We start from the raw sequence: 288,358 nt of genomic DNA, 5'->3' as shown, positions 1-288,358 counted from the left end.
TTTTTATCTACAGAGTTCCTTTCCAAGTGATGAAGCAGGCTGTACCTGCCTAGCCCCCAGTTTTGCATCCACTATCAGAGAGCACTGGAAGGTCATCCACAGGACTTGAAGGACATCAGTCTGGAGATAACATATGGCACTAAAGCCAATAGGCAGAGATTGCAGGTGGTCATGTGGTACTGGGTAAATTCAAAGGAGCTAAGAAATGGGGTCTTTTCATGTGTTGATGATGAAGAGAAGAGTTGGACCATGAAGGCAATAAAAATTGCAATCTTTTTTCTGAATTTACTGATTTGGCTTATTTTTGCCCCTATACAGAGAAAGAGCACACACTACACCCTCTTCTAGGAAGTGATCAGAGAATTTCATCTGTCCATTGTGTCCAGCTCACAGTTGTCTAAAGTTCCCTGGGTCTTTTACTATAGCCTCCCATCATGTCTGAAGCTGCAACTTCTGGTGTGCAAATCTATCAACTAAAAAGCCCAGATGCGTTCCATAAATCCATGCATACAACACATACATCCATGTGAAGGTGGTGAGACAGTGAATTAAATTATCCTATTTGAACAGAAGAAATGACTGAAAAATGAAAGTTACTTACAGATACTACTTTGAAATCAAAACAGGCCAAAAATAGAAAAGCGTTCTACTAAGGGTATTTGTTTCTAATTTTGATTCACCTTAAGAGATTCCTCCAAGGAATCTCAAATTTTTTTTCCCTCTTTCCTTTCTTCCTTCTTGGAGGATGTTTCTCTGGAAAATTCTACCCCCCCCCCCCATCCTTTATTTCCCTTGGCCAAAATAGTAGTGGATTTTGGTGAACTTGTTTTTTAGCCCTTTTCTTACTCAAATAAGATATAGCCCCATTTTATTTGCACTGTTATGCAAAGTGGTACTGACATTTTATGGATAGTACATTTCTATTAAATAAATGACAGACTTACATATTTGAGACTAGTAAATTTCATGATTCAGCAAATATAACAAAATTATTTTTAGACTAAGTTGTCTGCTTATTTCCTCATTTTCTCATCTCAGTTTTCCCTTTTCCTGTATTTCTATAGTATTATGAAGAGTAGTTTCATTTTTTCTTGGAATATTTGTTATTTCTTGGTGCATTATAATTGTACATAATGGTGGGATTTGCTCTTATGTACTCATGTGTGCGCACAATGTAAAAATATAGTTGGACAATAACATTCCGCAGTGTTTCTGCTTTCCCTCCCTCTTACTTCCCCCTGGTCTCTTTTCTCTACTCTAATGATCTGTCTTTGATTTTTATAAGCCCCCCCCCCCCTCCCCGACACACACATCTTTTTTCCTCTCTAGCTTCCACACATGAAAGAAAAGATATAATCCTTAATCTTCTGAGTTTGGCTTATTTTGCTTAACATAATTATCTCAATTTTCATACATTTTCCTGCAAATATCATAATTTTATTTCTCTTTATGGTTGAATAAACCTCCAGTGTGTAAATATATACATATATACACATATATTTATATGTATGTGTGTATGTGTCTGTATACACATACATGTGATTTGTATATATCACATTTTATTTACCCATTCCTGTGTTGAGGAACACCTAGGCTGGTTACATAATGTGGCTATTGTGAATTGTGCTGCCGTATACATCAGTATGAATGTATCAGTATGACTAAATCTTTAGGATAAATACTGAGAAGTGTTAGAGCTGGGGCATATATATGGTGGTTCCATTTGTTGGTTACTTAGCAACTATATTGAGCAAAAAGTGAAAAGAAGGTGTATCTTCAATTAGATTCTCACTCTGAGGCATTTAATGTGTTGTACATAGAGGTTCTGATGACACTAAACTCTTAATCTGACTTTTTGTTCAATTTCAATCATAGGAAATATTTAATTCTTGTTTTTTATCACACAAAACCTTATAATATCCCACCAGTAGTTATTTGTGACAGAGCAGTGTCAGCCTCCTGCAAGACCCTGTAAATCTAGTTTATGTTGTGATATTATGTATTTGGTATATCTTTTTTCTTTGCTATAGAAAATTAGGTCAGTTGGGGCTATAAATTAGGACAGAATCAATTCCCAGTCAGTAGGGACATAAAAGATGGCTTTTATCACTGCAGCACAAGAACAGTAGAAAATGAAGGTCCTTTGGAAAGCCAACATTTGTTATTAATACACATTTGGACATTTGTATAATAAACAATGAAATCATGACTTTAATTTTCTGATAGAATACAAACTATGAATTTCAAGTTTCCAATTAAAATTGAACTTGAAGCTATTATTTGAGGTATTAACCACAAATGAAAATCTTTTCTCCTTTAATGATAATTTAATTTCTATTTTCATATTTCATTGTACTTAAATTGCCAAGAGACTAAGCTTGCAGCTATTGATACTGCTGTCTCGCTTTCCTGCACTGGTTGGGTGCTGCTTGTCTGGTTAACATCTGGTCAGTATACTCTCAAACTTCCCAAATATCAATAATGTTTTTTATGTCTCACAAGCAACAGGAACTGATTTCTGTGAACCATATATGAGCTCACTATATAAAGAGTTTCAAAAGGCATATACAATATAATCCCTCTGTGCTTGGTTAAATTTTAAACATTCAACATGTTTCACAATGTTTCATCTTTGCTAGTATGTGTTATGGCTGGAGTAACCAGCCTCTGGGCTCCAGGTAGGGGGCACTTTCACATGGATTCACTCACAGAAACTTAATGTCACTCTACACCTCCACATTTGCTATTGCTATGAAACAAGTTAAAAAGTAATATTTGGGATCTTTGATTTTCTAAAATTAGGAAACTGAAATATAATCAGGGAGACCAATATAGTTTTCTGTTCCTAAAATACATAAAAGCTCAAATTGCAGAGATTTATACCCATCATTATCTTTTTATTTAATAGCTGAAAAATCAAAGCACTTTCAGGAGAAATCAAGCTACAGAAGGACATTTTTATCTCAGATGTATTTGATTTTTTTCTTTTTTACTTTCTGACCAATCTATCAAGAATAGAATTGCAGATTATCTTTATTTTTAAATGCAAATAAGAACCTTAGTAAATAAATTATTCAAAGAACATGAAAATTTAAGGAATTCTCAATAACACATTATTTAAAATGTTTGGAGGATAAATCATCATTGAGTATTAGTCAGCTTGGTTTTCCTTAGAATTTATCAAAGAGAATCACAGGGTGTCCAGGTCTCCAGGTCTTCTCCCACATGAGCTCCCAGTGCCAGGATCAAGGTTTGAGAATCAATTTATTTGGAAAATAAATTCATAGCAGCAGAGCTATGAATATGATTTCAGTCAATGGAGTTTAATTCCTTCATTAAAACAATCAAGGGCTGAATACCAAATATTCAAGAGTGTCCTGGATGATTAGTGTGCAGAATTCAGAAAGAATGTTGGGGGGCAGATAAAGCAACCGAACAAGGTTCAAATAATTTTCACGTGTGAAACCCTGGCAACAAGATGGTGAAACTTTCCCCTATGAGTATTTTAATGTTTCATCATAAAAACAATTTGAAATGCTTTAAGGAGAATTTCATAGATCAAGGAATCTAATATGTTGGAATTCAGTTTACTTTTTGTAACACTGCTCGAAGTTAAAAATTAAAAAGCTTTTTTAGATTAATTTAGCAAATTCCCTAATTTGATCACAAACTTTAGGCACATTAGAGGCTGAATTATCTTACTCCCCCACAAGTTTTTATGTTGAAACCCTAATTACCTAAGCACGTGTCTATATTTTTAGAAAGACTTTTAAACAGGTGATCAGAGCTAAATGGGGTCATTAAGGGTGGGCCCTAATAGAATCTGAGTGGGGCCTTAGTAAGAGGAGACTGCAGGGAGGCCTGGCAAGGGGAAGAGCCATGTGAGGACATAGAGAGAAGGCGCCATTGCAAGCCAGGATGGAGTCCCCAGCAGAAGCCAACCTGCAAATATCTAGAACACAGACTTCCAGACACCAAAAGGGTAAAAGAGGAAAATGATTTGGCTGTTGTTTAAGCCGCCCAGTCTGTGTTATTTTGTTGTGACAACCCTATGGACCTAACACAAGCAGATTTATTTTCCTCTAAAATGTCTAACAATTGGCTTCCTTTTACTTGATTTACTATCCATGATCATTCCTTCCACAAAATATGTGATGATATTTACCTTTACTTACAGAGGCAAAGATATTTTGTTTGTGTGTACACATTCTGTTTCCACATTCCAGAGCTGTTCACATTCAGCAAGTCATACTTTCCTGTATGAGTAATACCTGAAATCTGTTTATTTGGAGAAGAAAAATGTGTCAAGGTTTTATTTGGAGAAAATACCTGTGTCAAGGTTTCTTGAAGAAAGGGAGAATTTCAGCTCTTTCCTCTGTTGTGTTTCATAGATTTCAATTAGGTAGAAGAGTAGCTTTCCCAAAAGTACTGAAATATCTTTTTGCTATGTGAAAAGGGGAACGGATATTAATAAACACCTGATTAGGTGAATCATTCTTTGATTTCCTTGTCATCATCCCTACAAGAAAGGCAATTGTGGGCTGGGGATGTGGCTCAAGCAGTAGTGCGTTTGCCTGGCATGCATGCGGCCCGGGTTCAATCCTCAGCACCACATAGAAACAAAGATGTTGTGTCCGCCGATAACAAAAAATAAACATTAAAATTCCCTCTCTCTCTCTCTCTCTCTCTCTCTCTCTCTCTCTCTCTCCCCCACCCCCCTTAAAAACAAAGAAAGAAAATGTATGTGTGTATGGATATATATATATATATATATGCATATATATGTATACATATATATATAATGTATTTTGTTTCTCTATGATTTTATCTCATCCATTTTACTCCATATCTTATATTCATGATTGTATTTTCTTTTTTCAAAAATGAAAGTTTTAGCCATGCATGGTGGTGCATGCCTGTAATCCCAGTAGCTCAGAAAGCTGAGACAGGAGGATCATGAGTTCAAAACCAGCCCAGCAACTTAGTGAAGCGCTAAGCAACTCTGTGAGACCCTATCTCTAAATAAAATGCAAAATGGGGATGTGGCTTGGTGGTTAAGTGCCCCTGGGTTCAATCCCCAGTATAAAAAGAAAAAATAAAATGAATTTTTTCCAAGAGACTCTAAACAGGAATGGGACATTTCATGCTTTTGCTCCTAAGAAGTATGTCATCTTATTCCTAGGAAAAAATACAACTCTGTGCCTGTTGAGAGGTTTGATCTGGAATTTCAATAATCTGTGAATATTAAATTAACTGGGGTCTTGGCACATTTTCCAAAGCTTTGAATCTAGTTTATTCTGGGGAGCAAGAACAAACCCATCTATGTTATCCCTCTTGGTGAGAAAAAGAAAAATATAAGCTCTTCACAGTAATAGTGTTCTGATATGGTAATAGTGATCATTACAATATTCTTTGTTAGTATATAGAAGGAAGCATTTATTATCATAAAAATAAAATAATTATAACGACCATTCACAGTAACATCATTAAACATGTTAAATTATATTGTAAATATTGTAGATTTCATCTTTAGTTATTTTTTTATTACTAGAGAATTTTTTCAAATTCGTGTTATATCCATAGATGTTTCCCTTTTGCATTATAAATTATTGTGACACTTAGTTAAATTCATATATACTTTCAATTTAAGGGAAAACAATCAAGTTTTAAGAATCACCTTCCTGTTTATCTTGATTTATGTTATTATGACAATGTTTTTCATTATATATGCAACAAAATATAGGCTAGCAAAAATGAAAATTGTTTTTTTCGGAAAACAAAGTGTTAAATATGTTTGATTTCACAGTCCTATTTTCTTATTAAGTATTCTGAATCTCTTATTTGAGTTAGAATTGCCTATTAGATTTACATGGTTCTAAAGTTATAATATGAAGTAGATTTTCTATCATGCTTCAAATATGCCATAAACGTGTTTTATTCCTTTAAATTTCTAAGTGATGATGTATGAATGCAAATTCAATAATGTGCACATCCAAGCTTGATCTAAGACCAGGATAATCATATTTTCTAATTGTATGGTCATGAGCATGTAATCCCAAAATTCTATGAAATTCTCATTCCTATGAACAAAAAGCAAATATAAACCGAAATAAAACAACAAGTATTTAGAAAATACCTATTGAAGATCCATTATTGTGCTGAACTTGCTCTTAAATCCAGAAAGAAAGCAAGTTTTTTTTTTTTTTTTTCATGGACCTTTATTGTATTCATTTATTTATATGAGGTGCTGAGAATTGAACCCATTATCTCTCACATGCTGGGCAAGCGCTCTACCTCTGAGCCACAACTCCAGCCCAAGAATGCAAGTTTTGATTCTCATTTACTGTATTAACAATGTAGGATATATGCATATATTATTGATTAATAATCTAGAAATCATATATCAATGACAGCAAAATCATACATAGTCATATTTTATATGTATTTCAATATAAATCAATTTTTTTTTAATTTTATTTAAATTTATCATTATGACTGCTTTTGTAAATGGGTAAATGTGTAAAGAATATAGCAAGTGGAATAGAATAGGTCCTCATAAAACCGGATGCTTTTAAACTTTTTCAATATCGTTATGGCATCCTTTGATCAACAGAATTGCAAACCCTAAGATTGTGAGACTGTTCCTTCACATGCTACATGTCACATCATACTGAGAACCAGGCTTTGGTTTTCTAAGACTTTGAGTACATTTTATAAGGGAATAAAAATAAGAGAGGAGGGAATAAAAAAGGAAAAGGAAGAAATCATTTAGAAAGTCTAGATGCAGGAATACAAAAGAAAGGAATCAAATCAAAGTTCCTTACACTCAACAAATTAAAATGAAGACGGCTGAAGAAGCATAAAGAAGGAAAGGGACAAGGTAAACATTTGGTTATCCCCTATCTCTCCAGATCCATTCCTACTTTATGAGGTTCTCCTCTCTCCTCTCTGTCACCTGCAAGAGCTGGGTCCCTTGCTCTCTGACTTCAGCTTGGGTATGCCAGTGGGGTCAAGGTCATAAAGGGAGGGAGCCAGTTTTCTCTAAGACCCTGCCCTCCCTTTTCTTCTCTGGGGTTGGGCAGTGACTGTGGTTCCTCACTGGTGACTCTAGGTTTTTCCTGGTGGCTTGCCTTCCAGAACTACAACAGTAACTTCTTTCCAATCGCACTGTTGTTTCCCTACCCACCTACAGACCCAGGGCTGTTAATAACTCCCTGACCTTGCTAGTTTCTGGAAGTTTTGTGATTCCTTCTTCATTTCTTTAATCTTGCCCATACTTCTGTAAACAGTCTTCTTGCTGTTTTTGAATTTCATTTTTTTAAATGTGCTACTGGTAATTTCATTGTGATCAGAACTCTAGTTGCTTTTCCAGAGTTTTACTTTCCTTGTGATTAGGCTGGAATCCAAAAGAAAATTCAAATAGGGAATATTCCAACAGAAAAATATAAAAAAAGCCATGCTTTGGAAATCCCTGGCTAGTTCTACCATACTCTATTGTTCAAAACAAACTATAAAGACAGTTCAGTTCAAGGGAAGTGAGCATGAGTTTTACTTATTTTTTCAATAAAATTGGCAAATTCTCATTGTGAAAGGCAGGCAGGATGGGGGATGGTTTTGTGACCTTGTTTAGAAACAACCTACTACAGGCTGTGACCTTGGTGACACAGCTCTCTTTGGTTCATGGCAATTCCTGAAGACAGATTCATCTGTGACAGACAAAGTTTCCTGCAGTTGAGAAGTGAGCATGGAGACCCTGTAGGGATCCAGACAGAGCACAAGAGCATCTATCACACTGTCTCTACCAACCCTGTTTCACTCCAGCTGGATCCCAGCAACTCCCAGATGGAAACGTGTAAAACCTGCTCTCCTTGGAAGAGAGTTTATACACTTACATCTTGACACTGTTTCTGGCAGGAATGTGGAGAACATATGGGAATGAATTCTTAGGGTGTCAGACAAAAGAAAACATTATGTGCAATTGAATATTCTTGAACTTATAACTCTAGATATATACATGGGGTTAGGGATTTGATAAGTTAATTTAAGTGATATTAAAGAGTCTGTGGGCTCATTATGAGCATCTTATATTCATGGGCTATCAAAACATTGATTGCTTGGTCTCACCCTTAGAATTTCTAATTAACTGCAACATGGGTCAGCTGTCTGGGCACAGCTTATTGGGTCCTCTGCTCAAGGTCTTTAAAGACTCATCATTTTTTTAAAAATTTTTACATAATTTGTTCACTTAATTTTTTGCATTTTTATTGGCTCTCTTTAGTTATACATAACATTAGGATTCACTGTGACATAATTATAAAGGCATGGAGTATAATTTGTTCTAATTCAGTCCCCAGTACTTCTCCTTTCCCTTCCCGCCTCCTTCCTCCTATTCCCTTTCCTCTACTCTATTGATTTTTCTAAAGATCTTATTGATCTTTCTGTTATTTACTTATAGCTTTGAAAAAAAAAATAGTGTCCTGTTGATATACATGATGGTGAGATTCACTATGGTGTATTTATATATGTATAAAGGAAAGTTCCATTAGTTTCATTCCACTGTCTATCCTTGTCCCATCCTCTTCCTTTCCCTTCAATCCCCCTCATCTACTCCACTGATTATTCTTCTTTTTCATGCCCCCCTTACTTTGGCTTAACTTCTGCATGTAAGAGAAAACATTCAACCTTTGCCTCTTTGGCTTCTTTCACTCAGCATGATGTTCTCCAGTTCTATCCATTTGCCAGCAAATACCATAATGTCATTTTTCTTTATGGCTGAGTATTACCTCTCTGTGTATATGTACCACATTTTTTTATCCATGGTTTTCTTTATCTGTTGAAGGTCACTTAGGTTGATTCATCTTTTGAAATGTGTCTGAATCTTGAGCTTTATATTTTTTTCAAGACTATCCAGGTTTTCAGCAGAATTTAATTCCTTGAGATTGTAGGACTGAGTCCCTTAGCTTCTGGAGTCCACCTTTATCAGTATGTTGTTCTGGACATGGCTATTGGATTCTCTTCTCTGAGGTTAGAATTAAAATGTTTTCAATGCTTTAACCTCTTAAATGAATTTATGGAATTAGATCAGATGTACCCAAGATGGTCTCATTTGAACTAATTTAAAATAGATTAATAACCAAATCGGAGAGCTCATATTCAGCAGAAGACATGTTCAATAGGATTTAGGGCTCTCTGGGACCATGTGAGAATTCTGCTGGTGAAAGATAAAAATTACAGATTTTCATTTCCATGAAGTTCTCATTTATCTTGTGTCTCTTGGTCTGAAAACAAATGGAACAGAAAGACTGAGAAAGCAATACCAAAATTTCCTTGGCATAATATATAAGAAAAGTTCTGGAAAATTAGGAAGATGGGGACAATGGAGTACCATGCATGTTTATAAACTTCTCAACCAATTTCTTTCCAATATCCTAACGCAGAAGACCAGAGCACACTTTTTGCACCAAAAGATTCAGCAACACCTTTAGGAAAAGAACACCTTATACTAGAATGCTTCTACTCTGGCTGACATCCTCACTGCAGGAGTCCTAGTGGGACATTTAGAAATTCAGTTTGTGGCAGTTCCTAATTGATCACAAAGCTCCTGGCACTGAAGGATGAGCAGTCTCATAAGATGATAAATGACACATACAAGTAGAAAAGTTCTAGGTCAGGCCATCAGCTCCCAGAAATAAGTCATTAAAAAATAAAAATAAAAAATATAAATTAATTGAAGAAACAATCTGAATGATTTGTCAAAAATACAGTTCCAAATACACACAGCAGCTTTTCTGCAAAACTTTCCCCAAAGAGACTCTTAATCATTTACTAAGGACAACTTGGACTGGGGAAAGGATAATGCTCAGAACTCACATCAGCATATGAGATTCTGATTATAAACCAGTGCTGGGAAATTAAAGCAAAACCAAAACATAATATAACAAATAAAACAACCAGAAAGCATTTATTTATTAAGGAGATCAGATAATAGATGTAATACCAGCTCTGGATACTTTCTTACTATGCGGTGTGCATGGGAACCCTAACTGCATGTTTCTCAGTTTATTTACATAGTAGGAATGGACATAAACTGTCTGGAAGAATCTGCTTTAAGTTCCTAGTTCAGACAAGCCATTATTCATTAAGATAAAGAAAGTTCATGTAACTAATTATTTAATTCCAAACGTAATCGAAACCATATATTTAAAGCATACCACATCCCCAAAGAAATTGAAGAAGTCAGGGCTATCATTAAAAACTTATAAATCTCAAGGGAGGTAATTTTTTTAAATGTCCAAATCCAGACCAACTTTAGAGAAAATATTAATAGTCAGATTTTGACATCAGTTATAGATGCTTTCCCAGATATGTGATTTTTAATTGGGGAAAATCAGTGCCAACTCTGGCACCTGTCTGTAATTGTTGAGCTAGAAATATATTGTTTTCTACTTCCTTAAAATAAGAAAACTAGAACCAATTTTCATTCATCTAGAAGAGAGAGCAGCATATTTAAATTTTTCTTATATTGTGGCTATAGTATTATCCCGATTTCTCTCACAGTCACCCAAGGGAAACTGGTCATGTTGATACTGTATAAAACCAAACAGTGGATTACATAACTCATGGCACTGAGCTCATTGGATTGTTGAACAAGATAAGGAAAATACACAAGATTTTTTATTGACTCATGAGCCAGAAGGTGGGAAATAATTTTGAAAATTTCATAGACTTATTAAGTCAATAAATACTTCAGAATTTCCATGGTCTTGGGCAAGTCCAGTTCTTCCATATGAAGTGAGAGACAATCTGCTGGACCTACTCTCACTAAGAGAAAGAGATCCAAGATTGATAGATTTGTTTGCTTATTGAGGTATATATCATATTTGTGTGTGCTGTTTGCAATGCATTTTATGGGTTATCCATACATTTTGCAGTTTTGAGTGGGGTAACTATGAAAGTATTCTTTGTGCCTATTCCAAGATGCAGAGATCAAGATATTATACCATTTAAATGTTAGAAATCATCACATCTCTGATATTGGAAGGGGCTGACTTAAATTGGGTTCCTCAATGAAAGTCCTCATGAATCAGAGCAAAGCAAATGAATGGAGTTTTTGAACAAGAACATTTCTTCTTCTACCAAAAATTATTCTCCTTGTCAAAATAGGTAGGTTTACTATGTGGGTGCAGATTAAATGGAATGTCTGACAATGACAATGTCATGACCTGGTTATTATCTAAGAAACAAACACATAAATTTCAATATGTTTGGCACCAACCCATTTTTAACAGAATTCACACTTAAATCAGTAGACCCACAGACACAAGCAATGCATGTCAGAATGCAGGACAGATTCCCATGAAGAGTATCCATGGGGGTTACCTTCCAAGATTCCAGTGGATGCCTGAAGCTGGGAATGGCACTGAATCCGATATCTACTGTTTTTTTCCTATACATAGAGAGTTGTGATAAAGTTAAATTTATAAATTAAGCACAGTAAGAGATTAACCACAATAAATAATTAAAAAATAAGAATTATAACAAAATACTATGATAAAAGTTATTTGAATATGGTCTCTGTTGCTTCCACCGTCTTAATGTAGCTTATTGCATGTATTCACCCTTCTTCTGGTGATGATGTGAGATGATACAATGCCCACATGGTGAGACAAAGTGAGGGGAATGACATAGGACTATGAAGCAGCATTATGCTCCTGGGTAAATGCTACCTGAACACTATGCTAAAACTGCAGATCTGATAACCAAGAAGATCACCAAATGACTGACAGACAAGTAGCAAAAACCACTTGGGCATGCTGACCCAAGGTCCAAATCACATCCCAGGAGGGTCAGAGATTCCCAAGTGAGATTTCATCATGCAATTTAGAATTTATGAACTCTTTTTATTTTGGGAACTTTCTGTTTAATATTGCTTACCCATATTTCACCATGAGTAACTTAAATTGCAGAAAACAAAGCCACAGGTAAGGAGGGGACTATTGTAACCATTTTCTCCAGCCTTTCTTTCTTGTCTTCCAACCGTATCTGTGGACTCAGTGGCTATTTTCCATGCCTAGTTAACAGAGAAGGAAGATGTGTGAGCCCTCCTAGTGTGTTTAGGCTATGAAAAAAGAGATAGAAGAGGTACTCTATATATCCCTAGTAAGGAGGATCCCATAAAGGCACTATTTTGAGAAATTGTACTAGTAGAGAATATTATTGGGAAATACACTTGATTGTCTAATTTTGGTGGGAAAAAAAAAAAGATGTCAGAGGACTTCAGAGGTGTTAATTATTGTCCAAAGTCTAAACAATATATGAACATAGTTATTTTTTTTTTACTAAATAGAGAGGAGAATTTTTTTCTTCTTATTTTTGCTCATCACATTAAAGCAACAGTGAATATGATTGTTACTGTATTAGCTATTATAACTCATCTCAATCACCAAGAGGAATTTGCATTGCTGTTACTGAATGGATGCAGTTCAAAAGGCCTCCCTACTAGAGGTTCCCTAGGATTTCCCATATTCAATAATAATTGACAAAGAAAATCAAAGGAAAGAATGCTAAAACAGAAAAGTTGGTTTGGTTCATTCTGCCAGATTAATTTAAAAAAAAGAAAAAAATAGAAGGAAATATAACTTATGTACTGGAGAATGTTCAGAGGAAAATAGCTTGGGAGTTACTCATTTCTGCTTAAGAAATCCTAGAGATGGAGGAATTGTGGTGATTACAGTACATTGATTAAAGTTATAAAATCTCCTTTTTTCCAAATGCCTATGTTAAGAGTGCTAGGAATATCTTATGATCATTGGAAGAATTTGTGTATATTTGATCAATAAAGTTTTTATTTTATATTCAACTACAATACATTAAAGTATAATTGGCCTTTCAAACTAGAATTGGGTAACGGATCTTACTGTTGTGATTTTACACTAATATATGTGAGAAAAATGTGTGCTGTTGATAAAATGTGTGCTGTAAATTGTTCGAGTGATTTGGGCTTAACGTAGAAATTTAAATATGCTGAATTCATAAGGAGAGTTTAAATCCTTCAGAATAGTTTGCTGATTAAACTTAATTCTTGCCCAATTTGGCTTTGAAAAGCTTTAAATGACTATTGAACAGATTACATTCAAAAATGCTTTTAAAATGATTAATAAAATGGCATTAACCAAGTCTTAAATATGACTGAGAGCTTAGTCTGTTCAGTTAGAGTAGACAGAACATTAATCAGATTTCCCCAGAAAGTGCCCTAGAATTATAAATAGAATGATATAAATTGTAAGCCAAATTAAAATAGGTTTTAATATTTGTTATCGCTATAAATTAACATTAATTTAAATTATGGCACACTACTAGTACTCTTGTTTATGCACAAAGTAGTCCCTGAATTTAAAACATGACATCATCATAACATCAATTCTTAAGATAACCAAAATAAAATGCCTCTTTTTTCTTTTAGTATGCAGAAGAAAAACAGAATATCATGACTGGAACCAAAACTATGGCATGATACAGTGTTGATCATCCTTGTGCATTTTTGACCTCTAATCAGTGTCTTTTCATCTGGGCCCAGGTGGAAGGAGGGGCACTTCCTTCCTCTTGGTGGGTTTTATCTTCCTATATTACCATGACCTCTATCTTCTTTTTATTCCTGAAACTAACTCATATTCAGAGAGATGCTTTCCCTGCACCCTACCCAGAAATGGTTCTCCAGAGCATTCCCTTTGTGACATGTTCCCCCTCTATAAGCACACCCACCACTCAGTGAACTTCTCCATTCCATTTCCTTTTATTGTATCTATATCAACTGAAAGACATGTTTTATGAGAGTCATGGTCTTATCTGCCTATTCAAATTCCATCTTTCTGAAGGTTCAACCTTTGATTCTGGGTTTTGATTCCAGTTAATATTTATTAACTGGAACTAACCTCCCTATGCTTTCTCCTTTACTAGTATCTGTCTTCTGACTCCAGAGTCTGGGATCTTAGCCAGGAAGGTATGTTGTGTCACGTAAATGTGAGTTGTTCATATGAATTAATACATTTGTAAACCAGGAGTCTCAACTTCAGTCCACAAAAGCAAAGAACCATCCAGTTTATGAGGACAGAGAAAAGAACGAGTTTAGTATTCTTTTAGCTAATATGTTTAAAACCTCCATAGGAAGACTCTTGAGATATGGTCAAATTACCGGTCTGTCTCTTTTTCCTTTTATGCATGTACTAATGTGCTAACTATTAGGAATTTTATTATTAACCCAAAAATAGCTGAGTAAGTAAATTTTTCTCTGGCATACTAAAAGTTCAATACAATAAGTAGGGAGATTTTTTTTTATTTTTCAGGACACCATTTGATACTTGTGTGTGTGTGTGTCAGGGCTGAGAGTTCACACTTTCACCCTGTCTTTATACACTCTATTGATCTTATTTAGTGTTAGGTCATGCATGTTTTAATTCCACAGAACTCAGCTCCTGGAAAAAAAATAAAATCCAAGCCAAATGTAATTTACTTTGGTGATAAAATCAAGAATAATATGAGAAAATTTTAAAAAGGATTGAGTGCTCTGGGCCTTGTTCTGTCCTGTCCAATTAAACCTTTATTGTGTCAGGGTTTCTGGAAGAGCTTTCTCATATCCCTTTGGGGAGGACTGTTCCCTCATATTTCATAATGTTGACTGATCATTTCTAAAATGTTAACATGATGGCTAAGTTAGGCATTGTACATTCTAAAGCATAAAGGCCAAAAATACTTTCTAATAATAAATGATTAGTAATTATACATAGGAAAATATCCTAAGTCATGGTAACCAAAGCACTCCCTCTTCCTTTTTCATGAAGGTTCACCACATTTAAAGAAAGGACATAGTCAGCAATATTGAATTCAGTAATTAAATAAGATAACTACTCTCCTTATCCCTCAGGTTCCTGATGAATCTGTCAGAGGATCCATCTTAGCCTTGAAGACAAATTGAGATTCCCAAAGAAGTCACATCATACTTCTCTTCTGTCCTTGCCTGGTCTTTATAGCTTAATGACTACCTAGATGCACGCATAAGATTTCTATAGTTTGTGGTACATGTATTTGTAGTCTGCTCAAATCTTGTAGAGCACAGGAGGGGTGTGTGTGTGTGTGTGTGTGTGTGTGTGTGTGTTTGTGTGTGTGTGTGTGTGTGTGAGAGAGAGAGAGAGAGAGACAGAGAGAGAGAGAGAGAGAGAGAGAGAGAGGTATGAACAATTCAGAAACCAAGAAATAAACAAAATCCAAGTCATATTTGTCTTCATAATTTGCTCTCTCATCTTCTCCCATGAAGATTGACAGGGGGCTGTCAGGTTCTATCAGTCTTTTCAGAGTGAAAGGACAGGTGTGATCAAAATAGACAAAGGAGATGCCCCCATAGATGCCCAGAGTATGACTTCATTGAATAGGAATAAAGAAAGCCTGTCTCATGATTGTATGTGTGGGCATCTCCCTGGTTTTTGCACCATGACTGGCTTATGTTGTAAAGTACTTTATAAAAATGATATATCACTTTTGTCTTTCAACATCAATTATGACAGGACAAGAAAGGTCCAAATACAGACTCTGTGACTGCTGTTGATGAATGTAGGAAGCAGAAGAGAGGGAATGTGAAGTTTTTACCTTTCCATGTGGATAAAGTGGACTGGATGAGGTTTTTTACTATTTGTTTCTTTTCTTTTCTTTCTTTCTTCCTTTCTTTTTTTAATATGAGAAGTGAAGAAGTGAATCAGTAATAAAACCTTTGCCTTAATGTCAACATGAAGTCCTTTGTCTGAGTATTTTGCATAGTTGCTTGTATTTCTGTTGTTGTGTTTTTCCCCTCCAAGAATGTGAGTCTATTAGGACTGATAACACTAGTAAAATAAGCCATTAAAATGGTAGATTTTAAAAAAATGTTAATCAATGTAACATGAAAGCATTGTTTGAATCAAATCATGTCATTCAGTACAAATCATAAAATGTTTGCCAATCATGAAATATTTGGTGATGTTAGTAATAATGTCTGTTTACATTAACATTTCTTTGCCAGGGAGTGAGAAAACCTTTTTATTTTGTGTAGAATTGAAATATTTTTGAGTCTAGAATATACATTGTATTTTTCACTTTGTTGGTCAGAGAGATATCCATTGCCCCAATCACATGACTTTCATGAATTGGCTTTTACTATGCATCTTGAAATACCCTAACCTATGGAGAGGGGAAAGGTTAATTTAGAAAACATCCTTTGTAAACTTCTCAAGATTTGAAGGTAGAGAATATTGTAAGTATACAGTAGAGATTTAAATAATAAATTTATATTTTAATATTTTCATAATACTTTTAATAGTGAACAGAGAAAAGAAGACACAATTACAAACATTTGATAAGGGCCTTATTCATGGTTTTCCTTTCTTACTGGGTATATTCACCTACAAAAATGAGGCACATGCTTCAACTGAAATATCAACAGGCACCACTAGGCATGTTCCAGAAGCAAAAATGACAAAATAAACAATGGAAAATTAGTCAGACTGTCATCTCCTAAAAGGCTAAATTCAGAAAATATGATGAATTTCCACGACTTGTAGATGAGCTGCTTTTAGCTACAGTTGATACCAATAAATCTCTGTAAATTTCTGGGCAGACCAAAGGTTATAAATATTGGAAATTCCTGCAGGATACATTCATAAGGTCATTTTTTATTTAATGTTTTGATTTTATGGTTTTAACATTCCATTTTATTCTTTCTGTCGTATAAAGTCTTTTTATTTTCTTATTTCAGGTAGTCAGGGTTTACTTTTGACTAAAAAAATATTACTTTTTAGATATTATAACACTTATATTTTCACCTATGGAAATAAAGTGCAAAAATATTTTTAAAAGCAAGGGTTATTTGTGCTTTATTTGCTATAGTAAGCGAGTTGACCAATGTCACTTGCATTTGGCAGAGACTCAAGGGCAAGCAGAGGAGTGGGCTTATTTTATTGGCTAAAAGATCTGACTCTGGTGTGCTATACTTGGAGTCCTGCAGTGTGGGGAGTTTCAGGTGGGCTCATAAGATTCTGGGTATCTTATGGGTTTAGTTAGGGGTGTATATTTGCCTTACATTGTTGATCCTTTGGGGAAGAATGGTCAAAAATGAAGAAAATCTGCAAGTTACTAACCAAATCCTGATATTTGGCCAATTATTACAGAAGTTCAGCTTCCTGGATTGTCATTTGAGATAGTAATGTGGCTTCCTGCAAGTCTGACATTTAGCAGCTGTTCTCCTGAGTTTGCTTAGATATGAGTTACTTTCCTTGGCAAGTTGCTGCAGATTATGGGTCAGAGTTCTATTTTCATCTATTGTCTGGCCATTGTCTGTTGGTATATTAAATCTTAATTTTTGTGTTTTATTTCCAAACCAATACACTTCTCTGTTCTCTCCTCACCAGTGCTTCCTACACACTCTGATCTATATTGTCTGCCTGACCCCTGCCTCTAGTTTGAATACCTCCCTCACCTAAAACCTTTGCATTTCCTGATTTTTTTTTCCCTATGAAATTCTCCTCAGCAAACATTTAGGTGCCTTGTTTGACCTCTCTTTTTCTGGGTTCGGCTCCAGTGTTGGTGTTTAGTAAGAGGCTCCCTGATCACCTACCCAAATCATGCCCAGTAGAGCTAAGTTGGCCTGCTTCCCCCTCGGAAGGCCGTTCAGTACCAAAATGACCATATCTAATTGTTGTCTCCCTTACTGGAATTTAAACTACGTGGCATCCTGATTACCATCTGTTTTATTTGCTACTTTCTTCATTTTAGAATAGTAAGATGAATATAGTATTTATTCCCTTACTATCAGATGAACACAGTTGAAAGTTGATTTAATAAATTTAGGCATTAATTTTTCATCTTCTGCCTGACTATGGAGACATTAGCTCGTCTGTGATTCTCCACTTCCTTTCTCCTACTTCTCACAATGTTAATGTGCTAGTCCCAGTTTTGGAGTGACCGCTCAGGTCACTATGCTTCTTGAGTGGAGAGTGTTGGTTGGTGCCTTCTGCTGTGCTTGCTCTCAGATGGTGGTGTGTTTATTTTTGTTGGTGACTAGATGAATGGTAGTTCCTCTAACTATCACTATTAATACCTCATAAACTTGATAGATTAAAGTTTGATTTTCAGTTACATCACCCTGATTAAAGTTAGTTGGTTTTCCAGAAGACATGGCTCAGATAATAAATCAGAACACTCTTTCCTTTCATATTAAGCATGTAGTATCAAAATCATTATTATTCTGTCTGCACGAGGATGGGAGAGACTATTGATGATTCTGAGGTAGGGCCAAGATCATGGGCAGTGCTCACCCTTGGGTATACAGTTTATGTAACATTCAACTAACTAAGCAGAAAATTAGTATAACGGGAAATTGGGAAATACAGTCCATTTTTTCCAAAAATTCAGGAAGAAGGGAGGAACTTATCAGAATAAAATAGGTAAATAAAATATATATGAATAAAATTATTAACAATTAGTTTTTAAAAAAATAATGTTACAAAAAATATTTTAGTCACGTTGATCAACAAAATGATATGAAACAAATTATTAATGTCAGAAAGGTATAAAAGTAGAAATCACAAAAACGTACATATGTATTAGTAGGGTAATGTAGGGATATTATAAACAGTTGTACACCAGTAAATTTTAAAACTTAGATGAAATGTACAAACATCTTACAAGTCCCAAATTCCAAAAACTAACACAAGAAGGAAAAAAAAATCTGAATTCTTGTACAAATGGAATAGAAATTGGATTTTGTATTAAAGGCTAAGTACTGACAATTTTAAAACAATTGCATAAGAAAATTAAAAAAAAAGAACATTCTTGCTCCCTTATGAGGCCTGAATTGCCTTGATACCAAAATGGGACAAATATTGTAAAAGAAAGTAAAATTGTACATCAATATCTTCCAAGGACAACAAAGACAACATCCTTAACAAGATAATAATGTATAAAATTATCAAGATCAATTAGTAATTAGACCAGAGTGTAAAGCTCTATATCAAGGATGAGAAGTAAATTCTCTTCTTTTTAAAATTGTGTGAATAGTTTTACAAATAATATACTATAAAAATTACCAAACATATGTTGGAATAAGGGGAGACTTTAAGAAGGCTGCTGTGTAAAAGATCAAGAAAGAATGATGAAAATGTATTTCTATGCACTGAAAGACATTAAGAAAATAACAATTATCATTTTGATAGTTTACAAATACAAAATACTGTGAGCAAGACTTGGCCATTGAAAATTTAAAAACAATGCTAAGGGAAATCAAAGCAAGTCAAAGGAAGAGAGTGATTTAAAGTCCACATATTTGAAGACCTAACATTTGTTGGAAGTCAATTCTGTGAGGATCTCTTTTAAATTGATAAGGTGATTTCAATGCTGTATTAAAATGTAAAATATCTGAAAATTTTCTAAATGACTCCTTAAAAATTAAGAATAAATGTGGTAATCAAAGAGGAATGGGATTAATCTAAGGAGACACATATAAATCAATGAAAACAAATAAAGGGGCAGACACAGACTCACAAATATGTGCATAGTATCTTCAACAAAGATGCCAAGCTAACCCAACGAGGAAAATCTTAATCTTTTCAAGAAATGGTTCTGGCACTACTGAATAACCACATGAAAAGAAACACACACACACACACACACACACACACACACACACGTTACTATATAGCTATACCATCCTCCTATCAGTGAATTAAAAGTAGTTCAGAACTTTTATACTATTAAGTAATATAAATGGCAAAACTCTAAAATTTTCGATAAAAACATAAGATAAAATCTTCACAGCAGTGTGATAATGCTAAATTTGTAAGACAGAAGAGCTAAACTGGATTTCATCAAAATTTTATTGTCTGCACTTCACAGGAGGACAATATTGAAATAAAAATAAAAGCTACCCTTCTGTACATGTAGAAAAGTTTGCATGGAAACCCCACAATTTTAATTTGTGTTTTCACTGTATGCAAATCATACATTAATAAATTAGATTTTAAGATGAAGATGCATTAAATACCTTTTCAGACAAAAAAAAAAAAAAAAAAAAACTCTCAGAAAATTCATCCCTACTAGACCTGTACTAAACAAAGTGCTATAAGTAATTTTTGGGAAGAATAAAAATGACCCCAGATAGACACACTGAAATCTGGAAGAAATGAAGAACACTGGACAGATAAAATAAATACAGATAAGAGAAAGTTATAACAAATATGATTTGGGCTATAAAATAATTAAGAAATTTACATTCATGAAAAGCAAAAAGTTTACAAATGGATAATTATGTCTAGATTGTTCTAAGGTCTTAGTGATATTTGGAAACTGGCAACAGTTATAGTCTACAAAGTGATCACCTCTGAAAAGGTCTCTGATGTTACAATCACTGGGGTTTCTTCTAGAATAATATTAGAGCAACTATGAATACATAATTATCAAATTAACTGTGGGACAAAGGGGCATAACAAGAAATCAAAAAAATTCAAGAGAAGATAAGAAAGAAGTGAAAAAATTAAAACCATTTGTCAAACAGGAAACAAATAGCTTTATGATATAATCCCAGATACAGCATAGCATACAAATGTGGTATAATATAATAAAAAATGCAAATACTGTAAAGCTGGATAGAACAACAAAACCAAACTGTATGCTTCTCTAATAGAATATCTACCCATCTATCTATATTTCACTGTATGTAAGTATGTATGTATGTGTGTGTGTGTTTCTATCTATCTATCTATCTATCTATCTATCTATCTATCTATCTATCTATAGTATTGAAGCCTCTTGTTCTTTGTCACTGAGATACATCTTTGGCCCTTTTTATTTTATATTTTGAGACAGAGTCTTGCTAAGTGACTGAGGCTAGCTGCAAACTTGCCATCCTCCTGCCTGACTCTCCAGAGCCTCTGGGATTAAAGGCATGGGCCAACAGTAGGATAAATTTTTAATGTCTGGACAAAGAATGTATGAAAGGAGAAGGATGAAAAATGTATTTCCTAAGAGACTAACTTAAAAATAGTTACTACATATGTACTTTTTTCAAAAATAATGGACTGTAAGACAATCAAATGAATAACAAGAAAATATTACCAGTGGGAGTTCATTATGATAAAATGGGGCGCATCCTAAATTTCTATACAATCAATAGCATGGCTTCAAAATATAAATTAAAAAGTAATGTGGAAAGTACAAATAAAAAAATCTATAATTGTAGCAAGAAACTTTAATATCTGTTTCTCTATTACTGAAAATAAAAACTAAAAATATTAAGTATTTGGTATAAATGAAAAGCATAATTAAAATCTTCACTTAATCAATACATAGCAAATACATATTTTCAGTTGCACATGGAATATTAACAAACTTGAATGTGAAAATGGTTCGTTTTTCAGGATTCATCAAGTGTAAAAGCATTCAAAAAATCTGCATGTATTTTCTGGATTTAAGGAATAATGCTACAAATTAATAACAGAAGGACTAGGGGATATCTAACAACACAGAAGACAAAGAATAATTTTCTAAATAACCTGCTTGTTTAAGTTGAAGAAATAGGCAAAATTTACATAAAATGTTAGGCATTGTGGTACCTTGGGACATTATAAGTAAGAGATATAAGAGAAACTTATGGATGCTAATGAGGCTTTATTTCTTGATCTTAGTTTTGTTGTGTGTTCAACTTTAAATATTCACTAGGTTCTGTACTTCAGGTTTCTACATGTTAATTTACATGATAGTTATATATAAGCAAAAATAAAATAAATTTATGCATGAAGAATAAATAGGAATTAAGCTAGAAAACAAGACTATTCAAAAGCCTAGTACTTTTATCATGAATTAAAATGTCATCTTAAAAATTTAAAAGTGTAGTCTTGATTAATGTTGTACACAGCAAGAAAGTATAAAGTCAAAAGAAAATACAAACTTGGTGAAAATTCATTTTATACCACATCTCAAAACAGTCAGAAAAATGAATAATTTAATATTTGAGTTGGAAAAAGGACCATACCTACCATTTTACATAAGAAGGTTTTTTAAAGACCTGAAATTTAAAAACTAAAAAGAAAATAAAATTGAAAGCATAGTAAAGGAAATCAATGATGAAACTTCTAAAGAGTTTCAAGTTACTATTGCCACCCAGGGATGTTCCACATCCGTCAAATTATAACAGGAAACATTTTAAAGTTTAACTACATAAAAATAATTCTATATGATTTTTGTACAGTAAGTAAAATAAAAAGCAATGAAGATATAATGTTTATAAAACATAACAAAGAGACAATTTCTTTAAAATACATGTAGTTCTTACTAATCCATAACAAAAGAACCATTGACCTGGTTTTTAAAAAAATGGTCAGAAATATGAACAGACAGTTTGGAGAAAAGGAACTACAAATTGCACTTAGTAAACTTCTCAAAACAAGATAAATGTGTCTCGTGGGAAAGATTCAGAATTTTTATAGCTCACTATATCTGCAAGTGTGCAGAGAAGTGGAAACTCTCACAAAAATATTGGTGGGGGTGTAAATGGGTAAAATATCTCAAGAGAACTAAGTGATAAATTTAATCAAAAAAATCCCAAATGTGCACAGTCTTAAATTCTACTTCTCAGAATTTAGGATGACGCACTAATTTTCTGGGAGAACCATCCATACAAGTGTAGTTATTTATTGTAGCACTGTCTGAAATGCAAAACACCAAACATTACCCAAATAATTATCGGTGGGGAAATGCATACTAATACATATTTACATATTATATACACATATGCTATCATATAAAATATACATAAATATTGATATGTCTTTTGAAGCACCCTACTAAAAATGCTAAATAATCATATGAGCATTAAAGATGTGGTAACATGATTAAGAGAAAGTGTCCTTAGTTTGCATGTGAAGTAATGGCCTGTGAGGGTGACGTTTTATTGGACCCATGTTCACACGTTCCAAGTGCTGAATAATGTGAGTTCCAAATTCCAGTGAAAAATTAGTAACTGGGTGGGACTTTTAAGTTCAACTGAATTAATGAATCTCTTAAAGTGTCAGTTGTATAAGTTAAGAAATTTGGTTGAGATGAAAAATTGTTCAATGAATAATGTTATTTTATTGAGGGATGGATATTATATCTTGTCAAATATTGTTTCAGAAGAAAACCAGAATTAGACATATGTTTATCTCACTGAATTAAATAAGATGAATAATATCTGAAAATATTATTTTAAACAAGAAAGAGCAAATAAAGTAGCTTTATTTAAACAACTAACTCCTTTTCCCTGGCCATCCCAATGATGACACCCTCATTTTTTCAGCAACAGTCTACAAGCCGTGTGTGGTTAACACAGCCTTCCCCTGAAACCTGAGCCATGTGTGGGGTTCATATGTTTCGTGATCTCACACCAAACCAAACTTATTCATTCAGGGCATCCTTGTGGCCTTTCCAGGTTGCTCGACTTGGAACACCTGCTGCAGAGCTTCAGCAACTGCCAGAAAGAAGTCAGTTGACATCACGTCTTAGTTCATTCCGTCCACCTTCACAGATCAAGGTCATGCCTGGCAATCATTTAAGAGTATTAATCTACTTTGTAAAATTAGATTTAAATTAAATTTCTGTACATGTGCATAGTATCTAATTTCTAGCATTTGAAAACACTCTCTAACCTAACATTAAAGGTAAAAATAGAAATTACAAGAAATTATTTAACTATGAAAACACAATTACCATACATCATAAGCATAATTCAAAGGCAAAGAAGCCAATGATATAAACAGGGCAACTTTAACTTTGGGTTATCATAAAGCTTGATAAGAAGAATATTAAATTATTCTTACAGTTGTATAAGTAGGAGTTTTACAAGATATATTCAAAAAATAGAAAAGGTACAATTTTATTATAATTTTTAAAAAGTCTCATTCAATCACAGATCACATACCAACCACTGCCATAAAAATAATCAAAATCACAGCTTAACAGTACTGCCGGTTAAGTGGGAGGAGATTTAAAGGACATGGCACCTCTGTCTACTTCATCAAAAACAGTGGGTTACTTGTAGGTTCCAGAGGAGGCATTTCAGTAGCTTCTCATTTGCTGTGATTTTCCTTTCTCTCCTAGGGTTCTCCTCATTCTTCACTCTGAATCAACTGGACTCACCTTTGACTTATGGGCAGGTCCAGAACAGAGGTCTAGTGACCTTTACCCCTGTCCTCTTTTCTGTCTTTTTCCTGTGGATTGTCTATCACTCATTTACACAAGTCATCCACAAAGCTCTTAGATATATTCTCCCTAGTCCTTCAATACATAGGAATTCTCCTGGAATAATATTTATTCTGATATCTGACTATTTTCATGTATTTGTTAATTGATGATTGACTGTCTCCTACCTTAATAACCATGAGAACAGGTGTGTGTATGTGTGCGTGTGTGTGTGTGTATGTGTGTTCCTTGTGACAGGCTACGAGGAATATCCCTGGCACATACTAGTTTTTCAGTAAAATATGCTGTATGAATTGGCAGACAATGAATCACCTACACAATTTGGCAATTTATCCAAGAGAATTGATACTACATATACCCAAATGCTTATTGAAAAAAATAACATCCATTATAATAATATCACCTGTAGAAAATTATCGATGTAGCTAATTTCCTACAATATGAGTCTTTTAGTAAATTTTTACCATAGGCATGTAAACAGATAATATACACAGTGAAGTGTTTTAATGTTGAAAAATATGCATTGCACAATCTTGTCTATATTCTACCCAAGATATAACTGAAACCACAAAAATGCCCAGGAAAATAAATTGGGATTAAATCCATTAAAAGTTCCACTACACTCATGGAGAAGTGGGTGCCATTTTAAAAAAAGAAAATTTTCTGCGATAAAAATTATATTTAAAGTAACTAATAAGAACATATTATTAATTAAAATAGTCTGAAAGTAAAGGTTTTTTTCTTATTTTTAGAAAGTGAAAGTGATGAAGTTACTTAATAAACTCTCTACAGGGTTCAATTTTCCATGACCTTTGGAATTATTTCATGACCACAAACTGTTTTTATGCTTCATTACACAGTTCATAAATTTGTTCTTTTGGTTTTGAAAGGAGCTAACTTCTCAACCTTGGATACAGCATCCTAGTTCTTATTACCCCAGGTAGAAATAGTAACTGAGTCATTTCAAAATCCATTGTAACAATTAAATGAAAGTCTTAGGCTCTTTGACTCACCATATTTCTGCATGTTCAGTAGAAATCTAATTTGCAAGATGATTTGCTAGAAATATATCTGAAACATTATATGCCAATCACTGTTCTCAAATTTACAATTAAATTACATATCGAGGACTCTTATACATATGAATTTAATATATCTGTTTTCTTTATTTCAAAATGGTGCAGAAACTTTGCATGGTGGCACACAGCTATAATTCCAGCAATTCAGGAGGTTGAGGTAGGAAGATCACAAACTTGAGGCCACTTCAGCAACTCAATGAGACCCTGTATTAAAATAAATAAGTAAAAAAGGACTGGGGGGTGTAGCTTATCAGTAGAGCAACCCTGGGTTCAATCCCCACTGGCCGCTGCTGCCTCTAAAATTGTTGCTATGGAAACAATTTTGGAGGCAGCAGAGATTCTTTAAAAAATAAAATTAGAACAACTATATGATCCAGTAATCCCACTTCTGAATACATATACAAAATCATTGAAATTAGGATCTCAGAGATATACACATTCACATGTTCATTCATAATTGTCCATATATTGCACAACCCAAAAGTCTACAAAATCCATTCATGGAAAGACACATTGATAAAGAAAACATTTCACATGAAAACAATGGGGAGTAATTCAGCATTAGTAAAAGTGAATCCTACCATCTACTACACCAGATGTGGACCTATAAGACATTATGCTCAGTAGGATAAGTCAGTCACAGAAAAGCAGGTACTGCATGATTCCACAGGCCCAAAGCTTCCCAAACCATTCAGCCTTATAGAAGTAGAAGAGAGGATGGTGCTTGCCAGGGGCTTGGGGACAGGGGCAAATAGGGAGTTGTTCAATGGGCAGAAATCCATCGTTTTAAAAAATGAGTAAGTTCTAGAGATCCGCTGAACAACACTGTGCTGGTAGTTGACAATATAGAGCTGAGTATTTTAAAATTTGCAATGAGTTTAGATCTCATGTTAAGTATGCATACCACCAAACCAAAACAAAATAAAATTCAAAAAAGGACTTGAGAAAACTTTGGAAGTGGTGTGTGTATTTAGTAACTTGGGAGTAATGGTGGTATCATGACCATATGCATACTCTCAACCTTATCAAATTATATACAATAGGCATGTGCAGTTTGTTGGATGCCAGGTATACCCCAATAAATTTGAGGATAAATAAAAAATAAATTTCCAACTTAATGTCATTTTGCCATGTATACATTCACAACTGCAATGGTGCAGCAACATCTCTCAAATGATGTTTGGAAGCTTCTCATGCTGTGCCTTGGTGACCAGGACAGGCAGTGAGGTGTGTCTCTTTGACATAGGAGCTCTAGAACCAGACTGTTTAGTTTGGAGCCTGGCAACATTGGGGCCACTCATGTCAGTCACCTCCTTGCATTTCGGTAGCCTCTTTTTTTTTTTTCTTTTTAAGAGGAAAAGACTCATTTATTTGGTGCAAACAGTGAACCAGCCACTACACTAATTCCTTCATGTATGTGTTCCCTTAAAAATGTTTTAATGAGTCTTATGTTTTATGAATAATGATTGTACATAGTTAGGAGGTACAATGTGGTGTTTTGGTGTACTTATAAAGTCAAGTCAAGTTAATTAACATACCCCCAACCCATGATCAGTAGTACATGTGCTTTATTCTTCTTCTAGTGTTTAGCACAGTTCTTCTGTCTAATTGCATCATCCTGTTCTACTTGCTCCTCCTCGAGCTGGCTATTAGAGAAAGGGAGATGTTGTTTACCTGTCATTCCATGGAAGAGTCCCAGGGTCCTTGCTGGTCCTTGAATATTCACTTTGTCCCTCCTGGGAATTGTAGTTCTTAGGTCAACCTTCTGAGCACTCTACTGTCCCTTTGGGATGGCTCCTGTGATTGCTTGCCTGCTGGCACTCTGTCTCTCTAAGCCCTATCCACTGAGTGACAACAGCCTCAGCTAACTTCCCTGCAATCTCTGTCACCTTCTTACCACCTTGTGCTCATTAATTGTACTCTGAAAATGGGAAGGAACAAAAGTTACTTCAGTTTGCTATTCCTTCCTCCACACGATGCAACCATCCCCTATCCACATCCCCGGAGCCTGGAGACTAGAGATGAACACACACCTCCAGTGGTCTTCCTTCACATCCCATAACATACGGGCTGAGAAGGGAATGTAGCCTTCTCTTGTATTCTGTGCCCCCTTCATTTTATTTTACTTTATTCAAAAGTTTAATGGTGGGAATATGAGAAGGTGCAAGGAGAGAGACTGCTTTAACCAAAAGAACACATAAGAATAGGCAGTAGACAGCAAATTAATGATGCACATACTCTTATGAAAATATGCAGTCACCACCTCCTTCTCCCTTATCCTGCCCAATTCAGGCTGATCTGATCAGCTTTTTCTCTGCTAAGTTAAATAAGCAGTACCATGTCTGTGAGTGCTGTCACTCAGTCAATTACCCTAATTGATTGAAAAATTGAATAAAAATATTGTATGTAAATTGGGTTATGGAAAATAGGGTACCAATTTAAATATCAATTATCTCTGTTCCAATCAAATATCTCCATTTCTCAATGAGTATTTCCCTCCCTGTCTCTGTCAGGTAAGAAGATCCTCAAGAGTCTGGTCAAATAGCAAACTCATATTTCTTGCTTGATATTAGAGTGCCTTATCATCAGGTGGTGATTTCCTTAAACTTCAGTCTTGTATTTTCAGTTCCTTTCATAGTCACCGAACAGTACAGATTCTGAAAATACCAAATGAATACGTATTTAATGAATTGAGGGAAGCTAATTCATGTTTTTGAATTTAGTAACAACTTCCTCATCCCTCCATGTAATTGTTGAATAAGTTAATTTTGTTAATACTTTTCAGAGGAATTGCAATGTGTTTAAATAATTTACAAATACAGGGCGTGATGCTTTTTGAAATTTCCATGTGATCCTTAGTAGAAATTTGAGATCAATAATACCCCCCCACACTTTTCTGGAAATAAGCATGTAAACTTGCACTTTCTTTTTTATTTTTATTTTTTTAAATAGTTGAAGATGGACAGCATGCCTTTATTTTATGTGTTTATTTCTATATGGTGCTAAGGATAGAACCCAGTGCCTCACATGTCCTAGGAAAGTGCTCCACCCTTCCTTTTTTTTTAGATTAGTCTCTAGAGATTTGGACCCAGGAACACAAAATATCAAGCATAAAGCCCCATTTCCGTGGGCTTTATCTATTGCCTAACTGTTCCCACTGCAAATGACACTGACACACTGGTTCTGTTTGTTATGAGATTTATTTCTTCATACTTGACAATTATGAATAACCTTTGAAGGAAAAAGAAAACACTTCTAGGTTGGTAAGTCATGTGTACCCTTTCAGAAATTTCCCCTAAGTTGAAAGAACAAGTAAATATCACTTACGCCTACAGATTTAAAATTCTCTGCCAAAAAAAAAAAAAAAAAAACTGATAAAAGGAGCGTGTTCCATTTTCATATCACAGATTGTTTTATAAGGTGTTTCTTTGGTAGAATAGAAGAATTTATGGCCTTGAATTGCCAAAGTTTTTATATCCTTGAGAATTCACTGAGCATCAACCATCATTTTTTATTTCTTGCAGCAGTAGTTCAAATTTTTAAAATTGATCAAATCACTTTGAAAAAAGGCAAGCCGTCCTCCTGTTGTGACTAAAGCTAATAGCGATGCTTTAGGTCCCTGGGAAATTGAAAACTGCAGTCAAAAGAGAATAAAATGGCAAAAAGTCAGCTCTAGCCTATTTGGGGCATTTGACTGAAGCTGAAAAGAACGTGAAAGAGAAACATATGCCATTGCTATTTTAAAATACACTCGGTATTTTGTAATTCCAAATAAGTATATATAAAAAAGATTATTTTTTCAAGCTCAACATAGACTGGAAAAGACAAATTTAATAGATAAGGTAAAGAAAAATATCTGATGTGTCAGAAACACAAATAGTTTTAGAAAATTGACAGAGTACCAAAATAAAGACCCATAATAGAAGTGTATCCATCAAATATATGATACAGAGAGAAATCCATTTCACTGACTTTCCAATTCTGCTCTTTATCAGGCTTATCCACAGGCTTACTCCAGTACAATGCAGGGTATCTTTCTCAGGAGCTCCTGTACAGCCCATAGTTAAGAATACAAAAAGGTAAATCAGAAGCTGTAAGAATGCACTGTGTTGGTACAAAGCGGGCATCTCAGTTATTTCAGCTCCAAACATACAGAATGAAAGGCACTTATGCTCCTGATGGAAGACATATTTAGATGACTGACATTGTCAATTTCAAACCATCAGATCTGAACCAAGTTTTCTTATAAACGTGGTGCTTATCAGCATGAGCAGAATGACACATACAACCCAGTGTCTGGTCTGTCAGGCAGTCTACTCTGATTTAGGAAATACAATGGGAGGGAAATGAGCTCCTCACAGACACAAACACAGGGAAATATGTGGGGGTACAATGCACCTATCATGCTTTTACACATTTGCCTAAGCCACTGAATTTCTTTCTCTGTCACAATGGATACTTTTCTTCAGATATCTAAAATATTTTGTTAACAAAAGGTGACAATTCAAAAACTCAAACACAGCAGGTAACTTATTAAAATGTAAGAAACATACAGGCTTATCTGGGCATGTTAAGTATCTTTATCATTGATAATATACAGTATTGAACATGCCATTTAAGAATTTTCTAGTAAAATGTATTGGCATAGTGCATTAGTGCATGTATCCATAGTGTTGGTCAGGTGTGTGTATGTGTGTGTGTGTGTGTGTGTGTGTTTGTGTGTGTGTGTTTAGTGTTAGAAAGCCAGGGAGAAAATAAAAGAGACAGAAAGATACTAATATCTCCATGTGTTTTCATAGTTCCATTTTATTAAATTTTGAATCAAATTTATTTTAACTGTTACATTACAAACAAAATGTATACATATTACTGGGATAATGTGATGTTTGGTATGTAAATGTATATGAAGTGTTATATGTAAACCAGTTTAAACACATCTGTCTCCTTGTTTATCACTTCATTATTGTAAAAACTTACAACATCTTTTCATCTACTTTTTTTGGGATATAGTCCATAAGATTCACCCTGCTGTAAAATAGCACATCAAAGCATTTTTCTTCTATGTACCTGTGTTAGAGTCTGTAAACAAGTCAGGATGGCGCCTGGCATTTTGCCAGAGAAATGTTAGTCTGTAAACAAGTCTGGATGGCGCCTGGCAAAATGCCAGAGGGAGTGGTTTGTGAAGTAACGCCAGCGAGCCATTAAGTGTGGAGATTTCTTATTGGTTGACTGATGTAACTATAGTTAAGATAAGCTGTGTGGAATGTATAAATACTGCTCCTGTCCTACAATAAACGGCTCCCACTCCTGCTGTATCAACGTACACAAGTTGTTCGTCACCCCCCAGTTATTTTGCTGCAGCCGTACTCCTGCATACCTGTTACTTAGTTCCCATTGATTGAACTTTACCTGCCCCACCTCACTAATAAATACTACTCTACTTTCAACTTCCTTGAGATCAACTGTCACGAGATTCTGCAAATGTGTGAGATCTTGTAGTACCTCTCTTTCCATGCCTGACATGTTCCTTTGAAAATTATCTACAATTCTATCCATGTCACCTCAAGTGATAGAACTTCATCCTTTTTTTATGGATGGATGTTTTTCATGAAAACATTTTGTGTTTTCTTTATTTATCATCTGATGGACACTAGGGTTGTTTCCAGTTCTTGGTTTTTGTGAACAGCGCTTTCATGAACATGGGAGTGTAGATGTATCTTTGAGTTACTGACTTTATTTCCTTTCCATATGTACCCAGGAGTGGTATTGCTGGGCCATTTGTTAGTTCTATTTTGAATTTTTGGAGGAACCTGCATACTATTTTCTGTAATAGCTCTCCTAATTTACATTCCCACCAACAGTGTGGAAAGGTTTTCTTCTCTCCCTTATTTGTACCAGCACTTGTTGTCTTTGGTATTTTTGATAGAAGGCATTCTTACCTGGGTCAGGTGAAATTCACTGTGGTTTGATTTGTATTCTCTAATGACTGATGATGTTGAAGATTTTTTAATGTACCTGTTAATCATTTATATGTCTTTTAAAGAATGTCTATTTGATATAAGGAAGCTGATTCATAGTGGGGTAGGGAGAGGGGGCATGGGAGGAGTAGACGAACTCTAGATAGGGGAGAGGGTTGGGAGGGTAAGGGAGGGGGCATGGGGTTAGAAATGATGGTGAAATGTGATGGACATTATTATCCAAAGTACATGTGTGAAGACACAAATTGGTGTGATATACTTTGTACACAGCCAGAGATATGAAAAATTGTGCTGTACATATGTAATAAGAATTGTAATGAATTTCCCTGTCATTTATAAATAAAAATAATTAATTTAAAAAAAAAAAAAACTTGAAAAAGGGGGGGGGGTACTGGGAGTGTAGCTCAGTGGTACAGAGCCCCTGGGTTAAATCTCCCGTACCACAAAATAAAAAATTTATAAAGAAAGAAAGATAAAATACCCCCACATTTCCATTCTTTGCCTCTTCACCTATCCTCAAAGTTATAGGTATCTATCCCCTATAGTTGCTAAAATTTTTACTACATTTAAAGTATTGCTTAAGTGCGTATGTTTGAATATGTGCCCAACGTTCCTAAGCTGGAAACTTAACTCTGAATACAACAGTGTTGAGAAGTGGGATCTGTGAGAGGTGAGGACATGCCTGCAATAATGTGGTCATTGCAGGAGTGGGTCCTCCTGCCCTCTCATTCCCTGCCCTCTCATTCCCTCTCTTGTCCTGTGATGCCTTCAGCAGTGGGGCCATGCAACACAGAGGCTCTTGCCAGATGCGGGACCCTTGATCTTGGATTTTGCAGCTTCCAGAACTGTGAGAAATAAACTTATTTTTCATAAAAAATTTGTTGTCCATTTTTAATCAGGTTATTTCTGTTACCAGTATTGAGGTGTTTCGATTTCCTTATATATTACAAATAATAATTCCTTGTATAGGTCATACATATTTTCCCCCATTCTGTACAATGTCTCTACTCTGTTGACTACTTTCTTTGTTATACAGGGGCTTTTTAAGGTTGATGAACCCTTATTTGTCTATTTTTGCTTTTATTTCCTGTGCTTTTGGAGTTTTATCTCAAACTCTTGTCAGTTCCAATGTCCTGAAACATTTCCCCTGTTTCCTTCTGGCAGTTTCATAGATCCAAGCCTTACTTGGATTTAAACCAGGTTGAGTTGATATTTGTAACTCACAGGAGATGAATGTGTTCATCTTCATTTTTCTGCATGTGGATACCCATTTTTCCAGCACTGCTTATTGAAAAGACCATCCTCTCTTTAATCTGTGTTTTTAGCATCTTTGTGGCTTTAGGAGCATGTAGGTCTTCTAGGTTGGCTGTTTGTATCATTTCTCTGTTTGCACTTTTATGCCAATACTTTGCTCTTTTGATGACTATAGCTTTGCAGAATGTTTAATGTAGTATCATGTCTCCTACTTTGTTGTTTTTCCTCAAGATGACTTTAATTACTCTAATTTTCCATTGTTTCCTAAAAGTTTTATATTATTTTTCTAGGTTTGTGAAGAATGCCATAGAGAGTATATTGAATCTCCAGACACTTAAAGATAGCATAGGCATTTTAATCATATTTATTCTTCCCATCCACTAACACATGACATTTACTTACTCTTTTTTTTTTTTAGAGAGAGAGAGAGAGAGAGAGAGAGAGAGAGAGAATCTTTTTTTTTTTTTTTTTTTGGTAGATGGACACAACACAATGCCTTTATTTTTGTGTGGTGCTGAGAATCATACCCGAGTCCCGTGCGCGCTAGGCGAGTGCTCTGCCGCTGAGCCACAATAGCAGCCTAACGTTTACTTACTTTTATTTTCATCAATGTATTATCATTTTCATTGTAAGATTTTATGCTCCTTTGGTTAAATTTATTCCTAGGTATATTGTTGTTTTCCTTTGTAGCTATTGTAAATGGGATTGCTTTTTTGATTTCTATTTCAGATGAGTTAGTTTTGGAAAATAGCATAACTAATGAATTTTGTAAATTGATTTTGTATCCTTCAATTTTGCTGAATTAATTTATTAGTTCTAACAGTGGAACTATTATTGGAACTAATTGGTGGAATCGTTTGGATTTTCTATGTATAAGAAAGTGTCATCTGCAAATAGCAATTTCCTCTTCTCCAATTTGTACACACTTTATTTATTTGTTTTTGCTGGATTGCTCTGGCTAAGACTTCCAGAACCATGCTGAAGAACAGTGGTGGAAGTTGGCATCTTTGTTTTGTTCTAGATCTTAGAGAGAAATTATACATATTTTCCAAATCCAACATCTCCTCCTATCATAAATGGCTTCGTTGTCCTCAGGTGCATTTCTTCTATACCTATCTTGGTATGTGTTTTCATCAGGAAATGATATTGGACTTTATCCAATTACTTTTCTGCGTCATAGGGTTGTGTTGACCATATGGGTTTTGTACTTCATCTCATTTACATAGTATATCATGTTAATTGATTTGCAAATACTGAACATTTTTTGCTTTCCTGGAAGAACTTCAATTGATTACGGTGATTAATATTTTTAATGTGCTGTAGAATACAGCCTTTTCTTATTTTGTTGAAGATTTTTGGATCTATATTCATTAAGGATATTGGCCTGTAGCTTCCTATGTTCGATATAGTTTTATTATCAGGGTAATTTCAGTCTCATAGGACATCTTTGGGAGAATTTCTTTCTCATTTATTAAACTACTTTTGAAATAATACCCATTTTTAAAATTCATGAAATAGTTTCTTAAGACACTTTTATATTTTCATTATATATATATATATATATATATATATATGTTTATACTTATATATGTACATAAAGTAAAGCTAAATACGAAAACATTTAAAGTGTATTAGACCAAACTTACCACTTACTTTCATGTGCATTAATAAATGTTGTACCACTGTAATGAAGAACAGTGTCTATGTAGCCCATATTGTAATTCAAATTCACCTCTGGGTGTAAATCTCCCCACAACTCTGTGTCAGTGTTGATGACAGTGATTATCTCATAGGATTACTGTGAGTATTATATGAATTGATATTTAAAGAGTGATTGAAAGATTGGATCAGACATTTACCTACAACAATGACAATAAAAATAGTAATGACTATTATATAATGATTACTATTGATTTTTAAAAATATTTTCCAGTTGTAGATGGTCACAATATCTTCATTTTGTCTTTATTTAGTTTTGTGTGGTGCTGAGGATTAAACCCAGCGCCTCACACATGAGAGGCAAGCACTCTACTGCTGAGCCACAACCCCAGCCCCCAATTACAATTGATTTTATAATACTTTATTTAATCATGTTAAATATACACAAATAATGAGAAATAACTAACATTAACGAAGGTTTTATAATATGAAATACATACAGAATAATATGAGACTATATAGATTTATTGACAGTCCTACAATACTAACTCATTTAATTATTAGCCACTAACTTTTCTCACTAGAAATTTTATCATGGAGTTGTACTTAGATAACTAAAGTACTTTGTGCATGCCTGTAATACCAGTGGCCAGGAAGGCAGAGTCAGGAGGATTGCAAGTTCAAAGCCAGCCTTAGAGAGAGGTGTTAAGCAACTCAGTGAGACCCTGTCTCTAAATAAAATACAAAATAGGGCTGGGGATATGGCTCAGTGGTTAAGTGCCCTTGGTCTGAATCACCAGTATAAAAACAAAAAGTCACAGCACTCACAGAAATGTTTTAATATTCATAGATCTACTTATCTCCCTAAAATTACATGCTCTGCAGCAGGACTAGGCAGATTTGTTTATCATTGCATCTCCCATGGTTATTATAATCAATGGCACACTGTGGAAAAGCAATTGTTTTTGTAAAAATGGTAAATCACTTCAGGTTCCCTATATCCTTAATTATTATTTGCCATTTTTTTGCCATAAAATGCCTATCATTAATAAAAACAAGTGATAGCGGGCATTGGAGACTGAAATGAAGTAAATTTCATGCATGTATGTTAAAATGAACCCAACTATTATATGTAATATGATGCATTAATAAAAAAAATAAAGCTGTTAAAAATATAGCTGACTTTGTATGCAGACTTTGCAACTTTGTAGTGGTGGGCTGGATGGAATAATGAAATCGTGCTCTAATGTAGAATAGTTCCAAATATCTTGTACAGAATTTAGGCAGATGACCTCTAATCATAGTCTGAGTTTAATTAGTGGACATAATCTGCTGCAATCTCCCATCCCTTCTTTTGGCTTTTGTTATTATCAGACAAGATTTCTGTATTTGAGGCTAGATATCCTTCCTTTACAGAGCTTTCCTTCTTCCTTTACCTATTACGAATTATTTAGGCCTTAAGACCACGTTCGAATACTCTGATGTTTTAGAAACATTTGAGATGGTAAGTGGCACTGTTATTCCTGGGCAATAAACTATCCTGTATAGTTATTAATTCTGAAGATTAATATTTATATATTTTCATAGGGTGTATATATACATATATGTATAAGTAGATAACTACATTTATAAAGCATTCTGTACTTTTTTTAAAATATATTTTTCTGAATTCATAACTCCATATGTAAAGAAACTACAAGGTCATTTAAAGAAATAGGCAGTTCTGTTCCTAATTAAAGGACCATCTTGGTTTGCTAATATTGGTTTCATAAGATAATTATATTAAACAAAGAAAGCCAGGCACAGAAGGTTTCTGGTTTTATTCCAGGACTATGCCTGTTTGGTTACTGTAGTTTTGGAATTCAATATCTTTTGAATCTAAATAGTGAGATGCCTCCAATGTTATTTCTTCTTTCTTTTTAAATCAAGTTTTCTTGAGATATTCAGGATCTTTCATGTTATACACAAATTTTAAGATTATTTTTTCTAGTTCTTTGAAGAATGACATTAATATTTTTTAGGAATTGCATTGAAACTTGGGTATAAGTGACATTTGAACAAAAATTTGTCTTCCAAATTCATAAAAACAGTGTATCCTTTAATTTATTATTTATAATTTATTTGTGTCTTCTTCAATTTCTTCATGAGAATTTTGTACTATCAATATTAGAAATCTTTTATGTACCTGGTAAAATCTATTCTTAATTTTTTTGTAGCTAATGGGACTTTTTGTTTTTATTTTTTTTTAATGGTTCACTGCAAGTACATATTGATTTTTTTTTTTATTTTGTATCCTGCACATTTACTGAGTTAATTAATTAGTTTTAACAACTTTGGGAGTTTTTTTAGACATATATATATATATATATTTGTGTGTGTGTGTATCTCCATGCATTTACAGAGGTATTGTTAGTCTGCTTTCCATTACTATAACAAATACCTGAGATGGTCAAGTTATAAAGTGTAAAGTTTCATTTTGACTCACAGTTTGAAAATTTTAGTCCATGACTAGAAGATACACAATAATCCCAACCTCTTAAAGGTTTTTTTTTTTTTTTTTTTTTTTTTTTTTTATCACTTCCTAAGAGTGCTAGGCTGGGGACTAGGGCCTCCACACTTGGTTCTTTAGTGAGCATTTCAAATTCAAACAACATTAGCAAGTGTTATGGTTTGAGTATGTGTTGTCCCTTAAAAACTCATGTTAGATCACATAGGAATATTCAGAGGTGAAATCATCTGATTACGAGAGTTGTAAACTAATCATTGGATTTATCCACTGATATGGTTTAACTACATGTAATTGTAAGCACATACGGTATGGTTGGAAGCATCACTGGAGATGTGTCTATGTTGGGGGTTTATATTTTGTCTCTGGTGAGCAGTGCTCTCTTTATGCTTCCTGGCTGTCACGTTCTGAACTTCTTTCCTCTCCCTGCTCTTCTGCCTTGATGTTCTGCCCCACTTTGGGTCTAGAACAATGGAGACTATTGACCATGGCCTAAACCTCTGAACCTCTGAGACAAATAAATGTTTCCTCCTCAAAGGTTTTATTCACCAGTTAGTTTGGTCACACTTTGATAAGTTAACATAGCAAACAAGGATAATTCAACAATTTTGTTTTTGAGTTGGATGCTTTTCATATTTTTCTCTTCTGTACTTGCTCCAGCTAGGCCTATATTGTGTAGAAATGGCAGGAGTATGCATTCTCATCTTATTAATAGGCTCAGAGAAAAAAACTTTAAACTTTTCCTCGTTTGGTTTGATGTCAGCTGTGTATGGCCTTTTTTGTGTTGAAGAACATTTTCCCCATATCTCATTTGTTGTGAATCTTTATCATGATAAGATTTTGAGTTTTGTCAAATGCTCTTTCTGCATAAATTGAAATGTTCACATGGTTTTTTGTCCTTCATTATATAAATATGTTTATTGATTGAACAGATGTTAAACAATCCTCACATTCCTAGAATAAATTCCACATGATCATGGTGAAGGATCTTTTAATGTATATAGATTTAGTTTGCTTGTTTTTTGTTGAGAATTGAATCTTTGTTTATTATGGATATTGACCTACAGTTGTCCTTTAGCAGTTTTAATCCACACATAAAAACGTGTGGACTAGATTTTAAATGATGAGAGCAGAATAATGTATGTCTGTTGTCACAAATTCTTATTTACATTAAACCAAATTCCCTTAATTTCTAGCTCTCATGATAAATAAGTTATGATAGTACTTTGTCATAAAATATCCTATGAGCAACTATTAGGAAAGTGAATTATGTTAAATAATCAAGGTTTCTAGAGTCTGATTCTACAATATGATATTTACTATTGAGTCATCACCTCAAAAAGGGAAGTTTGGCTGAATCCATAGCTAAAAAAATTATCAACTATGATTTGTCAATATATGAATATCTGAACATGCCCGTCTAGTATCATCTAGGAATGCTTACCAACATTCTAAATGTAGATAATATGTTATAGAGTCAATAAAATATAAACAAGTTAGGCACTGGAAACATGTGGTAGTCTTATTCTGAGGACAAGTCTCCTTAAGATCATCAACTATATTTGAAAACCAAATTCTATTTCCTGCCAATTGACTTTGCAGATCAGGAAGAATGTGTTTCTATGGTTGTTTGCTTAACCATTTATCTTACAAAGTTAAAAACAATCAGTCAATAATCAATTTTTAAATAACATTATTTTTCATCCTATATATGTAGTCCAGCTCAATATCACACATACAGTGGGTACTCAATAATTGCCAAGTATATTATGTGAATTTGATGATGTTTTCTCTCTCTTTTTTTCCTTTAGACATGAGCTTGGGATTTTCCAAATGTCTAAATTTCACATGAAGTGGAATAGCTGAAACGGGAATATGAATTACCACGTCAGGATGTGTACACTGATTCTGTTGTGCTAAAGTGTTGAGTTCAAAGGTGTGAGTTCCGAAACAATCATGAAAGAATCATTGTAGTGAGTGCATGTTTTTCTTCTTTTAAGAAATAAAGTTCCTGTGTCTATCACATATATACAGTTATATTTATTGGTGTGGATAGGCTATCAGTGTAAAGCAGACTAGGCGCCCACATTGTGATATCTGCCACCTGTGGTGTGTGGTCTCCTGCTGGACTAATTCAACTTTCCAAACATAATTCCATCCATTTATTTTTACCCATGAGAGAGGTATGGGTTTATCAGGGGTTAAAAAGGTCAGCCAGTTCTGTTTTGGTAGGAATAAGATGCCAAGTGGTTATGTTGATGAAGATGTCAAAAAATGATTTTGACACAGAAGTGATAGATGTCAGAGATGGAGGTTTAGAGTCAAGCTACTTAGTTTATACATTATCTTAAGCTATAGAACTAGGTGAATGCACAGAGATAAAACATGGATATAAATCACAGGTAGACCCAAGCCCTGGAAACCTCCAACACTTAGAGCTATGAAAAAATAGAGGCAGTGAGGCCAGCAAAAGATACTTATCAAGGAAGCAACCCAGAACTATGTACTTCCTTCTAAAAACTTAAGAAAAAGGGGGTGTAAAGAAATGGCAGTGGCCTAATGGGAGAGAGAGAGAGAGGTAGAGAATGAGTTAGAGAGAATGGAACAAGCCCTCCAGATTTGGCAAGACATGAGTCACTGTTCACCCCTGCAGGGTGGGGTCAGTACTGCTGGGGACAGAAATGTAACCTACTTGCACAGAGGGGTCAAGGGAGGAAGTGGAGGAAACTCATACAGTGGGCCTTCTTTGTGTGGCAAAATAAACCAAGTGATTTAAGCTGTCATGGACTTTCTACATGGGGTGTACCTTTACATTTCAGTCATTAGGTCATTCTCACCTTGGTGATAAGCTGCACTTCCAGATCATTTTTATTTGCAGGCAAAGGGTGCACTCTACTTTGAATAATTTTTCTCATTCACTAAATATTTTACATCATTTATTGCCTACCTCAGCTAATTGACAGCTATGAAGTACATATGCTGACCTCTAGAGCAAATGAGTAGAGAAATTGGAGACATGCAGGGAGTGAAGGCAGTTTTAAACAGTTAATTCTGGTAGATCTAGAGCATCCCAAACTGATATTTATATCACAATAGCTAAATTCAATCCAACTAACACTAGGGAGGCAAAGAATGAAGGCCTTTTGGAAGTTAAAGGCAGTATAAAGATGGACAGTACATGTTTGATGTATCAGGAAAGGGGAATATATACTTAGAATGGAGTTCCAACGTATTTTCAATGTTTGCAGAAAGTTAGAGCTAAATGTGGGAAACATGGCAGTAAGAACTACTTATTGTGCTTGGTACATAATTTCTCATTCATTCCCACTAAACATGAGATACATCAAGGGAAAAATAATTCCTATAATTTGAGGACAAGGTGAGGTGTTTAGATCTGGTATTTCATGTTCTTCTATCTAGGCTGAGACTATTCTTTTTAATTCTCTTTTCAGCTATTTTGTTTTTCAATTATAATTTAGACAAATGTGTACATTGCACCAATAACATTTTTTTCAGTTTACCATATTTTTAAAATTGATCAATTTATTATTTTAATTAAGTATATATGACAGAAGAATGCATTTTGATTCATTGTACACAATTGCAGCACAACTTTTCATTTCTCTGGTTGTACATGATGTAGCGTCACATCATATGTGCAGTCATACATGTACCTAGGGTAATGACGTCCATCTCGTTCCACCATCTTTCCTGCCCCCATATCCTCTGCCCTCCCTTCCCTCCCCTTTGCCCATTCAAAGTTCCTCCATTTTCCCATGCCCCTCACCCCATTGTGGATCAGCATCCATTTATCAGAGAGGACATTTGGTCTTTGGTTTTTTTTTGGAATTGACATACTTCGCTTAGCTCATTTTACCATATTTAAAGATTTTTTTGCACTGAATTATTTTCCAAAGCAGAGTGTCTTTCATGCAGTCATGACAGGTGTTCCTATAAAAATACTGAATTGTTTCAAATTAAATGAGAAATTCAAAATAATTTCATCTTAGAAATTTAAAAACATTGATTCTAAATATAATTTTTTCTTTTAATGGGAATTTCAGGTTCACAAAAGAATTAAAAGACACTATAGGGAATCGCTGTCTATCTCTCTGACAGTTTCCCTTATTTTTAACATCTTGTATTATTTCAGCACATTTATTACCACTAATAGTCTAAAACTGACACAGCATTAACAAGAGTTCATGTTTATTCTGATGTCCTCGGTTTCCCTAGTGACTATCTTTGGTTTCTAGGCTTCCATCCAGGACACCACCCTGTACTTAGTCATCAAGCCTCCTAAGGTTCCTACTGGCTTTGGTAATTTCTGAAACTCTTCCTGGTTTTGAAGGGTACAGGTTAGACATTTCATAGGATTCCAATCTACTGGCAACCCTCCAATATGTCCTAAGGCTAGAGACAAAGACACCATGAAAGGAAGACGACATTTCCATCATAGCACGTTGTTGGTGCTGAGTTTGCCCCTGGATGAGGACATTTGTCCCTGGATATAGCACCCCACTGTGGTGCTACATTTGGCACCCCACTGTGGTGCTACATTTCTCTCCCTCTCTTCTCACTGTGCCCTTTAGAAGACACTGCGTTCATCTTCCACTCAACAAGTAAGGAGTTATACTCCACCTCCTTGAAAATTTTTGTATAAATTATTTAGAAATCTTATGTAGGTGGATTTTCTCTATTTCCCTCATTTTTAAATTTATTTAGTCATTTAATTATATTTATGTGGACACATGAATATTTATTTTATCACTTGAGTGATAACTCTATCTAGTTCGCTTAAAAATTTGCAGTCTGGGTCACTAAAAATTCTTTCACATGGTTTCTGTGTCCATTTGTTAATCCCTCCTTTATCATGTCATGTTATTGTGTTTTACTGAAGTACTGCTTTTCTGGCTTTAACCTTGAGTATTTTCATAGTAGAAAGGTATCAAAAGTAAGATGTAGGTGACAAATGTGCTTATTGCTCCTAATATTTTCTAGTTCTTTAAGCTCTCACTCTTGTTGTATACTTTATCCTTAATCAACACAATGGTTGTACATATTTATGAAGTATAATGTTATATTTCACAATGATCAAATTGGGATAATTACATATGTAATCTCTCTCTCACCCTTGTGAGTACAATTAGCATATCCATCATGTTAAATGTTTATCATTTCTCTGGGGTGACACACTTTTTAACTTTTCATTTGTATTTGGGAAATTTACATTCACCTGTCTTTAAGAGTCTTCACTTTTTAGAATGGCTAAGTTTTTGCTTACTACTTTTTCTTGCATGATACTTTTCTTGCAGGGCTACTTTCTCTATGTCTATTAGATCCTATGACATATTCATAAATATTGTTTTAAATCCCTTGTCTAAAAATTCTAACATCCGTGTTATCTGGTTCTTTTACTTACTCCGTCTCTTCAATATGTGTTTTTATTTCTCTTCATTACTTTTGTAACATTGTGTTGTTGGTAAATACTGGTCACGCTGCATCAGGTACTAAGAGATGAATAGGTTTTTTATATAAATACTTAAGCTATTCTCACTTAGAGTTGGTGTGTTTGTCAACTTTTTGTCCAAAACACCTAACAAAGAAAAATTTAGGGAAGGAATAATTTTTATTGTGAGTTCATAGTTTCAGAATTTCAGTTAGTGGCTGGTGAGCTCTAAGGTAGAAAACATCATGGTGGAAAGGATTTTCAGAGGAAAGCTGCTCAACTCATCAAAATCAGAAAGCAAAGAGAAGCAAAGTGAGGAAGGGGCTAGGGACATACATAGTCCAAGACTGTGCCTCCAGTAACCTATTCCTTCCAGTCACATCCTACCTGGCTACAGTTACCACCTAGTAGTCCATTCAAATTATTGATCCATCAAATGGTTAATCCACTGAAGTGGTCACAGCTTCAGTGAGCTAATCATTGCCTAAAATATCCACCTCTGAAACATTCTGCAGCATGAATCATGCTTTCAAACATGAGCTTGGGATACCATGATACTAGCTATGGCTCCCTTTTCCCTCCCTGGATAAGTCTATGTTACCCCTTTTTAAACAAATCCTGCTTTATATGCTTACCTCGGCTTGCTTCTCTAATGTTATACTTCAACAGACCAGGGAGCAGAACTTGTCACAGGTAACTGGCATTATCATATTTGGAGGTCCCACCAAGATCTACAGCAAGGTAAGCTCCTCCACGAACCCCATATCTTTTTGAGGTTCATATTTCTGTCATTTTCTTTCTGGTGGATGATAGTGAGCAAGCGTGGGCTACTTAAATGCAGTCACTGCAGCCTCCACTCTTCAAGACTCTGGAGAAATGTTTCTGGGGCCAGGCAGTTTCCCATCACCTATTCTGTGCATATGAGCAGATGAGGCATTTTGGGTCCTGCCAAAGCCGCTTGCTACTTTTCTGTTCAGGCCAGGAGAGCAATTGGCATAAGTCCTCAGTGTCCCTAGTCCTTATCTGCCTTGGATGCATGGAGGTCGATGACGGAACAACTGTGGAATTCTGGCCTGGGCCACTCTCAAGTGAATTCCTAAGTTTCCTCCTCTGGAACCCCCTCCCAACCGCCCTAAGAGTTATCTAGGATTATTGGGTGATTAATGGTACTGAGGGAAAGTCTTAATTACATTTGCCTCTGTCTGGGCCATGGAACACTCCCTCTATCCATTCCCTCCTGGATGTTCACTTCCTTCCCTGAGCAGAGACCCTAGCAATTCAGATTTTAGGACTGAGAGAAAGACATAAGATGATTAGTAAAAATACACAGGTTCCCTTTGTTCTCATAGTTAGCTGTCACAAGCCAGTTTAGAATCTCCCCATTATTTTTCCTGTGCTCAGATGTACTTACTGTATTAAAAAAAAAACATAGCTGCAAGAGGGTGGCATTCTATTTTCACCAACCCCTCCTGTAAACTCCTTCAGGAAAAGGGTGTTTGTTATGTGCCTAACAATCAGTAGATATCCCCCTTACCCTCCAGAGATTCCTTTAGTCTACAGGGCAATAAATAGGCACAAATAGGTAATATAATTCTTTTATTTTTTATGGGTTTTTCATAATCAGGGGTTATAGTGGCAGGGAGGAAAGCAGTAATGCCCTCAAGTCTGAATCCTCCAAGGGTCTCAAGCACAGGGCAAACTGGGACCCTAGCACTTTGCCAAAGAAGTCCAGAAATGACTTTGACAAAGAAGAGTGATGAGAGTAGGGTTTTATGGACCATAATGAAGCTCAAGTTTAGAATATGTCCCTAGGAAAATAAACTGTTTTTCTCTGACACAGGAGAAAACTTGAATTTTTCATCACTCAGGTGGGAGCTTCTCTCTCAAGTTAGCTTGTAGAATGACTACTAGTCGACATGCTGGGAAATGACAAATGATCAGGAAAAGTGCCTCATTTTCATGTGTTGTCAGGCCTAACCTCAATCACTGCCATGAGAGAAAAAGACCTTAAGAAAACACTTACTAAGGAAGAGAAATCAAGGGACTCCCCCAAATTAAAACAGATTAGAACAAATTTAGGGAGAAATTTGGAGGATCCAGATAAATATATTAGGGATGTTTCAGAACTTATATTAGGTGTTTGACCTTACCTGGAAAGATATTATGCTATTACTTAGCCAAACTTTAGCCTCTAATGAGAAGGAGGCCACCTTTAAAGCTGCTAAACAATTTGGGAATGACCTACATCTTCCCCTGCTCCAGCAGCACAAACTGGAAGCAAACCTAATTATCCATCTATAGCACAGGAAATTCCCAGAAAGTATCCTAACTGGGATCCAGGATGCCTGCAAAATTATTATGCAAGGCTTCCAGGAAATTCCTGTTATTTTCATGAAAAAAGATTCAGGGAGACAATAAAAATACACCACCCTGAATCCTAAATCCATAGAAAGCCACCCACTTTCAAAGGATAGATTTACCATACAGTCCCAAACATTCATAGGAAATTTTAAAAATTAGCATATGGCTCTTACCAATCCTTAGATGATACCCTGTAGCTTATAACTTCCATTATATATAATTTTATATAATATTTATAATAGGGATATTTTATATAATATTTTATAAGAAAAAAGGAAGCATATAGAAAAGAAGAAAGGCTTATTAAAGATAATTCAGAACCTCAAACAATAAGAACTTCTCATGCCCTATAATAGCCCATGCAATGCACCCATTTTAGGAGTTCAAAAGCCAATTGGGAAATGGTGCCTAGTGCAGAACCTTAGAATAATTAATAAAGCACTCATTCCCCTCCACCCTTTAGTTCCTAATCCATATTCTCTTTTATCTGGGATTCCAGCTGCTGCTCCTTTGTTTACTGTGTTAGATTTAAAAGATGCCTTTTCTGTGTACTTCTAGACTCTCAATCAAAATACATGTTTGCATTTGAGGAACCAGATAGTGGATCTCCATTAACCCAGTGCTGCCCCAAGAATTTAGAGATAGCCCTCACCTGTTTGGACAAATCCTAGTTAAGGGCATAGCTTAAAGGCATTGTTCTCCAATTTGTAGATGACATCCTTTTATGTGCATCCACCCAGAAACAATGTGAAAATATCACTACAGAACTCCTAAAAAAGCTCAAAACAGCTCAATACTTAGCATTATAACTGTCTCAAGGAATTTGCAAGGTAGAACAGGAAAGTATAACCCCAAAGAATAATATCCTCTACCCTAGACAGTAAAGCAACTCGGAGACTTCTTAGAATAACTGGATACTGCAGGCTTTGGATTCCTGTAAATGGGGAATTGACTAAGCCTCTTAATAGCCTCATTAAAGAAACTCTACACCAAGGAACAACTGCCCAAATATGGGAACCAACATGTAATAAAAGTTATAAGATATTAAAAAGGGGCCTTTCTTCAAGACCCTATCCTCAACTTACCCATGGAGCAAAATTTAACCTGTTTATTACTGAGAGAGGAGGAATGGACCTACTCAACAGTGATAGTTTATCTCAATATGGAGCTTAACATAGAAGCAATGTTCTTAAAAATAAATAGAAAGTAAAGTATCACAATTTTCAACATCTAAACATGATAGATTACCAACTGGAAAAAATGGTTGAAGTTTCTTTGGTATGAGGTTTCTGGTCAGAATATCAGTTTCCCCCAGCTCCTTCTAGACCTCAGCCAGGACTTATAAGCAGGCTCAGTAGGAGAATAATCTGAGACCCAAGGAAAACAGGAAAAGTCTCTTTTACCTGTACTCATAACTAGACTAAACCCAAAGTAAATTGTATGGCACTTTACTAATTACCAGCCAGTCATTTTACTAGAACTCTTGTTTTTTTTTCTTAAATTCCATATTTTTTGAGCTCATGATTTTGATCCTATACACCCAAGTTAATGTTTTTCTGATCACTTCTATATTGTTATTCAACTATAAGTTTGTTTTTAACATCTGTAATATTACAATGCAGATTTGCCTACAAAAAGCTACAATACCTTTGCTATTGTGTTATGTGTACACACTTGTGTTGTGTCTTGTATGTCTATATGTGTATACTTCCATATATCATGTACATGATATCAAAATTGGTAGATATGTAATGAGCATTCAGAAATCTAAAAAATTGGATTCAAATATCTTGAATTCATGTGATTTAAGTAGGTTCAACTTAGATTGGATAAACAAAAGAAAGTAAAATTGTCTTTAAAATTAACTCACAAGTCTGTCTAGAAGGTCAAAGAACTAATAAAATGTTGATGTCTATAAAATGTCTAATTCACTGTTTCAGGATGGCTAACACTGTAACTTAAGATAGATATACACTTCTGTTAGCCCCTCAAAATAAGTAAGTCTGGAGGCTACAAAAGAGAGATTCTTAGATAGGAATGCCTGATAACTACCAAGAGAAACTTCCAGAGCTATAAGGTTTTAGTTAAAGGCCTAAATATCTTTCTAACCTCCTACACAGATAGGATTAATGTTTGCTAACATAATTATCAAAACCTAAGTATCAAAATAAAGGGATCTCTACTAAACACAGAGGTCATACTAATAAAAAGATATTTTACAAAATCAGATGACATTATCTACATCTTATGGGAATGGACATTTGTGACATTAAAAGTTAAATGTTGTGTTTATATTCCTGATAACTCTGGCAATGTTAAAGATTTATCTTTCTAAATAAAAGCCCTGTCCACTCTGACTTTATTATAGGGACAACTTCTCAGTTTTACACTTCCTGGTGAGAGATCATTGGCTTCCATTGTCTGCATGATAGTCATTGATGTGTTCCAGATGCAGCAACATTTATTTTGTACCATGTCTTCTCATAGAAGCACCCATTCCCAGATGACTTCACAACCTGTTGTTCCCCAACCAGACTGTGTCTGCCTGCGTCTGCATAGGGTTCCACTGGCTCCTGCTCCAGGTAAACAGATCTTATCGGTGACTCCAAGTTACTTGTCTCTTCAGATGTTGGAGTGACAGTTTGCCCTGTACTCTCAGTTCTCTGAAGGAGACATGAAAAGTCATTGACTTCTCAGTTTTCCCAACTTTTTATTTTATTTAATTGTCAGAGGAGGTGACTTTCAGTCTCTGTATGTTGAAGCAGAAGATGACAGTCCTTCTCCACTGATTATTACTTTTTATGATGTCTTTATAAATGTCTCCCCTCTGAGAATATATACATTTTTACTTTAAACGTTTATTTGGAAATTGTACATGATAATGTCTACTTTTATTCTTCTTAATCAGCGTCCAGGAATCACATTCATTTCAATTTTGTTTTCCATTCAGTTGTGTAAAAGATTTCGACATTGTGTCAACATTTTGATTTTGAATATGAACTGTCCTCTTTCTCTCAGTTCACATGATAAATTGGAAACTTCTACTGTGGGATTATAGAGAAGTTAAAATATTACCCTTTCTAATTTTATATTTTTGAATTGTAGATATTTTTCCCTGGTGTAGCCTGGAGACAGAACTTCAGGGTGTGAGATAATAGGTAGAGAACGGAAATTAGGTCTCCAGCTTTCCTTCCCAGGACGGGCAGGGCTCCTGCCTCTCCTGGTACTTGTAATCCTCAAGAATCTAGCCCCGCTCCTGGGCCCCAAGTGTGCGCAGGCCAAAATATCTACATTGTATTAAATGTTTGTTTAATTGAATTCATTTTGATATTTGTCACATTCATAAAATATTATGCCATATTATAAAATGTGGGTCTTGAAATAAAATGATCCTGAAGTATACCATTTATGAGCCTGAGTACTTTTCTCATTGTTCCTGATATCTAAGTAAGAAGTTGTTTTAAAGTTCCTGATTACTTCACAGAAAGTTTGTACTTCATATCCTAATCTACACTCCTGAGGACTGAAAGGCATTCTTTCTAAGATGGCTCAATTAAATCTACTAAATAATAATGTGTCACTTGTATGGTGATAACTAATTTTTTTTAAATCTAGAAATTATTCCTGGCTCAGAGGATGAATCTGTCAAATGATCATGTTTCATGACCCCTAAAACATAGGAGAGATTCTACACTGAAGGGTGAGGGACTAGAAGTAGATTTGCTTTCAAGTAGCAATTTATTTAAATTGTGAGAAAAAAAATACTCTCAAATGGTAAGTTTAGGGCTAGGGAACAATACTTCTCTTCAGAATTCTTATGTCTATTTGAATAATTCTTTGAATTAACAGAAGGGAATATAGTCAAAATAGTAACATGATTTTTGAGATGGCAATCAATGTATCAAAATGAGTGTTTACTTAGGTCCATATACAGATATAAAAGTATAGTTTAGGCTTAGAAATAAAAAGGAAAAATATTACACATGTAGGAAGTGATAATATTGTTCTTTTTTTTTTTTTTTTGGTACCAGGCATTGATCTCAGAAGCACAAACCAATGAGTCACATCCCCAGCCATTTTTATATTTTATTTAGAGACAGTGTTTTGCTGAGTTGCTAAGTACCTCACTAATCTGCTGAGGCTGGCTTTGAATTCTGGGTCCTCCTGCCTCAGCCTCCTGAGTTGCTGTGATTACAGGTATGTATCACCAAACCTGGCTAATAGTATCTAATTATGGCCCTGACACATAGAATTTGGAATTCTTAGAAAAAATTCCAAAATTACTTCTATATCAAATTTCTCATTTGAAAACACAGGTTGCTTTTTATTAAAAAAAAAAAATCCCCAAACTCTTGAAAATTAAATTAATTCAAATCATTTATTGAACATTACTTCTCTAATTTTCAAGCACCATGAAATATAAAAAGAAGAGAGACCTAAATAGATTGTGTCCCAGCTCTTCAGAAGCTAACTTTCTCATGGGGATCAATTGCCAAGTTTATATATATATTTAAAAGCATTTTATTAGCAGATAGCATTATTCTAAGTAAAAAATAAATAAATAACCTGACTGGTTTGATCTAGCAGAAACAATTTAAAAATACATAGCCAGTGAAACCTCTTCCAGGTGAGAATAAGGCAGCCACTGAAGTTCTGCACAGTTATTAAACAATTAGATCTTCATTTCAATTCAGTTAGCTAGGCAAAATTTTTATTTCAACCCTTTGGGTAAGGGAACAGAACAGAGGTACAATGATGATGAGTTCCCTGTTCAAGGTTGCGTAGCTCAGATTCCCAGATCTGTGACCTTTACCACTAGAGTACACTGCATCTCTTGGTGAGGAAGCTTTGAGCAGAGCTTAAAATGACTAGAGAGTGTTAGCCACTGAACTCAGGAGAGGACAACATTTCACAAAGAGATGGTAAGTCTTAGAAGCCTTCTTGCTGAACCTTGAAGGAAATCCACTGAAGCTGAGACTGCAGATGGCCTGGGGCCAAATAATGTAAAGTGGCAAGGCAAGAGGTATTAAAAATTATAAATACATGTACATTAACTTATATATATATATAGTATATATCAGTGCATGTGTATTAGTATGTGGATGCATGTCTCTGTACATGTAATAAGCAGACAATATATTTTAAATAATTTATAGGATAACAAATAACTATGCAAAATAAAGATCATCACTTTAATTCATATTTACAAAAAGATTCTTGTATCATCAATATTTGTGAAATAATTATATTAAAGTATTATTTATTGTACAGAAATAAGGCAATCTTCCTCCAATGCAGGGGCAATATTATTTATAATGACAGCTGTTCTTGTTGAGAACTCACTCCATGACAAACCTTGTTCTGCTAGGTGTTCTATAAGAAATATTTCATTTAATCCCACAAAAATACCATGAGACAGATGTAATTATTGGCTTCCTTTTACTAAACAATATATTATTTTGTCTCTAATAAAAGCATCTGCTGTTGTAGTTCTTTGTGTCCCAGTAGTATTTCTTTCAGGTATAATGGTAATAAATTTTGCTCCTCTTATTCTGACTCAGGATGTCAAAGGTTTTTGTTTTTGTTTTCTTTTGTTTTTAAATGAGAATGCTACCTGAATTGTATATATTAAAATATGATTGGTAAAAAACATTTGAAAATAGAGATATCCAGGCTTTGATTCATCCCTCCCTCCCCATAAAAAATACTTAAAAATATTGGTAAATACATGATGAGACTTTCCTCTCACTGCTCTTTCAGATGTCTGGAAGTTAAACGTTTTGACTATTTGAAAGGCAAAATTCTTAGGTACCAATTTGTTTTTCTAGGTTATTGTTATTTTATGTCATATTTAATAAATCATTGCCTAATGATAAATCACAGGCATTTCCTGCTAAGTTGTTGTCTAGAGATTTTATAATGTTAGGTGTTACATTTACGTCAGTACCCTAATTTGAGTTAATTTTATATTTTTTGTATGGGTTATGTTGTTATTTTTATATAATTTAAAGTGTGGATCAATATTTATTCACATATCTATCTATCTATCTATATATCTATTTATTTATTTATGTGTTACCTTTCTGTACTGTAACAATTCCTGAGATAATTAACTTAAAAAGAGGGAAAAACGGTTTCACAGGGTTTCAGTCTATGAGCATTACATTGGTGTCACTGTGTTGTGGCACAGTACAAGCTGGCAGGAGTGTTATGATAGAAAATGCCCATTCACCTTATGGCTGAGTATAAAAGAAAGAGAGAAAGGAAGAGGAAAGGTACTGACATTCTTTTCAAGGGCATATTATCAATGACATAACTTCTTAAAGGAAGTTAAGACCCCTTTCTTAAAGTCCACCACCTTTCAATAGCCCCAATCAGGGAATGAGGCTGTTAACACACAGGCCTTGGGCGACATTTAAGATGCACACTATAGCAACTTATATGTTGTGTGTGAATGCCAAATAGTGCTAACAATTTTTGGAAAGAATATCCTTTCTCCATTCAATTCCCATTGCATATTTGCAAAAAATCAATTGACCATATATGAATGAATCTCTGACATCCTTTATTTATTGATTGATCTGTTTATATATTTATTTTTGTAATATTTGTAATTAAATCCAGAACACTTTCCCACTAACTACCTCCTAGACTGTTATTATTATTTTATTTTTTTTAATATTTATTTTTTAGTTGTAGTTGGACACAATACCTTTATTTTTATTTATTTATTCTTATATGGTGCTGAGGATTGAACCCAGGGTCTCGCACGTGCGAGGTGAGCACTCTACTGTTGAGCCACAACCTCAGTCCCGTTATTATTTTTTGACACAAGGACTCATTAAGTTGCCCAAGCAGGTGTTTAACTTGAGATCCTCCTGAGATAGCCTTCCACGTCACGGAGATTGTAGGCTTGAACCAGCACAGCTGGATCTAATTTCCTATTTTGATCTAATATTGTCATCTCTATTTACACCAACGTTGTACTGTATTAGTTAGCTCGTTCATCCATACTACATAGACTATATTTTGAAGTCAAAGTTAGAAATTGTAATAATTTGCTTTTTGAAAGGTGTTTTGGCAATTTAATTTGTTTACATTTGTTTATAAATTTTAGAATTACTTTATTGATTTCTTCAAAATGCCTACAGAAGTTTTTATTTGGACTGTGATATGGACTATGTTGAACACATAAAATGATGGGTGAGTTTTTTTTTTTTCTTTTTTGCAGTACTGGAGATTGAACCCAAGGCCTCCTGCATTCTAGGGAAGGTCTTTACCACTGAACTGTATTCTTAGTCCTGAATATCGGCATCTTAATAGTCCTGAGACTTCTAATCCATACCTATATTTACCTGTTCATTAGATCCTTTAAATTTCTCTCAGCAATATGTTGTCCTTTTGGTTCATAATATTTATTCTAAATATTTCATTTTATGCTATTGTAAAGACCATTATAATCATTTCAAAGTTTGATTCCATTGGTACTAATATGCAGAACTACTAATTATATTTGCATGTCATCTTATATTCTACAAATTTTTTTAACTCTCTTGTTAGTACAAGTATTTTTCTATATTGTATAGTATTTCATATATAATGCCTACAAATAGGGAAATTTGCTACCTTCTTTTCAACCTGATTCTGCTCTTCTTCCCTTTCTCGCTCCCTTCTCTCATCTTCCTTAACCCCTCCCCTCTCCTTCCACTTTATCGTTCTGCCTCAACATTTCCCTTTCTCTTTTCTTCTGTTATGTTTTACTGGTAGATGTTCCAATAATTTGTAAAAAAAAAAAAGTGGGATAATAGATATCTTGCTTTATCCTGAACTTAAAGAAGGGTATATTCTTTCATCAAGTATAATACTAAATTTAGGTATTATTCAGATATTCTTTTGAAATTAAGGAAGTTTCCTTCTCTTGCCAGTGTGATATAAATATTTAACAGAAATTGATTTTGTCAAGGGATTTATTGCATTTGTTGTTTTTAATGTTTAGCCTGTTTATATGGCAAATTACTTTGATTGACTTATTAATGTTAAATCAAGCTTGCTTTACTATGATGAAACCCACTTAGTAAAAAGCTATTATAATTTTATATAATAATAATGGATCAATGTTTTCTTAACTTTTCATCCATATTTATGAATATGTAAGTGTATATTTTTTTTTCTAGAATACCTTTATGTGGCTTAGTGTCAGTATGATAACCTCACAGAACTAAATGGGGAAAGTTTTGCCTCCTTAGTTTTCTTGATCTGCTTTTGGAGAATTGCTATTTATAATCTTCCTTAAACATTTGATAAAATTTCCCTCTAAAACCAACTGGGCCTGGTGTTTTAATACGAGAAAGATTAGGTTACAAATTCAAGTTTCTTTCTTTCTTTCCTTCTTTTTTTTTTTTTTTTTTTTTGTTTTTGGTGGTGCTGGGATTGAACCTTGGGCCTTGTGCACGCAAGGCAAATAGTCTACTAACCTATATCCCCAGCATCTCCAGTTTCTTAATAGATGTAGCTTTATTTACTTTATCAATGTTTTATAAAGTGAGTTTTAGTCCTGGGTCTTTCAAAGAATTCGTTCAATTTTATTTGAAAAATACAATTTAGAGCATTATCTTATTCTCCCATAAATATCTATAGATATTAATGAAGTCCCTTTTTAAAATTTTTCATTTTGATATTTTCTGTTAATTTTTTTCGGATTACCCTACCTGTAATTTTACAAACAAACAAACAAATAACCAAACAAACCCTTTAGAGCATTATGGATGTACATAATATCTGGCTTCATTCTGAGAAAGTCATTCATGCATTTCCGTCCCCAGTTACCCCACCCCTCTCCTTTCCTTCTCCTCTCTCCATATCCTCCTGCTCTTCTGATTTTCCTTTCACTCAGTTATTGCTTCATTTTTCTTTGGTGATTTTTACACACACATAAAGGTGGAATTCACTGTGGTGTATTTGTGTATGTACATTGCGTGGTTTTGTCAAATTCATGGCACATTCCCTCCCCTCTTCCACTCCTCCTTCCTTCCTCTGCATCTCCTTCTTTTACTCTACTGATTTTCCTATGTCTTTATGATATTTGTTCCTGCACCCATTTCCTTGTTTTTTTCTGTTCTAGTATCCACATATGAGAGAAAATGTTTGACTCTTGATCTTTCTGAGTCTGGATTATCTTCTCACTTAATACAATGTTCTTCATTTCCATTCATTTACTGGCAAATTCCATAATGCAGTTGTTCTTTTTGGCTGAGAAAAACTCCATTGTGTCTATATACCACATTTTCTTAATTAACTCATCTAAAGATGGGCATCTGGGCTGGTTCCATCTGGGCACTGTGAAATGTGCTATTGTAAACATTGCTGTGACTGCCTGACTCTAGTAGGATGATTTTAGCTCTTTTGGATAAACACCAAGGAGTGGGGTAGCTAGGTCATGTGCTCTTGCTATTTATAGCCTTTTGAGGAATCTCCACACTGATTCCAGAGTGGCTGCACTCACTTGCAGTCCCACCAACATCGTATGAGTGTAACTTTTCCTCACATCCTCACCAGCATGTATTCGTATTTGTATTATTGATAACCGCAATTCTGCCTGGAAATCTTAGTGTAGTTTGGATTTACATTTCCTTAGAAATGCTGAACATTTTCTTATTTATTTCTTGGCCATTTTTGTTCCTTCTTTGAGAAATATCTCTTTAGTTATTTTGCCCATTTACAGATTGGTCAACTTGTTCTTTTTATACTGTGGATGTTAATTACCTCTCAAACAAGTAGCTGGCAAAGACTTCCTCACATTCTGGAAGATCTCTCTTTACACTAGTTTCCTTAGTTGTGCAGACACTTTTCAATGTGACAGCATCCTACTGACTGATTCATGGCTTTACCTGGAGCCTGAAGTTGGTGTCTGCACCAAAATATTGCATATTGGCCCTATGCTTTCAAAGAACCAAACTTTGCTTCTTGGTTTTCTCTATTATCTTTATGTTTTCTATTACATTGGCTTAAAATTTGATTCTTTTTTCTTTGGGTTAATTTTTCTTCTTACATCTGCTTTATAATGTATAAGCCTAAGTTATTGACTTGAAATTTTGTTTTTGAATTACAACTTTGTCCTATTCTGATTTAGAGGCATCTAATGAATTTTGATGACTTGTTTAAAATGTTTTTTAAAATAAATTTTTATTTCCTTTCACACTCATTTCTGACTAAGAAGTCTGTTATTTCACTTCCAAATAATTTTGTTATTTTCTACATATCTACTGATGGCATTTAATTACTTTCACTGTGGTTAAGTAATATTCATCTTCCAGACTGTTTTCTCTTTTAATGATGTTTATGGATTGAATATAATGAATACTATGCATTTGCTAATTGTCCTATAAATATCAATTCTGTCACGTTTATTAAGGGTGCCATTCAAGTTTTCTATTGTCTTCCTAATTTTCTTTCTACATGTTCTGTAAATCATGAGAAAGGAGTTTGGGAATTCCTGACAGTATGAATAATTTTATTAATTTTTGAAGTTCTATCAATTTTTGATTCCTTTCTATTGAAGTTTTGTTTTTGTGCTCCTAATCACTGAGTATTATTATAACCTGTTGATGAATTGAAAATTTAGTAAGATGAAAATAGACTTCTTTTCTTCTGGTAATTGTTTTTACTCTGAAATATACTTGTTCTGATATTAGCCACTCTAGGTTTGATTAATGTTATCAAGTTTTATTAATTTACAAACTTTCCATTGTAAGTGCCTGTATCTTCATATGAAAGGCATTCCATAAACAAAGAAATACATGTAGCAGAAACCATGAAAGATGCCCAAGTTCGTTGATAGGTGGATTCCAGCAAAGGCCACACTCTTTCAGGTGAAGACACTGGTGATATAATACCTCACACTGGAGAGCAATTCATCAGTAAGATGACTTGTGTGCTATGGTTCTCAGTTTGGTCAAAGTTCACACATACTCTGATCCAATAAATCTATTCCTGTGCATATACCTGGGAGAATTTCTAGAACCTACTTCCTGAAATAGAGTTATAAAGGTACTTAAAATGGCTCAGCACAGTCACTGGAAGACAGATGGGGAAACAAACTAAGATCTCCATTGTTGGGAAAATGAATGGATTGTATTCCAGAGACACAAAATAATCATATGCATAGAAATAATTAAATGATAGCCACACCTACTCATATAGATGAGCTGTCTTAACTCCAAGTGAAGATAAAAGGTTACAGAAAAATCCATGCAATGATACTATTTTTTTAAAAAAGTTCAACGAGAAAAACTAGGTATATGTGTTCACATTTGTATGGAGCATTTGTGTACATGATAAAGTACATTACAAAATGAGAATAGGATAATTGAAATTTCTTGGAAAAAACAGCAAAGGAAATATATGAGGAAGATGAAGGTAAATCCTACCATCAAAGCTCTAAATGTGATTAGGTAGTGGATGACAGGTTGTTTATTATATTTTGAGAGAGCTAAAAGGACCTACATACATAAGCCTCTTGCTGAGTTAATAAAATCTAAATTATTTCTCTTTAAAATCCATTAATAAAATAGTATGAATATAGCTATTGCCTCTTTTTATCTCTTCTATTTCTTGAAACATCTAGAATCAAACTTAACTTTTTTAAACTGCGAAGTGAACCTGAAATAAACTTAGTTTCTGACATAGTAAGAGACAGTCCTTTAGGGAACAGAGAAACAGGATTTCTTCAACTATGAAAGCAAAAAAGAAAAGAAAAGAAAAGAAAAAAGAAAGAAATCTTTTATTACTTCTTGTTCCACAAGTTCACAAGTTAAGTTTGGTGCTTTGAAAAAGTATCCTCCAGGGATCCAGCACTTTGTTAAGGAAACCCAGTTTCCTTTTCACATGTTTTTTAAGCTATTTTTTTCTAATAAATATGATTCCTTTTATTTGGTGAATGACTAAGTGAAGTTCTAATGAAATAACCCTCAGAAAGTGTCATCTACTTTTCCATAATAAGGAATTTCTAACAGGTCAATATAAATTAGGATGTGTCTGCTTTTTGGATTTTTCTCAATGGCTTTAGACTGAGAAACTTGGTGCCAAATGGGATTCTTTTCATGATGCTTGAGAAATATGTACCAGAAGAGCTAAAAAGTCTGAGCCTAAGTTAAGTACTGGAGTCTAGTTTGAAACCTGGATCTGCCACCTGTCAGACATGTGATCTGAATCAAGCCCCACACCCACTTGTGCTTCAAGATCCTCAACTGTCATGTGATGTCAATACTAGTGCCTGTCTCACTGGGCTATTGTAAGGATCAAATGGATCAATAAATAGAGCTCTTAGAACAATTCCTGGCAACATGGTAAGTCTTATGCAAACATTTGCTATTCTTTCCTTCATAGCACATCTTTGTTACACATTAAGAATGTGTATGGAAGAAGTAATAAGTATTATATATTATGCAAGATGCTAGATATATTGATATGAAATTCACCTTAGTTTCTTTGTACATGGCTATTAAATTCTAGCAAAGAAAACGCTGTGAATAGTTAACATACAGAAGACATTTATTTTTCATGACAGTGCAGAGAATGTGTGAATGAATTGGGAATTGAGATAAAAACTTCTTTGTGGAAGTGATACTTCAGATTGTACTCAAGAAATCAAGAACAAGCAAATGGTGCCGGGTATTTTCAGTCAGAATAAACCAAATGGGCACACACTCTGAGGTGAAAAAAGGGAATATTGGAGAAGAAAAGGATAAAAAAGAGCAACAACTAATCAGCAAAGAAAATCAAAGAAACTTCTATGAATATCTTGGACCGAATATAAATACAATAGCAACCTATGAGTGGGTTTCCAGAAAATAGAAAGAATGTGATCTGCTTTGCATTAAAAAAAAATTATATCTGGCAATATTTGGAGTTTAAATAAAATGTTGTGTGAAGGGACAGCAAGAGCAGAAGTGAGGGTCTAGTTTAAACCATTGTGCAAGGTATGCTGTTGATCTGGGTTAAGATAGTGGTGACAGAGAAGAAAAGAAGCAAAATGTCTTTAGAAACAGGTTAGTGGCAGAGTCAAAGAAATTCAGTATGAGATTGATGGGAAGAGTGGTGAATGCATTGAGTAATTAGATGGATTACAAGCCCTTTTATTAAGATGGAGAATGATTTGGATTTAGAAAAAACATGTAGAGATCAGAAATGGATGGCTGCGTGTCTGAATGACATGAAATATGCAGGTAAATGTATCAATCAAGTATCAAAAGTGTATGTTTGGGTGTGTGCTATATGTGTAGGTGTAATGCACTTACATGCATGCATCAGGCAGACAGAACACTTTGACATTTCAAAGCATAGGAATGGGTAGAATTTAGACAGAAAATTTGCCCAAGACTAATTTCCATGAAACTGAGTAAATTAGGATAAAAATTAGGATCATGTGTTCACATTAAAAGGAAAAGGCCATTGTCTCTTTAAGAAATAGAGAAACAATCGCATTCAGTGTATCTGAAGTTCCAGGAAAGATGTGGACTCCATTGCATTTGGAAATCAGTAGTAGATGTAACATAAGCAAAAGCCAATTTCCTGGATATTAGGAAATTATGCCCAGTAAGAGTTGATTGCAGAGGGAGGAGGAGATGTGAGAGTGGGGAGGGTTTGTGAGAGGTGATATCTGCCACAGTCCGGCTGCAGCAAAATAACCGGGGGGTGACGAACAACTCCTTAGATTGATACAGCAGGAGTGGAAGCCGTTTATTGTAGGACAGGAGGGGTATATATACATTCCACACAGCTTATCTAATTAACATAAACTAGATACAGCAGTCAACCAATAAGGAATCTCCACACTTAATGGCTCGCTGGCTTTACTTCACAAACCACTCCCTCTGGCATTTTGCCAGGCGCCATCCAGACTTGTTTACAGACTCTAACATTTGCCAGGTGCCATCCAGACTTGTTTACAGACTCTAACAGATACCTGTGGAATAGGAGAGAAGGAGTGGAGACATCAGGTGTCAAGGGTCTGGGTCAGAGAGAGGCAATGAGCTATGTGTCCATGCATGTGCACGATCCAGGGCGTGAGAGGAAGAGACAGGACAGTAATCAGCTGAATAAAGTCTCTGAGATATTGAAAAGCCATGTTCCAAGACGTGTGAGGACAGACTTGAAGAGGAGAACTGGCCCTAAAGATAGGTGGAATCCTACTCTGTGCTTTCTTGTTCATTGAATCTTCTTAGAAGATCTCATATTGTACCATAGTTTCCTCTGATTCTGTCTTTATTATTCCATGAACCCTTTCATAAGCATGCTTGAACAAATACAGGGTATTGTGTGTAATTCTTTTCACTAATGTGGTATCTTGAAAATGGTAGAAAGTTAATAGAAAATTAATAATACTTTGTTTCCTGCATTCCACAATATATAGTTTTAAAGCAAATTATTATGCTTTTAAAAGAAAACATATTAATATATTTCCATGACATTTCATATAACTGTGAAGGTCTTTTTTTGAACATGTCAGACATTTACTTTTAAATAGACTTAATATTCATATAGCTAACACTCATTGATAATGTTGTCGTTGATTACTAATGGATAAACATTATCTACATTAGAGGATGTACATTATTGTTAATAAAAGAAGAAATTGAGGACAAATATTCATTTTTCTATATTGCAGCAGCAAGGTAACAAAGGTAACAATCTTTTTAATGTACCATCAATAACAATCACAATTGTGAGTTGGTTTTTTTGTACTTATCTTTTAAAAATTCATTCACTAATTTTGTTGGTGCATATTAATTTTATAGAATACTAGATCTATTTGGGCATATTTTTATATACATAAAAACATAATGTGATCAAATTCACTCCCCAGTACCCCAACTACCTTTTACCCCTCTTCCCCCAACTACTCCCCTTCCTCTATCCTAACATACTGGTTATTTCATATTATTGCACCATGGAACTCCTTTGGTTCCATAAGGAAAATATATAAAATATATAATATCCTAAAACATTATTTAATTAACTATATACTAAATATACATGAAATTTTATGAGCTACATCCTTAAGGAATTATAGTCGTCAAATGCATTTTTAAAAGTTCTGTAATATCCAGAAGATACCATGCAAGTTGAGATTGGGCTACACAGACTTGTTGACTATCACTTCCTCTTATGTATGATGAAATTCAGGTGTTGATGTTCATGATGTACATTCAGAGCTAATCATCAGGAGTAATGCATTCTGAATGAAACTGGGGTTGGATCTTTGTGGATATACGTGACTTTCATCCCCAGGATGGAGTGCCGTGGCCTAGACCTGAGTGAAGGAGCTTCTGCAGAGCTCCACAGGAGTTCCACTCCACAGAGGAGGAGAAGGAGCAATACTGTCAAACTGCAGGGAGGCTGGGAAGAAACCTCCTGGGAGAGCCATCTCACTCATTCAACATGAGCGGATTTGTTATTCCTTTATTCACCTGTCCACTCATTCATCCTCTGATTCCTTGGAGGTGTTAATATATGCCAAGTATTTATTTTTAGCTGCTATCAGCTGTGTACATATCCACCTGATCCTTCAAAGTACAAACTGATATATGAGAAAGACAAACTCCACAATGAAACTCCAAATAACAGGGCTGATTTATGGAACGTAAGGCACAGTGACTTGAGAGGGGAATTGTGTGGAAAACGTTCCCTAAGATGTTCCAAGGGTCATTCCCTTCCAAATGTTGTGGTTCTGTGCATGGGAAAGAAATTGATGTACATATGGGTCTCTGTTCCTTTGTTCTCTGTAACCTACTCTAAGCCCAGTTTGTCCTCTGTTGGAAGGGAGGGTTGCAGGGGGTGGGAGTAGAGAGAACAAACTGAGCAAGGTTGGCTCTTGGCTCAGTTTTCCCTCCTGCTCTCAGAAGGAAGCTCCTTGCCTGGGCAGGACCTTGCCCAGCTGCTCTGGACAAGCATTCTCATGAGGAGTCTCCCATTTCCAGGACTGTACTCAGGAGTAACAAATTGTCCTTTATTCATCACTCTTTGTATTGTGCTATTATGTAGAGCCAGGGAAAGAGAGAGGGGTGTTAATTTTTGGTCCTCAAAATTTACTCCACAAACCACGGCAGTCTCCTGGTTAACTAAAAATATTTCTATAAAGGGTGTATTTTCTGAGGATTTTTTTTTAAAGCTAGTGAAGGATTCTCTAACAGTTCTTTGGAGAAGGAAGTGGAGAGGGTAGACAGGATTACCTAAATTAGAAATAATCGTGATTATTATGGGAAGAAAAAAGTGAAGGAAATCTTATTTATGAGAAGTTACTGACAAGATTTGATTTTTTTTCTCTAAGAAACATGGCATTTCGATGGTACAAACTTCATGGGCATGAAGAGTCTTACACAAAGGTTGAAATGTATTGCAGTGGTAGAGTACTTGGGTTCCATCCTGAACCCTGAAGAAACAAAACAAAACAAAACAAAAAAACTGGTTTTAAATCAAACATGAACTACCTGAGATAAAATAACATTCAGAATAATTTTAAGACATACATGGCAGAATAAATACACATTAATAACATGAATAATTGTGCGTGTGTGTGTGTGTGTGTGTGTGTGTACGTTTTTCCCCTTCTACTTCCCAATAGACTTGTCTTGGTGTATTTGTGCTCCTGTAACAAAATACTATAGAAAAGGTGATTTATGAAGAAAAGAAACTTATTTCTTACAACTCTTAAGTGAGCCTGGGAAGTTCAAGATAAAGGACCTGGCAAGTTTTATGGTATTCTCTGCTTCTCTAGGTGCAAGAACAAAAAAGGAGGGGCCCTGTGTGAAGCCTCTTTTATAATGACCTCAATTCACTCGTGATTTAATCACCTTTGAAAAGCCCACCTCGTTTTTAGAATTTTATTTGTTCCTTTTAGATATACATGATAGTACAGTATATTTTGACATATTTGTACAAACATGTAGTACTTCTTATTCTATTTAGTATTCCAGTCTTGTGGTTGTAGATGATGTGGAGATTCATTGTGGTGTATTCACATATGTCCATAGGAAAGTTGAATCAGATTAATTCCACTGTATTTTCCATTCCTATTCCCCTCACTTTCTTTCATTCCCCTTTGTCTAATCCACTGAACTTCTAGTCATCCCCAACTTGTTGTCATTAGCAGCCACATATCAGAGAGAATATTCAGTCTTCAGTTTTGGGGGGATTGGCTTATTTCACTGAGCATGATAGTTTCCAGATTCACCATTTATCAGCAAATGTCATAAATCATTCCATTTTATGGCTGAGTAATATTCCATTTTGTGTATACACCATATTTTCTTTATCTGTTCATATGTTCAAGACAGGTTCCATAGCTTATCTATTGTGATGGATTGCTATACATATTGATGAGGCTGCTTCACTGTAGTGTACTGATTTTCAGTTCTCTGGATACATACCAAGGGGAGGTATAACCAAGACACATGGTGGTTCCATTCCAAGTTTTCTGAGAAATCTCCATAATATTTTCCAGAGTGGTTGCACCAATTTGCAGTCCCACCAGCAATATATGAGTTAACATTTTCCCACACATCTTTGCCAACATTTATTGTTATTTGTATTCTTGATAATTGCCATTCTGACTACAGCAAGATGAAATCTCAATGTAGTTTTATTTTACATTTCTCAAATTATTAGAGATGTTGAACATTTTTTTCATGTTTGTTGACCATTCATATTTCTGTGAAGTGCCTGTTCACTTCCTTTGAGCATTTATTTATTGGATTATTTGTTTTTTTTAGTTTTGATTTTTTTTATAAAGCCTGGAGATTAATGCTTTATCTGAGGTGTAAATGGCAAAGATTTTCTCCCATTCTGTAGGCTCTCTCTTCATGCTCTTTTTTCCTATGCTACAAAGAAGCTTTTTATATGAATATGACCCCTTTCATTGATTATTGATTTTATTTCTTGTGTTTTAGGAGTCTTTTTAAAGACTTTGGGTCCTAAACTGACATGATGAAATGTTGAGGCTACATTTTCTTATAGTAGGTGCAGGGTCTCTGTTCTAATGCCTAGGTCCTTGATCCACTCTGAGTTCAGTTTTGTGCAGGGTGAAAAAAATATGGGTTAAATTTAATTCTGCTACGTATGAATTTCCACTTTTTCCAGCACCATTTGTTGAAGAGGTTATCTTTTCTCCAGTGTATGTTTATGGTGTTATTGTATTGTATGTGATAACTATTTGTGGGGGATTTTCTCTGTGTCTTTTGTTCTGTTTCATTGGTCTTCATGTCTGTTTTGGTGCTGATACCATGCTGTTTTAGTTACTATGGCTCTGTGGTGTAATTTAAGTCTGGTATTGTGATGTCCACTACTTCACTTTCCTCACTAAATTGCTTTGGCTATTCTGGGCCTCTCATTTTTTCCAAATGAATTTCATGATTGGTTCTTCTATTTCCATGATGAACATCATTGGAATTTTAATAGGAATTTAATTAAATCTGTATTACATTTTTGGTAGAATGGCCATTTTGACAGTATTAATTCTACCTATCCTAGACCATGGAAGAGTTTTTCATCTTCTAAGGACTTCTATTTCTTTCTGTAGTGTTCTGTAATTTTAAAGGACTGCCTATTAATAAATATTACTGAATTGAGGATTAAGTTTCAAATTTACCTTCAAAGAAAAATAAATATTCAAAACACAGAAAATCTATACTGACAAAAACATCATTTACTTGGTTTTTAAAAAATGGTCCTGCAAGATAGAGCAATCAGTGATGCTTGATTCTAAATGGAGGTCGCTCAGATTGGCTTCATTTCTTCTTCATCTCAGTCCTGCTTTCCATGTATTTTGAAATATTACAATGAAATATTACTCAGCAATAAAAGAGAATAAAATCATGGCATTTGCAGGAAAATGGATAGAGTTGGAGAAGGTAATGCTAAGTGAAGTTAGCCAATCCCAATAAAACCAAATACCAAATGTTTTCTCTGATATAAGGAGGATGATTCATAGAGGGGTTGGGATGGAGAGCATGGGAGGATTATAGGAACTCTAGATAGGGCAAATGGGTGGGAGGATAAGGGGTAGAAAAGATGATAGAATGAGATGGGCATCATTACCCTAAGTACATGTGTGAAGACATGAATGGTTTCAATATACTTTGAATACAACCAGAGATACATAAAATTGTGCTCTATATGTGTAATCTGAATTGTAATGCATTCTGCTCTCATATATAACAAATTAGAATAAAAAAAATTAAAGATCCAGGACATGTGATAGTTGCTTTCAATTGTTTTTTTTTTTCCTAATTAAACATTAGTATCCATGATATAGAATATTAAAATTTCTTTCTATATGCCTATTTGGGGGAAAGATGTAAACTTTATAAAGTGAGATAAGTAGACAAGTTCACAGATCCCTCATGATCTCAAGATAAAGAAAATTTTAAAAAATCATAAAAATTCCTCAGGATGTTAGAAATGAGAGGCTACACAATTTTCCCCACAAAATATTTTAAAATCTAATGACATCTGAAGAAACAAGATTTTAATACAGACAGATTGAAGGCATTGCACACAAGGCAGAGTAATTCATTGAAGTTTACCCATTAAAGAAACAGAAAGAATCCCAGAAGCAAATCCCAGGAGCAAGAATACCAAGTCCCAATTACAGTTCTAATTACATTTTGGGAATGGACATATCAGATCATTTTCTAATCGTTAATTTCAACTCCATGTTCAAAACAGCTATCATATTGGAAACTGAGATTTAAAAAAACAACAACAAATTTCTCTAAGAATTAGCAGATAGGAAATCCTTTATTACTATTTTGAAACACTATGAAATTAAATATATATATATATATATATATATATATATATATATATATAAATTTGTCAGACATATGTAATGCTTTCATTTACTTTAAAACAAGTTAGTTTTTTTTTTAAATCCCTTTAGTTATCAGTGTGAAATATCTCATATGAAAGAACAGCAACTGTAAGCATAGAATAATTTCTTGGATTTAAAGGATTCATAGTTTATCAAGATTACAAATTTAAGTACACTGTTTTCCTTGAACTTTTAATTTCAAGTTAAAAATCAAGTAAATTTTATAGAAAGTAAAATCAAATCATTTTTGTAAGCGCCTGATTAATGTTTATATACATACATTCCTTATTAACACATTATTTCTATTTTTAAACTTACTTTTTAATTTTCCATTTGACTTTTAAGCCATATTTATTAATTTACTAGGCTTGACTTTATTATAAACAGTTAATTGCTTCTTGATTGGACACATTTATGAATTTATCCAAAAACATTCCTAAATGCCTACATAGCATTGATAAATCTAGTAAATTAAAGCTATAAATATAGTAAATAGTGTTTGCTAAGATAATCTTTATGTATTTACTAAAATATGCACTATAAATTTTATGCTAAAATTATACAATGGAAATCAATTTGTATTTTTAGACTTGAGATCTCTGTGCTAATCTGTGTGTTTTCCTAATAGGCTAAAAGATTTCAAACTTACTATATACCTGAAATACACAGTTTATTTCTAAGAAAAAATAAATTAGTGTGTTCTATTTGAAATAATGAATCACTTCTATATTTATCTCCTATTCCACAGAAACTTGGAAATTGCTGATTCCCTGAGAAAATAGACTTTCTTCTTCAAATATTTGGAGAGTCCCAGGTCGATTATTTAGGACCAATCAATGGTTCAGCTCCAGGTGGACTGAGGTCACAACAGAAATGGATTCTGCTTTCATTGAGTTGCATTCATGTGAAGCCACTGAGGCTGATTGTCATTCTGGAGACCTGGAGCATGACCACTACATTGAACTTGATTTCTAACATTCTTTTTTCTTCTTAAACTTACACCCATTTGTACCATGCTCATGTGTTTAAATTGGATATAAATCTTTACATTGTCTTGCAGGTAACTTATTGGAATTAGGCATTACATTGGAAACAATATGTTCTCCAATGTTTTAAAAGTTATTTTAAGGACATTCTCTTGAATGCTACACACCTGCTTATATTTGATCTTACTCTTAACAATTTGAATGTCAGGAAAATTAAACAGGAAATAGGAATAGAAAGAAATAGAATTAGAAAGTAAAATCATATTCCTAATTCTGATAAAACTGACCAAGCATTTTTTAATCATCTTCAACAAAACATATCCATGCTCGACGAGAGAAATCAGAACAATAATTTGTACTACTGTGTAGAAGGAAAATGACAGAGGCATATTCGTTGTCAAAAGAAAATTCAAGGAGGCATCCTGTGTTATATACCTCAGTCAATCTGGTCTCTGCAGAGTTTCCCAATCATTTAAACATGTGAATTCCAGGATCACCTTTGTGCATTTGAAAGGTGATTCTTGAAGCTATGTGAACATCAGCAGAAGGTGCCATGGCCCAAGTGGCTCAGAGGTTCCTCAGGAGGCCCCTGCAGAGCTGCTGCTAGGAAAAAGAAAAATGCACTGAACTAGAATTTGGAAGAACATAACAGATTTAGCAGGTGTTAGAGGTTGGAGTTGTTAGGAAATGTTGATTTAGTAGAAAGTGTGAAAACGGATGGTTGACAGTAAAGCTGTGAGACTTTTGTCTTGAGTTAATGAGGATGTTGTCAAAAAGTATCCACTTATTCTGCGTGTTTTTTTTTTTTTTTTGACAAGTACAAAATCTACCACTCCAAAAGTGCTTGGTGAGAGGAATTAGAAGGATGGAGGGATGGAAGGAGGAAAGGAAAGAGGGAAGGAAGGAGGGCAGACGGGATGTACAGAGACTGAACTGCCCCTTACGTGACCCACTATGAGGCAGGTTTGGAAGAAGGATTGACTGTATGAGTTCAGAACTGCTTTCTTAACTGAAAAATATGACTTGTTAATCACTACATATGGGAATAGATGCAATTTCCAGAGATTTATGTCATCAATTATAAGGAGAATACAGAAAGGTGAAGACAAATATTTCAAGTTAAGTGATAAGAAGATGAATCTATTTAAAGAAATGGAGATTTGAGAAAATACCAGTATTTTTCTTCTGGTTACCGGTGGTTTTTGTGGTGTTTTCCTCTGGTGTTTATTCAACTCACTCCCCCTGACGTCCTCCATGCCCTCCAAGGTGAAACCCAGGTCTGTGTAATTTACTATACTTCCACTCTTGTGGACTATGCTGATCCGAATCTGAATGGACCTTACTCAATGAACGTCCCTCACTCTAGAAAATGGCTTCCTTTGGATTCTCGGAACATGGCTAGGTCCCTGTGGCTGAGGGCCTCTTCTTTGTACGTTGGGGTTTGCTTTCTTACTCAATCTTGCTACCACTGTGTTTTATCAAATCCCCCATCTTACTCAATTCCTCTTTAGCATTCTAAGAGTTTCCTTCACAGTTGGGATGGAGATTCTCTGTGTTCATCTCTTACTCAATCTAAACGTTAAACTCACTAAATTCTAATTTGACCTTAAATGTTAAATTCAGATGCCATTTGTCTAGAATCTTAGTGGGAGTTCGTGAACCAAGGCAAGAGGAGAGGCCCTTGAGCTCAGCTGGCCAGTCTAGCTCCTTCCTCTCTGCCACAGAGAGGGACAGGTCTGGGGACAGGCCTCGGCAAGGTGCCTGTGCCCATCCTGGCCCTGGAAGTCTGACAGGGGGCCCACAGGGGGACCTGTCTGTAACTGCAGCATGTTGGGAAAGGGAGATGGCATCTTTTTCAAGAAACATAAAGCTTCTCATTCTATCCACCCTTTTACCCCACAGTTACCATTTGATTTCATTCATAGGAAACCTCAGTAAACAATCCCCTTGGCTCACAACCCTTATCATATTTTAAATTTGATTTACACTTTCACAGCAACTGTTACAACCTCAAGTCCCTACAGGTAGGAGCATTTCGGAAGCAAGTTGTTCACAGAAAGACAAACTCTCAACTACAGATTGGATGTTCTTCTATTTTCTTTATGTTTTACAGCTTTATTTAGTGTTCCAAAGAAAAAGAAAAGCTATTATAAATGCTATTATAAATTCTTAAGGATAACAATATGTTGAGAGCCACAGCCAAAGGGGTCCCAGCAAACTTCCAGCTGCAGGCTGATGATTGGCTCACAGCGGCCCAGCAACATCTAGCTGATTGTCTCCTCTGCGGTGATGCTCATTGGGCTGTTTCCCTGCCCTTTCAGACCATGGAGCTGCTCATTGGGGGACTTTTTTGGCTCCGCCCACGTGACCCAGCCAATCGTCCTCAAGAGCAGGAGGATTGTGGGAGGTGGAGAGAGGCTTGTGGGAGACAGAGGCTTGTGGGATGTGGGAAGCCAGTGGTGGCAGTTGGGCTCTGAGGGTTTTTCCTGAGAGGCTGTTTTGTTTGGCGTGTGTGGTTCTAAAAATAAAGTTCATTTCTTTTGACAAGTGGCTCCTGATTGTGCCCAGCCAGACTTTGGCAGCAATACAGGGACTTAAATTAGTCATTCTCCTATATTTATATTCTTATTTACAAGTAAGTAACTTGTTAATTCAGAAAAACACAATGGAATGTTTTTATTTAAAAATGTGAATATAAATCAGATAATATTGTGGCCCCTGAGAAAGTGATAAAAGAACTTACTGGAATATCTGAACTTTCAAGAAAATCTATTTTCCTGCTCCACAGTGTGGTTTGTAATGCTCTATTATGTGAGTTGAGGATTACAGTCTTAGATTTTATGTCGGTAGAGACTGGAATTTGAATTCCAAGGTTATTTAATTGGTATTTAATTTTTTTCAAATGATCCATCTTCATAAATTGAAAAAAATAAAATAGTTCCTTCTGGTTATCCATGGCTTTGGGGGTTCTTTTGACATAGTTATACAAGTGTGGGATATAATCTGCTCTAATCAGACCCCAGTACTTTCCCTTTCCCTCTGCCCCTCTTTTCCTCTGATCCCTTCCTTTACTCTAGTGACCTTTCTTAGAATTTTTTTAATTACTCTTTTGTGGATATATATGATAGTGAGATTTATCTGAGTATTCATATATGTGCCTCGGGAAGTTGGGTCAGGTTGATTCAACTCTTCTTGAATTTTCAAGTCCTTTCTCTCCCTCACTCCCCTTCCTCTATTCAACTGATTTTCTAATTTGATGGAATTGTCCTTATGTCTTTGTTTTACCTCCCCCCCCCATTTTGGACTAGCTTCCACCTATTAGAGAAAAATATTCAATCTTTGACTTTCTGGGTCTGGCATATTTCACTTAGCATGATGATCTCCACTTCCATCCAGTTACTGGAAAATGTCTTAATTTCATTCTTTTTTATGGCTGATTAATACTCCATTGTGTATATATATCCCATTTTCTTTATCCATTCATCTGTTGAAGACCTCCTAGATTGGCTCCATATCTTTGCTATTGTGAATTTTTCAGCTACAAACATAATGTTTATAGCCTATAGCATGTTTACAGCCTATGTACTACGCTGATTTAAAAACCCTTTGGATATACACCAAGGAGTGGGAAAGATGGGTAATATATTCCTATTTTTTCCCCTGATGAATCTCCAATCTGCTTTTCAAATTGGTTGCACTCAATTTCAGTCCTACAAATAATGTCTGAGTGCACCTTTTCCCCATGTCCTCGAAAATGCTTGTTATTATTCATATTCTTGGTAAATGTCATTCTCACCAGAGTAAGATGAACTCTCAACATAGTTTTGATCTGCTTTTCTCTGGTTGCTAAAGATGTTGAACATTTTTTTCATACATTTGTATTTCTTTCAAGAAGTGCCTGTTTAGATCTTTTGCCCATTTGTTAATTGTGCTATTTGGGGTTTTTGCTGTTGTTGTTTGTTTTGTTTTATTTATTTATTTTTGTGCTCTTTCTATAATCTGGATATTAATGCCTTGAGGAAAAGGTGACAATGATCTTTTCCCATTCTGTAAAATTTCTTTTCATGCTCTTAATTTTTTCCTTTCCTGTGCAAACATTTTTAAGTTGATGCCATCCCACTTATTAATTTTTGGTTTTATTTCTTCACTTTAAGAGTCTTGTTAAGGAATTCCATTCCTGTGCCAACAAGTTGGAGTTTTCAGCCTCCATTTTATTTTAGAAGTTGCAGGATTTCTGATCTAATTCCTAGATCTTCAATTCACTTTGAGTTGATTTTTATGGAGAGTGAAAACTAGAGGTCAAGTTTCATTGTTCTGGATATGGATATCCTGTTTTCCCAGCACAATTTGTTAAAAAAAAAAAAAAAGTTACCATTTCTCATATATATATAAATTTTTAAATGGGGTATTGAACCTAGGGCCTTCAACCACTGAGCTGCATCTCCATCCCTATTTGATATTTTATTTAGAGACAGGGTCTCATTTAGTTACTTAGCACCTTGCCATTGCTGAGCTTGGCTTTGAATTCTTGATCCTCCTGCCTCAGTCTCTGGAGCTGCTGGGATTAAAAGCGTGAACCACTGTGCCCACCAACATATGTTTTTGATACCTTTTGTATCTATGTGGATCGGTCTCTGTCTTCCATTATGAACCACTGGTGCATGTGTCTGTTTTTATGTCAGGTCTGTGCAGTTTTTGTTACTATATCTCTGTAGTTTAACTCAAGGTCCAGTATTCTGATGTCTCCAGCATCACTCTTCTTGCCCAGAATTGCTATAGCTATTATGATCTCTTATTTTGAAATTGAATTTTAGAACTGCTTCTTCTATTTCTGTGAAGAACAACATTGGAATTTGGATGGGGATCGTATCAAATCTGTACAATATCCCCATATATTGTATGGTCATTGTGGCAATATTAATTCTGCCTATCAAGAACATGGGATGTTCTTCCATCTTCTAAGTTCTTTTTCAACTTTCTCCTCCAAGATTAATGCAACTGACAAAAAGAAAATGACACGTGAGTCAGTTTTTTGAATAAAAATAGTCCGTTGAGTTAATGACGGTGCCTATTTGGAGTTAAACTCACTCCAGCGCTCTGCACTTTTGTTGGCACACAACATTGCTATTAATTCTGAAAATTAAGGGCCTCAGACAAATGCAGCACTGCCAACCACCTAGGAAAAGTAGTCATTGATTATGGATTGGGTGTCTCCAATATATCCTATGTTCAACCTCAAAGACGTCAGTTTGAATTTGATTTAAGTGAAATACAAGATTGTCTTTAGTACAAAAAAATAACATTTGGCATTGATATCACCAGCAGCATTATTTGCATTCTTGGACTTGGCTCTTACCATGGATATTTTGCTTATGCCTTCTCTTTTCCATTTTTTTTGTATGTAATTTAATTTGGGTTGGTTATATCTAGCATGCAATCAAGAAAAATACAATAAAAATCAGCTGAGAAGCATATTGGGGGCTGTCTCTGTAGGAAGGAAAATGTACATGCAGGGCAGGAAAAGTACACAAGAAGAACCTCAGGAATATTCCTGAAGACCTTCCACTATCTCAAGCCAGCAGATTTCCGAATGCTTCCCCACAGTATCTGTGTCTTGCTATTTTGCAAACTACCCTATTATTATTTTATTTTTTATTTTTTGTAGAAATATCCCTTTCCAAGAGTTAGGTAATTTAAAATTTCTGGCTCATGGCAACTATAATTCTGGCATATTCAAAAGGTGATTAATAATTTATTAGGATATTTTATAAAACCCTTGTGAATGAATTAGATATAGGTGACTTATTCAGAAACAGATAAAAATATAGGAATTAGAAAAATTGGGAAATGCATTTTAAACTATTAATTTTACAGGAGAAAAGTACCATGAAATATCTCAAAATGTTTATGATGGAATTCAATAAAAATTTTTATTAATTAAAAAAAAAAAAGCCCAAGACGGCAAAATCAAGGTGTTTAGACTATAGAGTGTGAAAGTACACAACTGTGATGTTAGTACATGAGACAAATTTTGGAATAATCATATTTTAGGTCTGCATAGGTTAATACAATCTTATTTACTTTACAAATAATGATGTTATTATTCAGCAAAATGATATGATTTTTTACTATTATCTCAGAAAAATCAATATGTAGTATCAAAAACTGAGCTTTAATAAGGTAAATTCTTTGAAAGAAAAAGCAATCAATATTTTTGACATTAATTATGATTTGAATATGTGGCATAAGCATACATTCTCAAGGGTTTTTTCCTAAGATGTTTCCATATAGATGTTAAATTATTTAAATTGGAGGATTGTCTGAACCTTAAGTCTTTGTCAAGTTAGTCCACCTACAGATATTAATTAACATACTATTGAGTAAGTACTTCATGGTGCTATAATACTCTGCAAATTCTACAGTGTCCCCTTATAGAGCAGAAATGAAAAATATATGCAGAAGTTAACTTCAAAGTCTTTTTTTTTTTTGTTGGTCACTATCTACAAGAAAGTTTTCTGAAATATTAATGGATGTTTTTTCTCAAACATATTTTGACATGATCTTGATAGATGATGATGCCATTATATTCCTTTAGATAGTAGACAGTATATCAATTATTCATATAACTCTTATCTTGCAGATGAATGAGAAGGGCACAATCACACTTTTAATAATGCTGACTACAAATATATTTCTTGTAATTGAAGATTTATATAAAAATATTTAACAAATAGCTGTCATTTTGTTATAATGTTTGAGTATATAATATACATTTAAACTTCTGTTTTCTAATCTATATTTGAAAGCTTTTGTTTAATTATAATTTAAAAGAGATTGCTGAAATTTCTTAGAAGTTCATACATACACTAGTGTCTAAGTCAATATATAAATATTCAATATGAAATATTTTTATTTCAAACTAATACTCATTATTGTGATTCTGTTAGCAAATCTTAAAGACAATGAAGTATTCAATGATATATTTAGTGATATGATAGATAATTTAGTGATACAATAGATATTGCTTTCCCATACTGTTAAAATTTTCAGCATGTTTTCAATTATTGAAATGTGGATATTTGGAATTCTGTAGGAAAGATAAGGAAGGCAGTTGTATCTGCCCTGATTTGAAGAGTATTCTAATAATAAATGTTCAGTAAGTCATGAATGTTTGTGATTAACTAAATTTCATGGCCATAAATGGCATTGCTGACTAGTACATTCTTAATCTTAATTTTAATTTTCATTTTTATGAGTGTATGCACATGTGTTGTTTAAACAAATAGGAATTCTAAAATTTCAATATCCTTTGGTTTCCAAATATTATATAATTCCTTAATAAAAAGTATTTAATAGCTTTAAGTGTTTTCAAATGTTTCAGTGAGAATTATATCGATATTATAGAGATGAGTCTCATGGTTATTGTCCTTAAGCAATTTAATGTTATTTCACTTCTAACTTTATTTGGCCTAACACATAGTTATTGCTTGTATCAATCTAAGAAGGAGATTGGGAAACTGAAAAATATTAAATGAACTAAACTGATAACTAGCATGAAAGTTAATAAAACAACAATTATAAATTTAAAAACCTCATATCAATCTTCAAAAGTAAATATTTTAAATAGTTTTATGCTTAATAATCTGTAGAATGTGATTTACTGTGTTTCAATTTTTCCTATATTAATTAAAAAATCCAAATGATCCTCAACTCCAAGTTTTTACATTACATTGGCATAATTTGAATTGCAAATATTTTGCCCCATAATAAAATGAATTATGTATTAAGCAAAGATTTCAATTTTAATTATGAACAATTTTTCATTCTTTCAGAATTTTATGAGATTCTTGCCATTTGTAAAAACTTTACATTTGAGTGGTTTCATCAAGATGAATATTGTGATCATTTTCTTTCTTTTCAAAAAATATATGACACAATTGTGAAAGATCAAGCCCATCACACATGTTCAGTCTTACTGTTTGAGAATTTTTTTTATTCTGTCACTTTCTTTAGAGTCAAAGCAAATCATAAATACAAGAGAAGGTAAAAGTTCTCTTAGACATGTTTTCTGGAACACCCGAATGAAGACATGTGTCTGAATGAATATTTTATTTCATTTCTCATTGAGGCACACCTGGACACATTGGCTTATTCCAATTAGATATCTGTTTTACAATGCTGATACCATGATGTGCATATTCCCTAAGGATAGGAGAAGAAGAAAAGGTAATGTTCTTTACTGTCATTGTATGACTGGCACCTTTTCTTATGATTAGTGATATATTTCTCAGAAAGATAAATTTTCTTTCCTTTTCTTCCATGCTTATTTTTTGCTTCTCTTCCTGAATGCAATTTTAATGTTGTTCTTCACCTGCTAGAAAAAATTCAACACGTTGTATTTATACTCCCTATATGCTTATGAAATAACATCATTTGTTTTTTCTCATTTATATCTCTAACAACAAAGATAAATGATTTTGCCCATTAAAATGTTTTTTTTTTCCCACCTGTCTCCCATTTAAGTGCAGATTCTATAGTTCAGTTGTCATAGTTAAGCATAACCAGACTTAACCAATCACCAGACCTAACCAATTGGTCTTATTGCTATAGTTTAATTATTGTTTGTTCTCCAAAGGTCCATGTATCCAATGCTTGGTCCACAGGTGGCACTACTGATGGTGGTGGCCAACAGGAAGCTTTTAAGTCACTGTGCCCTTGCATGGGATCATGTGATCTGGTCACTTTCTCCAGCTCCAACATGGGACTGTTTTGGCTCCTACAGATGCTCTAGCATTTATGTAACAGTATTTTCTCCCTTCACCGGAACTGAGCCACAGTAAGTTGCCATGACTTTGAACCTCCAAAACTGTAAGTTAAATAAAACTTTTCTAAGTCAGTTGTCTGAATGAGGTAGTTTGTGACAGTAATATGAATCTGACAAATACATTAATATAGTTTTTGCCATCCTAAAATGTATCAAATTGAATTTTAATTATCTGTCTCAGTCACTAGAATATAAATTGTTTGGGAGGTAATGTGTGATTAAGTACCAACCTTACTCAGTGTACTGTTTTGACAAAGGCAAGGCATTCAACAGAAGTACCAAATTTTATTAAACAGGACTGTGCAAAAGCTTATTTAGTATTTCCTCATGAACCATAATATTTATTATTTTTTTCCAAAGGACATTTGATAGAGTAAAAAAAGGTTAATCAATAAAAGATTGACTGTAAAATAATTGTTACTATTTTTCTATTTCATCTATCTTCAGTTTCTCTAAAGCCAAACTTACAATAGAAGCTTGGTATTCATTTCTAAGGGTGTGTGAAATGCAGGAACTCAACAAAGCAAGAGAATGAGGGGTCACAGTTATTTCAGCCAAATAGGAAACCACAAGGGTCACAAAACTGGAGATGATATGTTGGTGCTGTCTTAACAAGATGGATCCAGAGAATGAACACAATATTGTGGTCACTCTTGTTATAATTAAGCTATCATATTCTCAGGTGCTCATTGTCCCATTGAAGAGGTTGCATCTTGGAAGGAGGAAAAGTTCCTATAGACATTTCTAAACCTATTTTTAAGGGAGAAACAATTACCAGGTATTCTACTTTAAGTACTGTAAAATTAAAAATATTTTTGCTTGTTTTAAATTTTATATAAAGGGAATCGAAAACATTATTTATTGCTTATCATTCCAAATTCCTATGTTTATTAAACATATATATGCTGTTGTGTAAATATATCTTGTTCATTTTATTGATATCTACTATCAATATTCTGTATCATATTCATTCCAGTGTGGATTAACATTGGTTGTTAGCAGTTTTAGAATGAGATGAACTGTCTTGCTATAAATAGAGCTGCACACTCTTTATGTGTGGTTGACATGAAGACATCCCAACTAGACCCCTTTCCAAGGAAGAGCTGTGTGTAGGACTTCAGGGAGTCCAGTCACTGGAGACACTCCAGATGTCAGCTATTTCAAGACCAATCTTCGATGCAAAAAACCACCTTTCCCAAGGATATAAAAAGTTGGTCAATTTGTTCTGATGTTGGAGAAAAAAGATGGAAAATTTTACTGCAGAGTCCCCTTCTGGTGGATAAACTTTTTCTTGGTTCAGTAATCTGTCGAAACTTGCTCCATTTCCTTTCCCTTTGATGATGCTGATACCTTAAAAAAGACACCTGGCACTCATGGCTCTCATGGCCTGCTTCCTGGAGTGTCCAAGAAATAAGGGACAAAATGGGGCTTAAGAATTGTGTCACTCACTGTCCAGCAGGCAATAGAGGAGTTGTCACTGCTGATAGGACACTTGGAAGATTGATGCAATGATTCATTCAGTCTTTTAAATTTTTTGGTGGTGGTGAAGTTGGTGGGTTTTCAGTGGAAGAGGATGCACTAGTTAATAACATCACAGGCTCTGGAAGCATATCGAAGCAAAAATACCAATAAGGATAATAGTACTGGATGGCCCTTGCTAAGCCTCATTAATGCTATTCATAACATCCCAATTTAAAGTTACTATCTGTTTCCCAGTTCCTTAAAATAAATGAGCTCTTATAATTGGACTCAATACTGAACATTACTGAATTCACTGGAGAAACCTGAAACTCTGCAACGAGGATATGACATAATGACTTTTGGCCTAGAACAAGATGTCAACTGAGTAAGACCTCCTAGCAATCATCTCCACACAGAGACATCTACGAATGGCTATTTGTGCACCAAACTACCTTCACAAGACCAAAGGAAACCAAATAAGATTTGAACAATAATTTGAAAAGATGCATTAAAGAAGACAGGAAGAAGAGAGTTGCCCATCTTACCCCTTCTCCAACTCTAAGCAATGCAGCATGAATATAGTAGCCTCCTGCTTGGGAAAGAGAAAGGAAATAAAGTCCAGGCCCTAAATTGGAAACTCAGTTCCAGGTTCCCTATGAAAAAACATAGTGCCAGACAGAGCCCTAAGGATCCTGTCTTCAGGCCAGTATCTGAGGACTGAGTCACTGGATCAAGGGACTGCTTCCACCAACCCTCCCCCAACCTGGATCACATGGTATAGAGGAAGTCTCTACTCTCTAGGAGACTGGACAGGAAAGTAAGCAAGTGTTTCAACTTGGAATGTAGTGTTTAACCTGCTGCACTAAAACCCAACAGCAAACAGAAACTAATGGCACCACTTACAAGGCCAGTACTCACATATGGAGTCTTTCTGTTTGCCTAAGTACCAGGTAGTGACCTGCACACCTGTAGGACAGACTTGCTTGACCTGCATTATAACCAGCCATTCTGTGGGCTTGGTGCACATACCCAAGTTTGTGCCGGTCTCCACAGCTAAAAGACTCTGGTACAACTCAGGTTAGACTTAGCCTTAGTGGCCAAGTGTGCTTCCCACAACCCTCCTTCAACCTCAGGTAGCAAATTTTGGAATACAGCTCTATCCATGGGTGGTAGGGCAGAAAAGTAAGCCTAAGACTTTGTCTTAGAACTCAGTGATGGAGAAATGAAGCACAACCCTGAGCAGAAACAAATGGCCCATGTCCACAGACTAGTGTCCATGGAAAAAGTCTAGGGATCCACACTGGTGCCAAGCAGAGACTAACAGCCCAAATTGGTTAGACTTCTACTGCAGCAAGCATCCCTTCTGGCTGTTGAAGCAATTCAAGTCATGAGTCCACTACAGACATAGGCAGTCTTTGCCAGTGTTGGCCTTGGTCCAGCTTGTGTGCTATACTGCTCTCGCAAACTCTGTGTTCTGGGTGTGACCCAGCATTGAATTAAAGTATTTGTGGCCATAGGACTTCCCATCTCAACTATCTCTCAACTGAAGGAAGTATGAAAAGAGTTATTTTCTGGTTGGGTTGGGGGAAGACAGGTGCCAAACTGTTCCATAGCATCCTGGGACCAGTCACTCCATAGTGAGATTCAGAGCCAGTCAGAACCTGGAAATACCTAATCATAGGTCAATGACTGTGCTTGATCTATATGGGTCCCCCAGTATATGGGAGTTTAAAGGGATGGCCTACCCTTTTTAGGCACTCTCCCAGTACATGCTGAACAATATAAGCTTTGTGGATTTGGATAAACCTGGTCTTTGGGCACATTCTAGTGCTGAAACAGTGGCAATACAACTGAAGACATGGTGCAATTCTGGACTTATGTTGCCATCTAGTGCTGAAATAATAGAAGTAATTACAGGGTCAGAAAAACTATGCAGTATTCTTAGACTTTCTGATAGTCTCATAAAAAGCCAGATTATGATAACTAGAATAAATTCCTAATCTTTCCATGTGAAGACAAAATGTTATTCCAATACACATTAAGAACTTTTAAGGAATCATGATCTCACTAAGTGGGTAAAACAAGGTGCCAGAAGCAATCTATGAAGCAAACAAAATGGAAAAAATGTACAGGGAATTCAAAATAGCTATTTTTAAGAAACAACATGAGCTTCAATAAAACACTATGAAATGATTCACTATTATATCAAAGAAATTTAACATATTGCAAAAGAAAGTGTTAATCCCAAAAACCCTTGAATTGAAAAGTATACTAAGCAAAGCAAAAAATATAATAGAAGGCATCAAGAGCAGAACTGATCAAACAGAAGAAGGAATTGATTAGCTCAAAGATAAAGTATTTGAAAACACACAAGTGGGAGAATATACAACAACAAAAAATTAAGAGGAATGAAGAAAGCTTACAAAAACTTTGGAACATTAGAGAAGAAAATATTTTGGTTACTATGGTTCTAGTGGACTTGAGAATTCCAAAGGGGTAGAAAAATGATTTGAAAAATCCATAACAAGAAATATATACAAGGATACTGAAATATAGGTAGAGGAAGTTGGAAAGTCACCAGTCAAATTAAACTTGAACAAGTCTACCACAGGACATACTAAGATCAAGCTCAAAAGAGGATTACAAACACACAGAGGATTCTCAAACAGCAAGAGGAAAGGACTAATAATGCATAGGGTACTCCAATTGGCCAGAGAGCAGACTTCAGAGGAACTCATGCAAGTTAGGAGAGAAGCATAAGCTTTTCATATTACTGAGAGGAATTAATTTTAAAAACTGCCAACCAAAATATTGTAAAAAGCTTTAGGAATGAAGGAGAGATGAAGATAATTCTCAGACAACCAAGCAGAGATAATTTATCAATGACAGACCTAAATTACAGGAAATGCTAAAGGAAGGTCTTCAAACTGGAAAAAAGACATACACACTAGTAAGATGAAAACATTTAAATATTTAAAACTCATTGGTAAGTGGAGGAAGACAAATTCCAATACTGTAAACATGGAGGGAACATACTTATATTTTTAATCTAAAGAATAAACTCATGACAATTAAAACAATAATAGTTGTAGTAATACCTTAAGAAACAAAAAATGTAGAAAACTATAAAATGGAACATTAAAAATTCAAAATGGGACAGAACTGCAGGGTACAAGTAGTTTGTTACTAGTGTATTTTCTGTCTTTTTTTTCTCACCCTAAATTTCATGTTATGTTTCTATTTTTTCAAAATAGATTATAATAAAAAATGTTTTGTAAGGCATACAGTAACTGCAAAGCAGGAATCTATAATAGTTAAACCAAACCAAAATAATAACCAATGAATCAAAATATATTACCAGTGTAAATCAGTTAACAAAGGAAGACTAAAAAGGAGCAAAAAGAAAGGAACTACAAAAAAATTAGAAAACAAATTACAATGTGGCTATCATAAGATTTTACTTGTTAATAATTATTTTTAAAGTAGATTAATAAAACTTTATATGTAAAAGACATAGAACAACTAAAGATTTAGAAATAACATGAAAATGAAGTCCACAATACTTAGTATACATTGACTACAAGAAACTCACTTCATCTCTACGGTCACATATTGATGGAAAGTGAAAGGATGGACTTAGTTACTCCATGCAAATAGAAACCAAAAGAAAGCAGGAGTAGCCATACCATTATCAGTTAAAATATCAGTAATAAACTGTGTGTCCATCCTGGCACTGGCAGACACTCGCAGGAGCTCAGGTTCTGGCACAGGACCACCTCCACTGATCTGAGCAGTAACTCAGGCTCTAAGTAGACCCAGGTCCACCACCCGCCACATCTGGGAGGCCAGGCCTAACCACATCCATCTTGGGACACTGCAGCAATCCCCATATCCTTCCCCAGGCAATAGCCTCTACCTTGTGACAAAAGACAGGGCCTAGAAGAAGCTGCATCTCACAGCAGACATCCCAAAGCCAATATAAGGCCCACGCTTTTATCCCATCTCTGAAAGACATCCGTCTTGGAGCACCTCCACTGCTACCGCTAGTTACCTCCGCTATTGCTGCCACCACATTTAGTTGCAATAACATCCATCCTGGGACAATGGCAGGGTGTGGAACCCCAACATCAAGGTGAGGTACAAATAATCTGAACAGATACTATAAGATTATACGGAAGTAACTGAAATATCTCAAATCCACACTGAAAGAAAGGAAGACACATAGACAACATGAAAAAACAAGAGAGGAAAGTGCCCCAACAAACCAGAACACACAATAACAGAACCCATGGATGGTAAAGTTGATGAAATATCAGAGAAAGAGTTCAGAAGGTTCATAATTGAAATGATCTGTGAATTAAAGTATGACCTAAATGAGCAAATACAGGCAAAAATGGATCACAACAAAGAGATAAAAGAACAAATAGAGACATCCATACAACAAAGAGACATGGGAGCAAATACAGGTAGCAAAAGATTACTTCAAGAAAGAGATAGAGACTCTGAAAAAAAATCAGAAATCCTTTGCTGGGAGCCATTAGCCAAGTAGGTATGACAATTTCCTTGCCAGCGTACCCCATGTTGCTTAGTGGAAGGACTCGTGGAAATAGGACATTTTGCAGTGACATTGCAGTTAGGTGACCTTGCTCAAGGACCAGGGCGGATCCGGGATTAGGGTGTTCCCGGTTTAGGATAATCGGGTTTAGGGCATTCCAGGTTTAAGATTATTCCTGCTGGGAATAGGGCTTATCCTGCTGCCTGAGTTCCCCTTGAGTTCTCACGGGATTCAGACAGTATTTTTTGGGAGATAGAAGCCCAGTGGAGGTGAATTTGGGCAGAGAACGTGGATTTCCCCAGAACGTGATTGTAGACGGTTGGTGTGAGTTCGGGAATAAAGAGTTGCTGTTTGAATCTACAAGCTGTGTGGTGGCTCGTGATTGTGTGCCCAGCCAGACTGCGGCATTTGTGCCCAGCCAGACTGCAGCATTTGGCGGCCTGTACGGGGAACTTCTGAAGCTTGGAGGTAAGTGAAATTGCTCGCCCCTGAGGAAGAGCGAAAGAATGGGTGACCAATTCAAAAAACAATGTGTTATTGTTTTGATTTATTTTGTTTTTGTTTCAAGCTGCCTATCCCTAGAAATTTCTCAGGCAAACTGGAAAAAATGGTTGACTCAAGGTTTGAAGTTGTTCACCTCTGAGGAAGAGAAATTATTAGAGGAAGGAGGCATAAGATCAAGAACAGTTAGGACATATGTTGATACAATACAAAAATGTAGCCCATGGCTTTTTAAAGACGAGTTATTAAGTATATCAATGGGACCATCATGGTATCCTGTAGAAGGATTTTTCTTTAAGAAAGAGATGGCTAGTTCTGTTTACTACATTTGTCTAAGATCTTGGTTTTTACAGACATCTGATTAATTTACAAAGCTAAAGTGTTAAAATATCAACCACTAAATATGAAATCAAGTACTCTTTACTTATTAAGTTCCATAAGGTAATATATTTAAACATTATGTGTGTTTTCATAAATTGGTAAATGGAAAAATGTTTAATATTGCTTTGTGTCTGTGTCTTTGCTAAAGCAAGGTCACCTAACTGCAATGTCACTGCAAAATGTCCTATTTCCACGAGTCCTTCCACTAAGCAACATGGGGTACGCTGGCAAGGAAATTGTCATACCTACTTGGCTAATGGCTCCCAGCAATCCTTGAAATACAGGAAACAATAAACCAAATAAAAAACTTAATAGAAATGACCACCAATGGGTTAGATCACTTGGAAGACAGAACATCAGATAATGAAGACAAAGTATATAATCTGGAAAATAGAGTTGACAACATAGTGAAGATGGTAAGAAACCAAAAACAAAATTTCCAAGAATTATGGGGCAGCATCAAAAGACCAAATCTAACAGTATTGGGATCCGGGAAGGCAAAAAGTTTCAGACCAGAGGAATGCACAATATCTTCAATAAGATAATATCAGAAAATTTTCCAAACATGAAGAATGAATTGGAAAATCACATACAAGCCGCTTTCAGGTGACTAAATTTATGAAATTACCATAGATCTACACCAAGTCACATTATAAACCTAGCATACAGAATAAGGATAGAATCTTAAAGGCTGCAAGAGAAAGGAATCAGATCACATATGGGGGAGACCAATTCCTATTTCATCAGATTTTTCAACCCAGACCTTCAAAACTAGGAGATCATGGAACAACATATACCAAAGCTCTGAAAGAAAATGGATGCCAACCAAGAATCTTACATTCAGCAAAATCAAGTTTTAGATTTTACAATGGAATAAGAAACTTCCATAATAAACAAACATTAAAAGAATTTACAACTAAAAAGCCTGAACTACAGAATATTCTCAGCAAAATATTCCATGAAGAGGAAATGGAAAACAATAATAAAAATCACCAGAGGAAGGTATTATACTAAAGGAATAAACTAATCAAAGGAGAAACACAATCAAGTTAAATAACAAAAATAAACAAAAAATGACTGGGAATACGAATCATGTCTCCATAATAATCCTGAATGTTAACGACTTAAACTCACCAATCAAAAATTATAGACTAGTAGATAGCAGATTGGATCAAAAAATAAAAATAAAGCAATATGCTGCCTAATGGAACTCATCCTATAGGAAAAGACATACACTGACTGTGAAAGGTTGGAAAAAACCATACCACTTACATGGACGGCAGAAGGGGTCTATATGGAAGGGGTTTTCATCCTCATATCAAATAAAGTAGACTTCAAGCTAAAGTTAATCAAAAGGAATAAACAAGGGCACTACATACTGCTCAAAGGAAAGATACACCAACAAGACAAAATTATAAATATATATTCCCCAAACAATGGAGCATCTACATTCATCAAACAAACACTTCTCAAGTTCAAGAGTCAAATAGACACAACACAATAATTCTCTGTGATTTTAACACAGCTCTTTCACCACTGAATAGATTTTCCAAACAATTCCTGAAAAAAGAAACTATAGACTCAATAATAAAATCAATAACATAGATTTAACATATATGGGATATTTCATTCTTCAATGAGTGAATACACATTCTTCTCAGCAGCACATGGATCCTTCTCTAAAATAGAGCATATATTATGCCACAAAGCAACTCTTAACAAACACAAAAAAGTAGATACTACCTTGCATTCTATCAGATCATAATGGAATGCAATTAGAATCAATGATAAAATAAAAAATAAAAGCTACTCCAACACCTGGAGACTAAATAATATGCTACTGAATGAACAATTGATTGAAGAAGACATCAAGGAGGAGATTAAAAATTCTTAGCAGTAAATGAGAACATTAATAAAACATATCAAAATCTCTGGGACACTATGAAAGTAGTACTAAGAGGAAAGTTCATTGCATGGAGTTTATTCCTTAAAAGAAGAAAAAGTCAACAAATAAATGACCTAACATTGCACTGCAAATCCCTAAACAAAGAAGAACAAACCAACACCAAAATTAGTAGAATACAGAAAATAATTAAAATCAGAGCTCAAATCCATGAAATTGAAGCAAAAGAAACAATTGAAGAAATTGATAAAACAAAAAGTTGGTTCTTTAAAAAAATGAATAAAATTGATAAACCCTTAGCCATGCTAACAAAAGAAGGAGAGAAAAAATTCAAAGTAATTACTAACATACAGGATGAAAAAGGAATTATCATAACAGACACTAGAGAAATACAAAAAATAAAAGAAATTATTATGAAAACTTGAACTCCAATAAAATAGAAAATATTGAAGGCAATGGCAAATTTCTATAGTCATATGATTTGCTAAAATTGAACAAGAATTATATACATAATTTAAGCAAATCAATTTCAAGTGATGAAATAGAAGATGCCATAAGAATCCTACCAACCAAAGAAAGCCCAGGACTGGATGGATACACAGCTGAGATCTAGAAAACCTTTAATAAGAAGAACTAATACCAATACTCTTCAAATTATTTCAAGATATAGAAAAAGAAGGAGTACATTTTAACTCATTCTATGAGGCCAGAATCACTCTGATTCCCAAGTCAGGCAAAGACATATCAAAGAAACATAACTTCAGACCAATATTTCTAGTGAACCTTGATGCAAAAAATTTCAGTAAAATTCTGGCAAATTGAATACAAAAACATATAAAAAATTAAGTGCACCATAACCAAGTGGAGTTCATCCCTGAGAAGCAAGGTTGGTTCAACATATGGAAGTCAATAAATGTAATTTATCACGTCAATAAACTTAAAGATAAGAATTATACAATCATCTCAATAGATGCAGAAAAAGCATTCCACAAGATACAGCACCTCTTCATGTTCAAAACACTAGAAACACTAGGGATAACAGGAACATATCTCAACATTGTAAAAGCTATCTGTGATAAGCCCCAGGTCAACATCATTCTAAATGGAGAAAAAATAAAAGCATTTCCTCTACAAACTGGAACAACACAGGGATGCCATCGTTTACCACTTCTATGAAACATAGATTTTGAAACCCTTGCCAGAGCAATTAGACAGACAAAATAAATTTAACGGGTACAGATAGGAAACAAAGAACTCAAATTATCACTATTTGCTGATGATAGGATTCTATACCTAGAAGACCCAAAAACTTCCACCAGAAAACTTTAAGAACTAATAAATGAATTCAGCAAAGTAGCAGTATACAAAATCAACACCCATAAATCAAAGGCATTTCAATGACAAATCCTCTGAAAGGGGAATAAGGAAAACTATCCCATTTACAATAGTCTCAAAATAAATAAATAAATATATCTCTAGTGAACATTGATGCAAAAATTTTCAATAAAATTAAATACTAGGGAATCAACATAATGAAGAGGTGAAAGACCTCTACAATAAAAACTATGGAATGCTAAAGAAAGAAATTCAAGAAGACATTAGAAGATGGAAAGATCTACTTTGTTCTTGGATAAGCAGTATTAATATGGTCAAAATGACCATATTACCAAAATCACTGTACAGATTCAATGCAATTCCAATGAAAATTCCAATGGCATTCCACATAGTAATAGAACAAGAAGTCATGAAATTCATCTGGAAAAATAAGAGACCCAGAATAGCTAAAGCAATCCTTTGCAAGAAGAATGAAGTAGGTGGCATCACTATACCAGAACTTAAACTATACTATAGAGCAATAGTAACAAAAACAGCATGATATCGGCACAAAAATAGACTTGTAGACCTATGGTACAGAATAGAGGACACAGAGATAAACCTAAATAACTATAGTTATCTTATATTAGACAAAGGTGCCAAAAACATACACTGGAGAAGAGATAGCCTCTTCAACAAATGGTGCTGGAAAAACTGGAAATCCATATGCAACAAAATGAAATTTAACCCTTATCTCTCACTATGCTCAAAACTCAACTCCAAGTGGATCAATTAAACCAGAGACACTGTGCATATTAGAAGAAAGAAAAAGTAGGCCATATTCACCATTGTGTCGCTTTAGGCCACGACTTCCTTTATAAGATTCCTATAGCACAAGAATTAAAATAAAAAAATCAATCAATGAGATTGATTCAAAGTAAAGAGCTTATTATCAGCAAAGAAACTATCAGTGAGGTGAATAGACAGCCTACATTTTTACCCCATACACTTCAGATAGAGCACTAATCTCTAGAATATATAAAGAACTCAAAAATGTTAACACCCCCTCAAAAAAATCAAAACAAACAAATAAAACAAAACAAAACAGAAAGCCAAATAACCCAATCAATAAATGTGTCAAGGAACTGAACAGACATCTCTCAGAAGATTATATACAATCAATAAACAAATATATGAAGAAATGTTCAACATCTCTAGCAATTAGAGAAATGCAAATCAAAACTATGCTAAGATTTTTTCTCACTTCAGTCAGAATGGCAGCTATTAAGAATACAAACAACAGTAATATTTGGTGAGGATTTGGGGAAAAAGCCATACTCATACATTGCTAGTGGGACTGCATTATCAAAAGTAGTATGGAGATTCCTTGGAAAACTGGAAATGGAACCACCATTTGACCCAGCTATCCCACTCCTCCTTCTATATACAAAGGACTTAAAAACAGCATACTACAGGGTCACAGTCACATCAATGTTTATAGCAGCAAAATTCGCAATATCTAAACTGTGGAACAAACTTACATGCCCTTCAGTAGATGAATGGATAAAGAAAATATTGTATATAAACAAAATGGAATAGTATTCAGCATGAAAAGATAATAAAATCATGGCATTTGCAGGTAAATGGATGGAGTTGGAGAAGATAATGCTAAGTGAAATTATTTAATTCCCCCCCCCCAAAAAAAAAAACAAATGCCTAATGTTTTCTCTGATACAGGGATGCTGATTCAAAATGAGGTTGGGGGGATCATGGGAGAATTAGATGAACTCTAGATAGAGCAAATTGAGGGAGGGCAACAAATAGGGGTTAAAAAAGATGGTGGGATGAGATGGACATCATTACTCTAAGTACATGTATGAAAACACAAATGATGTGACTCTACTTTGTGTCGATCAGAGATATAAAAAATTTTGCTCTATATGTATAATATGAATTGTAATGCATTCTGCTATTATATATAACAAATTGGAATAAAAATAATAAAAGCACTAAACAGAGAAGAAATATCATAAAATAATTAGAAAGAAATTCATTCAGGAAAAGGGGATAGCAATTATAAACTATTTTGCACCTAGTATTGTAGCACCAAAATAGATTTTAAAAAATATTAGTAGAACTGAAGAGAGATATGCACTCCAGCACAACCATAATGGGGGGTTTTAACACTTACTTTCAAAATTTGACATGGTTCTCCAGGATAGATCATATAGAGGCTCTATAACACATCTCACAAGTTTTTGAAAACTGGAATAATGCTGAGTCTATTTTTTCACCACAATGCAGTAAAAAAAGAAACCAAGAGATGGGCATGGTGACACACACCTGTAATCCCAGTTGCTCAGGAGCTTGAAACAGGAAGCTGAGGCAGATATAGTAGGAGGGTCACAAGTTCAAAGCCAACCTCAGCAACACAGCAAGGCCCTAAACAACTTATCAAGAACCTGTCTCAAAAAAAATCATAACAAGAAAATTTTGAAACTAAAATTATGTGCAAATTAAGCAAGTTTTTTTGAGCAACAAGTGGATCAAAAGGAAAATATTAAAAAGAAAGTAGAAATGTTTACTTATACAAATGAAAATGGAATATATCATGGTAAAATCTATGCAATATAGTAAAAGAAGTGCCAATAAGGAAGAATGTAGCTATCAATTGCTATATGAGAAAAGGCATAAAAATCTCAAATAACCTACCACTATATATTAAAGAGCTACAAAAGCAAGATTAATCCAAGCCCAAACTGGTAAAAGAAAAAAAAATAAGATCAGACCAAAAGTAAATTAAATACAATCTAAAACTGACAAAAGATTACTGAAACAAAGAACTGGTTCTTTGAAAAGGTAAAAAGAAATTGACACTCTTCACCTTACTGAGACTTAAATATAATGCATCAGGGATGAAAAAGTACATATTACAACTGAAAAATGACAGAAATACAAAGGACCATTACAGATTATTATGAACAACTATACAGCAACAAAGTTAACAACATACACAAAATAGACAAATCTTTAAATAAATTTATTTCAGAGATTGAATCATTAATAAATACAAAACCTGATCAAAAGACATGCAATGAAATTGAATCCATAATAAATATTCTCCCATAAAAGATAGGTCCAGGATGAGATGGCTTTACTGCTGAATTCTACCAAACTCTCAAAGAACTAATACCAATTATTTAAAAAAAATTTTTCCAAGAAGTTCCAAGACAATGTCAAGAAGAATGTGGAATGGAAAAAAGACATTCTCTTCAATAGGTACTGCTAAACATATTGAACATCCACACATAAAAAATGAAATTGCATCCCTATCTCATCAAAGTTATGAAAATCAACTCAAAATTGATCAAAAATTTAAGGTAACACCTGAAACTAGAAAGTACTTTGATAACCATAAGGTCTCAAAAGCACAAGTAAAAACAGACAAATGACATTATATCAAAATAGGAAGCTTATGCACAGCAAAGTAATAATCAAGAAAGTGCAGAGTCAACCTACATACTGGGAGAGTGTATATGTAAATTAAATATCTGAGAAGGCATTAGTATTCAGAACATATAAGGAACAAAAGCAGTAAATCCCATCCAACAAAGAAACAAATCCAAACAATTCAATTATAAAATGGGCAATAGTCTTAAATAGACACTTTACACATATATGGCCAACAGATCCTGAAGAAATGCTCTAGGTAACTAGTCATGAAGGAAATGCAGATTGAAACCATTATGAAATATTACCTCATACCAATAAGAATAGCTATAATTTAAAAGGAAAAAGATAACAAGTCCTGATGAGGACGTGGAGAAAAAATAATCCTTACAGTGTTTAGGAGTGTAAATTATCACAGTTATTATGGAAAACAGTACATGTGTTTCTCAAAAATTAAAAATAAATCCACATATTATCCAATAATCCCTGTGCTGGACATACATATAAAGAGTCAAAGTCAAGGTTAAAGATTATCTCTAATCCCATGTTTATAGCTATACTCTTTGCAAAAACAAGAAATGGGAACTATCTGTATTCATCTTCTGATGAATGGATAAAGAAATTGTGGGCAGATACAGAATGGAATGCTATTTAGTCATAAAGAAGAATGAAGCCCAGTCATTTGTGACAGCATGGATGAAACTGTCATTATGTTAACTGAAATGAACTAGAAAACTGAACATTAAATACTGCATTATTCTGCTCATATATGGGACTTTTAACAGTCAGTCTCATACAAGTTGAGAGAAGAATAATTATTACCTGAATGTGGGGGATTATATGGGAGGAAGGAATGGGGATGATTGATTAAAGGGTATTAAGTTAGATGTGGGAATAAGTTATGAAGTTCTATTGCATACCCAGTTAATTATAGGTCATGCCAATGTTCCATATATATTTTTAAAAGCTAGAAGAAGTTATTTTGAATACTTTCATGACAAATGATAAATGTTTCAGGAGTTAGGTATGTTTCATGTCAGTTGTTCATTACACCATGTATACATGTCTCAAAATATCTCTTTGTATGCTGTGTGTAGTGGTGCACATCTGTATTCCTAGCATTACAGGAGGCTGAGGCAGGAGGATGACAAGTTCGAAATCAGCCTCAGCAACTTAGTGATGCACTGAGTTACTTAGGGAGACCCTGTCTCTAAATAAATATAAAAAGGCTGAGATGTAGCTCAGTGGTTGAACACCCCTGCATTCAATCCCCAGTATGAGCAAAACAAAACAACAACAACTCCTTGTACTCCATATATATGCAAATTTTGTGGCACTTGAATCTATATAATGATTCTTTAAGTGCTCCTCCAATGTGACCTGTGGCCATTAACTTTGACAATTGTACCTAGATTCATTGCTAGTTAATAGTACCTAGAGTTCAATATTAACTGATTGGATACAGTTAATAAAGCTCTCCAAAGGCAAAGATGGCCCATCTGAGAGTACTACTCTGACATTTTGGAGGGTCATACTCCAGGGTGAATTGTATCCAAGAAACAGATTGGGGGGTGAAAGTGAGAACTTGTTAAATTAAAAAGTTTATACAATGCTGTAAATCAATATGAAGAATACCTGGTCAAAGAAACTAGAGATGGAAGCATCGTGCCCAGTGACCTACTGGGGAATTTATGGTTCCATTCCTTCAACCTTGGGGCATGTAAGAAAATATTTTTATCCTGAGATATGGTATACTTATACTGCAGACATAAAATGTTGCATTGAATTATAAATTATAGCTGCTTCCTATGCACTTTGGAATCTTATTTGGCCACGAATCAGCAAACAAGAAATTGTGCCTTCATTTTCAGTGAACTTCTGTTATACAAAGGGAACAAGGAGAAATCTATTGAACCCATGTGATCGCTTTGAGTCAGTTGTTACTCTTAGTTAAGTCATTGTTACAGAGGCAGAGAATGGTCTGAGAAAGGTATGGAGATCAGGAATTCAATGCCCAAAGAAGCAATGTTCAGGTCATACTTCCAGGTAAACCAAGTTACTCTGCAAAGTAGAGGTACTTGCTGATTGAGAGGGATTTAAATGGTTAATAAAAGTCAGAGAAAAATGAGTGTCAAAGTGGTCCCGAGACCAAAAGCATGAGCTATTCTACCTCCTGTATAATATATACATTATATATATATATATATATATATAATATATTTTTACACACACACACATATTCTCCCTTCAGTACCTGTATCTTATTAGTATGACATTGGATTAAGACGTGGGTTTTAGAAATGGAGGTCTTCCAGGTTTGTCATACCTCTTCAAGTTTAGCTTGGCTATTTTGGGCCATTTATATTCTCAAACCAATTTTAGAGATAGTTTGTCAATTTATGCACATTAAAAGAAACAAATTTTAAGGGCACATCGTGGGAGTGCTGTTAGAATCCTGTGAATTTATATGAACATATATATTTTAGAGGAAATGTTATCTTCTAATCCAAACTTATATAGAGACCTCATAAACCTATCCAGGAATTACTTAATTTCTCTCACTAAGATGCTATGTTTATTCTACACATTTTTGTTAGGTATATTTCTAGGTAAATAATATTTTTGATGTGACTATAAAAATATCATTAATTATTTTATTTTTTGTTTCTTGCTGAAAAGCAACTGGCTAATTAGGTATCGATCTTATATGTTTTAATATTATTAAATTTATTCATTAATTCTAATATTTGCATAAGTGTTTTGAATCATTGTATTTATACTTAGGATGTTTGTGAATAGGGCAACTTCATGCATTTCTTTCACATTTTGGGCATTACCAACCTCTGTTGGCTATTTTTGTTATTGTTGAATCACTTTTGTTTGGATCACTGGGACAAATTTGAATAGAAGTGATGGATTAGAATTCTGAACTTGATGGTTCAGAAAGTAAGACAATGCTGAGATTTGGAAGAAATTTTAGTAGACATTTCACCAGAGTTTAAATACTCACTTTGTAGAAGAACCTGGACTCTACTTCAATAATGTGTTCAAGTATACATTCAATTAGTCATGTTCTAAAATTAGTAAGAGTTTGCTTTGTTTGATTTTGGATTTAACAGGATGTAGGTATCCATGCAAGTTGTCTCCATCTCAGTAGACACGTATAGGATGCTTTTCAGTGTTTTTCTGCACAAATGCTATAAGAACAGCTTTTTCTTTTATTTGTAATTCGCTAAACTTTTATATATATATAAATTTTAAATCTATCAAATAGTTTACTATATCCATCAGGAAAGTCCTATATACATACATATATTTAATTTTACTTAATGGGTCAAAATAGAAAGATTAATATTTTTAATGCTAATTTGTTTCTGCATGCTAATAAAACACCCAGATATCTGAATTTTAAGGTCAATCTTACTTATTTATAGAGTTTTATTTGCAATTGTTTTAATGTTTTTGCATTAAGTATACACACACTGTTTTGTCCTGGACATATTTTGAGACTAGGATTTTACTGGCTTAATCTAAATATTGTCTCCATGTTTTCTCCTTCACTGCTTCAGAATATCGTCTAAAGCTATATAATGTGTAAAGTTAGTGCCATTTCAGCTTGAACTATTAAGAAAAATTCACTGACAATTCAATCCAGCTGAGGAATTTCTTTCAGATAATTTTTAACAATGGGTTCAATTCCCTTAATTTCCATGAGGTCCAAGTGTGTTTAGATTGCCATGCCATCAAAAGAATATAAACATAGGCACAATATGGGCTTAGACAGCAACATCAGCTGAGGTTCTCCCTAAAATGGCTTTAGTGAACATCCTCACATCCCAGTGTTTCAGTTCTCCTGTATATCAGGTGTGGAAAGTTGCAACTGAGAGTATTTACAGGACTCTAGTGGGTTGAATGATGTTTCCCCAATCAATCAGCTTACTTGAAACCTAGGATATCATCTTATTTCTAATAAAAGGTTTTGCAGATATGATTAGGGATCTCAAGATGAGACATCCTAGCTTCAGCCAGGTCAGGCCCTACATCTAATTATGAGTTTCTTAGAAGATAAAAAAGACACAGAGGAGAACAAAATTGAGGGGAAGACAGAGGTAAAGTTTTGGGAGACGTTTTTGCCATCAGGAAATGCTAAGGGTTCCTGGAGGCAAGTAGCATCTGGGAGAAGGGCAGGGAGCTCACCAGGAAAAGTAGCTCTGGATTCCAGACTTCTGGGCTCTTGAACTGTGAGAGAGAAATTTCTATCATTCGAAGCCTCCAAGTTTCTGCTAGTTTGTTACAGCAGCCCAGGAAACCAAAATCTGGGCCTTCGCCTATGGATGACCTAAGATACAGCAGTGTCAAAGTCCTGGTTTATTAAAAAGTGTGATTCAACTTCACCCTTAATTTCTTTCAACACCTTCCTGAAGGCATGGGATTGTTATTTCTTTCCAAAGAGAAGCATCTGCTTTGGAAGAGACTTTGATTTCTTACAAGGGAAAATAATTCATTGAACATGTAAGCCTCTGGCACTTATTTTATCAATAGAAGAAATAGAAAGTGATTTTTGCCATGACTAACACCCAGCTGATGAAGGGAAAAACATCTCTTCAATTCTTATATGCTGTCTTCAAACAATTGGAATGCCCTTGATAACTGACCAAGGCCACAAGCTCCCTTTCTCATTGTTAATTCTATTGACTGGCAAGTGAATCCAGAACCAATTTCTATGCCCATTTTTTTTTTTTTGTTTTTAGAATTCTGAACTTGATGGTTTAGAAAGTAAGTCAATGCTGAGAATTTGGAAGAAATTCTAGCAGACATTTCACCAGAGTTTAAATACCCACTTTGCAGAAGAACCCTGACTCCACTTTAATAATGTGTTCAAGTGTACATGCAATTAGTCATGTTCTAAAATTGGTAGCAGCCAGCTTTGTTTGATTCTGTATTTAACAGGTAACCTATTTCTGAATACTTTGTCCTTAATGTCCTAGGTTAGATAGAATTACAGATTTTTGTAATGAATATATTATGATGGTGATGGCCTGTGTATAGTATAAACAGAAATTACACGGACCCACGTAGTACTTAAACCTAATGAATTCTGTGGTGTTTGGAATATTTTTGTAAACTCAACTGTGTGTGTGTGTTGTGTGTGTGTGTGTGTGTTGCTGCTCCACAGGATTTAGGGGATGGGAAGTTCACTGTCAAGTGCTGACTCCTGTGAGCTGCGTCTCCACCTCACTGCTTTGCATGGCTGGTGGTGAGAAGACCAGAGACTGCACGAGAAGGCTAAAATCACAACTTTATAACAACCCAATCCCACTTAGGAAGTGGTGGCCTAACAGCTTCTTTAATAAAGTTCCCACCTCTAAACCCTATTAAAGGACAATTAAATTTCAACATGAGTTTTGGAGGATCAACATTAAAACCCTTGCAGCATGTCCTTACAAATAGTAAATACATGTGTTTCCATTAATAGCATTTAGTACTTAGAAGGCCATTACTCTACATAGTATAACTGCTTCTTCTAAATTTTACAATGTAATGAAGAGAACAGAGCAGGAAGTCTGCTGTCCATGAAGTTTGAAAGGTTTAGGCAAATTCTTATCAATGAATAAAATAACAGTGACATGTAAAGTAATAATTAAAATCTCAAAGACCGCACAATGACAATCATCATCACAAACATGTAATGGACGCTGCCTCTTCCACTTCCTTAACTGTCCAGCTAGAGATTAGATGCAATTCTGCTTTACCTTTTGCGTTGCTCTGACCAAAACACTGAACAAGAACAACTTAGAGGAGGAAATGTTTATTTGAGCTCAGAGTTCCAGAGGCCTCATTTCACACATGGTTGACACCGTTGCTCTGGGTCCAAGGTGGGGCAGCACATCATGGGGGAAGAGTCCACTGGAGGAAAGCAGCTCAGCCCATGGTAGGGTCAGGAGGCAAAGAGAGATGGGAGAATGGGCCAAAGGAAAGATGCACCTTTCCAAGAAATAGCCCCCAGTGACGCATCTCCTCCAGCAATGACCCACCTACCTGCCTACATTACTACCCAGTCAGTCCACCTACATAGAATGATTATATTACAGCTCTTGTAACCTAATCGTGTTACCTCTCAATATTCCAGCATTAGCAGGAACTTTTGGGGAATATCTCATTCAATAGTATAATGAATTTATATTATGACTTAAGTATAAAAATAGACTGGAAATAAAAACTAAAATGTCTTTGTTGAAGTTATACGTACTTTCCAAATATAAGGTAGATTGACTTCTAAAAAGTATCCAAGTTTCTGAGTGATATGCATTGCCTAGAAAAGGTGATTCATTCATGAACTTAGTACATCTATTGTAAATGATATTCTCTCCCAGCAAAGAAAGAATTATTGTGCTCTATGAAAATTGCATGATCCCTGTCCTTTCCTCTGCTTAGCTAATCAAGATAACCTTGATAGCAAGCAAGATGGTATGCTATGCTTCCATGATTGATAAGTCATTGAATATTGCTGGAGTAAAGTCCATGGGACCTCTTTTAGTGACGAGCTCCATGTGAAAAGACATCTATTCTCACAGGACACTCTTTTATTTCTAAATTAAAGAGAAATAATTTAAGAGATTGAAATTATTTTTTCTCTTTCCTGTCACCATGTGCAATGGAATGAACCACAATTCATGTTTCTGTTGTTTACAATCTTCCTACGAATCCCTTTGTGAAAAAGAACTGCAATTTGCCCAATTTGAAATGTTAAATGTGAATATATTTATTGCCTTTCCATGTCTATTCCAAAATTAGTGGCAAGTTCAAAGCATTTTCAATTAAAAATGTATGTTTCCACATTAATTTCTATAGAAAACTACCTAACTCAAACATAAAATATTTGAACCACATGAATTCTAGTTCATCATGAATTGCTATTTTATAAAGTGGAAAGATTTATATAAACAGTAATTATTTACAATAAGTACAAATTTCAGATGATTTTGCTAACTCTCTTTATTTGAAAATTTTACCCACTTGTGAATTTGGGGATACAAAACAGTCTTTATAAGACACAAACTGGAATCTAAATATATGTATGTGCTAGGTACAATTGGAATTTTCATAACCCCAAATCACTTGTTGCAAATCACAGTGGGTATTCACATAGAGTGTTTCTTGCTTTCTTTTTCCTTTGGTTGACTTCCCCCATGCCTACTTATGTGATGCAAGAAATTCAGGTCTGAGTTTCTGTAAATGGCTCCTTGTTCTTCCTACCACCAGTGCAAAGAATAATCATTAAACACCCCTTATCACTTTGACTACCTAGAGAAATTAGAAAGGTTTGAATGTTTATGTGCAGAAGAGGAATGTATGCAGCAGAGAATATTTTTGTCTTCTATTGGATTTTACATTCACATGGGATGTTCCTGTGATAAGCAATGAGTAAACAATATCACTAACAGTCCCTTTGTGGGCTGAGGATTTGTCTCAGTGGTACACCATTTACCTAGTATGATGAAGCTCTGGGTTTGACCCCCAGCACTGCAGGAAAAAAAAAGGTTATTTTGTTTAGTAAACTAAGGCAGTGGAGAGTATTTTTATGCGAAGTCTACCTAACTTTTCATAGTAAGTCTATTGTGTACAATGTGCAATTCCCAATTCATAAGAACAAAAAAAAGTTACCTGTAACTTATTATGTAATTTATGGATCTCTCCTTAAGATGATGTGTAAGAAGAATACAAAGTGAAGCATTTAATCTTGTTTCCATTAAAATCAATTAGTATTAACAATTGTCTTAGACTGATCATGGGAGGAGTAATCTGTTACCACCAATTCCAGTTTATTTGTGATTCTCATTTAAGAATCTTAACTAATGCTTCAAGAATTAACTTAAATCCTACCTTAATTACAGTGGCTCAAGTGTAAAGAACACCTTATTATATTTTCTTTGCACCCAACATAATAGATTGCTAAATTCCATACAGAACAAACAAACAAACAAACAAGCAAAATGTTACCAAAACAATGATCATGATGATACTACAGGTCATTCTATTCAGTGAATTCATCCAGGCACAGAAGGTACAGAGTTACAGCTGAATAGGAGAGATCCATTCTGTTCTATCGCACATGTGATCCTAGTTGACAATATTATATTAAGTATTTCAAAACAAGTGACATACAAGACTTTGTTATCACCACAAAAAATGGCAAAATGTTCGCCATGATAGAATGCCAAATATCCTGATTTATTCTCTACAGAAAGCACACATGAATTAAAACACCACTGAAATATGGGTCAGTTGAAATAAAGATTGTAGACAGCAAGAAAGAGCCGTGAACATACTCATTGGTAAACATTCAAAATTGTAGGATTTTTAAAACATACACAAGAAGAAGCAGAAGGTAAAGGAAGATTCCTGTATCTCAAGCCGGCAGGTATCTGAATGCTTCCTCACAGTATCTGTGTCTTCTTACTTTACAAACTACCCTATTATATTTTGTGGAAATCTCCCTTTCTGCGAGTTAGGTCATTTTAAAAACTTGCATGTTATTCTTTTGTGATTTTTTTTTTGGTAAAATAAACAAGATAATATGCTGTTCTTCTCAGGGTCTAATGTATAGAGGCAAAGAATCATATACTAAAAAGGGGGTACACCATATGAATTTACATACAGGACTTACCTACAGCGTTGCTTTTACATTGAAAAATGCTTTTATCTCTTTAAATTTGGAAAATCATACAAATGTAATATAATTTCATGAAGCATTTCAAAAGAAAAATCTTTTTTTTTTTTTTTTGAGCAGGGTTTGAATCCAGAGGTGGTCAAACCCTGAGCTACATCTTCAGCCTTTTTTTCTTTTTTACTTTTTATTTTGAGATAGGGTCTAACTAGATTGCTGAGGCTGGCTTTGAATTTGCAATCTTCCTGTTTCAGCCTCCTGAGCCACTGAAATTACAGGCATGCACCACTGTACCTGGCTTAAAAACAACATTCTTTAGAAAATTTTGCATATTAAATGCTGCAGCCTGGATGGCTGGGCAAAATAACCAAATAATGGAATAACGGGGGGATTGTAGGACACATTCCACACAGCTTATCTTAATTAGCATAAACTTGATACAGCAGTCAACCAATAAGGAATCTCCACACTTAATGGCTCTCTGGCGTTACTTCACAAACCACTTCCTCTGGCATTTTGCCAGGCACCATCCAGACTTGTTTACAGACTCTAACATTTCCCCCTTTTGTTTAATTTAAATAATGACCATAGTGGTTTTTACACAAACACCATAAATAATATGCTACAAGCAGAAGGGGAGGATACAAAATGCCACAATACCAAGCCAATTGATGTCTCCATGCAAGAAGCCCTTGGAAAAATTTTACCAGCAATGACACCATTAGCAAAGATACCGAGTTACAATTTGTTGTAGATTACAGTTTGTTGTTTCAGTCCAGGTAAAGCAGTATCTCAATAGATTAACTCACAGTCCAGGTAAATCACAGTCCAGGTAAGTTCTGCAGGCAGCTAGCTTAAATCACAGTCCAGGTAAGTTCTGCAGGCAGCTAGCTTGATCTGAAGTCTCATCCGGTTCTCAGCAGAAGTCTCGTCCGGTTTTCAGCAACACTGGAAATTCTTCCACTTTTATTTTCACCGGCACTGGGATGAAGGCAGGAACTCAGCACTGATGCTAAAGAAAATCCTGTAGCATTCCAGTAAGAAAACAACCTTCTGAACAATTTAGTACATTATCTCAAGGTTTTTTACATTTGAAATAAGCCTTAATAGGGCTCATTACTCATTAGCTTCCAGGTGTGGGAGAACCATTGTAGTTACTGGCCTTGGAAATGATCAAACTTCAGGCCTGTCTTCCACCTGCAGCGTCCTGGGTAGCCCCAGATGGCCCCAGGGAGAGTCCGGGGCTCAAACTGCTTCCAGGCACAGGTTTGGATTTGGGTTTTCACAGTGGCGTCCTGGGCGGGGTGGAGAAGAGCTGGTTGCCACCACTTGGAAAGCCCTTGCTGCGCCATGACCAGCTCCAGCCGATTGATGCACCCTCCGGTAATGAAAAGTATTCAGTAATAGCCTTTTTCTGCAACTTTTTTTCTGATAATCCTTCCTCCTCTGAACTTTCTTCTTTCTGACTAGAGTTCCTGGGCTTCCATCAATACATGCCCTAACTATTCTTATTTCCATTGGGGTGCCTTCTTCTCTTAGTAATTTACTTAACACCCCTTCCATATTTTCATCATAAAGACAATACAATACACTGAGACAAAAGAAGACACAAACATACTGTATCAATCTTCTCCATTTTCTCAAAATGGCCATTTTTCCTCTCACCCTATCTGAATAGGGACAAGCAGATTTGCTTACCCCCGAGTGTCCTGGGGCTCCCTGTAGGGGCCATTGTGTACCTTGATACAGCAGGAGTTGAAGCCGTTTATTGTAGGACAGATTCCACACAGCTTATCTTAATTAGCATAAACTTGATACAGCAGTCAACCAATAAGGAATCTCCACACTTAATGGCTCACTGGCATTACTTCACAAACCACTCCCTCTGGCATTTTGCCAGGCGCCATCCTGACTTGTTTACAGACTCTAACAATTAAACAAACAAAATAAAAACAGACAACAACAACAACAACAACAACAAAAAAAAAACATTTATTGTTGAGTTAATGTAACTGTGCTATTAGTGGAGCAATATTTTCTATACCTAAATAAAGAAAATAATTTCCATAAAACTTTAAGCCAGCTTAACTTCAGATACATGCCACCCCTAACATCTGTAAAATTAGGGGCAGAAGAATAAGTAGAGATATCCATGGCAATTTAAAGTTGCGAATCAAGCTAAGAAACAATGAAAGAAAATGTGCTAGTCTTCCTAACTACAATTGACTCTTTGTAGTATCAAAATTGAAAAGTTTGTAATTTGTATGTGTGACAGTTAGTTAGTATGTTTCTAAGTGATTGAAATATTATTGCCCATGCCAGGTTTTCTGTGGATGGGCCAACATTTTGGTTATAATTCATAAATCATATGATACTTACTGTAACAATTTTGGCCTTCCTTTTAGTATAAATCCCTAATTAGATTATTAAATCAAGGTTATTTTTGTGTAAGTTTAGTTCTATCTATAGTGATAATGTATCTAATTAAACCATAAATATATTCAGCAGGTACACAATTGATTTTTCTCTAAAATAGAAATCGAAAAACATACATAATATTTCAATACTTAAAATGTAAATAAATTCAGCTATTTATTTAAAAAAGCAAGTATCATTGAACAACTTTATGAAAATCAAAATGTCCAGTTTTACCACTGAATGTCTCTAATTTTCTGCATAGATATTATTGGCATCAGGCTTCATGCATTTTATTTATGCACAAATTTAAGAGTCATAAGTTGTTATATATTACAATATATATAACTCTTATACTTGACACTCTGGTTATGAATCATACAAAACCATAAATTATACTAATAAAGATAAGCCAGAGACATAGCATTAGAACTATTGAGAGATGCTACTTTTTTTGTTATTTGAGTGGAAAGAAGTGATAATTATTACATATTCTTTACTTTAAATCCTACAAACACTTTGAGTCAGTGTCCAGTTCAAGGATCTGAAAGTTTGCAAATCTTAAACATTCTTAGCAATTGGATGAGAATGCAATTTTTTTTGTGGATACAGGATAATATAGGTAGAGAAAAATAGTTCTATGAGCTCTAACAGGGTTAAACATGAGATGTGTGTTTACCTTAAATGACAAATGAGAGATTGTCTTTGACAAATGTAAATTTTGGAGTCTGTGGTACATAAAAACTTCTAAATCATGAAGTTCAAGGCAAAATACCCTTCTGGTCTAGGTGAACAGAAATGCTTTATATATATATATATATATATATATATATATATATATATATATATATATATATATATATTATTGAGCAACAGTGAAGAAATTCACACTAGATTTTTTTTTCAGATTTATTAATTATAATAGGTGGTTAAGATTTACAAATTGATCAAAATATAAAGAAACACTAGAAACTTTCTAAGTATTCTCAAAACTCTCTTTCATGGAATTAAAACTCATTTGAGAGAAAATAGCAATTACAACTCAATTTCGTGGATGTAAGCAACATTTAATGAATAACATATCAGTAGCTTCAGCAATCCTGACTTAATTTTTGTCAGGGTTTTTCTCCCAAATCCATTGTTCTCCTTCACAGCTCACTATTGACCACTCTCTACTCATTTCTGTGGCTTAATGGAATTGGCTTCCTCTTTGCTTTTCTTGCCCCAGGATGCCTGCTTTGTGATCTGCATCCCTAGTCTACTTACTGTCTGATTCCATCTGTGTCATGATGCAATGCTATAGCACTTCCAACAACTTGGGGACAGTGGTCATCTCAAATCTTAGGAGCAAGCCTCACTTGCAGTTTTTTCTATAGTTTAGATACTTTTCTGTTGCCTGCAGCTTTTCCCAGAGTTAGAGTCCTCCTTAGATAAATGATGGTAACTTACATGCAAGGGAATTTTCTGCTCAGAAGTTCTAATAAGTAGAGGAGACTCATCTCCACACTAGTCACAAAATAAACCAGAATATTCCAACATTAATGAAACATACTGTTCTTGTTTCCAACAAAATGTTTGTAAATATTTTTTTTCCTCCCTTCCTTCCTTCTCTCCTTTTCTTCCTTCCTTCTTTTTTATTTGGACTGTGATTGAACCCAGGGACTCCTTACCTTTGAGAAGATCCCCAGTCCTTTTGAAGCTTTATCTTGAGACAGTATCTTCCTAAGTTGCTGAGGTTGGCCTTGAACAAGGTCCTCCGCCTGACCTCAGCCTCCTGATTCAGGGGCATGACAGAAGTTTGCCTCTGTGAGGGGCATGAGTGTCTTTCCAATTACTGAGACATCATCTCTCCCCAAAAGTGCTTTTTTGTCTTTGAATGTAACACTTTGTACCACATTTTGTATGTATATATCTTTATTTGGGGGAAATAATACTGTTATATATGACTTTTAATGACACATGTTGCATGAAAAAAATTTATGTGTATTACTGGCCAGTTAGCTTTTGCAAGATACCATGCATGGTACCTTGGAACTGAATCGTGTGAGTTTTCAGAAGTCTCTGTTATTTTGTCTTGCTAAGTCTGAATGGACTCCACTGTAATCTGCTTAAAAAAGAGGTTATGATACCCACTGAATTGGGGCACTTGCTCTTAAGTTATAATTTTGTCTATGTCATTCTCCATTTTGTTTGATCTTATTCTTTGGAGTCTGTGAGAACACCCAGAACTCTTATTTTTTATTCTAGTGTGAAATCCCTTGGTACTTTCAGTCAGTTCTAATGAAAATCAAGTGTTGCTCACCCTCGCAAAAGCTGAAGTCATCTCTGAGATGCTAGACCTGGTCTATTAGAGTCTGAGGCTCAATTAGAAGAGGTAATATCTGTTTGAACTCTTTCTTTATACTATTTGACTACCCAAGAGCATTCTGCTGACCAAGCCTTCTCATTAGCTGCTAGAAGATCATATTTTATGTGTACCATTATATGGAGAATTTAAAGATGTGTAGAAGATTCTCTCTTCCTCTTGTTCACTCTTCCAGTCTCTTCTAAGTATGTCTTTTCACAAGTCTCTGAAAAATCATAGAGAGATAATTTTTAACTGTGTAAATAAAAAATACATGGTTTAACAAGAATGTTCTATGAATAGCATAATTTAGCAATGTAGAGTGGCAGAGTATGAATAAGTATATACAAAGGTTGAAGAAGTAAAGATTTCTAACAAGTTGCAATGTAAAAATGTTTTACACAGGATGCAAGTGAAGACAAGTCATACAGCTCCGTAGGTAAATTTAACTAGATATGATGACTACCTATCAGAATACTTGGTTATTCTGTTTCATGAGGTCAAATTAATGAGACTTTCAATCACATTGGTCCAACATTTTTTATGAGTATTTCACTCTTTTTCTGTTGGTAACTAATTGTTTTATAATTTGATTTGAATTTAAATACTAAATTGAAAGAACATTTTAAAATTCCAATGTAATTTTAAAATTTCAAAATCACTTATAATTTTTTAAACCATTCTTTTTTTCAAATTCAGTAACATCCCTTATGAATTAGTTGCTGGTTATATTTTAAGAATATTGGAGGTAATGACCTTAACAATATAATCTAGATTGTCTTATAATTTTATTATCCAGGCCTGTCAAAATTTTGATATATTAAAACCAATAGGGAATATTATAGTTTATAAAATATTGAATATTTTAATAAATTAATATAAGCCTATGATTTCCTTTAATTGGGAGCAAAGATCATAGTTCATCTGCTTTTCCAAGTTGAACACAATAACATAATAACTTGTAAATAAAAAATAAGCAAAAAACAATAAAATTTTAAAAGAACTAATGTATTAGCTTTATTATAGTAAATTTTTAAAAAATTCAGATTACATGGAACACCCTAAGTGCTGGCTCAATAAGATACTTAAATATACCCTGTCTCAGTGATACATGACTCTAGTCTCAGCTATCTGGGATTCTGAGACAGGAGAATCACAAGTTTTAGGCCAGCTTGGGCAACTTAGTGAGATCCTACCTCAAAATAATAATAAAAAAAAGAGCTGGAGACATAGTTCAGTGATAGAGCATCCCCGGATTCAATCCCCAGTTCTACAAAGAAATAAAAAGCTAAAAATAAACATGTAAACATAGACAAAAATAAATATGCACTTATTCAATGTCAGTTATGAAGACCCGTTTTAATGAAATTTGTTCTAGTGAATTATCTTATACAGGGTATATAAATATTGTGTGATTATAGAGTGTTTTCTCTTAAATAAGTATCAAATATAAATATTCATTAAGTGTTTAATGTTATTTTATTTAATGTCAATGTAAAATCCAAATTAAAAACACCATTAAAGCTACAAGCTCTATTTTAAAAACATTCTCAGTATGAAAGATAAAAATAACAGATACTCTATGAAGCAATTACTCAGTATAGGCTTAATTACTTTTAAAATTAAATTGTGAATATTATCATTATTTTGTAATAATTTTCTGTTAGACAAAAGTGAACTATAAAATAATGATTAAGGATGGTAACTTTTGGAGCAATGGGTTTGAAGTCAGAGGGAAGCGTGATTGATAGTAACACCATCAGTTAGAAATTAGATACAGGGATGGAAAGGGTGAATATTTGTTTTTAGATATTCATGGCATCAACAAGAACCAGAAAAAAAAAAACAGATGAGAGACAGCAACTGGGGAAGAGAATGTCATGAAGGTTATTCCAGAGAACAACAGGGTAGGACCTGGATACTGGAAGTGGATGGAGGAAGACACCTATGTGTGTGTAACCTCAGGTTCTGGCTGGGGTAGCTGGATGACTGACAGTGCCCCTTACTCCAGAAGACCAGTGCAGCTCATACCCTGGATACTTCCACCAACCTTTTGCATGAATTCTGAGATGGGGGGAGTATTTAAAATGATCTAACATTTTAAAAAATCTTGAAGAAAGAGGAGGAGAGTTTTTACTGAAAAATATTTTCACTGGGAATAGAATTCTGCTAAGGTAACCTGTCCCAGGGGTTGACCCTCCCTACAGGGAGCTGTGAAGGCTGTTAATTAATGCACCCTGAGCTCCTCTTCCTGCCTGGATCACTTCACCTTGGCCCCTCCAGCCCTGTGCTTCCCACCTTTTGGCCATCCATGGAGCATCTCCTGGGCCTAGTCACATAGGCAGGAAAAAGAGATGAGGGGAAGAGAGCAGGAGGACAAAAGATGTCTAGGACAGATAAAAATCAGAACACTCTCACTTTGGGGGATACCAGGACACCAGCTATAGCCACCTTCTCCCTCCCAGGAGAAGTCTGTGTTACCCCTTTTTAAATAAACCCTGCTTCATATGCTTGCCTTGGCCTGCTTCTCTAATGTTGTCCTTCAACATGTGGGAAGCAGACTTGTCACCTGTAACTGGCTCTGTCAACATCAGCCCTCCTGGTTGTGGCACTGTGCTTCATTTCTTGTCTTTCCCTTTCAATTTTTAAGAAAATGTCATAGTTCCCAAATATCTGCTATGATTCTCATCCTCTTATTTTTCTTTATTGTTTTTTGTTCGGAGATAATTTTTCATGAATGTGTTCATGTTTTACATAAAAAAAGGGCTTTGCTGAGTAAAAGAAAATACTGAAAAACTAAATTAAGTATTAAAATCTATGCTTTATGTATGTATGATAATTACTATATGTTCATCCCTGTTTCTTTAAAAATGCTCTAAGATATGGAAACATTAATTACCCTAATTTACACAAGATACAGCCTAAATTTTTATTATTAACATAATAATAATTTATATATATATATATATATATATATATATATATATATATATATTTTTTTTTTTTTTTTAAAGAGGTGTTTATGTTAAGTCCTGAGAATTGATGTTAGAGAACTCCAGAGATGTTTGGGAACATCTTTCTTTTCCTGTATCCCTATATACATTTCAGGTGCTATAAACCTGAAGAACCCTCCTCCTTCTCCTTTCTTTTATTTTTTTCTCTTGAGTGCAGCAAGAAAGCTTTCTAAACATCCCTTATAAGCTTGGAATTGGAGGATTTGGGGAGTTTACCTTTTGCGGTACAATTCCCTATACCCCCAGCTCCCTGAATTCCTTCTTGTTAGTTTCCTAGGAAACTAAAGTATGGGGAAATGTTGCTGTGATTTCTGAGGAAATAAATCATAAGTGTGTTCTCCTGTCCTTGAATATTGTGTTTTCTTTCAGGGTAAAAAATATGCAATTATTAATATTACAATGTTTTTCACATTTTTTTCCAAATTTTCTTTATTGAATACATCCTTTTAAGTAATTAATGCTCTTGGTGTCATTATAACATTTTTTAATGTGTTCTATTATACATTTATTATGTAAAGGCTAAAGGAAATCAACTTTAAATTTTCAAGGAAAAATGTATTTTATGATAAATCATCATTCATGACATTGTGGTTTATTTCTGTATTATAAAGATTATAGCCTTGGTTTCTTACCATGAAGAAATTAATTTCATAAAGCGATTAAAAATTACTAAAGAAATTATGAAAAAAAGAAAGTACAATATTTTTGTGACTAAAACAATCTCATCTTTGTTCTGTTTTCTTCTTTTATTTTATTTCCAGAATTTGCATAAATTTAATTAAGAAAAAATCTCTAACCAAACAGCCATTTTTATTTTTAAAAATATTACTGGGGCTGGGCATGGTGGTGCATGCCTGTAATCTTAGTGGCTCCAAAGGCTGAGGCAGGAAGACTGTGAATTCAAAGCCAGCCTCAGCAACAGAGAGGAGCTAAGCAACTCAGTGAGACACTGTTTCTAAATAAAACCCAAAATAGGGTTGGGGATGTGGCTCAGTGGTAGAGCATTCCTGAGTTCAATCCACAGGTCCCCCCCAAAATAAAATAAAATAAAATAAATATTACTGGGCAGCATTATTTTCCCCTGCAGGAAAATTGTAATAATATTAATACAATTCAATAGTTGATGACAAATAACTCCACTTTTATTTGAATTTAATGATTTTAATTTTTGTTTTAATACAATTCGCATCATTTTTACATTATTAAACATTATGGGTTTGCTTATGCTCTGATTTCCTTTTCACTCAATTTGCTTCCTAAAAAATAGTCAGTTTGATAAACACAAAATAAATTCATAAACATTTGAACTTAGAAAAAAATTGAAATATCAGAACTGTTCTTTGAAAAGTCTGTGTTCAGTTTAGAAACATGTGCTGTATTAAATCTTTCCTTGGAACACCTATGCTATCATTATTCAGGTGTGTATCTTTTAATATTTCATTTGTGTATCTATACATTTAATAGTCACATTTACATACATAGCTACTGCATGTTTTATACAGATTCAAATTGAAGTTATATAGCAAAATATCTGTGCTTCATTATTTTTAATCTGAAACTATTTTATTGATAAGATTTTAGAATGTTTCAGGAAGCTGGAGAGTTCTTTTTAGTACTTTGGAGTCACTCAATAAAAATTAATCGACTAATTAAATAAGTGATAATGTTAGTCCAGGACACATCCTGCCCTTAAGAGGAATGTGTCATCAATGAGGAAGGACTTTTCACAACATCACAGAGATGAGCAGTAGCATGGTGCGTATCAAACTTAAAAACTTATTTACACAAAGAAAAATCAAGAATGTGAAGAGAGAGCCTACAGAATGGGAGAAAATCTTTGTTATCTGCACTGCAGATAGGGCATTAATTTCCAGTATATACAAAGAACTCAAAAGCTTAACAACAACAATAACAACAAGAATACCAAATAGCTCAATCAATAAATGGTCAAAGAAACTAAAAAGATCCTTCTCAGATTCTCAGTTTTGATCATTGATTTTTATGTTGACTTCTATAAATTGTTCAAAATCCTGTGAAAAAAATGTTTGAAAAGTCTCAAAATTTAAGTAATAAACAGAACTTTTTAAAAAGGTTTAAAATAATGAATAATAAATAGCATTAAATAAATTCTATCCAATACTTGTACTTTTAAGACACATTCATCTTTTTTATATTAATTACACATATTTTTCTTTTAAAATAAAATAAAATAAATAGGAAGTTCACTTCAGTCATGCCTCACTGTGTTTTTTTTTTTTTAATATGTATCAATTTAATACTAGAAAATCCAAGAAATTTCATTGTAGAAAAAAAGAACATGAATCATATCTGCTCCACTGCCCACTGGATTCCATTTAAACTTCTTACACACATGTAAATATACACTCTTGGGATCTTAGAGAACTGAGGATGGATGGGACATTAGAATCATATGTAATGAAGTGTCTTCCAAAGGACATTATTTCTGAATCTGTGGATTTCCCTTTCATTTGTCATTCTTTAAAATTTAAAACATGCGTTCAAAACAGCCCCAGAGAAATAGTACAATGACTGAGGGAGACCTTACTTTATGCATTAAGACTACAAAGAAAGTGACTATTTAGGGACTGGAACTTATTCACTAGTGAAAACAAAGCATAGGATCTCTTGGACCTCATATGTCACAGCTACTGCGGTGAAAGACAATAAGCTGTGTATGCTTCCATATAATGTATGAAACATAGAAACTGCTCTAAAAATGCATTCAATTAATAAAAACAGTAATAAGCTGATAAATAATTTGGGAAATTAGTAAAATCTGGTAATGAGTTTGGGTATTTATTCCTTAGCATTCTCAATAAATGGATTCCTGGTATATGAAATAAAACTCTAATGTCAAATATTTAGATTTTATCTGTGATAAACATAACTTATGCAATTTGAGATTATTAGTACATTTAAAGTCATACAGATTTATCTCATTAATTTTTATGTGAGAAAATATGAACACATATAATTAAAGACATAAAGATTTGTGATAATGATAATAACACCTGTGTCAAAAATCTCACTGTTAGCCCTATGGTATTTATCAAAGGCTGCTGTTTAACTTGTACCTCTAGATTGCAATTTTCAAGTTATAAAATATAGAAAGTGTACTACCATGCAATAAGTAAGGCTTTGTGTCGTATAAAAATTCACTCTGGTATGAATAGGTTATCAACTATGAATTTTTTCCATGAGAATACTTTAAATATTTGAATGTGTTGCTTTTCCCAATGACAAGCACTGCAGAAACACCCACTTGTACCCTCCTGAAAGTCAATTCCATCTCTACCCTGACAAGAGCATATTCTCTTCCCCATTGGTCTTCTCACTCAAGAGGGTAGGTCACTATATAAAAGTAGAAGATATGCAGAATTCTTGACAATTGATTTATTCTACCTAGAATTTCATTTTACCCTCAGGGTCAATTTTTATGAGTGACATGTATATAAAAGCTAAACTCATCATTAGAGTAGGTAACTATTGTGCATTGGATGGTCTGAAAAGCAAAAGATCTAGAAAAAATGTTCAGTATTTAGAGGAGATGGGAAAATACTTCTTAAAAAATCTTTGAGAGGCAATGAAAAATAAACCCAAACCTCTTACATCCTGAAGAGAAGCCAAAAGAAAAGGAAAACGCAAATCAATTCCTCTGGGCAATATATCACACATAGTAGACGATGGCACAGAAATAAATGAAAGATGAATGAATGTAAATTCCCAGCCTATTATGTCAAGATTTATGTAGAGCTCATCAAGCACATATTACAGAATCACTATCACTGTCGTTTTCCTTTAACATATCATAGTGAAATTATGAGTCAACGTGCAGTATAGTTTAGATGCTTAAACTATTTTAAAGAAACAGTTTAGTCTTAACATGTATAACAAAGGTGGTCATTTTTGACAAAGTGGACAATGATATGTTCATATATTAAATTTGATACAATGCATATTCCATTTTATGGAGAGGGGAATGCATAGTAAATGCACAGAAAAATAATTATTCACTCGACAATTTCAGTTGGTAAAATGACAATAGGATGTAATTTTCCAGGAATTAAGTGGAAAGTAAGGTGAAGTTCCATTACCTATGAGCCATGCCAGCTATGACAAGAGGCATAATACAGTTCAATAACTGAGATTATTCTCTCTCTCTTTTTTTTATTAAAATACAATACAGGCCTTTAAAAGGTAAAGATTCATAATGCATCCATTTTCTCCACTTAAATATCCAATGCTATGCATAAAATGATGTATGATTACAACTTTAACTGCATTTATTTTGAGATAAAATATGTCTTAAATGTACTATGTCTTTCAACACAGAGAAAAAACAATATAAGTCTAATGTGTTAGGAGAATGAGCAATAGAAACTGAAAATTAAACATGATAATTTACAAAGATTATGAGCGAGAAGGCATACAACAGCAAGAACCAGCAATAAATATCTTCCTCCCAAAATAATAATATTTAGTTACAGAGTGGATGAGGGTTTCTTAACTCAAATTTATTTCTGACCTCAGGAGGCTGATGGGAGAGTTTGCATGGATTTTTGTACTTCTTACTTCTTTTCTGACCTCAGAAGTAATGTGTGTGTGTGTGTGTGTGTGTGTGTGTGTGTGTGTGTGTGTGAGAGAGAGAGAGAGAGAGAGAGAGAGAGAGTGCTAGAACGCATGCAAGAGAGAGAGAGCCGGTGTGTGTGAGCACCTGCACATATGTGTGTTTAATTCTGATTCCTTAAAGAATGGTACTAAGTCCAACATCTCCCTTTTAAGGAGAGAATGACTTAGAAAACGGTATGATGCAGTTGAAAATAAACAAGAAGAGTAAAGTCATCTACAGGAATTTTATCAGAGTTTTATTAGGAACCACAGAGATTCAGCTGAAAAAATTACTGTCATTATGAACCACATGATGGCACTTCAGGTAGTGAGGGACCATGTGGGACTGTGACTGCTAAGGTTAGAGTGGAGCTGAGAAGTACCTGTTGCCCAGTGATGGTGTAGCTGTCATTATGCACCAACACATTACCCACATATGTATAGATGGTGATATGAATACACTCACAGCACTGCTCTTCATGTAAAATTATAGCAAGTAAATTATGTATAGTACACAATACTTGATAATGAATGACAATACCATTGTATTGGCTTATTGATTTACTATACCATATCTCTTATTGTTATTTTAGAGTTCACTCCACCTATTTAAAAGTCAACTGTAAGACAGCATCAGGGAAGCCCTCGGAGGTGGTCCAGAAGAAGGCATTGTAGGAGAGGATGGCTCCGTGCATGTTTCTGCCCTGAAAACCTTCAGGTGGGACAGTATGGAGTTGGGAGACCCTGATATTGATGATCCTGACCCTGGGCAGGCCTGAGCTAATATGTGTGTTTGTGTCTTCATTGTTAGCAATAGTTTAAAAACTAAAAAAAAAAAAAAAAAATTAAAAATAGAAAATTTCATTGACTAAAAAGAAGTGTTGTAAAACTAGAAATGTTTTTGTGATTTCAGCTAAATGTTATTAGAAAAGAATAAAATATTTAAAAATGCTTATGAAATAATAAAGTATTTAGAGTAAACTAATATTAATTTAAAAAGAAATCTTTTTTTATAAATTTGGTGTATCCTAAATGTACAGTTCTGTAAAGTCTACAGAGGCACCAAGCACTGCAGATGGCCTTTACATTCACTCCCACTACTCACTTACCAGGAGGAACTGCCTATTCTGCAGGCGCCATTCATGGTAAGTGCTCTGGACTCAGGTTCCATTTTTTTTTATCTTGCATTCTGTGTTTTTGCTGTATCTTTTATGTGTGCAGGTGCACCATTATTTACCATTGTGTTATCTTACCTACAGTGCTCAGTACAGTGTACTGCACAGGGCTATAGCCTAAGACCCATACCCCAGATGTGTACTAGGGCATGCCATCAAATTTTATCTATGAGTCTTTTATGATATTCCCTCAATGTCAAAATCACCTTAACAACTCATTCCTCAGGATGCATTCTTGTCATTAAAGAACACAGGATTGCTCACAGTGATTTTCAAAACCCCATTAAAGATGTAAGAATATTTACTTACTGAAGTAAGATTCAGCTTACTCTTTAAATAAAATTAACATGGAGGCAGATCATAGGAACTTGAGAAGAAAATTATTTGACTTAATGGCAAAGAATGTATTAAATACATTCTGGTGATTTTTGTTAAATTCTATGAGATTTATATTGTATGTCACCTATTAATACCAAATCAATAGAAGCAAATATGTTCAAGTAAAACACTTAAAAGATATTGACTCTTATTAATGTTATATAATTTTAAATTTTGAAAAATAAAACAGCATTGGCATTTTAAGCAGATTTGTGTAAATGACCATTAACAACTGATTTTTTTTTTTTTTTTTTTTTGCCTGAGTTGTTCTAAAACGCATGGGGGGAATAGTGCATAAAATGTATATAAATTCAACATAAAACATTCCATTCAATTTGCAATTTAGAATCAACAAATGAAGAATTTGAATAATAAGAATAACTGCATTGTAGAAACTGAGGACTATCTTTTATCATACTGATAAACAAACAAAAAAAGCACTGATGGGTGAAGACAAAATGAGTTCATGTTTATAAAGTTGGATCATTCCTAAGGTATAGTAAATTTACACTGTTTTTATGTATTTTTGCTGCTGTTATAATATTGGGATTTCAGAAAAGATGTTTAGAACATGGATTTCTTGTGTTGTACAGTGTTTCTAATTTGATTATTCTATGTATTGATAGATAAAACAGTTCAATTTATCTCTGCTCAGATTCCTTAGAGTATCTATATGGAACTTTCAATTCATTGTAAATCTTTAAAAGTAGAATATGCAACAAATGCAAGACTTACTTGTCATGAGCTGTCCATGGGCTATGTGTGTGAGCTATGCACATTTGAGCATATGAGGGGACTAGGCTAGATTATGTCCTCCTTGGGCTGTGCGAAGCATGTGTGCCTTTCCTCTCTGCCTGTGATCCTACACAGCACCTGAGATGGGTGTGGCTTCCCAAGATGTCAATCAACCTGCTGACCACAAGACAACACCAAGCAAAACTCTACCCTTTGAAACCTAAACCCTTGCTTTATTTGTGTGGAATATTCTATGACTTGCTTTTCCCCAATAAATAGGGGAGGGGGTTCAGACAGGCTTTCTCTCTTGCCTCTTGCCTCTCTTGCTCCCCTTGCCTTCCAACATGGGAGCTGACACCTGAGACCTCAGAGCCCTCTCTGAACCCCCAAAAAGGTATTTTTGTGTTAATGTGTTTTTTTTTTTTTTATTGTTGTTGTTGTTGTTGTCAGCCCAGCCATCTGGTAACACTTACTTTAATCCAGGTACACACTTTATTACATCTGAAAATCTGTTGATGTATGTGCAATTTACATTCCACCTTGTACACACAGAGTAAGTTCCTAAGTATCCAAAAGATTCTAATTAGTTTCTGTAAAAGTCTTCAAAATCTTCAAATTGAATTTTTAGCTAAGGATTTGATGTTCATTATTTTAGGAAAGACAAAAATTCTAAGTTTTAACCCTGTGAAATCCCTCATTCTCAATCTTTATAAAAAGGTACTTCTAAATTATTGGATATTCTAACTTAAAAGGAAATGGTTTGTGATAGCTTTTTCAGTTTGTGGAGTCTCAGTTCACTTGACGCCTAAACTGAAATTAAATCAAATAACAATGCATATCCTTGAAAAAGCAGAGTCCACAGAAAGGTTAAATGCTTTAAGTAAACCAGAGAATGATCCAGATGAAATTCTCATCCCTATGTATGTGCAAGTTAGGTCATCCCAGGCAGCAAGGTATCGCCCTACAGGTGTCAATTTAGAGTAAGACACCTAGGTTTACTTAGACCATCAAGATTTGTGCAATACATTCAGGAACACACTTTGGGTTTCTATCTTGCTTTTTAATTTATAAGCCATTTAATTAGAACAGAGTGTTTAAATCATTTCAAGAAGGATATCAAAGAAAGTAATTGTCTCATTATACACCAAATTACTTCTTTGTAAAAAGTATTGTATCATAAAATATGAATATTGACTTGTGTTATATAACAACGATATATAGAGTTCATTTGTTTTTATTCCAGAATCTAATTTGTAATGCTATGTTATCAAAAATACAATTAGATATTTTTCTAAGCAAGGAATAAACAAGAGTGGTAATGTAACATTTATTTAATTCAAAATCTGACTCACTGGCATTAATACCTTTCTGCAATTCATAATTATTTTCAAAACAACATATTGTGTTGTGAGTATTGATAAATGAGAATTCAATTGAAATGTTGTTTATTTCTTGTTCCTAAATTTTCAAAATCTAATTGGGAACATGTAAAGGACTTGACTTTGCATTGCAGTATGTGTGTAAATGTTTGTGGTTGATTGCAAATATCAAATAGAATATGGAAATTTTGTGATTCTACCCTCTTTCTTACTGATTCCCTATTTCTTGTGATTACACTTTGAATAGTAGTCTGGCCAACCTATGTAAGTCTATAATATCAATTTTTAGAGAACTGCAGTATCTGTATTATAGTATATGAGGGCAATTTTTATCCTTTTCATTCTTTCTTTAAGAGCATCCAGTGTCCTGGACATGGTAGGTATTAAATTGTGTGATGAGAGAAAGAATGAATCAATGGATTGTTTTCTTATTTATGTGAACCACGTAGGGCTTATTCTTGTTAACTTGCAATTTCTGATTGTATCTAATTTGTGACTAGATCTTAACGTACATTAAAACACAATCAATGATATTCTAACATCAAGTGGTTACCATAAAAATTGTACTGGGCTTAAAAATAAGTATTAGATTAACTAAAAATGAAATCACACTTAACCCTGGCTTTCCTCATGAGGAGAATGAATGCCCCACAAATTGCACATCCAACCACAATACCTTGTTAGCAAATTGTTTTATTTTTTCAAGAGAACTCACGTGTCCTAAAAAAAATAATAAAGTATTTGAAAAGAAATGCCACATGGAGATTGCTAACATCCTGTTGTAAGAAAAGGATTGACAGCATAAGAATACTGTTTATATTTGGTCTCTGTTAATGCTTGTTTGGAAGCAGCAGGTAAAGTGAGGCTGGTTGAGCTCACTGTGTGTTTGTTTTACGTCCCTTCTCTGAGGTGAGACATCCAGTCAGTGCCTCTATGGTGGCTCTAAAAAGCAGCCTTTTATTCTCAGTCACAAAACACCTGGGATCCCATGTGCCGCCGCAAGCCATGGCTTTACAACATGTCCAAGACTCTGGTCTTGACGTCTTCCATAGCCTTGACCTGAGGGAAGGTCCATGCTAGTTTCACAGCCGTGTTCCAGCCTTCCTCCTGTCTGAGGACTGCTCTCACTCAGTGGGTTTGTGACCCTGACCTGTGCACTGCCAAGTGATCCTGCCGTTCTCCTTTTGCAGAGTAGTTTTATCCACCTGAAGTTTTCAATTTGAAACTTCACTAACTTTCCTTCAACCCTCAAATAAGAAAATTGATGATCACTTGATATTTGGCTCTGCCCCTCAGACCAATCTAAGTGGAAAAGGCCTCCCAAGGCCTGTGTGGTCTCTTCTTTTCTGCTGTCATCAGACGGGTTGGTATGGTGACCACAAACTCTATGTGGCTGAGAAAGTTCTCAGGTTGCATGGAAGAGGAAGTGAAGAGAGGTGCTGTCCTGACTTTGGCCTCTGGTACATATTTGTTCTTTTCCAAGTCGGCTTCATCACAGAAATCTGTAATGTGTAGGATACAGGACCTTTTCATAAAATTCCATCCTCAGTTCCAAGTTCATTTGCTGTTGATTTCTGGGGCAGTCAGGACTTTCAGAAAAGAGTCATGATTACAGGGGATACTTATCCTAGCAGTTACCAAATCTCTTTTTAAAATACTATGAAAGACATGGGTATCTAGCTAAATGGAAAGTACATTTCAAGAAGGAGAAACTTGAATCTCCTTTAATAATTTGAAGTTTTGACATTCATTGTTATAAGCAATGGAATATGGTTGAAACTAGAAATTGATCATCATTTAGAGGTATGACCCGTGCTTTCTTGTTTGTTTTTACTTTGTCCATAATGCTTTGTTGCTAGTAGTTAGAAGTTGGATGCACTTTAACAGTGAGACTGCTGGAGCACAAAGCATTCATTAAACAATTGAGTCCTACAAATAAATAAATATGAAGGGGCCGAAAAAAATCAAAGAAATTCCATATTGAAAAAAGGGCATAAAATTGTATAAGAAAGAACCTAATGAATCCATTTTCTTTTAATCAGGAATGAATTTTTTTTTTCAAAAAAAAAAAAAAATAAAGCTCATCTGAAGTAGGAGAACAAAAGCAAGACCATTTAATTCTTATGTTTAAGGGCTCATTAGTACCTCATCTACTCCACATCAGATTAAACCAACTTCCTTACCCCTCACTATGGAGCCACTATGATTTTCTTTAAGGTCCAAACAGTGTTTTAAGACTTTAAATAGAACCTGGTCCCAAGAAACTGTAAGAGTATTTCACTTCATGCTTTGAATATAACCCCTGCTGCTCTGCCACTGTAAAATTTTTAAAATGGACATGTTTCTTTCTCTTCCTCTCTCTCTCTGCTCACCCTAATCTACCCCTCCCTAATATCAGGGGGAAACAGGATTACCTTGTTCCCATCTTTGAATATACAACCACCATAGGAATGAAGTAATCCTGACTTTGGCGATGGTACCAGAAGATCTCAGAAATGACTATCTCCCAAATTAACAAGTGAATTACAACTCCAACAGAAAATAGGAGGAATGTAGCCTTTGAATCATCTCTTTAAAATCTCCCGTTCCTGCTGATGGGCAGAATCACAGCCTCTGGAACAGAAGTCCACTGTGTTTCTCCTCTGTTAGCAAAGGAATATACCTTACTTTTTGTTATTCTCAAAACCGTGTTCTCCTTATTGGATTGACATCAGGGACAAGGACCAAGCTTTTGGCAACAGCATCATGGCTAATGTGCTTCCTGGATAAAACAGCACCATATCAAGTCACCAGGTCCTTCCATCAGCCTGAGCACCCCTGTGCCTGAGTGACTTGAACCTTCTGGTATAACAAATGTCCCTCCAGGACATGTTGGTGGTATGGAGCAAGGATCCTGTCTCCAATGCGGCACACACCTTCAGCTTCTGCTTGCAGCATCAGGAAACCATGGCCTATCTGGCTCTGTTCATTGAGTGTTGGTTTCATGCGTGGTCCATCTGAAACACGTTTTTTTCATGCCATTTCATTTATTTCCATAGTATCTGTTGGGGACTTTTGGGACATTTCTTCCTCATTTAAAAATCTGTCCTTTTGAATAGCGCCTGTTTATAAGTACTATGACATGAATTTAACCAATGCCAACCACATTCTAAAACTGAATTTAAATACTTACACATTGATCTCTTTCCTGAATTACTTATAATTTGATCAGAATTCTATTTGAAACTAGAATACACACATGTATATATATACACGTATATGTACCCATATATCAGTATGTACACACATATATATGCACAATATACATACATGTATGTGAATGTGTATTATCCCAGTAAAATAATAAACATATTTTATCTCTGTCTGTTCATTCCCTGTCTCTATAGAATGAATTTATCAGATAATAATATCACAAAAATTTTAAAGTGTACCTCCTAATATATATTCACAATTAAATATAATAGTTAGATTTAATTTGTTAAAGTTTCACTAATTGCTTCTTAAACTAGTATTCTTTCCTATTTCTACACTCTCTTGGTTCTTTGCTTAATCTTTTACCTTTTGAATCACTCTTTTCAATTTTGATTTTATCTTCTTTACACAGTATATATTAATGAAATATTTATTCCTAAACCCGTGTGTCTATTATTTGTACCATTATTCAAATTTTATTTGTTTTAGTTAGCTTTTTCACTGCTGTTATGGTTTAGATATGAGGTGTCCCCCATAAGTTCATGTGTGAGACAATGCAAGAAATTTTAAAGATAAAGTGTTTGGGTTGTAAGAGGTCTAACCCATTGAATTAATCATCAGATGGGGATGGACTTGGTGGTAACTGAAGGCGGGTAGGGTGTGACTGGAGAAGATGGTTCCTGGGGGTATGCCTTTGAGGTTTATATTTCTGTCTGGTGAGTGGAGACTGTCTCTGCTTCTTGATCATCCTGTCCTGAGGTGCTTTCATGCGCCACACACTTATGCCATGATGTCCTGCCTCACTCTGGGCTCTGATGAATGGAGCCTCTCACCTCTCACTTCTCATTCTTTATGGACTGAGACCTCTGATACTGTGAGCCCCAAATAAACTTATCCTGACTAAAACAGTTGCTGTGCCCCCAAAGACCTGAAAAGAACAAATTTAGAGAAGGCCAAGTTTATTGGGTCTCATAGTTTCCGAGGTCTCTGTCCATAAATGGCTGACTCTTCTCCTCTGGGGCCAAGATGAGGCAGAGCATCATGGTAGAAGAGTGTGGCGAAGGAAAGCAACTGGGAACATGGCACCAGAAAGCAGAGAGAGAGCCGAAAGTTTGCCCCTAGGGCCCCACCTCCTCTAGCCACACCCTACCTGCCTACAGTCACCACCCAGTTAATCCATATCAGGGGATTAATGTATTGATTAGGTTAAGACTCTCATCAGTCATTTCACCTCTAAACTTTCTTACATTGTCTCACGGGTGAGTTTTAGGGACATCTTATTCTAAACCATATTTCCTGTGGCCTTGGTTCTCTGCTTCCACTTTGCATATCTACACCTGGCCACTTTTCAGTTTTTATTAAGAAGTGATTATTTTTCTGTTCCCCAAGCTTAACTCTTTGTGGTTACCCTTGAGTCACTCTGGTTTCTGGCACTTACACTTCTGCTTATTGCCTTCTCTTCACCCTCTCTGAATTGGGTCCCAAGTAGGGCCTTCATAGCCTTGTGCTGGATCTTCTGTGAATCCTCTGGAGGTCTCCTACCTGTTTCTTCACCTCTGCAAAGACATACTGGGAAGCACACAGGTGGAATTCCACCTGCCTACATTGTGTCCTCAGCCCCACCCAGGGGGCAGTCGCAGGAGCTGAGTTTATTCCTTGTGTTTTTTTATTATACCTTTGCCAGTTTTCCAAGTCCGTGGACAAGTTCTGACTCCTCAGGTTATCTAAAACTTGGTAACTTTCCTCCCTAATCAGTTAACTAAAAGCCCATTTTTACAATTTTTCCTCCTGTGTAGTCATGCTTAATTTTGACAATTTGTTGGTCTCTCAATCAATAATATATTGCAATATTACTAAATTTTAGTATTTCACTGAACATTGCCTCAACATTTATATTCCTGGCCTTTGACACATCCCAGGGTGGTTTTCCTTATACTCTCCACTTCTCCGCAGAAACAAGTGAGATACATGGAATCACTAAAATCTGTGTAATTACCATCTTCTTTTAAAAAATAGGTATGTATGTCTCCTACTTTGCAAAGCCTTAGGAATAAAGTGGGGCTGGGGGGGACGAGGGGACCCATTCTTTTCTTTGTTCTTTAAACTCTCTTACTCAGCATTTCATATTCATTATCCTGCCATAAGAGCATTCTTATTCTCTGTAACCAAATTTCTTAATCTATTCGTTCATTAATCACTAAAGTATAAAATAGATTTCCTTCATTTTGCTGAATTTTTTACTCATATGTCAACTGGAACAACTAAATTCTATGTTATTTTCTAACATTAGCCTTAATTAACATTACATTTTCATATTATTTCACATACATTACTCATTTATCTCAAATACAATCTTGGAGATAAGCAATACGGTGTTATATTCATTCTAAACTTGTAGAAAAAGCACAACAGTCTCAAAGCACATTTGCTGGTTTGATACCTATGGTTTGTGTTCTAACCAATCATAATCACATTTGATGTTGTGTTTTTGTGTGTATAGTGTCTTGGTTATTTTATTAAAATTTTAACTCTTAAATTAAATTAGTTTTCCAGAAATTTCATCAAAGATCTTTTTGACAAGGAAAAAAAAAACTATTATGATAATTTTTTTTCAATCTCAAAGCATTCTATTTTCATACATGTAATTGAGAAACTGTTTAATCTCAGGAGGATTTTCTGAACATCTTTAAAATGAGATATGTGAATTAGATCTTTGATATTGTTTTTAAAATTTACACTTAATATTTTTTGTTGAGTTGAGACAAAAAGAAGATGATTTGACTCAAATCCATAACAGCTGATATCCAGAGCTCCAGCTTGGCTAGTCTTACATCTGCCACAGTGATTAACCAGGATGCTTTTGTCAATATCTATTTTATTATTGCCTTTTCCCACATCATAAAGTTTTATTTTATTTTTTGAGCTCATACAGACCTAGGTTAATGTTTTTCTGATCAGTTTTATTTTTTGACTGTGGACTTTTTAAACATTGCAATGGAAATTTCAACTGTGTAAGCTACAAGGCCTTTACTATTGTCTTATGTGTTGTATGTTATGTGTACACACTTGTGTTTTGTGTTGTATGTCTGTGTATGCGTATGTCCATACGCACTCATGAAAAAATGGATCCAATTTTTTTTTTATTCACGTGATTTTAATGGTTTAATTTAAATTGGGTAAACAGCTGTTGAGGATTGTTTTAATATGTGTACAAATAAGGAGGTTAACAGATCTGTTTGTTTACTTTCACCTTTACTTCTGTTCAGGATAATGTAAATTGTTCAGAAAGTTGTTTTCTTAGTACCTGTTGGAATGTTACATATTTTTTTTAGCCATCATTGTCAGAATTCCTATCTTCATCCTAGTGCCAGTGAAGACAAAGATAAAACCAAACTACAGCTTCTTCAATAGCTATCACAGTAAACTGTATAAACTGATGCATCAATGAATAATAAATAACTCAACAAGTAATGCTCAATCAAGGAGTCGATTTACTTTGGGAGGAAATGGACATATTGATAGATTCCTCTGCTTTGAACTGCTTGCAGAACTTGCCTGGACTATGTATCACTTGTATACATTGTAAACTATCTGTTGGTACAGCGAATTGTGGTAGTGCTGGCGTATCTTTGCTGATGGTGTCACCGGTGATACAATTTTTCCAAGGAGCCGTCAATTGGCTTGGTGTCATGGCATTTCTGTATCCTCCTCCCTTCTACTAGTGATGGTCTAAAATTTGGGGGCCAACAGAGGTGAGGCAAAGAACCTCACCCCCCACTGGAACCAAGGCCAAATTTGGGGGCCAACAGAGGTGAGGCAAAGAACCTCACCCACCCACACACTGGTGCAAAGGCCTATCCACAAGTATGGCTGTATGCTGGACCGGTAGTCAGTGATGGGTATGATCCAATTGCAGTGGTACCAACCTAAGACAGGAGGCTGATGCCTAGAGGTCAGCTCATTTGATGATGGGTAAGAACAATATGTTTTAAGCCACATTGCTTGTTGTTTAATTAAACAGAAGGGGGGAGATGCTGAGAGCCATAGCCAAGTAGGAATGATGCATGGCATTTTTGGTTGAAAGGTGACGCCAGCAAGCCATTGAGATGATAATGATTATGTTAAGATGTGCATTCAATTGGAGATTAGACCCCTGCTGTCCGCCTCTGCCTGCTACTTTGGAGCTCTGGTGGGACTCCCAGAGAGTTCCCATTGGTTGGGGAAGTGAAGTAGGAGGGAATTTTGGAGGAGGGATTTCCTGTTGGTGTAGTGTGTCCCGGGAGAAGGCCGCGTGCATGGCATTCGTGGCAGTTTTGGAAATAAAGTTTGTTCCTGCTTGAGTGGCTCCTGATTTTGTGCCAAGCCAGACTGCGGCAATGAATTAGATAAAGACATCACCTCTGATTTGTTCCAGTCAGTTTTATATGGTATCTTGACAGCGAAGAGAAATCACCATGATTGCAAGAAACTGGGAGATATAGCATCTACTTGAAACATGAGAAAGAGGGAATTTATTCAGTGTGACAGAGAAGAAGTTGGAAGAGAATATTCCTAGGTGATTTTATTTACATGTTACAAAAACTAATAAAACTTGCAAAACTTCAGTAAATAGTCATAGCAAGGTAGAGAAACATATATTTAAAATTCAAAGTAAAGTTTAGACAGAAAAAAGTTTCAAGACAAGGTGGTTTGTCTGAACAAGAAGTGAAGTCTTAACAGAATATACATGTTTTTAAATTTCAATATTGTAGTATTAATTTTAAAAATAGGTCTGTGTATGAATGCTTTAATTGAGAAGTTATTGAATGTATCACATGTTATTGGTATTGTAGGAATTCAAAAAATATTGTGGGATGTCCATTTATTTCTCCCCAATACAATCATAAAAGATTGATAAAATGGGAAAAAAATGTTTGAAGACATTGGCAAACAAAGATGTATAAAAGTTCAAAATTCTGAGAGTAGAGAAACAAACTATTGTTACATCCCAATTGCTCTTTTCACCTTCAGGTATTTGTCAATTTACAGAAGTGGTAATTTAGGATGCAAGCAAATGGGTCATCTGGGTTTTGACTAGTGGCTTGGGAGATAAGAGCTGGAATTTGGTTGCTAGATATCTGGACAGACTGATATTCAGAGAAAGAAAACCAGAGGGAAGTGAGCCTCAAGTTCCAAGTAGAGTCAACTCCGGAGTCACTGTGTGGAGCCACAGTGTGAGGCAACAGACAAAAGTGAATCCCAAAGAGACATCAGGATCTCAGGATTTCTAACATTTACATAATTATTTTCAATTTATTTATTTTATTTGTTCTTTTTAGGTTTACATGATAATAGAGTGTATTTTCTCACTCTATACATAAATGGAGTGTAATCTATTCTAATTAGGATCCCATTCTTGCGGCTGTACATGGAATTACACTGATCATGTATTCATATCTGAACATAGAAAAGTTATGTCAGATTCATTCTATTGTCTTTCCTATTCCCATCCCTTGACCTTTTCTCCTTTGTCTAATCTGAAGAACACTCCTGCACCCCACCCCCATTATTGTATGTCAGTATTCACTTATGAGAGAGAACAATCTTTGACTTTTTAGGAGTGGCTTATTTCACTTAGCATGATAGTCTAGATAGTCTATGGTTCCATCCCTTAAAATGTCACAATTTCATTTTTTTTATGGTTGAGTAATAGTTCACTGGGTATATATATATATATACTACTTTTCTTTATCCATTCATATGTTGAAGGACAACTAGGTTGGTTCATTCCACAGCTTAGCTATTGTGAATTGAGCTGCAATAAACATTAATGTGGCTGTGTCATTGTGGTATGCTGATTTTAAGTCCTTGGCTTATATACATAGAAGTGGGATAACTGGGTCAAATGGTATTTCCATTGCAAGTTTTTTGATGGAATCTTCATACTGCTTTCCATATTGGTTGTAACAATTTGTAACTCCACCAACCCCACCAGCAATGTATGAGTGTCCCTTTTTCCCCATATCCTTGTCAATATTTATTGTTACTTGTATTCTTAATAATTGCCACTCTGACTGGAGTAAGATGGAATCTCAGTGTAGTTATAATTTGCATTTCTCTAATTGCTAGAGATGTTGAACATTTTTTTCATGTATTTGTTGACCCTGTGTATTTTTTCTTCTGTGAAGTGCCTATTTAGTTCCCTTGCACACTTATTGATTGTGTTGTATTTTTAGAATTAATTATTTTGAGTCCTTTGTATATCCTGGATGTTAATGTTCCATCTGAGGTGCAGGTGGCCAAGATTTTCTCCATTCTGTATGCTTGAGTTTTTTCCTTTGCTGTAAAGAAGTTTTTTTAGTTTGATACTCTCCCGTTTATTGATTCTTGATTTTACATCTTTCACTTTAGGAGTCTTATTGAGGAATTCAGTTCCTAAGCCAACATGAGGGAGAGTGGGTTCACATGTTGTTCTGGTAGGTGCAGAGTATCTGATCTAATGCCCAGGTCCTTGATTCACCTTGAGTTGAGTTTTTCACAGGATGAGAGATAGGGTTTAAATTTTATTCTACTACATATAGATTTCTAGTTTTCCCAGAACCATTTGCTGAAGAAACCATCTTTTCTCCAAAGTATGTTTATGGCCCCTTTGTCTAGTATGAGATAACTGTATTCATGTGGGTTTGTCTCTGTGTCTTCTGTTACATTAATCTTCATGTCTGTTTTTTGCCAATACCATGCCGTTTTTGTTACTATAGTTCAATAATATGATTTAAGGTATGGTATTGGGATGTCTCCTGTTTCACTGTCCTTGATAAGGATGATTTTGGTCAACACACATAAATCAATTGCATTCCTATATACCAATGGCAAATGAGCTGAAACAGAAATTATGAGAGCTATTCAATTCACAATAGTCTCAAAAAAAAAAAAACTTGTTAAATGATTTAACAAAAAAGGTGAAAGACCTCTACAATTAAAACTGAAGAACACTAAAGAAAGAAATTGAATAAGATCTTAGAAGATAGAAAGATCTCTCATGTTCTTGGATAGGCCAAAATAATATTGTCAAAATGGCCATACTACCAAAAGTGCTATACAGATTCAACACAATTCCCATTAAAATTCCCCTGACATTCTTCATACAAATAGAAAAAAGCAGTCATTAAATTCGTTTGGAAAAAAGGGGGCCCATATTTGTAATTTGAATCTAAAAAGGAAAATAAAGAAAATATCAGAAGCAAAATTTTTAAAAGCACTGGCTGATAATTATCCCAAACTGCTAAAAGATAGTGAGATATAAGCAAAAAAGCAAGGCTAGAAGCAGCCACCACCAAAATAAAAAATTAGAAAATTAGGTATGAGCTCTGAAAACAAATGGGAAATATATTTTCAAAAGACATGGACATAACTTGGATTGGGTTTTAGGAATCAATGGTAGGACAGGCAGCCTTATTTTAGTAACACAAACAAGTAACTGAATTTCATTCCTTATTATGACTTAATAGCATTCTCTTTTGTATGTTGAGTACATTTTAATGATCCATTCATCAGTCAATGGACACTTAGGTTGTTTCATTTCTGGACTATCATAGAAAGCACCACAATGAAGATAGGGGTGCAGAAGTGTTCTCCACAGGGTGATTTCATTCCCTTTGGCTATGTACTCAGTACTAGGATTGCTGGGTCTTGTAACTCTATATTTAAATTTTTAAGGATTATCCACACTCTTTTCCATGGTGAATGCACTGATTTTAAATGTACATTCCCACTAGCAGTGCACAAGTAATTCAGTGTCTCCACTTCCTCACCAGTTCATGCGATCTTCAGTCTTAGGATGACAATCACTCTTACTGGGGTATGGTTATATTTCATTAGTGATGTTGAGTAGTTCTATATACCTTTTGGTGATTTGTATGTGTTCTTTTGAGAAGTGTCTATTTAGGCCCAAGGCACATTTTTACAATCAGATTCTAGGTTATTTTTCTATCATTGAGATTTTGGGGTTCCTTATATAATCTGGATGTGAACAAGCTGTCAGATGCATAGTTTTCATGTATTGTCTCTCATTTGTAGGTTTATGTGCACTGTGTTGATTATTTTCTTTGCAGAAAAAAATTCCAGGAGTCTATTTTTGCTTTTATTTCTTGTGTTTTGGAGTCTTGTCTAAAAAAGCTTTGCCTATTACAATTCTTAATTCCAGTGAAGCATATGCCCTGCTTCTTTTAGTAGTTTCACACTTTCAGTTCTTTCACTTAAATCTCTATTTTGTGTTGATCTTTGTAACTAATGGGAGAGAGGGGTCTAGTTTAATTATATTGCATGTGGACATTTACTTTTAAATAGTAACATCTATTTAAAAGGTTGTCTTTTCTCCATAGCACATTCTTAGCACCTTTGTCAAAAAATATTTTGCTGTAGATATATAGGCTTACTTCCAGACTTACTCTGGTGTTCTGTTTGTCTATGTGGCTATTTTTTGCCAATGCCACCGATTCTTTTTTTTTTTTTTTTTTTCAGTATATTTTGTTTGAAGTCAGTTTGTCAATTGTGTTCTGCTTTCTTCTTTTTTCCTAGGACAACCTCTGAATTGATCCATGAACATGAAATATCTGCCCATTTTCTCTTCTCTAATTTCTTTCATCACTGTTTTATAATTCTCATTGTACAGATATTGCACCTCTTTGGGTAATTATATTTGTATGAATTTTTGTAGATTAGTAAATGAGATTGCTGCCTTGATTTCCTTTTCTTTTTTAAAAATTTCTTTAGTTATGTTTGGATACAATGCCTTTTTAAAATTTCTTATTTATTTTTATGTGGTGCTGAGGATTGAACCCAGCGCCTCGCACCTGCTAGGCAAGCACTCTACCACTGAGCCACAACCTCAGCCCTGCTGTCTTGATTTCTATTTCACATAATTCTCTATTGGCATACAGTGTCAGTCCTGATTTTGGGGTGTTGATTTTGTATTCTGCAACTTATTAAATTCATTTATTAATTAGAATAGTTTTGGTGGAATCTTTGGAGTGTTTGCATATAAGATCATGCCATCTACAAACAATGATTATTTGACCTGTTTTGATATCTAGTTTGGGTGTCTTTTGTTTCTCTAGCCTTATTGCTCTGGGTAAGGCTTTATGTACTCTATAGAGCATGAGTGGTAAAAATGGGCATCCTTGTTTTGTTTCAGATCTTAGAGAAAAGGTATCACCTTTTTCCAATCACTTATGATGTTGGTTCTTGAGTTATTTTACATGGCCTTTAATATGTTGAGGTACATTTCTTACATACCTAATTTGTTCAGAAATTTGATGAAGGAAGGTGGAATTCTATCAGATACCTTTCTGCATATATTAAGATGATCATAAGAATTTCAACCTTCATTCTGTCAATGCAGTATATCACATTTATTGATTTGTGTATGCTGAACCTTGCATCTCTTGGTAAATCCAATTTGATGGTGGGTCAAAGATCTTTGTGATGTGCCATTGGTTCTCTTTGCTAGTATTTCATTGAGAATTTTTGCACTGATGGTCACTTGGGATTCAAATCTATAGCTTTCTCAGTCATAGCACTCCTTATGATAAGTAAAAGAGGAAGTGATAGAGCTTTATTTTTGTTTGGTTTATCATTCGTAATAGGTATGCACCATATTACGAATGATAAACCAAACAAATTATGATATTTTGTTTTAGCAACCAGAATAAAATAAGTGGGATTAAAAAATGAAATACCTACAGTTACATTATTAAAAAAATAAATGTCTCTTTTTTTCAATTACTTCATTTTATCATAATGTTGACTTATTCTGTTTTGGTTTGGCAGTCAAAATCATCACTGATTTCTAAGAAAAAGGACATGTAAGGCATAGAAAAAAATGAGATGGTTTAAAATACAACTGCTCTATATCTGAACGACTCAAAAGTGCTCTCTTCCTCCCAACTCCTGACTCTGCATGTGGAACACACCCCTGTTCCCATCCCTGATGGGTGAGGGAAGGATGGAGGAAGGTGATGAGAGGAGTGGATGGAGACTTACCAGGGAAGGCAAGGGAACAGCCGCAGCAGTGTGGGGTGGTCATGAAGAGCATAAAGACAAGAAGGGAGAAGTGAAAGGTACACAGAAGTGCTGTGGACCCAATGCTTATGACCCTTGGCATTAATATGCTGAAGCCTTAACGCCACATATGATGGCACTTGAAGGTGCAGATTTTCTGAGGTAATTAGATCTTGGAGGTGGAGCCTTCAAGAAAGAGATTTGTGCCCTTAAAAGAGGACTCAGGGGCTGGGGCTGGGGCTTAGTTGTAGAGTGCTCGCATAGTACATGTGAGGCTCTGGGTTGGATCCCCAGCACCACATAAAACAATGAAAAATAAATGAAATAAAGCTATAAAAAGAAGTTAAAACAACAACACCAAAAAACGACTCAGAAACCCTTCATCCTTCCTTCCATTTGAAGATACGGGAAGAACTTGATCTTGGATTTCTCATTTTCTAAAGCTCTGAAAAATAAATTTCTGTTGTTTGTAAACCAAACAATTTATGATATTTTGTTTTAGCAACCAGAATAAAAGATAAGTGGGATTAACAAATGAAATACCTGCAGTTGAATGAATGCCTTATGAGCAGCAGATAATATGCTTGTTGTAAGGTTGCCATAGCAACCACAAAATGACTTCAGAGGAGAGTGTGAGCTAAAATAATTTATTTGCAAATGCAGTAACACGCAATTGGGTCATAAACAGAACCATGACCTGTCTGGAAGCATACACTCTGAACACAGGTGCCAGTAGCACTGGCTTGAATGAAAACCTTTGTTATAGTCAAACCACCAGCAGCACTTGTTCTCTGGCCCATGTGTCCAACACTGTGTACCCTGATGCTACTGTCCCTTACAGGTTTGAAAAACAACAAAATGACTTCACTGACTGACTCAGCAAGATCCTCTAGGAACTACCAAGCTTTAAACACCTGAGCACATATCAAAGACAAAGGAATACCCACAAACGCTCTCCTCAGAGCTTCTATATATGGACATCTCTTTCTCAAATTCTGCTTCCTACTTTGTGTGAGATAGCTGTGCCCACTTGTATTCTGAATCACCCAAGAAATAAGATATAGAAATAGCAGATGTAAACTGAAGAAACTCACTGATACCAAGGTAAGGGTATATCTACATGTGAGAGCAGAACTGGATCAGCTAAAAGGAGCCCAGACATAGACTTTTCATGGACTGTTTAACACAGATATACAGCAACAAGGTGAAAAGAAAAATTCCAGCCCCTATTGGTACATCTCTCCAAAGAGTAAACTGAAACCTCTGAACTTGTTTTGCCTGAGTTTTTCATCCTGAAATCTCCAAGCAGACTGACCTACTCCTCAGCAGAAAGTACTGGGAGAGGCAAGGAGGGCCAGCACAGTCTTGAAGAGGCTCCACATTCTAACAATTTATGTGTGACTGAGGTATTTCTCTTGGGTATAAACCAAGCAAGCATTCCATCACCATCTCCACCTCTTCCTCAAAGTCCTCATCTGCGGATTCATGCTTAACAATTCCAACAGAAGTGTTTACTTTCTCCCTTGTTCCTTTCTCATCTCCCCACGTAGAGATTAATTAGCTTCTGATCTTGGGATCATGGTTCTTTGTGTTCTCTTTTCATATTGTCTGTTGCACAGTTTTGTACTTATTTAATATCCAACTTTCATTTTGGATCAAAGTCCATTCATCTTTGAACTCTGAGCTCTAAAGAGCTGGTCTGCAGCAATGCTATCCTGAATGACTGAATGAACACATAAAAAAATCTCTACCCATTTGATAAACTGTGGCATTTTTATTTTTCAAATACTTTTCTTGGAAAGGAAACTGGTGTAACGTTTACATGCTGCTTTTGATGTCAACATTTTGTTTTGCACAATCCGATCTTGATCACCATTATTAAAATTGACTTTTCTTATGATATTTTCAACCATTTAAACTCCTGATGATTCTCTGCATAACACCCACCCCCATTAAGTTTTAGACTTAAAAAAGAAATATGAAGAAAGCAGTTATTTTTACAAAATAATATCTTATTTTTATTGGAATGAATTAGTTTAATCCTACGGGGAAGCCCAGAGGCAGCTAAACATCTTATCAATATTTTAGCCAGACAACTAACCAATATCTTAAATTATGAACTTTTATTTTATTCCTTTTGTGTTGCTGAAATGTGAAGATGGATATTTGGATGATTCTTTTGCAACTTGAACTTATTTATATTTAGATATATGATTTACTCAGAATCTTAAGAGTCATCCTGTAGAAGATCTCTTTGCAAGGATTACCAGTTGATTGGATTTGCCCTAAGTACTGAAATATGCAGTGTAGCAAAATTTACAAAGCAATAAACCAAAAAGTGCAAGGTGGAGGCTTTTCAATTTTACTTTGATATTATGATCATTCCCTTGTATCTTATGACAATATACTGCAGGTACTACAGTGTTGAATTGATGTGCAAGGTCAAACTATAAACCATGCTGATAATATTGCTTCCATGAGAATGAAGCCCCATATTAATGTTTTGCAGTCTTTGCATTTAGAATAAACCCAGGGAAAGTGTTTGAAAAGAGTTTTGGAGAGTGACAAAAGTGGCAGCCTTATCTTCACCAGGAGCCTGAGTGCCAGCTGCTATGTGACTCCACCACAGCATTAAGAAGCCTCAAACAAATCAATTCAACTTGTCATCTGTAGGTTGTGGTTTGAAGGATTAAATTTTGGAAAGAGGAAGAGAGTAGATTTAAAAAAATAGATTCATACTTTTTTTTTTTGTAAAATGCATTTTCATGAGAATAAAGAATTTGTCAGCCACAAATTATCAACCACCACATTCCCAGTTCTGATCTGCTTTTTATTGATGCTTTCGGAAGATTCCGGAGAGGCTGTGTACTGTGTGGTTTTAAAAAATTTAATTTAGTGTGGTTGTCAGAGTTCTCCAGAACCAATATCCTTTTGGGGATATTGGAGAGAGAGAGAGAGAGAGAGAGAGAGAGAGAGAGAGAGAGAGAGAGAGAGAGAGAGAGATATTAGGAGAATTTAACCCACTCAATTATGGAAGGTGGGAAGTCCCAGGACCTGTTGCCTTGCCATTTGCAAACTGGAATCCCAGGAAACACAATAGTATGGTTGAGTCTGAGTCCGAAGGCCCAAGATTCTGGAGAAGAAATCATACAAATCTCAGTTATGGTCAGGAGAAGATGAGATGAGATGTCTGAGCTCAAATAGGAAGGCAGAAAGGAGGAAAGAGGGCAAATTCCTCTTTCCTCCATTATGTTGGTCTTTTCAGGTCCTCTGTGTGGTGGATGGGGGAGGACAATCCATTTTACTGAATCCACAGAATGAAGAGCTAATTCCATGCAGGCACACCCTCAGAAACCCACACAACCCACAGAAGCAGTGTTTCACCTGCTGCTCCAGGGTCCAGGAAACTACCCATCACACCCTATTCAGAACTGTTACCTGCTGGTGTTCCAGGAACTGCCACGATCCCTCCTGCTGCTGACTGTAGCTGTGCTTTTTATTTCCTTTCCAGCCTTCTCTTTTTTCTTTTTTTTTTTTTTTTCATGGACTCTGTTTGAGTGTGTAGTTTTACTATTTCTAAAAAGTATGGTATGAATATTTTTATCAGTGGTATTTCACTCACTTATATTTTATTCCTGTGAGTATTACCTGTGGCCTGTATGACTTGTCTTTTCAAAATTATATACAAGCTGAATATTCCTTATCCAAAACGCTTATAATTAGAAGTGTTGTGAATTGCAAATGTTTCGTAGTTTGGAATTTTTGCATATAGACAATGAGAGACACTGGGGAAGTGACCCAAGTCTAAATTAAAAAAATCATTTACTTCATATATACCTTATACACAAAGTCTCCTGGTGGATTTTTTTTCCTTTTATAACTAAACTTAAATGTGACAAATATTATCTACTTATTTTAGTGTTTTCATTCTTTTTTTTTTTTTCTAATTAGTTACACATGACAGTAGAATGTATTTTGACACATCAAACATCAATGGAGTATAACTTCTCATTCTTCTGGTTGTACATGATGAAGAATCACACCAGTCATGTGAACATGTATGTACACAGGATAATACTACTCTTCCTATCCCCATATCCCCTCCTCTCTTGTCACTCCCCTCTGCCTAGTCTAAAGTACCTCTATTCTTTCCTACCAACCCGTCTTATTGTGAATTAGTATCTGCATATCTGAGAAAACATTCTGCCTTTGGTTCTTTTCTCCAGGTGTTTCAAATATGCAGTATTTTTAGTGCCTCTGCATATGGACTGTGACCAGTCATGAGGTCAGGTGTGGAATTCCTCATTTGTGACATCCCATCAGTGCTCCAAATTTCAGATTCTGGGACACTTCAGATTTGGGATTTTCAAATTAAAGATGCTCAGTTTATAATATTTTGCTATTTCTTCTGGTTTTTGCTTTTTTTTAAAAAAAGAAACATTATCTATCATTAATAGTTATCCTTCATTCAAAAGTTTTGCCAAAAGTTATTTTACTAATGGTTCATCTTTAAGCTTTATAAAAGTACATTTTTCTAGGAAAGTAGAAGTATAACTGCTACCTTAATCTAAGTGAATAATCCAAATTGCTTTAGTCACTCTACATGTATACACTTTAGGTGAATATACATAAACATACTTCAATTTAGTTATGCTATGTATTGGATTTTTATTTTATTAGTTATTTTCCTAACCTGACTCTTGTTAGTTTACTTTTATAATGCATTTTGTTATGAAGAATGATTTGTTTGATTTAATTCTGCTTTATTTATTGTTTTTCAAAACTTGCAGTCGTGCTTTTGATATCTTCCAACTTACTAAATCTTTAATGAATACTTTTGATTTTTTTTAACTGCAAGGAATTTTGAGCAAGCATTTTCTCTCAGCATGTGGTTAGTTTATTTCCTGTGCTCTCTCATATAAACATTTTCCTAGATGCCTTAAGTATATTTGGGTCACAGGCTATTGTTTTCAAAAGCCTGAGACTATTACTTCATTATCTTCAGAGAGAAGTCTGATGCCAACCTGATTTTTCATTTTTATTTAGATATCTTCTCTATTCTGCAAGAAAATTAACACAATTTTCTTCCTTTATACCAACTCTTTTATAATATCTCCTAATATATCTATGTAAGTCAACTTTTTAATATTTTCTGAAATTGGTGCCCTATTTATCTGCATAATAAAAAGAAAGACAAGCTCTCAGCTCTCTTAGCACAAGAACATATCCTTTAACTATTCTATGTCCTCTACTTATTACAAAGATCAGGCCTTGAGCTTCTGTTATTTATACTTTTTCCTCAATTATGTCTTATTTAGCCACTTTAATCTTAGCAAATCTCTAATTTCTCTAAAATATTGATTTAAGAGCCCTAACTATCTTCTCTATTTTACGATTAAAATTTTCAGTCTTATTTCTCATTTCATTAAAAATGTGTTTAAAGTCCAGATCTCATACCTTTCAGTATACAGCCTATCATAATTTCAGCTGTGGCCCATGGCGTCTATGCCCAATATATTAAATTGAAAATCCTACACATATATGGTTTAATATATTGCAGGTTTTTCTTTTAGTTTGCTTTGGTAATTTCTACTGATTGCCAGCTCTTATTTTTAGAAATTCATTTCAATTTAATTGTATCTAAAATATGTATTCACTTTAAATATAAATAAACAATTCCTTTCTTTTGAATGAAATGTATCTGTGTATTTAGCTTTGATCTAATGCTTTCCTGCCCTGGGCCAGAAAGCAAAGTGTTGATGCTGTGGGCTTGTTTCTTCTTACCGCTAATAATAAAATTTAAGGGAAGAGAAGAAATTGAGAGAAGAACTTGTAAACAAAACAGAAACAGGGCTTGCTGATATTGGAAATTTTCTGCCTCTCTAGATGGCAAAGAAAGCCAAAATTCATAAATTGCTTCTGCAGCCCTTAGGAAGTTAAGGGGAAGATAAAGCACGAGTGTGTGACTAGACAGACTTGCTAAATCTTTGGAAAACAGGAAAGATGACTGGAATATTGGTTAAACAGAAGCTTCTAGAAATTAAGGGCATGACTTGCAAACACCGGGATCCAATCATCAAGATGTCAGGAAGCTTATCAGGAGGTCCCCACCCTGTCAGTAGAAGCCTAAGGAAGAAGAGTTCATATCAAAATCTCTTTGTTTGTGACTTTTGTATAGTGGTCTGAACCCCAGATAAACTGACCATGAGACTCACAAAACATTTGAGAGTTATTTCACCAAAACATTGCCAGCTTGGCCGAAAAGGAATGAAAAAGAGTACGAAATTAAAGATATAATTGTATCCCTGAATTTTTTTATTTATTTTTTGGTAGGGGGTATACAGGGAATGGAACCCAGGAGCACATAACCATGGATCCACATTCCCGGCTCTTTTTATTTTTTTATTTTATTATTATTATTTTTTTATTTTGAGACAGTGTCTCACAAAGTTGCTTAGGGCCTTGCTAACTTTATGAGGCTGACTTTGAACTTGTGATCCTACTGTCTCAGTCTCCTGAGTCACTGGGATTACATGTGACACTGCGTCAGCCATAGTATCCCCAAATTCTGCTGGCCTATAGCAGACAAAACTTTTCAGCTGAAAATTCTTATCGTCTTTCTTGCAAAAGGAAGAATGACTCCCAGGGCTAAGCCAAATGTCCTAAGAAGGAGGTCAACAAACAGCAGAATTCTCTGAGACCTTGAAACCCAATCAAAACTTTTTCAATACTTGTTCAGTTAGATTTCAGCATTGCTGCTAACTAGTGATTTCTTTGTGTCTTCACTTTTGAGTGGGCATGTCTATCTCTTATCCTACCTGTTCCACCACTGTGACGGTAGATTTTGGATTTGGAGAGCAGATCTGCTTAACCTTTTACCTGGATTAGCTTTACAGGTGGTCAGATCAAGATGAACTACATTCAAACTGTCTCATCCAAATCTGGCTCCAATTTAATTGATGACTTTCTGTATTTTGAGCAGATATAGTAATTGGATCTGACTCTCAGGCAGCTGGGAGGTAGTCGGTGTGCTGTTCATTCGGTAGTAATGTGAATCTCTCAAGCTCAGAGTCTGGGCTGCAATGCAGACTCTACACTAGGCCCTGAGATACTCAACTCGCACTGTCCTTGTCCTCCAGTGATCTCCTCCTTAGGATGGTTATAACAAGGGCACCAGGTCATCAGCTGATGTCAGTGAATGTTTGTGTACCCTTGACCCCAAATTCGCAGATTGAAACCATAACTTCCAAAGGGACTGTTTTAGGAAGTGGAGGCTTTGGTAAGGGCTGAAGTCATAAAAGTGGAGCCATCATGAGTGGGATTAGTATCCTTAAAAGAAAGCCCTCTAAGAGATTTCTTATGCTTCCATCATGTGAAGAGAAGACACCACTTAAAACCAGAAGGGAATCCTCAGCAGACATCAAATCTACCAGCACTGGATCTTAGACATCCAGTCTTCAAAACCTGAGAAGTAAACTTCTGTTGCTTACAAACTACCAAGGCTGCATATTTTGGAACAGCAGCTCAAATGGACTAAGATACTGGCCTACAGAAACTGAATTTTGTGGGCTGGGGTTGGGGCTCAGCGGTAGAGCACTTGCCTAGCATGTACAAGGCCCTGAGTTCGATCCTCAGCACCACATAAAAATAAATAAATAAAATAAAGATATTGTGTCCACCTACAAATAAAAAATAAATGCAAAAAAAGAAAAAAGAAACTGAATTTCATCAAGAGTCATGTGATTTTGGACATAGTTCCTTCCCCAGGCGATCACACCCCTGGTTAATATCCTGAGTGCAGTTTGAGAGACCTGGAAGAGAGGACCCCCAAAAGCTGTACTGGGACCTCTAGGACCTGTCACCTCAAAACACTAGAAGATAATGAATAGGTATTAGCAATTTTTCTTTCTGACCAAAGTATCTAATCAGACCAAGGGTTTATTTTGGCTCACATTTCAGAGGTTTAGTACAAAGTTGACAGAGCCCTTTGCTCTAGACTCAAGATAAGGCAGCACTTCTTGGCAGAAGGGCATGGTAGAAGAGCTTTGTTCCATTTCTGGTAGCCAAAAAGCAGAGAGTGGAGAAGGGGTAGCAGGGATGGTGAACGGGTTCTTCAGGGCATGGCCCCAGTGACTCACCTCCTCCAACCAGCCTACATTTACCACCCCAGCAATCCATTCAAGGGAGCCTAGAATGACCTGATTAGGCTTCCGTCCTCACAATTTAACCATTTCACCTCCAAACATTCCTGCAGGAACACAGAAGCTTTTGGGGAACACCTCATATCCAAATCACAATGAATGCATTGTTTTAAACTGCTATGTCGTGGCAGTCTATTTATTGTGCAAGAAAAGATAAATAATACACTAATTCGGGTGTACTTATGTGGTGCAATTATACTCTTCAGAAATTATGAATATGACCACCACTCGTTGCTTATTGATGAGAGCCTTAAATGTCTTAAGTCTTTGATACAACCATTCTGATGACAATAAGTTTTATGTAATTTTCATATAAATAGTTAATAGATATAAATGGACAAATATGAAAATTCCTGTACTACAAAAAAAGCAACATAAAGAGAATTTGAGAAATCTGTGAAAAGTTGCATCACTTTGTCACTTTTTCTACAAAATATTTATTTAATATGTGATCTCAGTAAGTTATTCATATTTTTAATAGTTTGAACTTCATCCTGTCACATATTACCCTTATATAGGATATATAATATGAAAATATGTCAAAACCTTTAGCTTTAAATCTGTGCATGGGTGACTATTTCAGCATGAGATTATAGGAAGAATAACTTAATGATGATCAGTAGATATCACCATACCCAAGTCTTACAGGGACTCAGAATAGATGGTGCAGAAATTTCAGGTATGTGGTAATTGATTATAATAAATTGCACATTCTAGTCTGTTAGTTTTGTTAGAATTGGTTAAAGTCTTGAATTTACTCCGCACAGAAGAAGATGAGATTAATCATTAGGGTGAATTTGAAGTCTAAATATAAATTCATAATAAAAATTGCTTGTACATAAATTGTATATTCTGCAGCAATAATTGGGCAAAAAATTGCAGAAATGTACACCAAACGTGTGATTTCAAACAGAATAATCTGTTCTACTTCAATTGCAAAGGTGTGGGTACATTATGTTGGACCAGAGTTGCCTGGAGGGTTCTCACTTCTGTGGCTCAAGTCCTTGAGGGTTTCTGGTGAATGAAAAGCCTTCTGGAATGTGAATCTGTCTTTAAGATTGAAATTCAGGACCAATGATCTTGGAATTAATATGGAAGTTAAGATAAGGTAAGCCTAGTTAGGGCTCAGTGACCTGAAAAACAGCTGTGCACTCATGTTGCATGTTGGTTGATTGCTAAAAGAGTCATTGTGACACATTCAGGATGTGATCAGTTATTGCCTTTATTGTGTAATGGTCTGTAGGTATTCTGAGAAGGAAAATGTGCATATGTGTTTATAGACATGCTTTTGACAATTATCTGCAATGATAATGCTAATATGCTTTATTTATACTCATTCTCTTTCTGCATTTTTACTTTAATTTTTTATGGTGTTCTTTTTTATTGTGATTTATATTTTAACATTCCCCTTTGGAAAATCTCGTAAGTGGTTTCCTGTTTTTTTTTTTTTTTTTTTTTTTAAATTAATAAAGTCCTTGGGGGGGGTGGGGAAACAGCAACAACATTTTTAAACTGGTTTATTTGTTTATTTTTATAAACACCTGTAATTTTATTTTTTAAAAAAATCACAACCATGAACATCATTAATTACAATTACATTTAGTGGCCTTCTTGATTCTCCACATTGATACTGAGCATGATCACAAAGGATTCCCAAAAAGAAGTCTTATACATTTTTAAAAAAAGGGGAAACACAGCAACAGTCTTACACTCCAGCAAAGTCTTTTTATTTTTGCTTTTTTAGTACCAGGGATGCTTTACCACTGAGCCACATCTCCAGCCCTTTTCTTTTTTGATTTTGTTTCTCAGTAAGTTGCTTAGGACCTCACTAATTTGTTGACACTGGCCTCCAACGTGTGTTCCTCCAGTCCCAGCTTCAGGAGTCGGGATTATAGCTGTGCCCTGCTCTAGGAAAAATCTGTACAACCAAAATTGTTGATCATGGAGGGCATGCATCCTCTGTTGTACTGGATAAAATGTCAGTAAGATTGAAGTGGTGGTAACAGCTGATACGATTGAATGAATAAATAACATTTTAAAATATTTTGACAAATGCATAAAATCCAAATATTTAATTGTATCAATGGAATTTGTAATGTAAATATGATCTATAATTTTCTTTTGCTCTATTATAAGCAACATTTAAATATATTTTTCTCATTATTGTCCTGTTTATGTCAAACTTTGAGTTAACAACCCATCTTGTTTTCCCCTTTCCTTTATGTAAAAAATTCACTTATATATTTAAAGTGGTTGTAGATCTTGAATACTAATTGTCAGATAGTATATGTTTGCCAATACATTTTTATGCTCTATCATTTACATATTAACCACATTTATTAATCAGCTTTTCTTGTCACAACTGTGACCAAAAGACCTGACGTGAACAAATGTGGAAGAAATGTTTATTTTAAAGCTCATGAATTCAGAGGTCTCAGTTCTCTGCCCCACTGTTCTGTGCCTAAGACAGAATGTCATGGTGTAAGGGTGGTGTGAAGGAAAGCAGCTGGGGATACCATACTAAGAAAAAGAGAGAACACTCCCTCACCAGGGACAAAATATATATCATGAAGTCACATCCCCTGGGATTTATCTTCTCCAGCTACACCCCACCTCCTGTAGTTACCACCCAGTTAATCCCTATCAAGGGATTAATGCACTGATTAGGTTAACACTTTTATAACCTCGTCATTTTACCTCAACTTTCTTACATTGTCTCACAGATGAGGTTTTGCGGACACCTCACATCTAAAACATAACTCCTTTTAAACTGTTGCTTTGTAATACCCAATTTTACAATCACTTATTTCATTAAAATTTTTCAATATTTTTACTTTCCTATTCCGATATTTCACTATTCTACTGTTCCAATAATTCCAATATTCTATAAGGAAATCACAAGATCATCATATATTTATTTTAAAAATATAACACATATAAACATATACATTTATGCATACATACATATTACATACATATACAGCTTATTGATACATTAAAATACACGCACGCGGCGTGCGCACGCACACACACACACAGAGATGTCTATATTTTTATGATATGCAAATTCTGGTTGAACCACTTTTTGCCTAGTCCACTGTTCTCTTTCCTGATTTGATAATGCACTTCTGTTGTGTAGCAATAGTCATATACTCATAAGTCTATAGCTTGGATCCCTAGCACATACCGATTTTCCTATATAACCTTTGGTTTGTAAGCCATTATTATGACTTACAGTGTGACTCGGATAGTTTTCTTTTCACATTTTTTTCCTCCAACTAATTAAACTTAACTTTTAAATAGATATGTTTTGTATGAATTATAGAAATAATATATAGCAAATTCATTCCCAAAACTCAGATGTTGAATAACCATGCATTTATTAATAGGTAGATTGATAAATACATCCTCATTCTTTGTATAATTTAGTAATTTCTTTCAGTTTAATATAATACTTAAGTAGGAAAAATATGAGCTGATATGTCTTTTTTAAATTTAGGATAAGAGTAAACCTCTATGATAAGACCCAATAAGTAAACTTTGTAAAATTAAAACATTAATAAATTTGACTATAATGAAAACCTATGACAAGAACAATTTCATGCATAAATCTAAAGGAGTTCATTTTTAAATAGATATTACAAAAGTAAGTTGCCAAAGCATATTAAAGAATCCCTCTAATTTTTTATATCAAATCAATAAGTCAATTAAAATATTAAAACAATATGGATATAAACATGAAAAAGAATTATTATTGGAAAAGGTGCTCTACCTTGCTAATCAGGAATTTCAAGTTCATTTAACTAAAATATCATGTGTAAGGATAAATTAGAAAAACATGCATTTTTCTTGAGAGTGTAACTTTATATTGACATATTTAAGAGAGATCAGGTATGTAGTAAAATAGAAATAAATCTGCATCCAGTTTCCCTATCGAAGCTATTTCTTTTTTCTTATTTCTATTTTCTTTTTTTTTTGTACTAGGTATTGAACTCAGAGGCACTTGACCATTGAGCCACATTCCCAGCCCTGTTTTGTATTTTATTTAGATACAGGGGTCTCACTGAGTTGCTTAGAGCCTTGCAAAATTGCTGAGGCTGGCTTTAAACTCAAGGTCCTCCTGCCTCAGCCTCACAAGCTAATGCCACTTCTTGATAAGCACCAAAGACAAAGGTGTGCACATAAACAAACACAAGAGGCAGGCACATGGGTGAATGTTGAATGTTGCTTTCCTATTGGAAAATTCAAAACAACTTAATTCTTCATTTCAACCATATAATACTACACAAGAATATAATATAGGGTCGCTTCCCCTCTGCTTTTATCTCAAACTGTTTTTGAGAAGATTCCTTGCTCTTCTCAGTCTCACCTGTTTCTTTCCTGAGAAGAGCCCTCCATAAACACCCCCCCAATATGGTCACACACCTTCTGTACATTTCTTTCAGCTTTTTTATCCTCTTTTTTACACTATGAGGTCATTGAAGGTGGCTGCATTCTTACATGCTTCATATTGAAAACATTTACAAGAGCTTATTGTGAGGATGTGAATCTCTAGCAAGAAAAGCCAAAGTGCACATCTTATCAGGATCCAATGCATGCCCTCCAATTTTCCTGGAGAATTGCTTACTGTGGTCTTTCTTTTTTTTTCAAATGTCTCAGTCTTAAATGGCCCTGATGCTCTATTTGCCCTTTAATTACAATTTTCTTGTCTCTAGTTTCACAGAAATATATCCAGTACATCTCTAAAGTCAGTTTCTTTTCTCAGTCCATTTTCTAAGAAATAATTAAAGCCAGTTGTCACTATATCTCTAACGTATCAACTGCTGATAGCAATTCTCCATAATTTTTCCCCCTTAGGCAGCCTTTCTCAATATGCTCCAATTCACTCTGGGGAGGAATGCACCTGTGGCATGTGATTCAGCATTGTGATCATTCCATGAGATCTTCTCTCTTCTGTAGCTGGAGAGCTGGGAAGGGGGTGCAGCAGACAGGCTGAAGTGTTTTTCCAACATTCTGGCTACTCCATCTTTTTTCTGGTCTGATGATATTATTTACTTCCTCTCTTTCTTTGCATTGGGCTTAAACTGTTTAGTAAGTTTTGACTGCTGAGCTGAGAGTCAAGAGTGAAATGTGCCACTGCACTGAATTTCATACTGGTGCATCTTAGTCCCTCTGCCATGTGTTCCAAGCAATGCTGTAGCCTATTCACAGCCCAAAGTCTGCTTCCTGAAGGAGGGCAACAGCAATGGGGAACAGAGCCCCAGATGACCTTGGAGGAATCCAACTTGAATGAGAAATAGAGCATTACTCTTCTAGCAACCTTATGTTGGATCAGTGTGTTGCTGTGAATAAGCTCATCTGTATATACTGATTGACACACAGACTCTGACTTTAGTTCATTCTCACTTTGAAGTTAAAACATATCTTAAAATTATGTTGCTTCCTTTTTAATGTTTTACAGCAAACGCTTTCATAAATTTTTAGATCCTGAGGCAGTTTGAGCTCATGGTTTCTCTAACAAGTTTGGGACTTTAATTTGTACTTTGGAACAACCTATATGAACTACTGAGCTCTCAATGCAATTGAAACAAATAAGAAAACATCAATTTTATTGCTGAATGAACCAGGATAGTTATGAAAATAAATATGGTAAGGGGGAGGAAGGGCCATGATGATATGGCTTTCCATCTGCCAGTTTCCATCCTGTAAATCATTCATATATTCCATTTTGTGATATTGAAATCTTCACTCCTATTCTGTTGAGACATTATGGACAACATCTAAGTGTGCACATACAAACCACATACACAAGTTCACAGATACACACAAAGATACAACCTAGAACATTAGAAAGATTCAAGGCATCCCCGAATATGGCAAATGTCCATGTCTCTGCAAACCTTTCACTAATGCTGCCTTTCTGCTGAGTTTCAGAAGTGACCCTTTGGCTCATCCAAACCTACCATATTTAATGTTTGCATTTCTGAAACTTCAGAGAAAATAATTTATCTGTAAGTCTAGTATTGTCTTCTCTGTCAGCCTATATTGAGAAGATTATGTTATTAGGAGGTGTAGGTAAGGAATTTATAGATGAATAGTGGGAACATCTTGGTCTACCTTTCAAAATGTATTGTTGTACAGAAAAAGGGGCTAAAAAATTTTCCTTTGCTAGTTTCAATTATACTGTGTGAAAGAAGAAGTTTAAAAATGGTATAAAAGGCTAAGTTAAAAATATTGAAGAGTTTCAATAATTCATATTAATTTTAACTTGATGGAAATTTTATTTATTTATTCTTTATTCATTTGCAACTATTTATCAAGGCATTGTTTTATTTGAGGCTCATGCTGTGATCTTACTTACCTTTAAAAGCTTTCATTGAATTGTCTCATTGTTATGTCTCTTGGTCAGACTCAGGGATCTCTGTTCCTCTTTGCAAGTTGTTAATATCTTCTGATGATATTAACACCTGCTTTTTTTTCCTTTTATATTTCTTAGGTTTCTTAGACTATAAAAAAGAAATAAATATCCATGTTTAAATTTTATGAGAACTTTGTGACCTTTCCTTCTTTTCAGAGAAATATCAGCCTTGAAATATGTCAAATTACAACCCCTGTAAATGATGGCTAAGAAGAGGAGTACATCAATTCTTCCCATGAAGAGGACTGAGAGTAGAGAACTGAGAAACCCCAACAGCAGATCCACAGGAAATGTCCTTTAGCTGAGAAACTCTTTCATCAGCACATTTGGAAGAACAGGGTACCCTGCTGCTCAAATGAAGAACTGAAGTCACAGAGTCATTAAATCTTTCCCAGCCCCTTCTCCCTCTCATTCTTGCACACTTAGTTTGCCTCCCTTACCAGGAGTGTAATTCCTTGTCAGACCCCCAGATTCAAATCAAGAAACAAAGATGATAGCATCCAATTCTTGTGGCCAGCCATATTATCAGAACCAGTGTGATCAGCATGCTGCAAGAATCTTGATTCTTATGTAAGTTGGAAGGATGACCGGACCCTCCACACAGGCCAGCAACACACTGTGAGTATACGGAGAGAACGGGTAGAAAGCAGTGTTTCTAAGATGCCTGAAAATTATGTTGTCTTTCAACTATTGATATATTTTAATTAGAATATTTAGGTTGTGTTTATATTGCTTTCCAGCAGTTACAGGAAGCATTGATTTATGGAAAAAAATAATCGGAAGTTATGGAATTCAGAAAAGAGATATTCCATAATTTATATGATTGGTCTTAATTTGAATGAATCATGCTTAAATTTTATTTGTTTCACACAATTGCAAAAATTATCAAATCATATGGGGCCACTAAATATCTTCTGTGGACTTTATCCAAATGCCTATACTTGTTTAGGATGAAAAATGTGGCTTTGTATTTAAGATTAATTTCAATAATTTGATAATGCATATTGAAATGTTATAGGTCATATTTCATATTCACATTAAGTAACTTAAGTTCAAATGATGAAAATTTATTTATTATCACCCCACAGTGGTAATAGTTATATTTAGGTGCAAACATAATTAAATTTTGGAAGAAAAATTTTCTAAGTTTTTGTCTAAAATTATAAGATATTTTTATAATGAACAGGAAAAATACTTTTAATAGGTCATACAATGGAAATAATTTAATTCACACACAGAATGTTTAGTTCTTAATCATTTCATTAAAAAAATAGAAGCATAGAAATTTTGTATTAAAATAACAGCCTACCTCTTAAACAATTTGGAGTTTTTAAATGCTGTTTTCCTTTTCCAAATGGGATGAACTAATTTATTTGTTAGAATTTAAGCTTACAATTTTAATTTGGAAATGATAAAATACTTTGATGAAAACCTGGTGTGAATCCTTTCTTGAGTGATTCTCTTGAAATGTAGTAGTAACCACAATTTGATATTTCAGTTAACCTTCTCAACAGGATATGAAAGGAGTTCAATAGAAATAAAATATCTTTTCTTAGGCAGTTATTTGTGAGTTAGGAGATATAATGGTCTCCAAAGTTCTTGAAGAAAAACAAGTGCCCATGATTGAGCAAAAACTATCTTTAACGCTTTCAAGGCAAAGCCAATACATGCCCAGAGTTATAGCACAAAGATCCTGTCACATATTATTTAAAAAACAGCTAGGAAGTTCTGTCTTTTCTTATAAGAGTATGTTATCTTATGAATGCATTTTGTTTCACAGATATCTTTACAATAGGAAACAGAGCCATTGATAATTTTTTTTTTCCTGGAGTCAGCTCATGCATTACAAATCATAAGGCCTCAAAAGTGGGAAGGGTTACACACAACCTGAGATGTTTGCAAGGAAATATTTCTAAGGATACATTCTAGAAATAAAAGCATTAAAAAATACAGTCTGGATAATAATGAAAGCTTATATATGCAAGGAGTCATGCAACACTCAAATACTGAACACCTTCTCAAAGAAACAGTGAAATCTAAGTAGATTCCCCAGTCAGGCCTCACCAGGACACATTCTCTAATTATATTGTAATGAACACGGAGCTTTCAGCACATGGAGCAAATGTAATTGAAGTGAGCAAAATAAGCAAGAAATTCACAGTCTAGGACTTCATAGGATATAGCAAAAATTAAAGCTTAACTTGAGTTTCTGAGAAGTCATTATCATAGTGGCAGTGTCTAATTGCTTTTGTTCCTGTGTGGTAACAAAAGTAGATGAAGAAAAAGAAATTAGGGCAAGAAACTGCTGTTAATGTAAATTAGGCAGAGGGATATGACGTCATAGATAAGGACAAGGGGAATAGGAGCAGATGAAGAAGCAGGAGAGTTTGGCATATTCTTGCTTTTAATATGGCACAATTTGACAATGACCTGAGCACACAGAATAAGGAATACAGCAAAAAAAAAATATGTCCATGTTGTTTTGGGAGATTAGACTATTAGTGCTAGTCAGTACTCTGTAGAATGGCTAGGAAGATAGAGGGCAAAATATTATTGTATGCAGAAAGTGGGAAATCAAGAGCATGTGTTTGTAAATGTCATTTTCAAGATGCCTATAAGACAGTAGTAAAGCCCATCTGCCAGTGAGTTTGCTATATGTATAAATCAGGGCTGCAGAACAAGTTCACTTCTACAGTTACCATATCAGAGTTATTGATGAGAACCTCAAAAGAAGGAAATAGACAAGTGAACCAAAAGATCAGAGAATTCATGGCTGAAAACTGCATTAAGAATCCGTTTAGAAAGGGAGGAGTCAGCAGTCAACACAAGAGAAGGCACAGGGAGGAAAATAGAAAACATTTTATCAGGAAACCAGAGAAGGAGAATGCTCCAAAAAGACAATAGGGAGCTAGGATAAATTCCATTACTTACAAGTGTATATAACAGGGAAAGAAGTTTAATTTTACACTGCACTTTCTCAAATTATTTAATATATTAACACCTAATTAATTGATATGCATGTGATTTAATATAGGAGAAAACTATTCAACGTTCTGGTGTGCTATGCTGTACTAGTCTTTTAACGCACTAATGTACCTCAGGTGCACTCATATGATATGTAATATATGCATATATATATGCATATATATAATATATATATTAGTCTAGAAAGAGGTGATATAATGTGCATTGGTTTCCAAAGTTATTATATTTGTAAAAATATTTGTTTGGAGAGCACTTTTTTTTATTTTAAAGCATAGACAGAGGTTTATTTCAGAAGATATATACACATTCAAGGGAGAATGTGGGCTGTCTCAAGAATGACGAACTTGGAGCACATTTTTAAAATATTGTGGAACTAGAATGCGATGTGTTGTGTGTTATCTATCTTTATAATATGTATGCAATCTGGGAGGTATGCATCTGAATTCTATGAGAAATCAAAGGAATTGTTTATATTTAAGGTGTCCAGAATAATGTTTTGCTATCATGCACTTAGTAAAATAATTACCACAGCTAGGCAAATTAACCTACTCATTTTATCACTCAGTAGCCTTGTGTGTGTTTTACCAACTATATGTATCAACTAGAGTCATCATCTAGAAAAGGAAAATAATTAAAATAATCTAGAAAATGATCTACTATAGAAATTGAACAAAATTTTTATAAAATGTTTCCTAATCTGAGAATTATAGAATGCTGTAAATTCTTTAAAGCATAAAAATGTAACATAAACAAATTATAATTCATAGAGCAAGAGAAGACAGTTCTAATGCATTCCTATGACAAGTTTTTGTTTCTAATAAATCAATAAGAAAAGACCAATTACCTGGAGATAAGACTTGAACTCAAACATCATTCACAAAATCTGGTATCAAGTATCCAGTGTGGAAATAAGCTGTACTCTTTCTGTCACAACAGATCTACTAATATTTATCACAAATATCACAATTATATCTACCTACATACTGAACAAAATCACTAAAAAAAAGTAAAAATGTTCATATGTAGATAAGCTGTTGTAACAGCTCAAAACAAATTGATGTTGGTTACCTAATTTTGGACAATGGCACTGAAACGTTGTTAAGGGTTTAGGAGTGACTACTACACACATGAGACCCAACAATTTCACTCTAAATATGCATATCAAAAGTCTGTGCAAGAATGCTCATAACAAAACTATAGTAATGAGACCTGGACCAACGGCTATACTCAATTGTGCCGTATCATACATTGGAACACTATACAACACATTAAAGGACACTCCAAAATGTGATAGGTACTTTTCACAGCCAGAATACAGATCATACATACTGGAGGCTACCATTTATATAAATAATATAAAAATATGTTCAAGGTGTATTAGAGGATAATGATAATTAAAATGAAAATATGAATATGAGTGAATATATAAAGAATAATAATGAGATATATAGTAAATCAAGATTGCTAACATGTAAATCTACAATTATTTCAAATTAAAACATTTCAACAAATACAAAATTTTTAAATATTAACAGACTCTTAAGGGTACACTGTTTATTATTTTATTATATTTTTTTTTTGGTACCTGGGAATGAGCTCAGGTGCACTTAACCACTGAGTAACATACCCAGCCCTTTTTACTTTTTATTTATAAACAGTGTATCACTATGTTGCTTAGGGTCTCACTAAATTGTTGAGGCTGGCTTTGAATTGTCATCCTTCTGCCTACACTAAGTTTAGACAAAATGTATGGGACTGTGGGGAACGGGGACAGGAGTAATATAAGAAAATTAGTGTTCAATCTAAGAAAAGGCCTGACAGAATGAATTTGAGTAGCATGAATAAGTGAGTTTCCAGAGAGCTGTAGAGAAAAATGAATAAGAGGAAGAGAGAAGCAGGAGCCCATTAAGCCATCTCTTACTGATATGGTTGACTTTTTGAGTTTAGTGAAAACCTACTGGAATCTCGTGAGCAGTTGGGAGTCATGATGTCATTTTTTTTTTGACTTTTCATGATTCTTTTTTTTTTAATTGGTTGTTCAAAACATTACAAAGCTCTTGACATATCATATTTCATACATTAGATTCAAGTGGTTATGAACTCCCATTTTTACCCCAAATACAGATTGCAGAATCACATCGGTTACACATCCACAACTTTACATAATGCCATATTAGTAACTGTTGTATTCTGCTGCCTTTCCTATCCTCTACTATCCCCCTCCCCTCCCCTCCCATCTTCTCTCTCTACCCCATCTACTGTAATTCATTTCTCTCCTTGTTTTTTCCCCATTCCCCTCACAACCTCTTATATGTAATTTTGTATAACAATGAGGGTCTCCTTCTATTTCCATGCAATTTCCCTTTTCTCTCCCTTTCCCTCCCACCTCATGTCTCTGTTTAATGTTAATCTTTTCTTCTTGCTCTTCCTCCCTGCTCTGTTCTTAGTTGTTCTCATTATATCAAAGAAGACATTTGGTATTTGTTTTTTAGGGATTGGCTAGCTTCACTAAGCATAATCTGCTCTAGTGCCATCCATTTCCCTGCAAATTCCATGATTTTGTCATTTTTTAGTGCTGCGTAATACTCCATGGTGTATAAATGCCATATTTTTTTTTTTATCCATTCATCTATTGAAGGGCATCTGGGTTGGTTCCACAGTCTAGCTATTGTGAATTGTGCTGCTATGAACATCGATGTGGCAGTATCCCTGTAGTACGCTCTTTTAAGGTCTTCAGGGAATAGTCCGAGAAGGGCAATAGCTGGGTCAAACGGTGGTTCCATTCCCAGCTTTCCCAGGAATCTCCATACTACTTTCCAAATTGGCCACACCAATTTGCAGTCCCACCAGCAATGTACAAGAGTACCCTTTTCCCCACATCCTCACCAGCACTTGTTGTTGTTTGACTTCATAATGGCTGCCAATCTTACTGGAGTGAGATGGTATCTTAGGGTGGTTTTGATTTGCATTTCTCTGACTGCTAGAGATGGTGAGCATTTTTTCATGTACTTGTTGATTGATTGTATGTCCTCCTCTGAGAAGTGTCTGTTCAGGTCCTTGGCCCACTTGTTGATTGGGTTATTTGTTATCTTATTGTCTAATTTTTTGAGTTCTTTGTATACTCTGGATATTAGGGCTCTATCTGAAGTGTGAGGAGTAAAAATTTGTTCCCATGATGTAGGCTCCCTATTTACCTCTCTTATTGTTTCTCTTGCTGAGAAAAAATCTTTTTAGTTTAAGAAAGTCCCATTTGTTGATTCTTGTTATTAACTCTTGTGCTATGGGTATCCTATTAAGGAATTTAGAGCCCGACCCCACAATATGTAGATCGGAGCCAACTTATTTTTGTTTGGTAAACATTATTTTGAGTGACATGGGAAGAACACAACATACAGAGACCAATTAGGAGGCATGGTGCAGATCCTGAATTTGCAAATAAAAGGTTGATAGTTTAGCATACTTTTATGGAAGGGGGTTACTTTGATTTATTTGAAAGTATTACATAAAAAAAATTGCTTACTATTCCTTAGGTTTTGTACCTGAGATGAATTTCTTACCATAGTCCTGGCCCTGATTTTAAATTTTAAAATATAAAATTTTATATTTAAATTTTTATTTTAAAATTTTATATTTAAAAATTTTAAAAAATATATCATATATGTGCTGGGGCTGTGATTCAGTGGTAGAGCTCTTGCCTTACACGTGTGAGGCACTGTGTTCGATCCTCAGTGCCACATAAAAATAAATAAATAAAATAGGGCACATATCCAAAGTATTATTGTGCAAGTGATATATGAAATATAAAAAATATAAATGTATAAAAAATAACTCTAAATGATAATAGTCATTGAATCTAAATTACAATTTACCCTTCTCTTTAATTTCTGAAATGTGCATTATTTATACAAACAAATCTTTCATTTATCCTCCAGTGCCACTGAATTAACTTATTTGATTCATCAACAATATCATTTTTTCTAAAAATTAATATATACATTTAATGATACCAAGTCAATAACAAATTGAATGAGTTTTTTAGTATATTTGTTCATCAGTTCTTGTAGAGATGGATTAAAGAGAGATGTTTTATTTGTGAATCAGTTTCTATTTAGCCCTCTAGGTGTCTGTCACGTATGATAGAGAAGATCGAAAGCAAAATTGTCCAAAATCCTTCCTGGTTTAGTGCTTCTCCAAACGTAATGAGTTCATGGTTATCTGAGGCTGTGGTTAAAATGAACCTATTTGTGAGACTTGAGAACTGGCCTGACGTTGAGCACTTGTACACATGCCCACAGACAGTGCTGCTGGTTCATGATCCACACTGGAAATGGGAAGGTTCTCTGGAAACATTTTCTGGGCCTCCTCTAGACTTGGAGAAAATGTGCACTCAAGCTCAGAGGGAACTGAAGAGTGTTGGCAGATCAGTTTGGCCAAATAAAATCTATCAAACCCTCGCCTGGTAAACTGGAATTAAGCCAAATTGAAGTACAATTTTCTGCACAGTAGATCACGTCATGTTTTAGACTTCTCTTCAGCACACTGTGAGTATCTTCAGTTTTCTCTCTAGCACAGTAGTGACTCATTTTGTACAAACTCCAGCTTCATTGTGCACTCTGACAGCATGTCACCAGAAGTTAAGATCCTGCTCTCTGTTTGGATATTCAGGGATCCTGTCTTGCTCCTGCAGTGTGCCATCCAGCAGGAGACTATCCATACCATGCAAGCCATGTCAGCAGAATCAAGGCCACAGAGGTGAACCACAAGGAAGAGGAACTGAGGAGTAAGTGTACTTCTATCATTTCATCTCAGTGCTTGCAGATGAGTGGGAGCCACCCAGGGGAAGATCAGGTCATGATGCATCCATTACTGTATCTTTCCTTTCCTTATCTGCATCCCATCCCCACTTCTTTTTGCTGGGATCACACTCCTCAATTAAAAGGCTTGAAAACAATGCAGTGCCTCCACACTGTTGAGCTCAGGCTGAGAACTGAGTTACTTACTTTTTTATCCAGGGTAAAAGGATCACTTACCTAGATCTCATCTCCACATCCAGAGCAGAGATCAAATTCATAAAGAAACTATCCAGACTAAAGAATATCACGTTATATGAAATATCTTTCTAAACAACTGCTGCCTTTAGTTACAAAAAATAATTACAACTATGTTATTATTTTAGACTTCTGATTTTTATAGTGTCTTGCATTTAAACCTCCTTATTTTTTTTTTGTGAGTCTGAACTACCCTGGTTTTGGCAAAACTTTTCTACATATCTTTAAGCATTTTATTTGCGTGACTCTGAGAGTTTATGTCATACTTTCTAGCATGAAATTCTTCCTCTTCTTATCATACCAAGTCCATTAGCATTTCACTTCAGTTCATTGTATTTGAAAGCACTGACACTGTGTTTTCTGTATCATTGCATCAGCTTCTTTTGATTGGAGATTTAGTCATACTATATTTGATAAAGGGTCTAAAAGCATGCATTGGAGGAAGGATAGCATCTTCAACAAATGGTGCTGGGAAAACTGGAAATCCATATGCAACAAAATGAAACTGAATCCCTTTCTCTCGCCATGCACAAAAGTTAATTCAAAATGGATCAAGGAGCTTGATATCAAATCAGAGACGCGCCGTCTGATAGAAGAAAAAGTTGGCTACGATCTACAGTCGGTGGGGTCGGGCTCCAAATTCCTCAATAGGACACCCATAGCACAAAAGTTAATAACTAGAATCAACAAATGGGACTTACTCAAACTAAAAAGTTTTTTCTCAGCAAAAGATACAATAAGAGAGGTAAATAGAGAGCCTACATCCTGGGAACAAATCTTTACTCCTCACACTTCAGATAGAGCCCTAATATCCAGAGTATACAAAGAGCTCAAAAAATTAGACAATAAGAGAACAAACAACCCAATCAACAAATGGGCCAAGGACCTGAACAGACACTTCTCAGAGGAGGACATACAGTCAATCAACAAGTACATGAAAAAATGCTCACCATCTCTAGCAGTCAGAGAAATGCAAATCAAAACCACCCTAAGATACCATCTCACTCCAGTTAGATTGGCAGCCATTATGAAGTCAAACAACAACAAGTGCTGGCGAGGATGTGGGGAAAAGGGTACACTTATACATTGCTGGTGGGACTGCAAATTGGTGCAGCCAATTTGGAAAGCAGTATGGAGATTTCTTGGAAAGCTGGGAATGGAGCCACCATTTGACCCAGCTATTCCCCTTCTCGGTCTATTCCCTAAAGACCTAAAAAGAGCATGCTACAGGGACACTGCTACATCGATGTTCATAGCAGCACAATTCACAATAGCTAGACTGTGGAACCAACCTAGATGCCCTTCAATGGATGAATGGATAAAAAAAATGTGGCATTTATACACAATGGAGTATTACTCTGCATTAAAAAATGACAAAATCATAGAATTTACAGGGAAATGGATGGCATTAGAGCAGATTATGCTAAGTGAAGCTAGCCAATCCCTAAAAAACAAATGTCAAATGTCTTCTTTGATATAAGGAGAGTAGCTAAGAACAGAGTAGGGTCGAAGAGCATGAGAAGAAGATTAACATTAAACAGGGATGAGAGGTGGGAGGGAAAGGGAGAGAGAAGGGAAAATGCATGGAAATGGAAGGAGACCCTCAGAGGTATACAAAAGTACATACAAGAGGAAGTGAGGGGAAGGGGAAAAATAATACAAGGGGGACAAACGAATGTCAGTAAAGGGGGCAGAGAGAGAAGAGGGGAGGGGAGGGGAGGGGAGGGGAGGGGGGATAGTAGAGGATAGGAAAGACAGCAGAATACAACAGACACTAGTATGGCAAGATGTAAATCAATGGATGTGTAACTGACGTGATTCTGCAATCTGTATATGGGGTAAAAAGGGGAGCTCATAACCCACTTGAATCAAATTGTGAAATATGATATATCAAGAACTATGTAATGTTTTGAACAGCCAACAATAAAAAATTAAAAAAAAAAAAAAAAAAAAAAAAAAAAACAAACACAATAACAAAGAACAAAAAAAGAGCTCTATTGAACAGTGTTTGTGCCCAGTTAAAAATACTGATAGGCACCTTCTTTAATTTAATGTATATTCAAAGTACACTTTGGAATATTATTTTTAAGGAGCAAGAATCATCTTCAAAAGCTATTTTGGACTTTGTTTCATTTCTGCATTTTCCCTTTACCATTGTATATATATTCCATCTAGGATTGTCAGATGCTGGTTAACAATTTTCTAGATGGCTGGTTAAAAATGTTGGATAGTTGTGAAGTTGCAGTTGGTTACCACCTAGTGACTTTCAGGTTTTTCTGCTAACACAATATATTTCTTCTTTTGGTCTGTTTTTTCTTTTTTTTAACCCTTAACAATATCCCAGGTTTGCATGGATCATCTGTTTAATTCCATCAAATAAAATGTAAAACACAGCATTTCAATAACTTTCACAGCTTTCATAATATATCATCATCCATCATACATAATAGCATCCTTTCAAACACTCACACTCAACATGTTTAAACAACAAACAGATGAGTAAGAACAGGAAATGTTTTGAAAGTGAACTCTATTAAGAGCACATGTGAAAATATTCAGCACTGTTGCACAATCATAGTCTTTTACTGTTAATAAATGGAGACTCCAAATTAAATTAAATGTATAAACTCATTTTTATATATTATACTACCCTTGGTTATATGTTTTTTCTTTAATGTTGAGACTAAAACAAAGCAAAACATAAAATTTTTTAGCCACCATGGATCCTCTTAGGGTTTTTAAAACATATATATCCAGGTTCACATTCTGAGTGATTTAATTCAAGATCTGAGCTTAGCTGCCTGCTGACTTAGAGACTGAATTCCATATGCTCTTAATGTAATTATAGGTTTGAGGACCTGAATTCCTTATGACAAAGAAAGTCACATGTACAACAAGCCTGTGAACAAATTTCTCAATACAAATACAAATGATTAAGTAAATCAAATGGAGAATTAGTTCAAGGTTTTCAAATATGCTGAAGAAACCCAAAAGATAACATAATAGTGAACAAAAGAAAGTATAAAACCATATTTGTAGAAATTTAAAAGTAGCAATTGGATAGAAAAAAAAGGATGTAGTGTATTATATAAATGAAAAATCATATTTATTACACTCAAAATATTAATAGTTTGGATAAGTTTCAATCTGAAAGAATATTAATTTTTTCCTGGATTGTCAAAAGTACTACTCAACCATCAATACATTTAAAATATATGAAAATTATTAAAGGCAATGAAAGATGCATTTAATAGCTCCATAAGACATCAAATAGGATTCCTAGAATTAAACACTAGAGGAGTTAAACACTAGAGAATTAAACACTAGATGTAGAGGCAAAAATCTGAAGAGCTTAATTCTGAGAATTATTCAGGTGTGAAGAAAATCATGAATCTGCAGAAAAATGACCTCTGAATAAAAAGAAAAAATAAATGCATATCTCAACACAGGAAGAAATTATATAACATTAAAGATAAGGAAACATTGGTTAAAGACAGAAAAGAAAATGTACCAGATAATTAAAAACTGACAAGTTGACAATTGATTTGATCTCAGGGACAACACATGGTAACATAAATTTATATCATCAAAGTGTAGAAGGAAAGAGAATATATAACACACCTCTACTCAGCTCAACCATCATTTAATAACAGTAGTCAAATAAAAATTATTTTAGTATCGAATATCCCAGAGTTTAAAGGCCAGCACCATCATTAAACTTTCATGCAGTGTTCATTTTGTCAAGAAATGCACACACACACACACACACAAACACAAAGTCTGCATGTAAAGGGAATGATCACTTAAGGAGTACAGTGTTCATGTTTACATAGGCACATACATATTAATTTCAACAATTCTTTACACTTATTGAGAGCAATATTTGTTACAAATTAAATGATAAAAATAAAATTTGACATTCGCTCAGAACTAACAACACAAATTCTTTCTACAAAATTAGGAAGAGAGCTGAATTATTTAATTTTATAAAATATATATGTCAGACAAAAAAAAATATTCAGCTTTTCCCCATGGAGTGATTTCCCAATTTGCATCAAGAAACTGTGTAGATTAACTAACAATTCATGTAGACATAGACAACTTTCATAAATAGGGAAACACAGTGTAAAAAAGGATATTATTCTTCCTCTAAGCTTTGAAGTGTTCCTATTTAACAGAATTTCAATTACTAACTAATTGAAATTACAAACATACTAGATCTAAATTCTCATGGATACATAAGTTGTGAAGAAAAAGCAATGCAGAATTGTTGAAAATATTGTGAGATATTTGTCCTAAAGACATACCAAAATGAACTCTAGTGCTTCACTAAAGAGAAGCCTATAATACTACAGGAATCATAGAAACTATTCCAAAGAAAATAAAAGAGAGCAAAGAAAGATGCTAAAGCCTGTATAGAATCATAACATTTAATAATATCATATAATCACGTGGAATGTCCTGATGGACATGTCAATCAATGTTGCCAAGGCAGCTGTTTATCACAGGGGGGAAACAAAATATAAAACACCTGTTTTGTTCAATTCATACAACAGCAGTAGCTACATAGGAAGATTATTTTACAAATGATCATTAATTAATTTTTACAAATGATCATTCACCCTACTTTATGGTTTAAAAGTTTAATTTAGTTATTTAATTCTATAGAATTAAAATAGGTGTTTTATTTTACTTCCCTTAAAAGATAAAAATAAGAAATGAAAAGAGTTCATTTCATTTACTAAATTGGGACTATAAAAAAGTGCAGTTTAGAATTCATGAAAATCAGAAATTTTGGCAAAAGTAGAGAAGAATGCACACCTGTGACTACTGGGTTTTTGAGAAAGTTTTGTTTCCTGATATAAAATTCTGATGCATTTGGCTTTTGTTCAGGTACAATCCAAACAGCACTAGCCAAGTTTCCTATAAATAACTTTTAGTTCCCCAGATCCCCATGTCAGAAAAGCCACACAGCTTTTCAGATTTTCTAGCTTTATTGGTAATAAAAATTCTATTTTTTTTTTTTGCTATTTACCTCAAATTTTGAGTGATACCATGTTCAACTCAAACACCATTCATATATATCCCAGATATTCAAAAATATTTATATAAATTTATTAACCCTTATAAAGATTCTACATGTTCTTGCTCCCCAGTTTTACTTGAAATTTAAATAAGAAGTCTCACATACTCATTTCTATTATTCTAAACTAGACACACATAATGTAAAGGCAACTTTCAGCATGAGTTGTAGTTAGCATGCATGGCTATCTAAAGTAGTTTATGTTGCAGTGGGGATATTATCATTTATAGCATCATGCCTTTCTAAAGATGGCATGAAATTCTTTGATGACTTTCTACAGATGGCAGGATATTCTGTCTGATATTGTCCAGCCACCTGCCTGCCTTACCTACTACCTACCATACCTAACCGATAGATGCAATGAGTCCATTATATTTTTAAAAGAAACTTTACCTTTGCTGGAAAGAGCAGAAGGAATAAATAAAGAAGAAAGGGATATTTTGCATTTGGAGCATATTTTGTAATACAGACATCAGGGAAATATGATCATAACTTGAGTGTTATTTCTCATGTATGTTGTGTATAACCATAGGGCTTCCATAATATTTTTTATCCAATTATATACTTCACAAAATAAAATAATAACAAAGCACTGAAATTCTAGAAAGAAGAGATCTATAGGAAGCTGTGATGATTTGAAGTTTTTCCCTTGGTTATTTGTAAATTCTGACACCTGGGGATAAGCCATGACAGTCAAAGCTGAAATACAGAAACCAGCAGAGCATTTCCCTTTCTGTATTAAAAAAAAATCATTAATATTTTTTCTGGCAGTTGGGATCATTTCATCTTTATAGTTTTCTTATGAATATTTTAGTTTAGATATTATTCTTAATATTTCAAGGATATTATCAGATAGTTGCTGTTGTATATCCACTAAATTTTCCTTTAGATTCATTGTGGGTTTTATTTTCTTGTAAATTTTTTGAAGAATTTTTATTTTACTCTTTGTAATGATTTCTGCCATGAAAGACTTCCTTTAGATTTTTAGCTTTTAATTTTAATAATTCATAATCCTATTCACTTGCTAAGTTCAATGCTTAGTTTCCTTGCTAGTTATTATAGAACTTTGACAAAATATAGTTCTACATATGAGATACTAGTGTTATATCATTCTTAACAACCTAATATTTTACCACAAAAATCCAATTTCTTTTATAATTAAAAGTCTAATAAATGGAATAATGTAAACAAAACCATCCCCCTCTGTCCTTTGGTTATTTCAACCTGAAAAAAATCATCTATATAATTGTCAAATCACTGATGAAAATATGACACATGGCATCAGATTCCTTAAAAATCCTTAAATATCTTCTTGACTTTTTTTTTTTTTTTTTTGTACCAGGGTCTGAACTGAGGAGTGTTTAACCCTGGAACAATATCCCCAGCCCTATTTATTTATTTATTTTGCAACAGGGCCTCAGTAATTTGCTTAGGGTGTCATTAAATTGCTAAGGCTGGCTTTGAACTTGTAATCCTCCTGCATCAGCCTCCTGAGCCACTGGAATTACAGGTGTATGCCACCGCAATTGGCTTTTTTTAAAAATGTTTTTGAGTTTTAGATGGACACAATACCTTTATTTTATTTATTTATATTATGTGGTGCTGAGTATCAAAACCCAGGGCCCCACACATGATAAGCATGTGCTCTACCATTGAGCTACAACCCCAGCCCCCACAATTGGCTCTTAAATATCTTCTTTAAAACAAAAATATTTGTTTTTTAGTTGCAGTTGGACACGACACCTTCATTTAACTTATTTATTTCTATATGGTGCTGAGGATCAAACCAAGGGCTTTGCATGTGCTAGACAACTACTCTACCTGCTGAGCCACAACCCCAGGTTATATTTTTCATTGCTCTTGATTCTGCATTGACCTATTGATATTGTATAAAGAGAAAATGTACAACATTACCAAATATGTTATGTACTACAGCTGCATTGTCTAATTTTGGAAATATTGGTTACAGGAACTGCCTGTGTATGTGCACATGAGTGAGCATGACTCTTTAGGGACAATCTCCGTACTTGAGAGGTTGAAAATATTATTCTACATTTTAGGACTCTCAATGTTTTTCCTCTTATTTGGTAATTTGTAGTGTTGTTGGCATCCCTGTCTAAGGGAAAGATGGAACATAAGTAGAATCATGCTGCTTTCTGCATGATTATACAACTCATGTACCTTATAAAAATGATAAACAGACAAATTTTGTTTCTGGCTTTGAGAGTGCAATTGTGTTCAAAATCATCTTCCTCTTAATGCTATCTTCAAAATCAGGAAAGGTGCTGGAAGTCTTTTTCAGACATCATGTAACACGGTTTGCAGGGCTAGGAATCTTGAGAGACTGCAAGCTGATGAAGTGAGGCTGTTTCCCCAGGCTACTCAGTCAAGGAATGTTTTACACAGTTTTAAGGGAGGATGAACCCAAATAAATCTGATGATCTTGCTAAGTGGAGCAGACAGAGCTCAAAGGAGGTACCGAGGGGAAAGGAGGTACTGAGGGGAATGCTACAAACATCTGCATTGGTTTGGCCTTGAGCCTTTGGCATTTGGAAGCAGAAATTCCACAGGAGAGGATCTAACAAAATTTTCCTGGAAAAAGCTTATGAGAAAACCGTAAACCAATCAATTCCCACAGCTCACAGATGGCAGCAGAATTTTTGAGTCTCTGCTAGCTAGAGTGGGGGAGTTGTGTTAAATATGAATATAGTCAGAGAGGACCACTAAACACTTGCAGAAACAAATTAAATGCAAAATAAAGTACTGCTTTTCAAAATAAGATTAATTTAAAATTCATTCTCTTACATAATAGCTCATTTGCACATCCTTGTGTCATCTTTGATAAACTTTAGGGAAATATTTGTGTATAAATCATAAAATTCTTGAAAAGCAAACTTTTATTTCTTTAATTTTGAAATTTTTTATTCATAAAATTAATTGCAATTATACATTTTGAAACTGTTGTCTTCTAAATAAAATTTCTGTTCCAAGATTCTGACATATGACTTCAAAATGTTTGTTTTAATAGCATTAAGTAAAAGATAAGTATATTTATCATTTTTGTTTTCTTCCAAACTCTCCTTTTCTAAATAATTGCACAGAAAAGACTCAGTTTCCTTATGTGCAATGTAATATTAAACACTGATGATTCCTCTGCATTTTTTACATTCTATCACTTCTAAAATGTTAATTTATTACCCATTTTATGATTTTAGTAAAAATTAACAGTATTTTGTAAAACATGTACCCCAAAGCACCAAATAACAAGAGCAAAACAGACAAATGGGATTGTATCAAACAAAAATACTGCACAGCACAGGAAACAACAAGTAGAATGAAAAGAAAGCATGCACAATGAAAGAAATAAATTGCAAATCATGCATCTGATAGCATTTAATATTTAAAATAGATAAGATACCACCAGAGCTCAATAGCAAACAAACAAAAGTAAACAATACACATTTTGCAAATGAAAATGTACATATGGCCAACAGTTATATGAGAAAATACTCAACAGCACTAAGTATCAGGAAAATGGAAACCAATAGAATGGTGAGATATAACAGCACTCTAGTAAGAATGACTGTAATTAAGAGAATAATGATAGAAAGTGCCAGTGGGAATATAGAGAAAAGGAGCCTTGAAACACTGTTTGAGAAAATGTAAATTAATACAGTCATTATGGAAACAAGCATGGAGATTTTTCAAAAAAAAAAAAAATAGAATATCCACAGGACATAACAATTGTCCTACTGAGTCCAAAGGGAATGAATTCATGTTAAAGAGACATCTACACTCCCATGTTCATTGCAGCACTAGTGACAATATCTCAGAAGTGGAAACAACCTAAGTGTCCATAAACTAATAATGAATGATTGCAGAAGAGATGGTGCATATTCACAATGCAATTGTATTCCACAATAAAGATAATGAAATTCAGTCCTTTGCTATAACATGCATGGAACTGGAGATATTATGTTAAGTGAAAGAAGCTTGGTACACAAAGACAAGTACTACAATCTTGCTCACATACACAACCTGAAAGTGTTCATCTCCTACAATTGGATGGTAGAATGGTAATTATCTGGAGAGGAGAGTAGGGTGGAGGAAGAGATGGGAAAAGGTTGATTAGTGGGTACTACACTACAAATAGAAAACAACAGAAGGTCTGATGCACTATTGCATACTAGGACAACTCGAGATAATGGAAATGTATTAAATATTCTTGAAAAACAGAAGAGAGGTTTTCAGATTTCTTCAATAGGAAGCAACCAATGTCTGAGGAGATAAAGGTGTTTAGTCTGATTTAAACATGACACAATTTTTACATATACCAAAAATGTGTACATTTTGCATATAAATATTTTATTTAAATTTACAGTGACATTGTTATACTTAAAGTTTTCAAAGGTGACCTATTTCTCTTTATTGTAAATATTAACACCTCAATTGCACATATTAATAAGATTCACTGATAGTTCCAAGTATACATGTTGTACATTGATCATGTCCATCCACTTTTGGACATTTGTCTCCCTCCACAAACACCTTGCTAATTCTGCAATAATCACTCCTTCACTTTCGTGGCGTCTTTTCCACCCCCCCCCCCCCCCCCAGATTCTACAAAGGAGAGAAAACATAAGAATACTTATCTTTCTCTGTCTGGTTGATTTCTCTTAATATTATGACCTCCATAATATTGTCCTCAATTTTTGCTGCAAATGTCAGGATTTCATTCTTCCTTATGTCTGAATAATTTCCACAAAGGTTATTATGATATTTTATTTATTCATTCATCTGTTGATAGACACTTAAACTGATTCCATATCTAAGCTATTGTGAATAATGCCCCAATAGACATGGGTATGCAATTATCTCTTTTGTATGCTGACTTCCTGTTCCTTAGATATGTACCCAGGAGTGAGGTTGTTGAATCATATGGTATTTCTATTTTCAGTTTTTGAGGAATGTCAGTACTCTTTTTCCATACTGTGTGCACTCGCAGCAGTCCGGCTGCAGCAAAATAACCGGGGGGTGACGAACAACTTGTGTACATTGATACAGCAGGAGTGGGAGCCATTTATTGTAGGACAGGAGGGGTATATATACATTACACACAGCTTATCTTAATTAACATAAACTAGATACAGCAGTCAACCAATAAGGAATCTCCACACTTAATGGCTCACTGGCTTTACTCCACAAACCACTCCCTCTGGCAAAATGCCAGGCGCCATCTTGACTTGTTTACAGACCCTAACATGCACTTATTTACATCTGTGTACCAACTGTGTATAAGGCTTTCTTTTTCTTCATAGACTTTCTATCATTTGCTCCTTTGTTTGCTTATTTGTTTTTGATAGTAGCAATTCTACATGATGTGAGATGGTATCTCATTGTAGGTTGGCTTTGCATTTCCCTGATGGCTAATGATCTTGAACATTTTTAAGATATTTATTGCCTTTGGTATTTCTTCTTTGGGACATGTCTATTAGACATTGATTCATTTTAAAATTGGATTACATTTTTTGTTGTTAAGATTTTTTAATTCCTTATGTATTGTGAATACTAATCCTTTGCCAGATATATGAATGGCAGACATTTTCTCCCATTCTATAAGTTCTCTCTTCACTCTTTTGATTATCATATATATGCAGATGATTGAAGCTTGTTCCCGTTTTTTCCCTCTGTATAAAAATAAAGTCAAAATGAGTGAAAGACATTGATGAAAACCTGAAAATATTAGAAGAAAACAGGTGAGACACTTCAAGATATTGGTAAATAAAATGATTTTGGGGGATAGGAATGCAAAGTAACAGAAAGTAAAAGCAAAATTGACAATGGGATTACATCAAGAACTAAACACGTTCTGCACAGCAAAAAAAAAAAAAATAACAACAAAAATAAAAACAACTCAGTATTTTAGTAACTTATTTCTTAACACTCTGACATTAATCTTATCCATGTTAGAAGTACAGTTCATTAGTTCCAACTATAGTATGACATTTAATCATAGGATAATGATGTAGTTTATTCATTCAGTGTCCCAGGATGAACATCTTTATAAAGAATCTTTGAATTCTCATACAAAAGCATGCTATAATAAAATTCCTTGAACATGTTTCTAATGCCATGAAACTGGCCTTGAATTGTTCTATTTTGGGATATTAAAAATTTTAGACTAGATCTTGCTCAGATTTATGTACACAAAGTCACGCTGGCTCTGGACATACATGAATATATCCATTAACATTTCATACAACCCGGCATCACACAGCTTTTTCCTTTCATTTTCTCCTGACAATCTAATGAGTTGAATTGATAAAATATAATAAACATATCTTCACTTGATTTTCTGCCAGTACTTTTTTTCTTATATTAAGAAACTTCTTAGTATAAGAAAATATATTGTAGTTTTATGAATTATTATTTAATAATTTTCAATTATTTGTGTTTATATTTTACAGTTCTTGTGAGGATATCTGTTTTGACTGATTTTCTTGATATGCTATGTTATGCACAATGTTGGGGTTCATTTTGATGTACTCATAGAAGCACTGGTCTTCAAAGTAACCATTGATGCCTTTTTATGCTCAACACTTTTATATCATTTTACTTTCTAGCAATCTGAATCTTTATTTTTGAAATGCACTTCCTATATTCTGTCTTGTGTGTTCTAAATCAAGTGAAAATCTCTGTTTTGGTAAGGTTTACTTCACCTGAATTTAATATAGCTACTGTTATATGGAGGCTTAATACTCAATTTTTCTCCTTTTCCAAATTATTTATTTTTCCTTTCAAATGCTATATCTTATTTTGAATTGATTCATTAAATATTTTTTAGCTGTTAGAAAAACTTCTTTTTTGTTGATTTCAAAGATTGCTCTGGGGATATGATAACTTATCTTTAATTAAAATAAATTTAAGTTTCCATGGATAAGAATTTGAAGCAGCACAATTTCATTTATAGACACTCCATCTTCTGTGGTTATATTGTCTAAAATTATTACATATACATAATATAATCAGCACAGTAAAATAAAATGTTAAATGTTCATACTGTTGTACTTGTAAATAAACTAAAAAATGTACAAAAAGGACATTCTTGGACTCCCATTGCTTGCTAAGATGGAGTAATGGGGCTGGTAGTTCTTCTTCTAATTGACATAAACAAAACAAAAAAAACGCTGGAAAAAATAAATGTCACCTGTTTTCAGTGTCCTCAAGACATGAGGAAATAAAGGATAGTGGTAAGTGAGACAGGAGGAAGAGGTGAGGTGAGCCCTGGGTGCCTCTGCTTCCTGCCTTGAGAAAAACTCCGGATTATAGCCTTGGGTTGCACAATGGAGCCTCAATTCCAGGGAGATGAAGGAAATTAGAGAAAGAGCAGGGTAGCAGAGAGATTCTGAAACGTGTAGAGAAAACTCTCTGAAAGAATTAAAGGGAATTCATCTGTAGCCATTCAGGGTGTGAAATTCTTCGTGATGCCAACATCTAGACTAGAAAAAAACCTTTTTTTTTTCTTTTTCTTTTTAATTTGTTCTAGTAAGTTACACGAGGATAAAATGCATTTTGATACATTGTACACAAATGGAGCACAACTTCTCCTTCCTCTGGCTGAATATGGCACAGGATTGCACCAGTAGTGTAATCATACATGTACATAGGGTAACAGTGTCCATCTCATTCCACTCTCCTTCCCATCCCCTCCCCTTCCTTCACTCTTCTCTGTCTAATCCAAAGTTCTATCATTCTTCCTCCCACCCACCCATTATGAATCAGCATCTGCTTATCAGACAAAACATTCAGCCATTAGTTTTTTGGGTTTGGCTTATTTCACTTGGAATGGTATTCTCTACCTCCATCTATTAACCTGCAAATGTCATAATTTTGTTATTTTTAAGGCTGAGTAGTATTCCCTTGTGCATATGTACCACATTATTTTTTTACCCATTCATCTATTGAAGGGCATCTAGGTTGGTTCCACAGTTCAGCATTGTGAATTGCGCTGCTATAAACATTGATGTGGAGGTGTCACTGCAGTATGCTGATTTGAAGTCCTTTGGGTATAAATAAGGGAGTGGGATAACTGGGTCAAGTGCTGGTTCCATTTGAAGTTTTATGAGGAATCTCCAAACTGCATTCCATAAAGGTTGCACCAATTTTCTGACTCACCAGCATTATGAGTGCACCCTTTTCCCCACATCCTCCCCAGCACTTCATGTTGCTTTTATTCTTGACAATCTCCATTCTGACTGTAGTGAGATAAAATCTTAGAGTAGTTTTGATTTGCATTTCTCTAATCACTAGAGATGTTGAACATTTTTTTTCATATGTTTGTTGATCAATTGAATTTCTTCTTCTGTGAAGTGTCTGTTCAGTTCCTTAGCCCATTTATTGATCAGGTTATTTTTTTTTTTTATGTTTTTTGAGTGCTTTATGTATCCTGGAGATTAGTGCTCTATCTGAGGTGTGTGTGGTAAAGATTTTCTCACTTTTTGTAGGCTCTCCCTTCACACTATTGATTGTTTCCTTTTCTGAGAAGAGCATTTTAGTTTGAATCCATCCCATTTATTGATTCTTGAATTAGCAATTCTCATGCCTCAGCCCCCTGAGCTGCTGGGATTATAGGTATGTGCCACTTCACCCAGGAGAGCAGCATTTTTATATATTTAATGAAGAAAAAAATCTTTCATCCTACAGATGAAGTTTTTTTTTAATCTTTCAAAAGTCTTTAAAAATAAAATAAAATAAAAACAAAAGACTAATTCAAAATTTCAAACCAGAAGAATTCACCAGCTGCAGACTTGCAGTATAAGGAATACTGCAAGAATCTCTTTGGGGAAGAAGGAAATGATATCAGATGTGTGGATTTCACAAAGAAATGCAGAGCACAGGTAAGGGAACTTCATGGAGAAATGTATAAAAGTGCTTCCCAATCACCTACATTTCTTTTAAAGTTGACTTACTTCTAAAGCAAAAATAGTAAAACATGGTTTATTTTCCAATTATATTCATTATAACCTTAGGAAAGCCAGAGTCATACATTTAAATTTATAGAAATAAGATTTGATACAGCTGTAATTCACATTAAGAATTCACATCAAAACATCACAAAAACCAGACACATGTAATTGTAATCCCAGCAGCTTGGAAGGCTGAGGCAGGAGGCCTCCAAGTTTGAGGCCAGCCTCAACAATTTCACCAGACCCAGTCTCAAAAAATAAAAAGGGCTGGGGATGATGTGTCTCAGTGTTAAGTTGTCCCTGAGATAAATCCCCAGTACCTACCTCCCCCAAAGAAAAAAAAAATCATGCAAGGGAAACAGGGTCCAGTAAATGTCCAAAATTTATTTAATAATGAATTTTTGTTTAAAATTATTTTAAACAAAAGTATTTTAAAATATTTTCTTAAGAAATGAGAATAGTTAAATATCAGCAATATATTATATGTAGCACTGAAATTATGAGTTAAAATAAAAAAATAAGATTTTCATGAATATTTCATAAATACTTTACTATACAGCAATTTAAATCAATTACTGAAAAAAATGTTTCTTCTCAAACTTAGTATGGTTTATTTTCTACTCTAGCTTTTTTTTCTGTGTTCTATTAATAGTCATCATTTCCTCCACTGATTGTATTGTAACTATCCTAGTTAAATTGTGTTAACAGTGATCTGCATTTGTTCATTTGAGGAATTTATTTATCATCTCCCACACACTTATTTTTCCTCATCAATGTCATCAGTGTTAGTTTTTCCAAAAATAAATCTTATTACCTCAATTTTCTCCTCAAAAATTTTGATTCCTATTTTCTAAAAAAATGTGTTAGAGTCTGTTTCCCATTCAATGAGTTGTCATAGGTAAAGCACATGGACAGGACTTGCCCACAGGTGTTCCATGCACCTGCCCAAATAACTATGTGCTGTGCTGCCCCCCCTCCAACCCCACATGGCTTTTCCACCAATCACAGTGAAGCCCAGGATCCCCTGAGTGTAATCCTGAGGCATCTGTCCTGATGGCCCCAGGCTTTTCACCTGTTACTCATCTGTGCTTGCTCCTCCTTGGTCTTCTTTTTCATGCCACATGCTCAGCACCTCTCCAATCTGTACTCCTTAGCCCCTGCCTGGACAATAACAAAACCGTATTTTAAAGGATCTCCCTAGTAGGGTATTTTCAGCAACCATAAATGTATCACACACATTTAGCACTGAGTTATTTCTAAAATTATGAAATGACAATAACACCCAAAACTATTTATACAACTGAGTAGAAATAATAATTAGCCTTAGAAGTGATCCCAGTGGGCTTATATAGAAAATGTATTTTTACTCATTAAATATTGACATCCCCAGAGCTGTCATTGCAAATGAGCCGACTGCAAAGAGAAACATGTCGGACAAAGCAAATGCCTTTAAGGTGTAATTTTGATTGTTTGTGTTAGACTAAGGTGACATGCAGCAGGCATTTAAATAGTCTTTGTACTGACATTTTACAAAAAAAAAATTGAATATCTTATAAGTGACTTCAGATTATGTTCTTTCAAAGATATTTCCCAGAGGGTGTGTTAGAAATGGCAGATGAATAATCCACAACCCATAAGACAAAAGGACCTGGGGGATCTCAAGAGCTACAGGAAAGCAGGATATAAAGAGGCAGCTCAGATGCCTTTGTGTTAGAAACACTCAGTCATCTTCAGTAGCACTTTCATCCAACCTTCTTAGAGAACTGCTAATAAACTTCAGGTTTCCCTGCAAACTATTTTTAGCTTCTAGAGAAATCTAATTTCCAGACGTGCTTTTGATTGTGCCAAATTTTATAGTTAATGTATTTACAAGCAGTAAAATTGCAGAAATATAACTAAAATTTAAATGTCACACTTAAAGCTCTATCTTATATGCATTTTTAAAAATCATCTAGTATTAAAATTCTCATATATGGGGCTCATCAGTACAGCTCTCGCCTAGCAAGTGAGTGGCATTGGGTTCGATCATCAGCACCATATAAAAATAAATAAATAAAAGGAGGGTATTATGACCAACTACACCTAAAGAAAAAAAATCTCATATATTTAAAAAAGTGCATTTTCTAACCCATATCCTCAGACCCCAGACTCCTCCCCAAAATCAATTCTTTTCTTTTCTTTTTTTTGGGGGGAAGGGTATCAGGGATTGAATATAGGTGCTTAACTGCTGAGCCCCATTCCCAGCCCCTTTTATAACTTATTTTGCCTCAGGATCTTGGTAAGTTACTCAAGACCTTGCTAAATTGCAGAGGCTGGCTTTGAACATGAGATTCTCTTGCTTCAGTCTGTTAGGTCACTGGGATGACAAGGGTGTGCCACTGAGTTCAACAAAATCAGTGATTTTCATTGCTTTATCTTTACCCTTACATTGTAAGCAATATGCTATGGTTATAATTCAATTTCTTGAAAGACCCATTTTATATGATTGTTATGGTTTGTATATTTGGTATCCCCCCAAAGCTCCTGTTAATGCAGGAATATTCAGTGGTGATACGATTTGATTTTTGAGAGTTGCAATCTAGTAATAGGTCCATCTTACTTTGAATGGACTGACTGGCTGGTAACTGTGGACAGGAGGGGAATGGCTGGCAGAGGGCATCACTGGAGGCATTCCCTGGAAGGGTGCATTTTCCCTGTACCCCCTTTCATCTCTTCATTCTCCCTGCTTTCTGACTCCCCAGGAGCTGAACTGCTTTTCCTCTGCTCAGCTTTCCTCTGCTGGGCCCTTCCCCGGTGACGTGCTGCCTAACCTTGGGACCAGAGCAGTGGAGTTGGGCTGTCCATAACAGAGCCCTCAGAAATCTGAGCCCCAAGTAAACTTTCCTTCCTCTACGTTGTTCTTGTCCAGTGTTGTGGTCATCATGAAGAAAAGGTGACTCACACGCTCATTTTGTACCATATGCATTCAGGATCTTCTAATCTAGTGGTTAAGGGATTTGTTTTCTCACACAGCCATTTCTTTCTTTCTTTTTTAGTTGTTGACGGACCCTTTTATTTTGGATTTATTTATATGCAGTGCTGGGAATTGAATCCAGTGCCTCACATATGTCAGGCAAGTGCTCTACCGCTGAGCCACAACCCCAGCCCCATCAGGCAGCCATTTCTTTCAGCTTCTTCTCTTGCCCGACTAATACTCAGCACCCTCACCCTCTTGGTTTTGTGTCAGTGACATTCTAATTGTCATACTCCATATTGGATTATGTGGTTTATTATGATTGTTTACTTTGCTGTCCAACTTTTGAGTTTTTTTCCTTAAAAATGACTGAATATTTGAGTTCTTCTTAGTTTAACATATGGCTGAAAGACCCATGAACCATTTAGAAATTATTGTCCAAATCTGCAAACATCTAATTTTGCATAAAAGGAAGGGCCCAGCACCTCCTTGGTGGCTGGTTATGTAGTAGCATATGATTTCCGAATCTTAATAGGCAAGAGATTCTCCTAACTCAGGCTGCCTTTCCAGCCAAAAGCAAGGGACTCTTCAATTGTAGTCAACCCCACACCCAAGTTGCTGGTGGAAATGAAGCACTAGGAATATTTGAAGAAATAGCAATAATGACAACATTCAATCTTCCTTTGTGAAATTCACTTGAGATCAGCTGTTTGACATTAAATTAGATTGCCTGGGTCCTTTCCCACAAGCCAAAGACAGAACCAATAATTACTCAGATGGTTTCATTTACCCAATTCTTTTCATATGTAACTACTCTGCAGATGATGGCATTAGCTTATCTTCATTACCAAGCTGATGGTGATTCAGTCTCACACATGTGGCATACAATGACATAAGCATGCTGTTTCAGTTCTTCCTCGCTCTTAGCTTAATGACCTAGGACATTTTTTCCAGCACACTCTACATCAGTATCCAATATAAGTGCAATGACACTAAACCCACTTTTCTTATAACATTTAATAACAAATACAATTACAATAATGAACATATAAAAGCATCAATGTGTAGCAGTTTCAGTATCACAATATATTTTGATATGATTAGTGATTGTCTTTAATGCCATACTTAATTCCTAATAGCCAGAGGTTTTAAAGTAATCTTAGGTCCTCTGTAGCATCTTGCTTGGGATCTGAAGTGTAATATATGTGTGAAGCCTTACCACTTCTAATGGGCATGTTTTTAGACTTGGTCACAATTATTGGGGGTACTGAGTGCACTTTGGGGAATTTCTTCAGAAACCTCGCATTTCAAGTACCCCTCCAATAATAGAGGCAGTCATATATTTCTTGTAAAAAAATTTCCATTATCAAGTTATTGACCAAAATGTCAAAAGACATCAGTAATAGATGTTTTTCCCTGAGATTGATATTGTGCCACTTGTAATTCTTCTTTAGGATAACATCCTTCTGTCATTTGAAATCCACAAAGCAGAATCAGAACCTGAATGATTTTTAACTTGATTGATGAGCAGATCATTTTAGACAGAATTTAAAGATTTTTGTAGTCAACTTCACTCCATCTATTGATTTGTTTCACTAATATGGAACTAGCTGAAAAAATATTCACATCATAATGGATACAGTTTACACTGAATAATGCAAATCTACCTTATGATTGATGAGTTATTTATCTAATGTTAGCCATCTGAAACATGACTTGGTATTATGGTCTGAAAAAAATCTACTAGAATATGTAATGAAATAACAACATAATCTTTAATATTTAGTGTTTAAAATATGCTGCAACTCAAAAGCAAAAGAAGAGACCTTCCTAAGAATCTAGATTTAAAATAAAACTTGCATATTTTTAATAATACAATTATAGTGTAATTTTAAAATGTCTAGCAACATGATACTTGTAGACTTTTATGCACTTCAAAAGCATAGGGCCAAGTTTTTTTAGTTGCTATTTAAAGGCTGTATGACAGCTCTTCAAAGTGTTTGGAACTGACGATTGCAGAAACTTGTGGCTTATTTCATTTTAGCACATGACTTTTTAAATGGAAATAATAATTCCTCTTCTTTCAGTTACAGATAGTTGAATTTCTTTTTTTTTTTTTGATTAATTTGAAAACTTTTTCTTTAATGAGTTTTTTCTCCCAAATAAATAGTCACAAATAGGAAGAATTTGAGAGTTCATAAGCCACATTTGGTCACTGAATTATGTTAAAATATTTAAAAACATGTTTTTTTTTTCTAATTGTGTTCTTACTATAAGCACAAACTATCTGTCTGTTTAGGATATGTATGCCATGTGATTTCCAGCAATTATGTCACAGAGTGTCCAAGGTCCATTTGGTTTTTGTAAACCAAAAGCTAAAATTTGGTGGGTTATGCATAGCCAACTGCTAAATGTCCAAGTACAAATCTTTATTTGTCATCAATTTATTTTTGTCCATTTTTTCGTTAACTTGCTGGTTATTTCTTTTTTAATCAAGAACTTTGGCCAATGGGGAAGTAAACTTTCTTGGCAGTCTCCTAGGTCAGAGGTTATAGAACATTCTGGTCTTTAAAGAATAGGACCCATTCCTTCCACATTCTGATATTTCAAATACTTGGGTTAATTCCCTTTTTCATTTTTTGTTTCATGCTCTGAGGACAGACTCTCTCTGTTTATCCACTCTGCTCTCTGTAGTTGGAAAACTGACCTGCTAAGGTGACCTCAAGGTGACCTAACTTTCTGTCCTCTTCTGTGTCTGGGCAATGGGAAGCATGGCAGAGACACTGAAGGGAGAGAGGAGGAGGTCTGCATAATTGACATAACCTTAATTCCACATTTGCAAGACTGCCTCCCTTTAGATTTTAGCCTCTTTAGCAGAAGATATCAGCACCTGAGTGGAGTCCTTTCCACATGACCCACTCTATTGCTGGCTCTAGGTGACACAGCCATTCTCCTGTCCATTGATCATTGGTTGACGACTAGCCCAGCACTCTGACCCAGGATGTTCCATCACTTTGTAAGAGTTCCCAAACCTCAGTATATATAAAATTAATTCCACTGGTAAAATCTTGTCAAAGTATCCTAATATGAGAATCTCATCTGGTAGATTCTGTTTGCCATGTCTGATTCAATAATTTGGGGTATACCTAATACATCATGTGCATGCCTGAGTATCAGTGCAATGTAAGGTACTGGCACTTAGAAAGAAAAGAATGTTTGCATTTTTCCAGATTTTTATGTTTAGATGTGAGGTGTCTTCCAAAAGCTCATGTGTGAGAAAATTCAAGGAAATTTAGAGGGGAAATGATTGAGTTATAGAAGTCTCCTAATATAGATTAACTTGGTAGTAAATACAGACAAATTGGTTGTGGCTAGAGGAGGTAGAGTGGCTTGCCTCCATCACACCCTTCTGCCATGATGTTCTGCCTCAGCTCAGGCCCACAACAAAGGAGTCGGCCAGCATCTCTTGACCTTGAAAGCCATTACCCCTAAATAGACCTTTCCTTCTCTAATTGTTCTTGTCAGGTTCTTTGGTCACAGCAGTGAAAAAGCTGACACCAACACAGATCCCCCCAAAACAGGAGCACAGTCAGAGCCTACATATCAATTGCTATTTCAGATTAGTAGTTAAAAGCATGGTAAAATTTATTGCAAATTTTTGGAAAATAAGCAATTCCTAAAGTTTTGGGGGCTTTCATTTTAAGTTAGGAAGTCGAGATTACTCAGAAACCCCTTTATAATTGCTGCTTTGCTAGAAATAGGTTGAACTCATAATAATCTAATTTAATTTCAATGACCAATTAAATAAAAGAGTCGACACACAGATTCTCATGTAACTGGTAATTCATACAGAGAAGATGCATAAGAAGAGGGTGATGGTTGAAACAAGATCAGTCAGAATGGAAAACTAAAAGAAAAATGAACATGAAACAGGTAAGAACAAGCAAGCCAACAGTTAATGATTAAATATACACCTCTATGATGGTTCCCTGTGACTGTGAAATACATCCGTACACAATAAGGTAGTAGAAATTTATGTGGATATACCTACTAATCTTCCCCCAAACTTTCCCAAGACAGATTAGAATACATGTCTACAGTTTCTTCACTCCCAGGTACATATAAACCTACTAATTTTTTTTTATCCCCTGCCTTAATCTCACTACAATTTTTTCTCCTTTGCAAATATTTAAACTTTTATCTGGTTTTGTCCAGGAAGAAGTTGACTGTAACAATGACTCTCTTTGCTTGGCTGTAGGTTATCTACTTTGGACCTGTAAAAATAACTACAGAATTTACTTTATACAATGAAATATATAAAATAATCTTCTTGAGGGCTTTAACTTTAATGTATCAAGTAAAGAAATAATTCTCTACAGTGGGATCATTAATTATAGTGTATTTTGATTTTTAGAAAATAAAAGATCTGGTAACAGTAATAGTTCTGAATTGAAAGATGGCTTCTGCTCAGATTTACCATGGAAAATGATTATGATGCTAACAGAAATTAATTGGCTGCTTGTATAGGATGGACATTGCTCAAAGACCTTTCTGTGTGCAAATGTATATTTTCCTTTTTACATTTTCTACTATAAAGTCCTTGCTTAGCATCTGCAGGGCCATCTTAAATGACAGCTGCCATTTTAAGGAAAAAAGTTTTGCTTTCCTACCCAAGGGCATTTCTGAGAAAGGCTCATCACTCCCTCATACCAACCCAACCCCTAACCGCCCACATTAGGACTCACCAGGCTCTTATCCCTGATCCTGCCCCATGAAAGTCCCAGAACCCAAGCCTGTTTTGCCTCTCTCAGGTCTGTAGAGAGATGGCCTTTATTTGTCAGCTCTGACAAATAAACTCTCATGTGTATCTCTGCCTGGTCTCCATTTTTCATTTCTCGCTTATTGGTCTCTCATTCCTCGGTTTCCCTTCAAATAATACATCTCCTATTAATATATCATGATTTTCTAAATCAAAGTGTACAAAGGTAACACTCCCTTTGTCTCCACACCACTCCACAATGCTCTACGATACTTCTGTGGAGATGACTGTCAGCCTTTGGGGATGTACTAATATAGTTATTTCAGACATTTTCTGAATCATTTTATTTCTCTCTCTACATTTAGGTATTGTGATATTTCTTTGGTCATGACACCATGTTTAATTTTATTTTTCTGTTTTGTTTTCCAAGTCATCATACCTATTGCTGACATTTCTATTTTCACATTCCATGAACAGCCATTTGAGATTTTTCAACTTGCTTTTTGAGAGAGAGAGAAAGAGAGATGGAAACCTAAAAAGTTTCTTATTTGTCTTACAAAACAGTATGTACACATTTTCAGAAAATTATCTATGACTTTGAAGCAAAATATCATATTGGTTTGGAATTTGTAATTGAGGAGTAAATACTTCCAAATTCAAGGCTTAATGCTGCCCTTATGTGGTTGCTAATTAGTATCTTTAAGCTTCAATAACCAGAGTGTAAAATGAGGACATATATAGTATTTAAATCAAAGTCACTTTGTGAACATAATAGGTCACAATGCTGCTAGAATTCTCATTGTACAATAAGGGATTATAAATAACTATATTATCTTATCCTCATTTCTGAAAAGAAACTTCCCATTCTTTATAAAATTGAGTGGATGGACATCTACATTAAATGATCACCTAACCTTCCCAAATAAAAATAGAGAAGTTTCTATTATCATTCTAAGCCATGAGGCTGAATGAATAAAAATTTAATATCTCAAATGAAAAGGAAATTAAAACTGCCCCACACACTTTCATTGACCTACAAAAGTATATAAAAAGTATAAGGATGGAACTTTGTCACTTATGAGAAGAGTTTTATGAATAGAGAATTCAAGATGTGCCAGAGACACCAAATCTAGTTATGGAAAAAATATGTATATTTAAACTTGTTGAATAATTAAAGCTAAAAAACATATTTGCAAAAATGATTTCGAAATAGCAGACTCTGGATTCATTGGGTATTTAAAATAGTGAAATCACTGTAGGGTTAGACATATTTCAAACCTATGAAAAAATCAAATAAAACATTCAACAAAGAAAAGAATAAAAAAATCTTATACAGACCTTTGGCATTTGTACGAGATGTAAAATAGTATTATTATATTCTCTGTGATTTTCCTTGTGATTCTAGAGATAGCATGTGAAAATGGATATGAAAATTTATTTTAATAACAAAAATATTCTAAGGTAATCAAAACAATGATTTTATGTGAGAGACATAGCTTTTTTGCCTAAGAATATGATACCAAATCTGTGTTTCTTATAGTTGCAGAAGGCATGAAGTATAAAAGGGCTGGGAGTGTTCCTCCTCTTTCAGATGTATTAATGCAGGTTACAGGCAGGTGTCTGAGAGTGGAAGATAAACTCCAAACTCCATGAACCAGCAGGCTTGTCACCTGGAGTACTCAGGCAGAGCTTGAATTCTGATTGGCTTATGATGTTGGGGAAATAAGTCTTGGTATTTACTAAGCACTCATATAATTATGTGATTTTGTGATTTCTATGTCCGGCATTATGATTTCTCATTAGATAGTATACTTATAATTTGTATTTAAAGGATAATGAACATTGTTTTTACAAACAGTTAAATAGTTAATATAAGCAGGGATAAGTTAATACAATTTTGAAATTAGTAACAGGAAACTCAAATTGTTGTGAGGATAGTTATTAACTTGAATACTTTAATTTTATGTAAAATAGATGTCAGAGAGTTTGCAAAGTGGCACAGAGCCTTTTTTAACCTGGCTTTTTAATACATGGACTTGGTTCTTACTATGACTGAGGTCTTCACGGCAGTAATACCCAATGCCACTTGCTTTTTCATCAAAGCCCAGCCCAGAGTTATATGATGCACCTGAAATTCTCCCAAAAAGTGGGAGGTACTTTCCCAGAAGATGCAAAGGTGACCCTCTTCACATATCACTGATCAAAGTAGACCACAGACTTTCTGAATAAATGCTGTAATATGTTTATAAAACTACCCCAATTAATATTTTTGTGCCATTATCATCAGTAGAGACATGTTACCTTAAAACTCATGTAGTTCACTGGGAAATCTGGACATCAGACCAATACATGAAACCATCTCTGTCAACATAAAATTGATAAATCATGGGGCTGGGGTTGTAGCTCAGTGGTGGAGCACTTGCCTCTCACATGTGAGGCACTGGGTTCAATACTCAGCACCATATAATAATAAAGGTATTGTGTCTATATACAACTAAAAAATTTAAAAATTAATAAATCAACAAAATATAAGAAATAGTATATAAGACATAAGTAAATAATAATAAGATAGATAGTTGACACATATAAGGAACCCTATCATCAGATAATAGAAATATACCTTCCTTTCATATGCACTTGGAACATTTATTCTCTGCCAGAATTATAAAGAGAACCTTAGTAAATCCTGTGAGTAGAAATATTTTTAAAGTTATCAATAATAATAATAATAATAATAATAATAATAATAATAATATAAACACTAGACATCTAACAGAAATTGCCATACCTAATGACAATTTTAATTAAAAATTAAATACATTTCTTCTACTAAGTAATTCATTCTTGAAATACATATATAAACAAAAATTACATAATTCATATGTTAGTTACTATAACATATTACAAATGTCACAATTGATATAAAATATTATTATATGTGGCATATTTAAACCAATGGAATATATACTGTAAACTTGAAGCACATGTATCCAAAAATATAAAAAGAAATTGATAGAATAAATTCAAATTCAGTACAAGAACAATAGTAACAGAAACATACTGGAATAAAAATAGTCATTATAAAAACCAGCAATAATTAGGTAGGGAAGAGAAAAAATATATAGTTAACATTCTAAATCCTTGTTTTGGTGGTTGTTGCTAAAAATACCAAGAAACTCACTAGCTAAACTGATGAAGAAAAAAATAAAAAATATGAATACATAAAAAATAAGATACAACAAGAATTATCATAAAACATATAGAAAGAGAACATTATAATTGCTATATATTTAAAACATATTTTCTGTCTACCAAAAGAACCTGGAAATGGAAACTCTCTAAACCAGTGAAAATACATGGGGCCAGATCCAGTTCATATGCATCAAATAAACAGGGATATTTACAGAAATGACTAATTCTAGGCTTAGAGCAAGGAAATTATAAAATGTTTCTGAGAGATTATATTTTTTTATTCAAGGAGGAAATATTTCAAAGTCCAATGGATTTTTTTGTTGAAAGAACATAGAAATAGATGAAAAATATTCCAGCTAGCGAAATCCACACAGTTAATCTTCCCAAAGTTTCTAAATCATCAAGTAAATAAAAACTGAACCTATAATCATAAAAATAATAAAAAAGGGAGATGTTAATCTTGAAGATTCAGAGAATATGTTATAAAATCTGCTTAAGCTTACAAAATAATGTTTAGCATTATACATTAATGTAAATAAATTATATTACTGTAATAATTTAGTAATATGAAGACAGAAATTAACATTTATTACCAAATATTTGTCAAGTGCCCGTCTTGTAACTTTTTCTCCTGTGTAGAATGGGGAGTCAGTGTAACCACTGATGTAAATCCATGTGGTGCTTATAGTCATGGATTACTGCATGGTCAACCATTTCTAGTAGACCTAAAATTGAGAAATACTTTTGTCAATATCTTTCAGTTAAGGATATTAATTATGGACAGTATAGCTATGTTTCTTACTCCTCATACATGACTCATTTTAAGAAACATAATTTGTTGAGCATTACTTTGTGCAATAAATAGATTCTATTTTTACTTTATAAATCAATTTTTTTTTTAATATTTATTTTTTAGTTCTCGGCGGACACAATATCTTTGTTTGTATTTGGTGCTGAGGATCGAACCCGGGCCTCACGCATGCCAGGCGAGTGCGCTACCGCTTGAGCCACATCCCCAGCCCCTATAAATCAATTTTTTGCATGGATAATAATTGTTTAATTCTTTCCTTGATGATGGTATTAAGGAGAAGAAAACATAAAAAATATGTTTAAAGGGCCTATTTTTCTAAGTGTTTCAGAAAAAGTAAGTCATTTCATTCTCACAACAATTTACAGAACACCTTCAAATAAAGGACCAAGTTATGTATAATTTAATTTTCCCATAAATACAAATAACATGCAACATATGACCATGAGAAAGGACAGAGAAGGCATAATATTAATAAATAATTTAACACAGAATGTCTATTGAAAAATTCCCCAAATTAGAAGAGCTAGAAACAACTTTTTTTTGCTAATAGCAATTAGCAAAAATTAATTTATATTTGTATAATGAAAAACAACATGTTTACTTTGATACAGTTTTCTTATTGCTATCATAATTGTATTAAATGAATAGTATTTAAAAATTTTAGTTTTAGAGTTTGACAATGAAACATGAATTCCGCCAGAAAAAACATCATAAATGCTAAAATGAGTAGTATAAATAAAATCAATTTGTAATAAACGGGAAATAATTAAAAAGAACACACTGGATCAGTTTATGCAACAAATATGTGTAATGAACTAAAAGTACTTACTTTACTATATTCATAAAAAGTAAATACAAGTATTCTCACAGTTCTATTAGAGTATTGATATCTCTGCTGATTGGTCAAAAAGCAATCAAACATTCTCAAAATATTCAACATTTAATTCAATGCACAAGAAAGAATTTTTTTTTTTTTAAATAGCCCAGCTCATGCCTGTAATCTCACTAATTTGGCTCATGCCTATAATCTTAGCAACTTGGAATGCTAAGGCAAGATGATGGCAGGTTTAAAGCCAGCCCCAGCAACTTAGAAATTGTCTAAAAATAAAAAATAAAACCAGCTGGAGATGTGGCTCTGTAGTAAAGCACCCCTAGGCTAAAATTCCATCACCAAAAAAAGTAAAATATTAATATTGACATCGAGTTATTTTTTAAATTGTGGCAAAACGTATACTTACTGAGAAGATACAAATTAATGGTAAATGGAAGACTGACAAATCTTCAACTTTGTCAAAGAAAAATAATTTTCTGGTTTATCTTCAATGTAAAATCCAAAGTTTAGGAAGTGGCATATTGGATTTTGTTTGTTTGTAGAAAATTCAGGAATAATATCTGAAATAATGTACCAAAAAAGTCAGTTTTTAAAAGCATTGATTTTACCAATTAATCCTATCATATTTATGTATGGAGAGTGCAGTGAAATGTTAGATCCAAATTTCACAATAAGTGGCTAAACATTTAGGATGAAATGTCTTTATATTTATCTCTAGGATAGACTATTGCTATGTAAATGATTTAAAAACATAATCAATGAATTAAATCACATTAAATATTTTATTACTATATTTGGTATTTTCTAATTTTCATGAGAGATGAGATTTTAATAAAATATATGTAAAGTTGGCACTTAAAATTATAAAAATGAAAAATACTTATAGCTTGAACAAAAGGTTTTGTTTCTAGGATACCAAAAGCAGACTGGACGTTTTACAAGCCTCAAATATTCAAAATTATAGGAATGAGAATATAGAAGTATTTTAGCATTTGACATATATTATAAAAATAGTTTATTAGAGAGAAGCAATGTTGGGGCTGGGTATATAGCTCAAGTGGTAGAGTACTTTTCTAGCATGCACAAGGCCCTGGGTTCAATTCCCAACACCACCAAAAAAAAAAAAAAAAAAGAGAGAAGCAATATTTCTTCATTTTATTAAAAATTGATATCTAATTAATTAAAACTGATAAATTAATTAGACCAAAAGAGTTGACTGAACACATAACACTGAAAGAGAAACATATGAAAGGGAGAAGTTATGATAGAAGTAAAAATTGTTTTATTAGATTTTAACTTTAATAATTTTCCAGAAAAAACTCTTAGTTTGTGTACAAGTCTAAAGATAATATTTAGTCTTCAATAGCAAGGATGACCAATAGAATGATCCATGTTTTTTAAAAATTGTATTTAATCCTGAAACTTGGCCAAATATCATTTTTAAAAGATCTTTGCAAATTGATTATAATTCTAAGTGTATAAACGTAAAGTAAATTTTGTATAGGACTATTTAATTAGTTAATTTGAACTGTAAGAGCTGCTGAATATAAAACTTCATATAAACCCAATAACTATACTATGCTAGTATAAAAAGTAGTGAAGAGTTAATTTTCTCTGATTTAGACTGTGTAAGAAGCACCTTGGTGACTATTTTTAGAGTAGCTGCAGGGTGTTCAAGCATTACTAACTTCATAGAGATGACATTAGAAGACAGAAAAAAATAGAGCTAGTGTGATCTCTTCTTAATGATAAGCTTGATTATTCCTCTTCACTCAAGCTTTAGCTAATGGTTGTATTAGTTTCACACATCATATGATGAATTTTGATTTTGACCTTACTTAACAAGTTAGAAAATACCATGACTCATTTTGTCCAAAAATTATGCATTTATTATTGAATATAAATTTTTAGAGTCCTGGAAATATAAACAAAACACATACAGTTTAGGTTATTGATGTTATCCTTAGAAAAGTATAGTTTTACATGCATAATTTGATTTGTAGTGTGATCATATATATTATATAGCCGTATAAGGCTTATATTTGTAATTCTTCATTTTTATAACACTATATAGATTATAATATGCGTTTAACTTAAACACAATATGTATTATGTTTACAATCAGTTTTCAACATTTGCTATAAATATAAGACTTTTACATTATTCATTTATGAGATGTATAATTAAAGCATATATATATATATACACATACATATATTCCATCATGAGACTTTAAAGTGGATATTAATTTTACTTTATTATTTATACATAATATATCTATTCATTATTTTAGCTATAATGAACACATCTTCTTTTTTCAACCTTTTCACTATTGACATTTTGGTTAGAATAATCATGTTTTTCTTTGTTGTAGATTCCTCTTGTATGTGTTATAAGATAGCTAGCAATGTCCCTGGTCCCTACCCACTACAGGCCAATAGTACACCCAGTTTTAAAAACCAAATATGTTCAAATGTTCAGATATGTTCAAATGTTTTCTTGACATGAGTAACATGTTAACATGTTCTCTTTCAAGTAGTATTTAGATTTATCTTGTGAGGTGTAGTATCCACGGATAGACTTCTACTTGTAATATTGATTTTGAATATGAACTCAAAATCTGCATTTGTCAAATGGGTCTTTAAAAATTAGACCATATTGGAAGAATGCATGTGAAAATATTTCTCTATTTTTGAACATATTTATTCAGTTATGACCAATATTTTCTTGTGTAACAATTCTAGAATATATAGAAGATACATATGGTTGTCTTGCAGATACAAGATTTCACTGGTTTTCTGAGCCCATTTCTTCATATTATTTCATCAAACCTGGATCCTAACAGGAGCTTGAGGTCTTAGACTACTGTCTTGACTTCTCCCCACCCAGAGATTCAAGCCTGTGTCAGTTGCCTGCTGCCTCCTACATGACCACTCACAGCTGATTTCTTTTTTGGGTACAGCCATGTTCTGTGAGAAATTTCTTTGCCTTCCTCAGTTTCATCACTTGGGATATTTGTATATATGTGCCAAATTACCTCAAACTTAGTGGTTTAAAATCACACATCCTTATTACTTCTCAGTTCTGTTGGTCAGAAGCATAGTGTAATATACAATTCCCTCCTTGTGGTATCCGCATGCAGAAATCAAGATACTAGGCAGAGTGATTTCCAGTCTTCAAACTCTAGGAAAGAATCTACTCCCAAGTTCACATAAGTTGCTAGCAGCTTCCAGTTCTGTGTGCTTGACGTCTGGAGGTCAGTCTTAGCTCTTTTCCATTTGACTCCTTCCATCTTCCAGCCAGCAGCTGTTTGCCAAAGCCTCCTCTTCTCAATCTTCAAATATCTTTAAAAGAATCTGTGATTTCTAAAGGGATCAACATTAGATTAGAATAACTCAAAAATTCTCCCTATAGTAAAGTCACCTGCCCTATAGCATAACCCAGTCACTGGGCTAATATCCATCATATTAAGAGTTACAGGGAATAATCAGGGTTTATACACAAAGTGGAAGGGAAATCATGTGGATCATCTTACAATTCTATCTACCACATTACCTGTGAATGATTCCTCTCTAAATATTGTATGAAGTTCTCTTTTTGAGTTTTATACAACTTGCATCTAACCAAATGCATGCTTGTGTGCACTGATTCTATATCCATTTTGTTAGAGATAATTTGCCTCAATATTGGAATAGAACAAATCCATTAACTATCTTTGCAGTATAATAGCTAATAGCATAAATACATCAAGATCTGATTTATTCTTTTTTCTAGAGAATCTGGTTTGTTATCAGTTTGGGAGACTGTAAGAATAAAGCTAAAACAATGAATCAACATATGTATATCTTTATTTACAGACACTAAATATCTTGAAGAATAAACATTTTGGAATGACAAACTATTTTCTAGCGTTTTTACCAGTTTATACTTCACAAATCAATTTGGCAATGTCTCCTTGTTGTATACAACTCTGCCAACACTTAGTTGGGTGATAATTTTAAAAATTTGTTTTTTTGCGAGTTTATTGAGTGTATAGATGTATCTCTGTATTGATAAAATGACATTAGGTATGATACTTTTAAGATTTGTTCTTTCATAATTCTTCCATAATGGATAATGAAGTTTGGGATATATTCCACATGATTATTGGCTCTCTGGCTTTATTCATTTTAAGTTATTGTTTTAATATATTGACTATTTTCATTTTATCTGTATTTTACACAACGATTTCTTAAGAACTCCTTCCCAGCCCTAAAGCTTATTCCATTTATTGACAATATTGGTTGAAAATATTTTATCAGGTTTCTCTTTAACATTTACTCCTTTAAAACTGTCCTGATTTTATTTGGAATAGATTTTATGTCTATGGATAGTAGCGGGAATTCAATCATGTTTTTTATACATTGGGCACCAGTTTCACCCAGATAGCTACAGATAAAAAGAGGGGAGCAAAAATAATAAAGATGGTGTTAAACTATCTTTCTGATAAAGAAATAGTAACAATGAAAATTACACTAATCTTAGAAAGTAATGTGATCTCATCAATACCATAGAGCTGCTGTCAGAATGATCATTATATATTCTAAGCTTATAAAGCAGGACTTGGCAAATGGTGGCTTATGTGCCAAATCCTGTTCTTGCATGCAAAGGTTTTTGGAACCTAGTCACATCCATCCATTTATGTGTTGCTCAAAGTTGCTTTGTTTGACAATGCTAGAGTCCAGTAGTTGTAACAAAGAATGCATGGCTCCAAAACCGGAAATAGTACTCCTCACCTGATATTTTAGGAAAAAAACAATGTCTGACAATCTTTGGTCTAAAAGGTGCCAGATAGTGTAGATGGACATGCCTTTTTGAGTACAAAATGTCAATAAAATATATTCAAATATGGAGATATTGTAGAAGATACAGATAAGAATAAACTATAGAACAATTATTGAATATTTAAAGAATTTATGTTTGAAAGCTTGGTTTATGCAGTTTCAATATTGTTATCTGATAAAATTACTATAGACGGCTCATTAATCTCAGTTTTAGGGGAAAAATCTGTTCTTCTCAGGTCTACATGGTCTTCCACAGCTCACAATGCTGGTTCTTCCTCTACATGCTTGTGTGTTTGCCTGGTACATCTCTTCTATTCACCAAGGATACTCTTAAACTGCTGGAAATCATGATTCTGTTAATGAAACATCTTCTGTTTAACAGTTTGATAGTTATATCACAGTCACTAGCTCTTTTATAATTTCTGTGTTCATTCCACTAATTTTACTTTGTATGTATAAGACTTCTTTTGATTTCTTCACATTTTTATCACTTATTTGCCTGGAACCTAATCTCAGTTGAATATTTTATGACTTCTTGTTAACTGGTTACTACTGTGAAACATTTTGCATAAATTTTTGGCTAAGCTAAAAAGTACACTGACCTAATTCTGGTTTCCAAACAGCCTGAATTACTTTGTAGATGTTCTGAGTTCTGCTTTGTTTGTCACATGTGAACAGAGGGGACAACTGAATATAATTAATATTGTCTAAGATCATCTTGGCTTAACAGCTCTTTAAAATAATGACTAAATCTGTAATTAAACATATTATGTGATGATTGATTTTATTTGTCAAATTAAATATTTTGTGTGATTATTCATTTTATGTGTCCACGTGTCTGGACTAAAGGGTGTCTAGTAGCTGGCAAAACATTATTTCTGGGCTGTTTATGAGGACATATCCTGAAGAGATGAGAATTTGGATCAGGAGACTGAGAAAGGAAGACAAAACAACAGAGAGGTAGAATTTACTCTTTCTGTGAGCTAAGAAAACATCTTCTGTCTTCAGATATCAAAGCTTTGGTTGCTGGGCTTCAGACTCTAGGCCTAAGACCAGGTTCTCCCAGGCTTTTGACCCAGACTGGCTCTTAGACTATTGACTGCTCTGGTTATTGGACCCTCAGAGTTGGTCTGAATTACACCACTCACTTTTCTGGCTCTTCACCTTGCAGATGGCAGATTGTGAGATAAGCCTCCTCCTCATCACATTACCCATTCCTCATAGTGAACCTACACTTGCACACACGAGTGTGTTCGCATGCAAACACACACACACACACATACACACACACACACACAATATCCTTTCTGCTTCTCTCTGGAGAACCCTGATTAACTCATACCACAAAGAAGTTGATAAACATAAGTAAATGCCTCAGCACTTTTCTTTTAGGGTGGTCTTGATGTACTATTGATTGGTAAGTTCCCTGCATTAAATGTCCTTTCTCTTTCAGATGTGTCATGGAAGAATGGGACAGCCTCACACCCAACCGTAGGATGATGCCTACTCTGGGCTGCTTTTGACACGAAAATGTGACCTCCTCAGATGTTTGTAAACACACTAAAATTATTTTGAAATGTGCTTTAAATGTCTAAATTAAACATGTTCCTAATGACTTAGTTATTTTAGAAGCTTTTTCTCTTTTCACTATTCATTTGCCCTTTACCCAAAGCAAATTACTAGATACAGTAAAATTATATTTCTCATGAAACTTATGTATTTTTAGCAGATAATGTTGATGGTTTATCAAATGTAAATTAACACATGCCATTTATTGTCAGGTCTAACTCTGTGATAAATGCTGCATGCTTTCATACCATGCTATGAAGGAATTACCACAATGATGACTATTTTATCCATTTACTGCTAAGTAATCCCATGGAGGCTAAGTAACAGCTTAACAGCTGCACTTCACAAGGGGCAGTCCACTCATTTGTCTCACTACTCACAGCTGGCCAGACTCAAAACCGCCCCTCCCAGCATCCCTGCCATCCTACACAGTGGTAAAACTAAACAATAATAATGAATGGCTGCTGAATATACACTTTTTTTCCTGTGGAAATAAAACCTAAGCCTTTGAAATGAAAAATATTTGGTTGCTTGTTAAAACATAGAACTTCCAAAACTTTGTATTTTCTATAAGTGGCCCTAAATCTTTAAAAAACTTCAAAACCATCTTTGTAAGAAAATATTGTTTGAAATATAATACTCAAATGAAATTATGTAAAAATAGTCATTATTTTCAGTAGAGATGAAATTACATTTTCAGATAACCAATTTTTCTAAAATGGCACCCTCATAACGAAAAATAGAAAATTGTTGAACATTTTAAAATGAAATTAGAGAAAAATGATTTTCAACACTCATTAGATAAAAAAAAATGAATGAAAGTGGATAGAAAAACAAATATGCTTATAAAGTAAAGAGCAGGATCACAGAGAAGTTATTTGTAATTGCTTTAATAAGAGGTAAATTATTTGCATTCTCATTTTACTTAGATGAAATTCAAATGTTTATAATTTCTTTAAGAATACAGTAAAGCTATATAACATAGTTTTTCATATCTCTGTACACACAATGTAGTGTCACGCCATTTGTGTCTTCATACATGTACATAGAGTAATGAAGTTCATCTCATTCCATTTCCTTTCCTACCCCATCCCCCTCCCTTCCCCTCCCTCCCCTTTGCCCTATCTAGAATTCATCTATTCCTCTCACGCTTCCCCCGTCATCCCCATTATGAGTCAGCCTCCTTATAGCAGAGAAAACATTCAGCATTTGGTTTTTTGGGATTGGCTAACTTCACTTAGCATTATATTCTCCAACTCCATTCATTTACCTGCAAATGCCATGATTTTATTCTCTTTTAATGATGAGTAATATTCCATTGTGTATATATACACAATTTCTTTATCCATTCATCTACTGAAGGACATGTAGGTTAGATCCACAGTTTAGCTATTGTGAATTGTGCTTCTATAAAAATTGATGTGGCTGTGTCACTGTAGTATGCTGTTTTTATTTCTTTGGGGTATAAATGTGCTATATATGTGTAATACGAACTGAAATGCATTCTGCTGTCATATATAACAAATTAGAATAAATTTTAAAAATAAAAGAAGAATATACTAAAACTAGGTTGAGCTTAGGGGCACACACCAATAATCCCAGCAGCTCAGGAAGCTGAGGCAGGAAGAATAGAAAGTTCAAAGACAGCTTCAGCAACTTAGTGAGGCCCTAAGGAACTTAGTGAGACCCTACCTCAAAACAGAATATAAAAAGAATTGGGATGTGGTTCAGGGGTTAAGCACCCCTGTGTTCAATCCCCTGTTAACCAACAAACTAACAAATATCACAACTAGAAAAGCAATAGTTAGTCTGTGTCATAATGCTAACAAGTTGTTACATATGGTCTACAAAAGTGAAAAATAGCTGTGGGGTGTTTACTGTGGAAAACAACAGTTGCATCAAAAAGCTGGTGCATAGTGAGTGTCATGCAACAGGAGCCAGCCGTCATTGAAGGGAGCAATATTCACTCTGGTCGTGATTGGGTATTTAGTACATGAGATAAATCTGTCTAGGTTGCTAATTTTTCTCAAAATTTAAATAATTTAAATAATAATTAAAATAATTTATTTAATAATCTAAGGTCCATACCTTCCATATATATGACATATAGCTATATAGACATATGTATGATTACATATAGAGATATATATTATATATATATATATATATATATATATATATATATGGACTCATAGATATATTTATCTGTGTATAGATCTATGTCTATGTATCTATGTATTATATAGATTTATGTATGATATATATATATATATATACACATATGTGTGTGTATGTGTGTGTGTCTATATATATTTTTTGGGGGGGCACTAGGAATTGAACCCAGAGGTACTTAATCACTAAGCCAGATTCCAAGTCCTTTTTTTATTTTGTATTTTGAGATAGGGTCTTACTAAATTGCTGGGACTTGTGATCCTCCTGCCTCAGTTTCCAGAGTCACTGGGATTACAGGCATGTGTCACTGTGTCCAGCTGCTATATTGTTTTAACATAAAAGTAAACTAACAAAAGTCCAAAGTGTCTGGAATCACATATATTTGGCAGTATAGGATATCACTTATATCTATTATGTAAAAGTATAGACTAGACCAGCATAATACAATTCTCAAGAGTTCAACAGTAATAAATCTCTGTCAATTCTGTTCGAACACTCTTATTAAACATTATGGAATATTCATTCATAGACTCTAGTAAAAAAAATATCCTGAGGAATGTGGAGCTTTAATGGATGTTTCCATGTCCCATTTACAGATCTTCCTTTCTATATGCCATTATTAAAATTTGGGGGACTGTTATGGTTTGCATGTAAGGTGTCCCTCAAAGGCTCACGTGTGAGACAATACAGGAAGGTTCAGAAGGGAAATGATTGCGTTACAAGAGTCTTAACCCAATCAATGTTTTAATCTCCTGATAGGAATTAACTAAGTGGTAATTGAAGTGGTAGGGTATGTCTGGAGGAGGTGGATATTAGGACGTGGCTTTGGGATATATATATTTGAATCTGTCAAATGGAAAACCCTCTCGGCTTCTTGATCACCATGATGTGAGCTGCTTCCCTCTGCCACATATTCCTCCATGATGTTCAGGCTCCTCTTGAACCCTGAAAAATGGAGTCGGCCTTCCACTATCAACACCTTGGAAACCACGAACCCTCAAAAAACTTTTCTCCTCTACTATTGTGCCTGTTGGGTCCTTTAGTCAAGCAGTGAAAAAGCTGACTAAAACACGGGTGTTTTTGCATTTTTCTTGTCTCTTTAGAAGAAAGTCAATTAAGACTTTTGAAAGTCTGAAAGAAATAATTTCTTACAAATATGCCTATGAATTTTGCCTGAACATTGGCTTGACCGAATGCCAAAACTACTTTATGCATTAAATTGTTATTGTCATTAATTTCCATGAATTTCAGTAAGTACAAAGACTTATATACCAATTTTCTGTTCCAATTGAAAGTACTTGTTCTGGGCGTCTGATTTCTATTTCTTCAGATATGAACGTGTACTTGTACTTGTATGTGTACAACTCCACGTACTAAGATACTTTGCCACATGGCTGTCTTCCTTTCTGGAATGTTTCACCAAGCAGTGAAGTTCTAAAATCTGCTTACGATGGTGTGGTTACAGACTTTGGCCTCTATCTAGCACCAGCAAAATGTAATGATGATCCTTGGGGTTTTGCTTATTTCTCTGCTGGTGTGGCTCATCACATAAACTTCAACTGCTTGTTAGCACAATCACTAATGAGTGATTATCTGTACAGAGGACTGTACCTCTATGTGGTCATTCTCTAAAATGACACAAATTCAAAAGTAGAATTACCACATCATAACACATTGGATCTTTGAACCCATTAACAAAAATATTGCTATCTTGTTATTTTCTTTTGTCATGTTTTCATTTAACTAGAAGTAAGTTTAAGCCCTCCAACAACATTTGGTAATTTTTGAGTTATTTTTCTGGGTTTAATCCATTTTATTTTTTTCTTGAATTTCATTGTTTTCCTTTTGATTTTTAAAAATGTCTTCAATAATTCACTGGATTGATTGATTGATTATTCTATGATGCTGGAGATTGAATGTCTCAGGCATTCCGGGGTAGTGCTCTAAGACTGAGCTACATACCTAGCTCCAAACTTCTCATATACATAGCACATGGACATCAGTGACTACAAGGTATGTTCCCCCCTTTCTTTTCCCCACTGGCTTTGCTCCTTTACTTTATGAGTGTCCTTGCCCAATACTCACTCCATTTATTTTAGAAATGTACACACATTGAGTTTTCTCCATATTCAGAACCACATTTTTTAGACCTAATCCATTTAGGAAGTAATCTTTTGCTCATTGAATTGTGAAGTCAATTTTATGAAATACATATGCGTCTATTCCTGAGTTTTCAATTTTTCTCTAGCGTGTCATTTTAGTTTTTATGCTAAGGATTGTTTTCACACCTAGGAGAGTGAATTTTTTTAAATTCATTCTCCTTTTTCATGCATAGCTTAGTTATTTGAAGCTTTTTATACTTTCATACACAATTTCTTTAGCATAAAATTTCAACTAGATTTAAATTTTGGTTATATTTAGTTTATACTTAAATTTGAGGCAGAATATAAAGTTTTCCAAAATTAACTATAATAAGGATCTGCATATGCTGATCTTATCATTGTTTCTTTAATACAATATACTTTTTTTCTTTCAAGATATTTGTATTTCTTAGGTTTATTTCTAGAGGTATTTAATAGCTGTTGCTCCTGCTAAAGCTACTTTTCCCCCTTCATTTTCTAATTTTCTGTTACTAATATAGAGGTTACTTTTTAGTTTTATTTTAAAAATATTTTTCTAGATTACAAGTTATACTTTGACTATTTTAGATTTTCTGTAGAGAAGATCATTTATAATATCCAAAAGCCATATTTCTCTTCCAAATTACAGCATATCTGATTTACTCTTTCTTGAAAATATCATTTTATATGTTTTCCACTGTGACCATTTCATCCAGTTTTCTACTTAAAATTTTGTTATTTTATTTTTAACCTTAAAATATTCTTGAGGTTTTTGTGTACTTTTTTCTTATTTAATTTCTTATGTGCTCTCACTTTCCTTATCCAATGTTATCATACATTTACATAATTTTGTCTTTTACAGGATGACGTTTTGAAGAAACATGTAATGTGGCAATCCTTGAAAGCCATTTGCTTTTATGCAAAGGACTAGAGACTTACCATGTCAATTCTCTGAGCATTGTGCTGAAAGTTAATATCACCTTTGTTGAAATGTGTAAAACAAAATACTACACCTCCTTCACCTATGGACAGTGGCAAAAGGTAAATAAATGGAGAGAGTGGACTCAAGTGAATAGCTGGCACAAGGGTTTTCAGTTATTTTTGCAAAGTACCCGAGGCCTTGCTGACATCTTCAATGACCTCTTCTCCTAAATCTATGCAACTTACAGCTGCAAAGAACATTGCTTGCCATTGATACTTGTGGCGATAGAAAACCCTAGGGAGTATGAGGTGCTTGAGTATGAGAGTGCCATGTGCCCCCTCAAATGTTACTGGCTCTTTGGTTGAAACTATCTTTTGAACCTAGAAATCATGGTGACATGTTCAGGATTGAACTTTAAGTCACCTTGGGTCTGGTTTGTTCAGCCGTATTTAATAAGTCGCAACACCTTTTTTTTTTTTTTTTTCGGATACACTTTTGAAGATAACATTCAACTTCCACAGTAGTATTTGCTATGTGTTGTAAGAACTTTTAAATTTGTCTATATTTTTGGTTCATTGTGTTATACTAAAGGTTATGAAGGACAGAAGGACAGTGGAAGACATGATAACCTCTCAATCTTCTTCAACAGACTTCCCACTGAGCAGGTTCTTCTCGTTGAGGCAATTCTATTGCATTCAGATTTGGGATATTATACTTTATGTTTTCTGCTTAGGAAAAAGTGTGGCTAAATCAGGGACACTGATCTCAGGCTCACCTGAACATAGTGGCCACATGTCCAGAATTTACCTTCAGCCATAATTAACTGTGCAAGCTTAGAGGACAGGGCAGAGCTGGATTTCAATTTCCATCCCTGTTCACAAGGCTGAGGTTTTTTTTGGTCTCAAAGTATATAGGAAGAAGGCAAGGTTTTAGAACTGTGTGTTCTAGAACTGAGTGTTTTCCAGACAGTGAATCTAGTCACTGACTTTTAAAATCAGTTTGAATAAAAAGAAACAGGAGCAGGGATTGGATTCATGAAAACTTGACTAAAGGAATTCATTGTGGAGTAAGGATTCCAGGTAAAATATAAGGTTCTAGTTAAATGTGAATTTCAAATAAACAATGACTTTGTAAACAAATATGCTCAAAGTATGCATAAGATGTATTAAAAATTATTTGTTGCGAAATTTAAATTTAGCTTATTGTTTCCTTTTGTGTTTTTGTTTTTGTTCATTTGTTTTTTTCTGCATCTGATTTTCTGCTCTGGAGGAGTCAAAAGATTTTGGAGGTTGGAAAACTGGGTGCCTGACATGAAGTATAAGAAGTGGTAGTTTAAGGTTAGGGTTAAGCAGTTGTAGTTATTTGTAGTGAGACTAATTTTGATTAAGCAATGGAAGATGGAAATTAGATTTATTATGGTAAGAAAGACTTAGGACTAAAAGTGATAATTTTACAAGTATGTTCAGATCACTAATAATTAAGGGAGAACTGAAACACATGTTAAGAATATTAAAGAAATTTCAGTAAAATCCTATTGAAATTTAGGGAAAAAGCAAACATAGATGTAATATGTTTTCACAATACTAGTACAAAAGAGGGCAGAGGGAATAGATCTGTAAGGGAGAAACATGTTCTAGGTCACCTGAAAGGAGTGAGAACAAATCTGATGTTGAGAGGTAGATGATAAAACTAGAGAAATTAGTAAGGAATTAACTCATATAACATTTCAAAGCAATTATACAAGAATTACCCTGAACATTATCATTCTATGAAAAGAAAGCAATAAAGGAGTAATAGTGAAACCAAAAATGATGAGGGGAAAATAAGAAAACAAAGTGAAATGACCCATTCAAAACTAATTATGTCAATAATAACATAAAATGTCAATATAGTAAGCAATGCAATAAAATTTTAGAAATTGTCAAAATGGATAATAATAAAACCAGATCCAAATATGTGTCATCTAAAGCAAATATTCATTTTCAGAGAATCAAGTAGGTTCAATGTAAAAGAAAGAGAAAAGCATTATTATTTCAAACAGCAAGCATGGAAAAGTCACATTAATTATAAAAGTGCAAGAAACAATAGACACAAAAACAACAAAAAAGTTACTAATGATAAAGATAGACATTATTAAATGACAAGAATATCAACGTTGAACACTTAGTACTTTATATTCAGTGAGGACAGAAACTCTACAGAATATCAACAAGTAGAAAGTGAGCAATGCCTGTGCTAGGTAAGACCTTGACCTTAGGCACATGTGTAGACCTCCCTGCTTAATCAGAACAGAAAACATTTTTTTCCAAATGTACAGGGAACTTTTTCTAGGTTAGATCATATACTAGGAGATAAGACAATTATTTCTAAGTTTAAAATAACTGGAAGTGTACAAAATATTTTCTGAATACATAAAGATACATTTAGAAATTAATGGCAAAGAGATTTAGGAAATTCACAAATAGATGTAAATTAAAAATTGCACTTCCAGCTAACTACATGTTCAGAGAAGAATCTACAAGAGAAATTCGTAAATTCTTTGAAATAAATTAGAATGAGACCACAACATCCCAAAGTTAAGTCATAGACTGAAAGCACAGTTTAAAAGAAAATTTATAGAAGTAAACACTAAAACAAAAACAAATAAAAAAAAATAAAATGTCAATAAGAAAGGCTTTTTTTTTTTTTTGGTATCATGAATTGAACCCAAGGGTATTAACCATTGAGCCACATCCCCAGTCATTATTTTTTTTTTTTCGATTTTACTTAGAGACAAGGTCTTGCTAACAGCTTTGAAAGGAAGATCTTCAATTGACAACCTACTTATCCCACCTACACATCTACAAAAAGGAATATAAGGAAAAAACAAGATTGAATTAATTCCAAAAATAAAAAGGGAAAATATGAGAATTATAGTGGAAATCGGTGAAATCAAAATTATGAAGAAGTACAAAATACCAACAAATTCAAAATTTGGATCTCTGAAAAAATTCAACAAAAATCCATAATGTGTCTAACTGACCAAGAAAAATAGAGAATACTCAAATTATCAAAGTCAGGAAAGACAGAGGATTCACTATTACAGATCTCAGATAAATAAAAAGAAATAAAGGAATATTATGAACAATTTCCTGCCAACAAAGTATAAAACTATGATGAAATTGAAAAATTCCAAGGGGGGGAAAAAAAACCTACTGAAGCTGACTCAGCAAGAAATTGAAAATCTGAATAGACCAAAAAGAGATTGAATTAGTAATTAGAAAAAAAGAAGCCCAGAACAGATAGCTTCCCTTGTTTAATAGTTGAAGTTTACTAAACTGCTAAAGAATGGTTTAAAAATTCTTTGCAAACTCTTCCAAAATAGAGAGATGCGGAAACACAATTCATGTTATTCTATGAGGCCAATATTACACAGAAGCCAAATGTGAGGACACTCTACAAAACTACAGTTACTGCTATTAGCAAATCAAGTGCTGTAATGTATCAAATTTTTTTCCATGATATAAGAGGTTGTTTTTCGCAGATTCACACTTGAAAATCAACCAATGCATCATCCATCAAATGAGTAAAGAAGAAAAATCATATGTTCGTATTATTTTATGTGATAGAAAAATGTGTGAAAATAAATTCTAGAGCTACTTGTGATCTAAAACAACAGCACCAACAACTGCAAAACTATCAGCACTCTAGGAATGCAGAGTTTAACTACTCATTTCTTATCATGGATTTCTTATATTAAAATCAAGTGTATTTATTTTATATTATATCCACTTACCTCAACATTCAAAGTCTCCTTCTAAAAATACTTAAGGAACTAATTAAACAAACAAACAAACAAACAAACAAACAAAATACAACAATTTTTATTTACCAACTCATTAATGATCTATGAAAAACTTCAGCCACTTCATACTGAGAGGTGAAAAATGGGAATCGTTCCTTTCAAGATCAGGAGCTAGGCCAGTAATGTCCTCTCTGACTGCTGTGATTCAACATGGTATGGAAAATCCTAACCAGTTCATTAAAACATGAAACAAAATATACCTGTAGTGGGAAGAAAGAAAGAAAACTATTCTTATAGGCAGGTGACATGATTACATGATTAGCCACAGAGAAAATTCCAAATTCCAAATATATATGTATATCTTAAAACAAATTTATCTATAAAAATATGTAACTAAAAACAAAGAAAACTCCTAAAACTAGTGAGTGAAGCAATGTCATGGGATGTAAAGTTAATGCCACATCAATTGTCTTCCTAAATACCCAAAAGAAAAACTTGAATTTCAATTGAATGTCCTTCTTGAATTATACAAGTCTACCAAACAGAGCTCTGTATTTTGTTTGAGAAATCAATTTTACTGACAACAGTATGACCTTATGACATTGTGCTTTCTGCTTAAATATGATGATGTTAGGGAATGGCCCTTATACTTATGTCTATCATATACAATATATCCTAAAATATCACTTTATTAATTATGTACAAATAAATTACTAAAGTAATAAAATATATGATTGAGTTTGTTATTTAATGTTCTTTTTATAAACACATGTAAAAATTAATTCTCTAAGTTTTGAGTAAAAAGCAATATCATTTTTAAAAACAGAGATACTAAACCATGTGTTTAAATAATTTTCTTCTTGAACTTCCCAGTGGTGAATTTTGGTTCCGTCGATCTCTGACCAAAACTTCTTTTTATGCATTTCTCATACTAAAATCAAGTGTATTTATTTTATATTATATCCACTCACCTCAATGTTCAAAGTCTCCTTCTAAAAATACCTAAGGAACTAATTTAAAAACAAACAAACAAACAAAATACAACAACAATGAACAGATCAGCAGAGAAGAGAGAAGGGAATGGAGAGGGAGATGGGAGAGATAAGGGAGGTAATAGAAACCCAAGCAGAGCAACTTGTAACCCACGCTTGGACAATTATATAAAATTAACCTTAATAGGAGCTAATTAAAATCTTCCCTTATTAAAAATGGGAAAAATACAGAAAATATTTTATGTCTTTTCTACATTCCTCTTTTCCAAATATTTATTTTTTAGTGGTAGTTGGGCACAATACCTTTATTCACTTATTTATGTTTATGTGGTGCTGAGGATCGAACCCAGGGCACTCTACCGCTGAGCCACAATCCCAGCCCTTGACTTTCATTTTTTAAAATTATTTACAGCCCAACCTCCTGGTCCTGCTTGCCTGGCTCCACCCACAGAGGATTTCTACATACAGAGCACAATGGATAACCCTCCGCTTGGGCAGAAGTGGATGGTGTCTGCGGATTTCATACTTGAGCCTCAGTTTCTGCAGGAGTAAATGGTCTCTTTAGTTTCCCCTCAAAAGTTTTTGTTTGTTTGTTTCCAGATGGAAAGCTGAGATTTAAAAGTACCTAAAAAATTTGACAGGTAATTGAACCTCATGGTGTGTTTTAAGTTTAATGAATGATCGTGGGTGAATCAACGCAGTGACTTGTGACTTCCAGATGACCCTTCCCTGAGGCCCAGCGAGGCTCTCCAACACTCACAAAGCATTCAGTGTGCGGTACAGCTTTCTCACTGTGGATCAGTGTCTTTCTGGTTGTTACTTCCCTTGTGCCAGGTGACCTATGGCTTTAGTAGATAAGAGCAAACATTTTGATCTTTCTCAATATTTCTGAACTATGAAGCTATTATTAATATTACTATGGAAATATTACTTCTTGCAATAAAGTTTATTATGAATATAATTTGAATTTATGTTGTTTGTTTCATAAAGAGCAAAAGGCTATATAATAAGATTCTCATTAGCTATCTCCTTAACAGCTAATATAATCATACTTAAAAAAGTAGCCCTTTTTGAACTCCCATTTTTACCCCGTATACAGATTGCAGAATTACATCAGTTACACATCCATTGATTTACATATTGCCATACTAGTGTCTGTTGTATTCTGCTGCCTTTCCTATCCTCTATGAGTTCCTATGGGAGTTCATAACCCACTTGAATCAAAGTGTGAAATATGATATATCAAGAACTATGTAATGTTTTGAACAGCCAACAATAAAAATTTAAAAAAAAGTAGCCCTTGCCACTTTTGAAGTCACATTTTTCTGAAGGTTGGTTGTCCTGTATTAAATAAAAGATGATGGTTCTCCTCAAATACACACAGTTAGATATAGACCAAATTATAGAAACTTTATCTTTTTATAACCTACAGAGAAAATGCATGAATTCTTGGTGTACAATTCAACTACCACAAAATGAATGCACAGTAGTTGGGGACACCCTTGTCAAGAAATAGATGTGAAAGCACACACCTTTGTATATTTGAATATTCACATATGCCTCTTGCTCCAACCAACCATCCCATGACCTTATCCCCATCCTGAGTACTAACCTCACATCTGTTTTCTTCACTATTTTTCCCATAGAATCATACTAATTTATATTACTTCTTTTTTCATTATGACTTCTTTTGCTCAACTGTCTGACTATGAGATTGATGTATAAAATATATAGCTTATTTTGATATTTTAACATATTGCCATTAGCCAGTGTATTAATAAGGGTTCTCTAGAGAGAAAAAATATAACACTATGTAGGGAGATATTATTATTCATTTTCTCTTTCTTTCTCTGTGTGTGTTTGTGTGTGTGTATTTTTCTCTCTTCATACACACACACACACATATGTATATACACACACTTGTTCTTTTTTATTATAAGAAACTGGCCCAAGAAATTATAGAGCCTTTGAATTAAGTAGCCCCCAAGAATTTCAAGATGAGGTGGTGAGCTACAGAACCAGGAAAAACAATGGTTTAGTTCTAGTTCAAAGGCCAAAATTCTCAAAATGAGCCAAATGTTTTATGTTTTTGTTTGAGTACACAGACAGGGAAATGTTGTTATACCAATTCAAAGCAAGAATAATAATAATAATAACAACAACAACAATAATTCTTTTCCTTTTTTTGTAGCTGGGATTGAATCCAGGGGTACTTAAGTACTGAGCCTCATTTCTACCATTTTTATTTTTTAATATTATGACAGGGTCTCACTAATTTGCTTAGGGGCTAGGTATATTGCTGAAGCTGGATTTAACCTTGAGATTCTCCTGCCTCAGCCTCCCAAGATGCTGGGATTACAGCTATGCATTGCTGGGCTTTGTGGAATTCTTAGCTGGGCAAAGTCAGTGTTTGTTTTATTCAATCAACAACTGATTGGTTGAGGTGCACTGATATTCTGAAGGCAAATCTGCTTGACTTAATCAACCAATTTAAATTCTTGTTTCATAAAATTCTTCCACTCACACAGAAACACACAGCACAGTGTTTGACCAATTGTCCAGGCACAAGGACTCAGTGAAGTTGACATATAAAATATTCCCTTGAAGAATTTACTATAATACCATTTTCACTTCCTGCTTTTTATCCATTCCAATGTTGATATGCATAATGGCTTCTTTCCTTGTAGTATTAATTCTAAAACAATTAGCAATATTACATACCTCTTGGGGGACAAGACTTCTTAAAAGAGCCATCTTTTTCATGTTGTCCTTAAAAGGTGTGTTCATAATAAATCAAGGTTTCACAATGTATGAACTTTTGAAATCCGTTTTCTAAATGTATCTTTTAAAATTTTCCATTTGTTTGCTGATATGTCACAGTTTCAAATATTTTCATATTATAATAAGACTTGATGTCTGAAAGGGTAATTACCTACTTTTTTTTTTTAATTCTTCAAAACTGACTTGACTCATCGCACTTTTCACTATGTTATATATACAGTTGCCTTGAGGTTTAGTTTAAAAAGCTAGAGCTGTGTTTATTTCATTGATTTTTTTTTGAATGAACAGTCCAATTTGAGGAGAATTTAAATCTTCAAGAATATTATCTTTTAACTAATATCAGGTCTTAAATAACATGAACAGATGATTTTTCTCCTACTTTCATGAGAATGAAAGAAGCATGGAAGATGGACTCCTAGGCTGTGTTCTCAGGAGGATTCAGTGCAACTGCTCTCTGCCTCCATTTCTCCAGCAACACAAAGGCTTCAGTGGTGTGGATTCCCTCCAGAAGCTGCCCCCAAACTAAATAAACCGATGTGTATAAATCACTTTAAACAAAGGCAAGAAAAAGATAATAGATGTAAACTATTGTCAAAGATGGTGTTATTAACACAATGAAATATTACTGGGCTTTAAAACCAAGGAAATGATAGCATTTGCCAGTAAATGGATGGAGCAGGAGAATACCATGCTAAGTGAAATAAACCAATCCCCAAGAATCAAAGGCTGAATAGTTTCTCTGATATGCAGATACTAATTCCAATGGGGGGTGAAGCTTGGGAACAATGGAGTTACTTTAGATTAGGTAGAGGGCAGTGAAGGAAGAGGAGGGAGTATGGGGGTAGTGAGAATGGTAGAATGAATTTGACATTATTACTCTGTGTACATATATGACTACACTTCTGGTGTGATTCTATATCATTTACAGCCAGAAGAATGAGAAGGTATATTCCATTTATATATGATGTGTCAAAGTGCATTCTACTGTCGTGTATAACTAATCAGAACAAAAAAGATGGTATCATCATTTTTATTAACTGTTACACCAAATATTACGAAGGGTCTATACTGGAACCTAGATTATCAAAAAGGAAAGCATAATTACATGACTATGAGGAGCATTAACTCACTGAATAATTTTTGATGACCTTCTGAAATGCAACCCATTTTATTAAATTTGAATATATTGATTTTCTATAACTAAACTAACCATATTGTTTGATTGGAATGATTGAGACAAATACATTTTTAATGTTTATATAATTTTAAATCTTTTTTCATATATGGAATATTTTATGAGTCTTCTTGTTAACACACAAGAACACATGTACACACCTGCACTTGTATTTCTTGTTAATAGGCCATTTTTAGAACAATATAACTTTCACAGGGAATTTAAATAACTAGTACAGATTTATCATTTGTTTCCTGCCTCTACAATTGCACAGTATCTCCATATATGTATTTTACACTCCTAAGCATATGTGAGAATTGTTTTAGCCTTCTGTAATCTCATAGTAATGTAAGATAGTATAGAGGGTGAACCTATGTTCCACTATCGTTGGCCTATTATTTAATCTTAATATTAGTATGGTACATTTGTGAGATTTATTAAAGCAATTTTGATATTTATGATTAATTGGAGTTCATATTTTATTCAGATGTCCTTAATGTATGCTAATGCTCTTTTATATTACAGGATACTCGTTGGATCTCACAGTAATATAGTATTCATGCAACCTTAGATTCCTTTTGGCTGTCAGATTCTCAAATTTTTGTTTTAATGACCTTGAGAATTTTGAAGGGTAATGCGCGGTAGCTTTTGTCCAGTTCTGCGGCTGTCAAGGTTCTCTTTTCCTCCCCTTTCTATACTGGAAAAGGTCAATACGCACGTTCCACACTCTAGTGAGTAGTTTCTGTCCAGTGGGTGATTTCTGTCCTTGGAGTGAGGACAGTCTGTACATTATTTGGAATTGCACTCTGGTGGTTTACTCCTCCCCCATCACTTGGTTGTTAATGTCATGATTTGCCTTTATGAATATGGACTCCTGGCTACTTGGTTTGTACTGTGGTCTATACATGCAAAATGACTTCTCTATTTTGTTGCCCAGATTGTTACAGCTTGGGTTGTTGAGACATCAAGTCAGTTGGCTCTTGGGTTCTTTCATGTACCCTGGCCATTATAGGTTTTTTACTTCTTATTGAATGCAATGGTCTTACATTCTGCAATTATAAAATCACTTGTTCATCATATTTCCTACCACTATTCTAGAATCAACTGCATTTTCAAGAAACCCTGCTTCCATTTATTTAAGAGAGATGTTAGATGTGTTCACTGCTTCCAGGATTTTGCTGCTTCTAAGCCATCCTAGCTGACAGTGCTGTTTTTAACTCCTGCATAAACAAAATATACCTCTAAATATATCCACATAGCTCTATCGGAATTTGTATTTTTTTAAAAAATAAGTTTATGTTATTTCTTCAATTTAGTAATCACATGAAGAATTCGACCTTCTTCTTCAGCATCATCTGTAACCTTCCACATCAGCGCTTAGAATCCTGGCTCACAACACCCATGACACATTTTTCATTGACTGGATCCCAGTACACATGCATGTTGTTTTCAAAATTGTTAACGCATAGCCCTTGGGGAGCAGCATTATCAACTAAATAACAGTGCTTATGTGCTGTTTCTCTTCTTTTTAATCTTTCAGAGAGCTCACAAAGGTTACTTAAATTAGCATGACCCACCATTCCCTTCACTGAGGTAATTTCATAAATATATAATGGAAATTCCGAGACAGTGTGACAATAGCACTTCACAAGTCATCCTATATCCTCCTAGTTACTGATTCTCCATCTTCTTAAAAGTTGAAAAGTACGATTTATAACACCATAAAAATAATTTTACTTTTAAATCTTCAATAGAGGATTGTGAAGTATGTAATTATGGTTGGAAATATTTTTATGGTAAACCAAAGTACATAATAACTAAAATATGCATATATAATTTTAAGGATTTATAAGGTATAGCTTTCATAAAGTAGAATATGATACAAAAATCAACAAAAAATATTACTACCGAATCTTACATTCATTTGTAAAGCTTTAGAAAACATTAAGAAGATTATTTCCAGAATTCTTCTAGAAATTCTTTTTCCACTGCAATATGGGAGACACCCCTGTAGATGAGGAAGTCAGAATTCTGGTAGGTGAGCAATGTACCTTCTCTAAGCTTCATTTTGCATTTATCTAATGGCTAATAAAATAAACATATGTTCATAAGTTTCCTAGGTATTTGGGTACTCTCCTTTACAGGATTAGTTGAAACCTCTTTTCAGTTTAACTAGCAGAATATAGACTCTTTCATCTTGATTTTAGTTGTGTTTTCTGTATCCTGAATATAAATGAGAGATTACCTTATTCATCTCTGTGATTTGCCCTTGCCTTCTGTTTTCTTTCTTCCATTCCTTTGAAATAAAATTTTTCAAAGATTAATGTTGCTGTATTTATTAACATTTCAAAAATTTGCATTTGAAATTTTAATGTAAAGACATTCATGACCATTTTAAATAATATATTGCCTAATATTTTATTTTACTCATATTTTTTACATACAATTCAAAATACCTTAAGTTTGCCTTTTGGCATAATATTAATTGACACCTTATAATATTTGTGTTTATATGATTTTCCCAAGACTATTTTATCATCAATTTGCAGTATTATCTTTATTAAGCATTATGTTTTCATATACATACATACGTATCTGTATATATGAGTGCTTTCTATTCTCTTCTATTTGTCAGCTTTGTTTTCTGTTTTATTCCAATAGGATGTTACTTACATTATTAAGGATTAAAAAAGAATTGCCATTTTCAACATGAGGACTTATTATTCAGTCCTTTTTTGTTTTCTTTTTTGGAAGAATAATAGTTTGATGATAACAATGATGATGATGATGATTGAATGGTCATACTTTCTTGAACATCAAAGCTTCTTTTTTTAAGTATGTCTGTAAAAGCTATGTTTCCAAAACCTGATCTCAAAGTCTGTTCATTTAAAATGAAAGAAAATGTTGCCTTAGCTAATAACCAGAAAGTAATTACTTATGTGATAACAGGTGTCAAAATAAGGCCACTTTGAAGGCCTTCTAATTTGTCAATTATCATACACATTCGTAAGACTGTGAGGATATCCATAACAAAGCAATTCCATTAAATCACAAACCAAATTTATATGGAATATCAAGAGCATGCCACACAATTCTATGTAATTACTAGCATATGATCTCCTTTTATATATTGCATCTCTGTATACCCTGTATAAAATACCATACTATACATTACACACACACACACAAACACACACATTTAAGAGCACATATAATTAAAAGATAAATTTAAAAGGAGAAAATGTATAACTATTTACTCATCCATACACATTTTCAGGTAGCTTTATTTGGTTTTTTAAATTTCAACTTTTACAATGACATAAATGCCAGGTCTTTAGTGATCAATGCTGTGAGATGGATAGAATTATTTTAAAAGATGTGCCCCCTGAGTTCAGAGTGCAGGCCAGCAATGCAAAGGCATTGTGAATTTTCCTATAGAGCCTCCATCAAAGAGTCACAAAGCTGGTGGACACACATCTTTCAGTTCACTTACTTAGTCATTTGGATGCCTCTGATATGCATTTTTGGAGACTGTCCTCCATTACTGCTTGCTTCATGATACACCTTCAGGTTACAATATGGCGCATTTTATAATTGTGTGTATAGTTTTGTGTTTGTGTAAACTTAGACTCCAACATAAGCATGTAGAATTATGGTAGTGGCAATTTTGTCTACACTGTCAATTACTTTGTCAACTACCAGTGTCAGATTCATACTACATGTTAAATAAATATCTGACTAATGAATGAATGTAAATAAGCAGATGACTTTGCTGTAGAACAAGTTAAAAGATAGTAGAACCATTTCTAAAGCTAACAAAAACAATGAAAAACCTAGTGTTAAGTCAAACAAACTCCTAGAAAGATGGAGAAGGACTCAGAGGGGTCGTATCCAATTCTTAGACAATCGAAGAATTCTCAAAATGTTCTGTTTCAAAATTATTACTTTATTTTAACTTGAATTAACTTCTAAGTTGAAGTTTTTTTCATACATCTCTTCTTGTACTTTGTAAAATTCCAAAATAAGAGGAAAATCTATGTCCAAGTTTATGATTTAGATTAATATTTCTTACTTCTTATTATCGTTAGCTTGAATATATCAGTTGTTTTTATCATGGGCTAAGTTCTACCTATTCATCAATCATTACTATGCTGTTAGTAACTATATGAGTTATGTGTGTTTATTTTTGGTTAATTTCAGGTGAATATTTCATATTCTGAATAAACGTGTTATACAGAAATTGTGTGTGTATATGTCTTTGTGTGTTCATGCTTATGTATACTTTTTACCAAAAATAATATTTTTAAATTTTAGAAAAACACTCAGAGATCCTGGTTAAAAAATATAATAATTTCTTTGGGTATTTTATTTGAAGCACACACTAGTCTGTAAATATAAAATATGTCAAAAACTCAAATTGTTAACTACACACACACAAAAAAAAAATAACAAGAGAAACATGATTTGGAGAGTAGAAACAGGCCAGATGTACAAAAGAGAAAGGGTTGAAACTGTAGATCTTGGCTCTGAACAAAAGCAAAGGTGGGTGGATCATTTCTTCATGGGGAGTTGGAGACTAAATGTGTTCCATGAGAAACTTGGAGCTCAGTTGAAGCACATGGTGGAAAAGGTGGCTGTCTTGTGAAAGCAACTGACAGAACTGTTTCCTGTCACTCAGGGTTATGGCTGCGTAGGCATGTTACCTATGAAGATGGATAGCAGAGTCCTACATATCAGGACTAAGTCAAGCACATGCTGCTGAGTGATTGATTTCAGATGCTGTGAGCCAACTCAAAGATATGGTTTTGAATTGGGAGCCTTGGGGCTCCTAGTGAATCCAATCCTTAAAATATCAGAAAAGACATGGGGAAGGATGACAAGGTGAAAGAGATTAAACCAAATACACTGACATGCACACAAAATAAAGCTTTAAGCCAAGATTACATGAAGATATATAAGAATTAGAAATTGGATTCACTCTAGGTAAACTGCAAACATTCTGAGACCAAGAGAGCACCCCATCCACACTGACTAAAATCATTATAGAAGAATGTACATCATCCTTCCAAATTGTGGGAGCAAGGAGAAAGATAAAGGTGAAATAAATTCATTTATGTATGAAAAAGCATTGTGTCACTGACTTTCAAAACACATTAACAATATTTTGGCAATTTTAAAAGTAAATACTGCAGATTGTATAAAAAGAAGATATTCAGGAGTGTGGGCGTGGAGCTCTCTCTTGTTAAAGTATACTACTATATATAAATAAGAAAATAATAGAGATTTGAAACATTTTAAACTCTAGAAAGTATACTAAAATATACATTTTAAAAAAATTTATATAGACATTGCAAGAATAAAGTATGTTTATAGCTTCTGAACTAGCGGATATTATGCTTCAGGGGAGAAGAATATAAAAATAAAAACTACTTTTGGCAAAGACAGTAAAAGGAAATAGAAGGAACATGGGGAATTTATTTTGCCTGCAAGAAAATAGAAAATAAAGAGGAATACAGAACCATTCTTTGTGTTATCCTCTACACAAATAATCAAGCAAACAAACAAAATTCACCACACTTTGCCACTCTGACAGGTCACTAAAAAGAACAACCTCATGATTCAGCTCAAAGTACCTCCCAAACAACAACTTACTGCCTATGAAAGGACAGAGTAATTTACAATAGAGAAAATTGACAGATACTTCTCTAAGCAAGTGATTATAGTAAAATCACAATGAATGGGACAGAGTAATAGCATGTACCTCATGACCAATAGCACAGGGGAGAATACAGAATTACTGCGATAATAATGTGAAATAGCTATAATCTCATGGACCAAATCATGAGAAATAATCAGGACTACCTAATCAAAAGTATATGTCATGCTTTGTGCAACTCTGCAAATTGCTGCAACGTAATTCAGAAAAACAAAAATGAAGGGGACTGATTGACACAGAAATAAGGGATAGAGACCAAGACACAGAGAAAATAAGAGAACTTGAAAGGTGTAGCAAATATGATGGACTATTTGGCACATGACAGAAGTGGAAAAAGGATATAAAGAAAATATGGGTACAACTAAGTCTGAAGTTACAGCAAAATAATAAACTTTTAAAAATCTTCCAAGGAATTGTGCAAGCAATGCTAGAAATAAGGCAATAGTAACAAATGCTTCATCAAATTAATTTTACTTTTAATCGATGAATAAAAATTGTATGCATTTATAGATTGCCCCCAAAATTGCAAGTATGTAATAATAAGTAATAGTATATATTATTATGTAATAAGTATTTAAAATATATATTTATATCGCAAGCTTAGTAATGTTTTAATGAACTAGTTTGAGAAAAAAATTAAACTAAAATGACCAGAAATTGACTAATTTGTGAAAAATATAAAAAATAAAGGAGCAATTAATTCAATAAGAATTCAGAGTAATCATGGAATAATCACACAGAATAATGCATACTAATATGTATTAAATTAACCTCAAAAGCAAATTCATAACTGACAGTCCTTAAATAGCAACTTTAAGAAATATGACACCACTGGTAGAATTTAACAGATTTATATCTTCTTAAACCAAATAAACAGAAAATGAATATTATTTTCAAAATATAAAAGAGGACCTTTACAAATAAGAATCTATAAAAATATCGATAAATTTAAGAAATCTAAATGTAACCCTGATTATATTCTCTGACCACAGGAAGTTAGTTTAAAAATACATGGTCAAAGTACAGAAGGCCCCACTATATCAATATGATATATTTACACGTGCTGTCCTATAGAAATAATTTTCTAACTTTTCTTTACTATAGCACTAATGTTACTCCTATAATTTGCAAAAAAAAATATTAGTGATCATTCTTGTTTCTAAACATTAATGTCAATATTTTGATTTAAATATGAATTAATCTGTACAGTAAACAGTACATATAATTAGTATTTAAAAATCCATTTCTAACTTCTGGTTTCCAATCCAACATACAAAAACTCTTGGGAATAATCACTTCTATCCTCATAACCAGGAAAAAGCTAGAAGACAGAAAATCAATAACTGTTGTTGGAGCCTTCAGAGAACTGAAACCCCAGGTTGGGCCACACCTTGGAAGCTGCACAGAGGCTGGTACAGAGTAGCAGAGCTTATTGGAGCAATCATGGAACAAACAGAGGGCTTTAGAATGGCAGGACATACATTTCTGGAGGGAAAGTCTTACAAGGGATGCCTGCATTTGTGAATCTCATCATCAGGAGTCACACCTGATGCTCAGGATGGAGAAAAATCACCTCATGTGACTCATAGGAGAAAAAAAATGTAACCCCTTAGAAATATGCTCGATTTTTTTTGTGTGTGTGTGTGGGGGCTACCTACAAGTGCTTTACCACTGCGCTACACTCCTATCCCTTTTTTATTTTAATTCAGGATCTCATTAAGTTTCTTAGGGACTTACTAAATTGATGAGGCTGGTTTCAAAGTTGTCATGGCCCTGCCTCAGCTTCCTGAGATGCTGGGATTATAGCTGTGCACCACTGCACCTGGCTATTTTGCGTTTCTTAACAAGGACATGAACTCAGTAGAAAGTGTTTTGGCCAGTATTAATTACCATAGGTTTTACTAGAGTCTTACAAAGTTTGGAGAAGGAAAACACTCATCTCTAGCTACATTTAGCCATTCTGCCTCACCTCAAAGTTAAAAAAAAAATGTTCTTAAGGAAATCTGTGAATGACACAGCACAGGATATTGGAACTATTAAAGATGGAGAGCCCACCATTGCATCATGGAAGACTTCCTGTGGCCCCACCATCTGTGGGGATCCTGTAAAATGAAACGGTACTATAACTGGAAGTAACTTCAAGGGTCTTGTTCTATTTAAGAAAGTGTCTCCAGGGAAACTTAAAAATATTAGGAGAGAAAAAGAGCAAAAGTAGAAACTGAAGCCTCTGGTATCAACAGCTACAGCAATCAATAAGCAGCCTCACTCATTGCCAGAAAAACATAAAACATCACACTCAGAGATGAAACTCAATTCCTTTCACTGAACATTTAATGTCTATCATTCAACAAAAATTACCAAGCATATTAATGGACTCCTTCCCCCTCAAAATCTGGAAGAGACAGGACAAGCAGCAGATCCAGACTGAGATAAGTTTTTTTGATTGAATTGTCAGAACAGGGGTTTTAACATACCTTTTATTAGTAGGAAAAGGGTTCTAATGAAAAATCTGGACAATACACAATGGGGAGAAAAAGGCTAAGGTAAGTAGAATGACAAAAATTCTGAAAGAATCAAAATGAAATGTTAGAAAAACATAAAACACATGATTTTTATTTTTCTTCTTTAAAATAAGTTTTAAATGTCATTTTAACTTCTTTCTTTCTGAAAATACAAGCATTTCTTAAGGGAAGTCCACCAAAACAGTACAGATTCCAAATCTAGGAAGCATGATTACTGTTATAATTTGAATTTAGAAGGTCCCCTGAGGGTTTGTGTGATTCAGTCCCTAACTGGTGGTGCTGTGGGAAGGGGAAGGGAACTCTAGCAGACGGGGCTGGGAGGATGAGAGGGCGACTGGGTCATGTCTTGGAAGGTGTCTTTTGTCCACAGCCCATTTCCCTGACTTTCTGTGTTTCCTGATTACCAGGAGGTAATCGACTGCTTCTGTCACACATGCCACAATGTCTCCCTGGCATCAGAGCCAGTGGGCCATGAAGAGAAACCTCTGAAACTTTGACCCCAAATATGCCTTTCCTTCCTTAAGTTGACTTCCCCAGGTGTTTTGTCACAACAATGAAAAGCAGAATGACACAGTAATAGTCTCCCCTGACTGTGTGAGGGGATATGAACATTTTATCAGAGAGCACTAAGAGAAGTCCATAATTGCTGACCTTATTTCCTTTTTTCTTAATACTAAGTCAAAATAAATAGGCCTCTTACATAGGACCTGTGCATTAAAAATTATGAGGGACTCATCACCATTTGACCCAGCTATTCCTCTTCTGGGATTATACCCAAAGGACCTAAAAACAGCATACTACAGGGACACAGCCACATCAATGTTTATAGCAGCACAATTCACAATAGCTAAACTGTGGAGCCAACCTAGATGTCCTTCAGTGGATGAACGGATAAAAAAAATGTGGAATTTATACACAATGAAATATTACTCAGCACTAAAAAAAGAACAAGATCATGGCATTTGCAGGTAAATGGATGACATTAGAGAAGATTATGCTAAATGAAGTTAGCCAATCCCCAAAAAACAAATGCCAAATGTTTTCTCTGATATAAGGTAGGTGACTCAAAGTGGGATAGGGAGGGAGAGCATAGGAGGAAGATTATTTCTAGATAGGGAAAAGGGTTGGGAGAGAAAGGGAAGGGGGAGGGGAATATTAAGGATGGTGGAAAAGGATGGTCATCATTATACAAAATACAGGTATGAAGATTTGAATTTGGTGTCAACATACCTTATATACCAACAGAGATATGATAAATTGTGGTATATATGTATATTAAGAATTGTAATGCAAAAAAAGAGATAGAGAGTAAAAATGATGAGGAACTCCTTGATACAGGTGAACATAGTGTATTTCTTTCTTGGAAATAATTCAAACCAGGAAACACCTGAGAAATGTCTTTGAAGTACTGAAATCAGTTTTCTACTTAGAATTTAGAAAAGAAATTCTTCTAAAACCAAAGAAAAAATTTTTTAAAAAATTAAGATACATGAAAGCTACATGAATTCAACTCCAGCATCTCCTTACTCTAAGAAATGTTAAAGAAAGATTTCCAAACAAGCATAAAATTATATCAGATGGAAACCTGAATCAACACAAAAGAATGGCAACTTCTGGAAATTGTAAAACAAGGATAATATAAGTGTTTTCTTATCTGTAGGATTCTTGGAAAAAGTAATATATCCTACAACAAAATCTGACCTAATGCATTGTGAAGCTTATGACCTAGGTAGAAGATGTGTTTGTTTGTGTGCACTCATATGCCTTATGAAATCTTTCACCACAATCACCAGGGAGAAGTGACAATAAACTGTCATCACATTTTTATAAATAATATATGTGACATGGTATGTTACTTTGAGAAGTAAAATATAGACTACAAATCCTGAAGTAGCTACAAATACCCACACATATAGGAATTATAAATGAATAACTGACAATAAGGAGGTGTAATAAAATCCTGAAATATACCCATTTTAATTAAAATAAGATAGAAAACAAAGAACAAAATGATGGTGCAAAAGATAATAAATAGCAAGATGGCAATATAGGATAATTGAACTAAAAATCAAGAGTGTTCACGGTCCAAGGCTCCTAGTTCAACAGCCACGGTTTCCAGAGGGAAGGTAACACATATCCATTTGCTGCTGGTACCACACCAGCTTCAAGATCAAGATGAAAATAAATACATAATAGAATGATGAAAAACAAGTCCCAAGAACACAATTGTCAAAGGTGATTAGTTCTGGAGAAGTGTGAATACATACTTGTCTTTCAAAAAGTGAAAGTCTTTTATGAGTTCAATGCAAAGTAATCAATCCTGTAGAGATTGATGTCCTTGGATCTTGAGTTACAATTGAAAGGAACATGGAAGCTTGTGAGAGGCCCAAGGTGCAGTCCCCATCCCACAAATCAAATGAACAAGTAAACAAACAGAACCACCAAAGTTAGGGTGTATCACTTTCACCTTCTTAAAGAGTCACACTAAGTGAAATAAGCCAATTTCAAAAAACCAAAGATTATATCTTTTTTGATGATACATAGAAGCTACACCACAGAAAAGGGGCTGGGGGAGGTTCAGTAAATTAGATAAATGGGAATGAAGGGAAGAGGGGGTGATGGGAACAAGAAAGGCAGTGGAATGAATCTAACATAATTTTATGTACATATATGTACATATATGAAAATAACTTTGATCTCCACCATCATGTATATCCAAAAGAACAGATCCTAATTAGAAAAATATATATTCCATGCTTGTATAATTTTATCCATATGGACTCTACTATCATGTATAGTAAAAAGAACCCCAAAAAATAAAAAGAAAGAAAGACAGAAATTATTGGGACATCATAAGAATGTTGGGGATTATTTCATTACTCTGATATTACTCTCAGGTCTTTGGGTAAGAGAAAGGGTCGTTTTCATGATTTTTTTTAAGTTGGGGGATTTTAAAATTTGTATCAGAAGATAAATCCTGATATTGTTGAGGTCAAGGATCATATAATTAACTCTTCAACTTGACACCATATGAAATAACCTCTGGGAGTTCATATATTTCATAAAGCACATTTATGATGTGGATTTTTTATGTAAGATCAAGTGAAAAAAATCTCTTGCCTGAGATACTGTATGATTGCTGTTTTACTTTTTGAAGAGATCTAGATGATCTACTCAAACATGGTCATAAGCAAAGAAAAACATATTTCAGAATCAATTATTAGTTTCAATCCTGAAAAGCAATGCAGTGTAATCTTATTGAACTTTATTTTTTTTGGAGTAAACTGAGATTGATTTGTTTTGTAGAAGTAGAATTATTCATATACACAATTGCTTGATAACAAATACAAGGTTTTCAACAGGATAATTTAGAAATAACATTTATCATAAGACCTACTTCTTTGTCCAGCTCAAGGAAATCTATGAAAATATTCTGTTGTGTTTCTCTATAAATGAAGTATTGAACTTTAGTTAATACTAACACTAAACGATTAATTAAATTATTTTAATATATTTCATTTCAGGAATAATTTAAAGTATTTAAAATGTTGTGTCCATATTTTTTCTATCTTGTGTAATCACAGTAAACAGTATTGTGAATAAGCATAATTCATTGTGATTTCCAAACCATGGAAGGGTAATCAGACATGTAAGCCTCCTGCATTTCTTACATAAATATGTTTTGGAGTGTATGTTAATATAAATAACATAATTATAAGAAAGAAGAGAACACTGTCAGAAAACATAATGTTTGATTTGAATGTCAAAATCACACTCATGTGATTATCAGCTTTCCTCCAAAGTCAAAGGTTGTGATCCCAAATTCTGTTTGTCTCTCTTCTGTTGCAATCCCCGATTATTCATTTTTAAGATGTCATGGTTAAAATTGTATACTTTGGGGAAAACAATCTTTTCCACCTGTTCCTTAGATATTGGATTAACATTCAGAATGTATAAAGAACTCAAAAACCCTAACACCAACACCCCCCCCCGAATAATCCAATTAATAAATGGGCCAAAGAACTAAAGACACACTCCTTAAAAGAAAAAAATACAAATGATCAATAAATATATGAAAAATGTTCAACATCTCTAGCAATCAGGAAAATGATATCCAGATGGTTTTTGAAATTTTATTTCACTCCAGTCACAATGACAATTATCAGGAATACATGTTATAATTGATGTTGGCAATGAAGAGCAGGGAAAAGTATACTTATGCTTTGTTGTTGAGACTGCAACCTAGTACAACAGCTCTGGATAGAAGTATGAAGATTCTTCAAAAATCCACCATAAGGAACCAGCACATGACCCAGCTATGCCACTCCTTTATATACATCCAAAAGATTTAAGATAAGCATACTATAGGGACACAGCCACATCAGCAGAGCAATTTAAAATAGCCAGACTCTAGAACCAGCCTAGGTGGCTATCAACAGATGAATGAATAAAGAAAATGTGGTATAGATACACAATGGGGTTTTACTCAGCCAGAAATAAGAATGAATTATGCCATTTGCTGGTAAATGGATGGAACTAGGGAACACTAGGCTAAGTGAAATAAGACAGACCCAGACAGTCAAGGGTTGATAATTTCTCTTGTGCAGACCAAAAAAAGGGTGGGGAAGAAAGGTTTGTGGAAACCCCATGAAAATAGAAGAGAAGCCCATCGAGTAGAGGAAGAGGATTGAGGAGGAGGTTGGAAGAGAGGGAAAAGATAAAAATTATGAAATGAATCTGGCCAAACATTCCTGTGTACATACAAGAATATACTACAGTGAATCTCACCTTTATGTTTATCCGTAATGCACTCACTCAAAAAACTATAAATTAATAGAAAAAAAAATCCTTGTAGAGTACATGAAAGAGAATATGGGAAGGGAGGAGAAGATGGAAAGGGGAAGTACTGAGGAACTAATTGGAGCAGATTATACCCATGCTTTTATGATTAAGTCAAAATGAACTTCAATATTATGTATACCCCTAATGAACTAGCAAAAATAGTATCCTTTAAATTTCATACGAATTCCAATCAAAGCAAAACACATCCTTCTTTATAGCATCCTTTATAGATAGCATAGGCTAATTTGAAACTGTGTTTTGGTGACTTGATAAATGTCGCCTTGCTATAGAAAAAGACCCTCGCTTATTCCCAGTAGTAACCAAATCCATTATGCAGCAGGCATCATGTCCTAGGAATGATACAGTAGGAAAAGCAGCCCTCTGAGAGCTGGTGTTCTACTTGAAGGAAATAAAAATGCAACCAAACCACTTAGAAAGAAGACACATAAGTATTGGAAAGATTTATAAGAAGGAAAAGCCTGGATGGTAACAAAGTAGTTCAGGGTTTGAGGAGGGCCTTTGTGATAGGCTGAAAGGGAAAACTCTGAGCAAGGGAAGGCTGGCTTCTCCGATGAATCTGAGCAGCCGGAGGAGCACATTGTGAGGAGTCAGAAGAGTGATCCTGGAGGAGAGGCAAAATGAAGACAGCGAAGTCAACAGGAGGGACAGTCGCAGAACAGAGAGAAAGCCAAGATCGAACATTAAAAGACAAAATGGAAAACATGGAAGAGGAAAGCCGGAAGATTGGGTGATGGGGAAGAATTTGGAGTCAGATATGGAGCAGTTGGTCACTATTGGAACTCAAAGAGGAATCCTGTGATTAGTCATGGAGATGACGCAATGTCTGAATGAGATATGGGGAATGTTCCTTTGGGTTATGGGTATTTAGCAGGTGCAATCATAATTAAAAGATTCTGCATCAGAAGTCTTCAGCTTATATATACTAATTGAAACCAAGGGAGTAAGTTAAATAGTTCAGAGAATGTGCATGAAGTTTGACTAAGAACAAATCCAAGATGGAAAACTTCCAAGTCATAGGACTTAAGAGGAAGTCAGAGAAGAGCCACCCTGAAATAGGTACAGAGCAGGAAAGACCAGAAATTAATTGAGCAAGCCACGAAAAACAGAAAGCAATTGATGGTCCTAAGAAGGCAGTGATTTTAATAAAAATACATCTGAGAATGTGTGATACTAGCTAGTTGCTGGTGTTTAGAAGGAGCTGGCTACCATTCCAAGGCCCCAGCTCTCTGACTTGAGAAGACAGAAGGCAGACTGGCTGTTACTCCATTAAATGAACCCAGGGAGACAGAATCTGATATTTTGTGAATGTTTGTATATTTACATGTGTGTCCATCTGTGGTCATTCCACAGAATATATATCAATGGTATGGGACTGTAAACTTAATACAGTTTAAAAACTACTTAGATCAGGTTTGATTCAATTTGTCTTCTCTCTCCATAGAACGTGGTGTAGCATAAGAATAAGCAACCAAACTTGGTCACTTTGTGATATTTACCTTCATTTACTTACTCTTTACATTAAGTTGCATAACTAACATTGTTAAGGCATTTGCATACAGAAGATTCACTCAGTGGCCTTCAATCTTCAATTTTCATTTTAGGGCACTTTTTTTTTTTTTGTAATTGTGTTTGTCCCCTAAAGTTTCACATGTTCTTGAATAGAGAATTAATATTCTTTATCCAATGTTCAAGGGAGTTTTAGATATGTTTTTATGGGATGGGGCTTATTGTCTACATTGCTCCATCTAGATATGTTTTTTGTAATGTAATATCTATAGTTAGTCCAATATTTTAAACTTACGGAGAAAAATGCAAGAAAACAAAAGTTTAATTTTCTCCTCCATGAAATTACATTGTCACCAACCTTGTGACCAAAACCCTCAAAGAAATTTCTAGGTTATTTTCTTTTATTTTATGTGTTTTTTTTTTGGGGGGGGGGATAATAATATGTTTACTTCAGCCAATTCTTCACATATTTCTACTTCTATGTGGCAATGTCTTATATAAAACAAAATAGAATTTACTTTTTTTCTATCTTGTCTTGTATTCTATTTTCTACTAAAAGAAACAACTCTTAAAAATGCTATGCCTAGTGAATATTAAAATGTGTGAAAAATCAGCTTCCCATTGTCTTATCTTTTATGAATAAAGCTGGAATCCAAATGCAAAGAAAAGAAGTAAGCATGTTGTAATACCATAAAATTTAACATGACGATGTAAGAATATATGAAACTGGTAATGTGAACATTGATTGATCTGAAACTGATAATGGGAACATTGATTGACCTTTAATGCAGTTCTCAAGCTATGTGTCTGTCCCTCAACTCACACCAACAAGATGCACCTTGAAACAGTCCAGTATCTTAAGAGATGCAATTGAGATATGGAAAATGCCATTTTAAGAATAGGCCAAAAGATGGTAAAAGGTATGCTTAATGAGTCACAGTTCAGTTGTAACTGTCTTTATTGTTGAGCCAAGTGCAATTCACACACAGTCTGTGGAGGCAAAGAGAAAGTCACTACAGAACACTACTGAAACTTCAGAACATGTGTATCCAGAATTAATTTTATAAACTTTTTTTAATTTATACATTTTCTATATTAATAGTGAAGCTGTCAGATGATTTCCTTTTTCATTGAAACATAAGAACTGTCCCTTATTGAATGCAGTATGGTCTTTGTTTTTTGGAGGGGACTATGTAGTGTCAGACTAACAGGTGCCAGTTGTTTGGCTTTACCAAGGGTGACTATGACATTAAGTCAAAAAGCAATTCTCATTTTTAAGACTATGTCTTTTAACACTGTAAGAGATTAGACTAGTTTCTTAAAACTGTCTATTGAAATGCAGTCACATATTTCATTTTAAGACAGGGTCAAATCTGTGAATCCTGCTTTGACAATTGGTGAAATGCCACAGTGTCTGGAGTGTATTTCATAAAGAACTTTGAACTCCACACCCTACAAAGTACCCTAATAAGTGATACTTCCTCTAAAGAACCCCCAGGCATTTTATGTCATAAGGGTATAAAAACATAGAGCTGGGCTTGTCATTTATTTGACTAAAGAAGAAATTTGAAGTCTTTCTGAATTTACCACATCTCTTCCCACATGGCAGGGACATTCACCTTTTGAGACTCTCTCCCTTGTCGGCTGCTGCTGTTTGATGACGCCTTCTGTCTTCCAGGAGCATCACCCTCGTGGGTGAGGATGGCTTCCTTCTGTTGGCTCTTGTCAGGAGGATAGAAACTGTTATTTCAACACATCACACTGCTGGGATGTCTAACTGTACTTTACGAATCATATTAAGTGACTCATGTACAGTCAGTATATGTTAATAAAAGTTAAATCAATCATGATGAGGGCAGGAGGGGAGAAACCCAGTGGAGCCAAATGATGGACATTGACTTTTTATACATATTTCAAGCTGTGCATTCCTCAATCATGCTTTCTCCATCTCTGCTCCACTGATTCTTGGTGCTCATTTTTGTATTTGCACAATCTCATTTTCTCAATGAGCCTTCTCTTGATGACCCAATTGACCACTGCAACCAAGTCCAAGCTGCCTCAGCATTTCCAAACATCCTTAGCTTGCTTTTCCTTTTTGCATTAGCATGTATCATCCTCTCACACAGCGGATCATTTAAAAGTATTTATGAAATGTTTTTGTGGCACCAGGAACAGAATGCAAGTTTCACAAGTGTAGAAATTGCTGTCTGTAAGACTTTATTAGTACATGATTAATAATTACATTTAACAGGATCTGGCATGCAAATATAATAATGCCAATATTATTATATTTTGTTAAAAATATTTTTATTCACTGTTTCTGATACTCCCTTTGCTGAAGATGATAAGGTAATTCCATAGTCTTCATTTCCACAATTTGTGTAAGATGCATTAAATGTCAATGGAAAGACAGAAACAAAAAACTTGCTTAATGCTATATACAATAATTAAAATTAAATAGATCATGGACTTAAATGCCCAATCTAAATTTAAAATTCTCAGGAGGAAATGAAGATAAATTTCAATGGGGTTTGGGCAAGCAATGTTTTATTAACTGGAAGATAAAAAGCACAAAAAATAATATTTTGATAAATGAATGAATATAATATCTTTTCTGTTTTAAATGACCATAAGGAAAATTTAAAAAATAGTAAGAAAACTGGATAATTAGGTTAGTATAAATATGAAAAATCATTTCCTGTATACAGAATATATAAAGAATTTTTAACATACTGAAAAAGAATAATAAAATGGACAAAATATTTGAGCAGACCCTTTACTAAAGGACTCAGAAATGGCCAAGAAGCATTTGAAAAGGTATTCAACTTAGTTTTCTCTAAAGAGATGCAAATCAAAACATCATAGATGCCATTGCATTTCCCTTATAATAGCCAAAATTAAATACTGATAATATCAAGTGCTATTAAGGATGTGAAAGAATCAATTTTACATGAGTGGTGGGAACTGAAGATATTTCAATGACTTTAGAAAACAACATATTTTTAATGAACTTACACATATCTACTACATGACTCTGTGTTTCTACTTCAAGATATCTGCTCAAGAGAAAAGAAAATTTAGTTCCATAAAATTCTTTGCAGAAAATTTATCTACGTGAAATTTCATGGGCCTTTATTCATAAATGAAAAAAAAATTGTAAACAACTCTCATGTCCCAGTAAGTACTTGGATAAACACATTGAATATTTTTGTTTTAGGAGATACCAAGCATTCATATAAGTATGAATATATTGTTCATACACACATTATTTGGAGGATCTCAAATGTTTTCCTGAGCTAAGAAGCTAAGTTCTTCATGTGCATGTCATGTGATTCCATTGGATTCTTCTCCCACTGCATAGGCAGACTGGTTCCACTGAAACACTGCAAATCCCATTCTGAATCTCAGAATGAAGAGCATGTGAACAATAACCAAGTCAAGCTAAGCGGACCCATAGCCAGAAGCACAGCGCCAGGCAGGCTACAGTAGACAGGTCATTCAGAAGTGGCCCTGAGATCTGGTGGCTTGTTTCCAAATACCATGACAAGAACAAGGAAACAGAAAATTTGGGAGCAACTAGATAGATAGAGTGATGTTTTATTTTCTGTTTGTGAGATATAATGTGATCTACAAAATAAATGCCTGTCTCTGTGGAAGAAATAATCCAAGAAAGAAATGGAAACCTGAAGAAAAAGTAAATTATGCCATATAATTAAATCTATTATGTTGATATAACTTATAATATCAACATAAGGTATGCTCATGTGCACATTTATACCATACAAAAAAGGGGTTAGGAAGTTCCCTTCAAATGCTTAAACATTCCATCCTTTAGAACAGAGAAATTACAAATGACATATTCTAGCTATTTAAGTCTTATTTTTTTCTGTTAATTAACATTTTGTTAAAGTATTAATTGGCTACTGAGAAAAATAAGTAAATTTCTTAACAGAAAGCTTTGACAATAAATGTTGTTTTAATTTATATTATCTAGAGTAACCACATTCCTAAAAACACGTTTAAAACAACCTCTTAGAATCATTCTGCAGATGGATATTTGAGGATGGCCTGTAACTCATTATACCTGGATTTAGTAACTATCCACAACCAAATTACTTTATCTTACACTACACAAATCCAAGATACCCAATCTATGCCTATTTACTAAAAAAATTTCAAATTTTCTGTTTTTTTTTTCTATCCCTATCCCTCATAAATGGATTCAGTTCTTCTAATCAGTACCATACATCCCAATATAATATCCTTTCCTTTGTCTAATTTCCTTACAATCACTGCTACAGAAAAAAAAATACTTCTAAAATAAGAATCAGATCTTGTCTTTAAAATAATCAGTACCATCTTATAATTTCCAATTTTCTTAGCTTAGTCTTTAAGTAATTCACCATCTGGCTCCTGTCTAAATTTACAGAATTAGTTTTAACTACTCTTTGGTACTTGTTCAGTGCTTTGACCATATATAACTGACATTTATTGGTTCTTTGGGCCAACTCTTCTAAGCACTTTGCAAATATTGGTACTTTTAATTTCAAAGATCCTGTGGTATATTAAACATTGACTTTACTATTACTTTTCTAGTTTCATATATTAGATAACTAACCCCAGAGAAGTTAAGTGACTTGCTCAAAAATTTTAATGCAATGTTCATGTATTAATATACCACAATGAATTCTACATATATAAATATAATTATAATGCACTAATTAAAATAATAGTAGTAATAACAATAATACCAGAAGATAGAGCAGTAAAATAGAACAAGTAAATTGGGGAAGGGAGGTGGGGGGAAATGAAGGTACAGGGGAATGAGATTGATCAAATTGTATTTATGTGTATGTACAAATGAGGCATAATGAAGTCCACTAATCATTAATAATACATATGTATACATAATAGTAGAAAACTTTCTAACCCAAATAAATAAAATACAAAATTTTTGTAATTTGAATTTTTAAGTATGGAAATAAATTATTAGAAACATCTTGTATTTGTTCCTGTTTTCTTTCTGCTCTGTGGATTTTGCAATTTAATTTTGTGAAATCAAATCACAGATTATTTATCCTAATTTTTTTTACAGTTTCAATGGAAAGAAAATGCATTTTTAGTGAAATGAATTATCACTTTTAAATGTTGAAAGGTGTTAAAATAATATAAAGAATGATTATAACCTTAACTTATTAAAAATGTGTTCTACCTAAATTTTCACATGTAGTTTAACCAGAATACAATTTGCTTAGAAATCTGTTTCTTCAATTTTGTTTTATATTGAGATCATTAAAATTATACCATATGTAAGCTTAGAGAGAGTAATAAGTAAAATGGCAGAATGTATCATTGTTTGATTTTAAATAATTTATTAATATTATCTTAATCAACACACTTGAAAATATTTTATTATATAATATTTACATTAGCTCTTTGAAATAATAAATTTGTATTTGTTACTTAATATAATGCATTTTAAAATATGAGCCATAATAACAAAAGAAAAATATAGATTCAATGCAATCTTCATCAAAATACTGATGACATTCCTCAGAGAACAAGAAAAAAAATAGTTCTAAAATGTATTTGGAAGGATAAAATATCCAGAATAACCAAAACAATTCCAACACAAAAATCCAATTAGGAAGCATCACAGTACCTGACATCCAATTATATGACATAGTTACAGTAACAAAGACTGCATGGTGCTGGCATAAAAACAGACACACAGAACAACAGTACAGAAGAGAAGACACAGAGACAAACTAGATACAGTTATCTGACCGTTGACAAAGGTGCCAAAAACATATATTGGAGAAAAGACAGCCTTTTTAACCAACCATGCTGGGAAAACTGCTTATCCATATGTAGAAGATGAAACTAGGCTTATCTCTCAACCTGCATAAAAATCAAAATGGAATAGGACTTCAGAATTAGACTAGATAGCATGCCACTCCTACAGGAAAGTGTAGGGCCCATACTTTAACACATGGTTGCAGGCAACAACTCAGGAAATTATGTCAATAGTCAATAAATAAAAACAAAAAAGGAAGGAAGAAAAATGTTTGTCACTGGAAATGAGAGCTGTGAGGTGAAAATAAAGCATATTATGGGTTCAGTGGGGAACGTGATTTGACATGCCAGGGCTAGAAATGAAGCCCAGGATCCAGAAGAGGAGGAGGAGCTGAACATATCAAGTGTGTCCCTGCCCCAGGATTTGTAAAGTTTCCTGTACCGCAGTTGTTAACACTTCCATGGTCGGCTTGAACAGAGGCATCACAGGACTTTCCTCACCACTTTCCTGGTCAGCTCCGACTCCTCACCCTCCAGACATGCCGATGTCTATACCCATCCCTTGCTTTTGCCTACTGCTCCCATCATCTGAAATACTCTCTTTTTCCTTGATATATTTATTTATTTATATTTCCTTGACATATATTTACCCATTTACAAACCATTTATTTCATAAAACCCCACTGCAGACCAAATTATAGAAATATGACATACTTAGGGGTAGTACCTGCCATTGCATTAGCCTTAATTTCTCCACATGGCCAGTTCTGTCTCCCCAGGTGGACTTATGGGCAGTAGCAGCACCATAGAAAGAGCATCATACTTGGACTCTCAAGTACCAGCTTCATATCATTTTCAGCTACTTGTTAGCATCATATTTCAGTGTAAGACATTATCATCTGTTTTTCTCATCAATGAAATAAGGATTACAGTCTTCAACCTCCAATTTTGTTATGTGAGTATGTGATATGAGAGTTTTTCACAACAAAATGTACTCTAACTAGTTGTATATTGGATAGGCCACACAGTTCCCAGCTATTTGGTCAAACTTTATTCTTAAAGTTTCTATGAAGGTATTTTTCAAGATGATAGTAGTATGTGAATCAGTTACTTTGAATCAATCTTATTACTTATATATTGTTTTTTTTTTTTTTGGTGTTGATTTTATTTTTTTTTAATTTTTTTTATTGGTTGTTCAAAACATTATAAAGCTCTTGATATGTCATATTTCATACATTAGATTCAATTTGGTTATGAACTCCCAATTTTACCCCAAATACAGATTGCAGAATCACATCGGTTACACATCCACATTTTTACATAATGCCCTATTAGTAACTGTTGTATTCTGCTACCTTTCCTATCTTCTACCATCCCCCCTCCCTCCCCTCCCATCTTCTCTCTCTACCCCATCCACTGTAATTCATATCTCTCCTTGTTTATTTTCCCATTCCCCTCACAACCTCTTATATGTAATTTTGTATAACAATGAGGGTCTCCCTCCATTACCATGCAATTTCCCTTTTCTCTCCCTTTCCATCCCACCTCATGTATCTGTTTAATGTTAATCTTTTAGATATACTTACAATATATAAGTATCTGTAAAAGATTAACATTAAACAGATACTTATATATTGTAAGTATATCTCATCCAATCATTTGAAATCCTCTATAAAAATGCTGGCCTCCCCAGAGAGGGAATTCTGCCAGAAAACTAGTTTTGGATTTGAACTGCAGCCCATCCCCTAGTCTCAATACCGGTGACCTACCATGAACAGTTTGGAGTTTCCAGCCTTCCTAGTGGTCTGAGCCAGTTCATTAAAACTTCTCTTTCTCCCTCTCAAAACACACATGCAAAAATACAACCAACCTTGAAGTTCTGTTTCTCTGGAGAACCATGCTGATAGAAGTAATTTATTATAGTACATAAATTTATGATAGAATAAAAAAGGTCTAGGAAATCAAAGGTCTTTGATTTTGGAGGCTGCACAGCCAGGAACAATGAAGTCTTAAGAAACTTCCAAATGCAACACAAACTTCTGACTGTCAACACATCTGAAAACAGTTTTTAGCTTACTGTCTTTAATGTATAGGAAGGCATGTGCAAAGAGGGTCCTCATGGGGTTGAGAGAGCTGATGTGCAATGTCTACTTCAGATGACATATAAAAGCAACTAGCATTGTGTCTGCCAATAAAAGTCTACCTCATGACTACAGAATCATAAGTTTCCTGAGGAAAGAATCTTTTCCTTTGCACCCTTCTAAAGTCCTAAATTTTCCATTTCAAGGTCACAGATTCATTGATAAGCTATCTTTATTTTTGTTCCACGTTCTTCCTATTTCCTTCAATACTCTGTTCTACACATTTTAGAATTTATTTTTTTTCAAGACAAAATTCTCATTTATTCTTGAAATTATATATATATATATATATATATATATATATATATATATATATATATATCAATCCACCATTCAGGAAGTGTAATCTGCAGCAGGAATATGTTAGAGACTGTAGAAATAATTTTAACGAACATATTTAACCTAATTGTGTTGCACACATACAAAATGAATATACTAACATTTCTACTCATTTTTTCCTGCAAGTTTATTTTATAGATGATAACTGAGAATACTTTGAGAGGTTTTATGTTTAGGAGGCTGTGGTTGTAGCCATGCTGGAGCTGAAATACAATGTCTTTTACTTACCAAGAGAAAACAGTCTTTGTTTGTCACTGGAAATGACAAATATAGGGTATATGATATGTGAAAGAAAAGAGTAATGGATGATCCTGAGGATTTGTTGATGAGAACACTAGGGCACTACTCCTCAAAGGAAGAGTAATGTAAGCAGAACGCTTTAGAAATTAGGAGGGTCAGTATCCCTGTTGCTTCATGGTTGTCCTCAGGGATTAATAAGTATGTGTTTTCATGCCTAATAAGACAGGATGAATGAATGATTTTCATCGGGAAGAGGATTGTGATGATTTTATGAAATGTTCAAGGGACTTAAAGTCAGGAATTTGTTATTGTGGTTTTGGAAGTCAGGATAGACATGTTTTGGGTCCATAAATTTTGCAAACAACAGACACAGCATGAAATCATTACCCTAAGTACATGTATGAAGACACGTATGGTATGAATATACTTTATATATGACCATAGATACGAAAAATTGTGCTCTATATGTGTAACATGAATTGTAATGCATCCTGCTGTCATATATAGTAAATAAGAATATAAATAAATAAATTTTTAAAAAGACTAGATGAAATCACTTAGAATCTAATTTAGTTAAAGAATTCCTAAGACAGGCCATAATTAGAATATGCAAAAGAAAACTAAGAGGACTAGGTAGGTTAGCTACAGGAATACAGGGAGCATGACCAAGTGCAGTCTGAGTGAAATGTTGGTTTTGCTGGGAAAAACAACTGTGTTAAATGAGATTTCCTAGTCAAGAAGCAGCACTGAGAAGTGAATGAATGATAAATCACAAGAGGCAAAAGGTAAAACATTGCAAAGTTTATTTGAAATCCAAGATGAAATGAACATAAAATAGAAAAGTATAAAAAATTTAAGACATACAATGGAAACTTTAAAAACCAGAATAAATCAGCAAGCATGAAATATTTTATAATTGTTATTAAAGATATTATACCAAAAAAAAGAAAAAACACATTTGGCTTAACAAATAAGCGACCTAGAAAATATCCTAATTGATGTCATTTTCTTATCCCAGTGATTCTACATTTCAGCTAAAAAACAAACTTTAGAAAGGGTTCCACATCTTATAACTGGACTGTCAAGACATTGAGAATAACACTACACAATGAGAGCACAGTAGGAGGGAATTTTATAAATAATTTTTATGCTTAAAGAAAACATCTTTAGAAATTTTAAATTAAAATATTTATTACCTCATTTGCAAAGAAATCTTTATTTCACAAATTTAATTATGGTAGAAGAAATTAGAAACAAATGTGTGCATAAATTTTATATTTATAGATGCAAATTATACATGTAAAATATGAAAATAGAATTTGCCTCACACTAAGAGACACTAAAATTGTATTTTTCCCCATGAAAAAATTCCATACTCAGTGTCCATTAAAGACACCAAAAAATTCTTCTCACAGAGCAGTAATAGAAGACAGAAGCCTTATTCAGACATGTAACAGCTATCAAAACAATAGATCAAATACTTCAATTATTAAACATTAGTGGTAATTTCATAAAAGAAAAGAGAAAACGATACCTGCAATCAAATCTATTGTTCAAAATTTTGCAGGTAATGGTTTGTGAAAAAAGAAGTAGCATTAGAAAATTAAATTTGGCACTTGGTTGTTTGGGATTGGCTAACTTCACTTCGAATTATAGATGAATTCTAGATAGTGCAAAGAGGTGGGAGGGGAAGGGAGGGGACACTGGGGTAGAAAAATTGGTGGAATGAGATGGACGTCATTCCCCAGGTACATGTATGAAGACACAAATAGTGTGACTCTACTTTGTGTACAACCAGAGATATGAAAAAATGTGCTCTATATGTGTAATATGAACTGTAATGTATTCTGCTGTCATATATAACAAATTAGAATAAAAGGAAAATAAAAAATGAAAACTAAATTTCAGTGTCAACAGACATTTCCAAAAAAGTTTTAATATTATACTGTGACAAGTATGTGAAGTACAAGATAAATGTAGAAACAAAGGTTGATTTTCAATACTATTGTCAGATACAATTAAGAAAAATCCTTTGATTGGCATCTTCTCTCCTGAGGACCTTCTCTTATTTTTGACTTTAGCTACTCATGTCTGTGCTCATTTCCTACCTTACTATACATTACCAATGACGGCATCTCAATTTCTATCATCCTCTTTCTTCAGGAGCAACTTCTTTGTTTCCATATCACTCTTCCTCTCACCCCAAATTCATTTTTCCTTCAATTAGTTCAGGACTCAAAATCCATTGGTTTTATCACTTATTTATTTATTTATACCAGGGAATGAATCCATGGGCACTTAACCAATGTGCCACATTCCAACACTTTTTTATTTTTTTTTATTTTGAGAGAGGGTCCAAGTTTCTTAGGCCCTTATTGAATTCCTATGGCTGACCTCAAATTTGTGATCCTCCTGCTTCAGCCTACCAAGTGCTACTCATTTATTGTGCTGTGGTTTCATATTCCTTCTTTACTCGGCATATATCATGTAGTTAATCATGACAATAATTCCCTTCCTCATGTCCACTCCCTTGTTCCATATGTGTAAGGTTGTACCCTACCCCTAGTTGAATCCATGTGTGCCTAGTCTCTTTTTTCACCTATAGAGCAGAGCATGGCTGGAGAGAAACATGGGGTACTGCAGATGGCTCTCCCTCTGAGTCACATACTTCACAACCCACAGTCCTTAACTGGCCCAAGCCTTGCACATTTCTTTAGGTCATTCATATTTTTTCCATATATATATATAGATAGATAGATAGATAGATAGATAGATAGATAGATAGATAGTTTCTTACACCTTAATAATCCATTATCAAATCCCTTTGAAATTTACTGCAAGATAATGTTAACTTGTCTTCTATTTTAATGAAGAAATAGAGAACATTTCTTTATCTTGACTAAATTTTAGATGGGTTTATTACAACCTCTAGGCCCCTAACCTTCTTTTTCTTTGCACATTTACTCTAGAAAGCTTCTTGTTGTGAGTTGCTTTTTAGGGTGATGAGCCCATTTGAATTCCCAGTAGAAGTGTAAAGCATTTGAAAATGCTCTTGCCAGTGTATCACGTATACCCTAGAACCATTCTTCTGGAATAAGTCTTCCAGAAGACAGAGCCTCTCTCTTCCAGTCCAGGTGGAGGTTATCAGCAGTCTACCTTTAGCAAGGCGCCTCTCTTCAAGCTGTAAACTTGCTCTCCCTTTCGTCATGATGATAAGGAAAGTTTACTTGTCAATAGTAAACAACTATTTGGCCTGGAGATTGCTATTCTGCTGGAGGTATGAAATATTGGGATGTGGATTCCAGAATAGAAGCTTAAAAGACCTAACTCCTCTGTGAAGGCCTCTCCTCTTTTATGAAAGGCCACTACAAGACAGAAGGAAAAAGCATGGGTATAAAACCTATATTTTTTGCTTATCCTGTCATTCAATCTCCCTCTGATGCCAACACTGGCCCTTATAGGAAATAAGTCCCCAAAGAAGCCTGAAAAATGTGGCCTTCAATTGTCTTATCGCAGTGAGCACAGAGCACTATATCAAGTACAAAGATGATAAACACTTCCCCAGATGATGCTCATCTTTGGATATTTACTATCATTAAACATATCCTTCTTTAGATAAATTTATCTGAAAAAAAAAAAAAAAAACAGCAATAAAAATCCATCTCCCTAAGAGGAAAAACTATCTATATAAAAGTCAAGGACTCACACATCTATCTTCCAATGTTGAAACAATACCTGATTACATTAATTCTCTTCTCATACAATCCCATCCAACCTGGGTATTCTGGAACCTGAGGGGAAATGATAGAAGCAAAGACAACAGCTTGTACTTACAAGTTGCTAATGTACTTATCTTCTATTTTAAGACATTTTCGAGAGTGAAAGTAAACTTTAGTAAATAATCTAAGATACCTGGGATTAACCAGCAATTTTCCAAGCAAGCATATATGAATACTTCACAAATGGCCACATTTGATCCTATTATTTTTTCCCTTCCATGTGGTATACTATCCTTAACAAACACATAAGTAACTTGTAGATATTTACCTGGAGAAATGATTCAAATTCATTTTGCAAATAATCTAAGACTTTGTTGCTTCTGACTTATAGAGTAACTGTAATGCTAGGAATGCAAGAGATCACCTAAGATGATGCCCTGTGATTCTGACCAGCCTTTTGTGTGTAGTGCCCCTTGATGACCATCAATCACACCAAGACACACAGGAATCTCTTCTTGTCCTTTTGATTCAGTTACATGAAGACACTATATATTACACTGAATTTTTGGAATTATTGTGAATATTGAAAGAAATGTTCTAAAACTTGGAATTAAAATATCAGAACAAACAAAATGCATGATATTGAGAATTTACTTTTTTTTAAAAAAATGAAAGCATTCTTAGGCATAATAAAAAAATTATCCTTTCCGACTTGGATACTTGCTTTTCCAAATTTGTGTATTTTGGCTTTGATAAAATACCATGATAAATGTTACTCTCTGACTTAAATTATTTATCACATTTGTGGGTTAGCAAATAAAATCTGTAGATTTCACTTTAATAAAAAATCATTTTCTTTTTGAGAAACAATATGGATAGAGCAATAAGAATCAATAATAAGAACTTTGGAAAGAGTCAGCTCTTTAGATCGTATGAATGACCTAAATATAAAGATACAAATAATCAATATTGCCAAGCAAAGCAACTTGGATAAGAGGATCAAAAGTCCACGGAGAATATTTGCAGAATAAATGAATGTTTCAGTTATTTACTGTTGCATGAAATATTACCTTAAACATTTGCTGTTAAATACATGTTTTATTATCTTCATGACTTTGTGGTCAGGACTCAGTTAAGTGTGTGAGTAGGGCTCAAGCCTGTGATATTGGCTGAATGCTCTCAGTGGTATTAAGCTAGCAGCTGATCTAATTGGAAGAACAGAGAACAGATTTCAGATAGAATAATCCAAAAGATATTGATATGTTTAGAATTTATTTATACTCTTGATTCAATTTGGGTAGGTTTTTTCTATGTGCTGACACATTTGTCAATATCTTATATATTTTCCAATTTATTGGAATTATGAGTTTTCCAGATATTCTCTAATGATCTTCTGCATAATTGTCTATGGTTATATCTTCATTTTCAACTCTAATTTTGTTGGCATGGGTCTTCTCTCTCTTTATTTTGATTAGTTTTACTAAGGGTTTATCAATCTAGTTTATCTTTTCAAAATAGGATCTGTCTTATTGATTCTTTATATTATTTTTTATTGTATCTTCATTAATTTTAACTCTGATCTTAGTACTTTTGTGTCTTCTTCTGGTTTTGGAATTAGTTTGTTCCTGGTTTTCTAGGGCTTTGAGATGAATATTAGATTGTTTATTTAGGATATTTCAGAAGCAAACAAGGACATTTCAAGAAAAGAAAACTATGACCAATATTCTTCCTGAGTATACTTGCAAAAATGTTTAAAATATTAGCAATCTGTACTTCAAAAACACATTCAGAAAACAATACACAATGATCAGATAGGTTTGTTCCCAGAGATGCAAGGTTGATTCAAAAAATGGAAATCAATAAATGTAATGCATCCCATAAATATATTTCAGGACAAAAAAATCACATGTTTATCTGTGAACAAAATCCTGTGACAAAATTTATCAGTCACTTATGTTAAAAACATGAATGAAACATGAAAAACTAGAAATACAAGGATCTTACCTCAATATCATAAAGTCTATCTATATATTGTTAGGTAGTAGTTAGTAAAGAGCAGTGAAATTCACGTCAAAGTTATAGGTTTTATTTAAGTTACTATCAGAGTCTTCTTTAAACTACTTTCAAGGCAGAGGAGTAAATAACATGTAGCAATTGACTTATAGAAAAATATCCAATGTGATAGACCTTTCTATATTCTATAAGCAAATAGCAATGAAAGGAGCTAATTGGGGATTAATTAGGGAAATGCATAAAATAAAGAAGATTCATGGCACTAACTCTTCACAGGGTTCACTGAGATCAGGGCAAAGTTAGGAGTTATGGCCATAGGTGTTTCTACATATTTCCGAAGGGAGATGACTTTAGTAAAGCAGGTGCACTAAAGTAATTCCCTACCAGCTACTGACCTGAGTAACCACATTTATGTAGGATTGACTTGTAGATAGCCCCCACTCCCACCGAATAGGATGGCCACATACCCATGAGAGTTCCAGAGAGGATCAACTAAGGTCAAAAATTCAGAGGAGTCAAACACATGATTGGTGAGGAATGTAGAAGGTGGACCGCAGTTCTCAAAGTAATCATAAAACAGCAAAAAATTTTCAGAAAATATCATTTCCTTTGTCCTCTGCTCAGAGACAGCCCACTTTGTCTTGAGAATGCTCTTTACTTGATTCTTAATTTACTTATAATAAGGTCTTTTGCTTGGTTTTTGGTGTTTAACTTTAAATTTTCTTTTGTCAGATCACAAGAACTGAGGTTGAGAGCTTCAATTCCTCTCTCCTGTAATAATATGAAAAACCCCAAACCAGTATGCTACTGAATGAAGAAAAACTGAAAGCATTTCCTCTAAATTCAGGATCAAGAGAAGGATATCAACTCTCACAACACCTATTTAATCTAGTTATTGAAACCCAAAACCAGAATGATCAGAAAAGAAAAGGAAATTAAAGGGAAACAAATAGAAAAAAGAGAAGTCAAATTATCTCCATTTGCTGAAGAAATTATCCAGTACTTAGAAGACTAAAAAAAATTGCATCAGAAGACTTCTAGATCTGAAGAATAAATCAAAGTCAGAGGCCACAAGATCAATACCAAGAAAACAAAACAAAAACCAAAAAAATCTTTCCTATACACCAATAGTGAACCTGCTTAGAAAGAAATTAGGAAAGTAATTTCATTCACAAAATTCTCTACAAAAAAGTTAAAAAATCATTTGGGAATAAATCTAATAAAGGATATGAAAGTCCTTTACAATGAAAATTGTAGAATACTGAGGAATAGATTAAAGATCTTAGAAAATAGAAAAACCTCCCATGTCCTTCAACAGACAGAATTAATATTGTCAAAATGACCATATTTCCAAAAGCAATACATATTCAAAGAAATTCCCATAAAAACACCAATGACATTCTTTAAGACATTCTTCAAGAACTAGAAAAATCAGTTCTAAAATTCAAGTGTAAGAATAAACAAACCAGCTGGGTTCAGTGGTCTATGTCTGTAATCCCAGTGGCTTGGCAGGCTGAGCAAGTAAGATCACTAGGCAAAGCCAGCCTCAGCAACTGAGTGAGGGCCTAAGAAACTCAGATGGATCTTATCTCAAAACAAAAACCAAAATGGTTTGAGAATGTTGCTTAGTAGTAAAAATGCCCCTGAGTTAAATCACCAGGGAAGAAAGAGAAGAAGGAGGAGGAGGAGGAGGAGGAGGAGGAGGAAGAGGAGGAGGAGGAGGAGGAGAAATAACACAGAAGAACTCAAACAATCCTGAGCAAAAAGAACAATGATTGATATCTTGATTCCCGATTTCAAATGATACTACAGAGCTGTAATAACAAAAACATTGAGGTATTGACATAAAACCAGACATAGAGACCAATAGAATAGAATAGAAAACAGAGATAAATCCACATAGGTCTAGTTAGTCATCTGATCCTTGACAAAGGTACCAAAAATATGTTAGAGAAAAAACAGCCTTAAAAATAAATGTTGCTGAGAAAATTGGATATCCACATATAGAAGAATAAAACAAGAACTGTATCTCTTCCCCTTACAGAAATCAACACAGAGAGGATCAAAGATCTAGGAAATAAATGAGAAACAGTGAAACTGATAGAAGAGAATATAGGGTTAACAGTTCAACATGTTGGCATACACCTTGACTTTCACATAAAGACTTTTAAAACTCAAAAAACAAAACAAAACAACAACAACAAAAAAAAAAAAAAAAAAAAAAACAAGAGCCAGTGAGTGTGATGACATCAAATTAAAATGCTTCTGCATAGCAGAAGAAACAAGAGTATGAAGTAAAAAGTTTCAAAATCAGAGGAAATCCTCACCAGCTACCTTTCCAACATGGATTTAATATCCAAAATATATAAAGAACACAAAAGGAAACCTCAGAAAAAACAACACAATCAACAAATTGGGAAAAGATCTAAACAGATACTTTTCTAAAGAAGAAATATAAATGGTTATCAAATACTTGATAAAATGTTCAAAATCTATAGCCATAAGGGAAATGAAAATTACAACTCCACTAAAATTTCATCTCACTCCAGTTAGAATGGCAATAATCAAGAATACAAATGTCAGTAATTACTGGCAAAGGGTTGTGAAAATGTCCACTTATGTCTTGTTATGGAACTAAAAATTTTCACAACCAGTTTGGAAAGGAGTTTAAAGACTAAGAATAGAACTAATTTATGACTTAACTACCCCACTGGTATTTATACAAAAGATCTAAAATCAGTATACTACAGTAATGCAGGAATGGCAGTGTTTATAGCCACGTAATTCACAATGGCTAAGTTATAGAACCAGCCTAGTTTCCATCAATAGATGAATGACTAAAGAAAATATATAAATACACAATGGAGGTTTACTCAGCCACCTACAAGAATGAAATTATGTCATTTGCTGAAAAATAGATGGAACTGGAAATTCAATGCCAATTCAAACAAGCCAGACTCAAAAACCCAAGGGTTGAACGATTTTACTCATATGTAGGAGTTAGGGACACAGAGGGAAAAAAAAAAACAGAAAAGGCATTTCAGGAAAATAGAAAGGAGACTAATAGTGTAGAAGAAGGCATTAAAAGCGAGAGAGAAATAATGGCATGAGGAAGTACTCAGGCATGAAATCTACTAAATTATGCTATGGCCATGTACAAATATACCACAATAAATGTACCTTTTGAATGTGGTTATAATGCACTTGTTAAAATAATACTAAAATAGAAGAGGGATCAGTAGAGCAGAGCAGGAAAATCTGGTGGAGGGAAGAGTGGAGGGAAAAGACATGTTCAGGATTGATCAAATTATGTTATGTTCATGTGCATGTGCAGCAAGATGAATCCCTCTATTATGTTTAGTTGTTTTGTCTTGCTTTGTTTTGTTTGGTCTTCTAGGGATTGAGCCTAGGCCCTCTAACATTCTAGGTAAATGCTCTACCACTGAACCACATCTCCATTCCTATTATTTATGTATAATTCTAATTCATTGATTACATAAAAGAACACTTCAAGAGATGGGAGATGGAAGTTATCTTATCATGAGAACTAGTATGGTATCACTTGCACCAAATGTCCTTTTTCTAAGTAGTCATAAAGGCCTCCAAAATTCAAGGTGCAAGAAATACTCCTTATCTTTTTTTAATTTTTAAATACTTTTTAGTTGTATATAGACACAATACCTTTTTTTTTATTTATTCATATGTGATACTGAGGATTTAATCCAGTGCCTCACACACATTAAGCGGACACACTACCGCTGAGCCACAATCCTGGTCCCACTCTTTATCTTTTGATGGAATAATTTTAATAATTGGAAGCCATATTTGTCTGCCACACAGGGTGACACAATTTCTGTCAGATGCCAATAAAGGAGATGAAATAAAACAGAACCATAGTTCTTACGTAACTATGGGGAAAAGCCAAAGAGAGGCAGATATACCTGTCAAAGCTCAGAGAAAAAGAGAAATTCAAAATTCCTGTTGGAGTGTTCCTATAAATTTTGGAAGTAGCTGCTGGGAAAGCAGAGTGAAGATTGGAATACATGTCTTATTTTCCTTACCTCGTTAAGTTCCTGCAGGAGTCTCCTCTCTTGAATGGCCACTACCACATTATTCTTGTGACTCCATTTTGTCTACCACATTTGTTCACAAAAATCCTGCTTGTTTTAACTTCAGAATGTATATGGAGTCGGACTTCTCTTCATCTCCCATCACTTCATACCTCGTGGACTTTTGTTTTTTCCTCTGGGCTTCTTGGATTACTCCCTGACTCCCCATTTCACACCACACTCAATGCCTAAACCCTTTGTCTTGAGCCTTTTAAAAGTTCAGATTCTGCCTTCAGAGCTAGATTAATGTTCCTTTCAAGGATGGATATTCTCAGTCTTTTGCCAAAAGCCATCCTAATCTATTCAGCATCAATGACCTCTAAAGGGCTATACATGCTTTTGCTCCAGTCCTCTGCGTTGTCCTTCCCTGACCTCCCCCTAGCTCAGACTGACCCACTCCTTCCATTCTCTGCTGTCAGGGAGCAGGTCTCCCAGCGCAGCCCATCTCAGGTCATAAACCTGTGCTTTGCCACTCCAGCTGCCTGGACCCACTTCCTCAACATTTGGAGAGAAGTTTCCCTTCCAAAAACTTTTTTCACTTTTACCTCAAATATCTCATTTGTCAGTGTATAAATCTCTAACAACACTAGTTACGTTTGCAATCCCCTCTATCCCAAAGTCCCTAATTTTATCTTTTGCATTTAAAGTAATTTAACTTGTAACATATTCAACCTGTTTTGTTTATTTTCAGATATTTCACATTAAAATAAGATACCCTGAAATCAAGGCTGTAGGAATTTTCATCATTTTTGTTCATTATTCTAAGTTCAGCAGTGAAAACAGTGCCTGGTACCAAATAGATACTGAATGTTGCATAAACTCATGGATGGGTGAAGGAATGAATGATAAAAACCTAGGGAAATTTTAACATCATAACATCTCTACTTTTCATCTTATAGTTTTCCCAGAATCTCTTCAGACTTTGGACTATATTTTTTTTCCAATACTGAGATTTCATGATAATATAAGTGAATTATTTTCTATAAAGAATTTTTTAAATCACTGTGATTTAAATTCATACTCAAAAGATTCTTCAGTTACCCTACTTGAAAATTTGATGTGCTTGGGAGTTTTATTTTATTGATTTGTTGCTAATATGACTGACTTGTCTAAGTTTTATGAAACCATGAGAATCAGTTTTTGCTATTTTCAAAGTGTAGAAACATAGTGATAATAATTCAGGGTAGTTTGAGTTTTATATTATCTCTGAATGCACTGACTACTAAAAATGCTCCAGCATTTTTCTTGATTGAAAAAGCAATGTTTAAGTGTCACTTGTGACAGTTTTGTCTGAAAGCTACTGAATTTACTCATCCTAATATTGTAAAATTAAAGTATAAATTCCTATATAAGTTCATACGAATCTGCTAGACTATTCTGATTAAAATGAATATGCTTAGGAAAATATGTCAGGACTTTGGGAACCAATGCTCATATTGAAATTTGCATCTATGCCATGAAATACAATATTATTTCTTGTCTACTCCAAGTTGACTGTTGGTAACGAAGTCAACTTTTTCTAGTTCTGCCTCCTTGAAGATCACCATTAAATATCCTACACTCTAGCAGCTGTGTGCCTGTGTCTAATATTTGACTTTATTATTTTCAAAATGTAAGATCAAGTTTTAGTACATTCATTTCTGTTCTTTTCTCTCCTTTTAATTCCTGGCTGCATGGTGTATATACTAAGATATGGTCACTAATTTTAAAATTTTCATTGATACTAATGACACCTGTCATTTTCAAGGTGTCACAACATAATATTTAATTTTATCACTATTTCTATATAGATTAAATTAGGAAATTGATAATTTTCGTCTGTTCATGGATTTCTTCTATTCTAAGATATCATCTTTGCTCTCTTTTCTCTAAGATATTAAATATGTGCATACGTCACTTGCACTCTTGTGCTAAGGGCTTAAATTATTCAAATGAGCATAATTTCAACAGGGAGATGTGAGCATTCGTTAAAAAAAGACATCATGAACTTAGCATATGACACAAATACACATTCAATGATCAATGATAGCTGTTAGTTTTGAATGAATGTTTTAACTTTTGGTTATAAAAATTGTAGTATGTATGCAATCTTTGAAGCCTACAATGATACTATAATTTCTGTGTGTATGTGTGTGTGTGTGTGTGTGTGTGTGTGTGTGTGTACTATGCTGTGAAATATATCGAATAACTTAAAATATTTTTTTTACCCAGGCATGGTGGGGCATGACTGTAATCCCAGGGGCTCAAGAGGCTGAGGCAGGAGGATCAAGCATTCAAATCCAGCCTCAGCAACAGCTATGCGCTAAACAACTCAATGAGACCTTGTCCCTTGTCCCCCAACCCCTCAAAAAAAAATCTTGGGATGTGGCTCAGTGGTTGATTGCCCCTGAGTTCAATTCCAAGTACCCCTCAAAAAATTATCTTTTTAATATGCACTGCTTTCTATATTTCACATTGAATTAAATATATTTCTTGTCTGATTTGCTAATAACAGAACAAGAAATGAAGCAAATGATCATCTACTGACTGAGTAAAATAATAAGAGACACTCAAGAAACTGCCTAACTAGAAATTGGAATAGAGGAGAGTTGTAGAAGATTCAGTCCTTTCTGATATACAATTTTTCTTCATAATAGTTATGATTATAAATTGACTAATATTTGAACTACATAAGAATTAATTCTAATATGACTATGACAATATCTCTGATATGAATTATTTAATTTGCTTATAATAATGTGAGGAAAAGAAAAAGTAACTGAATATAAACTAAGAACATGCATGAGAGCCAAAAAAACAAAAGGTTTTAATAACCATAGTAATTGTTTTCATTGTTATCATAATATATTATATATAATATATAATATATATTATATATATAATATATAATATATAATATATTATATATAATATCATATATTATGATAACAATGAAAACAATTACTATGGTTATTACTATGGTTATATATATATATATATATATATATATATATATATATATATATATATAAAGGGAGCACTCAAATCCAGTGGAGTGGAGTCCTGTATCTATATCTTCCAGACAAGACTTAAGGTTCTGCAGACTCAAATGAGCATTTCTTAAAGATGTAGAGTGGTTCTCAAAGAGAGGGCCTGCCTCTTCCACAGGGCATTTGAAAATGTCTGAAGACTTTTTTGGTTGTCACAACCAGGAGTAAGAAAGCTACTGGCATCATGTAGGCAGAGTCCAGGACGGTGGCTAAACATCTTCTCCAATAAAGACAACTCCCACAGCAAAGAATTATCTAGTACAAAATGGCAGTGGTCTAGCCATTTAGAAACTCTGATGGATGGGACCATGAAAATAAAACAAATTTTAGATAAATGAACGCATGTCCAACTTCTATGGGAAAGATATCTCCAAGGCTACCTAATACCTAAAATATCCAAAAGAGGAAGTGAGCCAGTGTTTTAGACAAAGTTCCGGAGAAGTGTTTTCCAGAGGCACAAGCTTTGGAAGTTCCAAGGGCAGGATCAGATAAGGAACTGCTCCGTGATGACACTCCTGGAGATGGTTCTGCCTGCCTCAGTCCATTGGGTTGCAGAGGTTCTGAACCTACTGTGGCATAACGTGAGAATGCCTCATTAGAACAGTTTGTGTCACCTCTACTTAGTCTTAGTAGGTCATCTTGGTGCCAGAAGTAGACCTCTGATAGGAAACATGGAAACTGAGATGATTCAGTTTGTAAAATGGCAAGAAAAGGGCAGGCTTTGGGTTTGTTTGTTGTCCTATACATTAAGACAAGGTTTTGCATGCAAGGAGTTTATGTGGAGGAAATCCCAGGATTCTGTGAAGAAAGAGTGAGGGGAAAGTGAGACTACAGCTTGGAGATGGGAGCATAAACACACCAAGAGCATCTAAAGCCATATTTTCTGGAGAACTGTACGAGGCTGTGAAGAGAAACTGCCTGGAGTCATCACAAAAATGAGGGATGAGGGACTAAGGTTCTGCGATCCCCACTCCTCTGTGGGTGAGGTCTGCCCTCTTGAAATTTTCCCACACAGGTGGAACATGTGGTTATTTTTCCTGTGTTGATCCAAGTCTCCCTTGGGACTGTGAAGGTCACATCCAATTCCTTTTGCACACTGCAACCTCACAATTATTGGAAGATAACTAGAGATAGGTCAGAACAGGCTTATATGCCATGTGACGGCTAACTCTATATCTTCCCAACCGAGAGTCATGCTGGGTTGACTTCAGTTCCAAAAAATATGCACCATAGAAACTTAGAAAAACATCTAAATGGGAGCTTAAATAAATGTTATCGCAATGACTTTCTTTTCTTCAGAAAACTGATTGTTAGACATTTATCAGTACACTCCCAAAGACAGCTCCCATCTCCAAGTTCTAGAAATGTCCAAGTTCACTGGCCAAGAACAGACTCAGCCTTGAGCATATAGCTACTAGTTTCATTCACAATTTTCGATTTTCCCTTTAGTACTATACAATGAACCAACATTGTTGTTAAACAGGACTTTTTACCATGCATCTTACGGATCTTTTTAATAATTTTCCCTCATAGTAGTATCAGCAAGAAATTGATCATTATGAATCTTTAATTGTATTAGCCACTTAATAATTTATCATTACAATAAAATTACAAGTTAATGGTTCAATATGATACGAGGGAGGAAATACTAACCAGAAAATGTCATGATCTTTTCTAGAAAATTATAAAAACAGTTTTAAGGTGTTTTTTCACTGCTATATTCTTGATGAAATAAAGCCTAAGTAGAAGAAAGAATGTGCTGAAATAAAACTGAACTGAATTTGAAAATCATTCACCCTTAATAAGCCACTAGAGCCCTGCAGTGTCTTCTTTTATTTCTTTAAATAATTTATCATTTGAATCGCTCCTGCCTGGCAGTTATATAGGTAAGTTACTACATTTTTTTTCAAATGCCCTTTAGCTTATAGTACATCAAAGATAGTTCTGAGTTGTTCAGAATAAATGCCTTGTATTCCAAATGCATGGCATATTTTTAAAAAGACATTATATAACAATGAGGATTATTTCAAAGAACACAGGTTTAATTTTAAGATATGACCATAAACTCATTCAACATTTGCTTTCGTTTGTGTTTCTTCATTTAACACGGATTTTGTAGAATAAACATTAATTTATTAATGTAAAATTTATAAAATTTATAAGACCCTCTGTCCAAAGCTTTGAAATAATTTGAAAACCAAGACTTTGCCAGAAGTTTGATTGGCAGTTAAACTTTAGTCCAAAATACATTAATGAGCATTATTGATCTCTTTAATTTATTCTACATAAAAGTGGAATCTTTAACAGAAGGGATAATCTGCATTTTAATTTTAGTTTTTCACTTAGCATTGATTAAAGATAAATTGATTATAAATAAATTAAATTTAATTAATTAAAAATAAAAATAAACTATTAATAAGCCAAGGGAATGAAAGTATGAATGAACTATCATGGTAGGTAAGTGACATTCCTGCTTCACTGATGTTATCCAACTCATAATGTCTTGCATCTAAGCTCAAGGAAAACAACTTATGCAGGTTAATAACTGTATGGAAATTGAGGGAAAGAGTCACTCCTATTAGGATTTTATTTCTGTTTCATTTTAATTACCATTATTTCCCCAACACATCTCTCTTGATAATTTCAAATACATATACTAATTTATGTAATGTACTGTTTATGTAATAGGAAGATATTCTTCTTAGAAAGTAGGGGAAGAATTAAAGTCAATGCAAACAATTCATACATAAATAATTTATAATATTCACATTGTAATATTCACACCCACACATCTATAATCCTTAAGTTTGCATTCTGATATTCCAAATTTTTGACTGGATATTCATTGATATTACATTTTGTTTTAATTCACATGACTAGACATTCTCATATTTAATTTTTTTGTTTTTTTAAAAAGGATTCTTTGTATATTCTTATTTATAGGAACTGAAAAGGTGATTAATAGCCATGACTAGTGTATAAAATTATCTCTTGTTGCCGCAATTTTTACTTCTCATATAAAGATTCACAAAAATATATGCACAATGCATTGATAAATTTGCCCTAACTAACCTGAAAGTGAGAATGTTTAGTCCTGAGCAAGTCTGAATGAGGAGCTATAGAAGGCAGTGTGGCATACCCCAGAGAATTCCCAAGACAAGCTACTCTAATGCTCAGTTTCTGTTGCTTAAAGTGTGCTCTCCCCCTAGTCTTCCCTACCCTAGCCCAGATGCTTGGTTATCTCCTGTGCCTTGACATTTATTCTGGCATTTGAGAAACTACCACTTTTAGTCCAATGAGTTTCATGTTCTGATAAACTATCATAAGTGAGGAAAGATGGTAGATCTCACTCCAACACTCAACCTCCTTGTGAGACTAAACCTGCATACAAATGTCCTACACTTTCCATGAGACAGCATCCATATTTGGTTCAATTTAATGACAATAATCATTTTGTGATAAATTAGTTTAAAATAGTCTAGTAAAATAAGGAATGGTTATCACTTTACGATACATATATGGTCCCCGTGAGTGGAACAGAAAGAGAATCATTTAATAAGCCAAACATTAAATAGAAAAATTTTTATAAGTGACCATGAGGATATTATTTTAAATATATATGTATATATATATATGTACATTATATATATATATATATAAAATATTAAAGTATATATATATATATATATATATATATATATATATATATATATATACACTTTAATATTTTCCTCTTTTCCTCCTGAAATATGAATCTTTATGTATGGATTCCTGAACAATGCCTATGTGAATTCTAATAAAAAACAAAAATTTGTTTTTAAAAACACCTATTATATTTTATCTACAATAAGTTTACAGAGGGAAAATATAACTCTAACTTTGTATTGTGCTTTGTGTATTTTTTTTGCTTTAACTTTTATACCATGTTTCATAAAAGCCTCACTTACCCAGTGGTTTGTAATATGTCAGTGAGGTGAAGTTAAGTCCACAACCTTAAGTTAAATTTCAGCTAGTCAATACGCCAAAACCTTAGCCATAAATATGAACAAATTTGAATGTGCTATGGATAGAATGAATGATTTTTCAGTGACGCATTTTCTTGTATTTGTTTCTAGTTGTGGTATTTTTTCCAATCCTAACCAAATTTCCTACAGTGCATAGGAAGTTTCAAGGAACTCATTTGGGTATATGATAGTCACATGTACATGTGTTTATTTAGAAATACTGATATTTAGCAAATTAAAGGGTTAGTTCAAAATAGTGGTGTGCTTCATGTGTTTCTCTAATGTTATTTTTGTGGCATTTCTATTGTAGCCCAAATAAACACTTTATTTAAAAAGGCTAAATCTAAGAAAAAATATATATATATACATATCATATATATCCAATTATCTCTATATAAATAAATATATAATTATAATATATAATGTGTTTATAGGTAGAATGGATGACATTCAGCTTTAGTATAATTTAAGACTGTATTCTGCACTGACAATTTATTTACTTATTTTAAAATTAAATTATTTTCATATGGAAATGCATCTTAAAGACCTGCACAGTCTTCAGATTGTCAGGAATGAGTCTCTATCTCTTCTTCAGCTCTAATTTTACTGAGCTACAGGCAGAATGAGGATATTGCTTATGGTGTGAAGCGAGGCAGTCAGAGTGGAATCTTGGGATCTGGGGCTGTCCACAACTCTATCATTGATTTCGTAAAGCAGTTTTAAAGATCATTAAAAATCCTCATGGCAGACAGCAATGATTTATTTTGTATGCAGTTTCAGTTTGGGGTTTGTGCTTATAGAAAACATAGGCCATATATATGCATGGCAGTGAATATCACTAATTCTTACAGGAACAAAAATAATATTATTTTAAATGTTATTGAAAATTTTACATACTAATAGTTTGAAAAGTTCAATGATATTAAATACAAAATACATACAAAATTTGTGATCATTGTATTAGATTTAAAATATGAAGATACTGGAAAAATATCCAGTGTTTCTCTCAAAAATCTCTCTATGTAGTTATAGCACTGTCTTATCTCTCTGTAAGGACTCGTTACTTATTCTGTAAGGACACTACTATGTGGCTAATAAAAGTAGAATCATATTTTTAAAAATGTACCACATTTCCATCAGCATTTTTTGGGTGAGTGGATCAGGATTGAATCCAGGGATGCTTAACCACTGAGCCATATCTACAGCCTTTTTGACATTTTACTAAGAGACAGAGACTTGTGAGTTACATAGGGTTTCAGTGTGTTGCTGAGGCTGGGTTTGAACTCTCAATTTTTTTCCCTCAGCCTGCAGACCTGCTGGGATTATGGGTGTGTGCCACCATGACCGGCTCCATCAACAAAAATGAGGTAGCTTTTCATAACTGAGGCTGCTGCTTCATGAAACTATTAATTACTATACTTTTCAGTAGCTGGGAGACCAGAGATAAAGGGAATGGAAACCAGTGGTGTACAGCTGTGCTTACTGAAGATAAACACATTAATGCTGCATTCACAAACAACACTTAATTTAGAATATTTTATCACCTCTAGGTGGGCATGTTGTGGTCTTTTACATGTTAGCAAAGTTCTACTTCTATCGGAAATGAGGTAAAATAAAATAAAATTTAGTCCAGTTGTTCCTCCTAAGAATATCTGCAAGACAGGGTACCCAGTAGTGTAGAGATCATTTGGGACTCTGTACTGCTATTGTGCCATTGAAGGGAAACTTGTACCTAGTTGTACCATGTATTTTTATGTCTTTGAGTCAGAGGAAGTTGCAATGTTTGTAAACTGTGCTTCCTAGTGTGGCAAGGAATAACTGCCTCAGTAGTTATGCAGATGATTTCTCATCTCTGTCAAAATGTATAGTATGTGATATGCCAAGTCCTAGGATTCATATCCTCTCTCTACTTCATTTTTTGTGTTTGTTCTTTTTAGTTATACATGACAGTACAATGTATTTTGGCATACCATACATACATGGAGTATAACTTCCCATTTTTGTGATTGTACATGATGTGGAGTTATACTTGTATATTCATATATGAATGTAGGAAAGTTATGTCTGATTCATTCTACTGTCTTTTCTGTTCCCATCCCCCTTCCCTTCTCCCCACTCTGCCCTGTCCAATCTGATGAACCCCCACCCTGAACCCTCACCTATTGTGAAGCAGCATCAGCATATCAGAGAGAACATTCTGAGGTTGGTTTGGGGAAATTGGATTAGCATGATAATTTCCAGTTCCATCCATTTATGGACAAATGCCATAACTTCATTTTTCTTTATGGTTGAGTGATATTTCACTGGGTATATATACCATATTTTCTTTATCCATTCATCTGTTTAAGGGCACTTAGGTTGGTAGCATAGCCTAGCTATTGTGAGTTGAGCTGTTATAAATACACTGATATGGCAGGGTTACTATAGTAAGTTGATTTTAAGTCCTCTGGATATATGCTTGAGTAGTGGGATAACTGGGTAATAGTTCCATTCCGAGTTTTCTAAGGAATCTCCATACTGCTTTCCAGAGTGGTTGCACCAGTTTGCAGTCTCATCAGCAATGTATGAATGTATCTTTTTTCTCACATTCTCACCAACATTTATTGTTACTTATATTCTTGATAATTGCCACTCTGACTGGAGTGAGATGAAATCTCAGTGTAGTTTAAATTTGCATTTCTCTAATTGGTAGTGTTCTATCTCTAGTGCAAAAACTATCTAACACCCAGTGGCTTGGGAAGTTGATGTAGGATGATTGCAAGTTCAAAGCCATCCTCAGCAACTTAGTGAGGTCCTGGGCAACTCAGCGAGACCCTGTGTCTAATAAAATACAAAAATCGGCTGGAGATGTGGCTCAGTGGTTAAGTGCCCCAGGGTTCAATCCCTGGTGAAAACAAAACAAAAAAAAAAACTATGTAACAGTGGAAGGATTAATAAATATTTCTCAATTCCAGTGTCTTCATTATTAAAATAATAAAGTTTCCTAATTTTACTCATTGGCTAGTAAATATAATCTCAAAATTAATTCCACCCATATGATTGAATGGTAGACACTTTAATTTTAGGAAGATATAAAATCTCAATGTGAAATCGAATTATTCGTATTAAATGCTTATCTATGGAAATGTTCTCTGAAATAAAGTGCAATACAACACTAACTTCCATTAAAGTAAACTAAGAGGAAAAAAAGACTAAAAATTACTGTTTTTGTTCATGCAGTTGTTAAAACTCTTCAGAATACTTAACTATAACTCTTTGCTATATCCACAAGCTCATGTGCTCTGTTGTAATTACTTTTTATTCAAAAGAAAGAAAGAGCATTTCATTGCATTTTATATAGAACCTTGCAACTCTAATATTAATGATTTTATATAGAAACTGTGGCATGTGTCACTAAGATAGAAGAGAGATAGAACACACTCAATTTCTTGAAAGTTAGTATAAAAAGAAATATATATCATATATGCATAAATGTATAGATATTGGGAGTTAAGTGCCTTTCTTGATAAGATGCAAGCTTCTTTTTTTGTTGTTATTCATTTTGTCCTTTGTTGTCAGTCAAAACAGAATGTTCACTTCAGGTCATTAATTTGAAAACAGAAAAGCTTTCGCTGTCATTTCTACTTAATACTGATAATCTCTCCAGGTTATTTGCACAAGCAACTTGGATCATTCTAACAGATCAATAGACAAACATGAAAAATTCTGAGGAGGTTAATAGATGGTTTAAACAGAGTCAACTAAATTCTTTGGACACTCATCATATTATTTGAATAAGGGGTTTCAAGTACACCAGAGCAAGGTTTACAGACAACAAATAGAACAGTCATAATTGCAAATCAGATAATATTACAAAGACCACACTGGTCTTGCTTATTGAAAATGTTAAGTAGATGTTAATTTCTCCACATTCTAACTCTCAACATTTTTAAATTTTTGGTCAGTGTAACTTGTATAATAAAGACAATAATAATTGGTTATTTAAAATCATTTTACCCTTATTCTTTGCAAATAACAAAACAAACAAACAAAAACTACCAATTTGTGGGGCAGAATGATACTACATGACCTTTTCCCAGGCACTTGGCTTCTAAGCTCAATTTGCAAATGAACTTGGCCTTGAATTACAATTACTTCCCATGAAACAAACTCTTTCTGGTGAGCTTCTGAATGAGGAAAAAGATCCATCCAAAGAGAAGTTCCTTTCCTTACTACCCACACTTTCTTTGAATTTAGGCATGAGACACGGAAGCAAATGAAAGGGCAACATGTAATTCATGGGCAACTCACTGAGAAGAACTAAAAAGAAAAGGAGACTGGTTAGTTGTTGATAGGCCAAATGACCCCTGGTGGCAAGAAAAGTAAGCTGATTTCTTTAGTTATTATTAGGTGATCATTTTGGCATTTGCTAATCAAAATTTTTGTTCCATGTATGCTAGTTTTAGCCTAAAATCATGGTCATGAATGTGCCCTATTTTAATTCAATGGAATTAATAAAAACTTGTTAGAGTCTGTAAACAAGTCAAAAATAACACCTGGCATTTTGCCAGGGGAATGTTAAAGTTCATAAACAAGTCTAGATGGTGCCTGGCAAAATGCCAGAGGGTGTGGTTTGAGAAGTAACAAAAGCTAGCCATTAAGTGTGGAGATTCCTTATTGGTTGACTGATGTATCTAGTTTATGTTAATTAGATAAGCTGTGTGGAATGCATAAATACTGCTCCTGTCCTGCAATAAACGGCTCCTACTCCTGCTGTATCAACGTACACAAGTTATTCGTCACCCCCCGGTTATTTTGCTGCAGCCGGACTACAGCAAAAACTATTTGAGAGACTTTAATATTTAGTGATGGAGAAATGTCAGCATATAGCATAGTAATTGTGAAGGCTTTCACCATGAAGAAACATGCTACAAAAAGTAGAAAGGGATTGAAGGGAGTGATCTCCATTGGAAGAAAAAAGATGAACAGACTGTAAGATATACACTTTAAACATGAGATAAATAGCATGTAAGTAAGAAGAACTGGGAGAAAAAGTGTGTCTGCCACATACATCTTAAAATCCTAATTTTAAAGCAAACAAGTATTATATTAGTATCAGATAAAGTAGACTTTAAGCAAAATTTGTCACTAGAGTGAAAAATATGTTATTTCAAATCTTAAAAAGATATAAATTCTGCAAGGAAATTATCTCCTTTAAAATTTGTATTCATTAAATAACATTGCTTAAAATTTTTGATACGTAAGCTGTGGAAACCTGATATCAAGAATGGAGACTAGATATTAATGCAACTGTGCACTGAAATGTGCTGAACATAGATCTTAAGTATTCTTTGTACCCACAGAAATGGTAACAATGTGAGGTTATGGATATGTTAATTAGTTTCATTGTGATAATCATCCCATAGTGTCCATCAGTCAAAAATCACATTATACTCCTTAAGTGTATTAGTGCATTTTTATTTGTCAATTAAATCTTAGAAATGCTGAAAAATATGTGAAATGAAAATTGACTAAAATAACAGAACTGGGAAAATCCACTATCAGTTTTGAAGATTTTGGCTTACCACCCTCAGTAAATGACAAAATGCAAAGACAATTAGAATGTAGATTGTTTAAAGAATAAAACTAATTTAACTTAATTGACACTGTAGGACAAAAATAACTGAAATCAACTAGTGAAATTAAAACTGACCTTGTAACCTGGCCATTTAGGACTGCACTTCTCTATGAATGACAGGCAATTTAAAAGGCATTGTTTGGGGGATGCCTATTCTGATTATCAAAAAATTATAATGCTGCTATTATAAGACACTTCCTCACTAACACTTATTTTCTAATAAGTATGCATATTTGAGTCTTTGTTGAGTTTTCTTCCCTGTCTGAACTTGTCGAAATGTTTTCTGCATCCCACACATAAGTCAGAGGGAGTGACACTCTATCTTCCCAGGACTGTGGAAACACAGGCTTACTTACCACCGTGCATTAAGATTGGCCTACTGAATTTCTGTGAGGTCATCATTTTCTACACTTGTTGACATTCCTCCTTACAATTCAATTGGCTAAATTTCAGGAGGATTGGATTGTGAGAGGGGAAAGTCATTAATGGAAAAACTGATAATACTCAAATACACATTAGTTTGTATAATAAAAATATCAGTTGAGATATTTATCTTGGGCTGTTAATTGTTTCAGCTTACAAATATATTTTCCCAATGAATTATGAGTTGCTTAAATACAAATATTATATCATACTTTCATGTGATTAAATCACTGTTTCAAAATCTATTAAGCGCTTAGTTTTTGTGCAAAGAATATGTGGTGCTAAATAAAATTCATACTTCATTTATTTTGTAGTCTCTTGAGTGCAGACACACATTAAACAAACAAATAAATATATTGCCAGAATATAAGCAGAAAGCCAGGTGTGATGATGCAGGCCTGTAATCACAGTGACTCAGGAGGCTGAGGCAGGAGGATTGAGAGCTCAAAGCCAAACTCAGCAAAAGCGTGGTACTAAACAACTCAATGAGACCCTGTATCTAAATAAAATACAAAATAGGGCTGTGTATGTGTCTCAGTGGTTGAGTGCCCCTAAGTTCAATCCCCGGCACCAAAATAATGATGATGATAATAATAATAATAATAAAAAGAAGAATACATATATATGTGTACACATACATACATATATATTCAGAAAGAAAATTGCAAGTTTTATGAGAAACTTATAATACCATTGTGCCTCAGGAGGTAATATCTGAATTAATTAATTTAACCAAAAGTAATTATTTTTAAAATTTGTTTTAATTAGCTATATATGACAATAGAATGCATTTATGCACTCTGATATATAATATATAGATGGGGTTTAATTTATCATTTTTCTGATGGTACATTTGTAGAATCATGCTGGTCATGCAGTCATATATGTACATAAGGTAGTAACGTCTATTTCATTCTATTATTCTTCCTATCCCCATATCTCTACCCCTCCCCTCCACTACCCTCCCTTCACTTCTTTTTGCTTAATCTAAGGTAACTTATTCTTCCATAGTACCCCCTGCCTCTATTGTGAATTGTCATCAGCATATCAGAGGAGTCATATAGCTTTGGTTTTGGGGGATTGGCATATTTTGCTTAGTATGATATTCTCTAACTCTATCCATTTACCAGCAAATACCATAATTTAATTTTTCTTTAAAGCTGAGTAATGTTCCATTGAAAGCTTTTTCTTTATCCATTCATCTATTGAAGGACATGTAGGTTGGCTCCATAGTTTAGCTATTGCAAATTGCGCTGCTAGAATTTTTAGACAGATGTGAGTTGAAAATATCAAGAAGAAAATGAAGTTTTCCTAATAAGACAAACAAAAATGATGTTTCAGATTTGGTAAGGAGGAAATGAAAACAACAAGAACAAGATCAAGATGGTGCAGGAGCAGAGATGGAAAATGATCACTACCAACCTGAGCAAGATAAATTAATATGGTCTAAGTCAATGAACAGGCTTTAAATTTCATTCATAAAAAGTTAAAGAGGTATAACATTAAGAATCTTTCTTCTTGTTTTGCAAAATGTGTAACTTGGAGGAAGTGAGAAAAGTAGAAGTGAAGACACCAGTGATGAGTTTTGGACAAAAAAAAAAAAAATGATGGCAATTTGGATTAACGAAGAGGAATTTACAGCAATGGAGAGGATTGGTATATATTTGGGACCGAGTTAACCTGATTGAATGATTAATTGGGTCTGGATATTAAAGAAGTGTCAACAAAGAGTCTCAGGTTTCTAGATGATGCTACTGAATGAAGTGGATGAATCTTTCATGAAATGATGCGGTAAACATTTAGAGTGGGGTTCAAAAATCCAATTTTACTGTTTACTTTAAGCTATCCATTACACTTAAAGTGGCAAAAAAATATGAGTACATCTTGGAAGAGAATCCAGGATCACACACATAAAACTGAAATCCCTCGCCATATAACTATAACGAAATGACTAGCGTAGCTTTCCAGACAACCTTAACCAGAGTTCATAGTTAATTCTCCTTCTGACACTCTTAATCCCACGATAATACAACTCAATCTAAATGTCTACAGTTATTTTGGAAGAGTAGTTCATGAAAAGTGGCAGAAAAGACCTGTGTGAGATGTTATTATATAAACTGTATATGTCATGTAAGTGCTTAGAGTTCCATTTGTGTAATTAGCATTTAAAGAAGGCTGCTTGGAATTGAAAGGCATTTGGGAAATAATCTGAAGTCTGTTTAATGCAAACCATGAAACCAACAACTGAGAAAAAATATGTACTTTGAGCTTCACAAAAAATGGCTATACAATAAGGAAACAATGAAATATTTTTTTTTAAAAAAAGCAAAACCTAATAAGTTTTTATATATGTAACATTGACTCAGAGTGATTCTAATACAGTTAATGACAATAAAACTGGCTCAGAGGTGTGTGATTCAGGAGGAGAGGAGAAACCAATAACTCTTTGTTCTTTGCACATAAACATATAACAAGACAACATGTGCTGAGATGGCTTGAAATTTTGAGAAGAAATGCAACTCTTTATTACAGTCACTCTCATCCCCATAGAGTGGGAGACATAGAAACTGATAATAATCTTTATGGCATTTTATTATAAATTCCCCACTGATACTGGTTGGGTTCCCAAAGGGTACTTTTCTGCCCCACTCCTCCATGGAAAATATCTAGAGTCAGTTACTGTACATCTTTGCTTACATCTCAGTGGTCACCACATGCCTAGTTTAATACATGAGATATGGGACAAACAAGCGAATACAACACTGTACTCTACAAGGATGTGGGAAAGAGACTTTGCCTCTACTCACAGCAAATTTAAACAAATTCAGCTTTCCTTAATTATCTCAAAACTGCTAAGTGGGAACATAAAAACAATATTGTCTCATGATTTTGTAATCACCAAATTTACTAGAAATTGTAGCAACTTTCAAACATCACTAGTTATATAAGATATATCCTATAAAGGATTTATCAATACTCTTATTATTACTTATTCTGGCAGCTATTAACTATAAATTGGGCAGTCACATTGGTATAGAAAAAGGGGGAAATGGAAATAGCTAACTAATTGTTTTTACTTACCCAGTGAATGGTAGAAATGTAAAAACAAAATAAAGCCACTTCTCACAGTAAGAACTATGATCTGAATTTTATCAAACTAGACATTTGAGCTCACACACCAAGTACCTCTGAAGGTACCAGTCCAGTTATACAGAAATGGTGAATAAATTATGGAAAGTCATGAAGCTAGGCCTAGCTAAGGATGACATTTTAATAAATTACCATCTATAAAATTCAAAAGAAGACTCATTTGTGTTGACCTCATTGGTGCTCCCAGACTCCACACTGGAAATAGGGAGAATTATATGCCTGAGTTGTGCAGGGCAAGATCCTTGTTGGAAAGCAGGGTTAGAGGTTGACCTTGAAGGTAGATCAGGAAAGGGTAAGGTTGTTACTCCTGAGGAGTCACGTGGAGGGCAAGGTGAGAGACATAAGGACAAAACATTCTTGGTGATGTCCTAAGTTAGTGCAGAGACTTCATCTATAACATCTTGGCATCACAGAATTATCAGCCTGACTGGCACTATACTGTTCATGCAAAACTGGGTTCCCTTCAAAATTTATGTTTAAGCCTTATCTCTGTATATCACAATGCCACTGTATTAGAAGAGGGGACTTTGAGGAGTTAGTAAGTATTAATCAAGGTCATATGTACAGGTTCTAATGCATTCTGACAACTCTACTGAGGAATACAAACATACCAAAAGGTGTACACAGAGAAAGGACCATGAGACGACTTGTCATCATGAGTGAATTTTCTGCATCCTTTATACTTTAGTACATCAATAACACATTAACTGAGCATCAACAAAATTCTCAGCAACAAAATGTTAATCAGTGAAGAAGCCATCTGCAAACCAAGCAAGGAGGCCTCAGAGGAAACATCCTGCTGATACCCTGATCTGGGACTTCTAGCATCCAGGCCTGTGAGACATGAAGGTTCTACTTTTAAAATCACTCATTCTAGAAATTTTAAGGAATCTCTAGGAAACTAATACAAATATCTCCCTCTGAAGTAGGAAAACCAAGTGACCAGAAGGAAATATGTATGGGGAGATAGGAAAACCGACTTGATTGGGATCAGGTTAGGCATTGGTTGATTAACAAATGGCAGAAATGCTCAGGAAAATCTCTGAATGAGACAGACACAGTCCTAGTTCTCAAATGTTTTGGCTGAAGAACACCATCTGCTATTTTTAACATGAACATACACATTAACATGTAACCCACATGGTACCTTTTGTACTTAGAATAGATCATTTCTTATTTGTTAAACAAATATGCATATCAGTGTTTCTAAAAGGTGTCTAGACTTCTAATTTAGGAATGCACGATAATTTTTGATAAATACTACCTCTTAGACATTTTCCCAAACATCAAAGGATTAGCAGCCTGACTGTCCAAAATTACACTGTTCCTGCAGAAATATGTTTTCTTCAAAATTCGTATGTCTCAGCCTTAACCCTCTATAGAAAAATCCCCAAGTGTGGTATTTAAGGGAATTGGATTTATCTGAGATTAAAATTTTGTTGCTGAGAATTTTATTGCTACTCTGTGAATGTGTCATTGATGTACTAAAGGGTAAAGAATGCAGAAAATGCTTTGGTCATGACAAGCAATGATCGAACTTTACACTGAGCAACTGTGATGTGAAATAAAGTTTTTATAAATATTCTTAAAATATCACTTATTACATACAGATGGTACTGCCATGAGAATAATTTTAGTCATATATTATATTGGTTTTGAGATAGTATAAGATTTCCTAATGTTGATTGTGATTTTTATTATCTATAATTTTTGTGTTTTAATCCTCATTAATTAGTATTTTAAACTTCACTAAAAATCCAATGAGTTTCCACATTTTTACTAGAATTTATCATAAAGATAGTTTTATATATGATAAAATGGTGACCACTCTGTATTAAAAATGTCAAAAGTCTTAGATTATTAGAACATAATCTTCTGAAACTTTCAAAATCATTTTAAAACAGTAGAAAAGCAATAACTTTTTTTGTGTTCTCTTCAATGGATAGCAAATGTAATTTTGTCCTTTTAAAAAAAATGTAAAACAGATTTGTACACTGTGAGTGGCTTCTGAATTAATCCAATCCATTCTCATTCTTTCAGTTGATTTTTAAACTAGGTTCTATTGCTTTTCATCTAGGAAAATATTCCAATTTACAGTAGTTTTATTTACTAGCTCATGAACCATTTCATAAAAATGTTTCTATTTTATTCTAATAAAATTTCAATTTTTCTGTCATTTGCACCTCTTAATAAACCCATTGTTGTTTGAAGTACATTTATATATATATATATATATATATATATATATATATATATATATATATACTTGATTAAAGTTTACTATATTGATACAATTTCGTTTAAATATAATACATACTTTATGTGAACTTCTGGTATGGAAAAAAATCATAAACAACTTGAGAAAGATTATTGAAGTTATCTGACATTATCTTGTATATATCCTATGCTATGCACCCCTTGGTGTATCTGTGGTTCTACCATTATGAAAGCCTTTCCTTAGTGCAGGTAAATAATTATTGTTGAAAACAAAATGTCATTTTAAGATGTCATTTTTTTTCCTGAGCTTCTCCAAAAATAGAGTAGATATTCCAGAACAAAATTCACCAGAGATTTTTTTCATTATCACTATATGCAGAGATTCAGGATTATAGTCATAGATGAGACAGTTAGTTAATAATTTTCAAAAGAAACAAAAGTGTACTGCAAACAAAAATATACAGCATATGCATGAATGCTGAGTTACCTTTTGTGTCTTTGAATTTGTTTAATTCTTCCTTCAACCAAAGATCACATGAGGAAACCAGGATGGGTCAGTGGGAATGCTTACATTCCTAAGAACAATTCAAAGAGGAGAAGAACACCGAGATGATTCGTCAAAATAATTCTGTAATTCCAGGTTCTGAAGAGATTTGCTTTTATGAATTCTGGCCTGTTGGTCCAGCAAATGCCTTCAGTATTTCCACTAATTAAGGAGGGCGACTCAGCCTCTTTCTTGCCATGGAGAGGGGTCCTCTCAGGGGCTCCTCCAGAAGAAGTACTTATTTATTCTCCCACCTAAAGTATTCATACATAGAACCAACCTGGACCTACAGCCCTGTGCTTCAGCAAAACTGTTCCGTGTTCAACAGCAGCAACTTCTATCAGAAAGATCTGTAGAATGAGGCTCAGCTCTTTCTGCAATCACTGTATGCACACCAGCAATGCAAAGCAGGTGCTGCCATTCTGCATGGTCATGAGATTGGCAGGAGCAGGGGAGTTTCCACTGAGGAATGTGGAGCTTCAATTCAGCATTGTCCTGCATGGATATGTATTTGTATGTGTGAGATGGCAGATGTTCTTGAAGGTTTATCTGAAGATGAGTTGCAATGATAGCAAAGAGATGGTTGAGAATTTAGGATTGTGGGTCCTGGTCAAAAAACATTATTCACAAACAGATCTTAAGAAAGCAAGGATAAGACATACAAGTACCAAATGTGATGAAGAAGAATACTGGTATAAGAGAGCAAATCCTTTGGCTTGGAAAGATTCTCTAATGTCAAAGCTGAGAACAAGTTTAGCCATAAGAACTCAGTAACATTCTGTAGACAAATCATCAGTGTATCTATTACTGGCATTTTCCAGGGATTTTCCATGTCAAAGAGCAATTGTCCTGCAACACAGGTGGGCAATCTGGGAAGGAACTCAGCTTTGTGAGGTGAGCACTGGGTTGTCCCACATCACTGAAACATGGTAATATCCACTCATTCCTCAACGGTGAAGCTGGAGGAACGGGTACTGGTAAGGCTTTGTGGAAGAGGGATATAGTATCAAGCTGAGTCTCCCTCATCTTTTATGTGAGAGAAGAATGCATTTTTCTTAAAACTTTTGTTATTCAATGACACCTTCATCAATACACTGAACAAAAATCTCACAAATTGGAAGAAAAATAACATACCAGACAAAAGAGAAGGAGAAAATTAACAAAAAATTTACAGTGGAAGGAAAACAAAAAGTAGTTGTTAAGAGAGTTCAACTTCAGAATTTCTAATAAGCATGTAAATGTATTATAATAATAACTCAAACTTTAAACTTTAATTATAAACATGAATTAGATTTTATAAGCATTAAATTTTGTTATTAATATACTATGTAAATTATACTAGTATATTAATATATGATGGTTTATAGCAATTAGATTGGAAAACTATGAAAACTCATTCAAAACCTGTGTTGTCCAATTACAGGTGCTCAGCATTTCCTTAATCTACTTGATTTTAACAAGGAATATATGAAAATCCTATCTGAAAATCAATAACAATACAATTGATTCAACTCTGAATAAATAATTTAATTTAAAAAATATAGGTACATGACTAGGTTTAAAATTGGAAATACTTTTTTTCTAGTAAAAATATACCTAGATAAAAAAATACACAACCATATTAAGAACTAAAACTATAGATTAGGGTTGTATGTTTGTCTACCAAGTATATAAACTATGATTAGAAGAGTACTATTTAGGATAGGCAGATTTTAAATGTTTGGAATGGGTATAGGTAATCTGAATGTACAAATTCTTACCCTGTGTGTCTATGTAGCAACTAGTATGACAAAATATAAGTCCTTTTTACAGATTATATCAATGGAGTCAGTAGAGTTTATACTATTATCTGAGTCTCCTGTTTACTTGCTTTTAGTACTTGTAAGTGAATATAAATTTCATTCTAATGAAGAACACACAATTTAGACTAATTTATCAGCAGTTTGAAAGTCCTATTCCTAAAAAGAAATAATATGAATATTTTTAATATGGATTTTAATAATGCTAAAAAATAGTCTTACATCAATACTAACTGTTTCTTTTATTTTTCAGGATACCAAAGAAATTCTCAATGGAAGACCTTGGGATTTTATGATAAAAACTAAGTTTTTTTTTTCTTTTAGCAAAAACATTGGCAGGTCAACATTATATTTTTAAGTTTATTTTTTATTGTTTATTTAAATATTTGTAAGTTAACAGAAGAGGGATGATTTCTGACTCAATGTGAAAGAGCTATTTCACAAATCACATTATTAAGAGACTGAACCTTCCAGTAATCAGAAACGAATCAGACTCAGACTATACATGGTCATGGCACCAAAACTTTCCTCTCTTAAAAAAAAAGTCTACTTATAATGTGTATTGTTATGATTTGAATCTAAGGTTTCCCCCCAAAGTTCACGTGTGAGATAGTGCAAGAATATTCAGAGGTGAAATGATTGCATTAAGAGAGCTTCAACCCAATCAGTAAACTAATCCTCTGACAAGGATTAACTGAATGGTAAGTGAAGGCAGGTAAGGTGTGGCTGAGGAGGAGGTGGATGACTAGGTGCATGCCTTTGAGGTACATATTTCGCCTCTGGTAAGTGGACTCTGCTTCTGATCATCATGTGAGCCACTTCCCTCCATTATACCATTTGGCCATGATGCTCTGCCTCACCACCAGCCCCAAACAATGGAGCTGAAATGTCAAATAAACTTTTTCTCCTTTAATTGTTCTTACTGTAGCATATTGTTCAAGCAATAAAAAAGCTGGCTAAAACACATATGCATATTTAAAATTTTGCTTTTTTAATGACATTACAGTAACTTAATTATCTTCATAACACTGCCTTGCATTTTGTAAATGAAACACTAGCACATTCTACAGAGTTTTATGATAAACTACAATTTAAAAAATGAAGCTTTTATTATGGTGCCAATTGTTACACTTAAGTTGAAGCAACATTCCCATTACATTATGTCTTATCAGGAATATCAGATCAATTCATTAAATATGACTTAGTCTAGTTCTTGGCAAACAATATCCCAGGAAAGAAGGAATCTGCTCAAAATGTAATCAAATTGAGAAAGTGGAATTACAGATCTGTAATGGAAGTGAGGACTTCCAAGAACAGAATGGCAGAAGGTGAACTTCTTGTTGTTAGAAACCCTTAGCTCCACTGCGAGCAGTCACACATATACCCAAAACCTTAGGTACTCAGGGGGCTGAGGCAGGAGAATTGCAAGTTCCAGGGCTGCTTTGGTAACTTAGAGACCCTATATCAAAATAAATGGCGAAGGACCTGAACAGACACTTCTCAGAGGAGGACATACAATCTATCAATAAGTACATGAAAAAATGCTCACCATCTCTAGCAGTCAGAGAAATGCAAATCAAAACCACCCTAAGATACCATCTCACTCCAGTAAGATTGGCAGCCATTATGAAGTCAAGCAACAATAAGTGCTGGCGAGGATGTGGGGAAAAGGGTACACTTGTACATTGCTGGTGGAACTGCAAACTGGTGCGGCCAATATGGAAAGCAGTATGGAGATTCCTAGGAAAGCTGGGAATGGAACCACCATTTGACCCAGCTATCGCCCTTCTCGGTCTATTCCCTGAGGACCTTAAAAGAGCATACTATAGGGATACTGCCACATCAATGATCATGGCAGCACAATAATAACTAGACTTTGGAATCAACCCAGATGCCCTTCAATAGATGAATGGATTAAAAAAACTGTGGCATTTATACACAATGGAGTATTACGCAGCACTAAAAAATGACAAAATCATGGATTTTGCAGGGAAATGGATGGCATTAGAGCAGATTATGCTAAGTGAAGCTAGCCAATCCTTAAAAAACAAATGCCAAATGTCTTCCTTGATATAAAGAGAGCAACTAAGATCAGAACAGGGAAGAAGAGCATGAGGAAAAGATTAACATTAAACAGAGACGAGTGGGGGGAGAGAAAGGGAGAGAGAAGGGAAACTATGGAAATGGAAGGAGACCCTCATTGTTACACAAAATTACATATAAGAGTTTGTGAGGGGAAAGGGGAAAAAAAAAAAAAAACAAGGGAGAGAATTAAACAACAGCAGATGGGGTAGAGAGGGAAGATGAGAGGGAAGGGGAGGGGGGATAGTAGGGGATAGGAAAGGTAGCAGAATACAACAGTCACTAATATGGTATTATGTAAAAATGTGGATGTGTAACCGATGTGATTCTGCAACTTGTATTTGGGGTAAAAAATGGGAGTTCATAACCCACTTGAATCAAATGTATGGAAGATGATATGTCATGAGCTGTGTAATGTTTTGAACAACCAATAAAAAAAAATTAAAAAAAAATAAAAACCTAAAAAAAAAAATAAAAAATAAATGAAAAGGAATGAGGATGTTACTCAATGCTTAGTGTCAGTGGGTTCGATCCCTTATTACCAGACCCCTCACAGACAAAAAAAAGCATTTAGACTTAAAACACTCTGCACTTCACAAACATAAGCTAGAGTTTGAATAGAATATCCACAAAAGAATCAGCAGAGATGTGGGGACAAGCACAGACACTGTCAAGAGTGCCTGTTGGTGGGTGAGTTGGAGTGTGTTCCCAGCAGAGAGTCTGAAACAAGGAGAGAGGAGAGCTATGAATGTACTCTGCAGCACTTTCTAGCTGATTCTTGAGTCTCTATTCATAGAACTTGATGGAAGAAGCTCCATAAAGAATAACATATCCAAACTCTGAGGTAAGAGGGACTATTTACTGATGATTTTATTCCTCTGCAACAACCAAGAAACAAATTAGAATCTTAAAACTATCTATTTGACTATGATAGAATTCAAATAGCCCATAGCATAACTTTATTGCACAATGTATGAAGCACAACTTAAAATTATTGGACTTAAAAGAAGCAGAGAAATACATCTCATTTGTAACATGAGATATATTTGAAAAGATAGATTCCAAATAAGAATGATCCATGTTTTGGAGGTAGCACACAAAGATTTTTATACATATTTTTAAGTACGTTCAGCATTATAAAGGAAAATGCTTTTTCATAAATGGTAGAATTAGGATACTATAAGCAGGAGAATGGAACATAAATACAAATGAAAATGGAACTGAAGAAGTAGAAGTACATCTCAAATGAAAATTTTACTGCTTGGGATTAAGAGCACATTGGGGATTGAGCCAGGGTCGGTTCTTCTGAGAGCTGAAAGGAAACATCTGTCTGCTCCATGCCTTTTGTCCTATCAGAGAACTGATGTTACAAATTACTATAGACTGGATGGCCTAAATAAAAAAAAGCTTCATTTTCCTCAGTGCTGGGAACTGGGAAGTCTAAGATCCAGGACTGGTAGTTAGTATGTTAAGACGCTGGAGAGCAGATAATTGAGGCAAGCTCTTTTATAACCCTTCATGTAGGGGCTAAACCCAATCCTAAGGGATCCACCTTCATGATCTAATCACATCCCAAATCTCCACCTACAAATAGCATCACATTGAAGATTTGTTTTCAAAGTATTAATTTGAGGGGGCACAATCATTCGGTCCTTGGCACCTGGCTTCTGGTAGTTGCTGGTAATCTTTGACATTTCTCAGCTCACTGCAGCACTTTCCCAGGCACTATTCATCTTAACATGTCACTCTCCCTATGAGTGTGCCTACACTTAGAATATATATATATATATATTCCTTTGTCATATGAATAATTGACATTTTTTTTTCTTCCTGTGCTTGTCTTTTTACTCTATTGATTGGTTCCTCTCCTGGGAATGGCTCTTCAGTTTCAAGGAATTTCACTTTTCTACTTTTGCTTTTGTTGTCTGTGTTTGGAGTAGGATCATATTTTTTAAAAAATCATTGCCTTTACTGATGTCAGAAAGTGTTTCTGTTTTTTAATAGTTTCATGTCTTACATTATAATCTTTTATTCATCCAGAAATAAATAGGTCTTTTAGGGAATATTAGTCACAGCAATTTAAGACTCCTTAGAATATGAAGTGTATAATTTGATGATATTGACATGTGTTTAAAGCACTGAAACCATCCACACAATGAAATTCATGAAATCAAAACTATCCTTATGGCTTTGTAATCTTCCTTCCCTTATAACTTTCAATTCTCAAATGCTGTCTTCTCTCTCACTATAGATTACTTTGAATTTTCTGGATTTATTTCATAAATGCAATTATTTAGTCTGCACCTACTGTCCAGGTTCTTTCACTTATCATAATTAATTTGAGATTCATTTCAAATATATTTATTGAATGTATGAATAGCACCTCATTTGTATTTATTGCTAAAGACTATTACACTGTACCAGAATGCTGTGCACTCTCTAATATTTTCATTAATATATTTTAGTTATACGTAAGCGTGGGGTTCATTTTGACACATTCATAAATGAAAGTAACATAGTGTGTTCCATTTTAGTTCCTAGTACACTCTTTATAATTTTAAAATCCTTTAACTAGTTCAGGAATGTTTAACAACTGGTGTTTGTTTCTGTTTTTTAGCTATTACATTAAAGGTGCTATGAACTTCACTGTTGGAGACTCTGTGAGCACCAGTGTTTCACAGTCTCACAGGTGATGGAAAAGCTGATCTATATGGTGGGTATAGGGTTTATCTTTAAGGAATTGACAAAATGACTATCAATTTACATTTTCACTAGCAGTGTACAGTCCATTTTTCAATATGCTGAGCAATATCTAATATTGTTGGTCTTTTTAATATTTAGCCATTCAATTGTATGGGTATCAGTCCCTTCTTGTGGTTTTAATTCTCATTTTACCTTAAAGGTTTACTGATTTGAGCCTATTTCCATGGGCTCCTCTTCTATACATCTTTGTTTTGAAATGTCTATTCAAATTCTTAGCCCATTTTTGTGTGTAATTGATTATTTTCTAATTAGTAAACCATAGAGCCCTTTATATTACAGAAGGAATCTGGGGGCTGGATCTATATTCTGTAAATATGTTGTTTCAGTCTGTAGTTTATGGGTTTATTAATGATGCCTTCTAAAGGGCAAAATTTTAACACTGACATTGGTAAAGTTTAATTTACTGTTGTTTCCTTTGGCACTAATATTTATTTATTTATTCTGCTCTTATATTATATCTATGCCTTTTGAGTTACCTTTCACTCTATAAGGTGGAATAAGTATTGAGATTCTTCCCCACATCATTAACTGATCCAGCACTGTTTGTTGATAAATCTCACCCTTTCTCCTTGAAAATGTCTTGCACATTTGTCAATATTAGTGTATAATATATACAGGTCTATTTATGAACTTTGAAAAAATTAGAGCTATGCTATTTGATATGGACTTGCAGTTCATGGATGTGAGCTCTGGGAGTATCTTTCTTCAGTTCCCTGCTATATTTCCTTCACATGCATGCACTGATCTGTATTCAACTAAACACTTTGGGGAACTCTTGCCAGAACTTTGGATCCATCTATGTAGTTCCTTTTTGAAGTTATCTATTGAGTCCTCTATCAATGGATTGCAGCTACCTTTATATCCCCAAATACTTAACTTTGTTGCATAAACTCAACAAGAATGATAGGCACACTTTATGTTTTCTGTTGCCCTGTATTACGGCATGGGAATTCTTTGTAGCCTATAATCCTTTTTCCCCATTGTATCAGTGATACATGTCCAGGAGTATAAATTCTCAAAAATTCGAAGACAGTTTCTTATGTTTGGTAGCTGTTTTGCTCTTTTAAAGATGGAGGGTAAAATTGACTTATCCTACCTCATTCTATCTGGAAGGCACATCAATAAATGTAAGGATCAAATCTGTTGAATATTAACCCTCCCTTTCACATACTCAAATATAAATATATTTCAGTCAAAATGCTGACTTACTCACCTCTTCACCTCATATTCATTACACCTCCCCTTGACCTGAAGTGTATGCTAAGTGTCAAATGAATGAACACAAGAAGGATGTCTGCATCAAGGAAGGGCATGCTGATATTGATTATGCCATTACTTTTCCTGAAGGGGAAGGAACAGGACAAAATCATGATAGTACGAGTTGGAGGCCAGGAAAGGTGCATGACTTTGAAAGGAAATGGAGAAAAGGAGAATAAGATGTACACATAAGTAGCCATAGCAGCTCAGAGAGTGCCTCAAGAGGATACCTGAATAGAATCTGCACTCACTGATGACGTTCGCAAATTATCACTTTAAAGAGTGATAACATTAAAGATAAACTCTAAAATTATTTGAAAATATGTCCTAGGAAGAAATTTTTCATCCTGGAAGAGAACCAAAATTATATTCAACTTAATCTGACAATTTTCTGTGTAAGAAATAAATCCACAAAGTTTCAGTAAAAGAGCTTTCTATTAAAATAGGAAGAGGTTTTGAAAATTACCACAGTAAATACTATTTAGGTATGACAAATTTTATAAACCTATTCTATAATTCAGAGATGTGATTTCTATACAAACACCAAGCATACAGTAGTTGGCGTTGACCTAGATCTTTGTGATATTCAAAGGTGGTGCAGTTCCCACGAGGAGCGTTTCATTCAACAATGTTGGTAGATGTATCTGCCTAGTCATCTGTCACAAATGCCTCAGGTGTAGCTATTAGTAGAAGCCTTTGACTCAACCTAACTCTAAGTCAATAAGTAATTTGCTACATGATGTTCTGTGATGGGATGTGAGAGATTCAATTTTCATTTTGGAGCAAATGGAATAAATCTGTACCTGCAGGTGACATTGTGGTGACAACCTCATCCCGGGAATACAGTGCAAACCATGGATGTTCCCAGATTCATCATTTCTGAATGTGATTAGTGTAAGTCAGAACATGTACACACCTGAAACTGCTCACCTAGTGACATTAGCTGGTATAGATTGAAGTGAATCAAGTATTCAAAATTAGCTATTGATGATAATATTTCAAATATAATTTCATAGACATCATCTCTACTCAGGGGAAATCCAGCATCATTTATAACAAACCAGTAGAGGGAATTTTAATAATATTCATGAAATATCAAAAAATCCTCAAATGAAATAAAACAAAGGCAGAGCTGTTTTTAATTGTGCAATCATTGTATAGCAGAGAGTGATACATAAGTATCTAAAGGTAGGTACAACTTTCTAGTGCACTTCATAATTACAATGATCCCTTATTGTTTTGGGGTTTAGAGTAGAATTTTTAAAATTAATGAAACATTACAAATGGTGCTAGTGGGAAAAATTCCTGACTGAGTTGGAGCTGATTGACTCTGAATTCAAACTTAGGAAGCTCTCAAAAACATGGGTGCATAAAACATTAATATTTTTGAAATTTTTTGTTTCTGTTCCTTGAAATTATATGGCTTTAAAATGTAAATTATTCTAATAAAGTTAGTTTCATAGAATATAGCATATATATATATATATATATATATATATATATATATAGATAGATAGATAGATAGATAGATATAGATATCTCTCATATCTTTTTACATTATATTACATATATATATATACATTACATATATATATATATATATATATAGATATCTCTCATATCTTTTTACATTACAGTATGTTGTATAAAATTTATACAATAAACATATCTTAATTAAAAATAATAACATCGACTTATTTAAATAAGAAATGGAAAAATGTTTGCTGTTCCTCAAACACATAAAGAAGGGCAGGGGGGTGGGGTCGTGGCTCAGTGGTAGAGCATTTGCCTAGCATGTGTGAGGCACTGGGTTCTATCCTCAGCGCCACAAACTAAAATAAATAAATATAAAGAAGGTGTTGTGTCCATCTACAATTGCAAATATATATAAGAAAAAGGACATAAAAATTGGATAGGAGCCATGTTCAAATAGTAATGCTGCTTTTGGAGACCATACATCAACTATCACTGTTATAGTTATAAATTTCAAAATACTAAGGAAAGAAAATGGAAGGTAAGAAAATGCAGGAGTGGTCACAGTCTTCTCGATCTCTCTCCTCTGTAATGGATACCCTCTGAGAGACAGATTTTCTGTTGGTTGCTCAGGTGAGCCCATGGTGAGTGTTTCCATCACTGGGAGTGAGAGTGGACAAGAAATGCAGTAGAGGAAGTGTGTTTCGGGAAAGGCATGCTGGCAAGAGTTAGATATTTCTTTTTCAAATATTATTAGAGAATTAGACATTAATTTTTCAGTTGACCCAGATCTTTGTGTAAGCACAGATAAGTGGATTTGTCAACATTTGTCAGGCAGAGTAACTTTAAGCTTGTTCTATGTGATGGGTCACTTTTACAGAGAGTGCAGAGCCAGGGTTGGGGTTATAGCAAAAATGGTCAGACAGCATAGAGGAGGCAGGTGTTAGGCAGGTGAATCAGTGCTCTAAGGCAGAATAAGATGAGCAAACTAAGGAGTTAGGTTGTTGCCTGGGCAAATATAATGTGTATTAATAGAATTCTTCAGCTCTGTATTAGGGTTCTCTAGAGGAAGAGAATCAACAGGAAGTATAAATATATAAAGAGGATTTCTCAGATTGGCTTAAGCAACCGGAAGCTGGATAGTCCACAATGGCCATCTGCAGACTGGAGAGCTGGAAGAACCAGTAGCTGCACAGTCCAAGAGGCTGAAGCCCCAGAACAAGAGAGATTAATGGTGCTACCCTAATCTGAGACCAAAGGCTTCTGGAGAATAACTGGCAGAGTCCACTTTGTAAGAGCAAAGAAGTGAGTACTATGTCCTTAGACAATCACAGCAGCAATCAAGAACCCATTTAAGAAGACTCAAGTTCTCATCTGCTGCTGCTTCTTTGTTCTTCCAACTTTTATTGCATCCAAGCCATCATACTTTTGCATGGTTCTGCCCACTCTTAAGGAGGGTCACCATTTCAGTTGGCTCTCCCACGTGCCAATCATTTCTAGACACACCCTCCCTGACACACCCATATGCCTCTTAATCCTTGGCATATCTGAATCAAGTCAAGTTGACAATTCAAATTAACCATTACAAGTCCACCCTTGTCAACTTGATATCCAAATATGACTCTTTACATCATACTTGATCTCCAAATAAACACAATAACAAGGTCATAATTCTGCCTAACATAGCCATTCTTCCTACAATGGAAGGCACTAGTTCTTTCCCCAGAATAGAAGAAGAAAATTACTGATGTTAAGTCAATCAATATTTCATTACATGATGAATAACAGTAGAGTAACAATCAGTTTCTCTTAATGAATTTTTAAATATGCCCAAACATATTCTTAATAGAATAGGGGAGAATTATCAATGACAGTTACAATCCTCATTTTTGTAACTGATTATGTGGCCATAGTTATCATTTACCCATTCTGTATTCCCTCTACCTTCATCAAGCACCTCAGCAGGTCATGGCTCTGTACCTGGGGGTGTGACCTACACTTTCATTCCTGAAGAGACATTTGTCATCTTGCCTGGAGAATAACTGTTGGGTTGTTTAGTTTCCCACTGACTTTAATAACAGAACAAGTTCATACCAAGAGATACCCTAAGGGATCTCTTGCACTCCAGCAGTGTGCTTCCTTACCCCAATTGTGGAGAAACAGTCCAATGTCCCTTTGGTAATCTCGATCAATCATTACCACCAGCACCTCAAGGGAGTCAACTCCCTTCTTAGCCTGTTGATTCAGAGGCAAGAGGAGCCCAATGTGGCCAGGGGCAGTATTAACTTTCAGTTTAATGAATAACCATCATTGTATCTCCAGGCAGAAGCCTTCCTTCATCTGGATCAAAGACTTCTAGGCCTGCAGAACATTAGTTTGCAGGAATAGAAAGCAAAAATTTTCCTAGTGGGTTACTAGGAGTAATGGTGAGTGGTACCATTCCTGTTTCCACCCCTTGATTCCTAGACCCAGAAATTCTAGCAATAGGAGAGATAGTACCACATAGTGGATGCTCAGAGAATACAGATGGCCTTCTGAAGAATCTTGCCCCATCCCTGCAATGTATTGTCACCTAGCTGGTGCTGTAACTACATCTTCAAGAGTCCATTCCATCATTCTATCAAACCAGCTGTTTCAGGATGGTGGGCAATATGGTAAGACCAGTGAATACCATGAACATGATCCCATTGCTTCACTTCTTTGGCTGTGAAGTGAATTCCTCGCACTTAAGCAATGTGGTGCAGAATACCATGACGATGGGTAAGGCAATCTATAAGTCCATGAATGGTGGTTTTGGGTGAAGCACTATGTGCAGGGAAGGCAAATCATAACCAGAATAAGTGGCTATTTTAGTAAGGATAAACTGCTGCTCCTTTCAGGATGGAAGTGGTCCAATATAATCAACCTGCCACCAGGTTGCTGGCTTATCTCCCCTGGGAACAATGCCCTATCAGGGGCTTAACATTGGTATCTGCTGCTATAAAATTGGGCTCTCAGCAGTGGCTGTAGCCACCTCAGCCTTGGTGAGTGGAAGTCGATGCTGCTGAGCCCATGCATAACACATCCCTCCCACCATGACCACTTGTTCATGAACCCATTGGGCAATGGCAGTCATGGTTGTGGGAAGAGGTTGATTGCTATCCACAGAATGGGTCATTCTATCTATATGGATATTAAAATTCACCCTGCTGAGGTCATCTTTTGGTGGACATTTACATGAGACAAAAATATCTTCACATCCTTTGCCCATTCAGAGAGGTCTATCCACGTACCTCTTCCCAAAATGTTCTTGTCACCAATTCTCCAATTATGTTCTTTCCAGTTCCCTGAGCAGCTAGCCAACCTATTGGCTACAACCAATGATTTCTTATATAGTCTCACATCTGGCCATTTTTTCTTCCAAGCAAAAGGCACAACAAGATGCACTGCCCCACGCTCTGCCCATTGTGAAGATTTCCCTTTACCACTATCCTTCAGGGTTGTTCCTGAAAGGGGCAGCAGTAGTGCAGGTGTCCACTTATAGGTGGTACCTGAATATGGTGCAGAACCATCCAAGATTCAGGTCCCAGTCTTCCCGTCTCTGTTAATTGATCATAAGGTCTGCCCCATGAAGGCCCAGGTTCACGCTGAGGGACAGAAGGTACTACTACAGGAACAGGAGCCATGGGCAATTGGCCCATTTCCTCATGCAGCCTACTTGTGCGCCTTAGGGTCCCGCACATGCCCGATCACATAGGTATCACTTCCACTTGATGACAGAGGGCTGCTGAGCATGTGCTACTTTATGGATTGATGGGTCAGATAACACCCAGTTCATAATGGGCAGCTCAGGTCATATAGTAAACTGGTGGCCCATGGTTAAGCGTCCAATTTCCACTAGGCCCAGTGGCAGGCCAAGAGCTGTTTCTTAAAGAGAGAGTAGTTGTCTGCAGATGATGGCAAGGCCTTGCTCCAAAATCCCAATGACTTCCTCTGTGATTCACCAGTGGGGGCTTGCCAAATGTTCCAGAGTGTCCCTATCTGCCACTAACACTTCAGGGACCATTGGGTATGTTGGGTCATACAGCCCAAGTGGCAGAGCAATGTGCACAGCAGCCTGGACCTGTTGCAGAGCCTTCTCCTGTTCTGGACCCCACTCAAAATAAGAAGCTTTTCCAGGCACTCGGTAGATGGGCCAAAGTAACGCATCCAAGTGAGTAATGTACTGTCTCCCAAATCCAAATAGGCCCACCAGGCCTTAAGCTACTTTTTTATTTGTAGGAGAGACCAGCTGCAACAACTTTTCCTTCACCTTAGAATGTCACTGCTAATTTTCTTGAGAAGTTTATAGAATTTCACCAGTGTTACTGTTTGGATGTGAGGTATACCCAAAAGCTCATACGTGAGACAGTGCAAGAAGGTTTAGAGGTGAGATGATTGGATTCTGAAAGCCTTAACCCAATTGGTGAATTAATCCCCTGAAGGAATTACCTGGGTCATAACTGAAGTGGTAGGATGTGGCTAGAGGAGGTATCTCACTGGTGCTGTGGTTTGGGGGTATATATTTGTATCTGGCAAGTGGAGACTTCTCTCTCTGCCTCCTGGTCATCATGTGAGATACTTCTCTGTAGCACACTCTTCTGCCATGATGTGCTGCCTCACCTCAGCCCCCTAAGGAGTGGAGCCAACTGCACATAGACTGAGACCTCTGAAACCTTGAGGCCCAGATAAACTTTCCCTCCTCTAGGTGTTCTTGTCCTGTCTTTTAATCACAACAACAAGAAAGCTGACTAAACATGCACACGTATATATTCAAAATGGTTATTAAAAATCAGAAAAAGACAAAAACCCTGCCAAACATTCTGGTCATTTTAATGTACTGTGAGAACAGGTAGGTGAAGAGAGGATTCAACCTGAGGTTTCTATCATGTTCCAATACACAGTGTGCACACAGGGTACCAGAGTCTATGCTGCATGCTGGCTCGACTATAGCTCAGTTTTTGGAATTTTTTTATTTTGAGATACCAAGTGAAGTTACTTATATAGTGGGCAGATAAAGGTTTTGGTTTTAAATGAGATATTCTCAAGTCAAATGCTCTATTGTTCACAATAACCTATTATGTATTTTATTATAATGAGCCTAGAGAAGCTCAAAGGCTCTAAAAAATGTAAAAGAAGAAGGAAACCTAATTTTCTCTCTGATCTGATTAGAACATATCATATATATGTACTGAAATATCATACCATGTCTCATAAATATGTACTATTTATGTTAATCAAAAAATTTCAAAAGTGTCCAAGAAGATGGAAATGCTAACTACCCCGATTTGATAATTATATATTTGTATCCAACTTTTACACTGTACTCCACCAATATGTACTACTGAAATAATAAATAAGTGAGCATTTGTAGATAGACAGTATTTTGACCATCTCCTCTATTCCTATTGGTGAAAGGAAGATTCCCACCTGGGTGTTTTAGGAATGTATCTACAGTGACACTCAATATGAGCCAGCGAGACCCACAGAAGCTTATTAATCACATGTATTCACAGCCCAGGGGAAGAGACCCACTCAGGGTCACATAGGATTAGTGATTAGAAGGAGACCTATTTTGGGAAAATGAGAAGGAACTCTGGAAATGTATTCATAAAATTGATGGTAATTTATGTCATCTTCATCTCCTTGGATATGAATAATAAACATGTAATCACTCAAGCTGTTGACAGTTCATGTACTCACTAAGTTGACACACAGAGGATGTGTGACTAAAGAGGCACACAGGGACACACAGTTGAAAGTGATTGTGTGGATAGACTCAGTGTGTTCCTAGACTTGAGTCACAGCATTTCAATGATGGCAGTGAAGGATCTGTTCCTCTATGGTGTTATACATGTAATTTGATTTCCTGTTGCTAGTAAAGTTCAGCTCTCTGAGAAGCTGTTCTCCTCCCCTTACTAAACTTTAACTTATTTGCAGCAGGGTTTTTCAGGATTGATAAAACCAGATACTTATTATACATATTTGAGGAAGGATAAACTCTGAGGTTGCAAATGTGTACTATGGACCTTCCTGAGTAGGAGCTGGCGAACAGCAAATTCACGGGAATAATGAAAGATAACAGGAAGACCATCTTATCCTCTGGGTCAGCAAAAGTGATCCCCAGGACATTTCTACTCTGGTCCTTGTTCAACAAAATGTTCTGCTCCTTCTGTTCCTTGTAATAGTAAATATTCTCGCCTTTGTGCTAACAGCCCTGGTCTACACTCTGAATCATTCTATTGAATATTTGTATGTACTGCATATATTTTCCAGTTTTCAACATTTTTGATCTGCCATTGATTTTATAATATTATGCAATTTATTCAACCAGTATATTTTATCACAGATTCTGTCCTTGCCACAGTTCGAAGTCACTTCTTCCACAAGATAATGAGGTGCTTGTCTTGTGTAAGCTGCAAGTGATATTTTTTTTGTAGATGGCCCTGCATTAAAAGCTCTGAACCATTTAGAACTTACTTTCACAAACACTGTGAAGTTGAGATATGTTTTTCTTCACACAATACTAACCTGTGCTCTGCCTGTATTTTCTATTACTACACTGATCTAGTCATTGTTTCTTAAGAGAAAACCTGTTACCTTTAAACATTGTAATTGCGTAGCACAATCACATGTGATACATTATTAACTAAGAATCTTAAAATATTTTATATATTCTCATACCTAAATTTTTCTTCAGGAAATTTAAAATTGATTTACTAATTTATCATCCAAAAATATTGCCATTTTAGCTTTCAGATCACACTAAATTTATGCATTATTTTGACCTGTCACATGTGGTTTGAATCATTTTTCTTCCTATTTTAAAAGTATGAAGCTTTTATAGTTTTCTTAATGTGGACTTCCTTAATTTGTTACAAAATTTATTTCCACATAATTTAAAGTTTTACTGCTTTTGTGACCGGAATTTGCTTTTCACTATGTATTCTAATTGGTAATTTTTGTTATATAGTAAAGATACTGATTTTTGCTTATCTATTTAAATAAATACCCATACTGTAATTCTGGTATTCTAATGATTTCTCAAGGTTTCAAAATTGATGATCATCATATAATATATTACTTCTGTTCAAACAAGAATACCTCAAATCAATACTTAAAAAAAATGGTTTTTGAAAGCAACCAGGAAAGTGGTTATTCATACCTCATACTATGTTTCTTCATATATCTTTGTTATGGGTTTTATTTTGACTTTCGTACTTATAGTTAAGTTCAATAGATGTCACTTTGGTTATCTGAACTTCATTTTTTCTGTCTTTATCACATGTCAATCAGTATATGTGGTAAAATGTTTTTTTTTCTTTGACATTTTAAGCATTTACATGATGAAATATTAGGATGATTTCTAGTGATGCTTCTAGGGTTTCTAAAAATCTATCAATCTTATGCCACATTTTTAATGCTATGATAAATTCTACTAGTGGATATTTTTCTTACTCCTTTCATCAAGAGGCATTGATGAATTTTATTCATATTTTGCCCTTTTCATGTATTTCTTTATCTATTGCTGGCAACAAAAATCTGTGCAATAGAAAGCATGCTACCATGACCTCCAGCCCTTGTCATTCTGAGCAAACTGATCTTGCTGGTGTGAATATACCATTGATTTTCTTCATATTCAGATGACTATGTGTTATGTTGACCAGGCTTCATTGTTTTTTTACTCAATTACAATATTCCTAAGGCATCTTTGCCATTTCCTTTTTAAAAGTAGTAATTCTTCTTTCCTCTTCTTACACATCTCATTTGCCATCTCATACGGGAACAGATTCTAAGATAATTAATACCTTTTGATTTTCATATTGCTGAAAGTCATCTTCGTCTTTGGCTCAAGCAAGCACTGCTTTATATTTCATAATTATAACTGACAGGTCATGATGTGGTTCCTCAGAGTCATCAATAATGAAAACTAAGTACCACCTGAGATTACAGCATCTGCTCCAACCAATTTAATTTATCCATCAACACAATTTAGGGAAAAGTGTATTATGGTTTAGAATTGTTAGGGAACAGGTGTTGCTAATAAACTATATCACTGTTGAAGTTGCATCTTGATGGTAAATGAGACTTTTATTTGACTGTTGTGTCCTGGTCCTTCCTGATGAAATTTATAATCTCTACCAGCAAAACATACATATTTACATGTTACATTTCAGCATGGCACCGAATACAGAAAACATAGCATCCAATGAATGCTTTGTAAATGTATCTAGTGGAATTTACAGAGTGATGGGTAACAATATGGATTAGTAAAATGGAATAGTAATTTTACTCACGGATGGTGTAATATCAGTACAAGTTTTGTATTAGACACATACACATTCTTCCTTAACCCTGCAGCACAGTTTTCCAAACTAAATGTACTGGTTTATAGTCCAGCAGGAATGTATCATAGTCCAGTGTTTCCATTTACCTCCCGCACTTGACATAATCAGGATTTTTAAAATTGTGTCCATTTTACTTAGTTATCATGATTCAATTACTATTTTCTGACTCCTCATAAAGTGGAGTACCATGTCCTATGTTTATTAGATAAGCTTACTTGACATTATGAAACTGCTTTGAGAAAAATCTGTTTCAGATTTTTGCACTTTCTTTCCCTAAAGCATTATTTATATTTTTCTTATATATTTGCAGAAGTTTTTATACCTCTGGATGAAAATAATATTCCTCATATATCAGTTTTTGCAAACATCTTCTCTTCTATTGATATCGCTTGATGAACAAAAATTTGTTATTTATATTTCTATTTATTTATGCATTTTAGTGTGAAATAAGTAAAGAGTAGGTGGGATGCAGCAATCACAAGATCCTCCTTAGTTTGGCCAGTGGCATTTTGCTTAATCAACTATGGGATACACAAAAGTCAATTAACTACATACATTTCTAGATAATTTGATTAAGTGGGAATATACAATATGTATAAGGGTTGACTATTTAAATACCTCATAATACCCTTCATAAGAATTTTATTGGGCTTTTAAATTTCATAAATAATTTAAAATTTTTGATTTTCCAATTGTGGATTCTAAATAAATTCTCCTAAAAATTTTTGGAGATGGACTGCATGCATTTATTTTGCTCATTTATTTTTATGTGATACTAAGGATTGAATCCAGTGCCTCACACAAGCTAGGCAAGTGCTCTGCCACCGAGCTACAGCCCCAGCCCTAAAATAAAATTTAAAAATAAAAACAATACAGAGAGTTGGAAGGAACATCTAATGCCTAGTTTTACTTACTGTCTTCATACCAATTACAGCTGCATATTAGTGTAGCTACTACAAATATCCTGGATACTATGACCATGAACAATCAACTGTGCCTACAAACCCTTCAATGGACAAACTGCATTTCAAAAATCACTATTTAGGGCTGGGGTTATACCTCATTGGTAGAGTGACCACCTTGCAAATGTGAGGCACTGGGTTCTATCCTCAGCGCCACATAAAAATAAATAAAGATACTGTGTCCAACTACAACTAAAAATAAATAAATAAATAAATAAAAATAAAAATAAAGAAATTACTATTTAGGTTCTAAATTTAAAAAAAAAGGATAAATATAATTCAATCCTCACACCATCTTTAAATTGAATAATAGATTATTTGTAAATGTATAGATGTAAATAAGTTAGTCTTCTATTGTGGAATTCTGAGTTTGGCATAATTCCAATGAATATATGTGCTAGAAAATGGCCAATTCATATTCAACTAAAAATTATGTCAATGTTAAAATCATGGACTTTTAAACAAAGGCAGCAGAAGGATTGTTTGCTGTTAAAAGTTTGTTTTTTTTTTTAATTTACTGGCTCTTTTTAGTTATACATGACAGTAGGATCCATTTTGATACAACTATACAAGTGTGGAATATATCACATTCTAGTTAGGACTCCATTCTTGTGGATGTACATGATATTGAGATTCACGGTGGTGTTTTCATATATATATGTACATAGGAAAATTATGTCATATTCATTCCACTGTATTTCCTTTTCATATCTCCTTCCTTTCTCCCCATTCACCATTGTCTAATCCTCTAAATTTCAGTAGAACTGACTGTTTCTTAATAGATAAAGTAGATTCTTTCTGATTGCAGTAAGATTCCAAGTAGTGACGAGGGAAAGAAGAGGGAAACCATTTTCCACATGAAATCCAAAGTTTACAAATGCCCAGGGAAGATTTCAGAGTCCTGATATAGCATTTATTTATTTTAATAGATCTTTAAAGAGTCTATAACACACTAGGTGTTTTTCAGAGGAAGAGTGCTGGACAAAATCAAGTCTCCAGAGTGGACCTTGTTGTGAGTATCACAGAAAGGAAGAGAGCACTCAGACCAAGTAGGCAACAGCAGCAGTGTATGGGCAGATCTATTTATTGACATGTGCACCAGTCAGCTTTTGTACATATAATGAAGATTGTGACACAGGATAGTTCATTACATCTTATGTATTTAATACACTATAGTATTAAGTACTATTAAAATGCCAACTTTCCTATTAAATAATCAGCACTGTATTTTAGATGTAAGAAATTATTAAATATATATAGATATATACTTAAATATTTTATTCTGCACATTTGAATAAGACCATGAAAACTTTTTTTTACATCTTAAAACCCTCTTATGTGTTTGACTTAAAAAATAAGATAGTAATAAATAAGACCCAGAGGGCATTTTTTTTTTAAATTAGAGCATTATAATCATACAGGATATTTGGATTCCTCTTTACAAAATTATAAATACAAGGGATTTGATCTCAATTTCCATTCCCCCTCCTCTATCCGTTTCCTCCTCTCCTCCCACCTCTTTTCCCCTCTTTTATTCCACCAATCTTCCTTCTACTACCTATTTATTTGATTGGTACTTTCTACATGTACATAAAAGACTTCTATGCCACTAATCTTCCTTATATTTTATGATATCTGACCCCCTGATTCCCTTCCCTGCCTTCTTTCCCTTTCTTTATTGTTTCACATGAGAGAAAATATTCAACCCTTGATTTTATGAGTCTGGCTTATTTTACTGAGCATAATGTTTTCCATTTCTGTCCATTTACCAGGAAATGCCATTATTTCTTTCTTATGTATGCATGAGTAAGACTTCATTGTGTACATATACCATATTTCTTGATCCATTTATTTGTTGACAGTCATCTGGGTTGATTCCAAAATTTGGTTCTTGTGAATTGTGCTGCTACAAAATCATTGCGGCTGTAACACTGTAGTGATTTTAGTTATTTTGACTAAATAGCAAGGAGTGGGATAACTGAGTCATACGGTGGTTCCATTTCTAGTTTGTTTAAGGGACCTTGACACTGTTTTGCATTATGATTGTACTAATTTGCAGACCTACCAGCAGTGTATGAGTGTATCTTTTCCCCTACATTCTCACTAATATTTATTATTATTCTTATTACTTTTCCCACATTTTCTTGGTTATTATAGTTGTAATTAATGATCGAATTTGTTGTTGTACATTCATACACATAATATAACAATTTAATTTGGCCATTATCACTCCCCATCACTTACCCTCTCCACCCTCTCTAACTCTTACCTCTTGATCTTGTTTCACTACTGATCTGCCTTTGATTTTCATGAAAATGTCCCTACCTTTGTTTTCCTTTTTCCTCTTTAGAGTTCACATTTAAGAAAAAACATGGGTCTTTTGACCTTCTGAGTTTGACTAATTTTGCTTAACATAATGGTTTCTAATTCCATATATTTTTTTTTTCCAAATGACACAACATCATGCTGTGTTTTTGTTGTTGTTGTTGTTGTTGTTTTATGGCTGAATAACACTCCATTGTATACATATGCCACATTTTCTTTATTCATTCATCCATTGATGGACATCTAGGCTGGTTCCATAGTTTTATCATTGTGAATTGTGCTGCTATAAACCTGGGTATGCAGGTATCACTGTAGTATGATGACTTTAACTTTTTAGAAATGACTGTGTTAGTCATTTCCTTTGCTGTGCAGAAAATTTTTAATTTGATGGAATCTTATTTATTGATGTTTGATTTTATTTCTTTTTTTTTTTATTTTTTATAGTTGGCTGTTCAAAACATTACATAGTTCTTGATATATCATATTTCACACTTTGATTCAAGTGGGTTATGAGCTCCCATTTTTACACCATATACAGATTGCAGAATCACATCAGTTACACATCCATTGATTTACATATTGCCATACTAGTGTCTGTTGTGTTCTGCTGCCTTTCCTATCCTCTACTATCCCCCCTCCCCTCCCCTCCCCTCCCCTCCCCTCTTCTCTCTCTGCCCCCTCTACTGTCATTCATTTGTCCCCCTTGTATTATTTTTCCCTTTCCCCTCACTTCCTCTTGTATGTACTTTTGTATAACTCTGAGGGTCTCCTTCCATTTCCATGCAATTTCCCTTCTCTCTCCCTTTCCCTCCCACCTCTCATCCCTGTTTAATGTTAATCTTCTTCTCATGCTCTTCGACCCTACTCTGTTCTTAGTTACTCTCCTTATATCAAAGAAGACATTTGGCATTTGTTTTTTAGGGATTGGCTAGCTTCACTTAGCATAATCTGCTCTAATGCCATCCATTTCCCTGTAAATTCTATGATTTTGTCATTTTTGAATGCAGAGTAATACTCCATTGTGTATAAATGCCACATTTTTTTATCCATTCGTCTATTGAAGGGCATCTAGGTTGGTTCCACAGTCTTGCTATTGTGAATTGTGCTGCTATGAACATCGATGTAGCAGTGTCCCTGTAGCATGCTCGTTTTAGGTCTTTAGGGAATAGACCGAGAAGGGGAATAGCTGGGTCAAATGGTGGCTCCATTCCCAGCTTTCCAAGAAATCTCCATACTGCTTTCCAAATTGGCTGCACCAATTTGCAGTCCCACCAGCAATGTACAAGTGTACCCTTTTCCCCACATCCTCGCCAGCACTTGTTGTTGTTTGACTTCATAATGGCTGCCAATCTAACTGGAGTGAGATGGTATCTTAGGGTGGTTTTGATTTGCATTTCTCTGACTGCTAGAGATGGTGAGCATTTTTTCATGTACTTGTTGATTGATTGTATGTCCTCCTCTGAGAAGTGTCTGTTCAGGTCCTTGGCCCATTTGTTGATTGGGTTGTTTGTTCTCTTATTGTCTAATTTTTTGAGTTCTTTGTATACTCTGGATATTAGGGCTCTATCTGAAGTGTGAGGAGTAAAGATTTGTTCCCAGGATGTAGGCTCTCTATTTAACTCTCTTATTGTTTCTTTTGCTGAGAAAAAACTTTTTAGCTTGAGTAAGTCCCATTTGTTGATTCTAGTTATTAACTTTTGTGCTATGGGTGTTCTATTGAGGAATTTGGAGCCCGACCCCACAGTATGTAGATCGTAGCCAACTTTTTCTTCTATCAGACGGCGTGTCTCTGATTTGATATCAAGCTCCTTGATCCATTTTGAATTAACTTTTGTGCATGGCGAGAGAAAGGGATTCAGTTTCATTTTGTTGCATATGGATTTCCAGTTTTCCCAGCACCATTTGTTGAAGATGCTATCCTTCCTCCATTGCATGCTTTTAGCCCCTTTATCAAATATAAGATAGTTGTAGTTTTGTGGATTGGTTTCTGTGTCCTCTATTCTGTACCATTGGTCCACCCGCCTGTTTTGATACCAGTACCATGCTGTTTTTGTTACTATTGCTCTGTAGTATAGTTTGAAGTCTGGTATCGCTATACCGCCTGATTCACACTTCCTGCTTAGCATTGTTTTTGCTATTCTGGGTCTTTTATTTTTCCATATGAATTTCATGATTGCTTTCTCTATTTCTACAAGAAATGCCGTTGGGATTTTGATTGGCATTGCATTAAACCTATAGAGAACTTTTGGTAATATCGCCATTTTGATGATGTTAGTTCTGCCTATCCATGAACAGGGTATATTTTTCCATCTTCTAAGATCTTCTTCTATTTCTCTCTTTAGGGTTCTGTAGTTTTCATTGTATAAGTCTTTCACCTCTTTTGTTAGGTTGATTCCTAAGTATTTTATTTTTTTGAAGATATTGTGAATGGAGTGGTTGTCCCCATTTCCATTTCAGAGGATTTGTCGCTGATATATAGGAATGCCTTTGATTTATGCGTGTTGATTTTATATCCTGCCACTTTGCTGAATTCATTTATTAGCTCTAATAGTTTCTTTGTAGACCCTTTTGGGTCTGCTAGGTATAGAACCATGTCATCTGCAAATAGTGATAATTTAAGTTCTTCTTTTCCTATTCTGATGCCTTTAATTTCTTTCATCTCTCTAGTTGCTCTGGCCAGTGTTTCAAGAACTATGTTGAACAGAAGTGGTGAGAGAGGGCATCCCTGTCTTGTTCCCGATTTTAGAGGGAATGCCTTCAATTTTTCTCCATTCAGAATGATGCTAGCCTGAGGCTTAGCATAGATTGCTTTTACAATATTGAGGTATGTTCCTGTTATCCCTAGTTTTTCTAGAGTTTTGAACATAAAGGGATGCTGTACTTTGTCGAATGCTTTTTCCGCATCTATCGAGATGATCATATGGTTCTTATTTTTAAGTCTATTGATGTGGTGAATAACATTTATTGATTTCCGTATATTGAACCAGCCTTGCATCCCAGGGATGAATCCTACTTGATCATGGTGCACAATTTTTTTGATATGTTTTTGTATCCGATTCGCCAGAATTTTATTGAGGATTTTTGCATCTAGGTTCATTAGAGATATTGGTCTGTAGTTTTCTTTCTTTGAAGTGTCTTTGTCTGGTTTAGGTATCAGGGTGGTGTTGGCCTCGTAGAATGAATTTGGAAGTTCTCCCTCTTTTTCTATTTCCTGAAGTAGCTTGAAAAGTATTGGTATTAGTTCCTCTTTAAAGGTTTTGTAAAACTCTGCTGTATACCCATCCGGTCCTGGGCTTTTCTTAGTTGGTAGTCTTTTGATGGTTTCTTCTATTTCCTCAATTGATATTGGTCTGTTTAGGTTGTCTATATCCTCCTGACTCAATCTGGGCAGATCATATGACTTAAGAAATTTATCGATGCCTTCACTATCTTCTAATTTATTGGAGTATAAGGATTCAAAATAATTTTTGATTATCTTCTGTATATCTGAATTGTCTGTTGTGATATTGCCTTTTTCATCCCGTATGCTAATAATTTGAGTTCTCTCTCTTCTTCTCTTCACTAGCATGGCTAAGGGTCTGTCGATTTTGTTTATTTTTTCAAAGAACCAACTTTTAGTTTTGTCAATTTTTTCAATTGTTTCTTTTGTTTCGATTTCATTAATTTCAGCTCTGATTTTAATTATTTCTTGCCTTCTACTTCTTTTGCTGTTGTTTTGCTCTACTTTTTCTAGGATTTTGAGATGAAGTATGAGATCATTTATTTGTTGTTTTTTTCTTTTTTTAAGGAATGAACTCCAAGCAATGAATGTTCCTCTTAGAACTGCTTTCAATGTGTCCCATAGATTGCGATATGTTGTGTCTGTGTTTTCATTAATCTCTAAGAATTTTTTAATTTCCTCCTTGATGTCTTCTATAACCCATTGATCATTCAGTAACCTATTGTTCATTCTCCAAGTGATGTATTCTTTTTCCTTCCTTCTTTTATTGTTGATTTTCAGTTTCATTCCATTATGATCAGATAAGATGCATGGTATTATCTCTACTCCTTTATATTGTCTAAGAGTTGCCCTGTGACATAATATATGATCTATTTTTGAGAAGGATCCATGTGCTGCTGAGAAAAAAGTGTAACTGCTTGATGTTGGGTGGTATATTCTATACATGTCAATTAAGTCTAGGTTATTAATTGTGTTATTGAGTTCTATAGTTTCCTTATTCAACTTTTGTTTGGAAGATCTGTCCAGTGGCGAGAGAGGTGTGTTGACGTCTCCCATGATTATTGTATGGTGGTCTATTAGACTCTTGAACTTGAGAAGAGTTTGTTTGATGAACATAGCTGCACCATTGTTTGGGGCATATATATTTATGATTGTTATGTCTTGTTGGTGTATGGTTCCCTTAAGCAGTATGTACTGTCCCTCTTTATCCCTTTTGATTAACTTGGGCTTGAAATCTATTTTATTTGATATGAGTATGGACACTCCTGCTGGTTTCCGAAGTCCATATGAGTGATATGATTTTTCCCAACCTTTCTCCTTCAGCCTATGTATGTCTTTTCCTATCAAATGCGTCTCCTGTAGGCAGCATATTGTTGGGTCTTGTTTTGTGATCCATTCTACTAGCCTGTGTCTCTTGATTGGTGAGTTTAAGCCATTAACATTTAGGGTTATTATTGAGATATGGGTTGTTCTTCCAGCCATATTTGTTTATTTATGTTACTAAACATGGTTTGTTTTCCTCTTTGATTATTTCCCCCCCCCCTTTACTGTCCTACCTCCCACTGTTGGTTTTCATTGTTATTTTCCATTTCCTCTTCCTGTAATGTTTTGCCAAGGATGTTTTGAAGAGATGGTTTTCTAGCTGCAAATTCTTTTAACTTTTGTTTATCGTGGAATGTTTTAATTTCATCTTCCATCCTGAAGCTTAATTTCGCTGGAAACACAATTCTTGGTTGGAACCCATTTTCTTTCAGTGTTTGAAATATGTTATTCCAGGATCTTCTAGCTTTCAGAGTCTGTGTTGAAAGATCAGCTGTTATCCTGATTGGCTTACCCCTAAATGTGATCTGCTTCCTTTCTCTTGTAACTTTTAAAATTCTCTCCTTATTCTGTGTGTTGGGCATCTTCATTATAATGTGTCTAGGTGTGGATCTCTTATGATTTTGCACATTCGGCGTCCTGTAGGCTTCTAGGATTTGGGATTCTGTCTCATTATTCAAGTCTGGGAAGTTTTCTCGTATTATTTCATTGAATAGATTGCTCATTCCTTTGGTTTGAAACTCTGTCCCTTCCTGTATCCCAATGACTCTTAAATTTGGTCTCTTGATGTTATCCCATATTTCTTGGATGTTCTGCTCATGGTTTCTTAACAGTCTTGCTGAGCTGTCTATGTTCTTGTCAAGTTGAAATACTTTATCTTCATTGTCTGATGTTCTATCTTCTAAGTGTTCTACTCTGCTGGTAGTATTCTCAATTGAGTTTTTAAGTTGGTTTATTGCTTCCTGCATTTCTAGGATTTCTGTTTGTTTGTTTTTTATAACCTCTATCTCCCTGTATAGTTGATCTTTTGCTTCTTGGATTTGTTTATGTAATTCATTGTTGAAGTGATCTTTCATTGTCTGATTTTGCTGTCTGATGTCTTCCTTGAGACTCCAGATCATCTGAAGCATGTATATCCTGAATTCTTTATCTGACATTCCATCAGCTGCAGCTATTACCTCTTCTAACGTTGAGTTGACCTGCATTGCTTGTGGTCCTTTCTTTCCTTGTCTCTTCATACTGTTCACGTTCCTTTCTACTTGGTGAAACTGTTGTGCTATTGAATTTTCCCCCTATATATTTATATTGGTCTTGTATAGTTGCAAAGTCTCCCTCGCAGGCGCGGGCGGCGGCTCTGCCACTCTTCCAATTGGGGCAATGTGACTAACACGCCGGCAGGCCGCTGGGCCTGCTCTGCCGGTCGGTAGCAGGTCCGCCTACCTTGCAGGCGCGGGCGGCAGCTCTGTCCCTCTGCGGGCCGCTAGGCTTGTTCTGTCGGTGGTTGCAGTTCTGCCTACTTTGCAGGCGCAGGCAGCGGCACTGCCCCTCTGCAGGCCTCTGGGGCTGTTCTGCCAGTGGGTCGCTGGTCCGCCTACCTTGCAGGCGCGGGGTGGGGCGCGGCTCTACCCTTCCTCAGGTCACTGGGCCTGTTCTGTCCGTTGGTTGCAGGTCTGGCCTGTTCTCTTGGTGGTCACAGTTCGGTCTACCTTGCAGGCGCCGGGGGAGGGGGCGGCTCTGCCTCTCAGCAGGCCGCTGCTCCTCTTCTGCCGGTGGGTCGCAGGCCCGCCTACCTTGCAGGAGTGATTGGAAGCTCTGCCCCTCCGTGGGCCACTGGGCCTTTTCTGTCGGTGGTCACAGTTCCGCCTACCTGGCAGGCGCGGGGGTGGGGGGAGCTCTGCCCTTCAGCAGGCCGCTGGGCCTGTTCTGTGGGTGGTCACAGTTCCGTCTACCTTGCCGGCGCAGGGGGAGGGGGCGGCTCTGCCTCTCAGCAGGCCGCTGCTCCTCTTCTGCCGGTGGGTCGAGGCCCGCCTACCTTGCAGGAGTGATCTGATTTTATTTCTTGAGCTTTAGGGATTTTGTTGAAGAAGTTGGTGCCTGTGGTCTATGTGATAGAGTGTGGGCTCTAGGTTTTCTTCTACCAGTTTCAAGGTTTCTGAAGACTTAAACCATATCCAAAAAGGCTCAGATATCAACCCCAAATTACTCATCACTAATTACTAGGTCAATCTCAAACTAAATGAAAAAAATAAGTATGTTCTGAAAACAAGGTTGGAGACAAATAAAATTATCTGACACTAAAGCAGACATCATAAAATTGTTTCAACAATAACATGTTTGAAAAAAATGTAAGCTTAGAAAGTTATAGTGAATGAATAGATTAAAGATACTTTGGTGATATAAATATGTCAAGAAAGACTAACTTTGAGAAGGATTGAGTAACATAATAACAGAAATAAGAAGATAAACAGGAAAAGGCTTAATGGCAAAACAGGACATGAATAAGAATCTGAGAATTTGAAGACAGAACAGTAATAATATCCCATTTGAACAGTGTAGATTACACAGACTGAAAAAAATAAGCACAAGTTTAAGGACATGTGGGAGTTTAGGAAAGAAAAAAAAATATATCAGTGCAGTCCTTTAAAGAAAGGAAAAAGGGTGAGGGTGAACTAATACTGGAAGAAAAAATGGCTGAAAAATCTTTAAATTTTCTAAAAGACACAAAACTATAGATTCAAGAAACTGAATAAACCTCAAGAAAAATAACTCCAAAGAAATCTTGCCAAGACACATCACATCAAACTTCTGAAAACCAAAGACAGGAAAAACTCTTGGCCTATCAGTGTCCTGGGCACAACAAGGAACTCCAAAGAGCCCAGGTCCTAACCCCTGGGACCTTGGAGCTTTACAGTGCCTGGTAAAAGCACTTTCCAGACATGATTAAGACTAGGATTAAGATGCTATAGGGTTTAATCTGGTTTATCTGGATGTATCAAATATAATGTCAGTTCTCCATATGAGAGAGATAGGACCATTGGAGTCAGATATGGAAGTATGATCACCTACTTTAGCGCCTGAGGTTTTACTTCTTTTGTAAGCATTTACAGACATCTGGGAACACACCCTGCACACACTTTTCCTCATCAATTTCAACAGCCAAAGTTTGACTGCACAATTCTTGGTTGAATCATTATTCGCTCATCTCCATTATTTAAAATGTTAAGTTTCACAAGAGTGGAAACTTTTGTGAAAATCTGGAATTCTAGAATATGGAAGAAAGAAAAGTGAAGTAGAAGGCTGGGAAATGTGGAGAACAGAACAATGATCCAGGCCCTTTGGAAAGGAAGGAGTGAGTGGAAAGCAGAATGGTGCTTGTGTGAGATATTAGTGCACGATGAAGCGATCATGCAGTGACTATCCATCTGCCTCTTGCCAAGCACTGTGTATAATGTTCAAAGTGCATATAGAGAAAAGGAGTTATTGGAGCGCAAGTAATCAGAAGAAAGGCTTCTCATTGCCAATATTAGGCTAAAACTCATTTTGCTAAATCACTGTTAATATTGGAAACCAGGAATACTGCTGTAAAGACACATAGCTCTTCTGAAGTGACATTCACAGTATACCACACAACATTTACCTGGGTAGTTATTCTTGTTATGTGGTGGGAGGTAAGGCTTTACGCTAGACAACCTTTTAAGTTAGAGATGATGAACTATATCAATAAATTATATTGCAACAAAATCACCGGGACCAGATGGCAGTCACTCAAACATTCTGCAGGAACTTTGAAATTAACTCACGGAGCTACAGACTAAAATGTGTGTTATCGATCATCGACAAATATCCTGCCTGAAGAATAACACCAGCCAAAGCTGAGAGAATATCTGTGCTACCAAAAAGTTAACCAGTATAAAATCCAACAGAAAAAATATATCTTTAGAGTACTTCTGCTTTCCTAAACTTTTTTGTGGGGTGATGGGTGATATAATTCTTAAGGAAACTTGTTTTAATTTTTTAAAAATATAATCTATCCATACTTTCTACAAAGTCATATGATTCATTGTACATAGAAGAATGTAAAGTAAGTTCTTGTGTGACAGAGTTAGGCTTCATATAGTCACAAGTAGAGAATTGATGCATTAAAAGAATAGATTTACTGTATCTTACATACCATGTCAAAGAACAAGCTGTTAGCTTAAGAACTTTGGAATTCTCTGGTGTTTCTGACTGTGAAATTAGAGTAAGTAGGTTTTCTAGCTGTCAGAAATCCTATTCTATCTGTGAAGTCATTTATCTAGCAGGATGGATTAAAGGTATTTTATATCTTTATAACTTGTACCTTCATATATCATATTATCTGGCTCTTTTTCTTAAGAACAAAACTTATAGACTGAATAGGTATTTTAACAACTAGTACCAATATGTCTATAAGTTTGAGAATTGTTTTGCAAATACAAAAGTCCTATTTATCCTATATCAAATAATCATGGAAACCTTATTCCTTCATATCCACTGGTCTTAGAATCATGGGGAAAAAATTACATGGTATTCTTGGTCATAAGGAGTAATCCTCCAGTCCTACCTATCACAAAATGCATTTTATTGTACTGTATACTTACTCTTCAAAAAGTATAGTGATTTTATATAATCACAGAACAAAACAAACCCTTCTGGATCTTACCCTTAACTTAATATTAATAAAAATACTTAATCTTGTGAAGTAAATGAATACATGAGAGGGGCAGAAGTTCACTTCTTCTTCAAGCTATAATAGCAATATGTAGAGGAGATGACAGTTAAAATCTTTGCAAGAAAGTTTGACTTCAGTATGTTTCAACAAAATGTTCAAACTTTAGGTGAAATTTTTTTTGAGTACTGGATCAAAATTACTGGTGGGTGTCAATTACTCATTAAATTCTAAGGGAAGAAAGAATTCTTTGTATGGGCAATCTGGCAGACACCACCACATTGAGGTTATTAGCTTCAATAAAGGCATGAAGTGATACCAGGTGTTCTCTTATACGATGCACTGAAAAGGACACAATTTCAAATATGTCATGTTTTTGCCAAAAATTCATTACCAGTACTGAGTTGTAAGGAAATGACTGGCAAACATAACGGTAGGAATGTCTTCCAACTTTTGTCCTATGCAGTTCAAAGATATCAATGTTAGGAAAGGCTGAAAAATGGTTATAATGAGAGACAAAATATATTCCCATATTGAAATTTACTTTGGAGAAATAATTTTGGAAGGAGTTAAACAAGGGAAAAAAATTAAAGATGAATTAGATAAGGGTTATACATACTGCATCCATATAAGCTTTCTTAATTTGATAATTCTCCTGTGGTTTCAAGAGAATGGATTGTTAGTGTTTAGGATATTCATACTAAAAATATTTTTGGATGAAAAAGCATGTTATTTACCATTTAATTTCCAGTTTTCAACAATCAATGATAATGCTAATACATGTATATTTATGGGTAATTTTGAATAACTAAAGCAATATTAGATTTTGCACATCTAAACAAATATTAATCCATTGTTTATTCTACTACTGCATTCTTGCAGTTTTTCTTCATATTTGGAAACTTTCAAAATGAAAATTCAAATAACAGGCCTTTTTGAATATTTTAAAATATTTTTAAAGGACTAGTTTCCTTCTATTTATTTCTATATACTCTGGTAAATAAAAATTGAAAAAAAATAGTGAGAAACTTATACTGAAAATTCTAGAAAAATGTCATTTACTATAAGGGAACAGAATTAGAGCAAAAGAATAAAAAAGAAAAGAAACAAAGACAATTGGTGTTCTGGCTAATTGGAACAATATCAAAAAGTAAAGCTTATAGTATATGATTCATGCTTAAAAACACATTCATCTTTTTGTACTGTCTCATATTAATATGTAAGCAGAGCAGTGAATACACCCATGGAAAATAAATATATGACAGGCATGTATATGCCTCAGGCAAGCTCATCCCCAGTGATAAATACCTCATCTGACTGACTACACACCCAAAGAAATACAGAGCAAGAGAGAATGTGAGTCAGAGCAGTATATTCTGTCAATCTATTTAATTAGTCTTGTTCAGGTCATTTCAAAAATTTAAACCAACAAGCTATTCACATATAACTATGGGGACACACAAAAAATATATCTGTACTCATATTTATATCTAGTTACACTTTGCTGCAATTACTGTGCTACTATAAGAAGTACACTGTAAATTACTAGCAGAAATCAATGAAAGTATTCCAATTCAAAGTCAATGCCAGCTTCTGACACATCTTCACTAAAAATTTCATTATTTTCATTGTTAGTAAACATACATGAAGACACCAAGAAAGATAATTAGTGCTATATGTTTTCACTGGCCACATTACTATACTAGTAAAACCACTATTTATATACCATCATGATATGCTGTGAAAAACAGCAAAATCCCCTCCTTTGAGGAGGATATGATAGCTGTTCATGCACAGGTCAGACCCTATTTGAGATGAGCAAGTCTGTTGATTAGAATGCTCAACAATGTCTAAGAATTCTGTCAACAGTGATGCTTGGTGCTGTTTTGGGGCAAATCTTGCTGCTATGGCATTTACAAATTTTTGCTTTGATGCTCCTTCACAAATAACATGATGCCTCCCCTCTTCTCCCTCACCTTCCCTGTCTGTCTTCCTCTATTTCTCCTTTCTCTCCTTCCTTCCCTTTCATTACTTTGGTTCATTTCCTCTAGGTTCTGAAGTGATTTTGGAGGGTATTTCTGAAGCAGAGACAGTATTTTTCAATTTTGTTCAACTGATTCACACTTCCACAATTATGAACCAGTTGAGATGAGGTTGGAGGAGACTATATGAAATGTCTTTCCGTGAGTTGGACACTTCACCGGAGGTGTTCATGACATTTTCGTTCTGCTATCCTAAGCAGAAGAGGGAGGGATGTCTCTTCTAGCCCCAGTGTAGACTTTTGGAAACAGCACAAATAAGAATAATGTAAAGGAATAGTAAGGACCAAAGGAAATTTGGTGTTTGAGAAATTTAAAAAAGAAATTCATACATCAAGATGCCAGAATTCAAGGTCTGAGAGCTTCCTAATCTCCTTAGCAGCAAACTCCCTCTGGCAGGGACATACATGGGGCTCCATATTTATTATTCCTCTTTTGTAATGTATATACTCATACAATCAGGTCTGAGATTTCATGAGCACAGTTTTCTCTTGCCTCAAATATTTGAGTATACCCTTGCTGAGAGGTGTTCCCATTTTTACAACAACCCGTGGGTACATAGGTATCTAGTTTGAGTCTCTCATTTGCTTCCTTCAGATTATTTGCTGGCCTTAACAACAACCAACACATTCTGTCATATATAATTACTTTTTATTCATCTAAAGCACTGTAGGCACTGCATGGGACAATTAATGCTTCTCACTGTGTGACCTTTCAGTTGATATTATGTAATAACCTGAGGAATTGTACAACACATCAGGGCATCACCACCCTACTTACAATTAGTAATGGAGGACTTGGTCAGAGTACACAGTCAATGCCAAGATCCTATTCTGAACATTTGCTTCCTAGAACAACATCCAGTACCGTGCCTTACTTTAGATTCCCCTAAAAGATTGCTACAAGCAGTTTCAAGTGCAAATAGTTTATTTAAAAGATAATCCCAGAAAAACAAATACAGAATAAGAAAGTAAGGTATTACCAGAAGGCATACATTAAGCATCATATTATTGATCAGTTATCTTTGTGACTAACTAGAGCTTAATATCAATAAAAACTCTGCCAACACTTGCCTAAGAATAAACCCACTTGAGAAGAGGTATTTGTGCATTAGCTCCCTCTGGTCATTGATTGAGGGCTCATGAAATAGAATCTGGATCAATAATCATTACTTCCTCCAGCACCACATGATGCTTAAGGACTGAACCTTGTTCCCTAAAATTCATGGGTCAAAGCCCTAATCTCCAAGGTGACCATATCTGAAGATAGGATTTTTAGGAAGTAAAATTAAGTGAAGTTTTAAAAAGAGAACACTAATCCTATAGAAAGTAACTTTATAAAGAGGAAGAAAACTCATTCCCTCCCTGATGTGAGGACACAATGAAAAGGTGGTTGCTATAGGACAGGACCAGTTCTCTCCATAAATTGAAATTCTTTGACATTCCAGCCCTCAGAACTGTGAGAAAACAATTTCTTTTGTTTGAATTCCCCAGTATGGCAGCTGGAACCTACTAAGACAGAGGCTGATTAGGCATGAAGGGAAATCAGACTCCTGCTGACAGAGATCTTCCTCGGGCAAGGTATGCAGATGTTGACTGCTGAAAATTAGACAAGGGTGACAAGAATGTTAAGCATGAGTATGTTAAAGCCAAAGAATACAAAGAATATCAATGGAGTGCTACATGTTGCAACTATTAATTAATTATGAAAAAATTACACAGATTTGGGGGTATTTTATTTCAAACATTTTAAATCCATAAAAGCAGAGAGTTCACTCAAGAAATAATAAGTATTCTAGAGAGAGAATCTCATTGCTCCAAGATTTCAAAAAATAGGGAGACATCATGTTAGGGTCAGCAATAGTTGAAACTCATACATAGCACAACCAACAATTTGGTCATTTTAACAAACTGGATATTGCATTTACTTAAATTTACAATTAGATAATTAAAATAGATTGCTATTATGACCCAATCAGTCACTGTTTGAAATTGTTCAATCAATTTTTGTTTTTTTATTGAGAGACTATTTTCCTATAGAGACATGTGAGTTATAATAGGTAGGAATCAAAATATTATCTATTTTAGTCATTTTAAGTAATTAAATCCAAGGAATTAATCATTTCACTATTTCAGTTTGGAGCCCTCTTTATTATGACAACATCAAAGAACATTATGTGATTTTTTAAGTTATAATTTAACTAACGCACAGTGGTACTAAATGCAAGCTATATGTAGATTTGCTTTTTTCCCCTTCTCTAAAAAGTATTCGAAATTCAAAAGGTGCATATATTACAATTTAGATTTTTATTGCTCTTTGGACTGATTATAATCTAAAAATTATAACATATAATATATCATATGGGTGTTTTCAAATCAACCACAGCATACCAAAATGTTTATTGCTATATTTCATTCAAATCACATATACAATTCCAGTTTTGCCAAGGTGGAAACCTGCCATGATGTTTCCGAGTTGGGCAATCCAGTAAAATTTTCTGCTGTAACATTAATACTCTACATCTCATTGGAGACATGATCAATGGTAAAAGTTTCAAATTTGTAACAGTTGACAATTTTTATGTTTCTTGCTTTGAATTGGAGTTCTCACGCAGATTCCCTGGTCTGTAATTGAAAATAAGAGAAAGTCTAAATGCCCTAAAGAACCCCTGTGTTTTTTTTTTTTCTCAAACCATCAGTAGATGAAATTGTACAGGATATAACATTTTCATGCTAATTTCGTTCACTTAGTAAAAAAGTATTTGTGGTTCCTTCCTGACACCCATGGCTTGATAGCTCACTTCTTTTATTCCATGAATAGTATACCACTGCATGATGCCACCATCTGTTTATCCATTCAGCTATTGAGGGGCACTTTTGGTCACTTGCAAGTTGCATTGTAAATAATGTTGTGTAGGTTTTTGTGTGGGTCTAACTTTGAAATTCCTTTGGGAAAATACCAAGGGGCATAACTGCTAAGTCATAGTGTAGTAATATGTTCAGTTTATTTTGTAATTAAATTTATACTTACTAATACACAAAAGCATAAATTTGTACATATTAATGGGTCAATATACTTTGATACATTTTAAACATTTATTATTTCTTTATGTCAATACTGTCAAAAACCTTCTAGCTTTTTGAGGTAGATAGCACATTATTATTACCTATGGTCACTCTGGTGTGAAAATACAAACCAGAACCCCTAGCTCCTATCTAGCTATAACTTGGTACACCTTCATCAGCCTTTCTCTGCTCCCAGCCCCTATTCTCCCCAGCCTCCTGCAGCCACCATTCACCCTGTTTCCATAAGACCAATAAGTTCCACATGAGTAAGATGAGGTGGAGCTTATCTTTTAATGCCTGGCTTCTTTTGCTTAACCTGATGATCTCCAGTTCATCTCTGTTGTCGCACATTAGATAGTGAGTTGTGTTTCCTTGTACATATATCCCACATTTCAGTTTTTGGACATTCAGGATGTTTGTATTTCCTTGCCGTTGTGAACAGTGCTGCCATGAATGTGGAAGTGCTGATTTCACTTCCTGGGGTTGTACACCATGAGTGGGATCAATGGCTCATGGGGCAGTTCTGTTTCTAACATTTTGAGGAAATTTCATACACTTCTTCATGTTTGGTAGAAGTTCAATATGTCCCTCTGCACCCCAAGTCATAGAAGAAACTCATAAAACTACTATGTCACCCAAAAGCATATATGAAAATTACTTTATTGTTGAGTTTTTCTGTATTTGCTGGTGAATCTTGTTCCATCTTTATGCCAATCATTACTACGTATTGTGAATGCTAGCCTCTATGGAGCATTGTAAAGTATCCACCCTTGTCTCTTCATATTTTGACCAGGATTCTGCCTTTTTATCTATCTGTCTGTCTGTCTATCTATCTATCTACTTATTTATTTATTTATATGTGGTGCTGAGAATCGAACCCAGTGCCCACACATTTCAGGTAAGTGCCATACCCTCAGCCCCATGAATTCTGCCTTTTCAGTTGTGTGAATTGTGTCCTCTGATTTCTTTTATGTTTCCCTAGTTCATGTTTATCTATAATTTATTTTAGCCATCACAGACTAATTTAGTTTACTTATGAAATTTGAAATAGTTTTATACTTTGTGTTCATTTTCTAAATTTCCTTCTTTCTTTTATTTTATTGAATAATACATTAGGCTATTTAGCTTTTATGTTCCTTCTAGTATAGGCTTCAGTTTTAAAGTAATTTCATATTTCATCCTACTCTGTAAGATCTTGCTCTGCAAATCTTTCTTTTTTTGTCAATATTTTTTTAACATTTTCAAATTCTGGCTTTAAATTATACAGTTTCTTTCATTCTATTAATATATCTGACTATTCTTAAAATATTGTTTTATATTTTATTTTGCTGATGTGGAATTCTATTATGCTTTCCTTGTACAAATGTTGTTATGTATCCACGAATCTACTAGAATATTTAGCTCCTAAACCCAATGGTCTGCTTATTTACTGATTTAATAGAAAATTATATTGAAAAGAACTTATCACAAATTAAGTTGTGGTAGAAGTAAATTAGGTTTTTTTTTTTCTCACAAAGGACTATGGGAGAAGTACAAAAAGAATGAAATTTATACAAAATAGTAAGTCTTTACGCACATGATCTTTACAAAACAAAACCCAATGGTCGACACAGGGGTGTAACTTTGAAAATTCCATGCATTTTAAGTTACTATTCTAATGGTTTCTTGGTATTCAATATTCATTAAAGTATTTTCTCTATGTCCCCTTTATGAAAGCTAGATAGCTCTTGATTTACTTTATATAGAGCTGAAAGCAGTTAATTTTATTATATATAAATGTGAATGAGTTCCAGCTTTTATTGACAGTGCAGAAGTTCAAGGCATTTTTCAACATTAATTGTAACAATTATATAAATGATAACATTCATGCAAAATGAGGTATTGTCAAGTGTGACATCAGTTCAATGGGAGCTTTAGATTTCAGTTGGTGAAATGATAAAGAATTCATGTTGGTTTTTCTTTTTTCTATGTCTATTCTGATAGTCACATGCAAATATCACAATTCTGCATTTGTTTTGATAAATTAAAGGTATAAATATTACCATTTTAATTGCCAATTTGTCAAAGTAAGTGTTTGGTTAATGCACATGGAAATGACAAGTCAAATTGATAAAGTGAGGTCTTTGTTTCAGAGAGTCATGTTGCTTGATAAAAATCAAATGTTGATTTTAAAAAAATGTGACAATCCTTTGATTTACAAGCTTACTCAAGAGGGAAACAGGAGTAGAGAGCACCACTGTTCAAGGAGGGTTTATTCTTTCATGCCCATCCTGCCTGACCAGAAGATGATGGTTTAAGAACCTTCCTGGACATCCATGTATATTCAGGAGATTGCAGAGAACAATGGAGAACACACTGGAGAAGAGCCCCTTCCAGAAAACAAAGTTGTACTGTTCATGGAGCCTTTTCACATTCAGGACAATGGACTGCCTTGTGGATTTGCTCAAATTGATTTCAGAATTCAGATGGTCCTTTATCCTTATTTATACACCATATGCATACAGTGGGGACAACTCAATTTGCCAGTTCACAGGTGATAAATTAAGAAAAGCAAGTTTGGGGCAAAATGTAGAAATGTCTATGTGTCCACCAGAGATCCAGCAGGTTAAACTGGATGCAGTGTGAAATAGGGATAATGGGCTGTTTTCTTCGGAAGGAATTCGTCAGTTCTGCATAGGACAGAGGATGGAAAAGAGGATCTGAATTCCAGGAGGGAAGCATATATGACAGAGTGACACATTTACCAACAAAACTGTCCCCCTGCATTTCTTGACCACATAGGCAGTAGTTTTGTGGTGTCAGGTGACCAATGGCAACAGGATGTGGCTGACCTGGGGTATGTTTAATCCAGGAAAGGATAGTACTTTGCTTTCTGTCCTTGTTGGCTGACTCATCAGATACCATGAGAAACACATATGTCAATATATGAGCCTAACATCGGATAATGAGTTTTTCTTTCTGTATTTGTTTGATTTATATGCAGCACAATCTATTCTTACTAATATTAAGTCATCAAATGTTTTACAGCTCATAAGTTTGGATATGGATTTTTTATTTAGGGTCTCAAATATTGTGAGATATACATTAAGTATTTTGAGTAAGTCACTTTAATTCAGTTGTTTGTTTCATATAATTATTCAGATTTTAAGTATAGATAGTGAGACTGTAATAGGAGTTTACAAAAGTCGGCCAGTGATGTACAACTGTACTCTCTGCTTCTCAGAAGGCTAAGATAGGAGGATAGAAACTTAGCCTGAGAAATTTAGCTAACTTTGCCAGACTCTATCTAATAAAAAGGGGATTGCATTGTACATCAGTGGTAGAGCACTTGCCTGGCATATTGAGGCCAGGGATTCAATCTCCAGTAACACCAAAAAATGTGAATCAGGAAAATATGAATATTAATTTTCATGTCCTTTTAAAACACTGAAGAAGAGAAAACCTATAAGGATGTTTTAGCAAGCGACTAAAATATATTTTAAAATCATATACTTACTTATACATATAAATGCATATTAGCATATATTATTAAAATGTGCCATTATAAATTATAAACTGTATATCCTCTCCCCTATTACCTTTAGATAGCAAATTCTCTAATATCTTAAATTCATTCCAGTGATCAAATTTTAATTCTATAAAATTAAAAAGAAGTCCTAGCAAGATGTACTCTCAGGTGTAACATTATGACATTTTTTAAAAAGTTAAGTGTGTCTTCAATATGAAATCACGTTTTTTGACATCATGCTTAAACCATCCCTGTTGTTAACTCATTAAACTTCAACTTTGCCACAAGACACATTGAAATGACCACAGTTCTTAGATAAATCACCGTCATTAATGGACTTGAAAAGTCACCTTTCCACAACTGTGTGCAATGACTACTTGTATTTCCATTTGTCTTTTTATGGTACCCAGCACTTTATCAAGTAATTAGAAGAATATAATTGAAAACAATGATTGACATCTCATACCCAATTATGTGAGATGAATCACACATTTTCTTTGGTACACTAATTATTTGAAAATGATTTCAAAACTAAGATTTGCATCTCCAGAAATCTCTCAATGGTTGAGTTTCTCCCAATCATGTAATTTTATCTCTGTGCCTGACCTTCTTTTTAACATAAGCTTCTTTCTGCCTGAAAGAGTCTGGGTGCAGTACACCTCTTTAAGACTTGTAGGAAGAATGACCTCATACTCCTACACAGTGAACATTTTAGGAACACACATGATAATTATTTGCAATGCTTCCCATAAAACACCAGCAAATTTCAGTTATTCTAATGCCATATGTCTGGATGGTATGTGTATGCACCTGATGGTATGTGTGTGTATATACAAAATCCTGTGAATAAAACATGATGACCTGATTGATTTAGTGAATTTCAGTAAAAAGCAACTGAATAATGTTTTTATTCACTAAGATTATATATAGAATATATAGCAATTGTTTAAGAAGTTTATAAGTTTTACCCAGATAGATTTCATAGAGGTTCCAAAATTCTTTTAAAGTTTTAATTTCCCTTCAGCTCATCTGAGCAACTGTATTCTAACTATTTAGCTAAAACTGTCTTTGTCTTATTGAATGAAATGATGATACGTTGGTTTCAGTTTTCAAATATTAAGATCATTACTATACTGTTTCCAACCAAGAGGCTAACTAATTCGTAAATGAGAAAAATCAGAAAAACATTAATGTGAAACATTTGGAAGAAAAAAAAAACTTGACCACTGTGTTCCATTTGAATTCAAAAACATATGTGATATTTTCATTTTGTAATGTCATAGATTCCAAAATATAGAAACGTATTTCCTGGAGTCAACTAGATTTTGATATGCAGAGTCAAAATAATTTCAGCTATATTAATGCATTGTCATGTGTAGTAAGCTGAATAACTTTAAATAATATATATCAGTTTGTAGTTGATATCCTATGCCATAATAACTGAAAAAGTAGGGTTGTGAGAATAGTGTTTATGAACAAATGATTTGACAATGGCCACTTCAAAAATTAAAAATAGTCATTTAATCCTCCCATATGGCTTATGAGGAGGTATCATGAAACCAAAGAGTCAGGTGAGGTGCAGGAAAGTTAAGGAATTACTCAAACACATTCTTCCAGTAATTGAACCTAGGTAACATGCCATATTAAAAGCCCATACTATATTGCAGCTCAATTTTTACTGAGTTGATTTTCTGAAACATTTTCAGTTCACTAAGTGACGTTTTGAAAATTGATTTCAATATATAATTGGAGCATCAGTCATATTTTTGGATCTGATAAAGAAAATAATATGCTATTGTATATTTAGTAAAGGTCTAAAATAGCATGTTGTTTCCATCTGTCAAATATTTTGTGTATCTACTTATATGTCATCTGTCACCTATTATCTTTGTTCTATTCTATTTAGAATGGGTTAAAGTTAAATAATGCTGATAAAGTAATTTCCAATAGCTATGTGGGTCAATGGCCCTGAAGATATACCCAAATAGGCAGAGGAACTGAAATCACTATAGTTCACTTGAGGTTGATTAAACTCTTGCTATAATTATAATTAGGTGCATATATAAACAAACATACAAGCATTTGTTGCATATGCCTAATTTCATTTAAATGGTTACGTTTTATAAAGACCTGAGTGCCTGTCTACAACTCAGGGTGCTGTTTTCTTGTTTTTAACCAGATTACTCCTTTAATTATGGCATAGGGAATTCAA

This window comes from Marmota flaviventris, chromosome 5, assembly GCF_047511675.1.
Source record: "Marmota flaviventris isolate mMarFla1 chromosome 5, mMarFla1.hap1, whole genome shotgun sequence".
In the NCBI taxonomy this organism is placed as follows: domain Eukaryota; kingdom Metazoa; phylum Chordata; class Mammalia; order Rodentia; family Sciuridae; genus Marmota; species Marmota flaviventris.
The sequence above is the reverse complement of the archived record's forward strand: the minus strand, read 5'-3'. Positions refer to the sequence as shown.